Source organism: Ranitomeya variabilis, chromosome 4 (genome assembly GCF_051348905.1).
Source record: "Ranitomeya variabilis isolate aRanVar5 chromosome 4, aRanVar5.hap1, whole genome shotgun sequence".
NCBI lineage: Eukaryota > Metazoa > Chordata > Amphibia > Anura > Dendrobatidae > Ranitomeya > Ranitomeya variabilis.
In genome coordinates this window covers 578,325,045-578,613,402 of record NC_135235.1, presented here as the reverse complement: position 1 = coordinate 578,613,402, position 288,358 = coordinate 578,325,045, and the positions used below count along the sequence as shown (strand labels likewise).

At 44.5% G+C, this 288,358-nt stretch overlaps 4 protein-coding genes and 1 non-coding gene across 7 annotated transcripts; all 5 read left to right on the top strand.

Annotated features, from left to right (window-relative positions):
* Positions 1-29,761: 29,761 nt before the first annotated feature.
* On the top strand, positions 29,762-49,691 carry PCMTD2 (protein-L-isoaspartate (D-aspartate) O-methyltransferase domain containing 2). 2 transcript variants are annotated; one of them, XM_077252951.1, is made up of 6 exons: positions 29,762-29,879; positions 41,086-41,422; positions 43,687-43,789; positions 44,426-44,597; positions 45,906-46,029; positions 46,905-49,691. In XM_077252951.1, the coding sequence occupies exons 2-6, from the start codon at positions 41,116-41,118 to the stop codon at positions 47,270-47,272; spliced, it is 1,074 nt and encodes a 357-aa protein (XP_077109066.1). In that variant the 5' UTR covers positions 29,762-29,879; positions 41,086-41,115; the 3' UTR covers positions 47,273-49,691. The 2 variants fall into 2 exon arrangements, with proteins under 2 accessions (XP_077109066.1, XP_077109067.1); XM_077252952.1 differs by having other exon boundaries at positions 29,791-29,953.
* On the top strand, positions 31,264-31,403 carry LOC143770866 (small Cajal body-specific RNA 16). Its single transcript, XR_013214774.1, has one exon.
* A 28,728-nt stretch (positions 49,692-78,419) lies between the features above and the next one.
* On the top strand, positions 78,420-169,614 carry LOC143765847 (peroxidasin homolog). Of its 2 annotated transcripts, none has more exons than XM_077252949.1 (20): positions 78,420-78,683; positions 83,730-83,801; positions 83,880-83,951; positions 87,391-87,462; positions 87,920-87,991; positions 89,150-89,221; positions 89,470-89,639; positions 92,216-92,333; positions 93,690-93,859; positions 94,524-94,796; positions 99,036-99,152; positions 144,060-144,218; positions 144,310-144,412; positions 144,584-144,653; positions 147,221-148,611; positions 150,245-150,379; positions 159,936-160,144; positions 160,276-160,390; positions 161,345-161,426; positions 167,484-169,614. In XM_077252949.1, exons 1-20 carry the CDS (start codon positions 78,523-78,525, stop codon positions 167,562-167,564), a joined length of 3,714 nt encoding a protein of 1,237 aa, XP_077109064.1. In that variant the 5' UTR covers positions 78,420-78,522; the 3' UTR covers positions 167,565-169,614. The 2 variants fall into 2 exon arrangements, with proteins under 2 accessions (XP_077109064.1, XP_077109063.1); XM_077252948.1 differs by having other exon boundaries at positions 78,421-78,683; positions 144,584-144,741; positions 147,108-148,611; positions 167,484-169,613.
* A 7,564-nt stretch (positions 169,615-177,178) lies between these two features.
* SRMS (src-related kinase lacking C-terminal regulatory tyrosine and N-terminal myristylation sites) lies at positions 177,179-202,325 on the top strand. Its single transcript, XM_077252947.1, has 8 exons — positions 177,179-177,676; positions 188,703-188,824; positions 191,863-192,029; positions 195,198-195,336; positions 195,423-195,581; positions 197,185-197,366; positions 198,287-198,443; positions 201,725-202,325. The coding sequence occupies exons 1-8, from the start codon at positions 177,270-177,272 to the stop codon at positions 201,904-201,906; spliced, it is 1,515 nt and encodes a 504-aa protein (XP_077109062.1). The 5' UTR covers positions 177,179-177,269; the 3' UTR covers positions 201,907-202,325.
* Positions 202,326-238,967: 36,642 nt separating this feature from the next.
* On the top strand, positions 238,968-270,310 carry PTK6 (protein tyrosine kinase 6). Its single transcript, XM_077252946.1, has 8 exons — positions 238,968-239,364; positions 250,212-250,333; positions 254,216-254,379; positions 259,415-259,586; positions 262,870-263,028; positions 263,697-263,878; positions 264,144-264,297; positions 269,127-270,310. Exons 1-8 carry the CDS (start codon positions 239,138-239,140, stop codon positions 269,375-269,377), a joined length of 1,431 nt encoding a protein of 476 aa, XP_077109061.1. The 5' UTR covers positions 238,968-239,137; the 3' UTR covers positions 269,378-270,310.
* The last annotated feature ends 18,048 nt before the right edge of the window (positions 270,311-288,358 follow it).

The following is a 288,358-nucleotide window of genomic DNA, read 5'->3' as shown; positions in this document are numbered from 1 at the left end:
TTGTAGGGGAGCTCCAATGTTTAGGCACACAGGGGCTCTCCAAACGCAACATGGTGTCCACTAACGATTGGAGCTAATTTTCCATTGAAAAAGTCAAATGGCGCGCCTTCCCTTCCAAGCCTTGCCGTGCACCCAAACAGTGGTTTACCCCCACATATGAGGTATCGGCGTACTCAGGAGAAATTGCCCAACAAATTTTAGGATCCATTTTATCCTGTTGCCCATGTGAAAATGAAAAAAATGAGGCTAAAAAAAATTTTGTGTGAAAAAAAAGTACTTTTTCATTTTTACGGATCAATTTGTGAAGCACCTGAGGGTTTAAAGTGCTCACTATGCATCTAGATAAGTTCCTTGGGGGGTCTAGTTTCCAAAATGGGGTCACTTGTGGGGGAGCTCCAATGTTTAGGCACACAGGGGCTCTCCAAACCTGACATGGTGTCCGCTAACGATGGAGATAATTTTTCATTCAAAAAGTCAAATGGCGCTCCTTCCCTTCCGAGCCTTACCATGTGCCCAAACAGTAGTTTACCCCTACATATGAGGTATTGGCGTACTCAGGAGAAATTGCCCAACAAATTTTAGGATCCATTTTATTCTGTTGCCCATGTGAAAATGAAAAAATTGAGGCTAAAAGAAAATTTGTGTGAAAAAAAAAGTACTTTTTCATTTTTACGGATTAATTTGTGAAGCACCTGGGGGTTTAAAGTGCTCACTATGCTTCTAGATACGTTCCTTGGGGGGTCTAGTTTCCAAAATGGGGTCACTTGTGGGGGAGCTCCAATGTTTAGGCACACGGGGGCTCTCCAAACGCGACATGGTGTCCGCTAAAGATTGGAGCCAATTTTTAATTCAAAAAGTCAAATGGCGCTCCTTCCCTTCCGAGCCCTGCCGTGCGCCCAAACAGTGGTTTACCCCCACATATGAGGCATCAGCGTACTCAGGACAAATTGGACAACAACATCCGTGGTCCAGTTTCTCCTTTTACCCTTGGGAAAATAAAAAAATTGTTGCGAAAAGATCATTTTTGTGACTAAAAAGTTAAATGTTAATTTTTCCCCTATTTGTTGCTTCTGCTGCTCTGAAACACCTGAAGGGTTAATAAACTTCTTGAATGTGGTTTTGAGCACCTTGAGGGGTGCAGTTTTTAGAATGGTGTCACTTTTGGGTATTTTCAGCCATATAGACCCCTCAAACTGACTTCAAATGTGAGGTGGTCCCTAAAAAAAATGGTTTTGTAAATTTTGTTGTAAAAATGAGAAATCACTGGTCAAATTTTAACCCTTATAACTTCCTAGCAAAAAAAAAATTTGTTTCCAAAATTGTGCTGATGTAAAGTAGACATGTGGGAAATGTTATTTATTAACTATTTTGTGTCACATAACTCTCTGGTTTAACAGAATAAAAATTCAAAATGTGAAAATTGCAAAATTTTCAAAATTTTCACCAAATTTCCGTTTTTTTCACAAATAAACTCAGAAATTATCGACCTAAATTTACCACTAACATGAAGCCCAATATGTCACGAAAAAACAATCTCAGAACCGCAAGGATCCGTTGAAGCGTTCCTGAGTTATTACCTCATAAAGGGACACTGGTCAGAATTGCAAAAAATGGCAAGGTCATTAAGGCCAAAATAGGCTGGGTCATGAAGGGGTTAAAAAACCACTAAAATTTGTGTGAAAATTCAGTGTATTAAGCTAAGCACGTGTGTAATCATGTTTCTATTGCAAATAGGAGTCTTCGGAGCCCGAGGCTGCTAGACCCCCCCCCAAAAAAACAGGCAAAACCAACAAAGGTACATGGCAGACATTTTTAAGTTTTGCAAACATAAATTTATTGATCAAAGAAATGTAATTTTTTTTTCCATTTACATACACAATAGGTTGTGGCACACGGAGGACACAAGAGGAAGAAGGTTCCTCGCCATCTGTCGTCTCCACAACTGCCAGTGGTAAATATAAAACTAGAAATTTTCTATCCAATATTTATCTACAATCTATCTATTCACTTTCTATCTGCTATATCTATAAACTATCTATCCACTATCTATCTCTCTCTCTCTCTCTATCTTTCGCTGTATCTATCTATGTATCTATCTATCTATGTATCTATCTATCTATGTATCTATCTATCTCTGTATCTATCTATCTATGTATCTATCTATTAGTCTACCAATAAACTGAAATTGAACCTTTCAACATAACGTTTTGTGTTTACATAGTCCAAGTCAGCGAGCCAAAAAAGGAAAAGGATTGTGGTTGACGAAGAGCCGTTGACCATTCACAACGAGACACTGATCAACCTTGTGGAAGCCAACCCCTCAATATGGGACCAAAGCGACAGCTCCCACCATGACATAGTGAAGAACCGCAAGTTGTGGGATCAAATTATCTCTCACTTCGATCCCCAATACATGGAGAAGTCGTCAACCTCAAAGAAAAAAATTGGTAAATATTGGTGATGTTAAATTGTCTACTATCTATCTCTGAACTATCAACTACCTATACACTAAACTATTTCTCTATCATCTATAATTACTATCTATCAACTATCTATCTACTAGCTATATATCAACTATCTTAACTAACTATACACAATTTTTAAACTATCAATATAAGAACTGTCTACTAATATATATATATATATATTTTTTTAACCTTTTTTTAAAACTTACAGCGGATGCGGTCCATACCCGCTGGAAATCAATAAGGGACCGCTTTGTCCGTGACTACCGGAATAGTCAAAATGTACCAAGCGGAGCAGGTGCAAAACGGGTGACCCCGTATGTGCATTACGAGCAATTGCTCTTTCTTCAAAAAACATTGTCTCAGCGCTCGTAAGTACAAATTGGTCTGTGTGCGAGACAAAATTGTTTAAAAATTAAAGCAAAATATATATATATTTTTTTGGTAACAGCACGATATGCAGTACCGCCGCGCCTAGACAGGCAGAAGAACTGGAGCCATCTCCACTGGAACCAAGCCAGCAGACGGGCGCTGAAGACGTGTCTGTCATCAGTGAGCCACGATCTGGGGAGAGAAGCACTGTGGCTTCAGGTGTGAGTGCCCGGTTGCAATCACTGCATGGACGCAAGCGAGCTTCACAAATAGATGAAGCTGATGCCATTATTGTCGATGGACTTCAGCGGGTTGAGGACATGTGTCGGAGTGAACTGAAAGACCTGAGGCAGGAAATTACCGACTTGCAATCTCGCGAGTCTGTATATTCTGCAAATGAGTGGAAGCTACTTTTTTTGTCCTATGTTCCTGTAGCACAAAATATCCCGGCACACAGAAACCTTTTGTTTCGGCAAAGACTGAATGACCTTCTTGAGGAATTTGTGGGACCCCAGGAACCAGCTCCATCGAGAACCAGAAGCATAGACATGCCGGCCTACAACCCTCAATATAGAGCCCGGTGTGAACCGAGCATTGAACATCAGAGACAAAGTAGCAGTCCATCATACACCTGGGCAGACAATACGCCCGCGCAATACCAGAGTCTATAGTACAGCTCAGTGTCCCCAGCCAGGTGCAAACTGTGTTTCACGTTTTTTGGTTTATTGTTTTTTTTCCCACCCAATTTCGTGTGTGTTTTTTTACATCCCTATGGGATATCATATGTAACAAGTTCACAACTGTTCTTTCATAAAAATTTGGAAACTTAAGTAAACTGTTTAAAATCTGATTCTTGTATGACTGTGAACACAACATAACAGTAATGTAACATTTTACAAGACATATTTTACAAGACATATGGGAAATAAAAAAAACCAAAAAAACAAAAACACATCAGGACACAGCTTCAGACTTGAAATAAATTTTACACGTGTCTGTCTTGCCATGGAACATGCCCCTCATGTATGAAGTACTGTGCAAATTGGTCACGAATCCTCATTATTTGTGCTGTAGACCGAACAGCAGTAGATTCAATGCTCATGAGGTTCGACTCACATTCATCGGGGTCAACCACCTGGGGTTCATGTCTGGCCACAAAATTATGCAGACAGATGCATGCCTTCACAACACGGTCCACATTTTCTGGTTGCAGTTGCATGCACGTTAGTAGAATTCGCCATTTTAATGTCAAAATACCAAAGGCGCACTCCACATAACATCTTGCCCGGCTCAAGCGATAATTAAAAATGCGCTTGGTGGAGTTCAGACTGCGGCTTGAGTACGGTTTGAGGAGATTTTGCCCAAGTTGGAACGCCACATCACCAACTAAAACAAAGGGCAAAGTTGGGTCTTCGGTCCCCGGTAGAGGTCGTGATGAGGGTAAGTTAAAATTGTTGCTGTACAAACATCTCCCCATGTTGGAGTCTCTGAAGACTCTTGAATCGTTAGTACGGCCATACGCACCAATATCCACAGCTACAAACCGGTATCTTGCATCCGCAATAGCCATCAAGATTATCGAGAAGTATTTTTTATAATTATAGTACAGGGACCCACTATGCGCTGGTTTCTGAATCCGTATGTGCTTGCCGTCCACGGCACCAATACAATTGGGGAAATTAGCCACATCCTCGAACTGTTGGGAAATCGCTAGCCACATTTCTTATGTTGGTGTTGGTAGCACAAGTGGTTGCAAGTTGTTCCAAATGGTATCACAAGTTTCCCGAACCAGTTGGCAAATTGTTGACTTCCCCAGTCTAAATTGGTAATGCAGTGACGCAAAAGATTCTCCAGTAGCCAGATATCTGTTGGCATTCAAAAAGAAAAAAAAAAGGAAATTGTTTAGGATTTTAAAGGACAACTAAAAGGCTACATACAATAGAATATACAATTGCTAAATGAACATTATGCCCCACGATGCCTAGATCTAGTCTTTGTCAATAGAATGAGAAACATTTTTATAATTACCTCACAGTCACTACTAATCGTTCCTCCGCACAGATGCTTTCACGGAAAGTGCTGCGATGATGATGTATCTCATCCTTCACATGTGAAAGCAGAACATCAAAGGTCTCAATGGACATCCGTAGATAGCGTTGGAATTTTGAAGGGTGATCCCGAAGCTGAAGATACAGGGTGTGAAAGGCACCATATGTACTCCGCAAGAAATTAACTTCGTGGATCCAATATCTCCTTTGCGAACTACGCTTTCTCTGCCGAAGTCGCAACCGCATCAAGCGAAATCGAACCAGCTCAGACACAAACATCTTGCTAGCAGAAGTTCACTCAATGCTTTCAAAATGGAGAATGAGTCTGCACCCACACCCCGACGAGGACAAAAGGAGAAAAAAAAACAAAAAACTTTATTGACAGTGACAAACGCAGACAAACGGATACATCGCGAACGGACATCAAAATGAGAAAAACGCTGTCAAAAGCGTTAACGCAAGCGTTAACGTGAAGCCGATTTTTCGACAAATTTGATCCTTTTCTGTATATGCGTTTAATGGATCCGTTTAACGCCATGTACTTGACGCAATGTGAACCTAGCCTTACACTCGCCCATACAGTATATATAACTCCATCTCAGTGAAAAAATACAGTATACACATATACAATATTTTTCGGATTATAGGGTGCACTTTTTTCCCAAACGCTCTGCGGGGGCTCTGCTGACATTTTCTGAAAGCCCAGAGCCCTCGCAGTTACATGGTTTCCTATGCGGTGTACTCTGGAATAATGGCTGTCGGGAGCATGCATAGATGGAGATCTCGGCACCAAGATCTAGGGAGATGAGATCTCAGCGCTTGGTTGTTGTGTAATCTTTATTTTCAGTTTTCAGTTAATGAGATTCTCATGCTACAGGTCGGCCTGTGGGGTCTTCATGTGGTGCTTTGCTTAGCTACTCATACTGATGGCTTATGACAGGTCACTGATCCCTCAGTGACCTGTCCCTTATTTTACATACTGAATATTATATGTATTGGAAAAAAATCATCTTCAGCAGGCAGGTGCTGGCGGTAGCATCTGCGCTGCTGCATGATCGCATGTATAATGTGCATTTAATTATTTTATTTGCTGGCATCAATAAATTCTGTCTCAAAATGGTGCCGGCAGCACCTACGCAGTAGCACCTATCAGCGATCTGATATATGCTACTGTGCAGGCTCCGGCGGCGTGATCTTGCTAGAGAAAAAAAATAAAATTGTCTCCACCAAGATGGCGCCACCGGTGCATGCACAGTAGCATCAATGGGCGACCTGTCATAAGCCATCAGTATGAATACCTAAGCAGAGCACCACATGAAGACCCCCTTCCCCCGAAGCACAAGAGTCTCATTAACTCAAAAGATTAAACAACCACAAGACGGATTTCATCAACCCAGGTATCATTTTAATCAGTATAACGACGCCAACCTGACAGTGTCTGTAGGCTACTGAGCACTATTCTGCTGACGGGTTCCCTTTAAGACGAGGTGGGTGAAGGACCGTGCTTTGCTGGGGGTCCTGATACTTCATGCAACAGCTCAACTGGATTTTTATTAGGATGCTGCAGATAGGTTATTTCTGTTGGCTCCATATTTATGTGATATTCTCCCATAAATTACACGGACTCTCATCACTATAGAAATGCCAAACATGTGGACACTAGATATGGTGTGGGCACACTGAGGCTCAGAAGGGACATTTGGATTTGAGAGTGCAGAATTTGCTGAATGTCTTTTGGGGGGCAAGGAGCCATTTCACTTTTCCAGAGTCTTTGTACTACCAGTAACGTGAAAGCCCCCTATATTTCCGTTAACAGATGATGGACCTGAGTGGGGAACTTGCTTTTTTTTGTGGATTGATTTGAAGCTTTTGTTGGGAAGATTTTATATAACATTTTAGATCACATTTATCCAGCGTCTTACACTGAGCATTTACAGTACATCGGGGTTTTCCATCTGTTCTGTCCAATTCTAAAGAAAGACAGTATGGTTCATATTTTCCATTAAAGGGTTAACTACTATTAGTGTTTTGGTTTTTGCTGTGTTATAGCACCACCCAGTGGTGGATAAATTTATTACCTGGGTTTTTCAGTAATAATTAGAGTGTTGCATTCTGGGATTGCACCAAGGTATCATGGGATAGGGAAATTCCCCATTTTCTCTCTGTATTTCCCTGGACACACGTGTTAATCTGTTGTGTTGGAACTACCTCACTTACTTGCCATCTGGTTAAGTTTATCCGGTAAGATCATTATCCCTGTTCTTGCAATGTAGTGTTGTACAGAGTGTGATTACTGTATAGCAACTGGTAGCTTGGAAATCTATTATCTGTGAGTTACTGTATGTAGTTACATGTAGAAGTTGCATCATCCTGTATGCTTTCCCTGCTAGTTATAAGTATCAGTTGTGCTGTTATTTGCCCAATACTTACCCAAATCATTTGTATTCTTATAGTTTTACCGCGCTCATGTTTACCAATAAACAAGTTAGACTACAGAGAACAGTTTGCTTATTTGGGAGACAGAAGTGGTTTATGCCGTATGTCGGATCACACACCGTATCAACGTGTATGAAGACAGAACAGTAAAACGGAAGCTAGACGCCGGCGATGATAGTAAAGGAGGCTAGACGCCAGCGATAGCAAATACCACTTACGCAGCCACTTGTACCACACCGCACTGCCTGCAGATACCGCAGCGGCCGCCATACAGTCACAAGTACCGAGAGTGCAGCCCACCAAGCACGACACGTCTCAGTCCACGCTGAAGTCATTCCTACCCGCTCTGAGACGTCCTACAGCCTGCAAACGGACACAAAATGTCTGCAAGTCGAGCATCTTCACTCAGGATGAGGTCCCAAACAAGCCGCTCTAGCAAGTCTTCCTCGAAAAGGTCCATCACCCTCGCCCGAGCAGAAGCTGAGGCGGCGAAAGTAAGATCCTCCTTCGCTGCACAAGACATGCAGTTAAAGTTAAGACAAGCAGAGCAAGAAGCAGAAAGAGCCCACCTGCAAGCCGATAGAGACGCAGATACAGCACGCCTGGAAGCAACCTTAGAAAGGCTTTCCACTGAAAAAGAAGCAGCAGCCGCAATAGCCAAAGCTGAGTTCTTAGAAGCCGTGGAGTTTCCTGAATCTGAGCGTGACAGCGACGTACGTGGACCAGACCTTGATCGCCAGGACCCTGCTCAACGCGTCTCAGAATACGTCCACCGACATCCCAGAATAGAAGACAACTCTGATCCGTTACACCAACCAGCCTATACAGATTACCAGAGATCTTTCCTCCAAACACCGTACTGGAAGCAGGAAGGTATACTGCGAAACGACGTCGACCACCAATACCGTCCTACAGAACAGAAGGTACGGCCTCCTCCCAGACTGACAGGGACACCCTTCGCTTCGAAACGGTTTTATACTGACTTTCCTAAGCCAGAAGCTCCTACCAGGTATGAGGATGCACCACACACACCGCATGACAACAGCACACCAGCTCATGTTCACACTGACTCAGCCACTATGAACTTTGCAAGGTTCTTTACCCGCCGGGAGCTGGTGACCAAGGGACTTGTAAAGTTCACTGATAGAGCTGAAAGCTACAGAGCATGGTGAGCCTCTTTCCAGAATGCCATCAGAGACTTGCATCTTTCCAGTAGTGAAGAGTTAGATCTACTGGTTAAGTGGCTTGGGAGCGAGTCAACTGAACACGCCAAAAGAATCAGGAACATTAACATAAAGTACCCACACACAGGACTTCGCATGGTGTGGGAGAGACTCGAAGAATGTTATGGGTCAATAGAAGCTATAGAAAATGCTTTGTATAAAAGAATTGATGATTTCCCCAAGATAGCAAATAGGGGTTATCAAAAGCTCAGGGAACTGAGCGACTTGTTAATGGAGGTACATGCTGCTCAGGCAGAAGGTGACCTACCAGGGTTGGCATTCCTGGACACTGCCAGAGGTGTCAACCCGATTGTCCAAAAGCTCCCTTACAACTTACAAGAAAAGTGGGTCAGTCACGGGTCCCGTTACAAACAGGCTCATAAGGTACCATTTCCTCCTTTCAGGGTGTTTGTAGACTTTGTTGCTCAGCAAGCTAAAGTTAGAAATGACCCCAGTTTCGATTTCACTATGTCATGTACCACTGCCTTTGGTGTAAAACCCAGTAAAACACCAGTGACAGTACACAAAACTAATGTTACCTCCACAGCTTTTCCTTACAGGGCAAGTAAGTCCTCTCCAGAAGAGGACAAACCGCAGGATCTCAGCAAACACTGCCCCCTACACAAAAAACCTCATCCTCTACTAAAATGTAGAGCCTTCAGGGAGAAGTCTCTAGAAGACCGTAAGAGTTTCCTAAAGGAAAACAAGATATGCTTCAGATGCTGCGTGTCGACCTCACACTTCGCCAAGAACTGTGAAACCAGTGTGAAATGCACAGAATGTAGTAGTATGGAGCACAACACGGCCTTACATCCTGGACCACCCTCAGGGGTATCGTCGCGAGTAGAAGAGTCTGCCGAAAAACAGATGGACACTGACATGGACACCCCAGTGGTCACTTCTCAGTGTACAGAGATATGCAAGGAACTCTTGGCAGGAAGATCCTGCTCAAAGATCTGTCTTGTCAGAGTATTCCCAGCGAGCCAACGGGATAAGGCAATCAAGGTATATGCAATCTTGGACGATCAGAGCAACAGGTCTCTAGCTAAGTCCTTTCTCTTCGACACCTTCAACATTGCTGGTCCCGGCTCTCTGTACTCCTTGAAGACATGTGCAGGTACTGTCGAGACGGCGGGGAGAAAAGCAACCGGATTCAAAGTAGAGTCTATATAAGGTCAATACTGCTTATCCTTGCCATCAATACTGGAGTGCAACCAGATTCCCGACAACAGGTCTGAGATACCTACACCAGAGGTAGCAGCTCATCACACCCACTTGAGATGTATAGCTCACCTGATACCAGAGCTTGACCAAGGAGCTCCTATCGTCTTACTCCTCGGAAGAGACATACTACGGGTCCACAAGGCTAGAGGACAGATTAACGGCCCACAAAACGCCCCATATGCTCAGAGACTTGACCTAGGATGGGTCATTGTGGGAGACGTCTGTTTGGGTGGAGCACACAGGCCGACATCAGTCAACAGCATGCTCACCAATACCCTCGAGAATGGACGTCCGTCTCTCTTCCAGCCATGTGAGAGCAGTTTCCTGATTAAAGAATTGCCACACCACACCCCTCCACCTTGTCCGTTAGCTGATCCTTCCTGTGAAGACCATGCATGCGATGGTGAGCAAGATCATATAGGGTGCACAGTTTTCCACAGGACAAGAGTAGACAACCAGGTAGCAACGTTCATAGAGGACAGACTGTTCTTGGACATCATGGAGCGAGAGATAGTAAGAGATGAATCAAAGAGTTGGGTCGCACCTTTACCATTCAAACCACAGAGGCAACGCATACCCAACAACAGAGAACTTGTCTACAGTCGATTTGTCTCCCTTACACGCAAACTGCAGAAGGCACCAGAAACAGGAGAACACTTCTTTACCTTCATGGAGAGAATATTCCGAGGTGGCCAAGCGGAAATTGCACCTGTACTCCAAGATTCCGAGGAATGTTGGTACTTACCTATTTTCGGCGTGTATCATCCGAAGAAACCAGGTCAGATAAGAGTGGTATTTGACTCAAGTGCCAGATACGAAGGTGTTTCTCTAAATGACGTCTTTCTGTCTTGTCCAGACCTCAACAACAGACTTCTGGGAGTACTTCTTCGTTTCCGCAAAGATGCAGTAGCATTTATGGCCGACATACAACAGATGTTTCACTGCTTCCTTGTTAAAGAAGAACAGAAACTACTTGAGGTTCTTCTGGTACCGCGATAATGACCCCTACAAGGACATCGTGGAATATCGTATGAAGGTACACATCTTCGGGAACAGCCCTTCCCCTGCTGTCGCTATCTATGGCCTTTGACATTCAGCCAGAGAGGGTGAAGCAAAGTATGGATTGGATGTAAGATCGTTTGTGGAAAGGGATTTCTACGTAGATGACTGCCTGAAATCCACACCCACAGATGAGTCGGCAGTCAGACTCCTGAAAAGGGCACAAGAAATGCTCGCTTCATCCAATTTGAGGTTGCACAAAATTGCTTCCAACAGCCAAAAACTAATGGCAGCCTTTCCCTCTCAAGATTACTCAATCGATTTAAAAGACTTGGATTAAAGCACGGACTCCCTTCCCATGCAGCGGAGCCTGGGTTTACTCTGGGATTTGAAAAAGGATGCATTCACCTTCCAGATCAGCGAAGAAGAGAAACCCTTCACGCGTAGAGGCGTCCTGTCCGTTGTAAACAGCTTGTACGATCCTTTGGGATTTGTAACCCCTGTAACTATCCAAGGTAAAATGATGTTGAGAGACTTCACCCAAGAGATGTCCGATTGGGATGATCCGCTTCCCCGCGAGAAAAGAGACTTGTGGGTGAGATGGAAGAACTCTTTAGGAGCCCTGTCAAGTCTCTACGTGGCACGACCATATGCTTCTGTACCATCAACAAAAATCAAGATGCAAAGGCTTTGTATCTTCTGCGATGCCTCAACCAAAGCAATTACAGCAGTGGCGTATTTGAAAACTACTGACATCAACGAACAATGCCACGTAAGGCTTGTTATGAGCCGGACAAAACTGGCCCCACTCCGTGAACACACAGTACCCAGACTGGAACTCTGTGCAGCTGTGCTAGCAGTAGAGTTAGCTGAGCTTATCTCGACAGAGATGGACCTGGAGGTCAAGGAAGTCGAGTTCTACACAGACAGCAAGGTAGTGTTGGGGTACATTGGCAATGAAACTCGTCGCTTCTATGTCTATTTCAGCAATCGGGTGCTAAGGATCAGGAGATCCACCGAACCTAAACAGTGGCACTATGTGTCCACAAACCACAATCCTGCGGACCACGCAACCCGATCCGTGGAAGCAAGACACCTTAAGGACACTACCTGGTTTACTGGCCCTACATTCTTATACCGTTCGACGCCATACGTGGACGAGTCAAACATCTTTGAACTGGTAGATCCAGAGGCAGATGAGGAAATCCGCCCTCAGGTATCCGTTCTACGTACGGTGACTAAAGACAATCACCTCAAATCCCACCATTTCAACAAGTTCTCAACTTGGAACTCGCTTCTTCGTGCCCTCATTTGTTTGATTCACGTGGCCCCGTCCTATAAGTCAACATCACCCGCCATTCAGAAACCTTGCAAGGGTTGGCATCACTGCAAGCTTGCCTTTACCGTTCCATACATGGAAAATGCCAAGAACGCTATAATTCGCACCATACAACGTGAATGTTATGCCAAAGAATTAGATAACCTCAATAAAGGCCAACCTGTTTCTAGAGATAGTGTCTTGAAGAAGTTTGATCCAATCATTGACCAGGATGGGCTGTTAAGAATTGGAGGTCGTCTTCAAGAAGCTGAAGTGGAATTTGGGGAAAAACACCCTATAATAATTCCTGGACATCATCATGTCACGACCCTGCTTGTGCAACACCACCACGTCTTGGTGAAACATCAGAACCGACTGTTTACCGAAGGAAATCTATGAACTGCTGGACTATGGATAGTCGGAGCAAAGCGATGCGTGAGTAAACTCATTTACAATTGCGTGATTTGTCGCAAACTCCGTGGCGGGACTCAAAAGCCGAAGATGGCCAATCTCCCATCGGACAGACTTAGTACAGAACCTCCTTTTACCAACGTCGGACTGGACGTATTCGGGCCATGGTCTATAGTTGCACGGCACACTAGAAGAGTCCAAGCCAACGCCAAACGCTGGGCGGTTATGTTCACCTGTATGTCCATCAGAGCAGTCCACATCGAAGTAATTGAGTCCATGGACACTTCAGGGTTTATAAATGCACTCCGACGTTTCATCACCATCAGAGGCCCCGTGAAGCACATACGCTCCGATAGAGGTACCAACTTTGTAGGAGCAGTGAAAGAACTTCAAATTCCTTCCAACCTAGACACCACCAGTGTGGAAAGATACTTGAGTGAGCAGGGATGTACCTGGACTTTCAATCTACCACACTCTTCTCACATGGGAGGTGCTTGGGAGAGGATGATAGGAATAGCACGCAGAATCCTTGACTCCATTTTCTTGCAAGCAGGTAGTGCAAGATTCACACATGAAAGTTTGACCACATTCTTGGCAGAAGTTTCGGCCATCATTAATGCTAGACCATTGACTTCACTTTCTAGTGACTCTGGAGATCCGACCATTCTCCCTCCTGCCATGTTGCTTACTCAGAAAGCCAGCATCCTCAGCGCTCCACCTGGAGATTTCAGCAACAAGGACCTTTACAGATGGCAATGGAGACAAGTCCAAAGTCTCTCCAATACCTTTTGGGACAGATGGAGGAAGCAGTACCTCTCCACCTTAGGAAGAAGTGGCAGACCGACAGACCAAACATCAAAAAGCGCCTGTAGGTGGCATCGGTTAATGCCAAGCGGGGAGTGTTGTGTCCAATTCTAAAGAAGGACAGTATGGTTCATATTTTCCATTAAAAGGTTAACTACTATTAGTGTTTTGGTATTTGCTGTGTTATAGCACCACCCAGTGGTGGTTAAATTTATTACCTGGGTTTTTCAGTAATAATTAGAGTGTTGCATTCTGGGATTGCACCAAGGTATCATGGGATAGGGAAATTCCCCATTTTCTCTCTGTATTTCCCTGGACACACGTGTTAATCTGTTGTGTTGGAACTACCTCACTAAGGCTACGTTCACATTTGCGGTATGCGCCGCAGCGTCATCGCCGCAAGAAAACGCATGCGTCGTGCGGCCCTATCTTTAACATTGGCGCCGCATGGGGCCGCATGTACATGCGTTGTCATGCATTGTGTTGCGTTGTACACCGCATGCGGCGTTAGGGCGCACCTGTCAGGGCGCGGCAAACGCAACATGTTGCATTTTTCGGGCGGCGCTGACCTTTTCAAAAACGCATGCGTCGTGTTTGCGTCGTGTTTGCGTCGTCGATGCTCCTTTTCCCCCATTGACTTGTATTGACAACGCAAACGACGCAAGTACTTGCGTCGTGGTGCGTTGTACGACGCATGCGTTGTCAAATAAAAAATGCAAAACATTGTCTAGACTTTGTCTAGACACTAAAAAACACTATATATATAAAAAAAAAGGGGGGTTGCCATTGTCTTTCACAAGGCTATCCAGACAAGACACAGAGAGGAGAATCTGCTTGCCAAACCTGTAAGTATATATTTCTCTTTGCATATTTTTTATTCTGTGTTTCTTGATTTTGATTTAATTTGTGCAATGTTTGGTCTGTGCTATTGTACGGTTATGGCACTGTGGGTTGTATTGAAATTTTTTTTTTTTTAAATCTGGTTATGATGTACTTCTGGCGTTATGCTGGCGTTTATTGTCTTCGGCCTTGCTTGGTTTTGGGTTGTTCTGGTGTCATGCGGTTGTTCAATGTCTTTTTTTTGGCTGATTTTTTCTTGTTAAATTTCTGGTGCATGTTTTTCTGGTTTCTATTGTTGGGAGTAACCGTATGGCGTTTTCTTGGCTCATGTCTTGCTGTGTTTTATTATGCTGTTGGCATTTTTTTTTCTTTCCTTGATTGTCTTTTCTTGCTGGTGGGGGGGCTACATTTATGATGTTTCATTTGTATTGTACTGTTCCGTGCTGCTATATTATTTTCAATTGTATTTTCCCTTTTTTTTTTTTTTTTTTTAATCTCTGATGGTTTTACGTCGTTTTCCGTATGGCATATATCTCCTTCCTTGACTGTTTGCATTGCCAAGTGTGTAGTATAATGTTTTTTTTTTTTGTTTTTTTTTATGGTGGGGCCCTTTTTTTTTAATTTCATGTGTTTTCTTTTCTATTTGACTATGGTTTTTCTTTTGGTTGCTGTATATTGTAACAGCGGTTGTCCCGTAATGTTTATTGCTTATTATCTAGAATGGTATTTTTCGCCTTTTTCTGATGTATTTCTGTGGTTAGATGTCACCAGATGGTGTTGTTTTGGATCATGTCTTGTTGTAATTGTAAAGTATGGCGTTCATTAGTTTGCTATTTCATTGTGCCTTTTTTTTTCCTCTAAGGTTTTTTTTGGAAGTTTTTATATTTAAAAATTTGGACATAGGTGTCTATTTTTGCTTAATTTTGTTTGGGTCTACTCTTGTATTGTTTCTTCTATTGTATTCTCTTGCAATGTATGGCGTTGTGGTGTCGCTTTTTGAGTTTGCATTGTCCTATCAGTCAACAGTCAATTGTGGTTGTTTTAATGTTTTGGGCCTATTTTATTGTATGTGGCATTGTTAGCGTTGGATGTGATTTTTTGCTCATTTTTTCTTTGCAGAACAATTTTTCAAGAATGCCAAGTTCTTCTGAGCATAGCCAATCGGCGCGGGGGAGTGCGGTGAGTAATTATGTCCAGTTGCTTACTATTCGCTGCCATTTGTAGCATTGACAATAATTTTTGTATACAATTTTTACAGGCTTCTTCAAGTGAGGGGGAAGGCAGTCAGCGGGAGCAGAGAGCTCGGGGCCAAGGTGTGGCGTCAGGCCGGCGAGTGAGTATATATTTTTTTTTTTTGAGTAGCATCCTGCTGTGAGGAACATTACATTTGAGTAGCATCCTGCTTTCACTAGGGATGTTTACTAAGCTTAATTACATATAGCTTTTCAGGGCAGCAAGTATTGGGGGAAGGTAACATAAAGTTGAACTCCCTGCACAAAAAAAGTCCAAAATACAGGTGTAGAAACCATCAATATACATACATCAAATGGCAAAGGATAGGGCAAAGGTACATATCATGACAGGTGCTGGTGGTTGTTAATATTTTCATATTTGTAACCTTAATGTTTTCTAATTTTTCTAGGTTTCACAACGGGACCAAGGAGATTCTGAAATCGATGTGGACCTCCTGATCTCCAGCATCCAGGAGCGTGGCCCGTTGTGGGACAGCCGTGACACCCGGCACATGGACCAGGTGGTGTTGAGGCGTTTGTGGGTAGAGGTGGCAAAATCGCTGTGGGATGGCTTTGACAGTGCCTCAGCGAAGGACAAAGGCAACTTTCGTGAGTATTGCTGATACGCTGCTATGACCCATCTTGCCAGGATAAACACAACCGTGTGTGATGCGATCAACGCCTAAACTTTGCATCGCACATGGTTGTTTTATCCTTTTAAAATGCTAAATATGTAACCTTTTTTTTTTTTTCTTTGCATTCACAGTTAAAAAGTTGAGGACCAGATGGCGATCCATGAAGGACCGTTTCAATAAGGGGCTCCGTACTGAGGAGGAGCAATCTCGTAGCGGTGCTGCTGCGGCCAAGTCGGTGCCCTATAAGTACAGCAGGGCACTACAGTTCCTAAGACCGATCCTTGGCCACCGACAGTAAGGATTTTGTCCACATACCATATTGCACAGCCACATTGTACATTGCCCAGACACATAGCATATTGCACAGCCACATAGTACATTGCCCAGCCACGTACATTGTGCATCCACATAGTATATTGCCAGGCCACTATATCGCAGCCACATAGTACACGTTCTAGCCACTTATCCACATAGTATATTTCCCAGGCACATAGTGTATTGGCCATCCATGTAGTCAGCGTAGCATATTGGCCATCCACGTAACTTTTTCCCTAGTGGAATGGTATAGCCCATTAGTAATTTTTTTGGTTAAGCATGAGTCCTTGTAGTCCATGACAGGTTACGTTCTGAGTCAGGGTAGTTCTGATCGCAGGAATAATGATGACGTCTCGATCACATGATCCTAACGTCATGGCCGTTCCTGCGATCAGATCAGCAAAGTCACTGTGTTTTGTTTTTTTTTATTTTTTTTATTTTTACATTTTTATCTTGACTTTAAATGTTATACTATTTTTGCAGCATAGACAGCGTCAAGAAAGATTGTTTGACAAAAATTTGTTTGTAACGATGACAGAGGTATGCGGTAAAAATGTTTTGGCAGCGGGAATGAACAGTCATTTTCTGCCGTAGGTATGTCCATGATTGTTATCGTCAGCCATAACGGTCAGCTGGCGATAACAATCAGCAATTTATTATAGGCCACACAGACTGAGAGACAGGGGATTGTAATGTATTGTTGTGTCATGTAATGTTAATTTTGTTACAGAAGTTGGCGTATGTGATAGGTTATTAATTGAAGACTAATTTTTTCCTAATCTTTTCACAGGACACACAGCAGCACCCTCGAGAGAGCTCGCCCCGCAGGAGCGGATCTTCATGAATCGCCATCTGACCCGTCACAGCCCTCCCACAGCGACAGCAGGCTTGCACCACCATCTGGAGAACTGGCAGCCGGTCCATCAGGTGTTCCCCTGCCCGAGGCCTCTGGTGCACCTTCGTTCGGGAATTCCTGACAGCGCCAGCGGGCCTCGGACAGGCCAGCCATGCCCGAATTTTTGCATTTGAGCACGGTTTTCCAGAACTGTTTCAAGGCGTTGAGCGATAAAATGGACACTTGTCTGTCCAATATCGACCGGCGCCTTGAAACTATGGAATCCGAGCTCTCGAGTCCGGCCAAACATTTTTTTAGTACCATTGCTAAGGGCATGGTGGAACACCTTACGCCGGAACTCCAGATTTCGGTGATGCAGGCCTGCAACACTGCCTACGTGAGGGCTCTGCAGCAGGCTCGGGTCATGCAGTCAGCGACAATGCCCGTAGTGCCGTCGCTGGCTAGCATGACTCCGACTCCTGCTGCAGAGCCACTCCAGCCACCCCACCGAGGTCCACGTGCCAAGCGACGCCACCACAGGCACCATAGGATTGTGCCGCCGACTCCTGCTCCTGCCAGGCCCTCATCCTCCCGTAGCCGTCATTCTGGGGGAGCTGCTGCGGGAGAGAGGAAAAGAAGGAAGAGGACACACACGGAGGCTCTGGCTGCTCCAATACCGACACCGAGGACGCGTCGGGGCTCTAGTCGCAGCAGGAGCAGCCAGGGCCAACCAAGAAGCTGGCAAAGGCTTGTGTTGCCTCCTCCCTCCCCTACAGATGTGCCAGTTTCCCCAGTATACCCTGCGGAGGGTTTGGACCTTCCTTCTAGTCTCCTGGACTCTGACTCCGCATCCTCTTCCTCTCCCCGTTCCCAACCACCAGAGACTTACCATTCACCGCTGGTAGCGGAGGTTGATACCCCCTAAGTTTCTTTCCCCTTTTTTTTTCTGTTTCCCCCCAATAAAAATTGTTTGTTTTAAAACTTTGTTCTTATTTTCCAGTATACTTCTCGGCAAGTCACGCCGTGCGCTGTCTACACATATTTTGTGCTTCAAACACGTCATATATGCAATGTCAGACACAATTTTTACAATTTTTAATTTGCCTTTTTTTGGGTGTCTCTCATTGCTGTATGAGGTGTTTACAAACACTAAGGGTATGTGTCCACGCTCAGGAGTGCATCAGGATTTGGTCATGATTTTACATCAGTATTTGTAAGCCAAAACCAGGAGTGGGTGATAAATACAGAAGTGGAGCATATGTTTCTATTCTACTTTTCCTCTAATTGTTCCACTCCTGGTTTTGGCTTACAAATACTGATGAAAAATCCTGACAAAATCCGGATGCAATCCTGAACGTGGACACATACCGTAAAGGTACCTTCACACTTAACAATGCTGCAGCGAAACAGACAATGATGCAGATCACTGCAGCATGGCTATTTGGTCGCTGGAGAGCTGTCTGTGTGACAGCTCTCCAGCGAACAACGATGCTGAGGTCCCTGGGTAACCAGGGTAAACATCGGGTTGCTAAGCGCAGGGCCGCGCTTCCGTTGTTTACCCTGGTTACCAGTGTTAAATGTAAAAAAAAAAACAGTACATATACTCACAATCGCGTCCCCCGGCATCAGCTTCCCTGCACTGACTGAGTGACGGCCCTAACAGCAGAGTGGTCACATCACCGCTGTGCTGTGCATTCACTTTACGGCCGGCGCTCAGTCAGTGCAGGAAGCGGACGCCGGGGGACGTGAAGATGAGTATATGTACTGTTTTTTTTTTTTAACTTTCACACTGGTAAACAGGGTAAATATCAGGTTACTAAGCGCCGCCCTACGCTTAGTAACCCGATATTTACCATGATTACCATTGTAAAACATCGCTGGTATCGTTGTTTTTGCTGTCAAACACAACGATACACGGCGATCTGACAAACAAATAAATATGTTATATGGTATGGTATAAATTTGTTCTTTGAAGCAGGGTAGAAAACTGAAGAAAATTTTTTTATTAAACAACAACATTTTAAAAACAAAGGGTTCCAAGTTTTTTAGATAAGGCACATTACATTGGTGAACTATAGGTAGATGCCAAATTTCACATAACCAAACCAACCTATACGGATTACATTTATTGCACATTTACTGGAGAATTAGTTTATTATTATATTACATTTTTAGCATAGTCACAGTAGAGGTATTTATTGGTGTAGTTAAAACCAGAATACAGTCCAACAGTAACTTACTACACCATTTGATCTTGCCATGACACACGGCCAACATCTGACACAAAATAGGCCGCAAAACGATCCCTCATCTGCGCAATTTCCACACTTGTCCTCAGAGGATGATCATGGTAACCGGGCAATGTGTTGGCTATGGGTTCATCGAGTTCCACATTCAGTCTCTCTTTGGCCATAATGTAATTGTGGAGAACCACACAAGCCTTCACCACCTCATCCACTGTTTCAATTTTAAGATTAATGGCGGATCCTAATATACGCCATTTGGAGACAAGGATGCCAAAGGCGCACTCCACAGTCCTTCTGGCCCTGGACAGTCTGTAATTGAAAACCCTTTTTGTATGGTCCAAGCCCCGACTGGAGTAGGGTTTCAATAGGTTGGCAGACATTTGGAATGCCTCATCCCCAACCACAACAAATGGCATCGCAGGGCCTTCAGTGTGGGGAAGAGGTCGTGGCTGTGGGAAATTAAAATTGTTGCCATATAATTTTTGGCCCATATCCGACTCTTTAAATGTGCGTGAGTCATTTGCACGGCCAAACGCACCAATGTCCACTGCGAGAAAACTGCAGTCCGCACCGGCAATTGCCATGAGCACAGTTGAAAAGTATTTTTTGTAATTGTAGAAAAGGGATCCACTTTTCGCAGGCTTGGTAATCCGAATGTGCTTTCCGTCCACTGCGCCAATACAGTTTGGAAAACACACTTGCTCAAATTTCTGTGCGTTGGCCTCCCAGATTTCACTTGTGGGGACAGGTAAAAATTCCTCCCGGAGATTATCCCACAAAGCGCGGCATGTCTCAGCAATAATTCCGGAAAGAGTGGAGACTCCAATCCGGAACTGAAAATGAAGTGATCTCAAGGTCTCTCCGGTAGCCAGGAAACTGCCAAGATAAATAAAGAAATTACATTAAAGTACATTGCAATTTATAAAAGTACATTGACCATACCAAACCCAAAATAAATTATAAAAAAGATAAACAAAGGGAAGAACATATCACAGTCATTCAAACAGCTACGTACCGTAGAGTCACCAGCAGCCGTTCCTCTGCGGAAATAGCTCTCCGGAGCTGCGTGTCCTGCCTGCTAATGGATCCTTCCACCCGACGCAGAAGATAGCGGAAGCTGTCCTGAGACATCCTGGTATATTCGAAATATTTCTCCAGGTTGTCATTCAGTTCGCCAAACAAGCAATGGTATGCTCCACGGCTCTCCCGGACTTCCACGATAGGGTGTATCCAAAAGCGGCGACGACTCCATCTCCGTTTTTCCCTTTCCCTTTGATGAAAACAGGCGACAGCATAGGCATTAGCCAAGGCAAATTCCATCTCCATATCCATGTAGATACTGTCCATGGGACGCTCCATCATGAATACCAGCAAAATGGGAGGAATTCATCTCTGCCAGGGTATATATACACAATTACATAACACCAACCCTCTTCTAGCCATTGGTGGTCCTTATCTAGTGTGTAGACCCTTTTTTTTTTTTTTTTTGGTGATGAAGAATGACTCACTGTAGGAAAACGCATGCGTCGAAAAACGCAGCGTTTTTTGGTCAAAACGCAACTGCGTTACCAAAAAATGCGTTGCTACTGCGTTTTTGATGCGTTGTGCGTTGCAGCGACGACGCTGCGGCGCACACCACAAATGTGAACGTAGACTTACTTGCCATCTGGTTAAGTTTATCCGGTAAGATCATTATCCCTGTTCTTGCAATGTAGTGTTGTACAGAGTGTGATTACTGTATAGCAACTGGTACCTGGGAAATCTATTATCTGTGAGTTACTGTATGTAGTTACATGTAGAAGTTGCATCATCCTGTATGCTTTCCCTGCTAGTTATAAGTATCAGTTGTGCTGTTATTTGCCCAATACTTACCCAAATCATTTGTATTCTTATAGTTTTACCGCGCTCATGTTTACTAATAAACAAGTTAGACTACAGAGAACAGTCTGCTTATTTGGGAGACAGAAGTGGTTTATGCCATATGTCGGATCACACACCGTATCAACGTGTATGAAGACAGAACACCATCTAAATCTCCACGTGACATGATTCAGATGAAACCCCCTTGGAATCCATTCACTATAATGAGGCAGCAGAGTTACTCTGGACTCCACCTGTCCACCTGGCCTCTGTTCAGCGTTGTCCTTTTCAGAAGTGCACAAAACTGTGGAAGACCACGCTTTTATGCATGCTTAAAAAGACAGACACGGCCGGATCATAGTGTCATGTCGGACGCTGTTCACACTAGGGCGTCCGACAGACAGCAGTAATTCCACTTACGTCCACTACACGCTCAGTGGCGTCGGCTAGATCTTATCCAGCTTGCTCGGGGTTAATCTAGCTGGTAATCGGGTTGGAGGCTGGGTCACGCCCACGGCCTTTAAATAGTCGTGCTGGACTTTGGGTGTCGCCGATTATAGCTTGTGCTTTGTGCCTAGTGATTCCGGTCTGGAATGGAGGACTTGTTGTAGGAATATCGTATCTGGTGGTGTATAATCCTTTGTCATATTCCTCCTTCCTATTTGTATTTGTTTTGCCCTGTGCACATTATAGTGTATTCCTGTGTGTCTGCGGCGTGGTGCATTTTTCAGTTTTCCCTGTCTGTGCTTTCTGTGGGGATTGGTGTGTGGTCTCTTCACTGGGTGGCGGGTGGAGGTTTCAGCTTAGGGCTGAAACAGGAGTCAGGGTCAGGCCTGGCGGCCCAGACATGCACACCTTTAGTGTAACTTCTGGGAAAGGGACAGACAGGGTTTCCCTAGCCTAAGGGATATCGCAGAGGCCCGGGTAATCAACCTTAGTCTACCCAGTTCCCCCGTGACACATAGGCCAGAGGGCATCCACAGTGTACCATCTGCCTCATTAAAGGAAATCTTCCTCTAGGGGTTCTGTCTGAATCAAGTATTTCAGAGATTCACATGGAAACCCCAGTGTAAGAGCTCAGTGTAGTGCGAAAGATAAATGGGCACCGAGCCTTAAGGCAATTTTTGGGAGGCAGAATGAAAAAAATCAACAGCATGTGAATAATTGGTTTTAATTTATTTTTTACACAGTTCCTCAAGCAATATAAGTGATTAAACAACTTTATTTTTGTGTGGCTTCCACCTGCCACTTGACACCTGCGGATTCCTATTGTGGAGCGGGTGTAAACCTCTGCGGAATCCGCACAAAAAATTGACATGCTGCAGAAAATACAATGCAGCGTTTCCACGTGGTATTTTCCACAGCATAGGCACAGCGGATTTGGTTTTCCATAGGTTTACATGGTATTGTAAACCGCATGGAAAACAGCTGCAAATCCGCAGCGGATCCGCAGCCAAATCCGCAACATGTGCACATAACCTAAAGAAGCTTTATATCTACATATTTTAAAGGAGATGGAATTTTCCTATATTTCTGTCAACAGATTCATGTGAGGATTTGTTTTCTGCGGGATGAGGTGACGTTTTTACTGGTACCATTTTTTTTTGGCCACAATGTTTTTTGATCGCCTTCTATTCCAATTTTTCGGATGCAGAATGAACAAAAAAAAAGTTCAGGAACCGTTTTTCGGGTTTTCTTTTTATGCCATTCCATGTGTGGTAAAATTGATGAGGCAACTTTATTCTTCGGGTCAGTTCGATTACAGCTATACCACATTTATATCATCGCCGACTCCTGTGTATGAAAAATCGCCAGGACGTATCCCATACGTCCAAGGTTGAGAAGTCATTCCCTTCCATGACATTTGGGATATGCCCAAGGTCAGGGAGCGGATAAAGAGTTGCTAAAATTTTATTTAGATTTTTTGACTAATTTTGTCCAGAATGGAAAGTTATGAAATTTAGCAAATGCCTTTATTTGGGCATTTGTTTTCACTCCTGTAAAAGATAATATTTAAGTGGCTTCCAAAGCCCTGCTTTTCCCCCAGTCTATTTGCCTGCCTTCAGCAGGATTGATATTGGAAGGACAGATTGGAGGACAGATGATGGCAGTGAAAAAGTCAGCTCAGCACCTTTTGAACCTTTGTCTTACTAAGGCCTGTCCCACACGTCCAGATAATTCCGGTACCGGAAAAAATCGGTACCGGAGTTATCCGTGTCCGTGTGTCCGTGAGCTCACGTAGGCCATCCGTGTGGCACACGTGCGGCACACGCACAGCGCTTTAAAAAACCGGACATTTCTGCCAGAAAACCGCATGCGTTTTTTACGTGTTTTTGTGCGTTTTTTGTACGTTTTTTTCCAAATGCATAGAATTGCGGGAAAAACACAGAAAATCCGCAAAATTAATGAACATGCTGCTTTTTTTACCGCGATGCGTTTTTTTCACGGAAAAAATCACACCATGTGCACAAAACATGCAGAATGCATTCTAAATGATAGGATGCATAATGTATACGTTTTTAATGAGTTTTTATAGCGTTTTTATCGCGAAAAAACGCGAACGTGTGCACATAGCCTAAATGAGCAGCTGTCATTAAGGCTGTAAGTTATCTCTCTTAGGCTACGTTCACATTTGCGGTCAGCGCCGCAGCGTCGGGAGCCGCAGCGGCGCCGCATGCGTCATGCGCCCCTATATTTAACATGGGGGCGCATGGACATGCGTTGTGCTGCGTTTTGCGCCGCATGGCCGCAAGCGTTGGACGCAAGAAACGCTTCAAGTTGCATTTTTTTTGCGTCCAACTTTCGGCCAAAAAGGACGCATGCGGCGCAAAACGCAGCGTTTTAGCGTGCGTTTTGCCGCGTTTTTGTTTGCGTTGTGCGCTGCGGCGCCGACGCTGCGGCGCACAACGCAAATGTGAACGTAGCCTTAACTTCTCCATACACAAGAACACTCAGCTTAGCCATGTGCTCCTCTGTTCTTTATGAGAGAGCTGCTGCCAGACTCATGTGGCAATGGCTTATGTCAGGAAAGGGGAGAACAAAAGAATTGGCTATTGGAATCTAACAGGACGGATTCTTCTCTCCTTCAACATCATTTATCAGGGGAAGGGTTCAGCTGATATTTGTCTAATGTGAATGGGGACCTTTAGGCTATGTGCACACGTTCAGGTGTACGCTATAAAAACTCATTAAAAACGGATACATTATGCATCCTATCATTTAGAATGCATTCTGCATGTTTTGTGCACATGGTGCGTTTTTTTCCGAAAAAAAAACGCATCGCGGTAAAAAAAGCAGCATGTTCATTAATTTTGCGGATTTTCCGCGTTTTTCCCGCAATTCTATGCATTTGGAAAAAACTCACAAAAAACGCGTCAAAAACGCATGAAAAACTGCAAAAAAAACGCATGCGGATTTCTGGCAGAAATGTCCGGTTTTTGTCAGGAAAATTTCTGCAAGAAATCCTGACGTGTGCACATACCCTCAAGGCATGTTTACAAGTTCAGGGATTGCCAAAAATGTACAGTGTTGATTCCGCACCACAAATCGTAACTACAGTTAGGCTGTGTGCACACGTTGCGTTTTTTCGTGTTTTTTTTTACGTTTTTCGCTATAAAAACACGATAAAAACGCATAAAAAATGCATACATATGCATCCCATCAATTAGGGTATGTGCACACGTTGCGGATTCTCTGTGGTTTCGCAGCGTTTTTTGCAGTGCAGAAACGCTGCAGATCCGCAATTGATTTACAGTGCAGAAAATCCGCTGCGGAAACGCTGCGGTTTAAAAGAAGTAGCATGTCACTTCTTTTTTGTGAATCTGCAGTGTTTTTGTACCCATTTTTAACCGCAGGGGTAAAAAACGCAGCAAATCCGCAAGAAAACCGCAGCAAAAAAGCATAAAAACGCTGCGGAACCGCACAAAAAAACGCAGGTGCTGTAAAATGATTTAACCCCTTCAGATGGATTTACATTGTGGGACTGACTGAACGATGGAAGGTATTGGATCTTGTTGATTTTTTATTTTACCTTTTTTACAGGACGAGGGTCTTCAGGTGGATTACCAGTATAATAAAATATTAAAACACCCTGTGTCTTTATTTCATTAAAATACTTTTAAATAATGTGTGTGTTTTATTAACCATTTCGTACTATTGGATTAATAATGGATAGGTGTCATAATTGACGCCTCTCCATTATTAATCTGGCTTAGGGCTGTCCCACACGTCCAGATAATTCCGGTACCGGAATAAATCGGTACCGGAGTTATCCGTGTCCGTGTGCCTGGGAACTCACGGAGGCCATACCTGCGGCACACGTGTGCCGCCCGTATGGCGAGTGGGTACCACACGGAGCGTGTGGTACCCACTCTGCATGGTGCTGAAGCTGCGATTCATATCATCCCTGCAGCAACGTTTGCTGCAGGGAAAATATGAAGAATAGTGTTTAAAATAAAGATCCATGTGTCCGCCGCCCCCCCACCCCCTGTGCGCCCCCCCCCGCTGGTCAGAAAATACTCACCCGGATCCCCCGTCGGCAGTCGCTCCTTCCTGGTCTGGCCGCGGCTTACTGTATGCGGTCACGTGGGGCCGCTCATTTACACTCATGAATAGGCGGCTCCGCCCCTATTGGAGGTGGAGCCACATATTCATGAGTGTAATCGGCCGCATACAGTAGAGAAGCCGCGGCCAGACCAGGAAGGAGCGACTGCCGACGGGGGATCCGGGTGAGTATTTTCCGACCAGCGGGGGGGCGCACAGGGGGTGGGGGGGCGGCGGACACATGGATCTTTATTTTAAACACTATCATTCATATTTTCTCTGTAGCAAACGCTGCTACAGGGAACATATGAATGGCGGCTTCAGCACCATGTGGGGGGGACAGCGCTTACTGTAGCGCTGTCTCCGGCACGCCACACGGACCCCAGACGGAGAATGTCCGTGTGAGGTCCGTGTTTTACACGGACCCATTGACTCTATTGGGTCCGTGTAATCCGTGCGCTCCCACGAACACTGACATGTCTCCGTGTTTGGCACACGGAGACACGGTCCGCACACGGTCCGCACAAAATCAATGACATCTGAACAGATGCATTGATTTTTATGGGTCTACGTGTGTCAGTGTCTCCGGTACGGGAGGAAACTGTCACCTCACGTACCGGAGCCACTGACGTGTGAAACCGGCCTGGTCTGGCCGCGGCTTCTCTACTGTATGCGGCCGATTACACTCATGAATATGTGGCTCCACCTCCAATAGGGGCGGAGCCGCCTATTCATGAGTGTAAATGAGCGGCCCCACGTGACCGCATACAGTAGGAGGCGCGGCCAGACCAGGAAGGAGCGACAGCCGACGGGGGACCCGGATAAGTATTTTCTGACCAGCGGGGGGGCGCACAGGGGGTGGGGGGGCGGCGGACACATGGATCTTTATTTTAAACACTATTCTTCATATTTTCCCTGCAGCAAACGTTGCTGCAGGGATGATATGAATCGCAGCTTCAGCACCATGCAGAGTGGGTACCACACGCTCCGTGTGGTACCCACTCGCCATACGGGCGGCACACGTGTGCCGCAGGTATGGCCTCCGTGAGTTCCCAGGCACACGGACACGGATAACTCCGGTACCGATTTATTCCGGTACCGGAATTATCTGGACGTGTGGGACAGCCCTTAATGTCACCTTACAATAGCACGGTGACATTAACCCTTCATTACCCCATATCCCACCGCTACACGGGAGTGGGAAGAGAGTGGCCAAGTGCCAGAATAGGCGCATCTTCCAGATGTGCCTTTTCTGGGGTGGCTGGGGGCAGATGTTTTTAGCCAGGGGGGCCAATAACCATGGACCCTCTCTAGGCTATTAATATCTGCCCTCAGTCACTGGCTTTACCACTCTGGCGGAGAAAATTGCGCGGGAGCCCACGCCAATTTTTTCCGAGATTTAACCCTTTATTTTACAAGCTACAGCGCCCAAATTTTGCACATACACACTACTAACATTAGTAGTGTGGAATATGCCAAAAAAAAGGGATATGAGATGGTTTACTGTATGTAAACCATGTCTCATATCATGTCGGGTTTGTGAAGGAGAAAGAAAAAGCCAGCAATTCAATTACCAGCTTTTCTATAGAACACCGCTGCGTATTTCTCGCAAGTCACACTGCTGGTCCATGTGTAATCCGTATTTTTCCGCCCCCATAGACTTTCATTGGCGATGTTTTTGCGCAATACGGTGACAAACGCAGCATGCTGCGATTTTCTAGGGCCGTACAAGACCGTATAATACGGATCAGTAAAATACGGCAGATAGGAGCTGGGCCATAGAGAATCATTGCACCGTATGCAATCCGTATTTTCTGCACCTCTCATACGTCCGTAAAACTCGCTAGTGTGACGCCGGCCTTAGTGTTCCTGAGTTGTTTGTTTTTTTTACAAAGCAATGAACCATGCAGCATGGGATTAGACAAGCCAAGTTAGGGGCTCAGACACAAAGGGGAAATTTAACCTTTGTAACAACAGTTGGTAGTAAGTTGGTGCTAATGTATTCGCCAGGCAGGAAAGGGCAGGAGAGGTGACATATGGGAAATGAGAGGGATTTTCATGGGAAACTGAGATCCCCTGTAGCAGAAAAACTTTTTGCAGCATGTTCATGGATTTGATGTACAGGACAAATGGCAGAGACCCAGCCTTTGCCCTTTGCATTGGAGTAGTGAAATCCCTGGGGTGTAAGGCCAACTCTCACACCAATTGAAGCTTTACAAGGAACAGAAAAGGGATGGCTGGACAATTGAGATCAGAAGTGACACAATTTTTTTCTCTTTGTGTTTTTAAGAAAATTATAACTTTATAAATGCTGTAGGCAGATTTTTATACAGTATTTTAGCTGCAGGGAAATACAATAATATCTCCAAATAAGTCACAATCATATTTTTATATACATATTGAGAAATAAATGAAAAATATATAGCATATTTCAAGACCGTGCTGCAAGGGAAGCTTTTAAAAATTACCTACTGTTTAAGGCCAGTCTCACACGTCCAGATAATTCCGGTACCGGAAAAAAACAGTACCGGAATTATCCGTGTCCGTGTGCCCCTGCGTTTCTGTGGCACATCAGTGTGGCACACGTGTACCTACCGTGTGCCCACTGGGTACCACACGCACCGTGCAGGAGACAGCGCTAATACATACACGCATACAGTAGAAGGTGCGGCCAGGACAGGAAGCAGCGACAGCCAACGAAGGAGCCGGGTAAGTATTTTCAGAACAGCGGGGGGGGGGGGGGGGGGTGCACAGGGGGTGGGGACATGGAGCTTTATTTTAAACATGAAATACCACTAAAAAAATGGATTATTCATATCTTGTCTACAGCAAACGCTGCTGCAGAGAAGATATGAATGGCGGCTTCAGCACCATGTGGGGGGGACAGCGCTTACTGGAGCGCTGTCTCCTGCACGGCACACGGAGAACGTCCGTGTGCGGTACGTGTTTTACACGGACCCATTGACTTTAATGGGTCCGTGTAATACGTGCGCTCCCACGAACACTGACATGTCTCCGTGTTTGGCACACGGAGACACGGTCCGCAAAAAATCAATGACATCTGCACAGATGCATTGATTTTAATGTGTCTACGTGTGTCAGTGGCTCCGGTATGTGAGGAAACTGTCACCTCACGTACCGGAGCCACTGACGTGTGAAACCGGCCTAAATCAGGGTTTTGAGTTACATGAATTTTTTTTCGCAAAGTTTTTTTTTTATGTCACAATTTTAAAAAAATAAAATAAATAAATTAGTAATCTTGCAATTTTCACTGGGACGTTTTCAACAGGGCTGCTTATCACTAGAGGCAGGAGTTACAATGACAGGTAACACACTTATACACAGCTGCTAACACAGGATCCACCAGTCACAAAAGGAGATGTCACTGCTGACATTTCTCCCCTCCCTTGCACACCCTCAGTTGATGCTTCAAAGCAGGGTCAGAGTCTGCTTGTTGTAGCAGATTGTTGCATGCACGCCACTCAGTAGATGAAGGTGCTACAAAGAATATGAGTGCTTTTTGGAATCCTGGGGAAATCTTACTTTGGGTGACCATTAATTATAATTCTTCACAGTAGAGGGGAGGTAATGGCTTACAGACACCCAACTAGGACACAGTTCTAAGCAGGAGTTGATCACAGGGGTTTTATTCAAGCTTCTTTTCATCACACAAATTACTGTTTGTGAAACAATTCCCAGCATACTCTTAATATTGCTAAAGGTACTGTCCCCTTTAAGCAACGTTTTCCTAAGCTCCAAAACTAGCAAAAAAGTAACTTGGAGGTCTCCTGTGCGTTCTCAGAGGGGCTCCTTGTCTCTCCTCAGCGTCGTCTTCAAATCCTCTTCATGACTTGGAAGCACGCTATGACCGAGAAAATAATTTCCCGCCTTCAATCTGCCGGCCTGCACCACGTGACTGGCACAGGACTCAGGCGGCGCATGAGCAGTAAAAAGAAAAAAAAAGACGCGAGCCCGTGCTTTTGTTGGGCGGGGTTACGGACGAATGACGCCCACCTTATTACCTTGTCTGGTGACGTCACGGGTGGTCAGCTGCTTGTGTGTTTACAGCAGGAGGTGAGCGAGTGTGGGGGGACGCGCCGCTACGGAGCACCGACGGCAAACGCGGCCTCTCACCGAGCTCCACCGGGGTAAGACGCCGAGCCGTCCGGGGACGGTATAGTGCTAAACTCTGAAAGACGCATGCCATATGTATTGTGCTGCAGGCAGTCAGGACTTGTGTCCTGCAGGGGGCGCAGTGCAGTACTTCGTATTTGTAGCTACTGTCCCTAGCAAACGTATTCCTACTTGTGTCTCGGGGGGAGAGGCGGGCTTTTGTTTTTGGTGTGCTACGTATTTCCTGTCAGTGGTGGGGGTCGGTTCTCTTGTTTCCTGCAGGCCCCCTCCCCCGATGAGACATTGCACGGGGTCAGCATTTACTGCTCTAAATGACTTGTTATTCCCATTGTGTCCTGCAGGGGGAGCTCTATTTTATTGTTATTAGGTGGGGGGGGGGTGCAAGTCACTTGTTTGCCTTATTCCTCCCAGGGGGCACTGTACAGTTGTTTTCTACAGGGTGTTCCCCCATGCTCCCTGGGGGCGCTGTACAGTTGTTTTCTGCAGCCTGTCCCCTCTTCCCAGTGGACACTGTACAGTTGTTTTCTGCAGCCTGTCCCCTCTTCCCAGGGGACACTGTACAGTTTTTTTTTCTCTAGCGAGTCCCCCCTCCTCCCAGTGGACACTGTACAGTTGTTCTCTGCGGGGTTGTCCCCTCTCCTCCCAGGGGGCACTGTACAATTGTTTTCTGCAGTGTGTCCCCTCCCTCCTCCCAGGGGACACTGTACAGTTGTTTTCGAGTCCCCCCTTCTCCCAGGGGACACTGTACAGTTGTTTTCGAGTCCCCCCTCCTCCCAGGGGACACTGTACAGTTGTTTTCTGCAGTGTATGTCCCCCCCCCCCTCCCAGGGAGCACTGCACAGCTCCATCAACGGAAATGGTGCGAAGAATAAAGCAATGCACTTTTTTTTTTTTTTTACCATAAAAGTTTTCCTTGTGTAAAATAAGCAAAATATGAAAGAAAAAAATAATGTTCTATCACTGTAATCGACCTGGGCTGAAGAATAAAGCTGCCTTATGACCACACGGTGAACAGCGTAATAAAAAAAAAAAACTTCACGAATTGCTGTTTTTGTTCATTCTGCCTCCTAAAAATCGAAATAGAAAGCGATCAAAAAATGTTATGTGCCCAAAAATGATACCAAAAGAAACGTCAACTCTTCCCATGACTGCAGAAATGGAAATTACAGCTCTCAAAATATTTTTAGTGTGTAACAGCAGCCAAACCTAAAAAAAAAATATCTATCATCGCTGTAATCACACCGACCCGAAGAGTAAAGTCATTTAATTGCTTATACCGCACAAAGAATGGTGTCAGCAAAAAAAAAAAAAAGACAATTCTTGAGTGGTCTGGGCTTCAGCTTCTGGTTGATGTACCTGACAGCCTCGCTCTGACCTAGAGAAATCCCCCAGGGGAGTCCTGGGCAGTAACAGGTGTGGGCATCTCCTAGTGTCTCGTGCCCATGTATGATACTGCAGACAGTTGTGGGTGGCGCCGCGGGCCTTGCTTAATACGTTCTGCCCAGCTTAGCTTCTGGCTAGTTTTCAGAAGTCCTTGAAATCTTCTCTAGTCTATGATTATCTATTCACTGCTTTTATACTGTATATGGGACACAAAATGGGGAAAGCTCTAATCATCTTTATGGTCACTGGCATGTACTGGTGGTTCTACTCCTAAAACTGGTAAATATGTAGAATGCCAAATCCTGGCCTTTAAAGGTGTGCTCCAGCCTGGCAGTCTCACTCCTGTGATTGGGTGACATTTGGGACACTGATTCGGCTGTAGGTCCTGTTTCCTTTAGTGTTATAGACTTTGCCGTAGCTTGAGTGAGAGAGTATTTACCATCCATGCTTTTCCTAATCTGGCTTGTTGAAGGATTTGAGGTACAGTGGTGATTACCATAGCTAGAAAAATGGGGACTCTTCCATACAACGTTATGGGATCAGTTTTTCACTTGTCTTTATAGCATGTTTTGGCAAAATAAAATCCCCTCAGTGACTAGAAATAAGGCCTTCCAAAGTTTGTAGGCCCTGATTGTTTTGTTTCCCTCCTTAGGACTTAGAGGGAGGCCGCTGTGATAATAAAATGTACAGTAGGATTTAAGGTGTTAATCTATATCTCTCCTATAGTCCAGAAAAAAAAATTCGTGACCTGCTGTTGATTTGTTGAAACTGCCTCCCAAAGATCACTGTTATACTCGGTTCATATTTATTTTGGGCTCTACACCTGGGTTTCCTTGTTTAATCTCTGAGATGTGATTGAGATGGAACCCCATGCAGAAGATCCCCTATAATTGCGCAGTTTTATGGACCTCTGAAAAGGACACCACTGAACAGAGTCCAGAGTAACTCTGCTGCCCTATTATAGTGAATGGTTCCCTTAGGCTTTTCATCTCAATCGCGTCATTCAGAGATTTAGAAGAAAAATCCCTATGTAAGTGTTCAGAGTAGAGAGCAAGATAAATGTGATCCCAAATGTTATGTAAAATGTACCCAATAAAAGCTTCAGCTCAATACACAAAAAAGCAAGGAGGGGCCATGCATACCGGGATGGGGATGAGGAGGGCCATGCATACCGGGATGGGGATGAGGAGGGCCATGCATACCGGGATGGGGATGAGGAGGGCCATGCATACCGGGATGGGGATGAGGAGGGCCATGCATACCGGGATGGGGATGAGGAGGGCCATGCATACCGGGATGGGGATGAGGAGGGCCATGCATACCGGGATGGGGATGAGGAGGGCCATGCATACCGGGATGGGGATGAGGAGGGCCATGCATACCGGGATGGGGATGAGGAGGGCCATGCATACCGGGGAAGGGGATGAGGGGGGCCGTGCAGACCGGGATAAAGGGACAATTCATACCTGGCTTATACTTGAGTCAACAAGTTTTCCCATTTTTTTTTTTTTTTTTTTTTGTGGTAAAACTAGGTGTCTCAGCTTATACTCGAGTATATACTGTATTCCTTCGAGAAAACGATTGCAATTACATATGCTTTATTATACACCTGTTTATTTTCTTTGTGTGTATTAGAACAACACAATAAAAACTGGAAAAAAAAGGCAAATTGGACATACTTTCACACAAAAACCCCAAAATGGGCCACACAATATTGTCAAGCATGTGACGTTACGTACCTGTAGTAAGTAACCGGTGTGGGCAATATGAAAATCACACATTACGCCAGAGAAAAAGAGTGTATAAGTTGACTCAATCTTTGCATTGTGTGTCTGCCACACTAAGCATGGAGGACAGGAAGAGGAGTAGCAAAAACATGTACCGTATTTTTCCGACTATAAGACTCACTTTTTTTCCTCCAAATTTGGGAGGAAAGTGTGGGTGCGTCTTATAGTACGGATATAGCATGTGGGGAGGGGGGCAGCAGCCAGTGGGATCGCACTGTTACCCACTTCAGGATGTCCCGGCTGCCGGAATCAGCTTCTGGGGAAAGCACATGGCCCCGCTGATTAAGTGCAGTGAATATTTATTAGCTGCTCCCCGCCCACCGATCAGCTGAGCGGTGAGCCGGGAGCAGCAAATGAATGCTGCACTTAAGCAGCGACACACAGTTTCCCCAGCACTGATTCCAGGGAGAATCTGTGTGTCCGGGGGAGGAGGAGGCAGCAGCAGCAGGGGCCAGGAGATCGCTGCATACCTTCCTGTGCTGGACGCTGAGCTGTCTGGTGCACAGGGAGGACCTGTGATGATGTCAGGAGTGGGCGGGCTGGAGCATCTCATGGCAGCTCGGAGCCCTCCCTCTTCTGACATCATCACAGGTCCTTCAGGCTCCCCACTAGAATCTGCAGCTTCCTCTTATGTCCTGCGCTGTGGAAAGGCAACAACAACAGGGAGGGCTCTGTGTGTGTGCAGCCATGGGAGGCTCCAGCTTTTACCTCACCACAGGCTGGCTCCCACAATTAAGAGGTCAGTCTTTACAAAACACAATAAAGCACTCTGCCACTCCTTTGGTGAACTATAACTCCCAGCATGTCATAGGATCTGCAGGACATGCTGGGAGTTATAGTTCTCCCATGGGATTTTAAAGCAGCACTCCAGTGTTATTTTGCAGTGCTGGAGTGGTGCTTTCACTATAAGCCCTGTGCACCCATTCTTAGGGCTCATTTCCACATGCGAGGCACACGTCCGTATCTCGCATGTGGAAACCAAGCTGTGGAGCCGGCACTCCAGAGCGGAGCGTGCGACCGCATAGGAACACATGGAGCTGCACAGCTCCGCTCCAAAGTGCCGGCGCCAGAGCTTGGTTTCCACATGCGAGATACGGACGTGTGCCTCGCACGTGGAAATGAGCCCTTATACTCACCCTCCAGCGTCTTCATATCGTACTTCACAGACACCACACTGGTCCCGCAGCTTCCAACATAATAACATACTATTATATGTGGTGTTATTATATATAATAGTATGTTATTTATGTTATTAAATATTTTACCACATTTTTTTTGCTTCAAATATTTTTTTCCCTATTTTCCACCTCTAAAACCTGGGTGCGCCTTATAGTCCGGTGCGTCCTATAGTCCGAAAAATACGGTATATCAACAATCTCAAGGTTTCAGTGACCTTGATGTTCCTTTGTACACTGTGCGCATTATAATCTCAAGAAGTTTGCAACCCATGGCAATGTATCTAATCTCTCTGGACGTGGACGGCGGAGATAAATTGATGAAATGTTGCAATGCCAGATTGTCGCTGCCCCAACCAAGTTCCAAAGAAATTCAAGTTATCTTACAGGCTCAGGATGCATCCGTGTCAGCGTAAGCTATCCGCTGACATTTGAATGAAATGCTATGGTAAGGGACCCAGGAAGACCCCACTGCTGACATAAAGACATAAAAAAGCTAGACTACATTTTGCCAAAATCCTTCCGGGAAAGCATCTTGTGGACAGATAAGTCCAAGCTCTTTGCTAAAGCACATCTTTCCACTGCTTTATGAAAACAGAATGAGGCCTACAAAGAAAAGAACACAGAGCCTACAGTCAAATATGGTGGAGATTCAAAGATGTTTTGAGGTGGATTTGCTGCATCTGGCACTGGGTGCCTTGACTATGTGCAACGCATCATGAAATCTGAAGATTGCCGCCGACTTTTGGGTCGCAATATATTGCACAGTGGCAAAAGCTGGGTTTGTGTCCTGGGTCATTGGTCTTTCAGCAGGAAAATTACCCCAAACATACTTCAAGAAGCACCCAGAAATGGATTGAAACAAAGTGAAGTGACCAGCAATGAGTCCGGATCTAAATCCCATTGAACACCTATGGAGAGATTTTTAAAATTGCTCTTGGTAGAGGGCACCTTTCAGATATGAGAGACCTAGAACAGTTTGCAAAAGAAGTGGTCCAAAATTCCAGTTGAGAGGTGTAAGAAGCTTGTTGATGGTTATACGAAGCAATTGATTGCAGTTATTTATTCCAAAGGGTGTGCAACCAAATATTAAATTTAGGATGCCAACATTTTTGTCTGGCCCTTCTTTGTGTTTTGTGTGAAACGACGTGCAATTTGCCTTTTTTTCTCTTTTTTTTTGTGTTCCAATACACACAAAGGAAATAACCTTGTATAACAAAATGTGTTGTTGCAATAATTTTTGGATAGAAATAATTCAATTTCAAGAACAATTTCAAGGGTGGCAATGCTTTGGCCATGACTATATTTTGTGTGATATAAATATCTAGTTTAAGTTCATAAGAATTTTAAGTTTTAACCCCTTTACCCCCAAGGGTGGTTTGCACGTTAATGACCGGGCCAAGTTTTACAATTCTGACCACTGTCCCTTTATGAGGTTATAACTCTGGAACGCTTCAACGGATCCCAGTGATTCTGACACTGTTTTCTCGTGACATATTGTACTTCATGATAGTGGTAAAATTTCCTTGACATTACTTGAGTTTATTTGTGAAAAAAACAGATATTTGGCGAAAATTTTGAAAATTTTCCAACTTTGAATTTTCATGCCCTTAAATCACAGAGATATGTCACACAAAATACTTAATAAGTAACATTTCCCACATGTCTACCTTACATCAGCAGAATTTTGGAACAACATTTTTTTTTTGTTAGGGAGTTATAAGGGTTAAAAGTTGACCAGCAATTTCTCATTTTTACAACACTTTTTTTTTTTTTTTTTTTTTTAGGGACCACATCACATTTGAAGTCACTTTGAGGGGCCTATATGATAGAAAATACCCAAGTTTTACACCATTCTAAAAACTGCACCCCCTCAAGGTGCTCAAAACCACATTCAAAAGTTTATTAACCCTTCAGGTGTTTCACAGGAATTTTTGGAATGTTTAAAAAAAAAATGAACATTTAACTTTTTTTTCACATAAAATTTACTTCTGATCCAATTTGTTTTATTTTGCCAAGAGTAACAGGAGAAATTGGACCCCAAAAGTTGTGCAATTTGTCCTGAGTACGCTGATACCCCATATGTGGGGGGTAAACCACTGTGTGGGTGCATGGCAGAGCTCAGAAGGGAAGGAGCGCCATTTGACTTTTCAATGCAAAATTAGCTGGAATTGAGATGGGATGCCATGTCGCGTTTGCAGAGCCCCTGATGTGCCTAAACATTGAAATCCCCCACAAGTGACACCATTTTGGAAAGTTGACCCCCTAAGGAACTTATCTAGATGTGTGGTGAGCACTTTGAACCCCAAAGTGTTTCACTAAAGTTTATAACGCAGAGCCGTGAAAATAAAAAATCCTTTTTTTTCCACAAATTATTTTTTTAGCCCCCAGTTTTGTATTTTTCCAAGGTAACGGGAGAAATTGGACCCCAAAAGTTGTTGTCCAATTTGTCCTGAGTACGCTGATACCCCATATATGGGGGTAAACCACTGATTGGGCGCACGGCAGAGCTCGGAAGGGAAGGATCACCGTTTTACTGTATCAACGCAGAATTGTATGGATTGAGATCGGACATCATGTTGCTTATGCAGAGCCCCTGGTGTGCCTAAACAGTGGAAACCTCCCAATTCTAACTCCAACCCTAACCCCAACACACCCCTAAGCCTAATCCCATCCCTAATCATACCCCTAACCCCGACACACCCCTAACCCAACCGTAAACGTAATCCAAATTCTAGCCCCAACCCTAACTTTAGCCCCAACCCTAACCCTAATGGGAAAATTGAAATAAATACATTTTTTTTATTTTATTATTTTTCCCTAACTAAGGCGGTGATAATGGGGGGTTTGATTTACTATTCATAGCGGGGGTTTTTGTTTGGCAACTGTCACACACTAAAAGACGCTTTTTATTGCAAAAAAATATTTTTTGCGTTACCACATTCTGAGAGTTATAATTTTTCCATATTTTGGTCCACAGAGTCATGTGAGGTCTTGTTTTTTGCGGGACGAGTTGACGTTTTTATTGGTATCATTTTCGGGCACATGACATTTTTTGATTGCTTTTTATTCCAATTTTTGTTAGGCACAATGAACAAAAACCAGCAATTTGTGAATTTCTTTTGGGGTGGGGGGGCGCTTATACCGTTACTGCGTTTGGTAAAATTGATAAAGCAGTTTTATTCTTCGGGTGAGTACGAGTATTTTTTTTACAGTGTTCACTGAAGGTGTTAACTAGTGAGACAGTTTTACAGGTTGAGTCGTTACGGACACGGCGATACTAAATATGTGTACTTTTATTGTATTGGTTTTTTTATTTACATAAAGAAATATATTTATTGGAACAATAAATATATATATATATATATATATATATATATATATATATATATATATATATATATATATATATATATATATACCGTATTTTCCGGCGTATAAGACGACTGGGCGTATAAGACGACCCCCCAACTTTACCAGTTAAAATATAAAATCTTCTTAAAAGTCGGGGGTCTTCTTATACACCCTATGTCGTCTTATAGGGCCGGTGAATATGTGCCTTTTGGGGGGGGGGGGGGGGGAGTGATCCTGATGCCGAGGGGGCGTCTCACAGGAAAGCGAGTATCCCCCATTACCTTATCGTAGCGGTGCAGCGTGGGGGTCTCAGTGCTGGGAGTGGCGGCGGCGGCTGCTGTGCTCTGGTGCGGCGGCTGCTGTGCTCTGGTGCGGCGGCTGCTGTGCTCTGGTGCGGCGGCTCCTCTTCTGTGTGGGGCCTCTGTGCTGTGAGGTGGCGGTGGCGGCGGCATATCTTTATCCAGTTGGGGCTCCTCCGGCATCTCCTTAGCCCTGGAGGCCCCGCCGCAACTCCATCGGTGCAATGCAGCGGCCATTTTCCCGGAGGCAGCTCAATAGGTGCGATGCGGTGGCCTCCGGGAAAATGGCCGCTGCTCAGATTCAGATCTCGTCCCGAAATCTCGGGACACGAGATCTGAATCTGAGCAGCGGCCATTTTCCCGGAGGCCACCACATTGCACCGATGGAGTTGCGGCGGGGCCTCCAGGGCTAAGGAGATGCCGGAGGAGCCCCAACTGGATAAAGATACGCCGCTGCCGCCGCCACCTCACAGCACAGAGGCCCCACACAGAAGAGGAGCCGCCGCACCAGAACACAGCAGCCGCCGCCGCTCCCAGCACTGACACCCCCACGCTGCACCGCTAGGATAAGGTAATGGGGATTACTCACTTTCCTGTGAGACGCCCCCTCGTCATCAGGATCACTCCCCCTCCCCACCCACCATATACACCGGCGTACACGACGATTCCCGGCGTATAAGACGACCCCCGACTTTTAAGAAGATTTTCGGGGGTTAAAAAGTCGTCTTATACGCCGGAAAATACGGTGTATATATATATATATATATATATATATATATATATATATATATATATATATATATATATATATATATATATATATATATATATATATATATATATATATATATATATATATATATATATATATATATATATTAGGATTTTTTTTTTTTTTTACACATGTAAATATTTTTCTGTATACATTGTCCCAGTGTGGGACATAATAGTAAAGTGTCAGATCGCTGACCTGACACTTTGCAATGCACTGTGACAGATCTGCGATCTGACAGGCACAGCAGGAGGCTTGCCTATGCCGCCGGAACGCATGTTTGATCGCAGTGTTCCGGATATTAATGTGCCAGGAGCGGTCCGTGACAGCTGTGATAGTTCGCTGACACTCGGCTGCGCTCCCCTCGTGAGCGTGGCTGATCGCGTTAGACGTACTATCCCGTCGGTGGTCATACGGGCGCATACCTCCTCAACTTGATAGTACGTCTAATGTCAGAAAGGGGTTAAAATTGCTAATTTTTCAAATTTTTGTGTAAAGTTTTTTATATTTTTAGAAATAAGTTCAAATCCACAAAAATGAAGTACAATGTGTCCCGTAAAAACAATCTCCGAATCACTAGAATCCGTTGAAGCGTTTTTGAGTTATTACCACATAAAGCGACACTGGTCAGAATTGTAAAAAAATTGGCCCGGTCATGAGGGTGAAAACAGGCTGGGGGGGAAGGGGTTAAGGTGGGACACTTGGGCGTCTTTCTTTTTCCATCATAATCCATCGTTTTGTTAAAAAAAAAAAAAAAAAAACGGATCCAGCAAATGGTGTTTTTTTTTCTCATAGACTTGTATTAGCGACGGGTTGTGACGGATGGCCACACGTTTCATCCGACGTGCACTGGATCCGTCGTAAAATCTCTGTCCATCGGGCGGAGACAATGCACAGCGGAACTTTTTTTCTGTGCGTCGGAAAATTGCTCGGCGACGGATCCTGCACCGCCTGTCGTTGGCTATAATGGAAGCCTATGGACGCAGGATCGATGACTGTGAAAAGCAGGAATCCAGCAACGGATGCCGTCTTTTCAAACTGAGCATGTGTGGAAGAATTTCCCGTCAGGGAAATTCTCTTTCGCTCTCTTTTTTTTTTATTATTGATGCTGCCTATGCAGCATCAATAGTAAAAAGATATAATGTTAAAAATAATTAAAAGAGAATAAAAAATCGTGATATTCTTACCTTCCGGCGTCTCCCTCAGCCTTCCCGATGCTGCTGGCAGCTCCCGTTCCCAGTGATGCATAGCGAAATGACCCGATGACGTAGCGGTCTAGCGAGCATCGGCAAGGCTGCGGGTGCTGCGCGGGACGCCGGAAGGTAAGAATATCCCGATTTTTATTTTTTATTATTTTTATCATGGGTTGTGTTGTGTATTCGTTTTCGCAGCGAAAAACCTCAGCGAAGACGCATACACAACGTGTGCACATAGCCTTCTAGGATGCACTGGAACCGTCAAAAAAACGGCTCCAGTGCATACGTTTTTTACAATCGGCACAGCATCCGTCTTTTCAACATTTTGGCGGGTTGTGACTGATTGTAAAAAATGGAAGTGTGAAAGGGGTCTTAGAGATAGAGAATAGTGGATGTGGGGATCGCCTCTACTGGAGGTAACTGGAGATTTGCAAAGAATAATCTGAGAATCTTTAGAAGTCTTTATTTATAAATATTTATTTATTTTTGTATTTGACCAACCTTTTTAAAATTTTACATGGGATTTTAAAATTAGAAACACAATGGACAAAAAAGACAACATGGCAGAGTTGATAAATACAGGCAGCAGAGTCCAATACGTAATGTATAGTGCTGATGTTTTACAGGAATGGCACATAAACGCACAGTGATATAATTGCAAGATTTGATACATGTATAAGTACAGGTATATTCTTAATACACCAGGTGGTGTGGTAGGTGAGCAAGTGTCAGTGTCTTGCAAATACCTAAATTCTCAATGATGTTATTGCAAGACACGGACACTGCACATCACCCCCATCGTTTGCTGAAACAGGAGCACAAGCTTGCAGCTGTCAAAAATCAAGAAGCAAAGGCTCAGCGCTCCCACTCCGTAGTTTCAGTGATTTGATGGCTTTGAATGCACTTGTTCCTCTATCGATCAAACTTATCGTCACCATGGCATGTCAGTACCTAGCTGGAACGTTTTATTGGGGTTCAGGTTTGAAAGATTTCCAAACTAAGCGCCAAAATACTGCAGCAATAAGTCTCAATGTTTCCAAATGCTAGAATTCTGTTGATCCAGGACTGTAGTGTGATACTTTTGATTGCAATGTTTGCAGATAACACTGGAAATACAAGGATGACTATGAGATCTTTCACTCATTTATTATGTGAATGCTTTTTTTTTCCCTCTCAAAAGCTGTATAAGATCTATAGTAAAAGAAAAAAAATGGGAGGAGCGGTGAGTGCAGGCGAGGATAACGATGACCTGATTGACAACCTATTGGATTCTCATTACATCCGTTCCGAATGGGTGGAGAATGCCTTTCGTGCCGTTGACCGGGCAAATTACTACCTGGATGAATATAAGGAAATCGCATATAAAGACTTGGCCTGGAAGCACGGCAATATCCATCTGTCTGCCCCCTGCATTTATTCCGAGGTCATGGAGTCGCTGGAGTTACAGGCAGGACAGTCCTTCCTGAATTTGGGCAGTGGTACTGGATACCTGAGTACTATGGTGGGACTTATCTTAGGTGAGTAACTCCAGCATTTCTTTGTTGTTTTAGTTTACCGGGTTTTTCTTTTATAGTACGTTGCCTTTGCTGTATGTGAACATAAACCTTTTCATTAAGGCTACGTTCCCACTATGTGCTTTTGGTGAGGTTTTTGAGGTTACACATTTTCTGCACCCATTAAGTAAAATGGACTACTTGCGTTTTTTCGAAAATACACCGTGTAAAAACTCATTGTGGGAACGTAGCCTTACACCTAAAGGCTAAAACCTTTAGTTGTTCAAGCAGGCCTAGAGCCCTGAGGGTTTAGTCACAAGGTAATTGCGTAGGCTAGACATAGGCAAATTTATTTGAGTGGAATTGAATTCTTCTAAAATTTTAGATCCTGGAGAATACAGATTGTTTTGTAATTTGCTTCCTTTCAATTCATAAAGCGGTGACATGCGGCTGTCATCTTGCTGAACAGTAGAAGGCTGGCAACGGGTTAAAAAAAAACAAAAAAAAAAAACTCGCCTCTCGGGCTGCCCACTGTCCAATCCTCTGCTCTTCCATTACGTTGCATCATTTATTTATTCATTTATTTCAGGTCCAGTATTCACTCTAAGGCCGAGGTCACACTTGCGAGTGTGATGCGAGAAACTCGCGGATCAATACCTGGCACTGCCGCCAGCACTCGGAACCGGAGTGTACGGCTGCATGTATTTCTATGCAGCCGCACACTCTAGTGCCGGGTATTGATGCGAGAGACTCGCATCACACTCGCTAGTGTGACCTCGGCCTAAGGCTATGTTCACACGGTGCGGTTTTTGCTGCGGATCCGCAGCGGATTTGGCGCTGCGGATCCGCATCAGTTTTCCATGCAGGGTACAGTACAATGTTACCCTATGGAAAACAAAAACCGCTGTGCCCACTTTCCTTTTTTCGACTGGAAAATCCGTGCGGATTTTCTGCGGAAAAAAAGAAGTACCATGTCAATTCTTTCTGCGGATTCCGCAGCAGTTTACCACCTGCACCAATAGGAAAGTGCAGTTGGAAAACCGCAGTGGAATCCGCAGTAGAAACCGCACAAAAAACCGCAGTGAAAATCACCGCGGTTTTGCTCTGCGGGTTTTGCAAATCCGCTGCGGAAAAATCCGCAGTGGAATCTGCAACGTGTGAACAAGCCCTAAGCCAGAGTTTCCGATTGTGAGCAGGCCACGGAGTTAACTGCAAATAACTCTGGGACTTAGGCTACTTTCACACTAGCGTCGGGAAAGACCTGTCGCTGTGCGTCGGGCTGACGTTCCCGACGCTAGCGTGGTCTCCGCCGCACAACGGGGGCAGCGGATGTATTTTTCCAACGCATCCGCTACCCCATTGTGAGTTGCGGGGAGGTGGGGGCGGAGTTCCGGCCGCGCATGCGCGGTCGGAAAAAGCGGACCGTCGGGAGCAAAAAACGTTACATGTAAGGTTTTTCTCTCCCGACGCTCCGCTAACACACGCCCAAGCGTCGCAAAACGGACGCGACGTTTGTCAATGCGTCGCAAATGCGTCGCTAATGTTAGTCTATGACGAAAAAACGTATCCAGCAAGAACTTTTGCTGGATGCGTATTTTCGGCAAAACGACGCATTTGCGACGTATTGCAGTTAACGCTAGTGTGAAAGTAGCCTTAGAGTGAAAAGAGTCGTGGAGGACCAGCTAGGGAGCCGCCGGAGAGAAGAGCAACCACTGTATTCTTATTTTTACATCTCACGTTCATCATGACCCCAGGGCTTATTAAGGGATATTAAATTTGTTGAGAATGTCTTCTTTATAAATCGAATTTCCCGATAAAATCCAAACAAATGGGCCAATTTGACTTTTGTCTGATTTGCTCATCTCTAGCGTAGGTAGAAGCCACAATTCTCAAGTCCAGGACAGCACAGACTGACTATATAGATTACATGCATTGGGATCATTGTATGGTACATATGTAACAATCACTAAGGGCAAGCAGCGATATTGGAAAGTGTCGGTCCTTATTTTCCATTGATTAGATATTCTTTTCAGACAGTACGTTGGATGAATTAGTACTGGATAGCACTGACTGTAACAAAATATAGAATATTATTTGAGCAAATTGATCCAAACTAGAAGGGTAGACAGACAATCGGTCTAATTGGAGCTGCTGTCCCTCTCGATTTCCCACAGCAGCTCTTTTATTGTATTGCATATAGAATCTGTTTTTAGATTTATTTATTTATATTTTTTTTTGAGAAGTTAAATCCCAATGCTGACCGAAACATGCTTTTTCTCTAACTTCAGGACCTTTTGGAATGAACCACGGAGTAGAGATTCATCCAGACGTCATTGAATTTGCAAAAGAAAAGCTGGATCAATTCATCCGCACAAGCGACAGCTTTGACAAGTAAGACTACTGTCTATGGCCTATAGGGTTCCAGATTTATAGGAGCATTGGCTGTAAACCACATTGGTAGTGCTCTGTTCACATTCCCATTTAGAACATTCCAAATGTCTGTTACGTTTTAGGATCAGTAAAAAACTGAATTTAATGTCCCAAATGGATGAGTTCCATAACCAATGTAAACGGAAGCAGAGTGTCCCTATTGATTATTATGGGGTCTGTTTGGGGTCTATTTCTCTGTTTTTAGATCGAAGGGGCTTGATGCCCTTTTTTTTTTTTTTTTTTTCTTCTGTTTTAAAAACATTAACGCAACCGACCTCATAATCAATGGGGCCGCTCCGCTGTTGCTTGCATCAGTTACACAATGCATCTGTAATGGACATTTAATTCTATTTGTCTGTTTTATAAAGCAGGACAGACAAATGACATGTCCATATGTAAACGTGAAGGCGATACGGATACGTGTATGTCCTGTGCCATCTATAAAACTATTTACTATACAGTACCTAATAACAGTGGTTGGAGGTCGTCCTCTCTGGCACCATCACTGGTTCTTACTACTCGATCGAAAACTGACTGCTGAATAAAAACATTTTTTTTTTCTTTTTAACGGTTTTCATGTATGTCTTCCTCCACAAGGTTTGACTTTTGTGAGCCGTCCTTTGTGGCTGGGAACTGTCTGGAAATCGCACTCGAATCCTTGGCTTACGATCGCGTGTACTGTGGAGCCGGAGTACAGAAAGAACATGAAGAATATATGAAAAACCTGCTGAAAGTAGGCGGCATCCTCGTCATGCCACTTGAAGAAAAGGTAGTCGTTTCGGAATTCTGCCCTGATTGACTTCTGTAACAAAATATCAAGACGTTAAAGATCCATGTTTTTCCTGATACAGAGCTTCCAACGTAATTTATTTTTTCTTAGGAAATATGGGTGTTTTTGCAGTTAACCCTTATTATAAATACTGTTCATTATCAAGAACGGTGGGATTTTTAATTTGTATTGTGTGCTGCAGATTTTTCCATTGAATTGAGAATTTAGAAAATGAATGATCAGTGCTGTGAGAGAAGGAAGCTGATTTCTCTGATAAGATATATTGCAAAGTATCTTATTTTATATGGTCTTTTGATTTATGAAATTAAATATAAAATGACGGTTATTCTTTAAGTTCAGGACAGCGATGAGAGCATACATACTGGTGGTCTGAAGAGTCAATCAGTAGCAGACCATTTTCTCTAGGAGGCAGGAAAGTGGCACGCTCCCGAAGACTATACGAGGACGTCTTTTTGGAATTAGATCTCAAGACTTTTGATATTTGTCTGATTTAAAAAAAATAAATAAAATATGGAACTGCAAGCACTGATGTACAAGGTTTGGGACAGCTTTTGTTTCCTCCCCTATGTATTAGTGCTTGCAGCTCTACTTCCACCTTGTGCTCATCAGAATAAGGCTGGAGTCACACACAATGTATGAAAAATCTGTCCGATTTTGTCTGCTGAGAATCGCACAAATGTTCTCCGTATGGTGATCCGTATGTCATCCATGTGCAATGCCAGGATGCTTTTTTTCTCATCCGTATGGTGAGATTTTCTCACACTCCTGCAAAATGAGCAAATAATGGCTGAGCCATTCCTGTCACCTGCCCAATGCCTGAGAATTTCTCGCAAGTCACACTGATGATCCGTGTGCTGTGCGATTTTTTTTTTTTTTTTTTTTTTTTTTTTTTATTATTATTTTTTTTTTTTCCCCTCGCCACCATAGACTTGCATTGGCGTTTCTCAGTTGAGATACGCAGACAAGCGCAGCATGCTGAGATTTCACTCGCAAGTATAATACGGACGAGAAAAAAACGGATGATGGGAGCTGCCCCACAAATTAACATTGGTCCGAGTTCTATGCGAATTTTTATCGCATAGCACTCGTCCATATTACAGACAAGTGTGACCCCGGCCTTACTGTCTTGAAGGAGGCTGGCCTATGCATCAGCCATGCTAGAGAGGGAGGTGGCTTAGCTGTTGAAAAGACACAACCGTGTATATTAATTGATTGCGTTGTGGCTGTTTGTTGTAAGGGCTTTTATTTGATCTTTTTTTTTTTTTCTTCGATTCCCCTTTTATGCAGCTTACAAAGATAACTCGCACAGGTCTAACAAGCTGGGAGACCAAGAAGATCCTGGCTGTGTCATTCGCTCCTCTAGTGCAACCAAGTAAAATGATAACTGGAAGGAGACACCCGCTCCATCTGCGTAAGTGCGGTTACAGATGTGTGAGGGTTTTTGTTTGTTTTTTTCCCTTCTTCCCCTGTCTTCGTTAAAGGGCATTTATAGTTAAAAGGTGGGAAAACAAAAAACGAAATGACTACTTGGTAAACTATAGATATAGTGCAGATATTATCCACCCTGTATCTGTGGTTTATTCACAGAAATTGCTCTTCTGTCACTTCACAGCCACAAGTGACACCTGATAGACTGAACCTTTGACTGAAAAGCCTCCAGTGCAGATGTGAACACAGCCCAAGTTGTCTTAAAGGAGTATTCCCATCTCCAATATACTATCCCAATATGCAATAGGTGTGATTAATAATATTAGCGAATACCTCCAATTAGAATTGTAGTATAGTTGTTCTATGTTGCTTACCCCGTGTGCAGGCATTGCAGTAGCTTAAGTATCCATGGTTATGACCACTCATATAGTGACAGTTGCTAGTGGTTGTAATCATGGATACCTAAGCTACTGCAATACCTGCACAATTTGTTAAGCGACATAGTTAATCAGAAGGACTATATTATATTTTTAAATGGATGTTTGCTATTATTATTACTACTACCACACCTACTACATTTTGAGATATGATTTTGTAGATGGGAATACTCCTTTACATTCTTTGCCTCCTTTTTAGCTGTTGCATATCCCCTCCCTTCCTATTATACACCCCATTATATTTTATGTAGAGCCTTTGGGCTACTGGATGAGGAGGAAAATGACCCTTTCACATTTCTATTCATAAAATGAACAACATGGTTGAATCTATTTGCATCCAATATTGAGTTATGTAACAAATTCTATGAGCTGCACTGAACCTTCTAGTCATAAATTGAATCCAGCTTCTTTCTTTCCTTAGCTCCTCCAAACGTGCGCTCACTTCAAGAGTTGGCTCGGTTTGCCATCAGGAAGCATATTAGGAATATCCTGAAACGGCCGTCAAACCACAGAAGCGCTACTCCACACGACCTGCACAAACCTCGCTTGAGACGGAGTCGGCGGCACCAAAAGGAGACCATAGACTTTCTGGACCAAGACGTGTTTGACAGCCGCACTCCAAACCCCTTTGACGACAACAACAATTACGACGACGTGGAGGAGGCGGCACAGCGAGTCGTCAATGGTACAAAGTCAGACCCTCCTGTTAATTTTCTCCGAAAGAAGATCCTGAGCCTGCCTCTTCCAGATCCTCTGAAATGCTATCTACTCTACTACCGTGAGAAATAAACTCCAGGACAATATGGCTGCTGGCTGTCGTGACTCATTTTTGATTTTTTAACCCTGAAACTGACTCATCTGGTCTTATGGGGAAGATGGCCAGACCTGCTGCCCGTTTTGACCATCATTTCTCTTTATTTTCAGTTGTCAGAGCAACCAGGGAATACTTTTCCTAGAATCCAAAATGTTCGGTGTCTTTGGCAAATCTTTCCATTGTTGGCGTAAGTAAGGAACTGAGTACTCTTCTCTTGAAGACCCGAGCAGTCCTTGATAAGCACAACTTTTTATTTTTTCCCCATGTTCCGCACTTAGTATAGCATTAGGTCATAGACACAGAGTATCTAAAGTGTTTTATCCGAAGCACCATGTGATATTTAGGTACTACTGCGTCCTATGCTTGGACATCCACCAGAACTTAATTTTGCATTCTGCCTAGATGTTGCCCTAGACTTCCATTCGGAGGCCTCAGTGATGGAGCAATCCTTTATTACAGATAATGGATAAAACATTTAATAGAAATAATAAGCTGTTTATTTCGGGTAAGCATGATGGAGCTTCATATGCCTTGGTTGTAGCATTACATGGCTGACGTCACGCAAACTATGCACTATTTTTCAAGTGAGATTTTTTTTTCTATACTGGATCATTCTGCAAGTACCGGTATCCGTCATTGAATACATAATCTACAATGTCAGTGTGAATACTTCTGCCTTGTACCTTCTGAGAATGCCGGGCAGAGCAGCCTATCATTCAGAAGGCGCACATGTCCTATATGATGCCATTCCGAATCTAGAGGACTGAAAAGGGTTGTAAACAGCTGTTGTCTCCCCCTGGTGGCTCAAGCTTAGAATGACAGCATGACTTCTATGTATATATTTGTATTTTTATTTGTTGTTTGTTGTTTTTTTTAATGAAAAGTGCTGAATAGCTTATTGGACTTCACAGATCCCAATAAGACACAATGTACACTTGATGAGGTAATCATTGCTTATGTACTTTACCCAAGAAGTGAATTGGAGATTAAACTGCTTTTCCATTTACAGTAAAGTTGTCTTAAGATACTATGTTGTATAAAAAAAAAGATATAAATAAAATTGTCCCTTACTCACCCTTTCCGGGTCCAGTGCTGAGTTTAGTTAGCAGGTGTCTGTTGTTATCTGCAATGATGACATCACATAGAAAGTGCTGCAGCCAAGCAGCTGTATCCATGAATACGACACAAGCCGCTAAGCTTGCCGATTACCTGAAGCGCTGTTGACGGGACGTCCACACTGCAGACAATAGACAGCTGGAGCAGCAACGGACTCTGCATGGATTTGGAAAGAGGGAGGAAAAAAAATGCTGTTCTTGAATGACAGACTCCCTGGCAGAGAGGATTTTTCTGAAAACAGCCCTTTGACCTGAATTGTGTATAATCAACAAATCAATGCAGCCTGCTGTACTTGGTTGTGACCACAAGGGGGCCCTAGATTACATGGCTATATACTGTGGACAGTAGGTCAGCACAGCCTGCCATACTCCAGTACAGCTGCCTTACATTCTTGGGGGTATTAGGCAATTCAGTAGTGTGTTGTGCTGAAGTTCAGCCACAAGGGGGAGCTTTAAAACTAACTATTGTGTGACCTTATGTTTAGCATATCATTATGCTACATCCAGCCTCTGTAGGGGTTCATCTATGAGTGAGGGTGTGCTTTGTCAGTAGAAGTGCTTTGTCAATTGTGTTAAAAGCCGTTTTGTGTGAGTCACCGGTATGGTTTAAGGTATCTAGAAATAAAGCAACAAAAAAAGTCTGCTCTGGGCAGTATTTAATGTGGTTGAAAGGGACCTAACATGTTATGTTATCAACCTTTAAGTTCTTTCATACTTAAAGGGGTTGAACAAATTTGGGAGCAATTTTTTTTTGTTCAATCTGACATTTTTAAGCTCCTCTCAGCTCCTATGATATGGCCACATACTAAATTAAAATTGCATTAGCCGGAACCAAAAAAGCCTCTAAAAGCCAAACGCTGCAAAATTTGTAATTAAACCTAATAGCATAAGTTATTTTGTTTGTTCAAAATACATGCATTAAGTTACACACAAAACAATTGACCCCCAAAGCAAGCCAACCCTTTTTAGGTTAAGCCTTTAATATGTGAGTACTTAAGGGGCAATGGCGGTAATTGTCCACATCCCTTGATGCCATGGAGAACAGCACGGTGTTGTGGTGAAGTGGTTTAGGTAAACTTCTCCTTTTGCCGTTTGGGTTCGACTCATTATAAGGCTTCAGTGCCAAATGGCAGTTTTGTTTTTTTTAAATTTCTTCTATTTGTGCTGTTTGGTTAATATTGACTTTACAACTTGTGTGCTGTATTACTTGTGCTAATATTTTTTTGTTTGTATATTTTATGTAGCCTTTAAATATAAATGTGGTTTTTTTTCTACCCTTTTCTTTTGTATCAGTGTCTTTTTTTTAATAGATTTCTGAGAATGAGATACAGGCTGCTCCTTAGGCTAGGTTCAGATTGCGTTAGTGCAATCCGTTTAGCGCGAGCGCTAGCGGATTGCGCTAACGCAATGTCTTTTTCGGGGCCGCGTTCAGGGGTCGCGTTAACGTCCCCGCTCTCGCAGATCCCCGATCTGCGAGAGCGGGGAACGGACCTCTGGCGCGCCGCGGACGCTGCAAGCAGCGTCCGAGGCGCGCTACAAAAGACCGGCACATCGCTAGCGCGTGCCGAAAATGACACGCGCTAGCAATGCGCTCTAACATTGCCGGCAATGGGAGCGCTAACGGACGCAGTGCACGGCATTAATTTCGCCGTGCAACGCTGTCCGTTAGCGCTATCCCATTAACGCAATGGGAACCTAGCCTTACTGACATGGCTGCAATGGTGGCAGCCCATCTGCAACATGTAGCTATTGCATCAACTCGCTACCGTCTGCGCTCGGGCTGAATCACATGGGGCCGAGGTCATTTTTTTTTTTGCCACAGTAGTCAACTGTTTGGAGCACGGCTCAATGTGGACGGGTTCCCGAATCTTCATGTATGAGACTTTGTCCTCACTAAAAAAAGTACAACTAAGCATTATTAAAGGGAACCTGTCACCCCGTTTTTTCGGTATGAGATAAAAATACTGTTAAATAGGGCCTGAGCTGAGCATTACAATAGTGTAGTTTGTGGACCCCGATTCCCCACCTATGCTGCCGAAATACGTTACCAAAGTAGTCGTTTTCGCCTGTCAATCAGGCTGGTCTGGTCAAAAGGGCGTGTTGTCTTCCCCCAGATTTTGCGTAGTTTTCCGTTGGTGGCGTAGTGGTGTGCGCATGCCCAAGGTCCAGAATCCTCTGCCAGGGGATTTAAAAGAGCGCGCTGTTCGTTATTTCATTGGTGATCGGTGGGCGCGGCCATCTTCCTTTGGCCGCGCGTGCGCAGAAGCGGCGCTCTGCTGGCCGCGGCTTCAGGAAAATGGCCGCCGCGATATCCATCTGCGCACGCGCGGCATCCCGCGGCCATTTTCCTGAAGCCGCGGCCAGCAGAGCGCCGCGGCCAGCAGAGCGCCGCTTCTGCGCACGCGCGGCCAAAGGAAGATGGCCGCGCCCACCGATCACCAATGAAATAACGAACAGCGCGCTCTTTTAAATCCCCTGGCAGAGGATTCTGAACCTTGGGCATGCGCACACCACTACGCCACCAACGGAAAACTACGCAAAATCTGGGGGAAGACAACACGCCCTTTTGACCAGACCAGCCTGATTGACAGGCGAAAACGACTACTTTGGTAACGTATTTCGGCAGCATAGGTGGGGAATCGGGGTCCACAAACTACACTATTGTAATGCTCAGCTCAGGCCCTATTTAACAGTATTTTTATCTCATACCGAAAAAACGGGGTGACAGGTTCCCTTTAAAGCTTTGCTTCTTGCACAACGTCTTGTCCCGGCAGCACAGTAATGGAGGGAAGAAGATGGCAGGGCAGATGTTAAAGTATATTCTGTCTACTTGGCAATAAAGCAATAAAACTCACCAGGTAAGTACTGGAGTAGGTGGACAGACCTGAGAACACCTGTGCAACCTGAAGCCTCATTCTGTCATTCACCTGCAATGTACAAAACGGACATTTTCTCCTTCGGCAGCAGACTCCACCTTTTTGGCATTCATCTTTGGGTTGTGGAGTGTACAAAGTGGGGACATCAAAATATATGAAGAGATGTACTTAAAATATATTGTTTAGTACATATACAGTCGTGAGAAAAAGGTAAATGTACCTTAATTTAAATTCTATTCTAAACATTGATCGGACAGTAGGATCAACCCTCTAAAGCAGTCTATATGGGCATGTCGCACTCAAGAACAAGGGAGTATTACTGGCACGTTATAAATGTACTCTTTTCTCTTCGCCACGACAGCACCCACTTGAGAGAGGGGATCTGCCCCTAGGAACAGGAAACCCTATGGAGAGATAAAAGGGGCGGTCCCCCTCGCTCCCACAGTTGGTTTCCCGTTCCTACGGGAGACGCTTGGAGAGAAGAGGATACCCAGCCTGGATGCTGCTTGCGCAGTTTACCTTTATGGGACGGCAAGGGCTCCAGAAGCTGGAAGCAGCGTCGGGGGTCCTATGGCAGTTTCCCCCCTCTGCTGGCAGGTACCGTGAGGCCGGGTCCGGGGAGTCGCCTGGCTCACGAAGATCCACCCAGCGGACCTGCAGGGACCGACTCGCTGGGGTAAGGGATCCTGTGGCGCCATCTCGTATGGTGCGCAGGCAGCGTGGGTCCGGTGTATTGTCCCCCGGAAGCAGTATTGTGAACTTCCGGGGTGAGTCAGGAGGGACGGCGCCTGCGCTGAAGCTGGTGGAGGCGCAGGCGCATACAGCAGAGCCGCGACCCGGATGTAGCGGTCACTTCCGGGTGCGGCAGGAAGCAAGATGGCGGCCCCCATTAGAATAGGACGCCGGCACTGATCCTCCGGCGTCCATCATGGCATCTCCGCAGGACCCGGCGATGGCTTCATCTGAAGTCACCGCTATTACACCTGGCAGCCACACAAGCAGCAGCCGCAGATCTTCTTCTAAGAACGCCAGAGACAAAAAAATCAGGCCGGTCGGTTCCATCTGTGCCTCCGTCTCCTCCTCATCAGCCGGTATTGTAACAACAACCTCACTGGGTGAGTGTGTCTGTACCCTTTTTAGGCTGATTATACTCCCCCTCTTTGTCTATATTCCTTAGGCAAAAAGAACGGGGAAAACCAAACACATACAATGTGCTTTATGCTCTCAGCCGCTCCCCGATAATTATTTAAAGAAGCTTTGCCAGCCTTGCATCGAATCCACCTTACGTGAGGAATCTTCAGTAAGGTCGGAAGATATAAGGAGTATGATCAGAGAAGAATTGCGGGCCTTCCGAAGCTCAGAAAAAATTCCCGAGAGTAGGAAAAAATATAACTCCCCTAGGCCTGAGCAGTCCTCTGACATTGAGGATAAAGATTCGGATGGGTCCCAAAATATCATCTCCTCAGATGATGAGCGAGATACATGCTTTCCCACAGACAGTATCGATAATTTAGTAAGATCAGTTTGTAACACCATGGGTATTGAGGACACTAAAACTCCACAGGACGTGATGTTTGCAGGCCTGTCAGAGAAGAAAAAAAACTTCCTTTCCTGTAATTCCAGCAATAAAAAATGTAGTAAAAAAGGAGTGGGAAAGCCAGGGACAAAGAGGATTACCGTCTTCGTCAAAAAGACGCTATCCCTTTAATGACGAAGATTTCTCCATATGGTTAAAAGCCCCGAAGGTGGATGCAGCAGTGGCCTCCACTTCTAGGAAATCTTTACTACCCGTGGAAGATTCCGGCTCCTTGCAAGACCCGCTGGACCGGAAGGCGGATACCCTCCTAAAAAGAGCATGGGAATCCTGTACGGGAGCCTTCAGGCCGGCTATATCAGCCACATGCACTGCCAGGTCCATGTTGGTCTGGTTGAACGATTTAGAAGAAGGATTAAAAAGCGGCCTTTCCCGAGATAGGTTAATCTCTTCCATGCCGTTAATTAGGGGAGATACAGCCTTTTTAGCGGATTCCTCAGCTGATTCCATACGACTAGCGGCCAAATCGGCAGGTCTGACTAACGCGGCTCGCCGAGCCTTATGGCTAAAGGGGTGGAAAGGAGATCCCCAAACAAAATCTAAATTATGTGGTCTTCCATGCCAGAGTGAGTACCTATTTGGTACTAAGTTAGACGAAATACTAACTAAAGCGGGTGAGAGGAAGAAGGGGTTCCCCAATAACTCTTATCTTCCATCCTACAGGAGAGCGTTCCGAAAGCCCTTCTTTAATAGGAGAAAGGACTATAAAAACCAAGACCGCTGGGCTAATAAAGATTTTAAACAAAAAGGAGCGTTTTTTGGGAAACGTCCATTCAAACCTGAGGATAAACCCCGTTAGGACAGATCTAGCCGTTGGTGGTAGGTTGTCTTTCTTCTCATCACAATGGCTGACAATAACTTCCAATCCGTGGGCAACTAGCCTTATATCTACGGGTCTAAAATTAAAGTTTGCCCGAGTCCCTCCGGACTCATTCTTATTGACTTCCTTAAGGTCTCAATCACAACAAGAGGCCTTGGAACAAGAAATAACAAATCTCCTGTCCAAAGGGGTACTAGTGGAAGTACCTTTTCATCAAAAAGGAAGGGGTTTTTATTCCCCTTTATTTTTTATTCCGAAACCAGACGGATCGTTTAGAACAATAATTAACCTGAAGAGACTAAACGTCTTCTTAGAAAACCAAACTTTTAACCCCTTCCTGACATCCGACGTACTATCCCGTCGAGGTGGGGTGGGCCCGTATGACCGCCGACGGGATAGTACGTCATAGCCGATCGGCCGCGCTCACGGGGGGAGCGCGGCCGATCGCGGCCGGGTGTCGGCTGCATATCGCAGCTGACATCCGGCACTATGTGCCAGGAGCGGTCACGGACCGCTCCCGGCACATTAACCCCCGGCACACCGCGATCAAACATGATCGCGATGTGCCGGCGGTGCAGGGAAGCATCGCGCAGGGAGGGGGCTCCCTGCGGGCTTCCCTGAGCCCCCCGCAGCAACGCGATGTGATCGCGTTGCTGCGAGGGTCTTACCTCCCTCCCTGCCTGCTCCAGACCCGGATCCAAGATGGCCGCGGATCCGGGTCCTGCAGGGAGGGAGGTGGCTTCACAGACGCCTGCTCAGAGCAGGCACTGTGAAGCAGCCTGCACTTCTCCCAGATCGGTGATCTGTCAGAGTGCTATGCAAACTGGCAGATCACCGATCTGTATTGTCCCCCCCTGGGGCAAAGTAAAAAAGTAAAAAAAAAAATTTCCAAATGTGTAAAAAAAAAAAAAAAAAAAAAAAAAAAAAAAAAATATTCCAAAATAATGAAAAAAAAAAAAAAATATTCCCATAAATACATTTCTTTATCTAAATAAAAAAAAAAACAATAAAAGTACACATATTTAGTATCGCCGCGTCCGTAACGACCCCACCTATAAAACTGCCCCACTAGTTAACCCCTTCAGTAAACACCGTAAGAAAAAAAAAAAAAAACGAGGCAAAAAACAACGCTTTATTACCATACCGCCGAACAAAAAGTGGAATAACACGCGATCAAAAAGACTGATATAAATATCCATGGTACCGCTGAAAACGTCATCTTGTCCTGCAAAAAACAAGCCGCCATACAGCATCATCAGCAAAAAAATAAAAAAGTTATAGTCCTGAGAAAAAAGCGATACCAAAATAATTATTTTTTCTATAAAATAGTTTTTATCGTATAAAAGCGCCAAAACATAAAAAAATGATATAAATGAGATATCGCTGTAATCGTACTGACCCGACGAATAAAACTGCTTTATCAATTTTACCAAACGCGGAACGGTATAAACGCCTCTCCCAAAAGAAATTCAGGAATGGCTGGTTTTTGGTCATTCTGCCTCACAAAAATCGGAATAAAAAGCGATCAAAAATGGTCACGTGTCCGAAAATGTTACCAATAAAAACGTCAACTCGTCCCGCAAAAAACAAGACCTCACATGACTCTGTGGAGCAAAATGTGGAAAAATTATAGCTCTCAAAATGTGGAGACGCAAAAACTTTTTTGCTATAAAAAGCGTCGCTGGTTTCACACTTGCGTTTTTGTCTGCAGCGTTTTTTGCACAAAAAAACGCATGCGTTTTTTCCCTATATTTAACATTGAAAACGCATGCGTTTTTTTTGTACACGTTTGGTCGCGTTTTCAAACGCATGCGGTTTTTTTCTGCATGCGTTAATTTTCAGAAATACAACCTGCAGTATTTTCTTGGTGTTTTTAAGCACATGCGTTTGTTTGCGTTAAAAACGCATGCATTTTTATCGAAAAAAAACAGAAAACACACTGAAAAGCCACCCACCACCATCAAGGTGATAAAGGGATCCAAACCCTAACCCTAACTCTACCCCTAACCTCACCCCTAACCGTTTAATGAACATTTTCTGACAGTCATAGTGCCACGTATTTCAGTGCCACGTATTTCAGTGCCACGTATTTCAGTGCCACGTATTTCAGTGCCATGTATTTCAGGGCAACGTATCACGTATTTCAGTGCCACGTGTTTCAGTGCCACGTATTTCAGTGCCACGTATCACGTATTTCAGTGCCACATATTTTAGTACCACGTATTTCAGTTGCACGTGTTTCAGTGCCACGTATTTCAGTGCCACGTATTTCAGTGCCACGTATTTCAGTGCCACGTATCACGTATTTCAGTGCCACGTATTTCAGTGCCACGTATCACATATTTAAGTGCCACGTATTTAAGTGCCACGTATTTCAGTGCCACGTATTTCAGTGCCATGTATTTCAGTGCCACGTATCACATATTTCAGTGCCACGTATTTAAGTGCCACGTATTTCAGTGCCACGTATTTAAGTGCCACGTATCACATATTTCAGTGCCACGTATTTCAGTGCCACGTATTTCAGTGCCACGTATTTCAGTGCCACGTATTTCAGTGCCACGTATTTCAGTGCCACGTATTTCAGTCACGTTTAGGGGTAGGGTTAGGGTTAGGGCTAGGGTTGGAGGTAAAGTTAGGGTTGGGGCTAAAGTTAGGGTTGGGGCTAAAGTTAGGGTTTGGATTACATTTACGTTTGGATTAGGGTTGGGATTAGAATTATGGGTGTGTCAGGGCTAGGGGTGTGGTTAGGGTTACCGTTGGGATTAGGGTTAGGGGTGTGTTTGGGTTAGGGTTTCAGGTAGAATTGGGGAGTTTCCACTGTCCAGGCACATCAGGGGCTCTCCAAGCGCGACATGGCGTCCAATCTCAATTCCAGCCAATTCTGCGTTGAAAAAGTAAAACAGTGCTCCTTCCCTTCCGAGCTCTCCCGTGCGCCCAAAAAGGGGTTTACCCCAACATATGTGTTATCAGCGTACTCGGGACAAATTGAACAACAACTTCTGGGGTCCAAGCTCTCTTGTTATCCTTAGGAAAATAAAAATTTGGGGGGCTAAAAATAATTTTTGTGGGAAAAAAAAGATGTTTTATTTTCACGGCTCTGCGTTATAAACTGTAGTGAAACACTTGGGGGTTCAAAGTTCTCACAACACATCTAGATAAGTTCCTTGGGAGGTCTAGTTTCCAATATGGGGTCACTTGTGGGGGGTTTGTACTGTTTGGGTACATCAGGGGCTCTGCAAATGCAACGTGACGCCTGCAGACCAATCCATTTAAGGCTGCATTCCAAATGGCGCTCCTTCCCTTCCGAGCTCTGTCATGCACCCAAACAGTGGTTCCCCCCCACATATGGGGTATCAGCGTACTCAGGACAAATTGGACAACAACTTTTGGGGTCCAATTTATCCTGTTACCCTTGTGAAAATACAAAACTGGGGGCTAAAAAATCATTTTTGTGAAAAAAAAAAAGAATTTTTATTTTCACGGATTTGCGCTATAAACTTTAGTGAAACACTTGGGGGTTCAAAGTTCTCAAAACACATCTAGATAAGTTCCTTGGGAGGTCTAGTTTCCAATATGGGGTCACTTGTGGGGGGTTTGTACTGTTTGGGTACATCAGGGGCTCTGCAAATGCAACGTGACGGCTGCTGACCAATCCATTTAAGTCTGCATTCCAAATGGCGCTCCTTCCCTTCCGAGCTCTGTCATGCGCCCAAACAGTGGTTCCCCCCCACATATGGGGTATCAGCGTACTCAGGACAAATTGGAAAACAAATTTTGGGGTCCAATTTATTCTGTTACCCTTGTAAAAATACAAAGCTGGGGGCTAAAAAATCATTTTTGAGAAAAAAAAAAAAATTATTTTCACGGCTCTGCGTTATAATCTGTAGTGAAACACTTGGGGGTTCAAAGCTCTCAAAACACATCTAGATAAGTTCCTTAGGGGGTCTACTTTCCAAAATGGTGTCACTTGTAGGGAGTTTCAATGTTTAGGCACATCAGGGGCTCTCCAAACGCAACATGGCGTCCCATCTCAATTCCAGTCAATTTTGCATTGAAAAGTCAAATGGCGCTCCTTCCCTTCCAAGCTCTGCCATGCGCCCAAACAATGGTTTACACCCACATATGGGGTATCATCGTACTCAGGACAAATTGCACAACATTTTTTGGGGTCCAATTTCTTCTCTTACCCTTGGGAAAATAAAAAATTGGGGGCGAAAAGATCATTTTTGTGAAAAAATATGATTTTTTATTTTTACGGCTCTGCATTATAAACTTCTGTGAAGCACTTGGTGGGTCAAAGTGCTCACCACACATCTAGATAAGTTCCTTAGGGGGTCTACTTTCCAAAATGGTGTCACTTGTAGGGAGTTTCAATGTTTAGGCACATCAGGGGCTCTCCAAACGCAACATGGCGTCCCATCTCAATTCCAGTCAATTTTGCATTGAAAAGTCAAATGGCGCTCCTTCCCTTCCAAGCTCTGCCATGCGCCCAAACAATGGTTTACACCCACATATGGGGTATCAGCGTACTCGGGACAAATTGCACAACATTTTTTGGGGTCCAATTTCTTCTCTTACCCTTGGGAAAATAAAAAATTGGGGGCGAAAAGATCATTTTTGTGAAAAAATATGATTTTTTATTTTTACGGCTCTGCATTATAAACTTCTGTGAAGCACTTGGTGGGTCAAAGTGCTCACCACACATCTAGATAAGTTCCTTAGGGGGGTCTACTTTCCAAAATGGTGTCACTTGTAGGGAGTTTCAATGTTTAGGCACATCAGGGGCTCTCCAAACGCAACATGGCGTCCCATCTCAATTCCAGTCAATTTTGCATTGAAAAGTCAAATGGCGCTCCTTCCCTTCCAAGCTCTGCCATGCGCCCAAACAATGGTTTACACCCACATATGGGGTATCAGCGTACTCAGGACAAATTGCACAACATTTTTTGGGGTCCAATTTCTTCTCTTACCCTTGGGAAAATAAAAAATTGGGGGCGAAAAGATCATTTTTGTGAAAAAATATGATTTTTTATTTTTACGGCTCTGCATTATAAACTTCTGTGAAGCACTTGGTGGGTCAAAGTGCTCACCACACATCAAGATAAGTTCCTTAGGGGGTCTACTTTCCAAAATGGTGTCACTTGTAGGGGGTTTCAGTGTTTAGGCACATCAGGGGCTCTCCAAACGCAACATGGCGTCCCATCTCAATTCCAGTCAATTTTGCATTGAAAAGTCAAATGGCGCTCCTTTCCTTCAGAGCTCTGCCATACGCCCAAACAGTGGTTTACCCCCACATATGGGGTATCAGCGTACTCAGGACAAATTGTACAACAACTTTGGGGGTCCATTTTCTCCTGTTACCCTTGGTAAAATAAAACAAATTGGAGCTGAAATAAATTTTGTGTGAAAAAAAGTTAAATGTTCATTTTTATTTAAACATTCCAAAAATTCCTGTGAAACACCTGAAGGGTTAATAAACTTCTTGAATGTGGTTTTGAGCACCTTGAGGGGTGCAGTTTTTAGAATGGTGTCACACTTGAGTATTTTCTATCATATAGACCCCTCAAAATGACTTCAAATGAGATGTGGTCCCTAAAAAAAAATGGTGTTGTAAAAATGAGAAATTGCTGGTCAACTTTTAACCCTTATAACTCCGTCACAAAAAAAAATTTTGGTTCCAAAATTGTACTGATGTAAAGTAGACATGTGGGAAATGTTACTTATTAAGTATTTTGCGTGACATATGTCTGTGATATAAGGGCATAAAAATTCAAAGTTGGAAAATTGCAAAATTTTCAAAATTTTCGCCAAATTTCCATTTTTTTCACAAATAAACGCAAGTTATATCGAATAAATTTTACCACTAACATGAAGTACAATATGTCACGAGAAAACAATGTCAGAATCGCCAAGATCCGTCAAAGCGTTCCAGAGTTATAGCCTCATAAAGGGACAGTGGTCAGAATTGTAAAAATTGGCCCGGTCATTAACGTGCAAACCACCCTTGGGGGTGAAGGGGTTAAAATGGAATCTATACGATCAACCATTAAGCTTCTTTTTCCCCATTGCTTTATGGCAGTGCTTGACCTTAAAGATGCGTATTATCATCTACCAATCTTCATCGAACATCAGCAATATCTTCGGGTGGCAGTTATGATGGGGGGTCAAGTAAGGCATTATCAGTATACAGCAATGCCCTTTGGACTGTCGATAGCCCCGAGAGTCTTCACAAAATTAATGTTGGAAGTAATGTCTTATTTGAGATTAAAAGACACACTTGTAATACCATATTTAGATGACCTTTTGATAGTGGGTAACTCCTTTTTCCAATGCCATCAGCGAGTACTTCATACAATTTCGTCCCTGCAGGAATTAGGATGGTTAGTAAACTGGGAAAAATCCAGATTATCCCCTACAACTCGTCAAACATTCCTGGGACTTATTCTAGATTCTACAAGTCAGAGGTGCTTTCTTCCCGACTCTAAACAAATAACAATTATAAACAAAGTACATTCGGTGATTAATAACCCCCTAATCTCCCTAAGAGAAGGGATGTCTCTTCTTGGTTCTTTCACATCGTGTATCCCGGCTGTCCCATGGGCTCAATACCATAGTAGAAAATTACAGTATAAAATTCTACAAGAAGAAGAGAGGTTACAGGGCCAATTAGATAGTCGGTTATCTTTACCAACAGACGTGTTAAATTCTCTTACCTGGTGGTTAGATCAGAGTCATTTCACCAGTGGGGTTCCCTGGGTGGTTAAACCTTCAAGAACAATCTTTACCGATGCCAGTCCTAGTGGTTGGGGAGCACACTTAGGAAATCAAATAGTTCAAGGTCTGTGGTCTCTTGAAGAATCGAACGATTCTTCTAATAAAAAAGAACTAAAGGCTATCTATCATGCAGCTTCACGGAAAGCATACAAGAATCCTTTCAGACAACATGACAGCAGTGGCATACTTAAATCACCAAGGGGGAACAAGATCAGAAGCTCTCATGTCTATAGCCGCCGACATTCTATCCATAGCAGAGGAGCACCTCCTATCCTTGTCTGCACTACACGTGAGAGGAGTCGACAATCCAAAAGCGGATTTCCTCAGCCGCCACACTCTCCGCCAAGGAGAGTGGGTTCTCAGCCGACGTATCTTTTTAATGATAGTCAAAAAATGGGGCACTCCCGAGATAGACCTCTTTGCGACGAGACGAAACAGACAAGTCAAAAGGTTCGCTTCATTGTTCCGATCCGACAATCCAGATATCTTCGATGCTCTGCAAGTCCCATGGACATTCCAGAAAGCATATGCCTTTCCCCCACTAAGGCCATGCGCACACGTTCAGGATTTTTAGCGTTTTTTTCGCGTTTTTTCGCTATAAAAACGTGATAAAAACGCGAAAAAAACGCTAACATATGCCTCCTATTATTTACAAGGTATTCCGCATTTTTTGTGCAAATGTTGCGATTTTTTCCGCGAAAAAATCGCATAGCGGAAAAAAAAGCAACATGTTCATTAAAAATGCGGAATTGCAGGGATTCCGCACACCTAGGAGTCCATTGATCTGCTTACTTCCCGCACGGGGCTGTGCACACCATGCGGGAAGTAAGCAGATTATGTGCGGTTGGTACCCAGGGTGGAGGAGAGGAGACTCTCCTCCACAGACTGGGCACCATATAACTGGTCAAAAAATAAGAAATAAAATAAAAAATAGTCCTATACTCACCCTCGATGTCCCGCGCAGTGTTCCCGCCTCACCGCTGCACGCTGCCGTTCGGTTCCTGTAGCTGGTGTGCGGCGAAGGACCTTGCCGATGACGTCACTGTCCTGTGATTGGTCGTGAGCGGTCATGTGACCGCTCACGTGACCGTGACGTCACGGAAGGCCCTGTGCGCACAGACCAGCTATAGGAAGACGAACGGACGCCGCTTATGAGATGTCTGGGTGAGTATAAGCATTTTTTTACTTTTTTTTATTATTTTTAAACATTCTCTCTTTTACTATAGATGCTGCATAAGCTGCATCTATAGTAAAAAGTTGGTCACACTTGTCAAACAGTATGTTTGACAAGTGTGACCAACTTGTCAGTCAGTTTTCCAAGCGATGCTACAGATCGCTTGGAAAACTTTAGCATTCTGCAAGCTAATTACGCTTGCAGAATGCTAAAAAAACGCGAAAAAAACGGAAAAAAAACGCAAAAAAAAAAATGCGGATTTCTTGCAGAAAATTTCCGGTTTTCTTCAGGAAATTTCTGCAAGAAATCCGCAACGTGTGCACATGGCCTTATACTTCTTCCAACAGTGATCAGGAAGATAAGGGAAGACAGAGCTCATGTGATCTTAATAGCTCCATTTTGGCCCAAGAGGCCATGGTTTTCCTGGCTGAGAGCCATGTCAATCTCAGACCCATGGATCCTTCCGGAGGATCAGGATCTTCTCTATCAAGGCCCCTTCAACCACCCTCAGGTGAAGGGACTGCGGTTGACAGCCTGGCATTTGAGAGGCAGCTGCTAAAAATGAGAGGATTTTCTAACAAAGTAATTGACACTCTGCTACTAAGTAGAAAAAAATCCACCACATCCATTTATGTGAGAGTGTGGAAAAAAATTTTAAACCTCTACCCAACAGCACTATCAAACAAAATTCATATCCCTATGGTCCTAGAATTTCTTCAAAAAGGACGCGATTTAGGTCTGGCAGTCAGTACCTTAAAAGTACATATTTCTGCGCTTGGTGCCTTATATGGTCACGATATTGCAGGTGACAGGTGGGTAGCTAGGTTTATCGCAGCTTGCCAAAGGTCAGAGACAGTCCAAATTCCCCATGTACCACCTTGGGATGTTAATTTGGTCCTCGAAGCTCTAACAGACCACCCCTTTGAGCCACTACATTCAGCTCACATAAAACATGTCTCTATCAAGACAGCTCTTCTTGTTGCTTTGGTATCAGCTAGAAGAGTGAGTGACATACAGGCATTATCGATAGATCCACCGTTTATGTCTATATTTCCAGATAGAATTGTCCTAAAAACAGACCCTTCCTACTTGCCCAAAGTATGTACTAAATTCCATAGGTCACAAGAAATTTTTCTTCCCTCCTATGATAACCCTACGAATCAGGAAGAACAAAAATACCACACATTAGATGTGAGGAGAGCCATATTAGCCTATTTAGACAGAACTAGCGCCTGGAGGAAGAGCAGGGCTCTCTTTATTTCCTTCCAGGGCCATAGGAAAGGAGATGGAATCACGAAGGGTACCTTATCTCGGTGGATTCGGGATGCAATATGTCTGGCCTATTCATCCAAAGGGGAGAACCCGCCTGAGACTGTAAAAGCACATTCCACTCGGGCGATAGCATCATCCTGGGCCGAGCGAGCGGAAGTTCCAATAGAACTGATATGTAAGGCCGCAACCTGGGCTTCTCCTACTACATTCTATAATCACTATAGATTGGATTTGTCTTCTTCATCTGACCTGTCCTTTGGTAGATCAGTTCTTAACACTGTGATCCCTCCCAAATGACTATCTCTGAAAGTCTCTCAAGTGGGTGCTGTCGTGGCGAAGAGAAAACACCGGATTACGTACCGGTAATGCTCTTTTATAGAGCCACGACAGCACCCCTTTACTTCCCACCCTATTAAGTTATTTTTATAAGAGCACGATTAAGGGTGTTTTTGGTTCTTGTAGTTAGCCATACTAAGTTAACTAATGATAAATGATGAAATCAAATTGCCTACTAAATCTGGTGGGCGGTTCCTCGCAATCTCTGTAACCCAACTGTGGGAGCGAGGGGGACCGCCCCTTTTATCTCTCCATAGGGTTTCCTGTTCCTAGGGGCGGATCCCCTCTCTCAAGTGGGTGCTGTCGTGGCTCTATAAAAGAGCATTACCGGTACGTAATCCGGTGTTTTTATATGTAATTTTATAGCTTGAATGACCAAGAACCCCCAAAAAATACCCAGTAGCATGTAATAGTATCCAACAGTGTGTCCTACTATAGAAAAGCAGGAATACCAAATCTATCAAGGGTAAAACACAGGTCACATGGAGTGTGATATATAAAGATAATTGCCACAATGGACACAAAATCATCTGGCCCAGACGTCACCTCCCTGTTGTCCAGAATCCCGGAGTGTCTATCAGCCATATCCTCCTTCTTCTTCTCTCGCTTCCTCAAACTCAATGTGGACAAATCTGAACTCATCATCTTTCCTCCATCTCATAGATCTTCCTTCCCTGACCTATCTATTACAATTCACGACATCACACTTTCCCCCATACCAGAAGTCCGTTGCCTCGGAGTAACCCTTGACTCTGCCCTGTCCTTCAAACCGCACATCCAAGCTCTGTCCACCTCCTGTCGCCTCCAGCTCAAAAATATCTGCAGAATCCGTCCTTTCCTCAACCGTCAATCTACTAAAATGCTTGTGCATGCCCTCATCATCTCCCGCCTTGACTACTGCAACATCCTTTTCTGTGGCCTCCCTGCTAACACCCTTGCACCTCTCCAGTCCATCCTCAACTCCGCTGCCCGACTAATTCACCTCTCTCCTCGCTACTCCTCCGCTTCCCCCCTCAGCAAATCTCTCCACTGGCTCCCATTCCCTCAGCGTATCCAGTTCAAATTACTAATACTAACCTACAAAGCCATATATAACCTGTCTGCTCCATATATCTCTGAACTAATCTTCCGCTATCGTCCTTCACGTAATCTCCGGTCCTCCCAAGACCTCCTTCTCTCCTCCACACTTACCCGCTCCTCACCCAACCACCTCCAAGACTTCTCCCGAATATCCCCCATCCTCTGGAATTCTTTGCTCCAAGTCCAATTATCAACTACATTCGGATCCTTCAGACGGAACCTGAAAACCCATCTCTTCAGGAAAGCCTACAGCCTGCACTGACCCCGCTGCCTCCTCACCACTACCGGAGCTCCCCCTCACCAACACCGGAGCTCCTACAACCCTCAAGCTACTGTCTCCATCCCCACCATCCTGTAGAATGTAAGCCCGCAAGGGCAGGGTCCTCGCCCCTCTGTATCAGTCTGTCATTGTTAGTTTGCTTACTGTAAGTGATATCTGTAATTTGTATGTAACCCCTTCTAATGTACAGCACCATGGAATCAATGGTGCTATATAAATAAGTAATAATAATTACCCACAACCTACAGCGACCACAGGGGAATATGACAGACCTCTTGGGGCCGCTACCTGATCCATCATGGGTAAGGGTGCAATAACTTTTTCAGCTACTTAAGTACTGCACAGATTCTTTGGGTAATGATGACTTTGTGTCCATTGTGGCAATTATTTTGTGACCTGTGTTTTACCCTTGATAGATTTCGTTTTCCTGCTATTCTATGGTGTTTGTCTTTTATATGTAATTTTATGGTTTATATTTAATAAAGCGTAATTTATAACTTGCCAGTAATACTCTCTTATTCTTGAGTGCGTCATGTTATTCTTTGGAGTGGCAATTTACATCCACAACCATATATAGGATATGACTATAAATGTGTTGATGTTTGTAACTATGTCCCTAATTGAATATATTGCTATTTACCTATATGGGCATGTAGGTTATAAAATTTAATAGTGATTCCTTGATATCTCTAATCCAATGGCTTATTCCTGAGAAATACATAACTTTTGCCAGAGCTGTATATAAAAGAAAAATAAGAGACCACTGCAAAATGTTCAGTTTGTTTGATTTTCCTCTTTATAGGTATATTTTTGAGTAAAATGTAAATTGTTCTTTTATTCTGTAAACTTCTGACAACGTGTCTCCGAATTTCCAAGCAATAAATTTTGTATTTTTTTTTTCTGAAAAGGAGAAATGGTCAAAATTAAAAAAAAAAAAAAACAGACCTCAAATAATGCAAAGAAAACAAGTTCATCATCCTTTGGAAACAACACTACTAATGTTTTAACTCGGGAAGAGTTCAGAAATCAATATTTTGTGGAATAACCATGATTTCTCTAGTCACCTTCCACGACAGCCACTTCGGAGGTTGTCTTCCCCGCCCTAATAGGGAACAGGAGCACAAAGAGGTTAAATACCCCTCCCCTTCCTGCAACCACCAGTGTTTTCCTGTCCCCTGTGGGGCATGAAGAGAATCCGAAGGGGCTGCCGTGGCCGGCGACTGGAGCTCCTCAAATTACCTTTTCTAGCTGGGTAGCTGAGGTCGGGGGTCCTGCCTCTCCTCCTCTTGTGCTGCTCCTGGCTTGAGGACTCGGGACCTTCCCGCCTCTCCTGGGCCTCCTTTGGGGGTAAAGCGGGGCGGTGATGTGCATGCCGGGGGCCTCCTGTAGCCCCCCGGCTTCCTCCTCCTGCTGCATCCCGGGCGGTCCGCGCTGGGACTCTCTGGGTAGAGCGTGCGACTCAGCGTGGCGCGTCGCTCCTCACGCGCGTCACTTCTGGTTGTTCCCTGTGCGTTCCACGGTGGAGCGCGCACCTGGCATGTTCTTTGACCTAATTGCCTGGGGCAGCATTTCGGGGCGTTTTCGGCAGACCTCCCCTCAATTGGGCCACAAGGAGGAGGAGCACAGAACACGCTGACCCACGATCCTCTTTAAAAGATCTGGGCGGGGGACCACCAGGTAAGGCCTGTCTGTGACAGACGGACATGGACGGTGACAAACCCCCTTGCTCTGCATCTGCAGAACCCAGCGTCCCCCTCCTACTGTAAGTAGCATGGTAGCCCTAGCTATCCATGATACATATATTTCCAGGACGTCATCCTGACAGCACCCTGGAGGACGTCCTCCTCCCCTTGCTGGGACAGGAAACACACGAGTTTAAAAGGTCATGTCCCACCCCTAATCCTCAGTGTTTTTCCTGTCCCTGCAAGGAAAGGACGCACGAGTGAAAAGCTGCAAGCTTACCAGAGCTCAGGGGGATCGTGCGGCTTGCCAATATCCTTCCCCCTGTCAAGAGGCTCAGGGCAGACACCCTCCGGTGGGGGGTCCCTCTGCTCCAAAAACCAGGAGTGGACGAGACTCCTGGTGGCAGCCGCTCCTCCCGGTGGGAGGCTCTCGGCTGCGGACGCCATCCACGCTGTGTGCGGAGCAGCATGGTATCCAGAACGGCGTCTCTAGGCGGAAGTGACCAGGACGGCGTCACTTCCGGTTTTCGGCATCCGTTACCGTCACTTCCGGTAACGCTGCAGTGAAGGGGGAAAGCGTGCGTTCCACTGTGGAACGCATATCGACTGAAGCGCTCCTGTTCCGACGCTACAAGCTGCAGGGACCTGCTTCTCTCAGCGCTTTTGTTCCGACGCTACAAGCTGCGGGGACCTGCTTCTCAGCGCTTTTGTTTAGACGCTACAAGCTGCGGGGACCTGCTTCACTCATCATGGATGCAAGCATGCCGGTTGAGGAGGTGGTAAGTGCGCATAGCGCAGACCCCTATCCGCAAGTAGAAGCAGGCTTACCCCAGCGCTTATCCCTATCTTATGTCATTTAAGGATAAGGGAACCCCTGCTGGCCCCTCTGGTTCCTCTGGTCAGGCTAGGAGATCCGGCAAGGCCTCGGGAAAATCTGCTAGATGCCCTATCTGTAATGCGAAGCTCCCGGATTCCCACGGAAAGACTTTGTGTGCAGATTGTACGTCTAAAGTCGTGAGGGACGAACAGCCGGCATTACTGTCCGAAATGAGATCCCTTATACGTGAGGAGGTGCAGGCTTCTTTATCCAATATGGTGCAGAAGCCCATTCCTATTCCCAGCCGCAAGAGGGCCAGACAGGAACCAGAACCAGAGTTTACTTCTGAGGACAAGTCTAATTCAGAGGACTTCGTCTCAGAGGAAGAGGGCGAGCTTCCGTCAGGAAGCCAGGACCACCAAAGAAAATATCTCTTCCAGGCGGAAGAAACAAATGATCTGGTGCAGGCGGTACGGTGCACCATGCAAATAGAGGAGACACCTAAACCACAGTCCAGGCAGGACCTGATGTTCGAGGGTCTTATGTCACGTCAGCAGACTGTATTCCCCATTAGCGAGCACATTAAAGCCATGATAATGGAGGAGTGGAAGGAAGCGGAACGCCGGCTCGTGTTATCCAAGGAATTTAAAGCTCGTCTAGCATTTGAGCCGGAGGACATAAAACTGTGGGAAGAAATCCCTAAGGTCGATGTTCCGGTGGCGAAGGTGGCTAAAAAAACTGCCATACCCTTTGAGGACTCCTCAAGCCTGCGCGATCCCATGGATAGAAAGACTGACATCCTTCTGAAAAGAGCCTGGGAATCTTCCGCGGCTCTGATTAAAACCAACATAGCGGCTACCTCGGTAGCTCGCTCTATGTATCTTTGGATGGGTCAATTGGAAGAACACCTGTCCAATAAGACCCCGAGATCTGAAATCTTAAACTCCATCCCTATTATGAGGTCCGCCACGGCCTTTCTGTCCGATATGACTGCTGAATCAGTCAGATTCTCGGCTAGGAGTGGTTCTCTATCGAACGCGGCTAGGAGGGCGGTCTGGTTAAGATCCTGGTCTGGGGATAGTGCTTCCAAATCTAAGCTATGCTCAATCCCCTTCTCCGGCGCACAAGTATTCGGGCCCCCTCTTGATACTATCCTAGAGTCAGCTTCGGATAAAAAGAAGGGGTTTCCGGAGGACAAAACTAAGAAACCTCAGTCCTTTCGGAGGGGATTCCCCTTCCGAAGACAGACTGACTCTAGAGGAGGTAGATCCCATAGAGGATCTTATAGAGGCTCCCGTAACCAGGGCAATAGAAACAGAAGTTTCTTTTTCAGTCCCTCCTCAAAATCTAAACCGCAATGACGCCACACTTATAGGGGGGAGGCTCCGTCACTTCGCGCACAAATGGGCCCGAATCACTCAAAACAATTGGGTTCTTCGGACTGTGTCAGAGGGCTACCGTATCGAATTTTACTCTCCTCCGCCAGACAGATTTATCGCACCTACGGTTATAACGCGAGACTCCCCAATGATGATAGACCTAAAGGACATGCTGTCCTCAGAGGTCATAGTGCCAGTACCACCTCGGGAAGTAAGCCAAGGTCATTATTCCTCCCTTTTCTCCATCGCAAAACCATCCGGGGAATCTCGCACTATAATAAATCTGAAGCCTCTGAATGCCTGGGTAAAGTACAAGAGGTTCCGTATGGAGTCTATCCGTTCGGCGATCCTTCTCATAGACCAGAATGCCGTGATGTGCACTCTCGACCTGAAAAGTGCCTACTATCAGGTCCCTGTCCACCCCTCGTCTCAGAAGCTTCTGAGGTTTGCGGTAGTTCTGCCATCCGGGACCTGTCACTACCAGTTCCAGTGCCTTCCGTTCGGGCTTGCTTCAGCACCCCGTATCTTTACAAAGCTGGTGTCCGAGATCGTCGCTTTCATACGAAGTCAGGGGATCATAATAGTCCCTTATCTCGACGACTTCCTCCTGGTAGCAAGAACGCCAGAGATTCTATCAGATCACAGGAACCGAACCATTTCGGTGATGGAAGAATTAGGATGGGTCATAAATTGGAGGAAATCCGACCTAACCCCAGAACACAGAAAAACCTTTCTGGGAGTATATCTGGACTCGACAAACAGAATATCTCTCCTCCCCGAGCCCAAGCTGGATGCAATACAGTCCCAGATCCGGATCCTTTCAAGGCAAGGAGGGTCAATAAGAGTGGCCATGAGAGTCCTCGGCCTAATGACGGCCTGTATCCCGTGTGTAAGATGGGCTCAGTTCCATTCCAGGCCACTGCAGAAACTAATCCTGTCCAAATGGGACAGACGACTAGCTTCTCTGGACAGTACTTTGAGGCTAACTCCTCTGGTAAGAGAGTCTCTCCTTTGGTGGACAGAACCAGAAAACCTAAGGAAAGGGGTATTATGGTCTGCCGAGCCCCACGTAGTAGTCACTACAGATGCCAGCGCCTGGGGCTGGGGAGCTCACTTAGAAAACAGGTTCCTTCAAGGAAGATGGCCGGAGGAAGTCACCCAGAGCTCCTCCAACTTCAAAGAACTGTACGCTGTTTGGGAAGCTTTGAAGAGGAACCGACACATCCTGGAAAATCGCCATGTCAGGATAATGTCCGACAATGTGACAACAGTCTCTTTCCTGAAGCATCAGGGAGGCGCAAGACACCATCTGCTTCAGAAACTGGCGGATCGGATTTTTCGGTGGGCAGAAAGATCGGTTCTTTCCATCTCATAGATTCACCTGGAAGGGTCCCAAAACATCATAGCAGATTACCTCAGCAGGAGAAGGGTGTTCCCAACAGAATGGGAACTCAACCAGGACATCTTCCAGGAGTTGTGTCTTCGCTGGGGGACTCCTTGCATAGACCTATTTGCAAGCAGGAAAAATTCGAAGGTCTCAAGATTCTTCTCACTGAACCCTCGAGATCTTCCGGAGGGCATAGACGCTCTGAGCCAAGTCTGGACGGAACCTCTCTCTTATGCTTTCCCTCCTCTGGCGTTAATCCCGGCTGTTCTCAGGAAGATCAAACAGGATCAAGCCCGGGTCATATTGGTCGTCCCATACTGGCCAAGAAGGAGCTGGTTCTCCCTTCTACTACAGCTGGCAATTGCAGATCCACTAGAGCTTCCTCTCAGACCGGATGTCATCCACCAAGGCCCGGTTCTTCACCCAAACCCAGAGAAACTCCGTCTCTCAGCATGGATCCTGAGCGGCTCATCCTGAAAGCAAAGGGCCTATCGAGTCGAGTGATAACAACTATCAAGTCCAGTAGAAAGCCTGTTACTTCAGCAATCTACCTAAAAATCTGGAGGTGATTCTGTCTGGAAGGTGGCAGGTCTGAGGTTACGGCAGGCACTCCTGACTTACCCAGAATCCTAGATTTCCTTCAGGCTGGGTTTGACAAAGGTCTCAAACCTAGCACCTTGAAGGTGCAGATCTCGGCACTTAGCTCCTTCCTAGACTGTCCCCTAGCCTCTCACCCATGGATAGTTAAATTCATCAGAGCCACACAGAGGTTGCGCCCTACTATTAGGCATTTATCGCCTTCTTGGGACCTTAATCTGGTCCTTAGGTTCCTCTGTAAGGACCTTTACGCTTCTTCCATCGATATGCCCATTTCGGTCCTCACTCGCAAAACGGCATTTCTAGTGGCAATCACCACGGCTAAAAGGGTGGGGGAAATTCAGGCCCTGTGTACTAGGGACCCGTACCTCCAGGTTAGAGATGATTGCCTAATTCTTAAACTGGACCCCTGCTTTATCCCAAAAGTAGGAACAATTAAAAATAGAAACCAAGAAGTCGTGTTGCCATCATTCTGCGATAACCCCACTAATGCTAAAGAAAGGGAATTACATTCTCTGGATGTCAGGCAGGCGGTCCTAGACTACCTGGCAGCTACCAGCTCTTGGCGTATTGATCCAAATTTATTTATTCTGTATGGGGGAAAAAATAAGGGTAAGAAGGCCTCTAAGGCCTCTATCTCGCGGTGGATCACGTCCATGATCTCGGAGGCCTACCAGTCTCAAGGGGTCCCTCCTCCAGAGGGTCTCCACGTACATTCTACCCGGGGGATAGCTACTTCTTGGGCAGAGAGGGCAGGGGCCTCTTTAGAACAAATTTGTAAGGCCGCGACTTGGGCAAGTGCCAACACTTTTTGTAAACATTACAAACTTGATGTTTTGTCTGGTCAACATACTGCGTTTGGGAGAAAGGTTCTCCAAGCGGTAATCCCACCCTGAGGAGGTGCTTTGGTACTCTCCAGGGTGCTGTCAGGATGACGTCCTGGAAAATAGGTATTAAGCTTACCGTTAATGATGTTTCCAGGAGTCCATCCTGACAGCACTAGTAGTTCCCTCCCTTGAATACTTATATCATGTTTGTTCAGAACTGGCATGCGTGTAACATGTTTCTTACATATGATGTAATATGTTTGGATTCAATGTATTATGTTTGAAGTCTTCATTAAACTTCTTTTCTGCATATCCTTGTAGCGGTTCTTGTTACAACACTGAGGATTAGGGGTGGGACATGACCTTTTAAACTCGTGTGTTTCCTGTCCCAGCAAGGGGAGGAGGACGTCCTCCAGGGTGCTGTCAGGATGGACTCCTGGAAACATCATTAACGGTAAGCTTAATACCTATTATTTTCTAGCGGCTTAAAGACCTTTTTCTCTCTTTTAGGGAGAAAAGGTCTCTGATCCTAGAAAGGCCAGCCACAAATGCAAAGTTTGTGCAACCAGACTCCCATCTACGTATGGGAAGAAGCTCTGCCAGTCCTGTACAGATGAGGTTCTAAGCGCTGAGCAGCCCTCTCTCCTGGATAGCATTAAAACCCTCATCAAGCAGGAGGTCCAGTCTTCCATGGCCAGCCTCTCCCAGACTCCGGTTCCTCTTCCACCTCCTCCCAAAAAGAGGAAAAAGGCCCCAGTAGAGTCTGACTCTAAGGTCGGGATCACACACAGCGAGATACGGCCGAGTCTGGCAGGTTAAAACCAAGCTCTGGCACCGTCACTCCAGAGCAGAGCGTGCGACCGCATAGCAATACATGGAGCTGCACGCTCCGCTCCGGAGTGCTGGTGCCAGAGCTTGGTTTTAACCTGCGAGACTCGGCCGTATCTCGCTGTAGTGGACTCTGGCCTAACTCAGGAGATTCAATCCTCGGGTTCGGAGGACATTTGGGAGAATGAGGGTTCCACTTCCACCCCCACCCCTAAATCAGAGAACAAAAAGTATTACTTCAATTCTGAGGATATGGGTGATCTGATTAGTATAGTAAGCCATGGGGGTGGAGGACGAAGAAATTTAAGCTTACTGTAGAGGACGAAATGTTTGAAGGGTTAAAGCCCAAGGATCAAAAGGGGTTCCCTGTACATAAGAACATTCAGGATTTAATCCTTCATGAATGGGGTCTCCCTGAAAAAGGTCTTAACATCCCCTCAGAGCTAAAAAACCGTTTCCCTTTGAACGGTGATACTCCTTATGGGAAACCCCAAAAGTTGATGTGCAGGTGTCCAGAGTGACTACGAAAACGGCCCTTCCATTTGAAGACTCTTCGCAGCTCAAAGATCCAATGGATCGAAAGATAGAGAGCCTGCTAAGAAACTACTGGGACACCTCCACAAATCTGTTAAAAACCAACATAGCCTCCACGTGCATAGCCAGATCTTTGTTTGTTTGGTTACGCAAGCTCGAGGATCATTTGGTACAGGGCACCCCAAGAGAGGAGATCCTAGACTCCCTCCCCTTGCTGCAAAAAGCAACAGGATTCCTAGCTGATGCTTCAGCTGAGTCCGTCCGTGTGGCCGCAAAAATACATAGACAGCAGGTGCTGACTCCAACTCTGCAACGTAGCCTGGCCGCGCTGATGGCAGGGAGACCAGGCAACGATGAGAGCTGGATTCAGCACCCGGCTCCTGGGAACAGGGCTAACTGTACTGCTTTTTCCAAGACGCCTGTACGTGTCACACTCATGGTGCATATGGATATTGCATAGGGACACAGCACCGGTACTGTTTTTTCCAGTACTGGTAATATCTGGACATTTGAAAGAGACCTTAGTTGTAATCATACACAGCTCTGTATTGAGATCAGGAGAACAGACTGTCAATCACTACATGTCTCAGATGAGTATCCGCCCCATAGTTCTGAACAGCTCATTTACATATTAAGAAAAACATGGATTTATGGATTTCTCAGGAATCACAAATTCAAGGTATTATGTTTATTCTGCTTTCTATGATCTACATGCCCATACAGACGTCTTAGGGTATGTTTCCACGTTCAGGAAACGCTGCATGTTTGACAAACACGCAGCGTCCAGATGTTACAGCATAGTGGAGGGGATTTCATGAAATCCCATCTCCACTATGTGGTAAAACACGCAGCCGGCAGACCCGCGTAAACGGACACGCGGCGCATCTTTTCAGAACCCAGCATGCCTGTTTACAAAGCGGCGATGTTCCGTCGCTGCCCCGTAAATTTACCATAGACTATAAAATCGCATCTAATGATTAGTCATATGCGTAGAAACTGCGTAAACGCAGCTTACTACGCATGTCTGCCGGCTCACCTATCCCGCCGCCGGAAGTCCCTCGTCCACTGCAGTTCTCGCAATAACTTATGTTATCACGAGAACTGCCGTGCACGTGACCGGGAGTCATCTCCGGTCACTAGTCTGGTTCTCGCAAACAGCTGATCAGCTGATTGTGAGAACGCTGTAGTGTAGGTGATCGCTGGAGAGTTATCTCCGGCGATCATTACAGGCTCTGCTACATCTAGATGTCAGGCATCCAGATGTAGCAGAGCTGGACTCGTCTAGACTGTGTGCACACAACATGCAACATACACCATGCGACATGCAACATACTGTACATACATACAGAACATGCAACATTCATAACATACATACAATACATACATATAGACATACAGTACATTAAACATAGAGTACATACTCACCATCACCTTGATCCCCGAAGCCATTGTCACCTGTAACAAATTATAAAATAATAAACAAACAATATACACCCTAATCCACAGATATCCAATTAAAACGAGTGTCCCACGATGATCTCCCATGGAGAGCAGCAGCATCAGCTGATGCGTCCGCTCTCCAGGGGCTCCAGGAATACAATGATAGAAGGTATCCTTCCGCACTGTATTCGTCTGCCACTGTAAAAAATAGTCCCTAGTCTCACTTGTGGCTCTGCTGTGTGAGAAAGTTCCCACGCAGCAATGCCATAAAGTGAGACTCTGAACTAAGGTAACTATATTATATTATATCTCTATAATCCATTTGAATATAAGGCAGATAACTCTCTCTACAAACTCCCCTTTACAAATTAAATACAAAGCAGTGATGCCAAGAGGAACAAATGGCTCTTGCTGCCAAGTGTCTAAAGCAGAACAATCCTATTTGAATAACCAAGCATTGCCCGATTAGCCCTAAAGTAAGCTATAATGAGCTCAAAACTCTTAATCCTATGTGATTACAATAAGTGTCTTTATAGTATGCAGCCCTTATATTGCTGTCCATACAGGCCATTATTTATATACCATAATATCATCATATATTTCTATTTTTGTCTTATTGTTAGTCATGAGTCTGTGTTAATATATGTTTTTAAATGTTTGCACGTATGTTGTTGAATAAAGCTGTTTCTTACACTTTATTTTGTGGTGTGCACCATTATCTGCGTCCTCTTCTTTCTGGTTTCATAAATGTAGAACGCCCAGCACATACACGTTCACAGTATTCGGCCGGGGTCACACTTGCGAGTGTGATGCGAGAAACTTGCATCAAATCCCAGCACTGCCGCCAGCACTTGGGACCGGCGCGTGCGGCTGCAGAGTAATACATGCAGCCGCATACTCCGGTCCCGAGTGCCGGCGGCAGTGCTGGGTATTGATGCGAGAGACTCGCTTGAGTTTCTCGCATCACACTCGCAAGTGTGACCCCAGCCTTACATACAGGAATTGTTGCATCAGGTCCTGATGCTAAAAGGTAAAGCTGCAAGGTTCCAATAGGTCAGTGTGAATAGCTTTGTGTGTCTATATTTGTTTAAGGGGTCTGGTCTGAGCTCTAGATCTATTTTTGGATTTTTTTTAATGTCTTTGGGGATCTGTACTTGTTTAGGGTGTTAGGGCAGGGTTCTAAATGAAAGGGTTTTCCTCATAAAATGTATTACCTAATTTTCGCATGGGCGGTAAGTGTCTAATCGCTAAGATTCCCCTTCTAGCATCTCCAGCGAATAAGGTCCCTGATTTTTCTGTGTGAAAGGAGAAGCAGTCCATGTATAAAATAGTGGTGATGTATGCGCCCTAGTGCTCCATTTACCCAAATCATATACATACATGCAACTCATGGAATCCGGTTCTTGTTGGGGCTTCAAGATCACCCGAACCCCCACTGATACAACTTATCAAGTGCACTGGTTAACACCGAATGTCGTAAATTTGCGGCGCTTTAAAATGTTCTTAAATCCCGCACCATTGACAACTAACAAAACAGGGTGACAGCAACTACAGCAAGACCGCCGTCAATCGTTTTCCTGAAGAAACGGTTAAGCTGGTGGTTTTGCTGTCGTTCTTGCAACTGTTCTGTCCCAGCATCTTTTACTTGAAATTGTGAAGTATACAGAGCTCAGGAGATGCCCGATAAATGAGCAGGTCACCCTAGAAGCGGTTAAAATAAGTAACATGAGATAGACCATGTGCACAGCAATGTCACTTAGAAGGTGCTGTGCACTAAGTTCATTTTATGGGAAGCTTTACAATCCGATTCTGAGCAGAATCCACTTGAAAAAGATGTCATGTGCATTTACGCTGAGGCCGGGGTCACACGTGCGAGTGTGATGCGAGAAACTCTTGCGAATCTCTCATCAATACCCAGCACTGCTGCCGGCACTTGGACAGGAGCGTTCAGCTGCCTTATTTCTATGCAGTTGCACACTCCGGTCCCGAGTGCCGGGTATTGATGTGAGGGACTTGCGCGAGTTTCTCGCATCACACTCACAAGTGTGACCCCGGCCTAACGGGCAGAATACCCCCTTCTTTTACAGACATGTAAACATAAACCATAACGCCGATGTGCACAGATGCCTATACACACATAACAGAAATACTATGAACAGTCATGACTCACAGTACAGTGGTTTGGACGGGGACATCTGGGATGAAATCCAGCATCAGATGCATGCACCTGACAGTGGTCCGAAAGCACAAACACCGGCTGGGACATGCTGCCCCCTGCTGGGGTGGTAAAAGCAGGAGAAGCAATCCATATAATCCCCACTGCATGCTCATAACTGTATGCTGTCCCAACGTCTGATGAGCAAATGTAAAGTCCAAAACCTCTTAGCTGCAGTAGGAGGGAACAAAGAACATGTGTTTTTTGTTAATATCACTCACACCCCTCTGCCCTCTGCCCAAACACATGTTCCCTCCTTCTGTGTTCTATTGAGCTCTTCATATTTTAATTTGCTCTTGGACTGATTTCAAATAATTTACTAAGATTGTCAAGCAGACATCCCAAATATACACACATGGTCAAAATTGTTGGTACCCCTCGTTTAATGACAGAAAAACCCACAATGGTTACAGAAGTAAGTTGAATCTGACAAAAGTAATAATAAATTTAAAAAAATCTATGAAAATCAACAAATAAAAGTCAGACATTGCTTTTCAAACATGCTTCCACAGAATAAAAAAAATAAATAAAACTCATGAAATAGGCCTGGGCAGAAATGATGGTACCCCTGAAAATAATGTGACAAAAGGGACATGTTAAATCAAGGTGTGTCCACTAACTAGCATCACAGGTGTCTACAACTTGGAATCAGTGAGTGGGCCTGTATATAGGGCTACAGATACTCACTGTGATGTTTGGTGACATGGTGTGTATCACACTCAACATGGACCAGAGGAAGCGAAGGAAAGAGTTGTCTCAGGAGATTAGAAAGAAAATTATATACAAACATGTTAAAGGAAAAAGTTATAAGACCATCTCCAAGCAGCTTGATGTTCCTGTGACTATAGGTGCACATATTTTTCAGAAATTTAGGATCCATGGGACTGTTGCCAACCTCCCTGAACGTGGCCGCAGGATTAAGATTGATGACAAATCAAAGATACGGATAATACAAATGGTAAAAAGAGCCCAGAAAAACTTCTAAACATATTAAAAGTGAACTTCAAGCTCAAGGAACATCAGTGTCAGATCACACCATCCATCGTTGTATGAGCCAAAGTGGACTTCATGGGAGACAACCAAGGAGGACACCATTGTTGATAAAAAATCATAACAAAGCCAGACTGGAATTTGCCAAACTACATGTTGACAAGCCACAAAGCTTCTGGGAGAATGTCCTATGGACCAATGAGACAAAATGGAACTTTTTGGCAAGGCACATGAGCTCTATGTTCACAGATGGAAAAATGAAGCATATCAAGAAAAGAACACTGTCCCTACTGTGAAACATGGAGGAGGCTCTGTTATGTTCTGGGGCTGCTTTGCTGCATCTGGCACAGGGTGTCTAAAATCTGTGCATGGTACAATGAAATCTCAAGACTATGAAGGGATTCTAGAGAGATATGTGCTGCCCTGTGTCAGAAAGCTTGGTCTCAGTTGCAGGTCATGGGTCTTGCAACAGGATAATGACCCAAAACACAGAGCTAAAACACCCAAGAATGGCTAAAAGGAAAACATTGGACTATTCTGAAGTGGCCTTCTATGAGCCCTGACCTAAATCCTATGAGCATCTTTGGAAAGAGCTGAAACATGCCGTCTGGAAAAGGCAACCTTCAAACACGAGACAACTGGAGCAGTTTGCTCTTGAGGAGTGGGCCAAAATACCTGTCGAGAGGAGCAGAAGTCTCATTGACAGTTACAGGAATCGTTTGATTGCAGTGATTGCCTCAAAAGGTTGTGCAACAAAATATTAAGTTAAGGGTACCATCATTTCTGTCCCGGCCTATTTCATGAGTTTTATTTTTTTTAAATTCTGTGGAAGCATGGTTGAAAAGCAATGTCTGACTTTCCTTTGTTCATTTTCATAGATTTTTTATTAATACTTTTGTCAGATTCAAGTTATTTCTGTGACCATTGTGGGTTTTTCTGTCATAAAACGAGGGGTACCAACAATTTTGACCATGTGTGTATATTTGGGATGTCTGCTTGACAATCTTAGTAAATTATTTGACATCAGTCCAACGGCAAATTAAAATATGAAGAGCTCAATAGAACACAGAAGGAGGGAACATGTGTTTGGGCAGAGGGGTGTGAGTGATATTAACAAGAAACACATGTTCTTTGCTCCCTCCTACTGCAGCTAAGAGGTTTTGGACTTTACATTTGCTCATCAGACGTTGGGACAGCATACAGTTATGAGCATGCAGTGGGGATTATATGGATTGCTTCTCCTGCTTTTACCACCCCAGCAGGGGGCAGCATGTCCCAGCCGGTGTTTGTGCTTTCGGACCACTGTCAGGTGCATGCATCTGATGCTGGATTTCATCCCAGATGTCCCCGTCCAAACCACTGTACTGTGAGTCATGACTGTTCATAGTATTTCTGTTATGTGTGTATAGGCATCTGTGCACATCGGCGTTATGGTTTATGTTTACAACATCCCACGACGGACACGAAAAGTACCCAATAGACCTCATCAACTTATAAAGCTGTCTGTCATGTAGCCAGAAAAAATCATGAAAGGTGATGAAGTCTGACCCAGATCTCCCATCACAGATGTGAACATAGCCTGTATATACAGGAGATATGTATAATGTCGTGTAGTAGGTTATATGTGCCATATATATATATATATATATGCGTGTGTATTATTACAATTATACTCTTGTACATAGGGGGCAGTATTATAGTAGTTATATTCTTGTACATAGGAGGCAGTATTATAGTAGTTATATTCTTGTACATAGGGGCAGTATTATAGTAGTTATATTCTTGTACATAGGGGGCAGTATTATAGTACTTATATTCTTGTACATAGGGGCAGTATTATAGTAGTTATATTCTTGTACATAGGGGGCAGTATTATAGTAGTTATATTCTTGTACATAGGGGGCAGTATTATAGTAGTTAAACCCTAGTACATAGGGGCAGTAATATCTACTATATAATTGTCTAAGGGGTACTTTCTGTAGGTCCTTTTGTCTGTCTGTCTGCAACTTCTGTCACGGAAATCCCGCGTCACTGATTGGTCTCGCCAGCTGCCTGTCCTGGCTGCCGCGACCAATCAGCGACGGGCACACGAGAATTAGTCCCACCCTACTTCCGTCCAGTCAGTGCCCGGCACCCGCTCCATACTCCCCCCCCCCCAGTCAGCGCTGACAAAGGGTTAATGACAGCGTTAACGGACCGCGTTATGCCGCGGGTAACGCACTCCGTTAACGCTGCTATTAACCCTGTGTGACCAACTTTTCACTATTGATGCTGCCTATGCAGCATCAATAGTAAAAAGATCTAATGTTAAAAATAATAAAAAAACAAAAAACCTGCTATACTCACCTTCCGTCGAGGCGCGCGTGGCTGCCGCCATCTTCTGTTCCCAGAGATGCATTGCTAAATTACCCAGAAAACGTCATCTGGGTAATTTCGCAATGCATCCTGGGAATGGAAGATGGCGGCAGCCGTGCGCGCATCGACAGAGCTTCGGTGGACGACGGAGGGTGAGTATAGAACTATTTTTTATTTTATTTTTTTAAACAGATGTGGTGCCCACACTGCTAAATACTACGTGGGCTGTGTTATATACTGCGTGGGCTGCGTTATATACTACATGGCTGCTTTATACTATGTGGGCTGTGTTATATACTGCGTTGTCTGCATTATATACTACATGGCTGCTATATACTGCGTGGGCAGTGTTATATACTATGTGGGCTGCGCTATATACTACATGGGCAGAGTTATATACTATGTGGGCTGTGCTATATACTGCGTGGGCTGTGTTATATACTGTTTGGGCTGTGTAATATACTACGTGGGCTGTGTTATATACTACATGGCTGCTATATACTACATGGGCAATGTTATATACTACGTGGCCACTGTTATATACTGTGTGGCCTGTATTAACGCATTGGGTATTCTACAATGTGTCGTGGCCTGTGCTATATACTAGGTGGCTGCTATGTACATACATACATACATATTCTAGAATACCCGATGTGTTAGAATTGGGCCACCATCTAGTAGTAGTTATATTCTTGTACAGAGGGGCAGTATTATAGTAGTTATATTCTTGTACATGGGAGGCAGTATTAGAATAGTATTATAGTATTTATATTCTTGTACATAGCAGTATTATAGTAGTTATATTCTTGTACATAGGGGCAGTATTATAGTAGTTATATTCTTGTACATAGGGAGCAGTATTATAGTAGTTATATTCTTGTACATAGGAGGCAGTATTATAGCAGTTATATTCTTGTACATAGGAGCAGTATTGTAGTAGTTATATTCTTGTACATAGGGGCAGTATTATAGTAGTTATATTCTTGTACATATGGGCAGTATTATAGCATTTATATTCTTATACATAGGGGGTAGTATTATAGTAGTTATATTTATGTACAAAGGGGCAGTATTATAGTAGTTATATGCTCATACATAGGGGGCGTTATTATTGTAGTTATATTCTTGTACATAAAGGACAGTATTCTCTTATTTATTTATTTTTTGTACAAAAGTTAACCTTAGTTGTGATTAATGATCATATCTCTAATAGTTAAGGACCATTAAAGGGAATCTGTCAGTAGGAACAACTCTCTTAAGTAGTCATGAGCGAATATACTCGATACTCGAGATTTCCCGAGCACGCTCGTGGGTCCTCCGAGTATTTTTTAGTGCTCGGAAATTTAGTTTTTATTGCCGCAGCTGAATGATTTACATCTGATATCCAGCATAAGTACATGTGGGGGGTTGCCTGGTTGCTAGGGAATCCCCACATGTACTTAGCCTGGCTAAGAGATGTAAATCATTCAGCTGCGGTGATGAAAACTAAATCTCCGAGCACTAAAAAATACTCGGAGGACACCTGAGCATGCTCGGGAAATCTCGAGTAACGAGTATATTCGCTCATCACTACTCTTATGCAGTCTATATGGGCCCATAGGACATAGGAAGCTGAATATAATAATACCTTGATATTTGTAATCTGATGTCTTTTTCTAGAGAAATCTATGCTTTTCTTAATATGTAAATTAGCTGTTAAGATCTCTGTGGGCCGGACATAGATCTCCCCAAGAATCCACCGCCTGAGAATATTTAAAATGAAAGGCTGTGTTACCAGTGTGAGACATGTAATGACTGACAGTCTGCTCTCCTGATCTACATGTCTCACACTGGTAACACCCCCTTTCGTTTAAAATAATCTCTGGAGGCAGATTTTCAGGAAGATCTATGTCCGGCCCATAGATCTTAACAGCTCATTTACATATTAAGAAGAATGTGGATTTGTCTGGAATATGACATCTGATTGTAAATATCAAGATATCATTTTACTCAGCTTCCTATGACCTACATGCCCATATAGATGGCTTAGGAGGGTTGATCCTATTGACAGATTCCCTTTAACCAGTACCGATTGACTATATACACGTTGATTATCGCTCGTTTATTGACCTGTTTACAGGATCGTTCTGTCTCCATACTATTTACAGCACATACGCCATTTTTATGGGATGATGTGCTGTCGATGACAAGTGATGTTTTTCGGCATGAACAAACCGATCACCCGAAAAACAAGTGTTGGATGAGCGCTGGTATGTTTACACGGACCAAAAATCCTAAAAATGCATTCTTATGGAGGATTATTCGTCCGATATTGGCTCACCTAAATGGGCCTATAGTTCTTGACACCAGTTTACATGTCTTGTATCCAGATTCCCAGTGCTGCTCTCAGACACCTGCATCCTGACTGCTCGCTCCAGATCTGCGCTACAGACTCTGAATTCCCAGGTTGTCTTTTCTCTATCCTATCCAGCGATCCTGATTGCATACAGACACCCACTAGGTTATTTTGTGTCCTGAGGCCAAGTATGTAAAAGAATGCATGATGTAAGCCGGCTGGAAATGTGCGTTTCGTCACTTGAAATTTTTGTTGTGAGCGAGCCAGCGTGATTTACGTATGTTCTCCAACAGTTTGACATATGTAACTAGCTCTGCAATAACAGCTGTACAACTGGAGACTCTTTAAGTGCTGCAGCACTAAAAGCCCCAGCATGCACTTTCAGTGGAATTGTTGTAAACTGCTCAGTTGTAGTCAAAATTGGGCAACGCAGACCACATGTGACAAAATTTGATCTGCTACATCTGGTCTTCACCTTGACTGATGTACTTGTGTCTTATCTACACTACCATGACCTAGAGCAGAGGTGTCAAACTGCATTCCTCGAGGGCCGCCAACAGGTCATGTTTTCAGGATTTCCTTAGCATTCCACAAGGTGCTGGAATCATTCTGTGCAGGTGATTAAATTATCACCTGTGCAATACAAGGAAATCCTGAAAACATGACCTGTTGGCGGCCCTCGAGGAATGCAGTTTGACACCTCTGACCTAGAGGATTGAGGTCATTCTTGAATATAATGGAGGTAGTTTGGTCCTGGTGTTCTCCTGGGCTATACTTATGCTCGGTGTCCTACTGCGCAATGTCGCCTTGTGGCCATACGTGGTACTGCACTTGTTCCACTGGGAGCCTGGATATGTTTATTTTGGCAGAGACTGTCCCCCACCAGCCATTATTCTGTCCTAAATCATTTCTTAGCTTATGTTCTGAGCAATGTGTTACTGTCCACCCCTTAGGATTGGTTGGCCAGAGCTGACAAATGTCTATATTAAACAGCGTCCATGTTTCTGTGTGGACCCCCCTTGGTCCCTCTCTCTGGAATACAGGGCATGGAATGCCGTTCTTTACGAGTGATGTCATGACTGGTTCCTAATTATGTCTGTACACAATAAGGCGCCCCTTGATGATTACAAATTACTTCTCTTGGACCTGGTCCAGGATTAGCTGAATCATTTGACAGATCATGCAGAAACCTTGTTCTGATGCTGAAGTTCCATGCAAAAGTCTCTAGATGTTCTTATTTTAAGGTTCAGTCTTGTGATCACAACGGGTAATTTTGCAGAGTGCCTCGACACGCCCCAGTGCACTTTCAGGCTAATTTGCATATGTCTTCAGTGGTGACACATCAGACTTCAACAGGACAGGTCTCATATTTGTTGTTGTTTTATGACCTATACAGAAAGTAAAATAGCCCTGACAGGTTCTCTTTCTTCTGAGTCATTTTATGTCTACAGCACATTAAGAAATCAACAGTGGCATTAAGGAGCTCCATCTTCCTGAAGTGTCTGCTCAGGGCTTGTTCTGCTGGGGGGCTTCATGGGTGATGGAATATGTCCACCACATACTGTAATGTAGAACACTACCTCTCATTATTGGTATGTCCAACAGCTCAGTGATGACAGATTTCAGGTGGCATCCAGCAGAATTCGGAATGCAGCTCTGAAAGTTATTAGAGAAGCGGCCATTGCTTATCTCTGTTACATGCTGTGCTTTCTGTCTCTACAGTGATCTGCGGTTCAACCGTATTAGAGAAATTAATTCTGACGTTCTCCAGAAGTTGACAAACCTCCAAACATTGTAAGACCCTCCTCTGATCGCTGACTGACAGTCATCCACATGGCGACCATCATAAGAACTGATCTTCTGTCTTTGCAGATTACTGAACAACAACGAAATCAGGCGGATTTCACAGAGATCATTTAAAGCGCTGGGAGAACTCAAACATCTGTGAGTTTTACCTCCTGTATATATTGCACCCTGACGGCACTGGTCTGTATACTATATACTGCACCCTGACGGCACTGGTCTGTATACTATATACTGCACCCTGACGGCACTGGTCTGTATACTCTATACTGCACCCTGACGGCACTGGTCTGTATACTATATACTGCACCCTAACGGCATTGGTCTGTATACTATATACTGCACCCTGACGGCACTGGTCTGTATACTATATACTGCACCGGGACGGCACGGGTCTGTATACTATATACTGCACCCTGATGGCATTGGTCTGTATACTGCACCCTGACTGTAATGCTCTGTATACTATATACTGCACCCTGACTGTACTGCTCTGTATACTGTATACTGCACCCTGACAGCACTGGTCTGTATACTATATACTGCACCCTGACAGCACTGGTCTGTACACTATATACTGCACCCTGACTGTCCTGCTCTGTATACTATGTAAGGGGGTTGCGGGAGTTGTTCTGAACCTCTATGCCCTTCCAGTGTACAAAACGTGTAAATGTATATATTGTTTCCCCATACTGTTACAGAAATGTATATTTATATTTATGTGTATTTATATTTTTTTATAATGTATTTGTGTTGATGTACTGCATTTGATAGGGAAAGTGCAGTGATTGAAATAGGCTAATAGTTGGGGCGCTACAATGTAGATAGTTGACTGTAGGCGGGGTCACTGTGTTAGGGATAAAAAGGGCCTGGGTGCCCGTAGAGCTTGGGTGGGCTGTTAGCCCGAGCAACAGTAAGACCCCGCAATGTTCTAAGTGCTGTGCTCAACTATCCAGGGAAGAAAGTAGAGCTAGTTTCAGCTGCAGAAGTGTTGAAAGTGCGAGCTACCAAATTGGGAGCTGCAGGAGAAGACACGGCAGGAAAGACGGGCAGGTCGCTCACCATGTGGCAGATTATAGCTTGGGCTGACACCTTCAGACTCGGGGCGAAACAACTGATGGAACCCCAAAGGTAGAGAATCTGGACAGGGAGGACGCTGATATACTGTATGTCGCAGTAGGAGTCGGGCTTGAGCCGTGTGAGAAAGACAGGAACAAAGGGAAGGCTGAAGTAACGTGTACTGTGAGACCTCATGTAGCTAATGTAACATGCCTGGATGTGTTGAGAAGAAATGGAAGTAAAGTTCTGTGTTTGAAGTTGCACTTGGACTCTGTTTCCCTTATTCCACAAGTTGCTGAAACAGCCCAACAGGAGCTGCAGAGAAGTCCTGCCAATGCAGAGAGAGGCAGGTGAGCTGACAAGGGAACATGATTTTAATGTGGAGGAAGGCCAGGTCATGCAAAGCCTGAGTAGCTCAGCCACGACTACGGCCCTGGCCCACTTCTACAACTATATACTGCACCCTGACAGCACTGGTCTGTATACTATATACTGCACCCTGATGGCACTGGTCTGTATACTATATACTGCACACTGACGGTACTGGTCAGTATACTATATGCTGCACCCTGACTGTTCTGCTCTGTATACTATATACTGCACAATGACGTCACTGGTCTTTATACTATATACTTGTTCCTGTTCCTAACTGTACTGGAGTGTATACTTTATACTGGTTCCTGACTGCACTGGTGTCTATTCTATATACTGGTTCCTGACTGCACTGGTGTCTAAACTATATACTTGTTCCTGACTGCTCTATTCTGTATGCTACAGTTAGGTCCAGAAATATTTGGACAATATACAACTAACATGGACAGTATACACCTAATTTGAGGGCATTCACATCTTAATTGGAATAATGGTTTAGGAATTACAGCTGCTTCTTTTTAAAGGGACCAAAGGTAATTGGACAATTATCTCAAAAGCACTTTAATGGGCTGCATGGGCTTTTTCCACAATTAATCCATCGTCAACTAAGCAGGTAAAAGGTCTCGAGCTGATTCGAGGTGTGGCATTTGCATTTGGAAGCTGTTGCTGTGAACCCACAACATGTGGCCAACGGAGATTTCAATGGAAGTGAAGTTCATCAGACAGATAGCATAAACATTACGAGTGGTGATATTAATAGTTTGGAACATTCTGCAAATAAAAAAGCGCACTGGTGAGATTGGAAACTGAAGTAGGATTGGACGGCCACAGAAGACAACAGTGGTGGATGATTGCAGAATCCTTTCCATGGCAAAGAAAAACCCCTTCACAACATCCACCCAAGTGAAGAACACTCTCCAGAAAGTACAGTATTTTTTGAACTGTAAGACGCACTTTTTTCCACCAAATTTTGGGAGGGAAAATGGGGGTGCGTCTTATAAGAGTCGGACGATTCTGCGGTGGTCTGACGCTGCAGGGCGATGATCTCATAACCATCCCTGGCTGGTGCGGCAGTATTCAGCGGTGCACGGCGGTGCAGGGGCTCCGCCGACATTTTGTGAAAGCCTGAAGCCTCACACTTTCATTGCTGCAATGCTGTTTACTCTGGGGAAATGGCCGCCAGAGGTGGCGCTTGCTCAGATTGAGATCTCAGGAGACCAGATTTCGGTACCGAGATCTCAATCCGTGCATGCACCGCCTCTGGCGGCCATTTTCCTGGAGGCCACCACATCACAGCAAAGGATGTGCAGGGGCTCCAGGCTTTCACAAAATATCAGCGAAGCCCCCGCACCACTGAGCACCGCCGAATCTGCCGATCCCAACCGGTAAGCTGAATTTGGACTATAAGACTGACCCCCATTTGACGCATTAATTTTTTTCCCCTATTTTCCTTCTGAAAATTTGGGGTGAAAAATACGATGGGTGTTTCAGTATCTAAGTCTACCATAAAGAGAAGATTTCATGAGAACAAATACATAGGGTTCACCACAAGGTGCAAACCATTAATCAGCCTTAAAAATAGAAAGGCCAGATTAGACTTTGCCAAAAAATATCCTAAGAAGTCAGCCCAGTTCTGGAAAAGCATTTTTTGGACAGATGAAACTAAGATTAACCTGTACCAGAATGATGGGAAGAAGAAAGCAGACCATATCCTCTGTAAAACATGGTGGAGGCAGTGTAATGGCATGGACATGTATGGCTTCCAATGGCGCTGGGTCACTAGTGTTTATTGATGATGTGATTGACAGAAGCAGTTGGATGAATTGTGAAGGGTACAGGGAAATACTTTCTACAGAGATTCAACCAAGTGCAGCAAGATTGATTGGATGACGCTTCACAGCATAAATGGACAATGGCCTAAAACATAAGTGGAATATTCTGCAATGGCCGAGTCAAGCAACAACTGAAGTCCACAGCAGTAAAAGCCGGCAAAGCATCACAAAGGAGGGAACCCAGCGTTTGGTGATGTTCATGGCTTCCAGACATCAGGCGGTTATTGCCCGCAAAAGATTTTATACAAAGTGTTACAAAAGAACATTTTATTTATGGTAAAATACCATCATATGTTCTGCCCTTTCTCTCCTTACAGATATCTGTATAAGAATGAGATCCGCAGTATTCCGAGGAACGCTTTTGACGGACTTGGATCGTTGGAGCAGCTGTGAGTTAACCTGTCCAAGCCAGTCCAAAATCCACCTCCATTGAGTTTAGGCCGATCACGAGAACAATGGGGGTTATTTATTAAGAACAGAATGGCTTATGCCGCTCTTCCAGCTGAAGCAAGATGTGTGCCCTCCTAATTAATTAGGCTCACCCCTTGCTCTGTGTGTGCCAGATAATAAATCTGCCAAAGTGGATTTGCACAATGATTTACACCCGTTTCTGGCATACGGTTTTGTAAGTTTATTGGGCTATTTGTGTTACTGCCTACTTTTGATACATGTGCCATGAGCACAGTAAAAAGTAAAAAAAAGGGTGCAAACATGGCTTTCCCCATAATTTATGACTTAGAAATGTGGCATAAGGGGAATTATAGATTTCCGCCATTGAGTCACTCTCGCCTTTACTGTTCTGAATGCACGTTATACATTTCCTGTGTATTTTTTTCCCCACATCAGGTATCTTCACTTCAATAATTTGGAAACGCTTGATGCTGAGACTTTTGGAGATCTTCCCAAACTGGAGAGACTGTAAGTGAGATGGATGCTGGGCAATAACAACCCATCATTGGGTCCCCAGGTTCTGGCTAAGTGATGTCCGGCAGAAGACAACCCTGTTTTTGCAGGATGTCCCTTGTGGATAGGAGTTTTCCTTTTTCTGACCTGTGTCTGCAATCATAGAACTAGATAGGACTGCAAAACCAAAGAAATGAGCCGGAGCATAAGTTGGCATACATGCAGTGAGTAAGAGCATATTCACACTGTGACCATTTCACAGACAAAATCCAAGAAAAAAAACAAACAAAATGGGCCTATACCCCATAGTAGGTACATAAGTAAATAGTAATAGTACATGTAAATGACACAGGGTATTTAGTTACCACTTTTTTGAGCAAAAACGTGTAAAAGTCATCCCACCGCGACAAGGTGTACCCAATCGGGATGGTCCTATCCTCTAATATTAAATCCCAGCTTGTGTCAGCCAACCTTAATGTACATATGGCCAGAGCAGGACACCGGGCTGACTTTTCAGACACCTGCCCAGGTGAAGCTATATAGATGAAACCCCTAACTCAGAAAGAGGGGCCGCACCTGTGTGTACAAAGTACAAGAAACTACAGCAAAACCAAAGAAGTGAGCCGGAGCATATGTTGGCATAACTGCAATGTGTAAGAACACGTTCATACCGTAGTAATTTTACTGACAAAACCCAAGAAGAAAAACTAAATGAACATATACCGTATAGTAGGTAAATAATAATAGTACATGTAAATAACACTGGGTACTTAGTTAACACTATTTTGATCAAAAAGCAGTAAAGGCCATCACACCACAACAAGGTGTACCCCAGCCGGCATGGTCCTATCCTGTCTCTAGTATTGAAACCTCACCCTGAGTCAGCAGTCTTTATACTATATACTGTTTCCTGACTGGTCCCTATACTAAATACATGGTGAACCCTCAAGATGATTTCCTGACACTGGTAAGACCATCACAAAGTAAAGGGACAGTCCGAATCCTCTACATTTGCTCTTCTTTAGTTAAATACAATTTTTTTTTACTATCCACAATTTCAGGCCGACTTTAGTTTAGCGTGTAATTAAAAATTCTAATGTGTTTCTATTTCTCACCATTTTCAAGATCTCTGATTGCTGACAGCGGACTGCTTTAATGTCTAACTGCTTCCAGGTTTTTGCACAATAATCGGATCGCCAGGATTCAGCCAGGAACCTTCTCTAAGCTTCTGTCTCTCACCCGGTTGTAAGTGGTAGTTTTATACCATCGTATTAATGGTGTTACCCAGCGCCTGTCACTTGCCCGCTGCGGCTTGGTAGCTGTTGTTCACGTCCTAGTCTAATCAGTAGAACAGGTGCACAATATTTGCCAACCCCTGGCAGCTGCCACATCAGTAGCACCTCTACCCTCCCGATGCGGATGTGAGGGGCTGGGTGACCCCTTTAATTATGCGGTCAGCAGCTTATTAGATCTTGACTCTTATGTACGGACAGACGCCTCGATTCCAATCCCCTGTTCTGTGACTGTGAACTCATGTGGCTGGTGGATCTTCTCCGAACGTTCACAGAGAGGAGCAGCACGCACACGGCCGCTACGTGCGAGCACCCCCTACACCTGCGAGGGACGTCGGTGAGCTCACTGTCTGAAGATCAATTCAACTGCGGTTAGCCATCAGATTTTGTTATATTGCATAACATATACTTATCTTACTCATCATCCAGAGCCCGTGGGCTGCACTTTTCCCAGCTCTGGTCTACATTATAGGGCAAAATTTACTGATCGCTGGGGATCCTAGCGCTTGGCTATCTTGCCGATATAGATGCTGGGTTATACTGGTATGGATGCTGGGTTATACTGGTATGGATGCTGGGTTATACTGGTATGGATGCAGAGGTATACTGGTATGGATGCTGGGTTATACTGGTATAGATGCCGGGTTATACTGGTATGGATGCCGGGTTATACTGGTATGGATGCCGGGTTATACTGGTACGGATGCCGGGTTATACTGGTATGGATGCCGGGTTATACTGGTATGGATGCCGGGTTATACTGGTATGGATGCCGAGTTATACTGGTATGGATGCCGGGTTATACTGGTATGGATGCTGGATTATACTGGTATGGATGCTGGGTTATACTGGTATGCATGCAGGGGTATACTGGTATGAATGTCGGGTTATACTGGTATGGATGCAGGGGTATACTGGTATGGATGCAGGGGTATACTGGTATGGACGCAGGGTTATACTGGTATGGACGCAGGGTTATACTGGTATGGACGCAGGGTGATACTGGTATGGATGCTGGGTTATGCTGGTATGGATGCTGGGTTATACTGGTATGGATGCTGGGTTATATTGGTATGGATGCTGGGTTATACTGGTATGGATGCTGGGTTATACTGGTATGGATGCCGGGTTATACTGGTATGGATGCCAGGTTATACTGGTATGGATGTCGTGTTATACTGGTGTAGATGCTGGTTTATACTGGTAAGGATAGTAGGTTATACTGGTATGGATGCTGGGTTATACTGGTATGGATGCCGGGTTATACTGGTATGGATGCAGGGGTATACTGGTATGGATGCTGGGTTATACTGGTATGGATGCTGGGTTATACTGGTACGGATGCCGGGTTATACTGGTATAGATGCTGGTTTATACTGGTATGGATAGTGGGTTATACTGGTATGGATGCCGGGTTATACTGGTATGGATGCCGGGTTATACTAGTATGGATGCAGGGGTATACTGGTATGGATGCTGGATTATCCTGGTATGGATGCCGGGTTATACTGGTATGGATGCCGGGTTATCCTGGTATGGATGCCGGGTTATCCTGGTATGGATGCCGGGTTATACTGGTATGGATGCCGGGTTATACTGGTATGGATGCCGGGTTATACTGGTATGGATGCCGGGTTATACTGGTATGGATGCCGGGTTATACTGGTATGGATGCCGGGTTATACTGGTATGGATGCCAGGTTATACTGGTATGGATGTCGGGTTATACTGGTGTAGATGCTGGTTTATACTGGTAAGGATAGTAGGTTATACTGGTATGGATGCTGGGTTATACTGGTATGGATGCCGGGTTATACTGGTATGGATGCAGGGGTATACTGGTATGGATGCTGGGTTATACTTGTATGGATGCTGGGTTATACTGGTACGGATGCCGGGTTATACTGGTATAGATGCTGGTTTATACTGGTATGGATAGTGGGTTATACTGGTATGGATGCCGGGTTATACTGGTATGGATGCCGGGTTATACTAGTATGGATGCAGGGGTATACTGGTATGGATGCTGGATTATCCTGGTATGGATGCCGGGTTATACTGGTATGGATGCTGGGTTATCCTGGTATGGATGCCGGGTTATACTGGTATGGATGCAGGGGTATACTGGTATGGATGCTGGATTATACTGGTATGGATGCCGGGTTATACTGGTATGGATGCCGGGTTATACTGGTATGGATGCCGGGTTATCCTGGTATGGATGCTGGGTTATCCTGGTATGGATGCCGGGTTATACTGGTATGGATGCCGGGTTATACTGGTATGGATGCCGGGTTATACTGGCATGGATGCCGGGTTATACTGGTATGGATGCCGGGTTATACTGGTATGGATGCCGGGTTATACTGGTATGGATGCCGGGTTATACTGGTATGGATGCCAGGTTATACTGGTATGGATGTCGGGTTATACTGGTGTAGATGCTGGTTTATACTGGTAAGGATAGTAGGTTATACTGGTATGGATGCTGGGTTATACTGGTATGGATGCCGGGTTATACTGGTATGGATGCAGGGGTATACTGGTATGGATGCTGGGTTATACTTGTATGGATGCTGGGTTATACTGGTACGGATGCCGGGTTATACTGGTATAGATGCTGGTTTATACTGGTATGGATAGTGGGTTATACTGGTATGGATGCCGGGTTATACTGGTATGGATGCCGGGTTATACTAGTATGGATGCAGGGGTATACTGGTATGGATGCTGGATTATCCTGGTATGGATGCCGGGTTATACTGGTATGGATGCAGGGTTATACTGGTATGGATGCTGGGTTATACTGGTATCGATGCTGGATTATACTGGTATGGCTGATGGGTTACAATGGTATGGATGCTGGGTTATACTGGTATCGATGCTGGGTTATACTGGTATGGTTGATGGGTTTTACTGGTGATAATGGGGATAATTGTCTTTTCAGTGGTGCCTCGTATTATATCAGAACCCAAAGATGCAGACATCATTCTTGGGAACACCGTTTATTTCATCTGTCGGGCAGAAGGGAACCCCAAGCCTGATATTGTATGGCTGCACAACAAGTGAGTCCGTCCTGGGATCAGTACACAAAGAACCCAATGTTATTGGGACCTAGTGGTAGTTACACAGTATACCACTCGTAGGCACTGTATGGCAGTGTTTGCTTACTGTGGCGCTATTAGGCACAACAAAGTGACATCATTTCTACTGCACTGTATAGTATAATATTCAATCCCTGATCATGGCTATATTATTTGTCCACTGTATGGTGGTACTATTGGGCCTACAGCATATTGCATCAGTGGGTCACTTATTTATGCACTGTATCATGGCATTATTGTGCCTGCAGCATATTGTATCAGTGGTCACTTATGTATGCACTGTATGGTGGTATTATTGGGCCTGCAGCATAATGTATCAGTGGGTCACTTATTTATGCACTGTATGGTGGTATTATTGGGCCTGCAGCATATTGTGTCAGTGGTCACTTATTTATGCACTGTATGGTGGTATTATTGGGCCTGCAGCATATTGTATTAGTGGTCACTTATTTATGCATTGTATGGTGGTATTATTGGGCCTGCAGCATATTGTATCAGTGGTCACTTATTTATGCACTGTATGGTGGCATTATTGGGCCTGCAGCATATTGTATCAGTGGTTCACTTATTTATGCAATCTATGGTGGTATTAATGGGCCTGCAGCATATTGTATCAGTGGTCACTTATTTATGCACTGTACAGTGGCATTATTGGGCCTGAAGCATATTGTTTCAGTGGTCACTTATTTATGCACTGTATGGTGGTATTATTGGGCCTGCAGCATATTGTATCAGTGGATCACTTATTTATGCACTGTATGGTGGTATTATTGGGCCTGCAGCATATTGCATCAGTGGTCACTTATTTATGCACTGTATGGTGGTATTATTGGGCCTACAGCATACTGTATCAGTGGTTTACTTATTTATGCACTGTATGGTGGTATTATTGGGCCTGCAGCATACTGTATCAGTGGGTCACTTATTTATGCACTGTATGGGGGTATCCTTTCAATATCATGTGGTGTTATCACTCAGGCACTATGTGATACTTTTTTATGCTCTCAGTGTTTGCATTATTGGTTCGGGGTTATGCGTGCTCTGTATGGTGCTATTACTTAGACACTGATGATGATGATGGTGATGAGTCCTGTATGGCACTCTCATTAGGTACTGTTATGTAATATTATTTTTATCCCTGGGGGGACACTTTGTACTCTGGCGGTATTATTTGGGCGCTGTAATGGAGAAAATGCCGGGTCACTGAGTAGCTGCACTATGTGGACACTGTTTGGTAGTGTGGTCAGGGCGCTTTGCCGTGGTCAGTGGTATGACTATAGGTCACTATATATTCTTTACTTTATGATTTCGGCACAGGAATGAGCTTGATACAAGCTATGATGGGCGGCTGAGTCTTCTACACGACGGGACCCTGATGATCCAGAATACACAGGAATCTGATAAAGGCATTTACCAATGTGCGGCCAAAAACATTGCCGGGGAGGTGCGCACACAGGAAGCCATTCTGCGCTACTCTGGCAGCCAATGTGAGTTGTCAACCAGTTTTTCCACTGCCCTTAACATGATATAGACATATTTGTCCTTCTAAAAACCATAGACGCTGTAATAATCCCACTGGGAAGTGTTTTGGTTTGGTTTTGAAGTTTTTATCCAACTTTTCGCCAAAATTGTAACTTTTTCAATGAACTGAATATAACATAAATCTGTCAACAAGTTATTGCTATGGAATCTGAGAGCAGCATAATGTAAGGGCAGAAAGCCTGATTCAAATGATATGTCACTTGCTGGGCTGCTTAGTGCAGGTTGGATAGAATTCCTGTTTTCTACAGATCTAGCAGTTCTCAGAATTGTCAGCTGTGTATAACCCCGCCCACACCACTGATTGGCAGTTTTCTGTATACACTGTAGATTGCCAACAAGCTGCCAATCAGTGGTGGGGGTGTGGATATGCAGATTAGCTGGACTGTCATGCACGTGACACCTAGTCCTGCAGTGATAATCTCGTGCGGCTAAAACACTTGTTGTATTGAAGCTACAGCACCGAAAGTAATAAGTGAGACATCGGTGGAATCAGGGTCTCTTGCTTTATATTATGCTGCTCTCAGATTAAATAGCAAGAACCTGCTGACAGACTCCTTTTAAGTGCCTGTGTCTTAAAAATTTTATTTAAGATCTGCCTGTTTCCAACAGCAAAGCCGGTCTTTATAATACAGCCCCAGAACACCGAGGTCCTAGTAGGCAGCAGTGTTACGTTGGAATGTGGCGTCTCCGGAGATCCGCAGCCAAGTATTACATGGAGCACAGACACAGGAGATCCTGTTTCCACTACTGATCGATTCACCATCACCAGCTCCGGAGACCTGTACATCCAAAACGTCACCTTCTCCGAGCAGGGGCTGTATTGGTGTCACGCCAGCAACAGCGAAGGCTCCATACAGGCCCCCGCTTCTATTATTGTGCAAGGTAAATCTCAGCATACAGTTATTATTAGCAATCACTGCTGCTGATACAGGGGAAGTTGCTGGATGATGGAGGTTGCAAACAAATTTAGTGATCTGGAGAAGTATAGAGAGGTGGATGACATCCATTTTTTTTGGCAGACAGCACACAAACCCTTAGAGTTTAATTGATCCATACACCCATCCTATTAAACACTGATCCGTGTCTCAGGTCCGTGAGACTCAGAGCTCGTCCTATTCACATCCATAGACTCGGCCATTAAAGTCTTTGGACATCCATATAAAACAGATGGAACTCGGCAGACAGACTGTGTACTTTAGAGTTCTATCCAAATTTCATCCATGTCGGAGATAGCAGCCGAGGGGGTCACACAAATCACACCGCTGGCGCCAATATGTCACAGATAGCACCGATGGGGTCACACAGAACCCACCACTGTCACCAAACTGTCAGGGGACACAACTCTGCTGCCTCCAATTGTCAGGGCAATTAAGCAATTGACTGACGATTGATCGACAAGACCGCGGCTGCTTCCATTACTAGGCCAGTTATTGGGGAACTCACAGTGAGCATATGCTATATACGCCTCCAATTTCAGCTCATGGAATATATATATCAATATATATCCCAGTACAATTGCTGCCAACTCCACAATAACAAAAAAGGAACAACTACTAGCTGCTACCACCAATCAGTTGTACGGACTGATTGGACACCCGTTACAAATCGTGTATGGATTCAGGGGTGCGGTTTAAAGAGCAAGAGCAACAAATCTAATAAGTTTTATATATTTAATTCAGAAAGGTAGGCTGTGTTTATAAAAAATCTACAAAGATGATACAAAATGGGAACAAAACAATACAGTATATAGTTACATAAGTTAAAAAGGAATAACAAAAGAAAATTACTAAATCTGATGTTGCAGGAATGGCTCTTATGTTTATGGTGGGAAGCACTACGATTAGGAAAGTGGAACACTCCCACAGTGGACAAAGATAGATACCCAAATTCTGCTTTTTAGTAGATCAAGGTAATGCCCACATACCTCCCCTTGGTGAGCTCATATGGGGGCTGGTTGTGGGATGTGCGAGGTCTGTCAAAAAGTTATGAGATCCCTAGCTATCAGGATATCTTCGTCCCTGGAGGTTGCAGGTGGTATGCATTGTTGTCATGTTTTTTATCACGATTTTATCTGTCTATAGAGATGAAACATGGACTGGATAGTTCGATATTACGTTGGAGAAGTTAAAATGGTCTTACGGTGATGTGAGTGAAGGCGTTATGTTCACCCCTTCGCTATGACGCGGAAAATATACAGTTCAGACCAAAAGTTTGGACACACCTTCTCATATAAAGATTTTTCTGTATTTTCATGACTATGAAAATTGTAAATTCACACTGAAGGCATCAAAACTATGAATTAACACATGTGGAATTATATACTTAACAAAAAAGTGTGAAACAACTGAAAATATGTCTTATATTCTAGGTTTCTCAAAGTAGCCACCTTTTGCTTTGATGACTGCTTTGCACACTCTTGGCATTCTCTTGATGAGCTTCAAGAGGTAGTCACCGGGAATGGTTTTCACTTCACAGGTGTGCCCTGTCAGGTTTAATAAGTGGGATTTCTTGCCTTATAAATGGGGTTGGGACCATCAGTTGTGTTGTGCAGAAGTCTGGTGGATACACAGCTGATAGTCCTACTGAATAGACTGTTAGCTGCTTTTTTCTTGCCATAATACAAATTCTAAGTAAAGAAAAACGAGTGGCCATCATTACTTTAAGAAATGAAGGTCAGTCAGTCCGAAAAATTGGACATGAGGATCGCCCCAGGAAAGGAAGACCAAGAGTCACCTCTGCTTCTGAGGATAAGTTTATCCGAGTCACCAGCCTCAGAAATCGCAGGTTAACAGCAGCTCAGATTAGAGACCAGGTCAATGCCACACAGAGTTCTAACAGCAGACACATCTCTACAACAACTGTTAAGATACTCATTAATATAATCATAAAGCACCACCATATATTGAGGCCAAGAGCGAACTCTATCAGCTCTCCCAGAATACCTGAAAAATATATTTTCGGATCGACCGCTCCAACCAGATACCAACCAGAAAAAATAGTGCAGAAATGTCCAAAACATCATAAATATATATAAAAAATTCATTTATTGAGGAATTACATACAAAAATATTTCAAATATAAATATTCCATACAAAAAAGGAAAGGAAATTTCAACCGGAGATCTACAGGTATGTAGGACTGAGGGAGAACAGTACAGTACATCCCAATGGGAGCAGGTCAGTAGGATGTAGTATAAAGCAGTATAAGGCCGATCCACTGGCTTTTTGAAAAAGCTAAAACGCGAAATGCGCGTCAGGGGCCGTGGGGTGAGGTGAGGCACAGTCCCTTGACTTATAATGGGTAAGCATGTCTTTAAATTTTCGGTCTGAGTTGGCTTGTTACTTGCTGTGGCATTATGTGATTACGTGAGTGATTAAAAGCCAGTGGATCGGCCTTATACTGATTTATACTATATCCTACTGACCTGCTCCCATTGGGATGTACTGTATTATTTTTTTGTTAAGTATATAATTCCCCACATGTTAATTCATAGTTTTGATGCCTTCAGTGTGAATTTACAATTTTCATAGTCATGAAAATACAGAAAAATCTTTAAATGAGAAGGTGTGTCCAAACTTTTGGTCTGTACTGTATCTCCTATAAATATCGGATCAGTGCAAACCCCAATGTTCATCACTGACCAGTGGCTCCAGCTGGTCTGCGATCAGTGCTTTGATCAGCGGAAGCCTTTTGGTTTGGAAGCATACTTTTCACTTCTGCGTAAATGAATCCCAGCCTTGGTGTCTTCTTCCCAGTAAATCTCCATGTACTAATTCCCAGTCCACTGCAGGAGCCCCCTGATTTAGTGGAGATGGAAGTGTCAGCTCTCTCACTCACTTACACTTTTTTAAATAGTTTTTCTCTACCTCGGTTATAATTAGCTTCCTTCTTTCCCAACCACAATTAATCCCATATGTTCAATATGAGGGTGAGATGACTCCTCTCCGGAGATGTCTTATAGATTTTAATTTTCTCTATGACAAATCCCTTTTATCTAACCCATTGCTTAGAGTAAATTGTAGTGCAGCGGTATCCACACTGTGCAGTGATGAGGCAGTGACCCAGCAAAGTTCAAAGCAAAATGTGTTTTAATGTCCAACTCACAGAAAATACACAGCACATGCTATCCTCCGGATCGCAGCCGGGAAACAAGACAGTCTACATCAGAGACCTTGTTATCATGGACGACTGAACTGCTGTGTACACTGTGGGTGCCAGGCCTTTTGGCCTCGCTTGGCCTTTTGGCTCCACTTGTCTGAGTTACCTCACACAGGTGGAGCTCTGCAGAGTCTTCTGCTCTGCACACTTGCAAAACCAAACTGACACACCCAACCCTGTGCTTCAGGGTTTTTTTCAAGGAACCTGTGGCCGTAGGCCACATGGAAAACCTGGCCAGGAAGGAAACGGACAGGCCCACTACCATACTGTAGTCTGTTTCAAAAATAAAAGCCCAGAGCAGGTTTACTTAAATCTAGTAACGAAAGAGAAAGTCCAGCTCACCATAGTCGATATCCCTGGAGACTCGGAGCACGGAAACGCTGTGTCAAGGCGTGAAGAAAGCAAAATAGAAAAAAGGATCCAGCTCAACGAGGTAGTGAAAAATAATATCTTGGTACTTTATTCACTTCATATCAAAAATAGAGGATAAAAACATCAGCACAATGTGATTTAAAAGCAGTATCTACGCGTTTCTGGTGACTTAAATCTGCCTTGGACAAATAGCTTGCCCAAAACCAACACTTACCTTTATTTTGCATTGCAATCACAGCTATGCCTGTGACTGCAATGCACTCCCATGGCCTAAATACACCTCTGTGCCCATCCTGGAGGGGGACACATAGCGACATAGCGACCCTCGCATGTGAACCGGTCACTGTCTCACACAATGCATACAAAAGGTTCTAACAGTCTACCTGCTTCAGTGGAAAAAATAGATGCAACTAGGATGAGACCTGAGAAACGAAAATCTGTTTCTTTCTCTTGGTTGTGTGAATACAGCCTTATTTTGACTCTTTATGTTCACTTCCAACATATTGTGCAGTAGTCTGGGTATAATAGACAATATTTTGCTTTAATCTAGGAACAAAATTGCTAAATTTGTGAATTCATCCCCTTTTTTAGAAGGGCAAAAGTTTACTGTGGTTCCCAATGACCAGGCCTTGAGCGAGGGGCAAGATGCCCAATTTCCATGTATTGCAAGTGGACAACCAGCTCCAGTCATAACGTGGACCAAGCAAGGTAAGGCCCTAAACCGTTATCCATCATGATGGGGTAAATCTCCCATATATTGAACCATTAGGCTAAGTTCACACTAGGTGTTATTTTCTGCATTTTTTTCTGCTCATTTTCAGCTGCATTTCACAGTACCAGCAAAGCTTATGAGATTTTTCGAAATCTCATGCACACATATTGTTGTTTTTGTCATTAGTAAGTTGTGGTTTGCGTGTTTTTTTGGATATAGAGCATGTCACTTCTCTCAGCGTTTTTTCAGCATTTTTCATCGACCTGTATGGGTGGTGACAAAATGCTGAAAAAAACGCACCAAAAATGCAGATATCTTGTTTTGCAGCATTTTTTGTGCCAAAATCTGATTCTATGGAATAGGATTATTTTCCACACTAAACTCTATCAACATGCACAAGAGACAAATCTAGCATGCCAAAACCGCTGCAAAAAAAAGCAGCAAAAAACGCAAGAAAAACCAAGGAAACATGCTTTTTTTCTGTAGCTTCTTTCCTGCCAAGAGATCATGTTTTGCTGCAGAAAAAAAATGGTAAAAAAAAGCCTTGTGTGAACTTACCCTTAGTGTATTGTTTCCTTACTTCAGCATCAATCTATACAAGTGTCATTTCCAGAATCTCTAAGAAACTGGCATGTATCATAATTTATCATTCAATATATTTGTATTAAACAATTTGAGTCTTTTTGGTAACATCTGAAACACTGCATATTAAACAAATGAAATGGACAAATACAGAGTCAATCAAACCTCTTCCCCTTTCAAATGCTATTTCATTACTAGTATGGTGAACCAACTGTGTTCATGTTATAGTTTGGAGCGCCCCCAGATGCAGGGCCACGGGGCACTCTGTACCGGGCCTCTCTGTCTCGGTCTTGGGGTTGTCACGGTGGCCTGACCCGGTCCGTGACCCTGCTAAGGGGCATCCAATTAAAGGTGGTGGTGCGATGAAATAATGAGGACACAGGGTTGCAGTCTCTTTACCTCTTTACTGTAGGCTTCAGGATCCGCAATCCGGAGCACTGCTAACAGGGCTGGCTGAGACCGGCCGGTCCGAAGGCACATCCAGAGTTCCCTTCACAGGTGGAAATCAGTGTCTACCTTCTAGCGCCTGTGTGTTGTAGTACTTCCCTGCTGAGCACCACAGGATAGTCCTTACAACTGTTGTGTCTGTTTCTGATGTTCTCTCTCCGTCCCCCAGATGATATGGCTAGGATGCACCCGTATGACGGGGTAGGCCTGGAGTTCTTCCGGGACCCTAGAGTCGCCCCTCTCCCACAATTGCCTCTGTTGTCTGCTTAGGTGATTTAGGTGAGACAGCCAACCTATAATTGACTGTCCGGCCGTGGTTTGAAGTAATGCTTAAAGTCTCTTACTTTCTCGGCGTTCCGGCCACCGGCTACGCGCCTCAGAAGGATGTTGCTGATCTGGAGACACGACTCCTTCTGATTCTATCGCCTCTTTGCTGTATTCCCGTTTCTCACTCCTCCTCAACAACCCTCGCTTCTTGTCCTTTCTTAGGAGTCTGCCGCTGTAAAGCACAGGCACGGCCCCATAACAATCTGTCCTTTTTCTAGGGCTCTGCCAGGATCCCACCCCTGACAGGTCCTCTCTCGAGCTCTTCCCAGCTACTTTCTCCCCAACTTTCTGTCCAACCCCCAGTTTTACCCAAGCGTGAGGAGTGGCCTAGTAGATAGGGCCCTTTTGCTCCCTCTGGCGGCCGGAGTGTGAGGTTGTGATACCTGGTCAGGTGAACTCCTTTAGTGCAATCGGACGTACCATCACCCCCCTTAGTGGCAGAGCGATGTTACTGCAACGACCAGGTCTCTGGGGCGCTGCACTCCCCCCGGTTAAATCCAGTACTCCTGGACTGGGAAGAAAATAACATTACATGTTAGCAAAAGAGATACAGAGTTTTGAAATACAATAACAAGTAAATGCTATGAACAAGTAAAGATAACGGTGCTTCCCTTTATGGGAGGTGAGGACACTTGAACGTTGCAAAAGTTTTGGGTCATGCACAGTCTATGACTCCCAGTTCAATGGTTGTGACTTTAAAACAGTAGGGACCCCGGGTAAACAAAGGGGTCCCTTTTGAAAGTTTTGGAGCAATTCACTGTCCATTGCTCCGTTGTCCATTTTTAAACTTGTAACAAAGATATTTACACAAACACAAATAGCAACTTTCGTTAATACCTCCAAGTTTTGTAGCGAAGGGGAGTTTGATTCTTGGTGCTACATGTAGACCTCCGTAGTGCAGGGGTTGCTATTGGCCTAGCAGGGCCAGCTATGCTTGCTACCACTGGTGTAGTGCACTGCCTTCTAGCTACGCTTCTAGTGAGCCTGGGTAGCACTGGCATACTTGAGCTCCCAGGGCTGCTGCTACTTACAGTGGGTACGGCAGATTCACCGATAGCAGAGGGAGGCTCCGCTGGTCCGACGGTGGGCATGGCATCGTCCGGCGGGGTCTGTGGTGATTGCGGGTCCGGAGGATCTGGCACCACGTTTAGTTCAGGCGGGTTCGGTTGACGAAACGTTAAGACAGGTACCACAATGGCCTGATTTATCTGAGTCCAAGACTGGGGAAAATCGCCAAGAACAGTGTGTATCATCTTCTCCTCTTCTACAGGTGGAGAGGCTCTTGGACCTGTTTCCTTTTCCCTCAACTTATCAGGGCATACCTTAAGGTGGTCTCTAGATATTGCCGCTGAGGTTTCCCCTCCATCCTTGCTGATGAGGCAGACCTTGGTGTTGTCGAAATCGGACGGCAGGATGGTATACGGTTCCGCTTCCCATTGGTCGTCAAGCTTGAGTAGCCTCCTCTTCCGTTTGAGTACTTGCTCACCAGGTGACAAGGGAATCGCAGGAGCATGCTGGTTGTAGTCCCTTTGTTGTTTTTGTCTGGCCTGAGTGAGGCTTCTTTCCACGCATTCCTGTACTTTGCGGTACCTTTGCTGCCTTTCTGTATCCCAATCCGCATCCGGCGAGGTATCTTCGGGCGTTAAGACCCCCATGTCTAGGTCAACGGGTAACTTGCTAGACCTTCCTCGCATCAGGTACGCCGGAGTGCAATTGGTGGATTTTACTGGAATGTGGTTGTACATGTCTACCAGGTCAGGCAGTTTTGTTGGCCACAAGTTCCGCTCCTCCACAGGCAAGGTCTTCAGTAAGTCGATCACCACTTGGTTCATCTTCTCACACATCCCGTTGGTTTGTGGATGGTACGGCGTGGTTCTGATCTTCTTACACCCGTACAGGTTGCAGAACTCCTGAAACACCTCCGCCTCAAACGCTGGTCCCTGATCGGTCAGTACCTTCTCCGGATACCGATGGGGCCTACAGAAGTACTGCTGAAAGGTTTTGGCGGCCGTCCTGGCCATTAGATCCTTGACAGGTACAACCACCAGGAATCTGGAGTAGTGATCCACGATGGTAAGAGCATAAATATAGCCTGACCGGCTAGGTGTCAGTTTCACATGGTCCAGCGCGACCAGTTCGAGAGGCCGTTTGGTGATGATGGGTTGCAAAGGAGCCCGTTGGCTGTCACGGTCCTTCCTGCGTAGGCTGCATGAGCCACACTCCCGACACCACTGCTCGATGGCTCTCTTCATGCCAATCCAGTAGAATCTCTCTCGGAGTAGCCTCTCCAATTTCCTCCACCCGAAGTGTCCTGTCCCATCGTGGTACGCCCCCAGAACCATTGGCGCATCTTGCCTTGGAACCACTATCTGCCATACCAATTCATGAGTGCGGAGGTCGACACTTCTTCGGCACAGCTTGCCATCGTGAATGAACAGTTTGCTTCTCCCCTTCCACAGCTGTTGCGTCTCTTGTGGGTCATCTGGGCCAGGATGCGAACCTGCCTGCGTCAGGAGCTCTTTCGCCCGACGGACCGCAAGGTCGCCATCTTGGGTCTCTGCTAGTGTTGAGCGATACCGTCCGATACTTGAAAGTATCGGTATCGGATAGTATCGGCCGATACCCGAAAAGTATCGGATATCGCCGATACCGATACCCGATACCAATACAAGTCAATGGGACACCAAGTATCGGAAGGTATCCTGATGGTTCCCAGGGTCTGAAGGAGAGGAAACTCCCCTTCAGGCCCTGGGATCCATATTAATGTGTAAAATAAAGAATAAAAATAAAAAATATTGATATACTCACCCTCTGACGTGCCCTGGTTGTAACCGCCAGCCTCCGTTCATAAGAATGAGTGCTTGAAAGTCCTTAGATGACGTCGCGGCCTGTGATTGGTCGCGGAGCGGTCACGTGACCGCAACGCGACCAACCACAGGCCGCGACGTCATCTAAGGACTTTCAAGCGCTCATTCTTATGAACGGAGGCTGGCGGTTACATCGGTAAGGTCCAGGCTGCGTCGGAGAGGTGAGTATATCAATATTTTTTATTTTTATTCTTTATTTTACACATTAATATCGATCCCGATACCGATTCCCGATATCACAAAAGTATCGGATCTCGGTATCGGAATTCCGATACAGCAAATATCGGCCGATACCCGATACTTGCGGTATCGGAATGCTCAACACTAGTCTCTGCCCATCCGTGGTGGGGCAGGGGATTCAGTGTGATATCTGGTTTAGTGTTGTGCCGGTTCTTCACACGATGGGAGCACTGAGTGGCTTTGGGGCGATGGAAAGCGGACAGCTCTACCTCTTCCAGTGCCTCTGGATCCTCCTCCGTTTCCAGCAAATTAGGCATCCGGGACAAGGCATCGGCATTCGCATTCTTGTGTCCTGCCCGGTACTTGATGGTGAAGTCGTAATTAGACAGTCGGGCCATCCACCGCTGTTCCAAAACCCCGAGCTTGGCGGTGTCCAAGTGCGTTAGCGGATTGTTATCCGTGAAGACGGTGAATTTCGCCGAGGCCAGGTAGTGTTTAAACCTCTCTGTCACTGCCCAGACGATGGCAAGGAATTCCAGCTTAAAGGAGCTGTAGTTGTTAGGGTTCCTTTCCGTGGGACGAAGCTTCCTGCTGGCATAAGCGATTACCCTCTCCTTGCCTTTCTGGACCTGGGACAACACGGCTCCCAGTCCTACGTTGCTGACGTCCGTATACAGTACAAACGGTTGATCATACTCAGGGTAGGCCAGTACCTCTTCTCCCATCAGCGCCATCTTCAAACCAGTGAAGGATCCTTCCAGTCCCTCGTTCCAATCGAATGGGGTACTCTTTCCCCTGGCCTTCTTGGATTGGCCCACCAACAGGTCTTGCAATGGCACGGCCTTCTTGGTGAAGTCCTTGATGAACCTCCGGTAATAGCCTACCAACCCGAGGAACTGCCGGACTTCATGGAGGTTGCTGGGTTTCGGCCAGTCCTGAATCACCGTAACCTTTTCGGGGTCTGGGGCCACTCCTTCAGCGCTCATCACATGGCCTAGGTACTGCACTTTGGGTTGCAGGAGATGGCATTTAGAAGGATTCACCTTTAAGCCAAAGTTGGACAGGGCTTCAAACACTTCGGCCAGGTGCTTCAGATGATCTTCATAGGTCTTAGAGAAGACAATGACATCATCCAGATACAGCAGTACGGTTTCAAAGTTCTTGTGTCCCAAACAGCACTCCAGCATCCTCTGGAACGTCCCCAGGGCATTGCACAATCCGAAGGGCATGTAGTTGAATTCGCATAGACCCATCGGCGTCGTAAAGGCCGTCTTCTCCTTGTCCGCCTCCGCCATGGGAACCTGCCAGTACCCACTGGTGAGATCTAAGGTAGAGAAGTAGTTAGCAGATTTTAAGGCAGCCAGGGACTCCTCTATCCTGGGCAGTGGGTATGCATCCTTATGTGTAATGTGATTTAACTGCCTATAATCAACACACATCCTCATTGTGCCATCTTTCTTCTTAACGAGGACTAATGGAGCTGCCCAGGGGCTACAACTGTCTCTCACTACCCCAGCCTCCTTCATTTCTCGCAACGTGTCTTTGGCACACTGGTAATGAGCTGGGGGTACCGGACGGTATCTCTCTTTTATGGGTCGATGGTCTCCTGTGGGGATGTGATGTTGGATCCCTTTTACCTGCCCAAAATCTAATGGGTGTTTGCTAAATACCCGCTCATACTCATGAACCACCCTGTAGGCCCCTTGTTTCTGGTGAGATGGGGTAGAGTCAGTGCAATTCCTGACACCAATCTTTCGGGTGCCCTGCAGAACCTGAACCGTTGTCCTCCGCCGGGTTGGACGGGACCAAGGGTCCAGGTGTTTGTATCACACTATTATTGACAGTAAACAGTTTGGCGAGCGTGACATATTTGGTGAGATGGACCTCCTCCTCCCCACAATTAAGGACACGTACTGGCACCCTCCCCTTGCGGACGTCAACCACCCCCCTAGCTGTTAGGAGAGTAGGCCTATAGTCTGAGTATACGGGTTCTACCAGGGCCTGATAGTCTTTACCCCTGAGGCCTATGGCTGCCCGACACCATATTAACATCTCGCTCCTGGGGGGTATCGCAATGGGGTTGGAATCACTCACTGTGACATGACCAATTTCACCACCAGTCAGCTCCACCTGTTGTCTCTGCATCAGAGCCCTGATTTTTTTTTGCAGGGCACGCTGCTCACTGTAGCCAGCCGTTTCTGCTACCTGTTGTAACAAGACAATAACTTCTGCAAGACAATTTTCTATAACATTGGTACCGATGGTCATCATGGGATTACATTCACGGCGGTCAATATCAACAATTACAATCCCTTGGGCCTTCAATTCCACCCGCCCCACTTTGATGGTGACCTCTTTATACCCCACTTGTGGCAATGGCTGACCATTACTGGCTATTATGGTGAAATCTTCATCGGGGCCACGAGTAATATCGGTGTCCTCCCAATAACGTTTATAAAGCACGTAAGGCATAGTCGTCACCTCAGAACCGGTGTCCAGCAAAGCGTTCATGGGTATACCGTCGATCACAATTGGAAGAACTGGTCGCCCTCCAATGTATTTGGCTCTCCAATGCTGTGGGCCAGATCGTCCTACTCCTGGGGGTTGGCCCTCTGCCCCAGGGGTTGCTCGTTTAAATGACAGTACCTTGCAAGGTGGCCCACCTGGTGACAGCGGCGGCAGATAGGTCGTCCGTCCCGATGAAAACGATCATCGTCCCTGCCTCTGGTCGGCGGAGTCCTCCTCTGTCGCATCCAGGGGACATCCTCCGGTCTGGAGGCCAACTGGATCTTCTCCTTGGGGGCCTCCTGCAGGGACTGCACGGTCCGGGCTAGGGCAGCAACGCTCTTGGTCAAATCCTGCATCTGGAGGTGTAGTCCCGCAGGGGAGTTGTCCTCCAGGATCTGGGCATCGGCCTCAACTGGGGTATCTGGCGCCACCTCCTGGTCGTACGTGAGAGCTTGATGCCTAGGAGGTACTGCACGGCTGGGCTGTTGCTCTTGCAGCGCCTGGATGGCTTTATCCTTGAATTGCGCAAAAGTCAGGTCTGGATTCTGCATGGCCAGGAAGTGCAGTTGGCCCCTTTGGTGACTGCACAGGAGCCCCTCAATGAACCGCTCTTTCAGGAGTTTATCTTCATCTTGCATGCTGCCGGGGTCACTCTGCTTGATGGCCCGCAGTGCCTCCTGGAGATTAGGGGCATAGTCCCGTAAGCTATCCTGCGGCCTCTGTTTACACCCATAGAAAGTCAACTTAATTTCTGTAGCGGTGCGGGTGTCAAAGTTGGCTTTAAGCTTTGCAAAAATCTGCTGTGCAGTTCCCTTATCCGCGGCAGGCCAGGACTTCACTTCTCTCAGAGCCGCCCCAAAGAGTTGGTTTGTTATCATGTGAACTTTCTGAGGCTCTGTCAAGGGATAGTACTCGAGCAGGCTGCAGATCCCTTCTTTGAAGTCAGTTAACGTATGTGACTCTCCAGAGTATCGCGGGAGCCAGGCTGCCCCAGGCAAGTACGGCATGGAGAAGGGCCGTTGTAGTCGCGGCAGTCTCCGGCTGGCTGATGGGGGCGGCGGGCTCTGCGGCAACCGGTGGTGGTATAGGGCCCGTGGCTACATCTACTGCAGGGACCGGAGCTGCCTCCGGGTCCACGGCTGCGACCGCCGCCTCCGCTCCTCCCGCCTCAGACATGGCCGTTCCCCTCTCTTGCTAACCTGCTGGAGGTCGGGGTTCCTCTTCCGGGATCGGCACTTTACCGCGGTTTCTTGTTTCGCGCTTCTTTTGGCCGGCTCCGCCCACGAAGCTATGGCTCCTCCCTCCGTATGCGGCAATGGCGGATTGTGGCGGGAACTTTTGGCGATAATAGCAGTACACAGTCTTTGCAATAAATCACGGTTTAGGCACAAGTCAATCATAGTTCCAAGGCACACATGACCTGTTTCTTCAGGCTTAAGTAGATCCTGTTCGTGACGCCAAGTTTGGAGCGCCCCCAGACGCAGGGCCGTGGGGAACTCGGTACCGGGCCTCTCTGTCTCGGTCTTGGGGTTGTCACGGTGGCCTGACCCGGTCCGTGACCCTGCTAAGGGGTGTCTAATTAAAGGTGGTGGTGCGTGGTGCGATGAAATAACGAGAACACAGGGTTGCAGTCTCTTTACCTCTTTACTGTAGGCTTCAGGATCCGAATCCGGAGCACTGCTAACAGGGCTGGCTGAGACCGGCCGGTCCGAAGGCACATCCAGAGTTCCCTTCACCAGGGGCGGATTATCAGAGGGTCAATATGGGCGGTAGCCCAGGGCCCAGTGGCTTGGGGGGGCCCTGGGCCACCGCAGATTGACCCTCTGATAATCTCGCCGGAGTGTGCCCGGCCCGCCGGCATTTATGTGCCCCGCCCCCCGGACCCGGTGGGCAGAGAGAGGGGGTCCGCATCGGGCCCCTTCTCATCTGCTCACCGGGCCCCTTCCGGGGCTGCGGCGCTTTCCTATTGAGGTGCGGGCGCTCGCCCGCACCTCAATAGTTAACAACAGCCGCCAGCCAGCCAATTGGAGGCTGGCAGCTGAAGTCGTCCGCAGCTCACACGTCGCCGGCGTCTGACGTCATTGTCAGTCGCCGGCGAGTGTGCGCGGCTGGAGGGAGCTCGCCGCATGGAGCGCTGGTAAGGTGAGGAGACTGTTTTTTTGTTTTTGTTTTTTTTTTTATAAGCTAACGGTGGACTGTGGACACATTGGGGGCAATGCTGGAGACACTGGGGCAGACTGCTGGAGACACTGGGGCAGATTGCTGGAGACACTGGGGCAATGCTGGAGACACTGGGGCAGATTGCTGTAGACACTGGGGCAGATTGCTGTAGACACTGGGGCAGATTTCTGGAGACACTGGGGCAGATTGCTGGACACACTGGGGGCAATGCTGGAGACATGGGCAGATTGCTGGAGACACTGGGGCAGATTGCTGGAGACACTGGGGCAGATTGCTGGACACACTGGGGGCAATGCTGGAGACACGGGCAGATTGCTGGAGACACTGGGGCAGATTGCTGGACACACTGGGGGCAATGCTGGAGACACGGGCAGATTGCTGGAGACACTGGGGCAGATTGCTGGACTGTTATGACCCCAGTGGACAGGGTCTCCGAGGAACGTGTAAGTCTGCAAGATACAAAAATCCAGCTCATAGGGCTGTGGTAACTGGGTTGACCAAATAGCTACTCCTAACGCCAACACTAGAAGTAGCCAGGGATCATGCCTACGGTGATCGCTAGATGACTCGCGCCAGCCGGAGAATCTAACTACCCCTAGGAGAAGAAAACAAAGACCTCTCTTGCCTCCAGAGAAAGGGACCCCAAAGCAAGATACAAGCCCCCCACAAATAATAACGGTGAGGTAAGAGGAAATGACAAACACAGAAATGAACCAGGTTCAGCAAAGAGAGGCCAGCTTACTAATAGCAGAATATAGCAAGATAACTTATCTGGTCAACAAAAACCCTATAAAAATCCACGCTGGAGATTCAAGAACCCCCGAACCGTCTAACGGTCCGGGGGGAGAACACCAGCCCCCTAGAGCTTCCAGCAAAGGTCAGGATACAGATAGGAACAAGCTGGACAAAAATACCAAACAAAACAAAAGCAAAAAGCAAAGAAGCAGACTTAGCTTGAAAAACAGGAACCAGGATCAGAGGACAAGAGCACAACAGATTAGCTCTGATTTCAACGATGCCAGGCATTGAACTGAAGGTCCAGGGAGCTTATATAGCAACGCCCCTGAACTAACGGCCCAGGTGAGGATATAGGAAAAGACAGACGCTCCAGAGTCAAATCACTAATGACCACTAGAGGGAGCAAAAAGCAAAATCACAACAGTACCCCCCCCCTTAGTGAGGGGTCACCGAACCCTCACCACGACCACCAGGGCGATCAGGATGAGCGGCGTGAAAGGCACGAACTAAATCGGCCGCATGAACATCAGAGGCGACCACCCAGGAATTATCTTCCTGACCATAGCCCTTCCACTTGACCAGGTACTGAAGCCTCCGCCTGGAGAGACGAGAATCCAAGATCTTCTCCACCACGTACTCCAACTCGCCCTCAACCAACACCGGAGCAGGAGGCTCAGCAGAAGGAACCACAGGCACAACGTACCGCCGCAACAAGGACCTATAAAACACGTTGTGGATAGCAAACGACACAGGTAGATCCAGGCGAAAGGATACAGGATTAAGAATTTCCAATATCTTGTAAGGACCAATAAAACGAGGTTTAAATTTGGGAGAGGAAACCTTCATAGGAACAAAGCGGGAAGAAAGCCACACCAAATCCCCAACACGTAGTCGGGGACCCACACCGCGGTGGCGGTTGGCAAAGCGCTGAGCCCTCTCCTGTGACAACTTCAAGTTGTCCACCACAAGATTCCAGATCCGCTGCAACCTATCCACCACAGAATCCACCCCAGGGCAGTCAGAAGGTTCCACATGACCCGAAGAAAAACGAGGGTGGAAACCAGAGTTGCAGAAAAACGGCGAAACCAAGGTGGCGGAACTAGCCCGATTATTAAGGGCAAACTCCGCTAACGGCAAGAAGGTCACCCAATCGTCTTGATCAGCAGAGACAAAACACCTCAAATAAGCCTCCAAAGTCTGATTAGTTCGCTCCGTCTGTCCATTAGTCTGAGGATGGAAAGCAGACGAAAACGACAAGTCAATGCCCATCCTACTACAAAAGGATCGCCAGAATCTGGAAACGAACTGGGATCCTCTGTCTGACACAATATTCTCAGGGATGCCGTGCAAACGAACCACGTTCTGGAAAAACACAGGAACCAGATCGGAAGAGGAAGGCAGTTTAGGCAAAGGAACCAAATGGACCATCTTGGAGAAGCGATCACATATCACCCAGATAACAGACATGCCCTGAGACACCGGAAGATCAGAAATGAAATCCAAGGAGATATGTGTCCAAGGTCTCTTAGGGACAGGCAAGGGCAAGAGCAACCCGCTGGCACGAGAACAGCAAGGCTTAGCTCGAGCACAAGTCCCACAGGACTGTACAAATGACCGCACATCCCTAGACAAGGAAGGCCACCAAAAGGATCTGGCCACCAGATCTCTGGTGCCAAAAATTCCTGGGTGACCTGCCAACACCGAGGAAAACCTCGGAAATGACTCTGCTGGTCCACTTATCAGGCACAAACAGTCTGTCAGGTGGACAAGAATCAGGCCTATCAGCCTGAAATCTCTGCAACACACGTCGCAGATCAGGAGAAATAGCTGACAAGATAATACCATCCTTAAGAATACCAACAGGTTCAGCGACTCCAGGAGCATCAGGCACAAAGCTCCTGGAAAGAGCATCGGCCTTCACATTCTTTGAACCTGGTAAATACGAGACAACAAAGTCAAATCGGGAGAAAAACAATGACCAGCGGGCCTGTCTAGGATTCAGGCGTTTAGCAGACTCGAGATACATCAGATTTTTGTGATCAGTCAAGACCACCACACGATGCTTAGCACCCTCGAGCCAATGACGCCACTCCTCAAATGCCCATTTCATGGCCAACAACTCCCGATTGCCCACATCATAATTTCGCTCCGCAGGCGAAAACTTCCTAGAGAAAAAGGCGCAAGGTCTCATAACAGAGCAACCAGGGCCTCTCTGCGACAAAACGGCCCCTGCTCCAATCTCTGAAGCATCCACCTCAACTTGAAAGGGAAGCGAGACATCAGGCTGGCACAAAACAGGCGCCGAAGTAAACCGACGTTTCAACTCCTGGAAAGCCTCCACGGCAGCAGGAGCCCAATTAACCACATCGGAGCCCTTCTTGGTCATATCCGTCAAAGGTTTCACAATGCTAGAAAAGTTAGCGATAAAACGACGGTAGAAGTTAGCGAAACCCAAGAACTTCTGAAGACTCTTAACTGACGAGGGCTGAGTCCAATCAAGAATAGCTCGGACCTTGACTGGGTCCATCTCCACAGCAGAAGGGGAAAAAATGAACCCCAAAAAGGGAACCTTCTGTACACCAAAAAGACACTTTGAGCCCTTGACAAACAAAGAATTTTCACGCAAAATTTTAAAGACCATCCTGACCTGCTCCACATGCGAGTCCCAATTATCAGAAAAAAACAGAATATCATCCAGATAAACGATCAGAAATTTATCCAGATAGTTCCGGAAAATGTCATGCATAAAGGACTGAAAAACTGAAGGGGCATTAGAGAGCCCAAAAGGCATCACCAAGTACTCAAAATGACCTTCGGGCGTATTGAATGCGGTTTTCCATTCATCCCCTTGCTTAATGCGCACAAGGTTGTACGCACCACGAAGGTCTATCTTGGTAAACCACTTGGCACCTTTAATCCGGGCAAACAAGTCAGACAACAGCGGCAAAGGATACTGAAATTTGACAGTGATCTTATTTAAAAGCCGATAGTCAATACAAGGCCTCAAAGATCCGTCCTTTTTAGCCACAAAAAAGAATCCCGCACCAAGAGGGGAAGAAGACGGACGGATGTGTCCTTTCTCCAGAGACTCCTTGATATATGAACGCATAGCGGTATGTTCAGGTATCGACAGATTAAACAGTCTTCCCTTAGGAAATTTACTGCCTGGAATCAAATCTACTGCACAGTCACATTCCCTATGAGGAGGCAATGCACTGGACCTGGACTTGCTAAAGACATCCTGATAATCAGACAAGTACTCCGGAACTTCCGAAGGCGTAGAAGAAGCAATAGACACAGGCAGGGAATCCTCATGAATACCACGACAGCCCCAACTAGACACTGACATAGCCTTCCAGTCAAGGACTGGATTATGGGTCTGTAACCATGGCAGCCCCAAAACAACCAAATCATGCATTTTATGTAGAACGAGAAAACGTATCACCTCGCGGTGTTCAGGAGTCATGCACATGGTAACCTGTGTCCAATACTGCGGCTTATTTTCTGCCAATGGCGTAGCATCAATACCCCTAAGAGGGATAGGATTTTCTAATGGTTCAAGAATAAAACCACAGCGCTTAGCAAATGAGAGATCCATAAGACTCAGGGCAGCACCTGAATCTACAAACGCCATGACAGGATAAGATGACAGTGAGCAAATCAAAGTTACAGACAGAATAAACTTAGGATGGAAATTACCAACGGTGACAGGACTAACAACCTTAGATATACGTTTAGAGCATGCTGAGATAACATGTGTAGAATCACCACAGTAGTAGCACAAGCCATTCCGGCGTCTATGAATTTTCCTCTCATTTCTAGTCAGGATTCTATCACATTGCATCAAATCAGGTGTCCGTTCAGACAACACCATGAGGGAATTTGCGGTTTTTCTATCACATTGCATCACATCAGGTGTCTGTTCAGACAACAACATGAGGGAATTTGCGGTTTTGCGCTCCCGCAACCGCCGGTCAATTTGAATAGCCAGGGACATGGTATCATTCAGACCTGTGGGAATGGGAAAACCCACCATAACATTCTTAATGGCCTCAGAAAGGCCATTTCTAAAATTTGCGGCCAGTGCACACTCGTTCCAATGTGTCAGCACGGACCATTTCCGAAATTTTTGGCAATACACCTCAGCCTCGTCCTGGCCCTGAGACATAGCCAGCAAGGCTTTCTCTGCCTGAATCTCAAGATTGGGTTCCTCATAAAGTAAACCGAGCGCCAGAAAAAACGCATCAATATCAGCCAATGCCGGATCTCCTGGCGCCAACGAAAAAGCCCAATCCTGAGGGTCACCCCGTAAGAATGAAATAACAATTTTTACTTGTTGAGCAGAGTCTCCAGACGAACAAGGTTTCAGGGACAAAAATAATTTACAATTATTCCTGAAATTCCTAAACTTAAATCGGTCTCCTGAAAACAGTTCAGGAATCGGAATCTTGGGTTCAGACCTAGGATTTCTGGTAACATAATCTTGTATACCCTGCACACGAGCGGCAAGCTGGTCCACACTTGTAATCAAGGTCTGGACATTCATGTCTGCAGCAAGCTTAAGCCACTCTGAGGTAAAGGGGAAAAGAAAAAAAAAAAAATGAGAGAGGGAAAAAAAAAACTCAAAATTTTCTTTCTTATAATCCCACTTCTGCAATGCATTAAACATTTAATACTGGCCTGGCATACTGCTATGACCCCAGTGGACAGGGTCTCAGAGGAACGTGTAAGTCTGCAAGATACAAAAATCCAGCTCATAGGGCTGTGGTAACTGGGTTGACCAAATAGCTACTCCTAACGCCAACACTAGAAGTAGCCGGGGATCATGCCTACGGTGATCGCTAGATGACTCGCGCCAGCCGGAGAATCTAACTACCCCTAGGAGAAGAAAACAAAGACCTCTCTTGCCTCCAGAGAAAGGGACCCCAAAGCAAGATACAAGCCCCCCACAAATAATAACGGTGAGGTAAGAGGAAATGACAAACACAGAAATGAACCAGGTTCAGCAAAGAGAGGCCAGCTTACTAATAGCAGAATATAGCAAGATAACTTATCTGGTCAACAAAAACCCTATAAAAATCCACGCTGGAGATTCAAGAACCCCCGAACCGTCTAACGGTCCGGGGGGAGAACACCAGCCCCCTAGAGCTTCCAGCAAAGGTCAGGATACAGATAGGAACAAGCTGGACAAAAATACCAAACAAAACAAAAGCAAAAAGCAAAGAAGCAGACTTAGCTTGAAAAACAGGAACCAGGATCAGAGGACAAGAGCACAACAGATTAGCTCTGATTTCAACGATGCCAGGCATTGAACTGAAGGTCCAGGGAGCTTATATAGCAACGCCCCTGAACTAACGGCCCAGGTGAGGATATAGGAAAAGACAGACGCTCCAGAGTCAAATCACTAATGACCACTAGAGGGAGCAAAAAGCAAAATCACAACACTGGACACACTGGGGCAGATTGCTGGACACACTGGGGGCAATGCTGGACACACTGGGGCAGATTGCTGGAGACACTGGGTCAGATTGCTGGAGACACTTGGGCAGATTGCTGGAGACACTGGGGGCAATGCTGGAGACACTGGGGCAGATTGCTGGAGACACTGGGGCAGATTGCTGGAGACACTGGGGCAGATTGCTGGAGACACTGGGGTAGATTGCTGGAGACACTGGGGCAGATTGCTGGAGACACTGGGGGCAATGCTGGAGACACTGGGGCAGATTGCTGGAGACACTGGGGCAGATTGCTGGAGACACTGGGGGCAATGCTGGAGACACTGGGGCAGATTGCTGGAGACACTGGGGCAGATTGCTGGAGACACTGGGGCAATGCTGGAGACACTGGGGCAGATTGCTGTAGACACTGGGCAGATTTCTGGAGACACTGGGGCAGATTGCTGGACACACTGGGGGCAATGCTGGAGACACGGGCAGATTGCTGGAGACACTGGGGCAGATTGCTGGAGACACTGGGGCAGATTGCTGGACACACTGGGGGCAATGCTGGAGACACGGGCAGATTGCTGGAGACACTGGGGCAGATTGCTGGACACACTGGGGCAGATTGCTGGACACACTGAGGGCAATGCTGGACACACTGGGGCAGATTGCTGGAGACACTGGGGCAGATTGCTGGAGACACTGGGGCAGATTGCTGGAGACACTGGGGGCAATGCTGGAGACACTGGGGCAGATTGCTGGAGACACTGGGGCAGATTGCTGGAGACACTGGGGCAGATTGCTGGAGACACTGGGGGCAATGCTGGAGACACTGGGGCAGATTGCTGGAGACACTGGGGCAGATTGCTGGAGACATTGGGGCAGATTGCTGGAGACATTGGGGCAGATTGTTGGAGACACTGGGGCAGATTGCTGGAGACACTGGGGCAGATTGCTGGAGACACTGGGGCAATGCTGGAGACACTGGGGCAATGCTGGAGACACTGGGGCAGATTGCTGGACACACTGGGGCAATGCTGGAGACACTGGGGCAGATTGCTGGAGACACTGGTGGCAATGCTGGAGACACTGGGGCAGATTGCTGGAGACACTGGGGCAGATTGCTGGAGACACTGGGGCAGATTGCTGGAGACACTGGGGCAGATTGCTGGAGACACTGGGGCAGATTACTGGAGACACTGGGGCAATGCTCGAGGACACACTGGTGCAGATTGCTGGACACACTGGGGCAATGCTGGAGGACACACTGGGGCAGATTGCTGGAGACACTGGGGCAGATTGCTGGAGACACTGGGGCATATTGCTGGACATACTGGGGCAGATTGCTGGACACACTGGGGGTAATATGCTGGAGACAATGGGGCAGATTGCTGGACACACTGGGGGCAATGCTGGACAATTGGACATACTGGGGCAGATTGCAGGACACACTGGTGGTAATATGCTGGACACACTGGGGCAATATGCTGGACATACTGGGGCAGATTGTTGAACACACTGTCTGGGGGCAATATGCTGGAGTCAGACACTGGGGCAGATTGCTGGAGACACTGTCTGGGGCAGATTGCTGGTTACTGGGGCAATATGCTGGACATACTGGGGCAGATTGCTGGACACACTTGGGGTAATATGCTGGACACACTGGGGCAGATTGCTGGACACACTGGGGGCAGGATTGGAGGCATGGGCAGAATGTAGAGACAGGGCAGAATGAAAGACATGGGGCAGGATTGGATCATGGGGCAGGAGAATACGATGGAGACAGATGGGGCTGGATGGGGAGATCACATGGGGTAGAATGGATACTCATGAGTGCAGGATGGGAGAACATATGGCAGGAGCCAGGAATGAGACACACGGGGCCAGGGTGGGGAATATTATTACCATAGGGGCTAATTAAGGGATATTATTACTGCAGCGATGTATTTATTTTATTTTTTGAGTATACTGTTTTAAATGGGGGGGGCGGTCCTGTTACTGTGCAGAGTGACTCTATATCGCCTTTTTTTCTCCATGTGTAATGTAGAAGTTGTGAAAAATTAAGTAATGTGTTCTGCAAGCAGAGCTCGAGATAACTGTGTCATTTCCTGCAGAAACGAGTCCTGGCTGGAAGAAATGATGGCGGTCTGTGCTGGATGAAAGATGAAGGACTTCACCTAGAGACGTCAGTGTTACCTATACATTGACACTATACACTATACTATATACAGAGGTCCTGTGTACAGTGTCACCAGTGATCTCTGTATTACCTCTACACAGACACTGCATACCAAGTACAGATCTCCTGTGAATACTGGCACTTATGGTGATAGTATTGTGTTTTGTTTTTTTAATTATTACTGATCAGTATCAGTATTGTAGTATTCAGTCACTATGTGGTGGTAATATGTGGTCTGGAAATGGTGTTGTGGTATTTGTCCCTTGAATGTGCTATTTGGTCACCAAGTGGTGGTAATATGTGGTCTTGACCTGGTGCGGTGGTATTTGTTCCTTGTATGTGATATTATTCGATCACTGTGTTTGTAATTTGTGGTCTGGTCATGGCGCGGTGGTATTTGTTCCTTGTATGTGATATTATTGGTCAAAATATACCTAAATTATATTGCAGATTTTAACAAATATTTAATAGGTTACAGTAGAGTAGGGCCCGGCCATTTTTCTGGAATAATCTGGTTCGGGTATAATATGACCCCCCCCGTCACATGACCCCCCCCCCCCCCGTCACATGACCGGGGGGGCCCACAGTGTCTGAACAGCCCGGGGCCCTGGCTACCCTTAATCCACCCCTGCCCTTCACAGGTGGAAATCAGTGTCTACCTTCTAGCGCCTGTGTGTTGTAGTACTTCCCTGCTGAGCACCACAGGATAGTCCTCACAACTGTTGTGTCTGTTTCTGATGGTCTCTCTCCGTCCCCCAGATGATATGGCTAGGACGCACCCGTATGACGGGGTAGGCCTGGAGTTCTTCCGGGACCCTAGAGTCGCCCCTCTCCCACAATTGCCTCTGTTGTCTGCTTAGGTGATTTAGGTGAGACAGCCAACCTATAATTGACTGTCCGGCTGTAGTTTGAAGTAATGCTTAAAGTCTCTTACTTTCTCGGCGTTCCGGCCACCGGCTACGCGCCTCAGAAGGATGTTGCTGATCTGGAGACACGACTCCTTCTGATTCTATCGCCTCTTTGCTGTATTCCCATTTCTCACTCCTCCTCAACAACCCTCGCTTCTTGTCCTTTCTTAGGAGTCTGCCGCTGTAAAGCACAGGCACGGCCCCGTAACAATCTGTCCTTTTTCTAGGGCTCTGCCAGGATCCCACCCCTGACAGGTCCTCTCTCGAGCTCTCCCCAGCTACTTTCTCCCCAACTTTCTGTCCAACCCTCAGTTTTACCCAAGCGTGAGGAGTGGCCTAGTAGATAGGGCCCTTTTGCTCCCCCTGGCGGCCGGAGTGTGAGGTGTAATGTGTGGTTGTGATACCTGGTCAGGTGAACTCCTTTAGTGCAATCGGACGTACCATCACCCCCCTTAGTGGCAGAGCGATGTTACTGCAACGACCAGGTCTCTGGGGCTCTGCACTAGCATGTAACTCGTTTATAATTCTTAAATGCGGCGAGAGAGAGATTAATATTATTAAGAAGTATAATTAAAAGAATGTAAAAGCAAAGTAAGAAAGAAAAGACAGAAGTAAAAGAGAGAAAGAAAGAAGAAAGAAAGAAAGTGGACATCGGAGATGTCATATCCCAACAGCCCCATTTGTCAAGGGATTCAAAAACACACACCTTATGTTAACCACGTCTGAAAATATTGTGATTCTTTAAATTGGATCCATGGGTACCATATCGCAAACCACTTAGTACATGTCTTGTCATCAAATACTCTGATCTTCTCCATGCGCTGTAGAACATTCATTGCCTCCACCCAATCTAGTTTTTTTGGTACAACCGTAGATCTCCAGAGTCTAGGTATTATTTGACGCATAGCTATTACAAAACATGGTAGCAGATCTTTCTTGATTTTCGATATGGTACCTGGAAAAATGGACAACAACGCTATTTCTGGAGATGCTTCCACGTGAGTTTTGGTAATACGGTTATATAGCTGGAATATTTAATTCCACAAGGATCTAACCCCTGGACAGTCCCACCACACATGTAACATTGATCCAATTGTGGCAGTACACCTCCAGGACATATCTGAAACCGCCGGGTACATCTTATGTACTTTAACAGGTATTCTGTACCAGCGCGTCAAGATTTTATAGTTTAGCTCCTGGATCCTGCAAGAGACCGACATCCCATGCGTGAGAGCAATTGATTTAGACCACATCTCATCCGTAATTTCCTTATTTAACTCCTTTTGTCACTGAATCGTACATTTACGTGGCCCATCTCCCCATGTACCATAATATAAAGAGAATAATTCGGTTTCAGCAAATAAATGTTATTTTTTGTATAAAGAAAAACGAAGAGTACCTGATAAAGAAGTCACAAAACTTTGAAACACGTTATACAATATTTCAACATATTTTTTGCATCAATTACTCTTTTTAGGATCTCCTTGCTGCAATTCAATAAAAACCTAATTGCTCACTTCCGCTAGGTTAAGATCTGTCCTGGACACGTGATGAACTCACTCACTAAAAGACACAGCTATGAATATTGTACTGTCATTGTAGTTAGAAAACAAAAATAGAAAATCGGCTAAAAAGCCGTAGCCAGCTCACCAACCAGACCAACAGGCACGGAGCATGGGAGTTCGTCCTGACCCAGACGTCGAGCAGCAGCAAATCCAAAACACTAAGGTACTCCAGCTCCGATAAAACAAGTGAAGACTTTATTAATCCAAAATGGTTAAAACATAATCCTTACATCAGTGGACCAGACAGGTGCTTGTAAAAATCATGGCAACGCGTTTCGACCAATATAGGTCTTACTCATGCCTTTGTCACATCAGAAATGCAAGCTGCACATATAGTACTCGTAACTCTAAGACCCACCCCTTGAAGATCACATGATTTAATGTGAAGGTCCTACGAGCACATATATCCAAATAACTTAAAATGCAATAAAAGTATACACAAAAAAGTGTACTAACACTAAAAAGTCAACAATAATGGTACAATATTTCGTTTCTTTTATTCAAGCCTACAGGAAAACGAGTATTGAGGTTATAAATCCAAAATGCCTCTCTTGTGAGAAGGTGTCTGTCATGTCCCACGACTTGGGAAATCATTCAATGTTTGCATTGTTTGTGTTTTATCCTTCTTTCTAGGCAGAAGTTTGCTTTTCCCTGTATTTTGTCCCAACTCTCTCACTGTAGTCCTGTGATGTATGTTTGTTCACGCCCTTATTCTCCATTTTGTCATCATCACCATATCTGTATGCATCCTACTGCATGTACTCTGTTGAATATTCCTTTTTACCTGCTGCTTTCATCATAATACAAGAATTTCAGTTAAAGCAATCCTCTTTTCCTGGAGTCTTCTTACATGAGAACGTGGCTGAGTTAAGCTATCTGATAAATCGGTATGAACGTGAGTACAGGTCAATACGGAAGCGCCCAAAAGAATTGGCCTATCCAGGCACCACTGCGTTCTACATACCCATGAGTCAGAATAGTAAAAAGGAATAGCCTGCCTTCAGAGACAGTAACTCAAGGTCTGTGCTGAACCTCAGTGGAAAAGGACATTTCCCAGATACACAGTAACCCAGTTCCCAGCCAGACCCCAGTGTGCATAGAAGCACACACTGCAGATAAACAGTGAGAAGTATAACCCTCATCATCCACTCTTCCTGCCTGCAAGCAAATCATGTCTGAAGCAAGGAATACAATGTCCCTACCAGACTTACAAACACAGGACAGAGACCCAGATCCCCATCCACCAGCTAGTGAAAGAGGAAAACGTACAGTTAAACCTACATGGAAAGTCATGGAGAATTTAGAGACTGAAAAATGTGTTGTATATAGTGATGTGTCTTCACTGTGGGAGAAAGTGCTGAGTCACATAGACACTGTATCAAGGCCTGCTTCTCATGAGTTACCACTTGAGGGAGCCCTAGAACAATTATGCACAGCATACCAAAGGTATATGGAGAAGACTGACCAATACATTATTCTCCTGAAGAAACTGAATTTGCCAGAGACTTTAAAAGAATTGCAAAGTTTCCAGCAGCTTAATTCTGAAAGGGACTGCACCGTACGCGACATTAAGACAAAGATAGAGGCTAAAATTGCACGGACACCAGATGCATCATCTCGCTCATCCAAATCGTCTAAGCACTCAAAACGCTCATCTAGGTCAAGTTCATCAAAATATTCCACTCTCAGCCAGCAGCTTATAAGGGCACGTGCTAAGGCAGAAACGTCTAAGATACAAGCAGCCTTTGCGCAAAGGAGAGCAGATATGGACGCAGCCACAGCACAAAAGAGAGCAGAAATGGATGCAGCCACAGCACAAAAGAGAGCAGAAATAGAAGCAGCCAGAGCAGAAATGGATGCAGCCACAGCACAAAAGAGAGCAGAAATGGATGCGGATGCAGCACGCAAGGAAGCTCTGGAGAAGGAATGTGAGCACGCAACAGCCATGGCGGAGTTAAGGATCCTGGAGCGAGCTATCAGTGGGAGTCAAAGAGACAGCATCAGTTTGTGTGAAGTGGAGGCGGAGGACCCTATTGAACGCACAAGAGACTACGTGCTAAGCCAAAATGGCGAACCGCAGATCATCACTAACACTTCTGATGGCGTTCATGCTTCTCCAGGACACCAGGATGCCGATCAACTTACAGAACCCTACACTCAAGGTCAGTACAATGCTCCCAAACTTGAACTTCCTTCGTATTCCAGTATGCGCCAAGACCCTGCATCTCATCAAACTCCACAGGCTATTATCTACACGCAACCCAATATACCGGCAGGTCATTATACTCTCGACAACCGCACAGTGCCAGCTCCGCATGTAGCAGAGACTATACCCACCAAACCGGTTGCTGGACTAAATGCATATGCCACTCCATACTTACCCACGTTTCAAGTCCAAGACGTCTCCACTCCTATGTACAACACCGCTCAGCCCACATTCGTGCATCCTAAGTCAGAAAGAACAGACATGTCCGACTTCGCAAGGTACATGATTCGCCGCGAACTTACTAAAACCGGTCTCACAAGGTTTGACGACCAACCTGAAAATTACAGAGGTTGGAAAAATGCCTTTAGAACCGTAACTAGTGACCTCGGCATCACTGCTGCCGAAGAGCTGGACCTGCTAATCAGATGGCTAGGACCACAATCCACCGAGCGTGTCAAGAGACTCAGGTCTGTACATATCAGTAATCCAACGGCTGGTCTCATGGCTGCATGGGAAAGACTAGAGAAAAACTTTGGCAGTCCAGAAGCCATAGAGGACGCACTGTTCAAGCGATTACAGAGTTTTCCAAAGATATCAAGCAAAGACAGTTCAAAGTTCCTGGAGCTCAGTGACTTGCTGTTAGAGCTCCATCTGGCCAAGGCAGACACCCACCTACCTGGCCTCAGCTATCTGGACACTGCTCGTGGAGTAAATCCCATTATCTCCAAGCTACCGTACAACGTGCAAGAAAAGTGGACTACACTAGGGTCAAAATACAAGAAAGACCATCAAGTGTCATTTCCTCCATTCTCCTACTTCTGTGAGTTTATAAAAGACGTGGCAGAGCGCAAGAACGACCCAAGCTTTTCTTACCAAGAATCCAGTGGCCCAGCTTCACCTCCTTCTAAATACGTCAGCGCACGCTCGAACGACAGAAACCGCAGAGGTCCAGTGTCAGTGAAGAAGACGGATATTCTTCCCTTACCAACACCAGCCCCAGACAAGAGTAACAAAGGTGAAAAGATAGAGAACCCAAATCGTGAATGTCCCATCCACAAGAAGCCACATCCCTTAAAAAAGTGCATCGGCTTCAGGAAGAAACCGCTCCAGGAACGCAAGGAGCTTCTAAAGAGGTTCGGGGTATGCTACAGATGTTGTGCTTCTACTGAACACCTTGCTAAAGACTGTAAAACTACAATTAAGTGCATGGAGTGTGACAGTGAGGACCACGTACAAGCACTCCACCCATTCCGTCCTGACTCTACACTTACTCCTTCCCCCACCACGAGCCATGGCGGGGAGGATGCAGCTCAAACTGCAAGCCATACCACAATATCTTCTTCATGCACAGAAGTCTGCGGAGAAGACCTCTGGGACAAGTCCTGTGCGAAGATTTGCCTGGTGAACGTATATCCCAACGGTCACCCAGAGAAAGCCGTGAAGGTGTACGTCCTTCTGGATGATCAGAGCAACCGATCACTTGCAAGGTCAGAACTCTTTGATATGTTTAACTTAAAGGGAAATGCCTACCCTTACACCTTAGGTACCTGCAGTGGTGTTACAGAGGTTTATGGGAGAAGGGCCAGTGGTCTTACAGCGACATCTCTCGAGAACACCGTCGAGATACCGTTACCTACACTGGTCGAGTGCAACCAGATTCCATCCAATCGAGAAGAGATCCCAACGCCAGAGGCTGCTCTTCATCACCAACATCTCAAGGGGATAGCAAACAAGATACCAGCCCTCAACAACAGTGCAGATATCCTGATTCTGCTAGGCAGAGACATCCTCCGGCTGCACAAGGTGCGTCAGCAAATTAATGGACCACACGATGCACCATTTGCCCAACGCTTAGATCTAGGCTGGGTAATCATAGGCAATGTTTGCATACACAAGATGAAGAGACCTAACAACATCTCCTCTTACAAGACACACATTTTGTCAAATGGTCGCAGCACCCATTTCCAACCATGCCCACATCACTACTGGGTGAAAGAGAAAGTGAGCAACACCAAGTGGCAACAGGAATCCTTCAACAACATGAACACACTCCAGTCCTGGGAAGAAAACCTTGGGTCATCAGTGTTCGATTCCACAAGTAATGACAACAAGTTGGCACCCACAAGGGAAGATAAAGAATTTATAAAGGTTATGGATAAAGAATTTGTTCAAGACGACTCCAACAGTTGGGTAGCTCCTTTACCCTTTCGTTTCCCAAGAGTGAGGTTGCCGAACAACCTGCAGCAAGCAACTGCAAGGTTCTCATCCTTAAAGCGTACCCTAAAGAGGAAACCAGAGATGGAGAAGCATTTCATTGACTTTATGCAGAACATCTTTGACAGAAATCATGCTGAACCTGCGCCACCACTGAGGGAGGGAGAAGAATGTTGGTATCTTCCATCCTTTGGTGTCTATCACCCTCGCAAGCCTAATCAGATCAGAGTGGTGTTTGACTCCAGTGCTCAGTTTGAAGGCCTCTCTCTCAATAACCTGCTCCTAACTGGGCCCAACCTGAACAACAGCCTCCTTGGAGTATTGATCCGCTTCAGACAAGAACCTGTTGCCATAATGGCCGACATTCAGCAGATGTTTCATTGCTTCATTGTGAAAGAAGACAACAGAAACTATCTTAGGTTCCTATGGCACAAGGACAACAACGTCAACAATCAGGTCATAGACTACCGGATGAAGGTCCATGTCTTCGGCAACAGTCCCTCACCTGCTGTGGCGATCTATGGACTGAGACGGACAGCCCAGGAAGGTGAGAGAGAGTACGGTTCCGATGCTCGGCAATTTGTAGAGAAGAACTTCTACGTGGACGATGGGCTCAAGTCCTTGCCCACAAGCGAAGATGCAATTGACCTACTCTCCAGAACACAGGAAATGCTATCCACATCAAACCTCAGACTCCACAAGATTATCTCTAACAGTCAAGAGGTAATGAACGCGTTTCCATCTGAGGACCATGCCACAAACCTAAAGGACCTCAACTTGGGTTCCGATGTTCCTCCAACACAGCGCAGCCTTGGTCTACTGTGGGATATCAAACGGGACACCTTCACTTTCCAAGTGTCACCCTATGACAAACCCTTTACCAAACGAGGAGTCCTATCTGTCATAAATAGCATCTATGATCCTCTCGGGTTTGTAGCACCCATCACTATTCAAGGCAAGATACTGTTAAGACAGCTTACGGCCGAGAACACGGATTGGGACACCCCGCTCCCAACTCAGAAACAGCAAAGGTGGGAGGCGTGGAAGAAGTCTCTGAAGTTCTTAGAGCAACTCCAAGTCCCACGTTGTTATTCTCCAAGATCACCTTCGACTGCAATCAGAAGAGAAGTCCATATTTTCTCTGACGCATCTACAGAAGCCATAGCCGCAGTAGCTTATCTGATGACCTTAGGAGCTAACAAGGTACACTGTGGTTTCATCCTGGGTAAAGCCAAGTTAACTCCAAAGCCTGCACACTCTGTACCCAGACTCGAGCTTTGCGCTGCTTTATTGGCAGTAGAAATTGCTGAAGTTGTACAAGAAGTAATGAACGCGTTTCCATCTGAGGACCACGCCACAAACCTAAAGGACCTCAACTTGGGTTCTGATGTTTCTCCAGCCACACTTCTCACACAGAAGATTGGAGCTGCTACAGTTCCGCCTGGGAATTTCGATAACAAGGACATTTACAAACGTCAGTGGAGACAAGTTCAACACCTGGCTAATGTGTTTTGGCATCGCTGGAAGACCGAATATTTACACTTGCTTCAAAACCGTCACAAATGGCAGACGCCCAGTCCCAATCTCCAAGAAGGAGACCTTGTTCTCTTAAAGGACAAAGAGGCTCATCGTAATGACTGGCCAATGGGACTTATCACCAAAGTCCTACCCGGTGAGGACGGAAAGACTCGTAAGGTAGAAGTTAAGGTGACAAAAGGGGGCTCTACCCGAACCTTCTTCCGCCCGGTCACTGAACTCGTGCTGCTTCTACGAAAGGAGGACATCACATAACTGAACATGCTCCTGGACGTTGTTCACGGCGGGGAGCATTCCTCCTCATCCCCCAGTTTATTGAATGTTGACATTTTCCATTGGATTGAACCTTTAACATTCCCATTGGATTCTGGGTTGGTGGAAGAGTTTGCATGTTTGCGGCTTCCCCAATCTGAAGATGGGTTTTATATACTTGAACTTATCTTTCGGTGTGATCTACGGGTCAACAACAACGAGTTGGACTTAAAAATCTTTTATGTTTTATTATTGCATGCACGTTTTTCTTCCTCTTGTTTTTTTTTCAGGTTCGAACGACTTCGAAGAATTACGGACATCGTGAAATCCAAGGATTTCAGACGGGGAGTGTCATGTCCCACGACTTGGGAAATCATTCAATGTTTGCATTGTTTGTGTTTTATCCTTCTTTCTAGGCAGAAGTTTGCTTTTCCCTGTATTTTGTCCCAACTCTCTCACTGTAGTCCTGTGATGTATGTTTGTTCACGCCCTTATTCTCCATTTTGTCATCATCACCATATCTGTATGCATCCTACTGCATGTACTCTGTTGAATATTCCTTTTTACCTGCTGCTTTCATCATAATACAAGAATTTCAGTTAAAGCAATCCTCTTTTCCTGGAGTCTTCTTACATGAGAACGTGGCTGAGTTAAGCTATCTGATAAATCGGTATGAACGTGAGTACAGGTCAATACGGAAGCGCCCAAAAGAATTGGCCTATCCAGGCACCACTGCGTTCTACATACCCATGAGTCAGAATAGTGTCTTTTCATATCTCCTCCTCGATTGGGAGGATAGATTTTCTCAATGCCGTGCACTTTGAAAGCTGAAGTGTCCCCATTGTGTACTGTATAAAAATGTTTCGCTGCCATTGAAACACTTCTATTAGTTATATTGCAATTACTTACATCCCTAAGATGCTCCGTTATACGTGTTTTTAATTTTCGCGACGTGCATCCTACATAGGATATATGACACAATGCGCAATCTATTTTATAAACCACATTTTTGGTGTGGCAATTAATAAAGCTATTTATGCTATAATTTTTAGTTTTTTCGGAATTCCAAAAAGTGTTTCCCAGCTGCGCATGAGCACAAGTACTACAGGTTGCGGTACCGCATTTATAAAAACCTTTGCAGTCTAACCATGTGTTAGACCTGGATCCAGATTTCAGCCGAGCTGAATTAGGGGCAATTATGTCTCCGATGGTTTGTGCTCTCCTTGCTACTACACTAATTCCATCTTTCAGTATGTGCATTAATGTATTATCCTCATAAAGAACAGGTAATCTCTTATTGATAATCCTTTTTATTTGGTTAAATTGAGGGGAGAATTGTAAACATAGATGTAATTTATTAGCAAGTTTTTTTTATTTACGGGGCTATTTGATGTACTGGATGCCAATAGCTCTTCTCTTTGTTTTTTGTCCACTATATTGGTAGCCCTCTCCAATGTCCAATTTGGATAATTTCGGACTTTTAATTTCTTCTTTAGCTCATGAAATTCTTTAAGCTTATCCTCCTCTTTACTACAATTTCGCTTCAACCTAGTAAACTCCCCCACAGGTATCGATTTAATAGTGTGGGCTGGGTGACTATCCCAAACCAGAATTCTGACTCTGAAATAAATGAGTTTGAAAATTTGGATTTCAGGGAACAAGTTGCATTGAATTGTTTATTGAAGTTATCCAAAGAAAATCAGGAGGGATTAGGAGAAGGGTCTATAAATATATCAAGAACTCTGAAAACAAAAAATCCATATTTCTACCCCCTACAGACTAGAGTGGAATGTATGGACAAGTTCTAAGAACTTGTTGAAAAGGATTTAAAGGAACTGGAATACAATCTAAATAAAAAAAATGCGTAAAAATCTATCACATAAACAATGGAAAGCACTTAATGAACTGAAGTCTATGAAGAACATTGTCTTTAAAAATAGTGATAAGGGTGGTCTAATAACTATTTTGAATGAAACTGATTACAAGGACAAAATGCATGAACTGTTGTCAGATAGGTCCACTTACGAAAAACTTAACATGAATCCAACTAAAGAATACAATGATAAAATTGCAAAATTGGTTGAAGAGGGTGTTTATTTGGCAGTTATAAGTAAAAAAACAAGCTGAATATCTATATGTAGAATCCCCAAAATTGCCCATCATGTACGGTCTCCCAAAAGTACATAAATGTGTAGGCTTACCAGCCATGCGCCCGATTATATCGGGCATTTGGATCCATGTCGGAACACCTATGCGAGTGGGTAGACTCGCTATTACAACCTATAGTCATGAAAATGCCAGGTTATGTAAAGGATTCCAGAGAAATCTTAAAAATATTTAAAAATTGGCAATGGAAACAAAACTATACTTGGCTAAGTTGTATAGTTGACGTTGTATCGCTATATACAAGTATACCCCATGACATAGCAATGAAAGCGTTAGAATTTCATTTAATAGACTATGGCCAATATTCTCAAGATCTCATCAATTTTGCATTAAGAGTAACATATTTTCTTATGAAACCTAATATTTTCTCATTTGATGGTGAAATGTATGTACAGAAGTCAGGAGTCCCTATGGGGGCTAAGTATTCACCGTCTCTGGCTAATTTGACAATGGCATATTGGGAACAGATATTTATATACTCTGCTGAGAATCCTTATGTTGACCACATCTCCTGGTATGGCAGATACATTGACGACACCCTCATTATTTGGGGGGGTGATGTGTCTGCCATACCGGGATTTGTGGAATACATCAACTCCAATAAATTTGGTATACAATTTACATTTGTTTATGACCAAACAAATATTTCTTTTTTAGATTTGGAATTATGTGGTATTGCTGGGGAGTACATCATTAGTCGAACTCACATAAAACCAGTCAGTGGGAATACGATCTTACACGCAGATAGCAGTCACCCAGCCCACACTATTAAATCGATACCTGTGGGGGAGTTTACTAGGTTGAAGCGAAATTGTAGTAAAGAGGAGGATAAGCTTAAAGAATTTCATGAGTTAAAGAAGAAATTAAAAGTCCGAAATTATCCAAATTGGACATTGGAGAGGTCTACCAATATAGTGGACAAAAAACAAGGAGAAAAGCTATTGGTATTCAGTACATCAAATAGCCCCGTAAATAAAAAACTTGCTAATAAATTACATCTATGTTTACAATTCTCCCCTCAATTTAACCAAATAAAAAGGATTATCAATAAGAGATTACCTGTTCTTTATGAGGATAATACATTAATGCACATACTGAAAGATGGAATTAGTGTAGTAGCAAGGAGAGCACAAACCATCGGAGACATAATTGCCCCTAATTCAGCTCGGCTGAAATCTGGATCCAGGTCTAACACATGGTTAGACTGCAAAGGTTTTTATAAATGCGGTACCGCAACCTGTAGTACTTGTGCTCATGCGCAGCTGGGAAACACTTTTTGGAATTCCGAAAAAACTAAAAATTATAGCATAAATAGCTTTATTAATTGCCACACCAAAAATGTGGTTTATAAAATAGATTGCGCATTGTGTCATATATCCTATGTAGGATGCACGTCGCGAAAATTAAAAACACGTATAACGGAGCATCTTAGGGATGTAAGTAATTGCAATATAACTAATAGAAGTGTTTCAATGGCAGCGAAACATTTTTATACAGTACACAATGGGGACACTTCAGCTTTCAAAGTGCACGGCATTGAGAAAATCTATCCTCCCAATCGAGGAGGAGATATGAAAAGACGCCTTCTCACAAGAGAGGCATTTTGGATTTATAACCTGAATACTCGTTTTCCTGTAGGCTTGAATAAAAGAAATGAAATATTGTACCATTATTGTTGACTTTTTAGTGTTAGTACACTTTTTTGTGTATACTTTTATTGCATTTTAAGTTATTTGGATATATGTGCTCGTAGGACCTTCACATTAAATCATGTGATCTTCAAGGGGTGGGTCTTAGAGTTACGAGTACTATATGTGCAGCTTGCATTTCTGATGTGACAAAGGCATGAGTAAGACCTATATTGGTCAAAACGCGTTGCCATGATTTTTACAAGCACCTGTCTGGTCCACTGATGTAAGGATTATGTTTTAACCATTTTGGATTAATAAAGTCTTCACTTGTTTTATCGGAGCTGGAGTACCTTAGTGTTTTGGATTTGCCATTGTAGTTAGCCCTGCAACTGTGTAGATATCACATGACCTGAACCAATTCTTATCAGGTGGGAGGAAACAGTAAAGGTTACTTTAGTTTCACAGCAAGAAGGGATATTGAAATAAGTGAAGAATTAATACAGAAAGTATAAGGCAAAATCATACAACTTTTCAGCATGCCAAAATAACTTATCATGTGAAGCTTAAAATATCCCTTTAATAAAGTCTTCATATTGGACTACTTCTAATTACAATATAACACTGCTGTCCTGGCATGGAGCCCGTCTCAGCTGATCTCGACTTGGGCTTTGTGCCACAAATTTAGGACTGCCAGCCCTCTGCAGGGTGTAAAGCACATGCTTCAGTACCATGTCCTGGAAAGACTGCACTTAAAGTGAACTCGAGCCATGGTAGAGAACTAGTGATTAAACTGAATGTCCAGAGATAAGTAATATTACGCCTGCCATAGAAATCATATCAAAGTAATCAGACCCATCTGCAATTTGATGGGCAACACATCCAAGGACATAATAAACTCATGGGATTCCCAAGGAGCCTTGGAATATGTATGAGTTTTTTAAGAGGTCTTCAGAGGAAAAAGTGGTTATGTGCACAAGGCATCTCTTAAATACTGGCGCAGCCACTAGAGTTTTTATGCACAAAGCCGCTCTAGGAAAGAGCCATCAGATTTTTCCTGAAGCAGCTCCACTAGTGATTTTACTGTCGTTTTCGGGTTGGCATTCACTGCCAGCTTTTTAATATATCTAATATATAAAGCTGAATGTGTGTATGTGTATGTGTGTGTGTATGTATGTATGTATGTATGTATGTATGTATGTATGTATGTATGTATGTCCGGGACTGGCATCTGAACCGTCGCAGCTACAGCCACAAAATTTTGCACAGTCACACGTCTGGACCCCGAGAGCGTCATAGGCTATGTTGTGAGGTGAAATTTTAACCCCGCGCTTTCCAATTCACCAAACAATTTTGCCCCTATCTACATAATGGGGAAAAAGTGAAAGGAAAAGTGTTGGAGGCGTCGCAGCTACAGGCACAAAATTTTGCACAGTCACACGTCTGGACCCCGAGAGCGTCAAAGCTATGTTGTGAGGTGAAATTTTAACCCCGCGCTTTCCAATTCACCAAACAATTTTGCCCCTATCTACATAATGGGGAAAAAATGAAAGGAAAAGTGTTGGAGGCAAATTAACAGCTGCCAGATGTGAACAAGGGGGACTTAAAGAATGAGAGCGATGGCGCCAAAGAGTATATACTGTACAGTTGCTAAGGTGGGGCCCCGACATGGGATAATCACCACACCACCACGGGGATATGAACACACACACAAAATGCGCCACACACTACCACGTGCTCGAACACATATACCACCCTCAGCGCACATTTCACCACACATACACCAACCTCGCCACATAAAAGTAGAAACACAAAAGTCGCCGCTCAAAACTCGCCACGCACAAAACTCTCCACATGCAAAACTCGCCACACGTGCAAAACTCGCCTCATGGAAAACTCGCCACACGCAAAACTTGCACACGCAGAAAAATTGCCACATGCACAAAAGTTGCAACACATGCAAAAGTTGCCTCACACAAAACTTGCACATACTCAAAAGGCACCACACATAAAACTCGCCACGCGCAAAACTCGCCATGCGCAAAACTTGCCGCACACAACTTGCTACACTAACCTGTCACATGCAACTCGACACACAAAAAGTTGCTACACGCATGTCGCCACACAAAACTCATCTCACAAAAGTCCCTACATGCATGTCGCCACATGCAACTCAACACACACAACTTGACACACGAAACTCGCCCTAAAACACACACAAGTCTGGTATTATCCTTCAAAAATAAAAATCTGATTAACCCCTTCCCGACCTTTGATGCCACATAGGCGTCATGAAAACCCGTGCCAATCCGACCCATGACGCCTATGTGGCGTCATGGAAAGATCGCATCCCTGCAGATCGGGTGAAAGGGTTAACTCCATTTTCACCCGATCTGCAGAGACAGGGGGAGTGGTACTTCAGCCCAGGGGGGGTGGCTTCACCCCCCCGTGGCTATGATCGCTTTGATTGGCTGTTGAAAGTGAAACAGCCAATCAGAGTGATTTGTAATATTTCACCTATGAAAATGGTGAAATATTACAATCCAGCCATGGCCGATGCTGCAATAGCATCTGCCATGGCTGGAGACCCCGATCTGCCCCCCCCCCACCCCACCGATTGCCCCCCCAGTCGTCCTTTCTGCCCCGATCTCCTGTCCGCTCCCCTCCTCCCTCCTGTCCGCTCCCCCGGTCCTCTTGTCCGCTCCCCCGGTCCTCCGATCCCCCCCCCCCGTGTCCCGATCCCACCCCCCCATACTTACCTAGCTTCGATGTCCCTACCGGTGTCCGGCCGTCTTCTCCATGGGCGCCGCTATCTTGGAAAATGGCGGGCGCATGCGCAGTGCGCCCGCCGAATCTGCCAGCCGGCAGATTCATTACAAGTACATTTTGATCGCTGTGGTAGGTTCTATCGCAGCGATCAAAATAAAAAAATAATAAATAAACCCCCCCTTTATCACCCCCATAGGTAGGGACAATAATAAAATAAAGAAAATTTTTTTTTTCTTTTTCCACTAGGGTTAGGGTTAGAACTAGGGTTAGAACTAGGGGTAGGGTTAGGGTTAGGGTTAGGGTTACGGGTAGGGTTAGGGTTAGGGGTAGGGTTAGGGGTAGGGTTATGGCATGTGCACACAGTGCGGATTTGGCTGCGGATCCGCAGCGGATCCGCAGCGGATTGGCCGCGGATCCGCAGCGGATTGGCCGCGGATCCGCAGCGGATTGGCAGCGGATCCGCAGCGGATTGACAGCGGATCCGCAGCGGATCGGGCGCGGATCCGCAGCGGATCCGCAGCGGATCGGCAGCGGATCCGCAGCGGATCGGGCGCGGATCCGCAGCGGATCGGCCGCGGATCCGCAGCGGATCGGCCGCGGATCCGCAGCGGATCGGCCGCGGATCCGCAGCGGATCGGTCGCGGATCCGCAGCGGATCGGCCGCGGATCCGCAGCGGATTGGCCGCTGCGAATTCGAAGCAGTTTTCCATCAGGTTTACAGTACCATGTACACCTATGGAAAACCAAATCCGCTGTGCCCATGGTGCGGAAAATTCCGTGCAGAAACGCTGCGTTGTATTTTCCGCAGCATGTCAATTCTTTGTGCGGATTCCGCAGCGTTTTACACCTGTTCCTCAATAGGAATCGGCAGGTGAAATCCGCACAAAAAAACACTGGAAATCTGCTGTAAATCCGCAGGTAAAACGCAGTGCCTTTTACCTGCAGATTTTTCAAAAATCGTGCGGAAAAATCTCACACGAATCCACAACGTGGGCACATAGCCTTAGGGTTAGGGTTGGAATTAGAGTTAGGGTTGGAATTAGGGCTAGGGTTTGAAATAGGGTTAAGATTAGGCTTGTGGTTAGGGTTACGGATAGGGTTAGGGGTGTGTTGGGGTTACAGTTGTGGTTAGGGTTGGGATTAGGGTTATGGTTGGGATTAGGGTTAGGATTAGGGTTAGGGTTGGAATTAGGGTTACGGGTGTGTTGCGGTTAGGGTTGTGGTTAGGGGTGTGTTGGGGTTAGGGTTGTGATTAGGGTTATGGCTACAGTTGGGATTAGGATTAGGGGTGTGTTGGGGTTAGTGTTGAAGTTAGAATTGAGGGGTTTCCACTGTTTAGGCACATCAGGGGTCTCCAAACGCAACATGGCGCCACCATTGATTCCAGCCAATCTTGCGTTCAAAAAGTCAAATGGTGCTCCCGCCCTTCCAAGCCCCGACGTGCGCCCAAACAGTGGTTTACCCCCACATTTGGGGTACCAGCGTACTTAGAACAAACTGGGAAACAACTGTTGGGGTCCAATTTCTCCTGTTACCCTTGCAAAAATAAAAAATTACTTGCTAAAACATAATTTTTGAGGAAAGAACAATTATTTTTTATTTTCACGGCTCTGCGTTATAAACTTCTGTGAAGCACTTGGGGGTTGAAAGTGCTCACCACACATCTAGATAAGTTCCTTCGGGGGTCTAGTTTCCAAAATGGGGTCACTTGTGGGGTGTTTCTACTGTTTAGGCACATCAGGGGCTCTGCAAATGCAATGTGACGCCCGCAGACCATACCATGAAAGTCTGCATTTCAAATGTCACTACTTCCCTTCTGAGCCCTGACGTGTGCCCAAACAGTGGTTTACCCCCACATATGGGGTATCAGCGTACTCAGGAGAAACTGGACAACAACTTTTGGGGTCCAATTTCTCCTGTTACTCTTGCAAAAATAAAACATTCTGGGCTAAAAAAATATTTTTGAGGAAAGGAAACACATTTTTTATTTTCACGGCTCTGCGTTATAAACTTCTGTGAAGCACTTGGGGGTTCAAAGTGCTCACTACACATCTAGATAAGTTCCCTTGGGGGTCTAGTTTTCAAAATGGAGTCACTTGTGGGGAGTTCCTACTGTTTAGGCACATCAGGGGCTCTGCAAACGCAACCTGACGCCCGCAGAGCATTCCTTCAAAGTCTGCATTTCAAAACGTCACTACTTCCCTTCCGAACCCCGACGTGTGCCAAAACAGTGGTTTACCCCCACATATGGGGTATCAGCGTACTCAGGAGAAACTGGACAACAACTTTTGGGGTCCAATTTCTCCTGTTACCAGTGGCGTAACTACAAAGTTATGGGCCCCGGTGCGAACTTCCAAATGGGGCCCCCCCCCTACCCCCCCCTACCCCCCCACCTTCCCCCGCCCCGCTTCCCCTAGATACGCCTCGGACTGTTGCAGGAATCTCCTGCACTGCAACATGGTGTTGGGTGCCAGCACAGCCCGCACAGTGGTATATCCAGCACAGCCCGCACAGTGGTATATCCAGCACAGACCGCACAGTGGTATATCCAGCACAGACCGCACAGTGGTATATCCAGCACAGACCGCACAGTGGTATATCCAGCACAGCCCTCACAGTGGTATATCCAGCACAGCCCTCACAGTGGTATATCCAGCACAGACCGCACAGTGGTATATCCAGCACAGACCGCACAGTGGTATATCCAGCAGAGACCGCACAGTGGTATATACAGCACAGCCCGCACAGTGTTATATACAGCAGAGCCCGCACAGTGGTATATAGAGCACAGCCCGCACAGTGGTATATACAGCAGAGCCCGCACAGTGGTATATACAGCAGAGCCCGCACAGGGATATATACAGCAGAGCCCGCACAGGGATATATACAGCACAGCCCCCACAGGGGTATATACAGCAGAGCCCGCACAGGGATATATACAGCACAGCCCCCACAGGGGTATATACAGCACAGCCCCCACAGAGGTATATACAGCACAGCCCGCACAGGGGTATATACAGCACAGCCCGCACAGGGGTATATAGAGCACAGCCCGCACAGGGGGTATATAGAGCACAGCCCTCACAGTGGTATATCCAGCACAGACCGCACAGTGGTATATCCAGCACAGACCGCACAGTGGTATATCCAGCACAGACCGCACAGTGGTATATCCAGCACAGACCGCACAGTGGTATATCCAGCACAGACCGCACAGTGGTATATCCAGCACAGCCCTCACAGTGGTATATCCAGCACAGCCCTCACAGTGGTATATCCAGCACAGACCGCACAGTGGTATATCCAGCACAGACCGCACAGTGGTATATCCAGCAGAGACCGCACAGTGGTATATACAGCACAGCCCGCACAGTGTTATATACAGCAGAGCCCGCACAGTGGTATATAGAGCACAGCCCGCACAGTGGTATATACAGCAGAGCCCGCACAGTGGTATATACAGCAGAGCCCGCACAGGGATATATACAGCAGAGCCCGCACAGGGATATATACAGCACAGCCCCCACAGGGGTATATACAGCAGAGCCCGCACAGGGATATATACAGCACAGCCCCCACAGGGGTATATACAGCACAGCCCGCACAGGGGTATATAGAGCACAGCCCACATCTCATCTCATCCCCCCCCCCCCCCCCGATAATGGCCCCACAGTCCGGTTAAAAAGAAAAAAAAAAAAAAACTCTCCTCACCTTTCCTTTTGCCCGCGCTGCTCCTGGCGGCTGCAGTCTGCCCAGGACACTGCAGGTGCGCGATGATATGACGTCATCGCGCACCCGCAGTGTACTGTCAGAGGCAGAGCGGGGAATGATGGGAGAGGAAGCGTCAGGTGACGCTCTCTCCTCCCATCATTGCATTGAACTATACCGGTGTCATAGACGCCGGTATAGTTAAATGCGGCGGCGGCGGCGGCACTGGGGGGGTTCCGGGGGAGGAACAGTGCAGCGGCCCACTACTGGCATCGGCTCTTCTGGCATTTGCCAGAAGTGCCCGATGGCCAGCCTGGCCCTGCTCAGACCTGCCGGCCCGGGGCCCCTGACCTGCGGGGCCCGGTCGCAATGGCGACCGCTGCGACCGCGGTAGTTACGCCCCTGCCTGTTACCCTTGGGAAAATAAAAAATTGTGGGCTAAAAAATCATTTTTGAGAAAAGAAAAATTATTTTTTATTTTCATGGCTCTGCGTTATAAACTTCTGTGAAGCACTTGGGGGTTCAAAGTGCTCACCACACATCTAGATTAGTTCCTTGGGAGGTCTAGTTTCCAAAATGGGGTCACTTGTGCGGGAGCTCCAATGTTTAGGCACACAGGGGCTCTCCAAACGCGACATGGTGTCCGCTAATGATTGGAGCTAATTTTCCATTCAAAAAGCCAAATGGCGTGCCTTCCCTTCCGAGCCCTGCCATGCGCCCAAACAGTGGTTTACCCCCACATATGGGGTATCATCGTACTCAGGACAAACTGGACAACAACATTTGGGGTCCAATTTCTCCTATTACCCTTGGGAAAATAAAAAATTCTGGGCTAAAAATCATTTTTGAGGAAAGAAAAATTATTTTTTTATTTTCACGGCTCTGCGTTATAAACTTCTGTGAAGCACCTGGGGGTTATAAGTGCTCACTATGCATCTAGATAAGTTCCTTGGGGGGTCTAGTTTCCAAAATGGGGTCACTTGTAGGGGAGCTCCAATGTTTAGGCACACAGGGGCTCTCCAAACGCGACATGGTGTCTGCTAACGATTGGAGCTAATTTTCCATTCAAAAAGTCAAATGGCACGCCTCCCCTTCCGAGCCTTGCCGTGCACCCAAACAGTGGTTTACCCCCACATATGAGGTATCGGCATACTCAGGAGAAATTGCCCAACAAATTTTAGCATCAATTTTATCCTGTTGCCCATGTGAAAATAAAAGAATTGAGGCTAAAAGAAATTTTGTGTGAAAAAAAAGTACTTTTTCATTTTTGCGGATCAATTTGTGAAGCACCTGGGGGTTTAAAGTGCTCACTATGCCTCTAGATGAGTTCCTTGGGGGGTCTAGTTTCCAAAATAGGGTCACTTGTGGAGGAGCTCCAATGTTTAGGCACACAGGGGCTTTCCAAACGCGACATGGTGTCCGCTAACGATGGAGATAATTTTTCATTCAAAAAGTCAAATGGCGCTCCTTCCCTTCCGAGCCTTACCATGTGCCCAAACAGTGGTTTACCCCCACATGTGAGGTATTGGTGTACTCAGGAGAAATTGCCCAACAAAATTTAGGATCCATTTTATCCTGTTGCCCATGTGAAAATGAAAAAATTGAGGCTAAAATAATTTTTTTGTGAAAAAAAAGTACTTTTTCATTTTTACGGATCAATTTGTGAAGCACCTGGGGGTTTAAAGTGCTCACTATGCTTCTAGATAAGTTCCTTGGGGGTCTAGTTTCCAAAATGGGGTCACTTGTGGAGGAGCTCCAATGTTTAGGCACACGGGGGCTCTCCAAACGCGACATGGTGTCCGCTAAAGATTGGAGCCAATTTTTCATTCAAAAAGTCAAATGGCGCTCCTTCCCTTCCAAGCCCTGCCATGCGCCCAAACAGTGGTTTACCCCCACATATGAGGTATCAGCGTACTCAGGACAAATTGGACAACAACGTCCGTGGTCCAGTTTCTCCTTTTACCCTTGGGAAAATAAAAAAATTGTTGCTAAAAGATCATTTTTGTGACTAAAAAGTTAAATGTTCATTTTTTACTTCCATGTTGCTTCTGCTGCTGTGAAACACCTGAAGGGTTAATAAACTTCTTGAATGTGGTTTTGAGCATTTTGAGGGGTGCAGTTTTTAGAATGGTGTCACTTTTGGGTATTTTTAGCCATATAGAACCCTCAAAATGACTTCAAATGTGAGGTGGTCCCTAAAAAAAATGGTTTTGTAAATTTTGTTGTAAAAATGAGAAATCACTGGTCAAATTTTAACCCTTATAACTTCCTAGCAAAAAAAAAAATTGTTTCCAAAATTGTGCTAATGTAAAGCAGACATGTGGGAAATGTTATTTATTAACTATTTTGTGTCACATAACTCTCTGGTTTAACAGAATAAAAATTAAAAATGTGAAAATTGCGAAATTTTCAAAATTTTCGCCAAATTTCCGTTTTTTTCACAAATAAACTCAGAAATTATCGACCTAAATTTACCACTAACATGAAGCCCAATATGTCACGAAAAAACAATCTCAGAATCGCTAGGATCCGTTGAAGCGTTCCTGAGTTATTACCTCATAAAGGGACACTGGTCAGAATTGCAAAAAACGGCAAGGTCATTAAGGCCAAAATAGGCTGGGTCATGAAGGGGTTAATAAGCAGACAAACTACAAGAGCAACAAATGTACCATATAGGAATCCGGCAGCTGTCAGTCACATGACCAGTCTATTATGTGTATGTGTGAGCTAATATATACTGCCAGGGGGTGGGCTTACTGTTGGCTGGGGATTTATCAGGCTGCCATTTTAGCTTACAAATACTGAGGTAAAAATACTAACCAAATAACATGTGAACGAGGGCTAATACAGGAGGAGATGACATACAGCTATATACTATATACAGGAGGAGATGACACACAGGTATATACTATTTACAGGGGAGATGACACACAGGTATATACTATATACAGGAGGAGATGACACACAGATATATACTATATACAGGAGAGATGACACACAGGTATATACTATATAGAGGAGGAGATGACATACAGGTACATACTACATACAGGAGGAGATGACATACAGGTATATACTATATACAGGAGGAGATGACACACAGGTATATACTATATACAGGAGCAGATTACCTACAGGTATATAGTATATACAGGAGGAGATGACATACAGGTATATGCTATGTATAGGAGGAGATGACATACAGGTATATACTATATACAGGAGGAGATGACACACAGATATATACTATATATAGATGAGATGACACACAGGTATATACTATACACAGGAGATTACATACAGGTATATCTAATATATAAAGCTGAATGTGTGTATGTGTGTATGTATGTGTGTATGTCCGGGATTGGCATCTGCACCGTCGCAGCTACAGCCACAAAATTTTGCACAGTCACACGTCTGGACCCCGAGAGCGTCATAGGCTATGTTGTGAGGTGAAATTTTAACCCCGCGCGTTCCAATTCACCAAACAATTTTGCCCCTATCTACATAATGGGGAAAAAGTGAAGGGAAAAGTGTTGGAGGAAAATTGACAGCTGCCAGATGTGAACAATGAGGACTTAAAGAATGAGAGCGATGGCGACAAAGAGTATATACCGTACAGTTGCTAAGGTGGGGCCCCGACATGGGATACTCACCACACACGGGGATATGAACACAAACACAAAATCGCCACACACTACCACGTGCTTGAACACATATACCACCCTCAGCACACATTTCACCACACACACACCAACCTCGCCACATAAAAGTCGAAACACAAAAGTCACCACTCAAAACTCGCAACGCGCAAAACTCGCTACATGCAAAACTCGCCATATGCAAAACTAGGCTCACGCAAAACTCGCCACACGTGCAAAACTCACCTCATGGAAAACTCACCTCATGCAAAACTTGCACACACATAAAAATTGCCACATGTACAAAAGTTGCACCACATGCAAAAGTTGCCTCACACAAAACTTGCACATACTCAAAACGCACCACACATAAAACTCGCCACGCGCAAAACTCGCCATGCACAAATCTTGCTGCACACAACTTGCTACACTAACCTGTCACATGCAACTCGACACACAAAATGTTGCTACACGCATGTCGCCACACAAAACTCATCTCACAAAAGTCGCTACATGCATGTCGCCACACGCAACTCAACACACACAACTTGACACATGAAACTCGCCCTAAAACACACACAAGTCTGGTATTGTCCTTCAAACTTAAAAATCTGATTAATAAGCAGACAAACTACAAGAGCAACAAATGTACCATATAGGAAATACGGCAGCTGTCAGTCACATGACCTGTCTATTATGTGTATGTGTGAGCTAATATATACTGCCAGGGGGCAGGGCTTCCTGTTGGCTGGGGATTTATCAGGCTGCCAATAGCAACCAATCACAGCTCAGCTTCTATTTTGCTACAGTTAATTAACCTGAGCTCTGATTGGTTAATATAGGCAACAAAGACATTCTCAGTATAACAAAGCTAATATATGTTGTGAAATTCTTCTATTAGCTTAGTTTTTGCCTTTTAATAATTACATTTCTATCTATTTGTTTTGTGGTTTTTGTGTGCAGAATAAATTTTTGTTAACACATTCTATTTTGCTAACAGCAGTCATTAACCCGGGCGAAGCCGGGTAGTACAGCTAGTCTTCTATAAAGAGAGAGAAAAATGATCATGATACTTCTTAATACAGGTAAAATATATCTTTGCAGCACCCCCCACACAAAGAATAATGCAGCTCTCCCACACACAGTAAAATGCAGCTCCCCCTCACACAGTATAATGCAGCTCCCCCCACACACAGTATAATGCAGCCCCCACACTCACAGTATAATGCAGCTCCCTCCCACATAGTATAATGCAGCTCCCCCACACACAGTATAATGCAGTCCCCACATATAGTATAATGCAGCCTCCCACACAGTATAATGCAGCTGCTCCACACACAGTATAATGCAGCCCCCCACACACAGTATAATGCAGCTCCCCCACACAGTATCATGCAGCCCCCACACACAATATAATGCAGCCCCACACACAGTATAATGCAGCCCCCCTACACACACAGTATAATACAGACCCCACACACAGTATAATGCAGACTGTCCCGCACACAGTATAATGCAGACCCCCACACACAGTATAGTGCAGCCCCCTCTCACAGTATTATGCAGACCCCACACACAGTATAATGCAGCTCCCCCACACACAGTATTATGCAGCTCCCTCACACACAGTATAATGCAGCCCCCCCCCACACACAGTTTAATGCAGCTCCCCCACACACAGTATAATGCAGCTCCCACACACAGTATAATGCAGCCCCCACACACAGTATAATACAGCCCCCACACACACAGTATAATGCAGCCCCTCACACACCGTATAGTGCGTACACATACACAATACTTACCTTTACCCATTCCCCCACTGCTCTAGCTTCTGCAGAACTTCTCTTGTGCTCCACTGCTGGCACATGCTGAGGCAGAGGTCAGGGGGAGAGATGGGAGAGGAAGTGTCATCTGACGCTCTCTCCTCCATCACTGATTTCAACTGAATGAGTTGAATGCGTGGAAGGGTGCACAGCGCCAGGTCCCTCTTACTCACTGACCACATAGCGGCCATGTGATGTTCCGCTGTTAGCGGCACACCATTGGCTAGGGGCACCTGGAGGAGTCTGCCTGCCCCTAACGCCGGCCCTGAGTATAACACAAAATCTGAAGAGTCACATATTTATACATAAGTGTCATGATTTCATATCTGACTGTATCCTAGGGACACCTTGAGTGACAGCTCAGCTGCCCTATGAGATCTGAAGTGTACTGGACTGTCTGTGTTTAGTTATCCAATCAGATCCTGGGGCATTATGTGCTATCAACAATTTGATTGACAGTCCTGCTGCTCAATCTGGTCTAGCCTGCAGGCATTTCCACAGATGCCTTCGGTCTTTTATTATTTGCAAACTGTCACGGGTTTACCGCGACAGAGAGGAGACAGAAGACCGCAATGTCTGATTTCTCCTACTACTGTGCTGTTTAGAAGCACTTCACCTTCATATTAAATGGTATAGGTTTCTTTTAGCAGTGCAGGGGTTAATATGTCCTGCATTAAGGCTCTCAGCTGTTCACTGTTGGCTACTCCCCTCTCCTATATATTCTGGGCCCTGGCTAGCACTCATTCCCAGAGGTAGCTTCATGCTGCATGGTTAGGAGATGGTGGTTTGCTGTTGTTTGAGAAGACGTTTTGGTGGATTTACCTGAGACTGCTGCTAGGTTTTGTTTGTGTGCTATTTCCCTACCTTCTCCTACTTTGGTTTTACCCAATCCTCCACTCCCCGGTGTATACCTCTGTTGTTTGTTGTCTGCAGTCCAGTATCAGTTGTAGCTTTGCTTACTTAGGTGTGTGTACTTGCTCTGTGTCTGCTGTTTTATCTTGTTGCTGTTGTTGTGCCTATTCATGTGGATTATCCACCCGAGCCGCTGCCACGTCACCAACCACCCGAGCTGCCGCGTCGCCACCACCAGAGCTGCCGCCTGACCAACCACCCGAGCTGCCGCCTCACCACCACCATAGCTTCCGCCTCACCACCACCAGTGCTGCAGCACACCAACCTCCTGTCTCTTCCCCATTATCCCGAAAAATGTAAGTCCGCAAGGACAGGGTCCTCTCCCCTCTGTACCAGTCTGTCATTGTAAATTTGTTTACTGTTAACGATATCTATAACCCTGTATGCAACCCCTTTTCACAAGTACAGCACCATGGAATTAATGGTGCTATATAAATAAATAATAATGATAATAATAATTATCCCTTCTGCTTATGGCTCTCTTTGACCTCAGGTATCTGACCCCAGACTTAGCCTCTGACTATCCGTTTGTTGTACTCCCTGGCCTTGATATACCCTCCTGAATTTGACCCCGGACTGTTACCTGACAACGCCTTTGTCTTACCCCTTTTTATTACGAGGCTTCCTGGTATCTGACCTCGGACCTCCTGACTACCCTGTCTCATGGCTTGCCTGTGAGTAGTGACTCAGAATGACAAACAGGACAAAGAATAGTTCATTAAATAAGAGAAGTGACGTGAAGCAGAACTATCAGTATGGGAAGGGGAGAAACAGTTGTGGCAGTAAATATTGGTCAGCTCATAGATACGGAGTGTGAAAGTTTTATTGTCCACTGATTAAGGTCTGATCCAGGGTCGTGAGGCTCTCAAATGGTCTAAAGAGCACATACCTTAACTGATGTAGAAAGACATAAATCCATACAACACATTAATTCCTGCTCTAAATGTGTCAAAAGTCATAAGTTTGGATACCCACATTCTGCTGTCTCTCTAGGATATGAAGTTACCTTTCAGTATGAGCAATTTCATGTCCATGATGCATTGATCAGGGTTACAAAAGTGTTTGGTCATAGGTAGATCTAATATTCTTTCTTTTATTATGTGGAGATGAAAATTCATCTTTGTTCTAAGCTTTTGTCCTGTCTCACCCCATAAAACCCCTAGTTGGACATTTGGTACATAGAATTAAGTACACTACATTAGTTGTGTTGCAGCTGAAAGTACCTGGGATCTTGTAGTCCTGATGTGAGCTGTGGATCTTTATCTTGTCCATGTTCATTATAAATGGACAGGTATTACATTTTTTTCTGGCTGAAGGAAAAGGTTTCTGTTGTTGTTGGAGAGGACAAGGAACTTCTGACAATGATGCTTCTTTGGTTTGAGGGCTGCTTGAAAAAAATGGGGGGATCTGAAAATATAGATTTTGATTGGGCATCTATTTGTAATAAAGGTTGTAGTTTCCGTGCAGCTCTCCTTAAAATCTACACATTTTGGTTGTAGGTGACTACTAGAGGTACCGGGTTGCTTACTTCTTGAGTATTGTAATGTAGGAGATGATTCTTTGATATTCTGGTGGCTCTTGCAATCTGGTTTTAAATTTTTCTTCAGCTTTAGCCCTGCTTCCAAAAGGTCTTTCTAATGTCGCTTTTTTTCCGCTACGGAAATGGACTGGAAAAGACGTCATGTGCACATAGCAATTGACCTGAAATTTTACAAATCTTCCTCAAAGACCTGGAGGTTCTACTCAGTTTCTGCTTTAATAATTCTGCAAAAAGACTCCATGTGCAGATAACCCTAAAATAAACATGCATAAAGTTGTGGTTCATCTTCAGGAGGTACAGCAAGAACGTCCATGAATGGTTGAAAAAAAAAATCTAACCAGTTTGTCTGCACATATCAGTCACATATGAGCCACGAGAAAGATAATTCCAATATTCTACTTGCCTATTAACAGGTTAGCCCAATGGTCTGACCATTATCATTTCCTAAAAACTATATCCACTCAAAACATTCTGGAGTGCATGGCCAGGGCTTGACCTACAGATCTCGACCTCTATTGGGGATGACATGATACTTTATAATTATTATAGTTATTGTTTCAAATTCATTTTATTTCTCATCAGGAGGTGAATTACCAAATGATGGAAGGCACATAATTCATGAATCGGGGACTCTCCAGATCCTGAGGGTCAACCATCAGGATAGAGGCCAATATGAGTGTCATGCTACAAGCTCAATGGGGGTGAGCTCAGTGTCAGTACAACTCTACGTACAGTCACAAGGTAAGGTTGGCCTGCACTAATGAGTGTATAATTTTTTGTCTCTTCAATATCAAAGACCTTTCATGTTATGGTCAGATCTTTTTCCTGACAGATATGGTGCGCATTGGAGATGCTTACGTAGAGATGTCCTTGCGGGAGGCTATACATGGTGTTAATGCCAGCTTCAACTCCACCTATAGACATCTGTTCAGCAGGTAGGGGATTCGCTTGGTAGACATTTAAACGGAAGATGAATTAATTTAATTTTGGAATTTTTGTCTTCTCTTTGTGGGATTTTTATCTGGATTAACTACAGAAAATGGTTAAATGACTGTACTGTCCTTTACAGTCTTCATTCAAACTCTGATTTTCATCTCTTTACACAGCCTCCCTAAATCTCCCGGTGACCTCATGGCACTTTCTCGCTATCCCAGAGATCCTGAAGCTATTGAAACGGTAAGGGCAGCGGAAATCTTAGAAATGACTCTGCAGCTCGTAGAGGAACATGTCCAGCAAGGACTCCTTGAAGATCTTAATACCACAAGTAAGTGGTGACTTTGTAAAGTTTTAACCCAATAAATAATTGATTAAATAAAATCCCAGTAACCTAGGATGTTTATAATTTCTACTGGTCTCAAAACAGAAACCATCAGTAGATTTGGAAGCCATCAATAGGAGTTATTTAATAAAAAAGTATTACTGTTATAGTGAGTAATAAGATAAGGTAAGGTAAGATATCTAGCTTTACTCATTACAACTTTAATTTATCACCCCAGCCTATAGTCTGTCCATTTCAATGGAACAACAATGGAGATTGACTTACTAAAATACTTAGTTATTCATTTCTTTAATTTATATCCGGTTAAAGCACTTTTGTGGACCCAACAACTATATCTTAAATATATTTCTGATACAGAGCCTCTAATCCCCTGCGTCAATTTGCACTGCCATAGAGTTACATGATAAAATCTTGCTGCTGGGTGTCCCTTTCTTTTTATTATAATATTGCCCTGAACTAAGCACCAAAAAGGGATGGAGAAGAGCTTCAATAATGTCTCATATTCAATGACCACAGAGAAGAGGAGATCCTGCTCTCTTTTTTCTCACAAACTCAGAATCAGTAGCAGTATGGAGGACATTATGAGGCGGTACTGAGCAGTGTTACTGTGAATCAATGACAAAAGAAAACTTAGTCGGCACCACCATGAAAAACTAAATAAACGCCAGTCAAGCATGTATAATGACTAGCAAAATACACAGACAGAAATAAACATGCATAAAAAAGAAAATATGATTACTACAAGTTTTAACTAAACTATACATAGGAAATACCAATGATTACAAGACAAAAAATGCACACATATTAAAAACCATTAAAAATAGAGATGAGCAAACATCATCGGCTCCCTCCTTATTCGGCAAGCTATATCGCTTACCGAAGAAGCTGCATCGGGAACCTGGACACCTAGAGCGCTCCCGATGATAAGCTGTTCGGTGCCGCAGCTGCATGTGTTGTGGCTGTGTGAAAGTCATAACACATACATGGAGAGCCTGTGTGTTGTGACTGTCACACAGCTGCGACACATGCAGCTGCGGCACCCAACAGCTGATCAACGGGAGCGCTCTAGGTGTCCAGTTTGCCGATGCAGCTTCTTCGGTAAGCGATATAGCTTGCCGAATAAGGAAGGAGCCAATGATGTTTGCTCATCTCTAATTAAAAACTCACACAAAGTTGAGTGCAACCAATACCCTTGTCCAAAATAGTGAAAAGGGAAGACTGTCCACTCCAAACCCCTATATTACTATAATATTATTAGCAATCGGAGAAAATGGCAATCAAAAATTAACACAAAAAAAGTTATGATCTCTGCGGAATATGTAAAGTATAAAAAGACATAATAATGCACTAACCCTTAATACAAAAAAAGATGAATCAAAAGTACAGTAGGCAAAAAATGAATGCAATTGGATCATACTTATCTTAAGAGAGGTGGCGAGAGCATGAGACACAGGGATGTCTCATCCCTTTAGGGTGTCTCATCCTATTATTGGGATGAGACACTTAGGCCCCTTTCACACATCAGTTTTTTGCCGTCAGACACAATCCGTTGGCTTAACTAGCGGATCTGTCTACTTGGATCCTAAAAAAATTGGAGCATGCTCAGTTAAAAAAAACAGAATCCAATCGCCAGATTCCATCATTTGACAGATCCGGCGATCATAGGCTTCCATTCGAGCAAACGACGGACGACGACTTTGTCCGTTGTCTCTGGCCGCCGGACAAACAATTTTCGACGGATCTGGCGAACAACGGATGAAACGTGAGGCCATCCGTCACAATCCGTCGCTAATACAAGTCTATGAGAAAAAAACGGATCCGGCGGCACCAGTCGCTGGATCCGTTTTTTTTCAAAATTCGACGGATTGCGACTGATGGCAAAAAACTGATGTGTGAAAGGGGCCTTACTGAAAGCAGCATTAGCATATGGGTTTCTTTGCCTAAAGGACTTATTCTCCAGTCTGATTTTCTTTTATGAGTGCTATCTGCATTTTTCATACCTGTAAGGGTATGTGCACACGTAGGTGGGATGTCTGTGGATTTTTCTGCACCTGTTTTTGTAAATCTGCAGGTAAAGTTTATCATCCTTTGTGATATTGAGTATATGAGTTGGAGGAAGGGAAATCAGATCTCTGTAGAAACAGAGCTCCAACCCCAAGAAGGATATATTGTACAATTTCTAGCTTGGTCTTCGGGCCCGAGTCTAATTCTAATGTTCAGTCCACACTGGTTGTTTCTTCTTATGTCACAGTCTACCTGTTTTGTGAGAGCTGAATCTAGTCTTGGGTGGACATTCTCCTTTGCAGTAGCTATGGGCTTGTTACTGACTACAGTATAAATTGTTTTCACAGGCTATCACTACAGTGAACTGGTCTCCCCTCACTATATCAGCATGATCGCCAATGTGTCTGGCTGCTCTGCTCACAGACGGACCCCTAATTGCTCTGATATCTGTTTTCACCAGCGTTATCGCATGCACGATGGAACCTGTAACAATCTACAGCATCCAACATGGGGGGCGTCACTCACTGCCTTCCAGCGCCTTCTTAAACCCAGCTACCAAAATGGGTTTAATCTTCCTCGTGGACTTGGAGCCTCGGAAGAATCTGGAGTCTTGCCTTTACCACTTCCTCGTCTGGTGTCCACAACCATGATTGGCTCAGAGACCGTTACTCCAGATTCTCAGTACACACACATGCTCATGCAATGGGGACAATTCTTAGACCATGATATGGACCAGACCATCCCTGCCCTCGGCATGTCCAGGTTTTCAGATTCTGCACCTTGCAGCCAAGTTTGCACCAACGATCCACCTTGCTTTCCTATCAATATACCTGAGAATGACCCACGTGGAAGCAGTGGACGATGTATGTTCTTTGCCCGATCCAGTCCTGTCTGTGGGAGTGGGGTGACTTCCCTTCTTGTGGATTCTGCTTATTATCGAGAGCAGGTTAATTTGCTGACTTCATACTTGGATGCGTCCAATGTTTATGGAAGTACAGAACAAGACTCTCATGAACTGAGGGATCTTAGTAACCAGAAGGGCAAGCTTAAAGTTGGCAGATTGGTATCAACTTTGGGAAAGTACTTGATGCCTTTTGCCAGTGGACCCCCGACAGAATGTATGAGGGATGAAAGAGAAAGTTCTGTTCCATGCTTCCTTGCAGGAGACCATCGCGCTAATGAACAGCTTGCGCTCACCTCCATGCACACACTCTGGTTTCGAGAACATAACCGTATTGCAGAACATCTGCTGAAACTCAACCCTCACTGGAATGGAGATAAAGTTTACCATGAAGCCCGGAAATTAGTAGGTGCTCAAATGCAGCACATCACCTATGAACATTGGCTTCCTAAGATTTTTGGACAAACTGGTCTGAGCATGTTAGGGGAATACAAAGGCTATAACCCTACTGTAAATAGTGGGATCTTTAATGCCTTTGCCACTGCGGCGTTCCGCTTTGGACACACATTGATCAATCCTATTCTTTACCGACTGAACGAAAGCTTTCAACCCATTGAGCAAGGACATCTCCCACTGCATAAGTCATTTTTCAGTCCTTTCAGGTTGATCCAGGAGGGAGGGATTGATCCAATTCTTCGAGGGCTTCTTGGGGTACCCGGAAAGATGAGAGAACCCACAGAACTACTGAACCTGGAACTTACAGAGAAACTGTTCTCCGCTGTACAGGCCGTGTCCTTGGATCTTGCTGCAATTAATATCCAGCGTGGTCGAGATCATGGTATTCCTCCATATAATGACTACAGGGTTTTCTGTAATCTCACATCAGCCCAAGACTTTGAGGACTTTAAAGACGAGATTAAGAATCAAGATATAAGAGAGAAGCTTCGTAGGTGAAAAGATTTTATATAACACTCTTTAGACAATGTCAAAAACTGGAACCTTACCAGGAGATATTTGAGTTTGGTTTCTATATTTTCATTTTATGAAAATAAACCCGGTTAGGTTTTGATAGCCACAGAGTATAAAGACCCACCATGATATATAAAGCATGCAGTAGAGACCACCAGAGGTGTAAAATGAAGAACCCAATGAAAAATCTATGACAAGGCTTTGACCTAACAAGTGCCATTTATATTACTGGTGCCTACTTGTGGTAAAGCAGATTTTAAGCCCCCTCATCATGTGCACTTCCTACCAGAAACATCTGTACACCATTAAATATTTCTTGTTTTCATAATAAGTCTTAATTCCATAATGGTTTAAAAGTCCATATATCCCTAGTAGTTCAATAAGAATAACTTTCACCAATCACGTCCAAGGTGGCACAAGTTAAATATTTTCCTAAAAGATTAAAAAAATTAGAGCTCGGTAATTTCTTGCCAATTCATCAAAGCTTTCAGACCAGAATTCTGGCATAAAAACTTTAAAAAGTCACAAAATTTAGGTGAAACTTTGTGATTTTTCTTGACAGGTTCCGTAAGCTTCAATAAAATGGGTGGAGCTGGGGTGGGTCGGGATGTCACTGGTTGTCTAATACATGATGAACTGTGGTGTATTCTAAGCCAGAAATCTCACTCCAATACCTGACTGGAGTAAGATTTCGGACATGGCGCACAGAGGCGCATGGCACTCATTAAACTCTCCAGATTTATGAAGAGGTGTGCACCCTTCATGAAACAGTAGTGTAGACACTCCAGCATTCCCCCCTCATGAAATGTTACTATAAGCTGCGATAGTTCTAAAGCAAACAATCTGGGTATTACTTACCCTCCCCTGGTCCAGCTCTCTGCCACTGGCCCAGTCTGTCTGTTGTTTGCCTGGGTGCTGATATCATGTAGACAGCGATGCAGATAATCACAAAGCTCAGCGATCTACCTGTGTTGATTGCACGAGCCACCAAACTCGTGACTGGCTGAAGCGTTGACATTTGTGCCATGCCCTAAAGCCGAAAGTCAGTGATCACCACATAGAATTCTGGCATTACTCTGTTTGAAACCTTACAAAATGTTTGCATAAGTTGTAGTTTGTGAGAACATTTTGCAATTTTGCCCTTTTTATGCAATTAGCAAATTTATCATAATTTACACTGCAAAATGGGCTTCAATTATAACAGAAAAATACTTCAGTCCCTGAACAGAGACATTTCATGAGGTAATGGCAGACGTAAGGTGCACCAAATTAATTAAGAATCGTGTGCCTCTTGAATGTGGCACATTGGGGCCGATATGTTTGCCTTATGCTATATAGTGATTTCCAGCCTAATTTTTACATAATTAATATTGCTATTTGTTCCCATCTGACTCTTAAAGCACCACTCCAGCATTTTTTTTTTCAGCACTGCAGTGGCACTTTCAATGTAATCCACCTGCCCCCAGTCATATACTCACTCTTTGGCATCTTCACTGTTTTTCGTCATCGCTCCGGTCAAAAATATTGGTTTTATTTGTGGCATGTTTAGTGTAACCATCGCCATCATTTTAAAGGTGATGAAATTGCCCTCATGGCTGTCTTTTGTAATTATAGTTTGTATGGGACCCCGAAAAATGTGGACCTTTTTCCAGCCTTGATTGTGGAAGATTTGGTGGCAGGGAGTCGACTTGGACCCACGTTAATGTGTCTTCTAGTGACTCAGTTCAGAAGACTCAGAGATGGAGACAGGTACATGAAGCAAAACTTCTACAAATGCCCTCTTTAAAAGGTTTGCAAGCCACCGTGGACCATACCCCCTTGAAGACCACTCTAGAATGCAATTTTATTTGATGATCTTCAAAAAGATTTCACAGTATGATGTTTTGTACTATAAATAACACTTCTGAATGCATGAGAAAATGTTTTTGAGATGCTCTTCACAAACTATTGCAAATTCATGCCAGTAAAACCTCCCCTTAAGTACAAGAATTTAATTACTATAGCATTGCTCCTATGCATAAGAATACAACTGCTATAATACTGATGAGATGTACAAGAATATAACTACCGTACTATAATACTGGAAAGAAAAAGCAACGAAGATCAGCTTACCTCCTCTCAGTCCCAGCACACGGATCATGCAGTGCTGCAAGTAGTATGAAGGAAAAGCAGAAGTCCAGCGTGGGTGATGTCCATAAAAAATACCTTTTATTCCATTTTTGTTAAAAGCACATAAATCCATGGATTTATGTGCTTTTAACAAAAATGGAATAAAAGGTATTTTTTTATGGACATCACCCACGCTGGACTTCTGCTTTTCCTTCATACTATAATACTGCTCCCTATGCAGAAGAATATAACTACTATAATACTGCCCATATGTACAAGAATATAACTACTATCATACTGCCCCTATGTACAAGACTATAACTACTATAATACTGCCCCTATGTACAAGAATATAACTACTGTAATACTGCCCTTATGTACAAGAATATAACTACTATAATACTGCCTCCTATGTACAAGAATATAACTACTATAATACTGCCCTCTATGTACAAGAATATAAATGCTATAATACTGCCTCCTATGTACAAGAATATAACTACTATAATACTGCCCGCTATGTACAAGAATATAACTACTATAATACTGCCCGCTATGTACAAGAATATAGCTACTATAATATTGCCCCTATGTCCAAGAATATAACTACTATAAATACTGCCCCTATGTACAAGAATATAACTACCATAATACTGCTCCTATGTACAAGAATATAAATACTATAATACTGCCCTTATGTACAAGAATATAACTACTATAATACTGCCCTCTATGTACAAGAATTTAACTACTATAATACTGCCCCTATGTACAAGAATATAAGTAGTAGAATATTGCCTCTTATGTACAAGAATAAAACTGCTATAATACTGTTGCTATTGTAAGGAGGCCAATGGCCATGTAGTCAATGGGAGGTATGTGTCGCAGAGATGTCTGCTCCCTGCGATGCAACCTGGAGATGTCGATTAGTGTACCTTGGTCCTGGTTGCGGGTAGCTATGAGAGATGGGCGGGTCTTGTTACCCACATACCTCACCTGTGGGTGTGGTTACAGCCTACATAATGGAGGCTGTTGTTTGGCACATGGTCGGTGTCTTGGGAGGTAGAAGGCCTCCTGTGTGTGTGGCTCCAGACCAAGCCTGCGTGTTGGACATTGCCCAGTCTGTGTGCCCAGAGGCCTGAGGGAGCAGAGAGCCCAGCTAAGGGCAGTTTTGTGTTGTTTTGCCTGCTCAGAAGGCAGTTTACCGTTTGTTGTTACTGCTGGATTTAGGAAGCAAATAAACCCGCATGGACTTTTTTAAAGAAGCATGCCTCCTGTTTTCCGCCTGCCGCACCTAAGTTAGTACGAAATCCTTACACTATGTGCAAGAATATAACTACCATAATGCTACCTCTATGAACAAGAATCTGTCTACTATAATACTGTTCCTGTATACAAGAATATAACTACTATAATACTGCCCTTTATGTGCAAGAATATAGTTACTATAATACTGCTCTATAGGTACAAGAATATAACTACTATCATACTGTCTTCTATGTTCAAGAATATAACTACTATAATACTGCTTCTATGTACAAGAATATAAATACTATAATACTGCCCCCTATGTACAAGAATATAACTACTATAATACTGTCCCTATGTACAAGAATACAACTGCTATATTACTGTTGCTATGTACAAGATTACATCGACTATAAGACTGCCCCTATGTATAAGAATCTGTCTACTATAATACTGTTCCTGTGTACAAGAATATAACTACTACTACTACTCTTTATGTACAAGAATATAACTACTAGAATACTGCCACTTTATACAAAAATATAGCTAATATAATACTGCCTCTATGTATAAGAATATAACTACTGTAGTACTGCCCCTATGTACAAGAATATAACTACTATAATACTGCCTCCTGTCATGATCTCCATGGCCAGAGAACTAGCATAAGCCTCTATAGGAACAAGCTCTTGGAAGATGTAACTGTACTGACCATGAACTAAACCTACCGCATCATCTAGAAGTAGCCAGGTAGCATGTCCTACTTTTTATCCCTATATGCCCAGCGCCGGCCGGAGAACTAAATAATGCTAGCAGAGGGAAATATAAGACCTGACTCACCTCTAGAGAAATGCCCAAAAGGAGACAGAAGCCCCCCACATATATTGGCGGTGATATGAGATGAAACAACAAACGCAGCAGGAAAATAGTTTTAGCAAATTTGAGGTCCGCTTTCTAGATAGCAGAAGACAGAAAGCATACTTTCATGGTCAGTAGAAAACCCTAACAAAACACATCCAGAAATTACTTTAGGACTCTGGCATTAACTCATAATACCAGAGTGGCAATTCCTGATCAACAAGAGCTTTCCAGACACAGTAACGAAACTGCAGCTGTGAACTGGAACCAAAATACAAAAACAAAACATGGACGAATGTCCAACTTATCTAGTAGATGTCTGGGAGCAGGAACAAGCACAGAGAGGCTTCTGATAACATTGTTGACCGGCAAGCATCTAACAGAGAAGCCAGGTTATATAGCGACACCCAGATCTAATCAGAACAGGTGAACAGGGAAGATGATGTCACAAGTTCAATTCCACCAGTAGCCACCGGGGGAGCCCAGAATCCAAATTCACAACAGTACCCCCCCCTCAAGGAGGGGGCACCGAACCCTCACCAGAACCACCAGGGCGATCAGGATGGGCCCTATGAAAGGCACGAACCAGATCAGAGGCATGAACATCAGATGCAGTGACCCAAGAATTATCCTCCTGGCCGTATCCCTTCCACTTGACCAGATACTGGAGTCTCCGTCTGGAAACACGGGAGTCTAGGATTTTTTCCACAACGTACTCCAACTCACCCTCAACCAACACCGGAGCAGGAGGCTCAACGGAAGGCACAACCGGTGCCTCATACCTGCGCAATAACGACCGATGAAAAACGTTATGAATAGAAAAGGATGCAGGGAGGTCCAAACGGAAGGAAACAGGGTTAAGAATCTCCAATATTTTATACGGACCGATGAACCGAGGCTTAAACTTAGGAGATGAGACCCTCATAGGGACAAAACGAGAAGACAACCACACCAAATCTCCAACACAAAGCCGAGGACCAACACGACGGTGACGGTTGGCAAAAAGCTGAGTCTTCTCCTGGGACAACTTTAAATTGTCCATCACCTGCCCCCAGATATGATGCAATCTCTCCACCACCGCATCCACTCCAGGACAATCCGAGGATTCCATCTGACCGGAGGAAAATCGAGGATGGAACCCCGAATTACAGAAAAACGGGGAAACCAAGGTGGCAGAGCTGGCCCGATTATTGAGGGCGAACTCCGCCAATGGCAAAAAAGCAACCCAATCATCCTGGTCAGCAGACACAAAACACCTCAGATATGTCTCCAGGGTCTGATTAGTCCGCTCGGTCTGGCCATTAGTCTGAGGGTGAAAAGCAGACGAAAAAGACAAATCTATGCCCATCCTAGCACAAAATGCCCGCCAAAATCTAGACACAAATTGGGTTCCTCTGTCAGAAACGATATTCTCAGGAATACCATGCAAACGAACAACATTTTGAAAAAACAGGGGCACCAACTCGGAAGAAGAAGGCAATTTGGGCAGGGGAACCAAATGAACCATCTTAGAAAAACGGTCACACACCACCCAGATGACAGACATCTTCTGAGAAACAGGCAGATCTGAAATAAAATCCATCGAGATGTGTGTCCAAGGCCTCTTAGGAATAGGCAAGGGTAACAATAATCCACTAGCCCGAGAACAACAAGGCTTGGCCCGAGCACAAACGTCACAAGACTGCACAAAGCCTCGCACATCTCGTGACAGGGAAGGCCACCAGAAGGATCTTGCCACCAAATCCCTGGTACCAAAAATTCCAGGATGACCTGCCAACGCAGAAGAATGCACCTCAGAGATGACTTTACTGGTCCAATCATCAGGAACAAACAGCCTATCAGGCGGACAACGATCCGGTCTATCCGCCTGAAACTCCTGCAAGGCCCGCCGCAGGTCTGGAGAAACAGCTGACAAGATAACTCCCTCCTTAAGAATACCTGTGGGGTCAGAGTTGCCAGGTGAATCAGGCTCAAAACTCCTAGAAAGGGCATCCGCCTTAACATTCTTAGAACCTGGTAGGTACGATACCACAAAATTAAACCGAGAAAAAAATAATGACCAGCGCGCCTGTCTAGGATTCAGGCGCCTGGCGGTCTCAAGATAAATCAAATTTTTGTGGTCAGTCAATACCACCACCTGATGTCTGGCCCCCTCGAGCCAATGGCGCCACTCCTCAAACGCCCACTTCATGGCCAAAAGCTCCCGATTCCCAACATCATAATTCCGCTCAGCGGGCGAAAATTTACGGGAAAAGAAGGCACAAGGCCTCATCACGGCGCAGTCAGAACTTTTCTGCGACAACACTGCCCCAGCTCCGATCTCAGAAGCGTCGACCTCAACCTGAAAAGGAAGAGTCACATCAGGCTGACGCAACACAGGGGCAGAAGAAAAACGGCGCTTAAGCTCCTGAAAGGCCTCCACAGCATCAGGGGACCAATTAGCAACATCAGCACCCTGTCTAGTCAAATCGGTCAATGGCTTAACGACATCCGAAAAACCAGAAATAAATCGACGATAAAAGTTGGCAAAGCCCAAAAATTTCTGAAGACTTTTAAGAGAAGAGGGCTGCGTCCAATCACAAATAGCTTGAACCTTGACAGGATCCATCTCAATGGAAGAGGGAGAAAAAATATATCCCAAAAAGGAAATTCTCTGAACCCCAAAAACGCACTTAGAACCCTTGACACACAGAGAATTAGACCGCAAAACCTGAAAAACCCTCTTAACTTGCCGGACATGAGAGTCCCAGTCATCCGAAAAAATCAGAATATCATCCAGATACACTATCATAAATTTATCCAAAAAATCGCGGAAAATATCATGCATAAAGGACTGGAAGACTGAAGGGGCATTAGAAAGACCAAAAGGCATCACCAAATACTCAAAGTGGCCCTCGGGCGTATTAAATGCGGTTTTCCACTCATCCCCCTGCCTGATCCGCACCAAATTATACGCCCCACGGAGATCAATCTTAGAGAACCACTTGGCCCCCTTTATGCGAGCAAACAAATCAGTCAGCAACGGCAATGGGTATTGATATTTAACCGTGATTTTATTCAAAAGCCGATAATCAATACATGGTCTCAAAGAGCCGTCTTTTTTTGACACAAAGAAAAAACCGGCTCCTAAGGGAGATGACGATGGACGAATATGTCCCTTTTCCAAGGACTCCTTTATATATTCTCGCATAGCAGTATGTTCAGGCACAGACAGATTAAATAAACGACCCTTTGGGTATTTACTACCCGGAATTAAATCTATAGCACAATCGCACTCACGGTGCGGAGGTAGTGAACCCAGCTTGGGTTCTTCAAAGACGTCACGATAATCAGACAGGAACTCAGGGATTTCAGAGGGAATAGATGATGAAATGGACACCAAAGGTACGTCCCCATGAGTCCCCTTACATCCCCAGCTCAACACAGACATAGCTCTCCAGTCAAGGACTGGGTTGTGAGACTGCAGCCATGGCAATCCCAGCACCAAATCCTCATGTAGATTATACAGCACTAGAAAACGAATAGTCTCCTGGTGATCCGGATTAATACACATAGTCACTTGTGTCCAGTATTGTGGTTTATTATTAGCCAATGGGGTGGAGTCAATCCCCTTCAGAGGAATAAGAGTTTCCAAAGGCTCTAAATCATACCCACAACGATTGGCAAAGGACCAATCCATAAGACTCAAAGCGGCGCCAGAGTCGATATAGGCGTCAGTAGTAATAGATGACAAAGAGCAAATCAGGGTCACAGACAAAATAAATTTAGACTGTAAAGTGCCAATGGAAACGGATTTATCAAGCTTTTTAGTACGCTTAGAGCACGCTGATATAACATGAGTAGAATCCCCACAATAGAAACACAACCCATTTTTCCGTCTAAAATTCTGCCGCTCGCTTCTGGACAGAATTCTATCACACTGCATGCTTTCTGGCGTCTTCTCAGTGGACACCGCCAGATGGTGCACAGGTTTGCGCTCCCGCAGACGCCTATCGATCTGAATGGCCATTGTCATGGACTCATTCAGACTTGCAGGCACAGGGAACCCCACCATAACATCCTTAATGGCATCAGAGAGACCCTCTCTGAAAGTAGCCGCCAAGGCACACTCATTCCACTGAGTAAGCACAGACCATTTACGGAATCTTTGGCAGTAAATTTCAGCTTCATCTTGCCCCTGCGATAGGGACATCAAAGTTTTTTCTGCCTGAAGTTCCAAATGAGGTTCCTCATACAGCAAGCCCAAGGCCAAAAAAAACGCATCCACATTGCGCAACGCAGGATCCCCTGGTGCCAATGCAAAAGCCCAGTCTTGAGGGTCGCCGCGGAGCAAGGAAATCACAATCCCAACCTGCTGTGCAGAGTCTCCAGCAGAACGAGATTTCAGGGACAAAAATAGCTTACAATTATTTCTAAAATTCTGAAAGCTAGATCTATTCCCTGAGAAGAATTCCGGCAAAGGAATTCTCGGCTCAGATACCGGAGCATGAATAATAAAATCTTGCAAATTTTGTACTTTCGTGGTGAGATTATTCAAACCTGCAGTTACACTCTGAAGATCCATTATTAACAGGTGAACACAAAGCCATTCAAAGATTATAAGGAGAGAAAAAAAAAAGAAAGACTGCAGCATAGACAGACTGGCAAGTGATCCAATTAAGAGCACAGAGGGAAAAAAAAAAAAAAAAAACTCTCAGCAGACTTCTTATTTCTCTCCTTTCTCAGCCAAGGATTTTAACCCTTTAGTAGGCCGGTCAAACTGTCATGATCTCCATGGCCAGAGAACTAGCATAAGCCTCTATAGGAACAAGCTCTTGGAAGATGTAACTGTACTGACCATGAACTAAACCTACCGCATCATCTAGAAGTAGCCAGGTAGCATGTCCTACTTTTTATCCCTATATGCCCAGCGCCGGCCGGAGAACTAAATAATGCTAGCAGAGGGAAATATAAGACCTGACTCACCTCTAGAGAAATGCCCAAAAGGAGACAGAAGCCCCCCACATATATTGGCGGTGATATGAGATGAAACAACAAACGCAGCAGGAAAATAGTTTTAGCAAATTTGAGGTCCGCTTTCTAGATAGCAGAAGACAGAAAGCATACTTTCATGGTCAGTAGAAAACCCTAACAAAACACATCCAGAAATTACTTTAGGACTCTGGCATTAACTCATAATACCAGAGTGGCAATTCCTGATCAACAAGAGCTTTCCAGACACAGTAACGAAACTGCAGCTGTGAACTGGAACCAAAATACAAAAACAAAACATGGACGAATGTCCAACTTATCTAGTAGATGTCTGGGAGCAGGAACAAGCACAGAGAGGCTTCTGATAACATTGTTGACCGGCAAGCATCTAACAGAGAAGCCAGGTTATATAGCGACACCTAGATCTAATCAGAACAGGTGAACAGGGAAGATGATGTCACAAGTTCAATTCCACCAGTAGCCACCGGGGGAGCCCAGAATCCAAATTCACAACAGCCTCCTATATACAAGAATATAACTACTATAATGCTGCTCCCTATGTACAAGAATATAACTACTATAATACTGCCTCTATGTACAAGAATATAACTACTATAATACTGCCTCCTATATACAAGAATATAACTACTATAATACTGCCTCCTATGTACAAGAATATAACTACTATAATGCTGCTCCCTATGTACAAGAATATAACTACTATAATACTGCCTCTATGTACAAGAATATAACTACTATAATACTGCCCCTACTATAATATTACTCCTATGTACAAGATTATTACTACTATAATACTGCCCCCTATGTACAAGAATATAACTACTATAATACTGCCTCCTATGTACAAGAATATAACTACTATAATACTGCTCCTATGTGCAAGAATATAACTACTATAATACTGCCTCCTATGTACAAGAATATAACTACTATAATACTGCTCCCTATGTACAAGAATATAACTACTATAATACTGTCCTTATGTACAAGAATATAACTACTATAATACTGCTCCCTATGTACAAGAATATAACTACTATAATACTGCCCCCTATGTACAAGAATATAACTACTATAATACTGCCCCTATGTAGAATATAACTACTATAATACTGCCCCCTATGTACAAGAAAATAACAGCTATAATACTGCCTCATATATACAAGTATATACCTACTATAATACTGCCACTATGTACAAGAATATAACTACTATAATACTGTCCACTATGTACAAGAATATAACTACTATAATACTGCCTCTATGTACAAGAATATAACTACTATAATACTGCCTCCTATATACAAGAATATAACTACTATAATACTGCCTCCTATGTACAAGAATATAACTACTATAATGCTGCTCCCTATGTACAAGAATATAACTACTATAATACTGCCTCTATGTACAAGAATATAACTACTATAATACTGCCCCTACTATAATATTACTCCTATGTACAAGATTATTACTACTATAATACTGCCCCCTATGTACAAGAATATAACTACTATAATACTGCCTCCTATGTACAAGAATATAACTACTATAATACTGCTCCTATGTACAAGAATATAACTACTATAATACTGCCTCCTATGTACAAGAATATAACTACTATAATACTGCCTCTATGTACAAGAATATAACTACTATAATACTGCTCCCTATGTACAAGAATATAACTACTATAATACTGTCCTTATGTACAAGAATATAACTACTATAATACTGCTCCCTATGTACAAGAATATAACTACTATAATACTGCCCCCTATGTACAAGAATATAACTACTATAATACTGCCCCTATGTAGAATATAACTACTATAATACTGCCCCCTATGTACAAGAAAATAACAGCTATAATACTGCCTCATATATACAAGTATATACCTACTATAATACTGCCACTATGTACAAGAATATAACTACTATAATACTGTCCACTATGTATAAGAACATGACTGCAAAAATATGAATGAAAGGACATGCACATCTCAGCAAAGTTTTTATTTTTATTGTATCTGAGCTTGAAGTCTTTTTATTTTCCATAACTTCTTTGCATTTCAACTCCTCAATTTGCTTCTTGCAGATTCTGGTATAGTAACCCCAGCGTCTTCACTCCACCTCAGCTCGCTCAGATAAAGCAGATGTCGCTGGCTCGAATCCTCTGTGATAATGGGGACAATATCCGTCATGTGCAGGAAGATGTTTTTCATGTAGCATCTTTCCCCAATGGCATGAAGAAATGTGAGGATTTACCTGGGATAGATCTACGTTTCTGGCAGGAGTGCTGTGACGGTGAGCAGGATGGGTGAGGCTCAGAGACTGGCACAGAACATTCTCTGCTCCTTTATTGCTGCATATATCACACAATAGATTAATCTGGCATTTTATTAATGGCATGTCTCCTTGTTTTTCCATGGACGCAGGGTGTGGGGGCAGAGGACAGTTTGATGCCCTATCTCTACAATTCCGAAGCCGAAGGGACCAGCACTTCAGTTTCTCTGAAAATACTTCCCACAGACCGGGTGTAGATGACTCCCAGTGAGTTATTGTTATTGAAGTGGGTGTTTAGCCGTTATTTGCCTAACGAAGAGTGGCTGTATATGTTGCTCCAGCAGGGGTTTGGTGCCTGGAGGTTTTTCCCCTGCTGAGGTTTGGTCCGTGAGTGTGGTTCCCCTGTTGGGGTTTGGTGATTGGATGTGGTCCACCTTTAGAGGGGTAATGCCTGGGGGTGGTCGCCCAGTGGAGGAGTGGTGTTCTTGGCTGTGGTCCTACTGTGCGGGTGGGCTACTTGGATGTGGTCCCACTGTAGGGGTAGGGAGCCTAACGGTGGTAATTCTAAAGTGATGAGGTATCTAGATAAGGTTCCTTCTGCAGGAGGTATATAGATGTTGTGTGGTAAGATGGTGCCCAGGTTTTATTCCTCTGTGGTTGGCTTGGGGCACCCAATGGGTAGGTGGTGTAAGTATGCCTGGAAGCAATACCCCTGTAGGGGGAACGGCCAGCCTAAGAGATCCCATATGGAAGAGACGTAGATAGCAACAGAAAAAGAAAAAAAACCAGCTCACCTATACAGCATGTCCACCACAGCTCAGAAAATAGCCACTGCATAAATAGTGATAACATTAGAAAAAATCCTCATTAGTAGATATAACCTAGATGTGGTCCACCTGTAGGGGGAGTTGGGAGGTACTCAAATATGGTGCCACTGTAGGCTGATGGGTGGTTGCCTAGGCTAGATGTGATCCCTGTACAGAAGGGTAAGGGTAGAGGTGAGCCCAATTTTGATTCCCCCATAATGTGGAATGGGAGGCACCATGTACATCTTCAGGGAAGAAGAGGTCTGTACTGAACTAGATCTTGTTTGTTGTCTTAACTAATATATTCCTTCCATTTCTGTGCACTTAAATGTTCAACATGCAGACGTTCTTAGTAGCTGGGCACAGAAGGATTTGCAAGGGCAGCATATCATTATGCCAATTACATTTATTACAGATTGCAGGAGCTTCCTGATGACTATTCTGCAGAAGATCATGTGCCCAGACTGGAGAGCGCCATCTCTACCCTGCAGAACAAGGTGATGACAGACATTGAAAAGATAACCTGACTGTGAATCTACTGATTACATACGAGGTGACATGATAAAATACCGTATGTAAATAATTCAGGATAGGATTGAAAACTGAAGATACTCTAGATAAAGTTTAGGTTGAGCTTATCTACCTATACACAACATTCACCGGATGGAAATGGCTGTGCTGGGGGCCATGATGATTTGTAAGTTACAGGGGTCACATGGCACCGACAAGTGCTGCCTGAGCATGAGCACTATACTACACGTCATAGTGTTCATCCTCTTGCTTTTGACAGTTTCCAGGGGTCCAAAATCTCCACCAGGTGCCACAAACTTTGCTCAACAGTGTTCCCCAACCTTTCTGACCGTGAGAGCCACATTCAGCTCTGAGAGAGAGTTGCAAGTGACATCCAGCTCCCGCCAGCACCCTCACAGTAGTGGCAACCAAAGCCCCCATTACAGGTATAATGAAACCAAAGCTTTTCCATACAAAACACCCCACAGCAGTATACCAAGTTTCCACAATACCCCCATTCAGTATTCTGTAATCCAGCACTCCCACCACACTGTTGTATCCAGCTTCAAGCACCTCCTCTGACAGGTGGTGTCATCTTGTCTCCAGCTTAGGCCGATTTCACATTAGCGTTTTGAGGAGCTGCGGAGGGCTGCGGACTTCCTCCATGAAGCCCCGCCCTCGGCCGCACCTCCGCCGCTAGCTCCGCCTACTTCTGCATGCGGCCTGCGTACCTATCTTTAACATTAGGTACGCAGGTCGTACGGCTGTATGCGGATGCTTCCGCATGCGTTGTTTTGATGCGGCGACCAGCGTAGGACGCAGCTTGTTGCAATTTTTTTTCCTCCACATCGTCAAAACGATGCATGTGGAAGCATCCGCATACAGCCGCACGACCTGCGTACCTAATGTTAAAGATAGGTACGCTGGCCGCATGCAGGCCGCATGCAGAAGTAGGCAGAGCTAGCGGCGGAGGTTCGGCCGAGGGTGGGGCTTCATGGAGGAAGTCCGCAGCCCTCCGCAGCTCCTCAAAACGCTAGTGTGAAACCAGCCTTACCATACTTAAGTTATCTCTAAACCCCTAAGACCAATTTATCTACATCCAGATCTGCTCTTCTGTGCAAGGCTACTGGAGCGGCCCCCAGACGCAGGACAGCGGGGTACTCGGTACCGGGTCTCTCGGTTCTGAGGATGTCACGGTGGCCCGACCCGGTCCGTGGTCCTGCTAACGGGCGCCCAATAAAAGGTGTAGGTGATGGTGTAGGTCGCAGTAAATAACGAGGACACAGGGTTGCAGTCTCTTTACCTCTTTACTGAAGGCTTCAGCATCCGCAATCCAGAGCACTGTTAACAGGGCTGGCTGAGACCGGCCGGTCCGAAGGCACATCCAGAGTTCCCTTTGCAGGTGGAATTCAGTGCCTACCTACTAGCGCCTGGGTGTTGTAGTACTTCCCTGCTGAGCACCACAGGATAGTCCTCACAACTGTCGTGTATGTTTCTGTTCTTTCTCTCCGTCCCCCAGATGATATGGATAGGACGCACCCGTATGACGGGGTAGGCCTGGAGTTATTTTATAGGGACCCTAGAGACGCCCCTCTCCCACAATTGTCCTCCGTTGTCTTCATTAAGTAATTTAGGTGAGGCAGCCAACCTATAATTAACTGCCCTGCCGTTGGTTTGAAGTAATGCGTAGAGCCCAATACTTCCTCGGCGTTCCGGCCACTGGCTACACACCTCAGTAGAATGTTGCCGATCTCGGGGCACGACTCCTACTGGTTCTATCGCCTTTGTGCTGTGATCTTGTTTCTCACTTCTCCACAATATACTTCGCTTCGTGTCCTTTCTTAAGATGCCGCCGCAATGAAGTGCAGGCGCAGCTCCGTAACGATCTGTCCTTTTCGCTAGGCCTCTGCCAGGATCCCACCCCTGACAGGGACCCCCCTGGATCCTCCCAAGCAACGCTCTTCTCTCACTAGATGTTACCTGGGCAAAACCCAGTCAGCTTCTCCCTAACTTCCTATCCAACCCCCAGTTTTACCAGAGTGTGAGGAGTGGCCTAATACATAGAACCCTTTGCTCCCCCTGGTGGCCGGAGTGTGAAGTGTAATGTGTGACTGTGATACCTGGTCAGGTGAACTCCTTTAGTGCCATCATGTTATGGACCTGGTGGTTAGGAGCACCCGGAATGACCTGATGAGTAAACTAGTAATCGGAACAAGCTCTGGGAAAGTGGGAACTCTGCTGACCGCAAACCCTACTCCTATCACACACACTAGAAATAGCCGTGGAGCGTACGTAACTCTCCCTAGACGCCTTTTCACAGCCTAAGAGCTAACTACCCCTAAAGATAGAAATAGAAGCCTACTCTTGCCTCAGAGAAATTCCCCAAAGGTAAAGGCAGCCCCCCACATATATTGACTGTGAGTTAAGAGGAAAGTCACAAACACAGGAATGAAACAGGTTTTAGCAAAGGAGGCCAGACTTCACTAAATAGTCAGAGGATAGAAAAGGAAACTATGCGGTCAGCACAAAAAACTACAAAAACCACACAGAGTATGCAAAAAGACCCCCACACCGACTCACGGTGTGGAGGTGCAACACTGCACCCCCAGAGCTTCCAGCTAGCAAGGAAATATCAAGATAGCAAGCTGGACTAGAAATTAGCAGTACTAAGAAATATATTCAGGCAGCAGTAACAACAAATTAACTAGCAGGGACTTAGCTTCTGCTGGAGTAGACAGGTCCTCAGAGAAGTCCAAGAGAGATCTGAACCAATACTGAAACATTGACAGCTGGCATGAAGTAACGATCTGAGTAGAGTTAAATAGGGAAGCCAGCATAACAATAAATGAGGGCAGCAGAGAAAGCAAACCTCAGAGACCAGCAGTTCCGCTCAAAGCCACCAGAGGGAGTCCAAGAGCAGAACTAACCAAAGTACCATTCATGACCACAGGAGGGAGTCCGAGAAATGGAATTCACAACAGCCATCAGACGTACCATCACTCCCCTTAGTGGCGGAGCGTCAGTACTGCAACGACCAGGACTCTGGGGCGCTGCACTACTGTAGTGCTATGGTCGGTGCCCCTGCATGGTGTCTAATTCTCCCTCCATGCAGGGACGTCGGCTTACTCACCGTCCTGGCCCCACGGTCTGGCCTCTGATGTGATCCCTGCTTCCTGGTCTGTGTGTATGCGCCGCACAGTGCACGCACGCACGCACGCTCCCCTGTTCTTAAAGGGGCAGGGCACATATAGTAAAATGCCCTCAGCCTATTACTGAGAGGCATTTAGCATAATGTGTTCACCTGCTAGATTGCTGTCAGCCAATTGCTGGGAGTCATGCAGTATAAAAGATTCCCTTTCCCTCAGGGGGTCGCAAAGCAATGAGTTAAGTCATTAGATAGGGTGGTGTTCTACTAGTGCAGTTGTGAGGTCCCCTGGTCACAATGCAGCCTGGTACTGAACCAGATTCCCTGGCCCGATGCAGCCAGCGTACTGAACGTTGTCCCCTGGTCCTGGTGAGGCTAGTCCTGTTCCCGAAGTCCCCTGGTCCTGGTGTGGCCAGTTCCTGAATGTCATCCCTTGGTCCTTGTACGGCCAGTACTGAATCTGTAGTCCTCTGGTCCCGGTGTGGCGAGTGACTGAATGTTGTCTGCTGGTCCTGTTCGGCCAGTCTTGAATCCCAAGTCCCCTGGTCCCAGTGCGGCCTGTCCTTTTCCCAAAGTCCCTTAGTCCCAGTGCGGCCAGTGCCTGAACATTGTTCTCCAGTCCATATGCGGCCAATCCATCATCCAGTATCCCAGATCAGTGTGTCTAAACATAGCCTTAGTCCATGTCAGCAGCTGCAGTACCAGGATCTTCCTTGGAGTGGTACCTGGTGGCTGTAACAACTCTGCTGGCATCACAGTATGGCCTCTCATCTCTCACACTATTTTACCCACTGCTCCAGGTCATGATGTGGTTTCTGTTTCTTGCCAGCTCCATATTCTGTGCCTCTGCTCTCTGCATGCTTCCTGGCTGTGTGCATAGGGGGGCGGCGCCTGAACTCTCTGGTTCTTATAGGAATCAGGTGCACCTGTCTAATCTGTTTCTGACCAATTACCAAGAGGCCTCCAGTATTTAGTGAAGCTCCACCCAGTGGACTGGGCCTGTGCAATGTGTTAGCTCAGTTTGTGTTTAGCTTCTAAGTTGCCAGGCGTTGCTCTGTGTTACTCCCTCTCTAGAGGCTCTTCTCCTTGCCTTGCCTTGATCTTGTTTGTCTGCCCTCCAGGAGGCAGAATATTCTGGTCCCTGTGTCTTTGTTCTTGTACCTTGTCTTGTTCCATTACCTTGTCTGAACTTTGTCCTACCTCTGTCTCCTTGTCTGTGGCTTCTCTCCCTGCTGTGTCTTTCCTTGTTTCCTCTCTGTTTGCTTATGCTCCGCACTCTTGCGGCTCTTGTGACTTTACCTGTGCTCCGCTCTCTTGCAGCTTTACCTCTGCTCCGCACTTCTGCGGTTCTACTCCGTTCTACTTTGCTCTGCTCCTGCTACTGCAGATATCTCTTGCTGCAGCTCCTCTCCACATTCCTTGTGGTTCCGCTCTGTTTAGCTTCTGCTGCTGCAGTAATCTCTTGCTGCCGCTCCTCTCCGCATTCCTTGCGGTTCCGGTCTGCTTAGCTTTTGTTGCTGCGCTATCTCTTGCTGCTTTACCGCTCCTATCTGCAGCCTTGCGGTTCTCTTCCTGTGTGAACAGGTCCCAACCTGTTCCTTCATTCTCCTTTCCTTCTGGCTTGTTTCTGTACCTGCATCTCCTGTGTGAACAGGTCCCAACCTGTTCCTTCATACTTCATTCCTTTCTGCTTGTTTCCTTACCTGCATCTCCTGTGTGAACAGGTCCGTACCTGTTCCTTCATACTACATATCCGTACCTGCACCTCCTGTGTGAACAGGTCCCTACCTGTTCCTTCATACACCACACCAACCAGCCCTGTGTCTCTGCTGTGCCTGCCAGCCTTGTGTCTCTGCCGTGCCTGCCAGCCCTGTGTCTCTGCTGTGCCTGCACGCCCTGTGTCTCTGCCGTGCCTGCATGCCATGTGTCTCTGCCGTGTCTGCCAGCCCTGTGTCTCTGCCATGCCTGCCATCCCTGTGTCTCTATGCCGTGTCTGCCAGCCCTGTGTCTCTGTCGTTCCTGCCAGTCCTGTGTCTCTGAAAGCTCTGTGTCCCAGCCGTGCCAGCCTACTCATCTGAGTTTCATCTGTGCTCATCTGCTAGTCCTACCTGATGCCCGCACCAATCCTGGTGTTCCTGTTTCCCAAGTGGGATCAGCAGCCACAGCCAGACACCACCCTGGAGTAGCACCTGGCAGCTGCCTACTGCACAAGCCTGACATCACCATCAGAGGCTCCATTGAAGACCAAGGCAGCTGTCATAGTCACGCCCCTTCCAGGGTAGTCTGGTTTGTGGCACAGTGGGGCCACAAACCCCCCGAGCTCACGCCCACCAGTCAGGGCGTGAGCGTGACAGTGGCTACCTGCAGCCCAGTCTGTCTCCACCATCAGGAGCTCCAGGAAACACCTGATAGCCGCTTATCTATGCCCCTTCCTAGACAGGCCCAGTCCTTTTTGAGATGTGCCCTTCATACCTGTTTGCTAAACCTGGAACTAATACACCAAGCTGATAGACAGCCACGAGCCACAATTCATGGGACCACAAGCCACATGTGACTCCTGGGCTACAGGTTGGGGACCCCTGCTCTGGAATATCATGACCTCTTTAATTTTAGAATTGGTAGTGATCCATGATCAGTTGGCCTTAATAATGTAAATAGGGAAAATATGATGTTTAGGTGGATTAAAAGTATTCAGGATCTCCATTTAGGTCCAGCTGCTTGTGTTTCCCTCCCTGACTAATGCTCGGCTGCTATTGCAAAATATGGGTCACTCCAAGTTGAGACCCTATTTATCAGTCAATTAGTCACTTATAGCATAACCTATGTCAAAGGATCTGTCATTGTAATACCCCTTTAAGTCTATCAGGTTGCGGCATCAATGTTATATTTTCTGTTTTAGGTGAAGGAGCTTGAAGCTCAGGTGAGGCACCTTCAAAAGATGTTACCAGACAGACAACCGGAGCAACCAAACCAGCTTTGATGATACGTCCTCATTACAAGGACACAGAGGACTCCAAAAGCAAAAATGAATAGCAATAAGGATGACTGCGTGGTGGTGGTGCAGACCACCAGAACTTATACTGCTGTACATTCAGGCCTTCCTCTACCTGACTGTTCAAGGACTCAGTACACAGCCGAGATCCACCTGTAATATTAGTCCTCACATAAGATAATGATGTCCCCATTATTCCTCCTTCTCCAGCCCCTTGTGTATCCCGCAGGTTTACCAGTTAGATTAGGATAGGCCATCAGTAGCCGATCTGTGGGGTCAGAATCCCAACTCGCCTGCTGATCAGCTAATTGAAGAGACTGTAGTGCTTCCCTTAATACCCTGTACCCTTCTCAATGGCTGTGCCTGGTGTTGCACCATAGCTCCATTCACATCAATAGGACAGATTTTTGGTAAGATATAATGCCAGGTACAGGTACTATGAAAAACACCGATCTGTGCTTGCTAAAGAATGGAGGGCACACTACTTCAATCTGTACATTAACAAGAATAAGAGCCACTCTGATCTGATGATGATGGTCAATCATAAGGATAGGTCATCAATGTTCCATTCCTGAAAAAAAAAATAATTTTTTTTTATTTACAGTTAGATTTAACACTGATTTAGGTATAAGACACAAGTGGTCTTAGGAAATTACATTTGCTGTACAAGAGCCTGCCTCTGTATTCTGCACAGACTTGTTTTAGTTCCTTCCTGCTCAGGCAGCAGGAAAACAGAGAGGAATATGCCAGAAATTACACCAGGTTGTCATATTTCTTGGACTCCTTGTCTTCTTAGAACCTGTCAGCACCCCCATAGGGAAATTAAAGCATTGCACAGATCTCATCTCAGATCTCATCTCATATGATGAGATTTTGTAGTAGCTCTCTTCAATGGCTAGAGATGAAGGTGCTAAATAACAGACCCTACAAACTCAGGATTCACTAGGTGATTCATATATATATAGGACACAGCGCATCTGTGCACATAACCTAAACTCTGGAGCTTTTGCTGACCTTTGGCATTCCCATAGGCCTCCATTCACCAGAGGCCAAAAGTTTGATCCTTCCACCTCTGTTTGGCCAGTATGCAGCCATCGTTTTATTTTTTTTTCAGAAATCAATAGTATACAAGGAAATAAGAAATTTGGTAATTTCTCTTTTTAGAGAAATGTCTTCATTCTCCTCAAGATCTGACCATCTATTCTGAAAACTATCAATTCACTGGTAAAATCTGTCTTCAGTGAAAACAGACTTTCCTATTCCTGAGATAGGAGATGATAGTTGGTGCTTATAGAGTTCTATGGAGAACTGTCATTTCCAGAGAACTTACAGCAGAATGTTTGTGTCTGCCCCTCGCTCCTCCCTCCTCCTCCCCTATGCATAGAATTTTACGAGCACCAACTCTCATCTCTTATGTCAGTAATGTGGAAATCTGTATTCACTGAATATAGATTTTACCCCTGAACTGAGTCAAAAATCAGTCAGGGAAAGAAAGAAGCAGATTTCTCTGATAAGATATATAACAATGCTGCTTATTTTCATGTATACTATTGATTTGTTAAATAAAAATTAATAAGATGGTTATTCTTTAACTATATAGGAAAGCGTAGCAGATCTTTCTTTCCATTACTGTGGGCCGCTATAAAAAAAAATTATATGATGTTGTATTAATTATTTTTAAATAGGTCCCTATGGTGGACTATGGCTACGGTTGGGCGATTTCCCCTTAGCATATGTGCCCAACAGTGGCCATAAGTGCAGTGTCCCAAACTTTACCTATCACTAGGACACTTGGCCTAAAAGAAGCCTCCTTAATATCTACTATATATCCACACTCTTGATTCATAGATATATACGATACGGTATCATGTTGAATAAGCAGTTGTGTAACGAATCGGCAGATATTAGTATGTAACATTGTCGTATTGGATCTAATTGTATGAAAACGTATTTTCTAATTGATTCCTATAGGAAGGAATAAAACTGTGACTTCTGGTTGTCTTTGTTCTATCAGTTTATTATAGATATTGTTATTTTAGCTGTAACCATAAATATACAAATATAACTACTACAATTCTTCCCATTATTCTGCCCGTAATAGAATACCAATAGTCCGATCATTCTGAGTGCGATAAGATATATGTAGTCATTAAATATATGACTTTTACCTGCATTACTAACATATACTGTAGACCATACTTATGAATTTGAGGTTCTTAGCACACATTTTGATCAAATTGGGTGAGCCCATCTGCCAGCAACAAGGCAATCTCATCTGTTGGAAATCTGCTCTTAAAGTGACTCTATCAGCAGTTTTATGCTATTTAAGGCTTCTTTCACACTTCAGTTGTTTGGCGTCAGTCTGCTCCGACATAGTGATGGATCGACGGATCCGTCACAATTGTTGAGAAAACGGTTGTAACGGATCCGGTTTTTTGACGGATCCGTTACTTGGGAGTTGTCTGGGAAAAGTATCTACTTTTTGGAGCATGCTCAATTGAAAAAGCGGATTGGGACGACGGATCCGCCGAAATGATGGATCGTGATGGATCCGTCGCCCATAGGCGGCCATTCTATGGAATGGCGGACGCGATGGATCCGTCGCGAACCGCCATTTCGGCGCAGACAAAAAACGTTATAATGTCCGTCAATGTCTAGATGACGTCCGCCAAATCTCGACGGATCCGTCACATGGCGGATGGAACGGACGACCATCCGCCACAATCCGTCGCTAATGCAAGTCTATGGGAAAATAGCGGATCCGCCAAAAAAAAAATGGTGGATCCGCTATTTGACGAAAATGGCGGTTTCAGACTGACGCCAAAAGACTGAAGTGTGAAAGAGGCCTAATCTGATGACAGCACGAAGTAGAGGGTAAAACACAGATTTCAGCAATGTGTTACACGTCAGGTTGTGTGCAGTTTACTTAAAGTGAAGGTTTTATCACTTGTTGATTACCCTTACCTGGACTACAGCAGCTTCACAGTAGTTTGCGAAACCAGTATAACTCCACCCCCTCCTCTGATTAGCAGCTCGCTGTCAATAGACAATGCACATAGAGAATGTAGTGTGGGCGAGGTTAGCTTTCTCAGCTCTGCTGCATTCTACATGTAAGAACTCTGATTATGCCAGAACTGCTGCACCCAGTAAACTAAGTGATACATCGTTGAATTCACAGTATCTTTCTGTACATCATGCTGCTCTTAGATGAGAAAAAAAATAATGATGTTTCTCAACAACATAACTATCGCTAACAGATATCACTCACAGATGTTGTTCTAATTGCGGACTTATTGTAACCCAGTCGTTACTACATCATACAATGGGGGGTGTGGAAACCACAAAACGACCAAACAAAATATTATAAAAAAAAAATCTTTATTTTAGTACAAAACACACAATCTAAAAATATCAATACAGGACAATAATGAAACACAGTGAGAAGTTAATGCAGGCCACGAACAAAATACTACCGTGCAAGACATAAAACATGCAGACCAAAAGGATAGTCCCATATAAGTCTCTGTTGTTAGTATGAGGGATCTATACAGAAAGGCAGACTGGACAAATGTATGCATATGGGTATGGCCTATGCTCATAGGTATATTATGTGCCTCTATCCACAAGAGACCAATTCACCATATTATTGCCACACTGGGCTAAATCTATACCCACCCTTGTAGTAGTCCCCGTGTGCACTATCAACTAGGCTAGAAAAAATCTATGCTGGAGGTATCAACCACTCTACATGCCTACCGCAATGCCACCACCCCAAAACATGCCCATATACCGATGTCCTTAGTCCATAGGACCATTCACCTAATGGGATTACAAATACCCATTGTTAGCATCAATTCCGGAGTGGTAACTACCACTCTCCATATTACCTTCTAGGATGGCGCTGAGATGTATATCTATCCACGGTCTGCACGTCTACCCGACGCGCGTTTCGGAGATGAACTCCTTCGTCAGGGGGCGTATCAGATGACCAAAGTGCCGGGTTTAAGTACCGTCCTGCCAGAAGTCGCGGTGACGCGCACCAGAAGTGACGCAAGCGCTGCCACGGCAACCTGCGACTCTCAGCGGCGGTGGCGTCATGCTTGGGCGCCGCCTAACCATGGCAACCGCCTCAGCATAAAGACGCCACACGCCGACCGGAGTGGTTGGGCCATGCGCGCATGCGTACAGGCAGCGTCACCGCCAGTTCCAAATGCAGGAGGGAGACATTATAACCATCTTATAACAGGAAGCCAAACAGCTGCCAAAGAAACGGAAATTCACACACTCAAAACGATACCAAGATGCTTCAAGTCACATCACAATTGTGACAGTAGTGTCTTGCGTATTAAGGGAATAGATATGATTGAGGTAGGCATAAGATTGGTAGATCTGAAGCCTCTGTCACTCCAGCTCTATTCCCCATCCAGCACCACCTGCTTCTTCATGAGTGACAGTCTCTGTGTTGTGTGGCTTCAGGCAAAGGAGCTGTCAGTCAATCAGAAGGAGGCGGCGCTTGGCAGGGAATAGAGCTGGAGTGACAGATAGCTATTCAGCCTCATTTGCATATCAATTCAAGCACTGATTTCTCAGTAATGGAGGAACATATTGGCCATGTAAAGGTATCACTGGACTTGTCTTTGTTGACAGATTCCCTTTAAAATGCCAATCCTACTCTATTTAAAAACAGTCTTGGACAGTTTGGAGATGTGCTCAGCCAAATATGGAGTCAGTCACTTTACCTTCAAATATACACTGCAAAAAACACCTCCTTCCAAAATGAAAGGACAAGTGGGATCCATCTAGAGTCTAGACACTGCTATAAATTAAAACAGCCATGGACAGCTGGAAGACATGCTCCATCAATTACAAACATCTTCTTCAGATGGGAACCCAAGCTGTCAGACTTGCTTCTCCTGGGCCTAGGTCTGCAAACAAATTTAAAGGGAAGGTAGGACCTAGCTCTGCAACTGCCTTGGACAAAAAGGAGGAATGCTCAGATGAATATGGAAGAAGTCACTTGCCCCCCAAATGTACACTACAAAAAATGACTTTCCCATCTAAAGAAGAAAAACTTGCCGATAGTTGGGCTCACACAATTTGTTTAAAATGTGGTTTAAGAATTTAACAAGAATAAATAAAGGCTACATATCAGTTATGCAATTAATTTATTCAATATTTGCATATAGCTTAGAGCATAGTTTAATTTATTGGTATGCTTTAGCAATGTAGCCACAGTGACTTGCACCTGCACATTTATATCATTTTTCTAGGAGGTGATTGTCAACCTCATTTTTTGTTGTTTACGTTTGAGGGGTAAGTGACTGCTTCCAAATTCCACTGAGCCAGGGGTGTACATAGAAATCCTGGGGCCCAGTAGCGTAGCTACGGGGGAAGGGGGGCAGAGGGGGCGGTCGGGGTACGCTATTGTAAGTGTATCGGCACGCCCATACAGTTACACTCCGTGGCTGAGCAGGGAGACATGATCTCCCTGCCCTGCCACCCGGGGTCCTGCCACCAGAGGTCCAGTGCCAGCAGTGGGCCCACCTGCCCATCATTGCAAGCTCAGCTGTATCGGCTGGATGCCAATACAGCTGACCACATTGATAAGAGTGGAAGCATTACGATCCCTCTCCCATCATCCCCCTATCAGCGTCTGATGTCACTGATGCAGACAGTGAAGTGAAGTGGGCGCGTGCAGGCGCTAGGAGCAGCGGAGGAACCAGGAGGAGAGGTATTTATTGTTTTTATGGGGGTGCATTATACTATAGAGTCTCCCTATGGAGGAGTGCATTATACTATAGAGTCTGCTTATGGGGGTGCATTATACTATAGAGACTGCCTATGGGGGGAATTATACTATAGAGTCTGCCTATGGGGGGCAGAATTATAATATAGAAGCTGCCTATGGGGGTGTATTATACTATAGAATCTGCCTATGGGGGTGCATTATACTATAGAGTCTCCTTATGGGGGAGTGCATTATCTATATATATAATTGTCTAAGGGTTTAATTGTCTGTCTGTCCTGGAAATCCCGCGTCTCTGATTGGTCAGCGACGGGCACAGTCTCTGATTGGTCGAGGCCAACCGGCCTCGACCAATCAGCGATGGGCATTGTCCTCCACTGCTGTCAAGTGCCGCCATTGTGTTGTCTAAGGGTCTAATTGCCGGCCTCGACCAATCAGCAATGGGCACAGTCTGCCGCGAATTCTGGAATCATCATTGTCCTCCACTGCTGTCGAGTGCCGCCATTGTGTAGGGTGTGTGCCTGCATCTCCCTGTATGGGCGGCATCTCCCTGTGTTTCTATCTTAGAATGGGTCGTAAACGAAAATACGCCAATCAGGATGACAGAAAAGCAGCAGCAGCAGCAAGAAAACGACAACATCGGGAACAGGAGACACCACAACAAACTGCCGCCAGACAAGCCCAGGATGTGGAATCTCACAGACAACGTCGCCAACAGGAGACACCACAACAAACTGTTGTACGACAGGAACAACATGATCGCCAAATTCATAAAAAACGAATGCTCTACCAACTAAGGCACGACCAGGACAATATTCAACAACTTGCACATTACGTAACAGACAATGAAAGTACAATTCATGAATACTACTGTGGGAATATGAATGCAGTTTGCTCTAAATGCGACTCTCTGAATTTCATTGATGAAAAACCATCTGACAATCAGTTTACTCAATGCTGCCAAAAAGGAAAAGTTATGCTACCGAGACCTCCCTACTCAGATCTGTTTGAGCAGTTAATGAAAGGAATGCGTCATCACAAGTCCTGCGCGCCTGCGCGGAAAGGACCTGCCGTGACGTCACGGTCATGTGACCGCAACACGGTCATGTGACCGCGACGTCATCACAGGTCCTGCGCGACAAGGACCTGCCGTGACGTCACGGTCATGTGACCGCGACGTCGTCACGTGACCGCGACGTCATCACACCCTGGGACTGGAAGCTGCCGCCTGCACCCCACACAGGCAACAGAGCTACAACGCGCCTGCGGAAGGTGAGTATATGTTTATTTTTTATTTTTTAACCTGTCATACATGGCTGGGCAATATACTACGTAGCTGGGCAATATACTATGTGGCTCTGTGCTGTATACTACGTCACTGGGCAATATACTACGTCACTGGGCAATATACTACGTAACTGGCCAATATACTACGTCACTGGGCAATATACTATGTGGCTGGGCAATATACTATGTGGGCTGTGCAATATACTACGTGGCTCTGTGCTGTATACTACGTCACTGGGCAATACACTACGTCACTGGGCAATATACTATGTAACTGGCCAATATTCTACGTAACTGGGCAATATACTATGTGGCTCTGTGCTGTATACTACGTCACTGGGCAATATACTACGTGGCTGGGCAATATACTACGTGGGCTGTGCAATATACTACGTGGACATACATATTCTAGAATACCCGATGCGTTAGAATCGGGCCACCATCTAGTACTATAGAGTCTGCTTATGGGGGTGCATTATACTATAGAGATTGCCTATTGGGGCATTATACTATAGAGTCTGCCTATTGGGGCTGCATTATACTATAGAAGCTGCCTATGGGGGGTGTATTATACTATAGAGTCTGCCTGTGGGTGGTACATTATACCATAGTCTGCCTATGGGGAGTGCAGTATACTATAGAGTCTGCCTATGGAGAGTGCATTATACTAAATAGAGTCTGCCTATGGGGGTGCATTATACTATATAAAGTCTGCCTATGCGGAGTGCATTATTCTAAATAGAGTCTGCCTATGGCGGTGCATTATACAATATAGACTCTGCCTATGGGAGGGTGCATTATACAATATAGAGTCTGCCTATGGGGGGTGCACTATACTATATAGAGTCTGCCTATGAGGGGTGCATTATACTATATAGAGTCTGCCTATGGAGGCTGCATTATACTACATAGAGTCTGCCTATGGGGGTGCATTATACTATATAGAGTCTATATAGAGTCTGCATATAGGGGTGCATTATATCTAGAGCAGTGTTTCCCAAACTCCAGTCCTGACGGACCCCAACAGATCATGTTTTCAGGATTTCCTTAGTATTGCACAGGTGATGGAAGTATCAGGAGTTCTCTCACTTGTGCAGCACTATGGAAATCCTGAAAATATGACCTGTTGGGTTCTTGAGGACTGGAGTTTGGGAAGTACTGATCTACAGTCTGCCTATGGGGGGTGCATTATACTATATAGAGTCTGCCTATGGGGGGTGCAATATACTATATAGAGTGTGCCTATGGGGGCGCATTATACAATATAGAGTATGCCCATGGGGAATGCATTATACTATAGAGGCCTATTAGTAGTTCATTATACTATATAGATAACTATCTGGTGCATTATTATGGAGGCTATCTAGGGGCCCATCATACAGTGTTGGAGCCATTAAACAGTTTGGGGGCTACTAAGCGGTCAGTATACTGCATGGGTGGTACTATACAGTGAAGGGTCATTATACTGAGCTGTACAGGATGGAGACTAGGGACATTATTAAATATAAAGTGGGCACTTATTGTTATAGGGGAACTCAGGTTACTGTGACTGTCAAAGGGGCACACAGGGCATTATTACTTTCTAGGTTTCTAGGGGGGGAAACGTGGGCACTGTTTTCTAGGGCGCTTGCACCCGGTATTACTACATTCTAGAGGGTTGCTTTAGAATTTAGAAGGCACAGAGAACCACACAGCAGGTGCAGTAATAGGGACACATACGGCAGCAGCGGCTCAGTATTGGGATATCAGGGGCAGTAATAGGGACACATACGGCAGCAGCGGCTCAGTATTGGGATATTAGCAGGATGAGGAGTTTGTGCAGATTGGGAATAGATGGTGATGGGGCTGGAATGTGAGAAGTGAAACGTGTCTTTGTTGTATTCTCTGCAGCCGAGTCATGGCTGGAAGAACTTGTCATGTCAGTCTGGGCCAGATGGAAAAGACGAGAAAAATGGACGATTCCATCAGAAAGAACGTTAGTGGTAAGTCATTATCTGTACCTGTGCTGTGAACTCTAGCTACGCCTCTGGTTTATCAGTTTAGTTTTTTTGTAGTATATACCTTGATAAAACCCTCTATCACCACAATGCTGCATAGATCAGACATTGCAGAGAATCAAATGAAAGTCAATGCATTCCTACAGTGCTTGGGTCACTCTGTGACAGCTCCATGACTTCTAAGATAGCGACGTTTTCTGGTTAGAAGAAAAAGCCGTTTTACTGCTTTATCTCTACAGAAAAGTTAACGAGGCGCTATTCCCATATGTATGATCATTATGGATGTGGCAGTGCTGAGTTTCTCATTTAGCACATTTCATGTGTAACATTTTTACTCTTACTAGAACCACAATGGCAAACTCAGCTCTGCTACCTCTGTGTACAATAGGTGACATTTCACCCAAGAAGGAGGAATCACAGACTGTTGGTATTTTTTCCATTACTGTCTTTGCTCTGGCATTAGCCCCTCTTTTGTGCAGAATTACTGGTCAGACCACATTCCTTCAGTTTGATCTTCCTGGTGTTAAATGGGAGTTTTACTTTTGTTTATAAAGGTTCAGGTGATCAGGAAGTGAAGGAGATGAAAAATCCCGCACAGATCAGGAGGGAGCATGCTGGCAGGAGGCTGACCCGCACCTGCACTGGCACACACCTTACCCAAGCATGGAGGGCTTTTGTAGGAACTATATGAAGTGTATGGTGTGTCTATGGGATAAAATCTGGCCTCCTCCAGTGATTGCGGTGGCAGCATCTGTGCCCACCATAGATCGTCCCATCTCCAGCGGGATGCCAAGAGTGGACATTGTCGTTGTGCTCTACGATTTTGTTGCAAGAGACGACCAAGAACTGAGCGTGAAAACTGGTGAGGAACTTTGCATGATCAGAGATGAGGGAGACTATATCTTGGCCAGGAAGCTAAAAGGAACCATGGAGATGGGACTAGTACCAGCAAATTATACATCGGCGCTAAGTTTCACCCCTAGCTCCAACACAAACCAAGTGGAGTTTGACTTTCCTGGTCAACCCAACATCTATGACAAAGACGGATACTCCAGTCTGAGCAATGAGGCGTAAGTATCAAGATGACTACTCAATGTCTGCAAAAAGCTATTCCACAAGCCGCCGTCACTTGGCTGTTCATCCTGGTCTTTCTGGTTCATGAATGTAATGCCAGAGCTGTAGTAAAGACTGACACACAGGGGGAGCAGTAAGGGAGAGTTTGTAGGGGGAGCTGTACAAAGATGGTCACCTCTCTCAGTGTCGTCACACTTCTTATTCTCGTCTCATCGTAAGATCTAATATCTTCTAACTCTGCCCATGGGACTTTACATTAGCTTTGGAAACACCATCGTGTGAAGAAATGACGGCCGCTAAACTCTTCCTTTCACTCTCTATGTTGTGTTACACCGTCAGGCAATGTTCACACAGACAGCTAACGGCAGTGCAATATAACGGAGACGGGGGTTGGGATTCAGTGTTGAATTTGCTGTGAAAAAGGGGAAATCTGCAAAAGTCAGCAGAATTGGTGCAGTAGGTATTACTAAGGCATTAAGGGGTGTGAACTTAAAGGGTTTGCCCAGGTTTATCACAAAAGTCTGCAGACACTCTATGTGACTGCAGATTTGTGAATCCTCACAGCGAGCACTGGGAAGCATTTTCTGGTGCTGGCGGTGAGAATACGCAATCATGTGACTGCAAGTATGCGATATGCATACCCACGGCCACATTCTGACTAGACGTGAGCTGCCTCGCTGAGTGAAACCACTCACATCTAGTCTGAATGTGGCATATATATCGCATATGCACAGTCTCACCACCGGCACCGGTCACATAGAGACTCTGCAGAATTTTGTGAAAAGCCTGGACATCTTCTTTGGGCCACGTTCACACGTTGAGTATTTGCTGAGTTTTTTACCTCAGCATTTGTAAGTCAAAACAGGAGTGGAACAATCAGAGGAAAAGTATAATAGAAACACGTCACCACTACCTAGTCCTGGTTTTGGCTTTCAAATACTGAGGTAAAATAATCACCAAACACGTGGTTTTAAAGGGAGCATGAATCGGAGCCTGCCTGTACAATTATGGCCTTGTAGGTTTTATTATAAAATGCTGCAATTTTTCTGAAAAAAAAACATACTTTAAAAAGCCAGGGATCATGTGTCTCGGCTGACTAGTCCAATGCGGTTACCGGTTACTTCTCCAGCCTCAATTCCCTGTCAGTCGATCTAATCTAGATGGGGTGAATCACTGGGGAACGCATTAGACTAGTCAACAGACCCTGTCAGTCATGGGAATGGAGGTGGGGTGAAGACGCCGGGGACTAGTCAGCCGAGACACATAAGTCGCCGGATCTTATAAGTATGTTTTCTCGGAAACTTTTCCCTGTACCATTTAATAATAAAACCTACATGGCACCAATCACACAGGCAGAGGCAGGCTCTGATTCATGTTGCCCATGGCTCGGGCACCATGTGTTTGATGCCAGGTGGCAGATTATCTCCCCTGGAAACAAAACTATCAGGTGCCAAAATTCTGCATATTTGATTCTTGTTCTTCCTCCGTCATCTGCTGGGGGAATAGTCGGTAACCAATCCTAGTTCAATGGGTTTAGCCAACATATAGTAATATTACTACCGCTACTACTAATAATAATGATATTACCACTAATAGTAATAATATTAGTAATAGTGATACTACCACTACTACTAATAGTAATCATAAGTATGACTACTAGTAATAATAGAAGCAATAGAAATTAGCATTAGTTGCTAATACTAATACTACTAGTAATTTATTAATAATAATAATAATAATAATAATAATATTACTACTAGTGATAGTGATACTGCTAATAACAGTAATAATGATAACTATAGTGATAATCCTACTAATAGTAACAATAATTATAGATATACTACTGCTACTAATATTAATAGTGATGCTACCACTACTACTACTACCTACTACTACTACTGATAATAATAGTGACGCTACTAATATTAATACTACTACTAATATTAATAGTGATGCTACAAGTAGTAATATTAATAATACTACTACTCATATTGGTAATAGTGAAATAACCCATACTACTGGTAGTAGTAATAATAATAACAATAAAAAGTCATACAAATATTAATAAGAATAATAGTAAAACTACTACTTTTAATAGAAATTTGTAATATAATACTACTACGGATATGTTCACATTTTCGTTTGTATTTCTGTTTTTCTGATTTATTTGAAGAGCAGAAAAGCAGAAATAAAACTTTCTGTCACATGACTTATTAATTTGAATTGGTTTTTTGGATCCCAAACATAGATGTGAGCATAACACAAGACTGCCACAATTAGTAATATTAATACCAGTAATAATACTACCATTTAGCCTCTCAACTGCATAAACCATAAAATCATTATAAACCACATATAATAAACCACATGCGTAATGTATGGCTAGGATGAAACCACAGCACCAGGCCCGACTGCGGGTCTCCGGACCTGAATTACCTGAACCTGTGAAGCAGTTAGTTCAGGTCAGGAGTAGCGATGAGCGATTATACTCATTGCTCAGGTTTTCCCGAGCATGCTTAGGTGATCTCCGAGTATTTGCTAGTGCTTGCAGATTTAGTTTTCATCGCCTCAGCTGCATTATTTAAAGCTGCTAGCCAGACTGAATACATGTGGGAATTCCCTAAGGGCTCCTTCTCACTTGCGTGAAATACGGCCGAGTCTCGCAGGCTAAAACCCGGCTCTGCCGCCGGCATTGGGAGCGGAGCATGCAGCTTCATGTATTGCTGTACGGCCGCATGCTCCGCTCTGGAGTGCCAGCGGCAGAGCCCGGTTTTAACCTGCGAGACTCAGCCGTATTTCACGCAAGTGAGAAGGAGCCTTAGGCCATGTTCACACTTTGCGGTTTTTACCGCGGATCCACGGCGATTTTGATGCTGCGGGTCCGCAGCAGTTTCCATTGCGTTTACATTAACATGTAAACCCTATGGAAACCGCAAACCGCAGTGCACATGCTGCGGGAAAAACCGCGCAGAAACGCAGCGGTTTACAACCCGCAGCATGTCACTTCTTTGTGCAGAATCGCAGCGATTGGGCTGTGCCCACGATGCGGGAAGTAAGCGGATAATGTGCGGGTGCTACCCGGGGTGGAGGAGAGGAGACTCTCCTCCAGGCCCTGGGAAGCATAAATAGTGTAAAAAAAAGAATTAAAATAAAAAATGATGCTATACTCACCTCTCAGCGCTGCACGCGGCCGTCCGGTCTCAGTTGCTGTGTGAGCAGGGCCTGAGATGACGTCGCGGTCACATGACCGTGATGTCACGAAGGTCCTTCTCGGCACAGCATCTTTGGAACCGGAGCTCCGCGTGCAGCACCGAGGAGATCGGGACGTCAGAGGGTGAGTATAACCAATTTTTATTATTTTTAACATTACTATTGATGCTGCATATTGCTGCATATGCAGCATCAATAGTATAGGAGTAATCCCGCAGCGGAAATCGCAAAACAAACCGCGATAAATCTGCAGGGATAACCGCAGCGGTTTTGCCCTGCAGATTTATCAATTCCGCTGCGGGAGAACCCGCAGAGCACGCCGCAAAGTGTGCAGCACACAGCCTTAGCAAACAGGCTTTCCTCACATGTATTCAGCCTGGTTAGCAGTCGTAAATCATGCAGCTGAGGCAATGAAAACTAAATCTCCGAACACTAAGGCCGGCGTCACACTGGCGAGTTTTACGGACGTAAGAGCGCAGAAACTACGTCCGTAAAACTCGCATAACATACGGCACAATTATTCTCAATGGGGCTGCTCCTATTAGCCGTATATTACGGTTCAGTATTATACGGCTTTCTACGGCCGTACAAAATCGCAGCATGCTGCGTTTGTCAGCGTACTGCGCAAAAAAATCGCCAATGAAAGTCTATGGGGGCGAGAAAAATACGGATTCCACACGGACCAGCAGTGTGACTTGCGAGAAATACGCAGCGGTGTTAGTGAAAAGTCGGTAATTCAATTGCCGGCTTTTCATTTCTCCTGCACAAACCCGACAGGATATGAGACATGGTTTACATACAGTAAACCATCTCATATCCCCCTTTTTTTTGCATATTCCACACTACTAATGTTAGTAGTGTGTATGTGCAAAATTTCAGCGCTGTAGCTGCTGAAATAAAGGGTTAAATGGCGGAAAAAATTGGCGTGGGCTCCCCCGCAATTTTCTCCGCCAGAGCGGTAAAGCCAGTGACTGAGGGTAGATATTAATAGCCAGGAGAGGGTCCATGGTTATTGGCCCCCCCGTGGCTAAAAACATCTGCCCCCAGCCACCCCAGAAAAGGCACATCTGGAAGATGCGCCTATTCTGGCACTTGGCCACTCTCTTCCCACTCCCTGTAGCGGTGGGATATGGGGTAATGAAGGGTTAATGCCACCTTGCTATTGGAAGGTGACATTAAGCCAGATTAATGATGGAGAGGCGTCAATTATGACACCTATCCATTATTAATCCAATTGTAGGAAAGGGTTAAAAAAAACACACACACATGATTGAAAAGTATTTTAATGAAATAAACACAGCGGTTGTTGTAATAATTTATTGTTCTCTCAAATCCATTTGCAGTCCCTCGCTTGGCAACATAATAAACGCACAAGATACATACCTTCTGATGTACTGTCAGGTCCAACGATGTAATCCATCTGAAGGGGTTAACTAATATTACAAGCAGGAGCCCTGCTATAATGCAGCTGTGCTCCGTGCTTGTAATTCCCCTGCGAATGAATGAAATGTAGGTCATTGACCTACATTTCATTCATTCGCGGTGAGGCGCCCTCTGGTGGATGTTCTCATGAACTGCAGCCTGGGAACTTTTTCCCACGCTCCAGGTCATATGAGGACATCCACCAGGGGGCGCATCACCGCGACTGAAGGAAATGTAGGTCAATGACCTACATTTCATTCATTCGCAGGGGAATTACAAGCACGGAGCACAGCTGCATTATAGCAGGGCTCCTGCTTGTAATATTAGTTAACCCCTTCAGATGGATTACATCGTTGGACCTGACAGTACATCAGAAGGTATGTATCTTGTGCGTTTATTATGTTGCCAAGCGAGGGACTGCAAATGGATTTGAGAGAACAATAAATTATTACAACAACCGCTGTGTTTATTTCATTAAAATACTTTTCAATCATGTGTGTGTGTGTTTTTTAACCCTTTCCTACAATTGGATTAATAATGGATAGGTGTCATAATTGACGCCTCTCCATCATTAATCTGGCTTAATGTCACCTTCCAATAGCAAGGTGGCATTAACCCTTCATTACCCCATATCCCACCGCTACAGGGAGTGGGAAGAGAGTGGCCAAGTGCCAGAATAGGCGCATCTTCCAGATGTGCCTTTTCTGGGGTGGCTGGGGGCAGATGTTTTTAGCCACGGGGGGGCCAATAACCATGGACCCTCTCCTGGCTATTAATATCTGCCCTCAGTCACTGGCTTTACCGCTCTGGCGGAGAAAATTGCGCGGGAGCCCACGCCAATTTTTTCCGCCATTTAACCCTTTATTTTAGCAGCTACAGCGCTGAAATTTTGCACATACACACTACTAACATTAGTAGTGTGGAATATGCAAAAAAAAAGGGGATATGAGATGGTTTACTATATGTAAACCATGTCTCATATCCTGTCGGGTTTGTGCAGGAGAAATGAAAAGCCGGCAATTGAATTAGCGGCTGTTCACAGATATCGCGCTGAATGAAATCTAAATACAGAATATATATATATGTGTCTCAATGACATATATATATATATATATATACTATATATATGTTTTAATGAACATTTGAGCACATAAATCCATTAGATGTCGGTTTTGCAAGCCTGCGAGAAAATATCGCAGTACGGATGCCATACGGATTACATACGGAGGATGCCATGCGCAAAATACGCTGACACACCCTGCCTACGGATCACTATTTTGGGAACATTTCACCGTATTTCGGCCGTATTACGGCCGTAAAATACGGACCGTATTGTCTTACGCCGAGTGTGACGCCGGCCTAACAAACACTCGGAGACCACCCGAGCGTGCTCGGGAAAACCCGAGTAACGAGTATACTCGCTCATCACTAGTCATTAGACTCACAGTCGGTCCGTGCATTGCTGCCCAACAATGGACTGAGAAACAAAGATGTGTGCACTGTGTGTAACAAGGTGGCACGGGGTGGTAGTCGTGGGCGAGTTCTTTAAGCAACAGTCAGTGAGCACCCCGGTACCTTGTACATGAAAAGATGAATAAAGTCCCTTGTACTGCATGTGCAGCATGCACCACAGCACACTCACAGGCAATGTCAGATTCCCCTCAGCTGCTGCTATGTCGGCTCCGCATTCAGGAGCTCCGCACATCACTTCTGAGGTGAGGTCTTTTTCCAACAGCTTAACTTTACTAGACAGCAGCGTATACATCACATAAGCAGCACAAGTCAACACAGAGACATCTTCTTAAATGCATTCTTCACACAGACAACACAAGTTAAAAACAGAGACATCTTATCTTTCCCTGCCATCCGGACAGACTCGGTTCTTCCTGTCAACTCTCTCTATTTCCTTGCAACCTCTGTCTATATCCTTGCAGCCTCTGTCTATATCCTTGCAGCCTCTGTCTCACTCTTGGTCAATCTCTGACCCACTATTGGATAATCCCTGTCCCTCTTCTGGACAATCTCTGTCCCACTCGTGCTCCAGGCCCACCAGCTTCCTACCAGTCCCAGTTCCGGTTCCAATTGGGAAAGATGTCAGGATTGCCGTCTCAGCTTAGACCCCAGATCCTCTTTGGGTTGGCTTCTATTTTTGCTGGTGACTGCCTGCATGACTCCCAGCCTGGGGTCCCTTCCTGCCATAGCAGCTCTATCCCCACGGCTAACCAACTGTTCACTCTCACTGCTGCAACTTGCCCTTGGGCAAGCTGCCCAGGCATCTGACAGAACCAGGAAGTATCTATCCTATATCCCCCTGCTCTGTGCTGCTCTGCTGTGACTCCTCCCATCTGCTTAACCCCTATGCTGCCTGTATGTAACTAACACTTCTATCTATTCTATGCTCTATCTCTACTGTGCCCCCTCTATTCTAATCCTCCTATGGTCCTGCACTACTTACTAATCTATCCCTAAGCTAAAGCACATTACATTACATTACAATATGTGACAAATGACAAATGAATTACAATGCACACAATAGCAAAACATTAGTAAAACATCAGGATGCAGCATGTGACACAGGTGAACAGCATTAAGGGGAGAAAAGGTACATGAGGGTCTCCGCCACCTCCTTACACAGTGCACCCACCCAATCAGTGCAAGTCAATGACTATTGGCCTTTTCAAAGTGCAAACTGCTTAGCAGATCCTTGTATTTGCACCCTCGTCTCGCATTCTGAGGGTGCAGCTTTGACATAAGTGCTGCTATGTCCACCTATTAGTTTTTATGATATAATGTAAGAGTGGAGGATTGTTCTGCTGCGTTCTTACCCCTGAAGACAACAATCACGCCATGTGTGTAGTGTCAAGCGGTTTTACATGTTAGGATGACTGGACGGTGGACTGATGAGGGACTTCCAGAGACTGTGCTCATGGACTGATGAGCCATTGATGTGTGGATGAACAGTAGTTCTGTGGTTCTAACCAAGAGGACCAACTAATTAAAGTATTGTGCAAGAGAAAGACTTGGTAAGTGCCAAAGGACTACTGGGTAGTTGTTATTATATTGGCCTACAGACCCAAGGAACTTGAGCTCTTTTGTTCCTGCGTCAGTGCATCTCTGGCAATGGACACTATATGGCCCTGAATAGATTTGTTTTTTATTTATTTTATGCGAGTTAGGTGCTTGATGTTGTCTTCCAATATCTAGAATGGTCGAGGACGAGGATGATGAAAGAGGGAAGGAATGTAAGAGTGGTAGACTGTTCTGCTGCATTCCTGTCCCTGAAGACAACAATCGAGCCATGTGTGCAGTGTCGTGCGGTTTTACATGTAACGATGTGTGTCTTGTATATTGTGCAAGGCTATGCGCACACGTTGTGGTTTTTACCGCGGAACTGCAGCGTTTCTGCAGCTGCGGGTCCGCAGCAGTTTCCATTGCGTTTACAGTACAATGTAAACCTATGGGAAACCGCAATCCGCTGTGCACATGCTGCGGGAAAAACCGCGCAGAAACGCAGTGGTTTACATTCCGCAGCATGTCACTTCTTTTGTGCAGAATCGCGGCTATTCTGCACACATAGGAATGCATTGATCCGCTTCCCGCATGGGGCTGTGCCCACGATGCGGGAAGTAAGCGGATAATGTGCAGATGGTACCCGGGGTGGAGGAGAGGAGACTCTCCTCCAGGCCCTGGGAACCATATTTGTGTAAAAAAAAAAGAATTAAAATAAAAAATAATGATATACTCACCTCTCAGCGCTGCACGCGGCCGTCCGGTTTGCAGGGTTGCTGTGCGAGCAGGGCCTGCGATGACGTCGCGGTCACATGACCGTGACGTCGCGGTCACATGACCGTGACGTCACGAAGGTCCTTCTCGCACAGCATCTTTGGAACCGGACCGCCGCGTGCAGCGCCGAGGAGATCGGAACGTCAGAGGGTGAGTATAACCATTTTTTTAAATTATTTTTAACATTACTATTGATGCTGCATATTGCTGCATATGCAGCATCAATAGTATAGGAGTAAACCCGCAGCGGAAACCGCAAGACAAACCGCGATAAATCTGCAGGGATAACCGCAGCGGTTTTGCCCTGCAGATTTATCAAATCCGCTGCGGGAGAACCTGCAGAGGACCCAACCTACGTGTGCACATAGCCTTATGGTAATTTACAGCATATAAGTAATGTAAAGTGTTGATGTGCAAAGAGAGTAGTGTATAGTGCAGGGTAAGCACAGGATTAGACATAGCCTAGGACTAGATAATGAGAAGATACAGTTAATGTATACAACTAGCCCACAGTAGGTAGGACTAGTTTTAGTAAAAAGGGGGAATTTCCTGGTACTAGGGCAGATAGGGCAGTACAGTAATAAGGTTAAGTTCAAGTGCAGTGGGCTGCTAGGGTCAACATATACCAATCAATAGAGGCAGTAGGTGACTGTACTGGAATCCCGATCGGATGCTCCTGTCACGTCCAGAGCCCAATGTCCGGCATAGGAGCTGTCAGGCACATTGTGTCCTCTGGCGCACAGGGAAAGATGAACAGGAATTCATGAAGATGGGAGGTTATGGATCCCAGGTGCACTGCTGAAGTGGACAGGCAATTCCTGAGGATGACGGAGTCAGTGGGATTAAGGGTAGTCCAGAACGAATGAGTGGTAGGACTGAAGATGTGTTGTATTAAGGAAGCAAGAACTGAAGTGTTGTGCCCGATTCCACCTGTTACAACCTGATGAACTTGTATGCGGCAGCTCCTGAGGATGGATGTCTGTAGACAGTGGAGGCCTGTAGCCTACAAGTGAATGTGATGCACGCTTCACCTGATAGCACACTGGGACTGGGACACTGTTTTCCTGTAAAGTGGCAGAGCGTAACCGGACAGCAGCTCGGTCACGACTCATGACTACCGCTCTCGGTCACTTTAGAATGGGATAGTTAAAGGATTTGAGCATTAATGCAGATGATGATTTGGATCCTCCATTCAAGATCTGTTTGAATAGGTTTAAATGCTCGTGTGTAGGACAAGAAGTGTCATGGGGATACTGGAGTAAGAGAGACGCAGACCACAGTCAAGTTTGAGCCAAGTGTTTATAATAAAGGCTTGTCCCTTTTATTTAGATTGTTAAGCAGCCCCTCCAATGAGACACTGTATAGTAGAACTTTTGTGTAATTTCTTGCCATTTGCATACTGTGAGGTTTCGGTATAGAGTAAGCCCAGAAACTCCTGGAAAACTCCTTTTAAGGGTTATTCCCTTCTTCATAGATATTGTGGGATAGTGCTCATAAATACAAGGAATTTTGAAATTTACTAATTATTAAACCTTGAATCTATTAACACCTTTCTTATTTTACTCACAGCTCGTTGCCTTGGAGACCGACCACCGCTGCTAGACAGCAGAACCTGGACAGTGCTTACAAGCTCTTTTCTACGGAGATGAGCTTATTAGCACTGTTTTGAAGCTGGCTTGTACCACTGGAGCGCACTAGCATGCTATTATCTTATAATCCTAGCCAGCTTCAGTGCAGTGCTTAGAATCTAAAGAGCAGAGGTGGTCGGTCTCCTAAGCAACAAACTAAAAGTATTAATATCTCAAGAACGGATACAAATTTGACCATGTAGTAAATCACAAATTGCTTGTTTTTACAAGTACTATCCAAAAATATGAATCTATTAAGATAAACTCTTTAAAGTTTCTACGGGCATCCTGATATGGATTTTCAAAGTAAGTATACCAGCCTCCTCAGGTCTAAGAGATTTATTTAGTAATAGGGTGCAGATTGCATTGTGAAATCTTGATGACAGATTCATTTTATTGATAACAGAACATGGTGATACTATCCAACCTGGCATGAGTTGCACCTAATCTGCGACTCAACACTTTTTTATGGGAAGAAGTGTAAAGTGGAGTTGCTGCCCACACCCTCTTGAAGAGATATGTATTGTGAATATAATGGATTGTACTGTTATGAATGTGATTTTATCTGTTTAGTAATTTGCTTGCATTTAGTTGGAGACTAGATAAACTTAATAGTTGGGACTAGCCCAGAATGGGAGGGACTATATGGGAAGACAGAAGTCGACTTCCTGTTAGTGACTTAGAGGGTAAGGGAAGCAGCGAAGACAGACCTAAGGTCTGACAGTTGGCAGACTGACATGTTATAGTGTGTTGTGTGTGACGAGGGAAGACCACAGGACTTTCCTAAGAGCCAAGGAGATGTGAAGAGATATCTGTCATGTGATCAATGCACAGATATTTCATTGTATCTTCTCTAACTAAAAATTACGACCCAGCAGCAAAATGATATTGTGAGAACTTCCTCTTATCGTGCTATAAATCGCACACAGATGAATTATTCCCTAATCCTCATTCTCTCCCAACTTCTCTTTTCTCACAGCTGGTACATAGAAGTTTCCAGTAGACAAGAAGCAGAGAGATTGCTGCTGTGCCCACCTAATGCCCACGGCTCCTACCTGGTCCGACCCAGTGATACTAATCCTGGACTCTTCTCGTTATCAGGTAAATGTATGAAGAAGAGCTGAGAGGAGCAATATCTTCTGAGAGCAGATGGCTTTAGGCCTTGCTTAGATGTCTGATTTTCACGTCTCTGAGGGTCCACAAAAAGAAAAAAATGGAAACGTCACTTTGTGATACATGTCATGGATCAAACGTGCCAATGCAAGCCAATGGATCAATGAAAAAAAATGTGTAGCACATGGATATCATATCATCCGTGCGTCATCCGTGTGCTGTCTGGGAGAGGACAACTACCATTTTAAGATGTAAAGATGTAATTTTACATTAAAAAGGTTTCCACTTCCCCCAGAAATACTGTTATATATGTTCATCATACGATTCCAGAGAACTTTTTAATAGATTCTTATTTCCAAAGGTGCCTAGATCTTCAGCTATTAGCTACATTTTCTGAGAGCTCCACATTTGGCCCTGTGCACATTAGTTTCCTGTTCCAGAAATTTATATGAAGGGGCACGGATGACTTTCTCATTGCAATAGCCAAGCCAGACCCTTTTCTCTGAAAAGGGGGCTGGCTTGGCTTGTAACCAAAACTCTGATGACTGACACAGTTTGGTTTTCCTGTGTCCATCACAAAGCTGGAAGTGGTGGAGCTGCTGAACCCAAGACCGAGGTTGTTTACTGAACATCGGGGCACCTTTAAAAATGAAAGTTTATAAGTTACTGAAAAACATATGATTATGAACATCAAAAAGTACCATAAAACCTCCTATAGCCAAGAAAAACATGTATGCCACTATACTCTTTTCTTCACAAACTAATCTTCTGTCTGTCTACTATCTGATCAGTTTCTTCAGTGTTTTATGGCTTTGTCCTCCTATCTTTATTTCTAATCTGTGATGTCTTCTCCAGATTCACCACAAAATGGCTGCTGCGTTTACTGCCTCAACTTTTATGCAGGCTACCATAGTTCCTCCTGATTGGCTGTGCTATACCATGTGATCTGGTAGCTACCAGACATTATGAGGAAATCCAAACAAAGTTATTTGATCAATTCTCTGGCTGATGTCATCTTCAGCCGTGCACAAAATGGCAACGACCAATCAACGTGATTCAACAAATTCCTTAAAAAATTGATATGAATTCGATTCACTCATCAATAGTATTATCCCGAGAGGTTTAGGATGATGACGGGATTCCCATGTAAAATTCTTACTGGTATAAGGGGATGATAGACAGCTCCATTTCTCTAATACAGTGCAGGAAGTTGTATAAAATTGCCTTTGCCTGCACTGCCACTAGGGGGAGATCACTGCATTGAACTCAATGGGACCTGCATAGTGAATTTCCTCTAGAGGCAGCTGCAAGCAAAAAGAATATTTCAATATTAAAGGTGTTGTTAAGCCTGCAGTCACTCTATGTCACTGCAGACTTGTGAATCCTCAGATTGTGCACACTGTGAGGATTCTGCGATCGCGGCACTGGGAGTGGTGGGCGTGTCACTGAAAGTATATGATTTGCATACATTTGGTCATGTACCGACTAGATGTGTACCGACTAGACGTGTACGGTCTCACTCATTGCAAATGCACCTCAATTCAAGGGCATTCAGCTAGGCCAGACATATCTACTCAGAACGCGGAGGGAAGTATGGAAATTGCATACTTGCAGTCACATGACCCCCGGCTCCCTGCACCGGCCCCGGAGACCCCTTACAGGGCTCAGTGCACGCGATGAAGCGACTTGCCTCTTTTGGCTCACATAGGATTGCCTACAATGTCACCAACCAGGTTTTCAACCTTTGCAACAAGAGCTTAAGAAAAGAGCCTGAAGGGGTTATTTATCAACTGTCGCTTCCGCATTGGAAGGCAAACGGCGCTGCCGGGGATGTGCGTTGGCCACTTGCCAGGTATTGTGCCCTGTCACGTGCACGAAAAACCTGACAAATCATCCGGTACATGCCACCTCCTAATGCAGAAATGAGAGGCGCAGGGTAACCCACTTAAACGGGTATTCTCACCTCCAATATCCTATCACAATACGTAGTAGGTGTAATAATAATGTTAGCAAATACCTCCAATTAAAAAAGTAGTATAGTTTTTTGGATTCGCTATGTCTCTTTCCTCATGTGCAGGCATTGCAGGACCTTAGGTATCCATGGTTACGACCATTAGCAACTAGCTGTCACTATATCAGTGGATGTAAACATGGATACCTAAGGTCCCGCAATGCCTGCACATGAGGAAAAGGGCATAGCGAATAAAAAAATATATACTAGATTTCTAATTGGAGGTATTTGCTGCTATTATTATTATTATTAATAATAATAATAATCTATATATACAATTGTCTAAGGGGTACTTCTGTCTGTTTGTCTGTAACTAATTTCGGTAACAGAAATCCCGCGTCGCTGATTGGTCACGGCCGGCCGGGCGCGACCAATCAGCGACAGGCTTAAGGACGGGTGAAATATGCTAATTTATTGAGACAGGTTTTTTGGGTTTTCAGGAGTTGTATGCCAAAATCATCAGTATTAAAACAATAAAAGACCTGACAAATTTCAGTTGGTGGATAATGAATCTATAATATATGAAAGTTTAATTGTAATCATTACATTATGGTAAATAATGAAATTTAACACTATATGCTAATTTTTTGAGAAGGACCTGTATATACTACGTGGCTGTGCTATATAATACGTATCTGTACTATATACTACATGGCTGTCTGTGTTATATACTACGTGGCAGTGTTATATACTACGTGGCTGTCTGTTATATACTACGTGGCTGTGCTATATACTACGTGGCTGTCTCTGTTATATGAATACCCGATGCGTTAGAATCGGGCCACCATCTAGTAATAATAATAAACCTATTACATATTACATAGGATCTTGGAGAAGGGAATACCCCTTTAAGTTTGGGAAAAGATCACAATGCCGGCTTATCTTACACTAAAATATTTTTTATTCTAAGAAAAACACAACACGAATGCCCTCAAGTTAAAATTTTTGGAGTGTTATTTTTGGAGTGTTTTAGATGGAGCCGGTTCCTAACGACATTCTTCTTGTTTGTTCTCAGTTCGCAATGAGAATAAGGTCACTCATTTCCGCATCAACATGGACTCCAATGGAGAATTTTACCTGCAGAACGGCAGGAGCTTCAAGACCATCCAGGAACTTATCGTCTTCCATAAAACAAACTGGAAGCTTCTGAAAAGTCCCTTGCTGCAGCCCTGTGTGGCGGAGGTAACACATATAATGCTCTGTATATATATTGTGTATATATATATATATATATATATATATAAATATATATATATATATATTTTTTTTTAAGGTGTATACACGGGAGAAAATAGCGAGCACAATGCACAGCACTATAGCATACTGACCATCAGCACGGGGTGTGCCGCATATATCAGTGTAGCTGTGTTTGTCTAAGGTGCAAACAACTAATGTTCTACACATGGAAAGTCTAATATTCAGATAAGGAGGATAAGACCAGATCCAGCCTGGTAGGACAATTCAGCCACGTAAATATTCTGGGGGGGCAGTACTATGGTAGTTATATTCTTGTACATAGGGGCAGTATTATAGTAGTTATATTCTTGTGCATAAGGGCAGTATTGTAGTAGTTATATTCTTGTACATAGGGCAGTATTATAGTAGTTATAGTCTTGTACATAGATGCAGTATTATAGTAGTTATATTCTTGTGCATAAGGGCAAGTATTATAGTAGCTATATTCTTGTGCATAAGGGCAGTATTATAGTAGTTATATTCTTGTACGTAGGGGGCAGTATTATAGTAGTTATATTCTTGTACATAGGGGCAGTATTATAGTAGTTATATTCTTGTACATAGGGGGCAGTATTATAGTAGTTATAGTCTTGTACATATGGGCAGTATTATAGTAGTTATATTCTTATGCATAAGGGCAGTATTATAGTAGTTATATTCTTTTGCATAAGGGTAGCATTATAATAGTTATATTCTTGTACATAGGGGCAGTATTATCGTAGTTATATTCTTGTACATAGGGGCAGTATTATAGTAGTTATATTCTTGTACATAGGGGCAGTATTATAGTAGTTATATTCTTGTACATAGGGGCAGTATTATCTACTATATAATTGTCTAAGGGGTACTTCCGTCTTTCTGTCTGTCTGTCCTTCTGTCTGTCTGTCACGGATATTCATTGGTTGTGGCCTCTGTCTGTCATGGAATCCAAGTCGCTGATTGGTCGTGGCAAAACAGCCACAACCAATCAGCGACGGGCACAGTCCGGCGGAAAAATGGCCGCTTCTTCCTCCCCGCAGTCAGTGCCCGCTCCGTACTCCCCTCCACTCTGCCCTCACACAGGGTTAATGGCAGCGGTAACGGATCTAGTTATGACGCGGTGTAATGCACTCCGTTACCGCTGCTATTAACCCTGTGTGACCTACTTTTTACTATTCATGCTGCCTATGCAGCATGAATAGTAAAACGATCTAATGTTAGAAATAATTAAAAAAATAAAAAATCATTATATACTCACTGTCCGTCGGCCCCTGGATCGACAACAGGTCTTTCCCGCTCGCGACGCACCGGTAACCAGTCCATGCTGCGATCTCGCGAGATGATGACATAGCGGTCTCGCGAGACCGCTACGTCATCATCTCGCGACACCGCAATGCACTCTTGAGACCGGAGCGCACGAGCAGCGTCGGTAACCGCTTCGCTTGGATCCGGGGGCTCCGGAAGGTGAGTATATAACGATTTTTTATTTTATTTCTTTTTTTTAACAGGGATATGATGCCCACATTGCTATATACTACGTGGGCTGGGCAATATACTACATGGGCTGGGCAATATACTATGTGGCTGGGCAATATACTACATGGGCTGGGCAATATACTACGTGACTGGGCAATATACTACATGGGCTGGGCAATATACAACGTGGCTGGGCAATATACTACATGGGCTGCGCAATATACTACGTGGGCTGCGCAATGTACTGCTTGGGCTGCGCAATGTACTGCGTGGGTGCGCAATGTACTGCGTTGGCTGTGCAATGTACTGCGTGGGATGCGCAATGTACTGCGTGGGATGCGCAATGTACTGCGTGGGATGCGCAATGTACTGCGTGGGCTGCGCAATGTACTGCGTGGCTGTACTATACACTACGCATAGATATTCTAGAATACCCGATGCGTTAGAATCGGGCCACCATCTAGTAGTAGTTATAGTCTTGTACATAGGGGCAGTATTATAGTATTTATATTCTTGTACATAGGAGCAGTATTATAGTAGTTATATTCTTGTACATAGGGGCAGTATATAGTAGTTATATTCTTGTACATAGGGGGCAGTATTATAGTAGTTATATTCTTGTACATAGGAGCAGTATTATAGTAGTTATATTCTTGTACATAGGAGCAGTATTATAGTAGTTATATTCTTGTACATAGGGGGCAGTATTATAGTAGTTATATTCTTGTATATAGGAGGCAGTATTATAGTAGTTATATTCTTGTACATAGGAGCAGTATTATAGTAGTTATATTCTTGTACATAGGGGCAGTATTATAGTAGTTATATTCTTGTATAAAGGAGGCAGTATTATAGTAGTTATATTCTTGTGCATAATGGCAGTATTATAGTAGTTATATTCTGGTACAGAGGAGCAGTATTACAGTAGTTATATTCTTGTACATAGAAGCAGTATTATAGAAGTTATTTTGTTGGCCATGTAGTAAGTAGTATAATAGTTCTATTTGTGGTCAGAGATCGTTATTACAGTAGTTATAGAATTTAATGCAAAATTATTACCAGCTGGGATATAAATTATATTAATTCTTTTTTTTTTTTAAAGCATAGAAGATAATATGTGGCTAATTTCTGTTCTTTCTACATCAATATGCTTTTAACAAATACTGTGATTGCTGCAGTTAATAAACTTGCACACAATGTTATCTGATTAGCTATAGAGAACACCTGCTGTCTTTACTGGATTGCAGCACCACCTAGAGGCTAATTTAAAGTTACATGATTAGAAAGACTGGAAGATACATTAATTAGTAACCAGATCCTGCTGAATCTTCCAGTTTTTTAGTAAATGTGCTCATGTAGGGGGAAGTGACCGTCCTAGCTCAGGACAATGCTGCATGTGATGGGGAAATAATGTTATGTTGTGAAGAGGAGGGAAGTACCTGACAATCTAATTTCATGTGATAATGAGCAGGGTCAACAGCAGCACAGAGTATTTCAGTAGATGTATGAGTTAGCTTTTGTGAGGGACAGAGTTATTATTGCACAAAGTATTATATATCCTAAGGGATATAGGCAATGTAGGGATATATTGACTGCTGGGCTTAGCTTCTCTCAGTCTTGGATCTTGCCTTGTAATTTTGCATTCACTTTATCCTCTAGATTGACCTCAGTGAAACCTGGGAGAGGTCACATTCCGAGTTCCAGCTGGTCCGGAAGTTGGGGCAAGGATTTTTTGGAGAAGTTTATGAAGGTATCTGGAACGACACGGTGAAAGTAGCCATAAAGACTTTCAAGCAAGGTTAGTCTTTTGGAAAAATATGGAATTCCAACAATAAGGTGAAAGTCTGGAGGTATTCTCCTTATAGGATGGTCTTCCTCTTGCAGATGACCTCAACAGAAGTGACTTCGAGAAGGAGATAAATGCTCTGAAGAATCTGTGCCACAGGAACCTCATCCAGTTGATGGCTGTGTGCTCGATAGGAGAACCTGTCTACATTGTCACTGAGCTTATGGTCAAAGGAAACCTAAATGACTACTTGAAAGGTAAGTCTACAGAATTAGGTCTTCAAGACTAACGGAGGATTATAAAACACAAATAGGATCCGGTATAATCAGGAATGGACTATCCAAACTTCATTTACTGCTCAATGGCCCTGTGGCAGGTCAGCGCACTTAGCTGTTCTTCAAGGTAGACACAGGCACACATGGGTTAAAGTCTCTGGGTGGTATATTGTATCAGAAACCCCAAAATGGTAACAGAAAAACAGCCTTTCTGGTTCAAAAGGAAATAAAAAGTTCATAAGCAGTCCTGCCCAGCACTTCTGGGCCCACACATATGGCAGCTCCCACAGGCTTCAGCCTAGGGCTTGCTTGCCTCTACACAACACAGACCACAGAAAAAAAAATGGCTGGACATTTATTTCCCCAGCCACACTCTTGAGGTGGAGATATGGTGAGTATGCTTCCTGCCCATCTCTTACCTACTCACCTAAAAACCCGAACATAACAGGGCCGCTTAACTGCTTCCGCACCTAGCATGCTGAAAAGATACTTATGGGTTTCTAGATCACGTAGGAAAGCAGTCTCCGTAACACATATCTCCCCTCACATATCGTGCCAGTGACCCTGTCACAGGTCCATACTGACATGGTAGTCCTCTATGTGCCACCAAAGTTCTTATTCTACCTTAGGGTCCTACCATTAAAAAAAAACTGATGGAAGAATAAAGCTCTCTATTACATTTGTGGAGTGAAAACAGTCAGAAGATGCTGTTGACAGATCTAGTATTTATTCTCTTAGAATCTGAATTTCTTAGTGACACTTTATTGTCGGCCAGGACGTTAACTAATGGCAGTTTTAGCTATTCCTAGATATTGCTTTTTAGAGTATTTCTATCATCAGGTGCTAGTGACAACTGGCTATTTATGCAGTCAGGACTAGAAGAGGACTGAAATTCAGATGGACCATCACGCTATGATATACAGGACAGATACCTTGTCCTGATGGTTCCTCTTTGGAACCATACAGACAGTCAACAAGCTGCTGTTGACAGATCTGTGCGGTCTTTTCACTGCCCAACAAGTATTATTTGAATTTTAGGTATGACCACCCCTATTTAATTTCTCATAATAAGTACATTTGTTGTCACACAGAATTATTAGAAGTAAATATAGCAAAATGGCTGAACAAAATTTTAAAGGGGTATTCCATTTTCCAAAAAGTGGTCCACAAACGTTCGGATACTTGTAGGAAGCCAAACATTGAAAGCACTAACTGTCCTTAAGCATCAGCTTTCTGCCTTTGCTCTGGTAGGTATAAGCTTTCTGACAGCATTGTTGTTGTCACTACTACTACTCACATCACCGCTGCAGCCAATCACTGAGCTCAGCTGCTATGCTAATGTAGAAGGCACAAACTGCCAAGCTCATTGATTGGCTGCAGTGGTGATGTGTGCTGTAGTTGTGCCAAACACTGGTACTGTAGCAAGAGTAGGGAGATTTTTTTTTACAAGTATCCAATAATTTGGGGACTACCGTTTTGAAAGTTGGAAACGATTTTAATAACTTGATAGAAGAGGGCGGCTCACGGACATTGTAGATTTGATTCTGAGACTATAATAGAGATGAGCCACATTCTGTCTCAACAGGAACTGAAGGTTATCGGCTTAAAAATGCCAACTTGACTCATATGATATGTCAGGTGGCGGATGGTATGGAGTATCTGGAGAAGAAACATGTTGTCCACAGGGATCTGGCCACAAGAAATGTTCTCGTTGGAGAAAACCTGGTCTGCAAGATTGCTGATTTTGGATTGGCTCGGCTTCTTAAGGTTATTCATAGTCCGTTTTACTACCATTGTGTTCTGTTGACGGGCTGTTTGGACTGTTTGGCATAGAAAATTAGCGGTCCTACAAAAAAAGGCAGAGCTTAATTGTTTAGTACATGTCAGTCAGAATCCCATCCTGTCATATCATTGAATGCCATAATTCTGTCTGTCTACAGCCACCACTAGGGGGAGTACACTGCAGACAGATTAGCACAGCTTCCTTTTTTTTCTTCATTGAGGCAATGAGCTCCCCCAGACACAGCGTAATCATTTAACTTTATGAATTGGTGAAGGGAAGAAAATGATTTTCAGCTCTATACCTGAAAAATGGAACTCTACCTATCAAAGTCCAACAGGGCAGAAAAAAATGAAAAAATAAAGTACTTACTGTGAAAATCAATCATCAACAAAATCCCTTCATTTTCTATCACTAGGTGGAGCTATAGGGCCTTTACCTGCATATACAAATATGAAGGGATATCTGTTAGGCCGGGGTCACACTTGCAAGTGCAATGTGAGAAACTCACGCGAGTCTCTCGCATCAATACCCGGCACTGCCACTGGCGGTTCGGACCGGAACGTTCAGCTGCATAGAAATACATGCAGCGACACACTCTGGTCCCGAGTGCCTTAGGCCACGTTCACACCTTCAGTATTTGGTCAGTATTTTACCTCAGTATCTGTAAGCCAAAACCAGGAGTGGGTGATAAATACAGAAGTGGTGCACGTTTCTATTATACTTTTCCTCTGATTGTTCCACTCCAGGTTTTGGCTTACAAATACTGAGGTAAAATACTGACCAAATACTGAATGTGTGAACGTGGCCTAAGAACAACAGTGCGGCTTAAACTGTACAAGTAAATGAATTCTTTAAGAAAATCTTAAAAATGTGTAAAAAAATGTTGGTCTTCAATTTATTCTAGGATGATTGTTACTCTCCAGAAAACAATCGCACCATCCCAATAAGGTGGACAGCGCCCGAAGCTTTAACGTACTGCAAATATTCCACCAAGTCAGACGTATGGTCATTTGGGATTGTGATGTATGAAATATACACATTGGGAGATATGCCCTATAAAGGTAATATACAGTAATGAGCAAAGGTTTTAGGGGGGTGTAGAGAAATGCTGCAAAGAAAAATGCTTCCAAAATAGAACTAATAATAGATTATTTTTATTAATTAACAAAATGCAAAGTGAATGAATGAAAGAGAAATCTAACATCACATCAATTTTTGGTGTGACCGCTTTTTGCCTTCAAACAGCATCTATTCTTCTAGATACACATCATGGTTGCCAATGTGACCTTTTATTTTTTTTCCGGACGACTTATCAAAACATCACAGTCAAACCATACTTTTTTCGGACACATTGGAAAGCTATTACACAAAATCAATAAAATTGTAAGTGATACATGTCTACAGTCCATAATTCTCATATGAAGACATCAGCTGCATTCACTCTAAAACTATGATAATTAAAGTCAAAATTATCTGTATGAATTTCTTCAGCTTCAAATAGTGCATTTTTTTATAAATGGGGCAAAAAGTACCCTATTTTTACAGACTGTCCTAGAATTTCTGGACGGTTGGCAACCCTGGTACACATACTTTCAGTTTTTGAAGGAGCTCAGCGGGGAGGTTGTTCTAAACATCTTGGGTACTAACCACAGATATGTGGATCTCGCTTGTGCAAATCCTTCGGTCTCCTCATGTAATCCCAGACAGACTGGATGATGTGAGATCAGGGCTCTGTGGGGCCTTGTCATCATTTTCAGGACTCATTGTTCTTCTTTATGCTAAAGATTGTTCTTAATCACATTGGTTGTATGTTTGGGGACGTTGTCCTGCTGCAGAATAAATTGCATAGTTGTACATGATCGATAAGTATCTCCCTGTATTTCTCAGCACTGAGGACACTTAGCAATATAGTCAGCTAAAAGAACTTAGTGTAGCAGGTAAAAGATTCTTCCCTTCAAAATCGAAACATGTCCAGCAACGCCATTAGCTCAGATATGGTATCAATCAGTTCCTGTAAACAGCTACACCCAGCTACTGTGCGAGCAGGTTGCGGAATGCAGTAACGGACCGGAGGCAGAGCAAGGGTTAACAATAGTTTACTTGTAAAGGGGTTTACTCCACACAGGGAGAGGAAGGGGTAAACAGGAATATAGCGGGTGTTATGAACACAGGGTGAGTTAAACAACAACACAAAGCAATGTAGCAGTTCTTTAAGGGTTAACTTATCAGTCCAGTGGCTTCCTGACTGTAGAGTCCTTGGTTCAAATGGTGGCGCCAATGCAGTTAGCGTGAGGTGAGTTCGGTGTTCTCCTGAAGGCGTTGATGATCCGGATTCCGGCGGTGACGGTGGGTCCTTGTCGTCTTGGACGGGGTCTTGAACAGGGTCTTGAATCCAGGGTTCGTGGTGCAATATGAAGTGCAATCTCCAACTCCGTCTGAGCTTAATGAGGTTTGACAGATCTAAAAGGGTGAGATGGGGCACAGTTCCCGGTGAGTCACCCGGTCCTTCCTAAGCGGCACGCGCGCATCACTTACTGGCCCAGAGAGTTTGGCATCGTCAGCTGGGGCAGCCAATGGGCACACGTCACGTCTCTTGTCATATTCTCTATATCTGGTTGAAGGGAATCTATCTGCGCTGTCACGATGCTCAGAGGACAGAGCTCCATCTGTTCCCTGCTGCGCGCTACTTGTTCCTGCCAGGAGTGACTGCTTCCGCCGGTGCTCTGTCCTTTTTAGCTTAGCCACGCCCCCTGCTCTCAAGTGCAAAGGTAGGTCTGAGTTTCTAAACTGTCCCCCGGACAACAGAGGAGACAGCCTTGCCAGTTCCTGACCCGGTGCAAGAGAGAGGTACCCCCGCTCCGGTCCTTCTTCTTAGAACTGTTTGGAGATGTCTGACCAGATGGAAACAAGTCCAAGGGACTCAATTAAGCATAAAAATATAGGAATTGGGGTGCAAAAAATTGTCAGAAGGTGTTCTAGAATGATGAGTCAAAATGTGAAATATTTGGCTGTAACAGATGGCAGATTGTTCACTGATGGGCTGGAAAGTGGTATAATAATGAACAGTGAAGCATAGTGGAGGGTCCTTGCAAGTTTGGGGCTGTATGTGAGCAGATGGAGTTGGGAATTTGGTCAAAATTATTGGTGTCCTCAATGCTGTGAAATTCTCCATCTTTGAACCAAAAAAGTATGCTGTGCTACTTATACACAAGATATAATTAGACATACTTTCCAAACAGTTCAACCTTTGCCTTGTGAGTCCACAGAGTATTCTCCCAAAAGTCTTGAAGATCATCAAAATGTTTTCTGGCAAAACTGAGACTAGCCTTTATATCCTTATTGCTGGGCAGTGGTTTTTGTCTTGTAACTTTGCCTTGCAGGCCACTTTTGCTAAGTCTGTTACTTATGATGGAGTCATGAGCACTGACCTCAACTGAAGCAAGGGAGGCCTGCAGTTCTTTGTATGTTGTTGTGTGGTCTTTTATGACCTCTTGGATGAGTCGTCACTGCACTCTTGGGGTAATTTTGGTCAGTTGGCCACTCCTGGGAAGGTTCACTACTGTTCCTTGTTTTTGCCATGTGTGGATAATGGCTTTCACTGTGGTTCGCTGGAGTCCCAACGCTTTAGAAATGGCTTTATAACCTTTTCCAGACTGATAGAGCTCAATTACTTTGCTTCTCATTTGTTCAAATTTGTTCAAAGAATTTCTTTGGATTGCGGCGTGATGTATAGCTTTTAAGGATCCTTTGGTCTACTTCACATTGTCAGGCAGGTCCTATTTAAGTGATTTCTTGATTAAGAACAGGCTTGGTAGTAATCAGGCCTGTGTGCAGCTAGGGAATTTGAACTCAGCTTTCCAAAGATGTGATAAACCACAGTTAATTTATGTTTAAGGAGGGGGGCAATCACTTTTTCACACAGGGTCCTGTAGGATTGGATTTCCCTTTCCCTTAATAATAAAGACCTACATTTAAAAACTGTATTTTGTGTTTACTTGTGTTGTCTTTGTCTAATATTTAAATTTGTTTGGTGATCTGAAACATTTTAGCGTGACAAATGTACAAAAGAATAGGAAATCAGGAAGGGGCAAACACTTTTTCACACAACTGTATTTCTTATGTTTTATTTCAAGCACATATGATGCATCTTATAAAAACCTTACTTTACTATTATGTGCTCTTGTGAGGGATTCCATTTGAGACTGCAAATTTTGTAAATAAACCTAATTTTGAATGTGGATTGAATAAATTTGACTACAACTGTCCATCTTCTCAATGTGGATCTAAGGAACAATCCAATGGCTTCTTCCTCCCCTGATCAATGTATGTTTCTCTTTGATAGGAATGAACAACCGAGAGGTAATCTCACAAGTCACTCATGGCTACAGGCTACGACAGCCTCGACTTTGCACTATGGAGATGTACAACCTAATGCTGCTTTGCTGGATGGACAAACCGCAGGATCGGCCAAGTTTCCAGGAGGTGGTAGAGAAATTAACTGACATTGAGAGATCAGTCCGATAAAGAACAACTCCCAAATAATGGGTAATCTGGAGAAAGTCAATATTAGTGAAGAACTATGAAAACTATGAATAATTGGAGTCATAACCTCTGTGCCACATTACATCAGACTCTGCCAGGACTTTACACTATATTATGAAAGATATTAGAGAAAACTTTCTAATAAGTTCTAATTCTAATAATGTGACCACAGAATAAAGACTGCGGAGGAAATGGTTACATGTGTGGCCGCTAGTCCCCTCCGCTATATATCTGAGGAAACAAAACAATCTCTGAAGACAATGAGAAACTTTTCTATTATTTTATAAAAAATCAACAACATTCTGGAAATGTGATAATAATTAAGAATAAGAAACATCTCAAAAATACTTTACACTTTCTTTATGTATCACTGCTGTCGTATAAACAGGTTTATTTATTGACAGGCACTTTGTATGAGTTTCTAAACTGAGAGGGAAAGAGAACTGACAATAGATAGAAAACAGTTGATGCTGTTCGAAATACAGTAATACAACTTTACTGTAAAACATAATACTATAATAGTGCCCTCCAGGTACAAGCATATTTCTATTATAATACTGCCCCTTAGGTACAAGAATGTAACTACTATAATACTGCCCACTATGTACAATAATTTAGCTACTACAATACTGCTCCTGTGTAAAAGAATCTAACTACCATAATACTGCCCCTATGCACAAGAGTATAACTGCTGTAATACTGCCCCTATATACAAAAATATAACTACTATAATACTGCCGCTATGTACAAGAATATAACTACTATAATGCGGCCCATACAGTATGTACAAGAATATAACTACTATAATATTGCCCCTATGTACAAGAATATAACTGCTATAATACTGCCCCTATGTACAAGAATATATCTACTATTATACTGCCCATATGTACAAGAATATAACTACTATAATACTGCTCCCTATATACAAAGAATATAAATACTATAATATTGCCATCTATGTACAAGAATATAACTACTATAATACTGCCACCTATGTACAATAATATAACTTCTATAATACTGCCCCCATGTATAAGAATATAACTACTATAATCCTCCCCCATGTATAATAATATAACTAATATAACACTGCTCCTATATACCAGAATATAACTACTATAATACTGACCCCTATGTACAAGAATATAACTGCTATAGTACTGCTCCCTATGTACAAGAATATAACTGCTATAATACTGAATAAAAGGGGAGAAGCCAGCGCTGCTTATGGTCAGAACGCAATACAAAAAGTGCACATGCACATATTAATTTATAGCTGTATATCAAAATGAGACATTTAGCAAACAATTGATCAATTCTTTGAGCCACCCCGCCATGCCAAGGCATTCTCAAATGGGGCAGTCCTACTCTATGATTTTTATATTCGCAGTGCCATTACGGCCTCCTAAATGTATTAAAAGCGGGACCCTATTGGATGCAAACTGTACCTGTAGCGTTTCAGAATCACTCCCATGGCGCCAGAAAGAGTACGCGCAAATAAAAGTCGACCAGGTCCAAACATAGACATTTCAGATCTGACCTCCACACTGCCTGACCAGCACCACAGATAAAGAGTGAGACAGGCCCAGACACAGGAGCATAAATCAAACAGAGCCTGGAGCTCTGTCTCACCCTTCATCTGTGGTGCTGGGTTGGCAGTGTCCGGTCTTGGACCTGGTCAGCCTTTATCTGCACTCACCCTTCCTAGCGCCATGGGAGTGATTCAGAAACGCTTCAGGTACAGTTTGCATTTAATGTGGTCTTTTTTGTAATACATTTAGGAGGCACAGTGAATATAAAAATCGTAGAGTAGGACTGCCCCATTATGAGAATGCCTTGACGTGGCGGGGTAGCTCAAAGAATTGATCAATTATTTGCTAAATGTCTCATTTTTGAAATACAGTTAGAAATCAATATGTGCATGGGCACTTTATGTATTGTGTTCTGACCATAAGCAGCGCTGGCTTCTCCCCCCATTTCTCCTACTATAATACTCACCCTAAGTACAAGAATATAACTACTATAATACTGCCTCCATGAATAGGAATGTCACAACTATAATACTGCCCCTGTGTGTAAGAATATAACTACTATAATGCTGTCCTTTCTGTACAAAATATACTTGCCTTATAACCGCACCTTAAAAGCAAAAATGATGTTAAGAACAGGTTGAAGGTTGAGGAATTTTTATTTCTGACTTGAATAACTGAAATTCCAATAATTGGGTTCACTTATTTTCAGCATCTTATATAGATTAGTGTTTAGAGACTGATAAATCTTGTAAGAAACTGACTGAAGATCACTTTTGTCTATACTACACAGGAGACTTTCCGATCACTAGTAATACATGCAGGAAAAGGTGCCAGCAAATATGAAGTAAATTATATGCATGAAATATTGCAACCGTATTGTAACTTGAAGCTTGTGGGTCACACTGAAATATCTCCAGCAGAGATCCGAAATATCACAGATGTTTAATAGTATCAGTTGTGTAGTGTATGTCAAAGTGACCTTTTGGGCCCACCACCACCTGATGTCATCGCTATTCGCATCCCGGTGAACACATTGGTGGAGGTGGAGCCACCAGCCCCTTCTTCCACCAAACAGCATTTGAGACAGCAGACGCGATGACGTCATTTCATCGTGTCACCTGTGCATTGTAGAGAGTCATTGCACTGGAGACAGGAGCAGAGTGCCAATGGAACGGGAGCAAGGTAAGTATGTGGTGTTTTTTTCATGTGTATGGGATATTTGTATGTACATAGGAGGCTATGTGGGGCTCATACTTTATATATGGAGGCTATGTAGGGCTCATACTATATATATGGAGGCTATATGGGCTGATGCTGTATATTGGAGGCTATGTGGGGCTCACACTGTATATAAGGAGGCTATGTGAGGCTCATACTGTATATATGGAGGAAATGTGGGGCTGATGTTGTATATTGGAAGCAATATGGTTCTCACGCTATATATAGGGAGGCTATGTGGGGCCCATACTGTATATATGGAGGCTATGTGGGGTTCATACTGTGTATATGGAGGCTATGTGGGGCCCATACTGTATATATGGAGGCTATGTGGGGACTTATGCTGTATATTGGAGGCTATGTGGGGTTCACGCTGTATATTGGAGGCTATGTGGGGCTCACGCTGCATATTGGAGGCCATGTGGGACTCACGCTGTATATAGGGAGGCCATGTGGGGCTCACGCTGTGCTGTATATAGGAGGCCATGTGGGGCTCATGCTGTATATAGGAGGCCATGTGTGGGCTCATGCTGTATTTGTGAGGCCATATGGGGGCTCACACTGTTTACAGGAGGCCATGTGGGGGCTCATGATGTATATGGAAGGCTATGTGGGTGCTCGCGCTGTATATAGGGAGGCAATGTTGGGCTCACATTGCATATAGGAGGCTATGTGAGGGCTCACGTTGCATATGAGAGGCTATCTGGGGCTTACGCTACATATATGAAGCTATGTGGTAGCTCACACTGTATATAAGTAGGTTATGTTGGGCTCATGCTGCATATAGGAGGCTAAATGAGGGCTAACTCTGTATATAGGATGCTATGTGAGGGTGCATAATGTATATAGAGGCTATGTGGGGGCTCATACTGTACATCACAGGCTATATGGGGGCTCATACTGCATATAGTGGGCTGTCTGGTGGCTCATACGACATATAGAGGGCTGTGTAGGGGCTCATACGGCATATACGTAGATGGCTGTGTAGGGGCTTTTATGGAATTTAGGAGGATGTCAACATATATAATATAATTCTGCTCAATATTAAATTATACAATTAATTTGAATATAAATAATTATTTTTAATGTTAATATTAATATTGTGCAGAATTAGATTTTGCCTATTGGTTCGGCCTCCACAACAGTCACGGTCTCTCATGAGGCCCCTCAGGAAAATTAATTGCAATTTCTTCTAGCAAATTCTTATATTTATTTTAAATTCTTGCTCTTTAACTTCTATCTAATGCAACTGTGCATTATGATGAGCTATTGCTCAGCAAAGAGCCCATAAATGTCTCTCACACAGGGTTCCGTTCTGTTTGGGTCCACTAATTGCTCCTATTTCTTTAAACTCTTCACGACCTTGGACACATCATACATCCAGGACGTCATCCAGGACGGTAGGTACTTACCGACCTTGGAGGTATGGATACATTCAAGCAATTTTGCGTGCACAGTAGCTGTATGTGCACGATCGCCACCGGGTGTCCAGCTGATATGACATCTGACACCCGGCACTCACTGCCAGGAGTGGTGCCCGCACCGCTTCTGGCAGTTTAACCCGCTAAATTCTGCGATGGATATGGATTGCAATGTTTAAAAGGCAGGTAGAGAGAGGGGACCATATTTGCCCTCTGATCGGCACCCCCGCAACGTCATTTCAATGGTAACCCTATGTCGTCATGATGACATCCGGGTCACCAGAGCTAGCAAACTTACTTGTTACACAGTGCTCAGAGCATGGTGTATCAAGCTTGTATGTTAGTGCAGCACTGACATTTTATAAATCATAGCAATGCTCATGCAGTCTTGCGGAATAAACCCTACAGCTACAGAAAAAGCCAATTTTAACAGATTTTTCATTAATATGTAAAGGAAACTGCATGAGAGCATGCTCTTAGAGAATGCGCACACCATGTCTTTTTTAAGTGGATTCCACTCTGAAAACCTCCCGGGGTGCTTGGGAGCGCTCCTGTGTGTGGGAGAGCCAGCAAAGATTGAGAAGCATTGTTCGGTCAATAGCCATCTAATGTTTATGGCCGGCTTTGTAGAGTGTTTCCCCTTTTAGCATAAAAACATGTTGAGAAAATCTTCCTAATATATCAGATAATAGCACTCCTTAAAAAGCGCTAAACCTTCACTGAGAATGAAGTTTAGTCTTTTGAGTGTCTTTTAGCCTCTTCAGGTTTCCAAAGATGCAAAGCTGATAAAAGAAGCAACCTGACCATTCCTTAGGTTGCTTCCACATTGAAGATGCTTTAGGCATTTTGTCAGCATCTTTGTCTGAAAAACTGGTAGTGGCTTCTTCATTGTTGAATGGGGTTTAAAAAAAATGACACAGAAAATTGGTAGAAAAACACAAAAAAAAACCAGTCGAGAGTCAAGAATGGTGAAAATCACTCAGGGAATATCTAAAAAAAAGACTCTTCAAGAAAAAAACTGCCGGCGACCCTATTCAAAAAGTTGGTTCACGTGCCTGAAAAAGATGTTGAGTGCACAAACTCTTAAGGCCTCTATACACACTATTTTAATGTCAGCCGAACCCGCCAATATCATCAGGTTCATCCGACAGTCCAGTGTGCTGGCAAATTGATCAACAGGAAAGATCGTTCATCGGACTGCCGATCACATTGTTCTCCTGGAGATAAGACGCCAACCGATGTGTCAGTCGGTGGCTTTCTCATAGAGAAAATAGGAGCGCTCAGCCAAACAAGTGCTTCTATGTTTGGGAAATTGCAAAAATAGGGCGAGGAGCAAAAATAGCTCAAGGATATGGTCTTCTGTGGTTGATAAATATCAGAAATCGTATCAAAGTGTGCTGACCTGATCCAGGGTTGAAAGGCTGCTGCAGATCCACGGGTGATTTCACCAGAGCAAATAAAACATGGAACGTTTGTGGCCCATATCACGCTGCCAGCTTGTGAAGAAACGTTGGACGCCAGAAGTATGATCAAATAACGATTTCTTCTATTTTTTTACACGTTTCAAAGTGTAATCCACTTCTTCTTGAGGAAATAAAAAAGAAAACATATACGTATACAGGGTATTCCAGGGTTTATATAGAGGTGAGGGTGCCAAAAAAGGTCACATGACTGTGTGATGAGTCAGAGTTCATAGCGTAGGCACATGATGTGGTTCAAGTAAAGAAAATATATATAGATTTTGTATATAATCAAAAAGCAAATAATTGAAAAACTGCACACACATATGATTAAAAACAATAAACAGAAAATGTCCAAAGATATACACATAAGGCCTCTTTCACACTTCCGTCTTTTAGCTCCCGTCGAAATCCGTCGATTTTTGAAAAAACAGGATCCATCAAATTTTTCTTCTGGATCCTGTTTTTTCCCATAGACTTGTATTAGCGATGGATTGTGATGGATGGCCGTCCGTTTCATCCGTAGTGCACTGGATCCGTTGGAAAATTGCTGTCCGTCCTCCTCGGGTGGAGACAACGCACAGAGGAACGTTTTTTTCTGCACGTCGGAAAATCGCTCAGCGACGGGTCCTGCGCTGCCCGTCGTCGGCTATAATGGAAGCCTATGGACGCAGGATCCGTCGCTGACCGTCAAAAGCAGGAATCCAGCGACGTATCCCATTTCTGTATTCTGAGCATGCCTGGAAGGATTTTCTAGTCAGGGGAATCTCTCTCTCTCTCTCTCTCTCTCTCTCTCTCTCTCTCTCTCTCTCTCTCTCAGAAGCCTAATATACTGTTGATAACAATGGGAAAAAAGGAGAAAGAATAGAAAGAAAATATATATGTGTGTGTAATGTGGACAAGAGATGGCCACAGGACGAGGGGCACAGCAACAATCAGCAGACACACACAAAGACTAGATAATCTTAATATATACTTACCTTGTAATGTCTTCACATCCTGTTCCGTCCAGATGTGTACGGATCCCAGAATTCCAAACGGCAGAAGTTCACCGACCGCCATATTGGGACACCCAAGTGATGGGTGTCTAAATATGGAAACTGCTGGTGGTACCAGCCTCTTGCGTGCTACCACCAGCGGAACACCGTCACACCACACACACACTGTACGCACCACACACACACTGTATATGCCGTACGCACCACACACACACACTGCATATACTGTACGCACCACACACACACACACACTGTATACGCGGTACGCAGCCTCTTGCGGGGTACCACCAGCGGAACACCGTCGCGAACATGCCGGGATCAGCCGAATGGTTCACTGACCGTCTGATTTACTGCGCCTGCGTGAATTCCGTGCAGGCGCAGTGAATCATTCGGCTGATCCCGGCAGCAGATGCACGACGTGTCTACAGACAGAGGAAGCCGGTCACATTAACCCCTTAACAACCTTTGACGCATACGCTGCGTCATGAAAGTCGGTGCCAAAACGACCTATGACGCAGCGTATGCGTCATGGAATGATCGCGTCCCTGCAGATCGGGTGAAGGGGTTAACTCCGATTTTACCCGATCTGCAGAGACAGGGGGAGTGGTGCTTCAGCCCAGGGGGGGTGGCTTCACCCCCCCGTGGCTACGATCGCTCTGATTGGCTGTTGAAAGTGAAACTGCCAATCAGAGCGATTTGTAATATTTCACCTAAAAAACTGGTGAAATATTACAATCCAGCCATGGCCGATGCTGCAATATCATCGGCCATGGCTGGAAATACTCAGGTGCCCCCCCCCCACACCCACCGATCGCCCCCCCAGTCCTCCGTTATGGGGTCCGGTCCCCTCCGTCCGCCTGCCGGCTCCCCCGTCCTCCTGTCCGCTCCCTCCTTGCTCAGATCCCCCCCCCCTGTGCTCCGATCACCCCCCCTGTGCTCCGATCCACCCCCCCACCACCCCTTCATACTTACCGATCCTCCCGGTGTCCGGCCGTCTCCTCGCTTGGCGCCGCCATCTTGGAAAATGGCGGGCGCATGCTCAGTGCGCCCGCCGAATCTGCCAGTCGGCAGATTCCTTACAAGTACATTTTGATCGCTGTGGTAGGTTCTATCACAGCGATCAAAATAAAAAAAATAATAAATAACCCCCCCCCCCTTTATCACCCCCATAGGGACAATAATAAAATAAAGAAATTTTTTTTTTCTTTTTCCACTAGGGTTAGGGTTAGAACTAGGGTTAGAACTAGGGGTAGGGTTAGGGGTAGGGTTAGGGTTACGGGTAGGGTTAGGGGTAGGGTTATGGCATGTGCACACAGAGCGGATCGGCCGCGGATCCGCAGCGGATACGCAGCGGATCGGCCGCGGATCCACAGCGGATCGGCCGCGGATCCGCAGCGGATCGGCGGCGGATCCGCAGCGGATCGGCCGCGGATGCGCAGCGGATCGGCCGCGGATCCGCAGCGGATTGGCCGCGGATCCGCAGCGGATTGGCCGCTGCGAATTCGAAGCAGTTTTCCATCAGGTTTACAGTACCATGTACACCTAAGGAAAACCAAATCCGCTGTGCCCATGGTGCGGAAAATTCAGTGCAGAAACGCTGCGTTGTATTTTCCGCAGAATGTCAATTCTTTGTGCGGATTCCGCAGCGTTTTACACCTGTTCCTCAATAGGAATCCGCAGGTGAAATCCGCACAAAAAAACACTGGAAATCTGCTGTAAATCCGCAGGTAAAACGCAGTGCCTTTTACCTGCAGATTTTTCAAAAATCGTGCGGAAAAATCTCACACGAATCCGCAACGTGGGCACATAGCCTTAGGGTTAGGGTTGGAATTAGAGTTAGGGTTGGAATTAGGGCTAGGGTTTGAAATAGGTTTAAGATTAGGCTTGTGGTTAGGGTTACGGATAGGGTTAGGGGTGTGTTGGGGTTACAGTTGTGGTTAGGGTTAGGATTAGGGTTACGGTTGGGATTAGGGTTAGGATTAGGGTTGGAATTAGGGTTACGGGTGTGTTGCGGTTAGGGTTGTGGTTAGGGGTGTGTTGGGGTTAGGGTTGTGATTAGGGTTATGGCTAGAGTTGGGATTAGGATTAGGGGTGTGTTGGGGTTAGTGTTGAAGTTAGAATTGAGGGGTTTCCACTGTTTAGGCACATCAGGGGTCTCCAAACGCAACATGGCGCCACCATTGATTCCAGCCAATCTTGCGTTCAAAAAGTCAAATGGTGCTCCCGCCCTTCCAAGCCCCGACGTGCGCCCAAACAGTGGTTTACCCCCACATTTGGGGTACCAGCGTACTCAGGACAAACTGGGCAACAACTGTTGGGGTCCAATTTCTCCTGTTACCCTTGCAAAAATAAAAAATTACTTGCTAAAACATAATTTTTGAGGAAAGAACAATTATTTTTTATTTTCACGGCTCTGCGTTATAAACTTCTGTGAAGCACTTGGGGGTTGAAAGTGCTCACCACACATCTAGATTAGTTCCTTGGGGGTCTAGTTTCCAAAATGGGGTCACTTGTGGGGTGTTTCTACTGTTTAGGCACATCAGGGGCTCTGCAAATGCAATGTGACGCCCGCAGACCATTCCATCAAAGTCTGCATTTCAAATGTCACTACTTCCCTTCCGAGCCCTGACGTGTGCCCAAACAGTGGTTTACCCCCACATATGGGGTATCAGCGTACTCACAACAAACTGGGCAACAAATATTGGGGTCCAAATTCTCCTGCTACCCTTGTGAAAATAAAAAATTGCTTGCTAAAACATCTTTTTTGAGGAAAGAAAAATTATTTTTTATTTTCACGGCTCTGCGTTGTAAACTTCTGTGAAGCACTTGGGGATTGAAAGTGCTCACCACACATCTAGATTAGTTCCTTGGGGGGTCTAGTTTCCAAAATGGGGTCACTTGTGGGGGGTTTCTATCAGCGTACTCAGGAGAAACTGGACAACAACTTTTGGGGTCCAATTTCTCCTGTTACTCTTGCAAAAATAAAAAATTCTGGGCTAAAAAAATATTTTTGAGGAAAGGAAACACATTTATTATTTTCACGGCTCTGCGTTATAAACTTCTGTGAAGCACTTGGGGGTTCAAAGTGCTCACCACACATCTAGATAAGTTCCCTTGGGGGTCTAGTTTCCAAAATGGAGTCACTTGTGGGGAGTTCCTACTGTTTAGGCACATCAGGGGCTCTGCAAACGCAACCTGACGCCCGCAGAGCATTCCATCAAAGTCTGCATTTCAAAACGTCACTACTTCCCTTCCGAACCCCGACGTGTGCCAAAACAATGGTTTACCCCCACATATGGGGTATCAGCGTACTCAGGAGAAACTGGACAACAACTTTTGGGGTCCAATTTCTCCTGTTACCCTTGGGAAAATAAAAAATTGTGGGTTAAAAAATCATTTTTGAGAAAAGAAAAATTATTTTTTATTTTCATGGCTCTGCGTTATAAACTTCTGTGAAGCACTTGGGGGTTCAAAGTGCTCACCACACATCTAGATTAGTTCCTTTGGAGGTCTAGTTTCCAAAATGGGGTTACTTGTGCTGGAGCTCCAATGTTTAGGCACACAGGGGCTCTCCAAACGCGACATGGTGTCCGCTAATGATTGGAGCTAATTTTCCATTCAAAAAGCCAAATGGCGTGCCTTCCCTTCCGAGCCCTGCCGTGCGCCCAAACAGTGGTTTACCCCCACATATGGGGTATCATCGTACTCAGGACAAACTGGACAACAACATTTGGGGTCCAATTTCTCCTATTATCCTTGGGAAAATAAAAAATTCTGGGCTAAAAATAATTTTTGAGGAAAGAAAAATTATTTTTTTATTTTCACGGCTCTGCGTTATAAACTTCTGTGAAGCACCTGGGGGTTGTAAGTGCTCACTATGCATCTAGATAAGTTCCTTGGGGGGTCTAGTTTCCAAAATGGGGTCACTTGTAGGGGAGCTCCAATGTTTAGGCACACGGGCTCTCCAAACGCGACATGGTGTCCGCTAACGATTTGAGCTAATTTTCCATTCAAAAAGTCAAATGGCACGCCTCCCCTTCCGAGCCTTGCCGTGCACCCAAACAGTGGTTTACCCCCACATATGAGGTATCGGCATACTCAGGAGAAATTGCCCAACAAATTTTAGGATCCATTTTATCCTGTTGCCCATGTGAAAATGAAAGAATTGAGGCTAAAAGAAATTTTGTGTGAAAAAAAAGTACTTTTTCATTTTTGCGGATCAATTTGTGAAGCACCTGGGGGTTTAAAGTGCTCACTATGCCTCTAGATGAGTTCCTTGGGGGGTCTAGTTTCCAAAATGGGGTCACTTGTGGAGGAGCTCCAATGTTTAGGCACACAGGGGCTTTCCAAACGCGACATGGTGTCCGCTAACGATGGAGATAATTTTTCATTCAAAAAGTCAAATGGCGCTCCTTCCCTTCCGAGCCTTACCATGTGCCCAAACAGTGGTTTACCCCCACATGTGAGGTATTGGTGTACTCAGGAGAAATTGCCCAACAAAATTTAGGATCCATTTTATCCTGTTGCCCATGTGAAAATGAAAAAATTGAGGCTAAAATAATTTTTTGTGAAAAAAAAGTACTTTTTCATTTTTACGGATCAATTTGTGAAGCACCTGGGGGTTTAAAGTGCTCACTATGCTTCTAGATAAGTTCCTTGGGGGGTCTAGTTTCCAAAATGGGGTCACTTGTGGGGGAGCTCCAATGTTTAGGCACACGGAGGCTCTCCAAACGTGACATGGTGTCCGCTAAAGATTGGAGCCAATTTTTCATTCAAAAAGTCAAATGGCGCTCCTTCCCTTCCGAGCCCTGCCGTGCGCCCAAACAGTGGTTTACCCCCACATATGAGGTATCAGCGTACTCAGGACAAATTGGACAACAACGTCCGTGGTCCAGTTTCTCCTTTTACCGCTGGGAAAATAAAAAAATTGTTGCTAAAAGATCATTTTTGTGACTAAAAAGTTAAATGTTCATTTTTTACTTCCATGTTGCTTCTGCTGCTGTGAAACACCTGAAGGGTTAATAAACTTCTTGAATGTGGTTTTGAGCACCTTGAGGGGTGCAGTTTTTAGAATGGTGTCACTTTTGGGTATTTTCAGCCATATAGAACCCTCAAAATGACTTCAAATGTGAGGTGGTCCCTAAAAAAAATGGTTTTGTAAATTTTGTTGTAAAAATGAGAAATCACTGGTCAAATTTTAACCCTTATAACTTCCTAGCAAAAAAAAAAATTGTTTCCAAAATTGTGCTGATGTAAAGTAGACATGTGGGAAACGTTATTTATTAACTATTTTGTGTCACATAACTCTCTGGTTTAACAGAATAAAAATTCAAAATGTGAAAATTGCGAAATTTTCAAATTTTTTGCCAAATTTCCATTTTTTTCACAAATAAACTCAGAAATTATCGACCTAAATTTACCACTAACATGAAGCCCAATATGTCACGAAAAAACAATCTCAGAATCGCTAGGATCCGTTGAAGCGTTCCGGAGTTATTACCTCATAAAGGGACACTGGTCAGAATTGCAAAAAACGGCAAGGTCATTAAGGCCAAAATAGGCTGGGTCATGAAGGGGTTAAAAGGGTTTTCCCACAAACGAAAGTTCATTTTAAAAAATTGTCTGTGTCTGACCGTGTACGGAGCACATGGGGTACGCAGGTCAAAGAAGAGATGACATGAGAGGGGAAGGCAGGAGATGGGGGAGAGAGAAAGCGCACAGGGGTGAGAGACAGGGCACAGGGGGAAACAGCTCAACCGGGACAGCACATGAGGGAAGAATACAGCACAGGAAGGAGAGAGACAGCAGACAAGGGGGATAGCACATGGGGTAGACAGGTCAAAGAAGAGAGCCCAGACGGGAGAAGTCAGCACATGGGGAAAGAGAGAGTGGATAGGTGGGTGAGCACAAGGGGGGGAGATTCTCAACGCTGCAAAGCCTGCCCCCATCGTGACATTACTGTCCTCCCGATGCGATAGCATTGGGCCTCCATTTAGTATAGCATAAATATCTACTAACCAGTTTATAAAAACAAAGGAAATGAAGGTAGGTAAAGAGTGTATACGTAACAAACACGATGACAGCAGTTACTCTAAATAACTCTGACTAAGAGTATACTAGGTGCAGTTAACAGAATTAACAGTTATGTGTGAGCAAAATACAACGTGATTAACCCTTTCCATGCATAAATCCATAAAATTACCATGAGCCAGTACTTTAGTAATCACCTCTTACAGACACTTTTCTCCTAACTAGACCTCTAGAAAGTTATTAATATATGCACACTTATATTCAGATGTAAGTTGGCACGGGTACGTCCTGAGAGGAAAGTAGAAGCATCCTTGCTGGGATGAGTTAGTCTACGTTCACATTAGCGTTCGGCGCCGCAGCAGCGCCGCATGCGTCATGCGCCCCTATATTTAACATGGGGGCGCATGGACATGCGTTGTGCTGCGTTTTGCGACGCATGCGGTTTTTTTGGCCGCAAGCGTTGGGCGCAGAGAACGCAGCAAGTTGCATTTTTTTTGCGTCCAACTTTCGGCAAAAAAGGACGCATGCGTCGCAAAACGCAGCGTTTTAGTGTGCGTTTTGTTGCGTTTTTGTTTGCGTTGTGCGTTGCGTCGCCGACGCTGCGGCGCACAACGCAAGTGTGAACGTAGCCTAAATAATCCGAAACACTGACTTGAAGCTTTTAGAGCATGCCGATCTCTCCAATGCAAGGCTTCTCTAAATCCTTAGAAATAAGGCCTCACGTGGCCTAGCCCAAGATGCTGTGTCCTTGGTTGTCCTCACAGAGTAGGCTCATGTCAAGCTGACCCAGAGTCACCAAACACAGATCCAGAGTCACACAGATCCAGAGTCACCAAACACAGATCCAGAGTCACACAGATCCAGAGTCGCACCGCTCTATCCAAACCTTTTTGCAACAATGCACAGCTTCAATCTCTCCTTGAACTCCTCTAGAAACTCTGCCAAACTCCAGTGATGCAACTCTGGCCTCTCTGCTGCCCTTTACTGGCCAGATATTAAATTACATCACAAGTCTATAGAGTAAACTGTGATTAACCCTTACATGTGCATATACTGTATATGCACTTTATTAAGGGTATGAATTTAGGTATATATGCCTGGATCTTTTTTCCATAGCCTTATATTGTATGCCCCCCATTGCTTACATGCTTAAATTGCTGCCCGCCTGTTCTTCTCCATATGACTTTGTTATTCAGTATGGACTTAATTGTTATATGTATTGGTCGTAATTTAGTATTTTGTTTCAATAAAGACTTTTTTCTATATTTTCTGGCTTTGTTGGATCTGTAATTGAATGTGCTTTGGCAGTACATCCATGCTATTATTAGGATATTTAAAACTCTCTGTGGTTCTTATGAGTTTTCTATGAGATTAGAGAGGATCCTTGATGTATACTATGTATTTTGCTATGTCATATTGGTTCCGGTATGTTTTCAATCTTTATACTCTATCTGGCTGCTTGTACCCTACAGGGAGTGATCATTATTTGGTTCTCCCCTTGTCTATATTTAATCCCGCTGGTTCAGCTTTTTGCTTGAAGTTTTTTGGTGTTGTGCCTGTGGGCTCTGGTCTACTCATGATCTCCCAGGCGGTATATCAGACATCAACCTATACAATTGACTTTTCATATCATCAATTGTCTTGATTTTGTGGGCTCAATGCCCTTCTCCTTTTCTTTATTTCATTACACCAAACACTATTAACTGAACTTTTTATGTGGTGACTTGGGTGCACATTGAACTAGGGAAAGGAGGAGTTTGGAAGGGCTTGCAGCCTCATTATGGGCATATATGTGTTTTTTTTTGGTTTTAATGATTTTAGCATCATATTGTTGTGTATGTCAATAAAGATTTATTATTTTATGCATTTTTCTGAGTGATCTTTGTGGCATTCTATGCCTCTCTCTTTGTTGGTCTTTTAACAGATGTGGGCTCAGCGACGAAGCCCACAGCAAAAGTAGCTACATGTCTAAGGTGGTAAAGGGGTTAATGCATACAAAAAAAGTAAATGATTCTACTAACCTTTCCTCCACTTCCCTGCCACGCGGCATCTTCTGAGCCCGGTAACTAATTTCAGGGTGCAATTGACGGGAGCGCATGACATCACTGCTATGCGCCCCCAGTCACAGGCAAACCAACGTCAGCTGCTGGCCTCTGATAGGCCAGCAGCGTGTATTGCAGCGCACGGACCCAACGGGACTGGGTGCCACAATACACTTCAGCTGAATGGGCATCTGAGGACACACATCCAGGTGAAGTTTGTGCTGGCCCCTAACCTGCACGGGCCTGGTAGCGGTTGCGACCTCTCCAAATGAGATCTTTATGCCCCTGTGTATATGACTGACTTTAGAGAGTTTTAGCGCAAACACATGTTAAGAAAATCTTTTTAATATAACAGAAAATAGCACTTGTCTGATAGGAGCCAGGACCTTTTCTGATACTTAGAGAAGGGATTGTGATGCTCGGTCTTCTGGCTGTTCTTATTAAAGACTACCATTGTCTAGAATCTCCTCCACAATGCTGTATTTTCCTGCCACTTGTCTGACTGGTTAGGCCGCCCTGGGATTTCTATTCTACTAGCATTACACTTCCTGCTACTAAAGTATGTGTGCTGGTTTACCTGATTACTCTCTTCCCGTAAAAGCACAAAACATCATGAGACTCGAGGAATTCAAAATGTCTGAAAAATAAGGGAACAATAACCGGTAAAACATGTATGAACTTTAACAGGTAGGTCAACTTTTAAACTATTTTATAACTTTTACATATACTGTAGGATTAATCTACATAAAAAGTTGATTCACTGTGTACAAAATAATTACTAATCCTGTACTGATCCAGAGTTACCGACTGTATATCTTTTATTATAAAAATGAAAAACATAACAATAAAAATAACAGAAACATAACAAAAATATCAACCAGAAAATACTCAATATTATGAACATTGGTCCAGCCACTCATTCTGAGAGAGGCCTGTAATTGGCATCATAGAAGTACCAACCACCAGAGTTTGAGACCAAATACCAAGGAATTGATGGCACAGGTTATATGTTTTAAAATTACTTTATTTAAGCTGGTAATAGCATTTTTCATGTGCACATGTTGGACAATATATAAAAAAGTTGATAAAAACAATATAATAGGTGAAATAAAAATAGATTATTCACCAGTATATACAAACAATAGGCATAGGGTGTACCACATAAGGAAGGGTTAAACTCAGGACTCTCATTCAGGACTATCAACTATTGTGTGTCACAAGTGATAGAAAAAGTAATAAAATAAATAATATTTTAGAAATAATTAAAATATTGAGCTTTAAGATATATTACCCACAGTACAAAACACGGGTCATAAACCTGTGCAACAGTGCTATGTGCAATGTGCAAAAACCTTGAACAAAATAAAGTGCTGAGTGCAAAAATCCGATAGTCCAAAGATATATGGGAGTACCTGTACCTTTAATGGCGTCACCAGGATCCAAACAATGCGCACCCCAACGCACGTTTCGGATTTAGAATCCTTCGTCAGGGGGTAGACCACATAGGTAGACCACAACTATGAGAGTCAAAATGAGAAAACAAATACTATTTGTATTAATAATGGATAGGTGTCATGATTGACGCCTCTCCATTATTAACCTGGCTTAATGTCACCTTACAACAGCAAGGTGACATTAACCCTTCATTACCCCATATCCCACCGCTACAGGGGAGTGGGAAGAGAGAGGCTAAGTGCCAGAATAGGCGCATCTTACAGATGTGCCTTTTCTGGGGTGGCTGGGGGCAGGTGTTTTTAGCCGGGGGGGGGCCAATAACCATGGTCCCTCTCTAGGCTATTAATATCTGCCCTCAGTCACTGGCTTTCCCACTCTGGCGGAGAAAATTGCGCGGGAGCCCACGCCAATTTTTTCCGGGATTTAACCCTTTAATTTAATAGCTAGAGCCCCCAAATTTTACACAAAGACACTTCTTACATTAGTAAAGAGGAATATGTAATACAAGAAAGGATATGAGATGGTTTACTGTGTGTAAACCATGTCTCATATCCTGTCGGGTTTGTGAAGGAGATAGGAAAAGCCGGCAATTGAATTACCGGCTTTTCTGATATATAGCGCTGAATTAAATATAAATATATATATATGTATATATATGTGTCTCACTGACATATATATATATATATATATATATATATATATATATATAGACTGTATATATGTTTTTAAGAATATTTGAGCCAATGGATCCATGATATGTCCATTTTGCAAGCCTGCAAGAAAAAACTTGCCGTACGGAAGCCATACGGATGCAATACGGATGACACACTGATAAATTTGTGCGTAAAAATCGCATCCTCGCATTGAATACGGAACAGTGTTTTGGGACAATTACTGCGTATTACGGCTGTAAAAAAAGGACCGTATTTACTTACGTCTAGTGTGACGCCGGCCTAAAAGACACCTGTCCACAACCTCAAACAATCACACTCCAAACTTCACTATGGTGAAGACCAAAGAGCTGTTGAAGGACACCAGAAACAAAATTGCAGCCCTGCAACAGACTGGGAAGACTGAATCTGCAATAGGCAAGCAGCTTGGTGTGATGAAATCAACTATGGGAGCAATAACAAGAAAATGGAAGACATACAAGACCACTGATAATCATCCTCGATCTGGGCTATGGCTCCACGCAAGATCTCACCCCTTGGGGTCAAAATGATCACAAGAATGGTGATCAAAAATTCCAGAACCAAACAGGGGGACCTAGTGAATGACTTGCATAGAGCTGGTACCACCGTAACAAAGGCTACCATCAGTAACACACTACACCGCTAGGGACTCAGATCCTGCAGTGTCAGATGTGTTCCCTGCTTAAGCCAGTACATGTCTGGGCCCGTCTGAAGTTTGCTAGAGAGCATTTGGATTACCCAGATGAGTATTGGGAGAAATTCATATGGTCTGATGAAACAAAGTAGAACTGTTTGGTAGAAACAAAACTTGTCGTGTTTGGAGGAGACAGAATGCTGAGTTGCATCCAAAGAACACCATACCTACTGTGAAGCATGGGGTTGGCAACATCATGCTTTGGGGCTGTTTCTCTGCAATGGGACAGGACAACTGATCCGTGTACATGAAAGAATGAATGGGGCCATGTATCGTCATCAATAGTAAAAGATCTAATGTTAAAAATAAAAAAAATAAAAAAATTGTGATATTCTCACCTTCTGGAGGCCCCTGCAGTCTTCCCGCTCCTTGCGATGCTCCCGTTCCCAGTAATGCCTTGCGGCAATGACCCCAGATGATGTAGCATCATGCGAGGCCGCTACGTCATCACAGGTTATTGCCGCAAGGCATTACTGGGAACAAAAGCATCGCGAGGAGCGGGAAGGCTGCGGGGGCCTCCGGAAGGTGAGAATATCACGATTTTTTATTTTAATTCTTTTTTTTTACAGGTATATAGTTCCCAGGGCCTGGAGGAGAGTCTCCTCTCCTCCACCCCGGGTACCAACCGCACATGATCCGCTTATTTTCCGCATTGTGGGCATAGCACCATGCGGGAAGTAAGCCGATCAATGCATTCCTATGTGTGCAGAATCACCGCGATTCCGCACAAAGAATGAACATGCTGCGTTTTTTCCGGAATGCGATTCTGCCGAGGAAAAAAACACAGCATGTGCACAAAAAATGCGGAATGCATTAAAAATGATGGGATGCTTATGTAAGCTTTTTTTAGCATTTTTTCGGTGGAAAAAACGCTAAAAAAACGCTAAAAATCCTGAACGTGTGCACATAGCCTAACAGCAGTGATAATTGTGAGCCGAGCATGACTGCTGAGGCTGTCACGTATGGTGAGGGGACAAGGCGCAATTGAGCAGAGGAGAACTGTACAGGTGCAGGATGCTGAGTGTGGTAGCGTCGGGAGAAGAGAAGGGGCAGAGGCAGGACAGAGGGCTGACAGAGGCTGCTTTATAGAGTAGAGAGACTAGCAGCAGCAAAGGGACCAGGGAGACAGAGCAGTGTGAGAGGGGAGCAGGAGACACATAGGCCTGTGAGGAGCTGGTGACTGTGGCAGATGGGGCAGACGGGCTATGACGTGACGGCTGTGGTGAGATGAGAGGGCAGAGCAGAAAGAAGAAGAGCAGTGAGAAGAGTGGAATATGAGGGAATGTGCTGGCATATATTTATGTGTGGGGGGAACATATGAACACCAGAAGTATATTCCTATAAATGTATTCAAATACACACATTATGAGACATATACCAGGTGAAAGGCATTATATACAGCTCTGGCAAAAATTAAGAGACCGCCACAACAAAACCCTGTCATGGGCAGCCCAATCTCCAGACCTGAACTCCATCAAACAAATAACCGCTTAAATTTTTGTACCTAGAGTGACATAAGGTCACCCAAAAGCAGTGTGAAAGCAGTGTGAAAGACTGGTGAAAAGCATGTGGAGCGCCCCCACACCGCCGCAGGGCCGAGGGGTACCCGGTACCGGGCCTCTGAGTCTCAGTTCAGGAGTGGTCACGGTGGCTAGACCCGGTCCGTGGCCCTGTCTGTCAGTGGGGGACGTCCGGTGCAATAAGTGGTGGTGTAGCGGTGCAGTTGTGGGGTGCAGGTCGCGGTAAATAACGAGGACACCAGGTTGCAGTCTCTTTACCTCTTTACTGAAGATCTCTGAGTCCTCAGTCCAGAATACGGCTCACCAGGCTGCGCAAGTCCGGCCGGTCCAATGACACTTCCAGAGTTCTCTTCACAGGAGGAAATCTGTGCCTTCCCCCTAGCGCTATGTGTTGTAGTCCTTCCCTGCTGCGCTTACGGAAAGTACCCCACAACTGTTGTGTCTGTTTCTTAAGTTCCCTCACAACTCGACTAGATGATGTTCTGCTAATCCTCCGTCCCTCCCTGAGGTTCGGGTAGGAACGGCACCCGTTTGACGGGTAGGCCTGGAGTTCTTCCGGGACCCTAGAGACGCCCCTCTCCCACAATTGCCTCCCAAGACTTCATAGGTGATTTGAGTTAGACAGCCCGCCTGAGACTGACTGTCCTGCCGCTGTTTGGAGTATTGCTTGAAGCTGAATGTTATTCTACTCCCTCGGCGTTCCGGCCACCGGTAGTGCGCCTCAGTAGGATGTTGCTTCGGTCTTACAGCACGACTCCTACTGGTATTTCTCCTTTGCGTGATCCCGTTTCTCACTCAGCACAATCTATCTCTCTTCTAATCCTTTCTTGGGCACCGCCGCTACTCGGAGCAGGCACGGTCCCGTTACGTTCGTTCTCGTTGCCAAGCCTCTGTCAGGATCCCACCCCTGACAGAGACCCTACTGTATCTTCCCCTGCAACACCCTCTGCCACCAGGTGTTGCCTGGTTCCAACCCAGTCAGCTTTCTCTTCTAACTTCCTGCCTGACCCCCAGTTTACCCACTATGGTGGGGAGTGGCCTAATGAATAGCACCCTTAGCTCCCCCCGGAGGCCCGGCTGTGAAATGTATTGGTGTCTGTGATACCTGATCAGATGAACTCCTTCAGTGCCATCGGACGCACCATAGCTCCCCATAGTGGCGGAGCCACAGTACTGCAACGACCAGGACTCTGGGGCGCTGCACTCCCCCCTGGTTAAACACAGTACTCCGGGACTGGGAAGAAAACAACAATACAAGTTTAGCAAAAAGACATACAATTTTGTTGAGTGCAATAACAATAAGTATACTTGAACAGGCTTCCCTTTATGGGAGGTAAGGACACTTGAACGTTACAAACATGGTTAAATAACATAGCAACATGCTATAAATAACTCTTCTTACCCAACCGGGTATTCTACTAAGTGCAAAAATTGCTGAACAATACTTTAACGTTGCCTTTAAGGACATACACTCCGTATCCACTAAAGACCTTCCTATAATCACATTATAAGGTAATTTAACTTTTTCATTCTCCTTCTTTAAATCTGCAGGACCGCCTGTCCTATCGGCACCAGACCTACTGCCTCTCCTTTCTGTTACAGGACCGCCCCGTTCAGCCAGGGCCTACCGCCTTTTCAACTTCTATACACAGTATAGATCATAACATTACTTTCAGTTTTAGAAGCACTGAGCCATCTACGTATGGCTCCTAGGAGGACTCACTACCTAACCCCTACGGGTTCACTTTCTGTCCTCTGTAACACATTATTAACTCTTTCTTTACAATAAACTAACTTTCTATGGAGGACTCAGGGTTTACCTTCTATCCCCACTTTCTATCAACTTTATCAATCATCCCTTTTCTTCCGAGAAACATCATTATCATTTCTTCACAATTAACTGGTTGGATACATATAACTTTCTCATGTTCACATTATCATCACTTTCTTTCATCGAACATTATTGCTACCTGTCTTAAAGCAATATCACCGTTTAAGTGCAACAATTGAACATCCCCTTTAAGAAGGGACCAAGTCTCTATGAGGTAGCATTTCTTCTCAAGCTACCAGTCCTTACTCAGCAAAGGTTCCAGTGTGGTATCTTCACAAAGAGTCCTTCTTTAAGTAAAACCAGTAGGGAGCACCTTTAATAAGGTGCTAACTATATACAATAAGTTTGTATCATGCACTGTTCATGATTGCGGCAGTTCTTGCTAACAGGAAACAAAAAGTGGAAAAACAAACCAAACAATTGGGATCCCGGGTCAACAAAGGGATCCCTTCAAAAGTTAACCCTAGACGGGTTCAGCAGCAAAACAGGAACAAACAGTTAAAAGGAAGAACTATTTACATTGTCATGGTTTCGAGGTTTATTCTTGTTCTGGCGGTCTTGGTTCCGGGCCCCCGACTACTGTGGCATGGATACCAGCGGCAGGCCCCGCAGGGACCACCAGGTCACCCGGTGTCTGAATTTGAAGACTGACCCTGCTGGCGAGTTCGGGAGCTACTACAAAGCGCACAGTGGAGACAGTAACGAGATCTGGCAAATCTGGATCAACCATAATTGGGGCCACAGGTGACACTCTCTCAGGCTCACATCGCTGAACATTCCGGGCACGCCATCCTTGTGCGTTCTGGTGACGGGTGTACGTCACCTGATCCCCTTCCCGTAATGGTTCGCCATCCCGATCACAGCAGGGAGTTTCCACGTCGTAACTAGCAACAAAAACGCCAGTCGATAGACCCGGTTCCTGTATAGAGCCCCATCCTTTCCTGGGGTGGAAGGCCGACACAGTTCCCCGCCTTATCACGTCCTTCCCGCCATGTACAACCTTCTTGCGTTGCGTCTCCCGTTGTTCAACTTCACCTCGCTGTTTCCAGTGTTGGAGCACGCATTGATTGTACTGGTCCCAGGTAAGTATTGCGATGGTGAGACCATCCACCGGAACCCCATCCTGCTCAACCCAGGGGGTGTCCCACCGGAACATCACTCCGTCCGGGCCCACATCTATGGGCTCCCCCCACTTGGTTGGTAGTGGCGGTAATAACTTCCCCATTGCACTGGGGCCGAGGACCACTCGCTCGATTGTGAACGAAGGATTACTGTTGCGGGGAGGATCGGTCACGGGAGCAGTATCGAACGGGGAGGCAGGAGTGTCTTCCGTACCTGCACCTGATGTGATTCCACCGATGTCGATCCGGTCCGCTGACAAGAACGCTGGAGTCAGCTGCTGCTCGGACCGCGGCTCTTCCAATACGGTCCCCGAACGCGGCTCCGCTCGCTGTGGTTCCTCCTCCGCTGACTCCGAGGTCGGGATTGGTGGACAGCTCCGCTATCTGTTCCAGGGGCTTCGGATCCTCCGGCTGCAGGGGACACGGGTCTGCCCCTGATAAACGAGGGCAAACCGGGACTGTTCCTTCCCCGTTCCGGCACTCGCTGTTCTTCATCATGATCTGCTGATCGGTGGCAATGCATGCATCGGACTCCGCCATTTCTCCGGGGCCGAGCTTCTCCATCTCCTGCTTCCCGCCGTTGCAAATCAGGGGGTCGTCCTCTGCTTGAAGGCAGGTCCTCACTTTGCAGCCAGAAGCGCAGGGGGTGGTAGCCATTTCTCGTGCCACTCTGGTAGTCTCCTCCCATGGCACGCCCTCCTTCTTCTCTGGCGTAGCAATGGCGGCGGCTTTTGGCGGGAACTTCGCTGGGTCAATGGCAATACACAGTCTCTCAATAAAGTACAGTCCAAGCACAACAAATCACAGTTCCAAGGCACACATGACCTGATTCTTCAGGCTTAAGTAAATCCTGTTCGTGACGCCAAGTTGGAGCGCCCCCACACCGCCGCAGGGCCGAGGGGTACCCGGTACCGGGCCTCTGAGTCTCAGTTCAGGAGTGGTCACGGTGGCTAGACCCGGTCCGTGGCCCTGTCTGTCAGTGGGGGACGTCCGGTGCAATAAGTGGTGGTGTAGCGGTGCAGTTGTGGGGTGCAGGTCGCGGTAAATAACGAGGACACCAGGTTGCAGTCTCTTTACCTCTTTACTGAAGATCTCTGAGTCCTCAGTCCAGAATACGGCTCACCAGGCTGCGCAAGTCCGGCCGGTCCAATGACACTTCCAGAGTTCTCTTCACAGGAGGAAATCTGTGCCTTCCCCCTAGCGCTATGTGTTGTAGTCCTTCCCTGCTGCGCTTACGGAAAGTACCCCACAACTGTTGTGTCTGTTTCTTAAGTTCCCTCACAACTCGACTAGATGATGTTCTGCTAATCCTCCGTCCCTCCCTGAGGTTCGGGTAGGAACGGCACCCGTTTGACGGGTAGGCCTGGAGTTCTTCCGGGACCCTAGAGACGCCCCTCTCCCACAATTGCCTCCCAAGACTTCATAGGTGATTTGAGTTAGACAGCCCGCCTGAGACTGACTGTCCTGCCGCTGTTTGGAGTATTGCTTGAAGCTGAATGTTATTCTACTCCCTCGGCGTTCCGGCCACCGGTAGTGCGCCTCAGTAGGATGTTGCTTCGGTCTTACAGCACGACTCCTACTGGTATTTCTCCTTTGCGTGATCCCGTTTCTCACTCAGCACAATCTATCTCTCTTCTAATCCTTTCTTGGGCACCGCCGCTACCCGGAGCAGGCACGGTCCCGTTACGTTCGTTCTCGTTGCCAAGCCTCTGTCAGGATCCCACCCCTGACAGAGACCCTACTGTATCTTCCCCTGCAACACCCTCTGCCACCAGGTGTTGCCTGGTTCCAACCCAGTCAGCTTTCTCTTCTAACTTCCTGCCTGACCCCCAGTTTACCCACTATGGTGGGGAGTGGCCTAATGAATAGCACCCTTAGCTCCCCCCGGAGGCCCGGCTGTGAAATGTATTGGTGTCTGTGATACCTGATCAGATGAACTCCTTCAGTGCCATCGGACGCACCATAGCTCCCCATAGTGGCGGAGCCACAGTACTGCAACGACCAGGACTCTGGGGCGCTGCACATGCCAAGACACATGAAAGCTGTGAATAAAAATCATGGTTATTCCACAAAATATTGATTTCTGAACTCTTCCTGAGTTAAAACATTAGTATTGTTGTTTCTAAATGATTATGAACTTGTTTTCTTTGCATTATTTGTGGTCTGAAAGCACTGGGGTTTTTTTATGTTGACCATTTCTCCTTTTCCCAAAAAAATACAAAATGTATTGCTTGGAAATTCAGAGACATGTTGTCAGAAGTTTATAGAATTTTCACATGTACAGCACCATGGAATTAATGGTGCTATATAAATAAATAATAATAATAATAATAGAATAAAAGAACAATTTACATTTTACTCAAAAATACACCTATAAAGAGAAAGATCAGACAAACTGAAAATTTTACAATGGTCCCTTAATCTTTGCCAGAGCTGTATATATATATATATATATATATATATATATATATATATATATATATATATATATATATATATATACACACAGTACAGACCAAAAGTTTGGACACACCTTCTCATTTAAATATTTTTCTGTATTGGCTATGAAAATTGTACATTCACACTGAAAGCATCAAAACTATGAATTAACACATGTGGAATTATATACTTAACAAAAAAGTGTGAAACAACTGAAATTATGTCTTATATTCTAGGTTCTTCAAAGTAGGCACCTTTTGCTTTGATGACTGCTTTGCACACTCTTGGCATTCTCTTGATAAGCTTCAAGAGGTAGTCACCGGGAATGGTCTTCCAACAATCTTGAAGAGTTCCCAGAGATGCTTAGCACTTGTTGGCCCTTTTGCCTTCACTCTGCGGTCCAGCCCACCCCAAACCATCTCGATTGGGTTCAGGTCTGGTGACTGTGGAGGCCAGGTCATCTGGCGTAGCACCCCATCACTCCCCTTCTTGGTCAAATAGCCCTTACACAGCCTGGAGGTGTGTTTGGGGTCAATGTCCTGTTGAAAAATAAGTGATGGTCCAACTATACGCAAACCGGATGGAATAGCATGCCGCTGCAAGATGCTGTGGTAGCCATGCTGGTTCATTATGCCTTCAATTTTGAATAAATCCCCAACAGTGTCACCAGCAAAGCACCCCCACACCATCACACCTCCTCCTCCATGCTTCACGGTGGGAACCAGGCATGTAGAGTCCATCCGTTCACCTTTTCTGCATCGCACAAAGACATGGTGGTTGGAATCAAAAATCTCAAATTTGGACTCATCAGACCAAAGCACAGATTTCCACTGGTCTAATGTCCATTCCTTGTGTTCTTTAGCCCAAACAAGTCTATTCTGCTTGTTGCCTGTCCTTAACAGTGGTTTCCTAGCAGCTATTTTACCATGAAGGCCTGCTGCACAAAGTCTCCTCTTAACAGTTGTTGTAGTTATGTGTCTGCTGCTAGAACTCTGTGTGGCATTGACCTGGTCTCTAATCTGTTAACCTGCGATTTCTGAGGCTGGTGACTCGGATAAACTTATCCTCAGAAGCAGAGGTGACTCTTGGTCTTCCTTTCCTGGGGCGGTCCTCATGTGAGCAAGTTTCTTTGTAGCGCTTGATGGTTTTTGCCACTGCACTTGGAGACACTTTCAAAGTTTTCCCAATTTTTCTGACTAACTGACCTTCATTCCTTAACCCGTTCAAGACATGCCCAGTACTAGTACGGTGCATGTCATGTCTCCCCCTTTGATGTGGGCTCCGGCGCTGAGCCCACATCAAAGTCGCGATATGTCAGCTGTTATGTACAGCTGACATGTGCGTGCAATAGCGGCAGGTAGAATCGCGATCCACCTGCCGCTATTAACCTGTTAAATGCCACTGTCAAACGCTGACAGCGGCAATTAACTACGATGAGCGCATCGCTGACCCCCGTCACATGATCGGGGGTCAGCGATATGTCAGGATGGTAACCATAGAGGTCCTTGAGACCTCTACGGTTACTGATGTCGGCCTGCTGTGAGCGCCACCCTGTGGTCGGCGCTCATAGCAAGCCTGCAATTCAGCTACCTAGCAGCGATCTGATGATCGCTGCTATGTAGCTGAGCCGATCGAGTTGTGCCAGCTTCTAGCCTCCCATGGAGGCTATTGAAGCATGGCAAAAGTTAAAAAAAGTTTTTAAAAATATGAAAAAAATAAAAAAATATAAAAGTTTAAATCACCCCCCTTTTGCCCCATCCAAAATAAAACAATTAAAAAAAATCAAACCTACACATTTTGGTATCTCCGCGTTCAGAATAGCCCAATCTATCAATAAAAAAAGCATTAACCTGATCGCTAAACAGCATAGCGAGAAAAAAATTTGAAACGCCAGAGTTACGTTTTTTTGGTCGCCGCATCATTGCATTAAAATGCAATAATGGGCGATCAAAAGAATGTATCTGTACAAAAGTGGTATCATTAAAAACGTCAGCTCGGCACGCAAAAAAAAAGCCCTCACCCGACCCAAGATCACGACAAATGGAGACGCTATGGGTATCGGAAAATAGCGTTGTCTTTTTTTTTTTTTTTTTTTTTTTTTGAATATTTGTCTGTGTCTTCACATGGCCTAGATTCATGTACATGTGCTGCTGTGTTTTTTTGTCTATATATATATATATATATATATATATATATATATATATATATATATAATATTCTGGGGCACTTCACCTCACAAGATCATTGGTTGATCTGTTATCAGCTATCTTTTATCTAATACCTGTGTGTAAGAGGGTGTCCCGTGGAATATTCCCCAGGGCTGTTTGACATTTGTGGCCTGAGACTGGCACATACTGCCCAAATGGAACCCATCGGAACCAATAAGAGAAGTGTTTCGAGAAGGGCGAGTCTACATAAGTAGCAGCGCTTTGTCCGTCTCCATGGGTGATCCGTGGGCGTTTGTGGATGCATAATGGTCATAGAATTTCTTGAAATCCCATCCATTATGCTGTAACAGCTGGCCATACACAGCGTCAAACCTGCAGCGATCACTGATTGTGTGCACATACCCTTATAGTGCATTGATAACAACTTTTGTACAATTGTATGTTGTGAATACCCTCATCCCATACAATTTACTTTCTGTTTAATCTCTCCCCTTACTATATCCGTGTTCGAAAAATAAATAGTTAAGTTGGTTACTTCCGCCTTGTCCTTGTCTGCATCCAGTGACCTGCTTTCATATGGTCAGCTTAAAGACGGCCATACACAGTAGATATCTGTCGATGCATCAGCTGATCATTCGGCTGACAGTCATCTTGGCAGTGTCTCTACTATACAGTAGGGCTTGATCGGCCAAGCTCTCCTGCGTTCTCTATGAGAAAGTTGGCAACTGGCACATTGGCAGGCAGCTTATCTCCAGGAGAACGATGAGTTTGGCAGTCTGAATTCGGACATGCATGATTGACATCTTCCCGACCATCAATCGGCCAACGTCTCCATACACGTTAGACTGTTGGCCGAACACATCAATATTGGCAGGTTTGGCCGACATTAGTCTAATGTGCATGGGGGCCTATGATCTGTGATATCTCTGCAATAACTACCAGAATCTGCCAAATACTTTCTTTCACTCCTAATAATGGACATCACACAAACTATTTCAGTACACAGCGTTTATTATAATTTAAGGTATAAAATATTCAGAATTATTCACAAAGTTGGAATATGGATATCGACTGCCCATGCCGCCCCTTTGCAGCTCTGATGTCTATAGCTTAATGTTCAAATGCTGGAACATGAAACCTAAGAAGAGACCGTGGAAAGGAGAATATTCCAGCAATTAGAACAGGAATAAGGCAAACATTTGCCAAACGTTATGCACATACTGAATGACTTTGATCCATTATGTTCTCCTGGTTTGAAAAAATAATCTTATAATTACAGTCACTAAAAAGACCAGAAAAGAGTTATAGGTGTTGCAATAACAGACACAGTCTGTTGGCAAAAGTGGCGCTGTTTCTGTAAAAACAACCATTTTTCTCATTGTGGATAACTGTTGTGGCATGTCAAGGTAACAGAGGGAGATCCTGTGATAGTGAACCCTCCCTATTGGAAACCACCATGATATGAAGATACATTATGACCCTGATTCATCATTGCCTTAGTGCCTGTTTTATGCCAAGTTATGTGTGCCTTGCACCTTTTTTTTTGTTTTCACTCAATTTATTATTTTAGTTGCACCTTTTTTGAATTCTATTTACTTTTGGGCTTGCCTGTTTAGTTTTCCCGCTTAATGTGCAGAGTCTATCAATTCAGATGTTTTCGCCTGATTCATCATTGCTGACTTTTTAAAAAATTGTGTATGTCAGTATTTTAGAGCAATTTTTGTGACTTTTCTGCACAAAAAGTTGCAAGAATAGTTCAAAATGTGAAATATGGGCATTTTTTTAAATTTTCGCAACTAATATCACAAGACAAAAAAGGAACATGATTTAAAAAACCCACAAATGATGAATAAGAATAGAATATGATAACTATAATGATGACTAGATTACCAAAGTATAATTGGATTTTTTGTAAACCTTTAATCTCATGTACAGCACTATGGAATTAATGGTGCTATATAAATAAATAAATAATAATAATAATAATAATGGAATAGAACATACGGTAAATACAAAGTTGTGGGAACTTATTGCCATCCACAAAGGGAAGTTGCCAACCGCCTCTAAATTCCTGGACATTCATTATGAACAGGGGATGTGTAAAAAAAAAAAATAGATGCATCCTCAATCTTTTTGGTATTTTGATTGTAATTAGCACCATTTTACATTGAAGTGAAACTGACAGGAGATTCATGCCTGAACCTCAGGAGGCAAGAATCAGACAGTGGTTGCTTTATTGCAGTTGTGCATGTTTTATTTTGCAGCGATTCAGCAAAAGCATACAGTACATTGAAAAGTAGGACTAGTCCAAGACCGGTCCCTGATGGCTTCTCCCCTTCCTGCTCCCTATGATTGACAGGTTTCTTTCTCCGTGTGTTTTGTAAGAAAGCAGGAGGTAAGGTTATTGAGATGGATTTATTTTGATCAGATTTTGGGTCCGGGATTTAGGAGAGACCAAAAGAGCCTGGGCGGGAGAGGTTGCTCCCATACTCCTGTCCAGGTCTTCCAAGTCTAATATCAGGTAGCTGGGTTAGCTCAACACAGTGAGTTGAGCTGGAGCTGAAACAAGGTGTGCTTGTTGGTGAAAGATTTTAAAACTACTTGAGTAATTGATGAATCGAGCCCATAGTCTCCAGTAAGACCTTTCAAAGTTTGCTTTCTTTGAAAGTGAAAGGCCATAGAATCCCAGAGTAAAACACACATGACTGCAATAACATAACCGGTGTCTGATTCATGCTGCCCGTGGTCATGCATGAATCTTCTGTCAGGTTCTCTTTATATGGTGGAAATAAGTTGACATCACTATGTTAAGATTTACAGTATGTATTATTTGTATTTATCTTTTTCATTCCTTATAGTGTATTGTTCCTATTTGTGGAGGGTAACATAAGAAAATTGCCAAAATACAAAATCTTCCATAAATGTAAGACTTAATGTCTGCATCATTTTCATGGGAAGACAATGAATACCTATGAAGGGTCCCGATAGTAAGCCCTCCAGTAAGAACTACCAACATATCACCTAAAAAGTAACTAATTATGGGATACTTTAAAAAAAATGCAATCTTTATTGAAAAAATACACTAAAATACACTAAAATTGCAAAGGGTTAAATTTAGTAACTAGCTATAAGACAAGAATCTGCACATAAAAAAAGGACGGCCCCAAAGAAAAATACTTTATATGTGCAAAAATGCAGTAACAAATGCCAAGAAAAAAAACACCACGGTATTGATAAGAATAAATCATTAATGGAGAAAAGGCCAACGAGTGGCATAGAGATTGCATAATAAGAATACTTCATAGGAAAGGAGCAGGGGTGAAAAGTAGAAGAAATCTGATACAGCTAGCAATAAAAGGTATGTATAAGTGACTGGTCACATCTTTGACTGGCTATGGCACTAGTTTTTTTGCATGAATCTAGTATGTTTATAAATTCAGCACAACAAATTCACTAGTCCAGAATGGGAAATATGTCTACATATACAGTGGGGAAAAATTATTTAGTCAGTCACCAATTGTGCAAGTTCTCCCACTTAAAAAGATGAGAGAGGCCTGTAATTGACATCATAGGTAGACCACAACTATCAGAGTCAAAATGAGAAAACAAATCCAGAAAATCACGTTGTCTGATTTGTCAAGATTTATATTGCAAATTATGGTGGAAAATAAGTATTTGGTCACCTAAAAATATGCAAAATTTCTGGCTCTCACAGACCTGTAATTTCTTCTTTAAGAGGCTCCCGTATGAAGTTTGCTAGAGACCATTTGTGTCAGGACTCTGAACATTTTTATTACCTTTTTGCATTACTGCCCTTTTCCAAGATGGCGTCTTTGGTCTCATGTGCACTGTGTCTTCCTGCTATAAAACTCCACCCCAGCCTTCATTCTGTGCTAGAGTATTCTGCCTTGCATCCAGCTCCTGACCCTGGTGACTCCCTGGCTATATACCTGTGTGGTTATCCTGCTACTCTGCTCTGAGTTCCTGCTGCATACACCAGTTTCCAGTAATCCTCCTTCATCTGCTGCTCGTGTTTACTTCCATCTGCATTTGCTGGACACGTAAGCTGTTGCTGCTCTGCAAAAACTTGAGACTATTACCCAGGCCTCCCTGGTTGTGCTAAGATATTATTTGAACTGCCTTATAAGCATAGCTATCTGTGTTTGGACTAAAACAAGGACTTATTTGTGTCAAGTATCCTCAAGAATAATTGTGCTTCATAGACTTTCTGCGTGATTGCATTTTCCTCTGAAGTTCCCTATAGACTGCTAAGCTGCGTTTAATATTTACACCAAGTGTTGTGGACTTGAGTTTCTCTCTGCACCTGTTTGAATCACCGTGTGATAATATAGACTTTACCACTTATAAAACTGTGTCCTGTAGTTGTCTTGTTCCATGCAAAGAGTCTCCTTAGTTATCCCCTATAATTATTACAATTTGGATTATCCAGAAGAGTATTGGGATAATGTCATATGGTCTGATGATACCAAGGTAGAACTGTTTGGTGGAAACAAAACTCATCGTGTTTGGAGGAGACAGACTGTTGAGTTGCATCCAAAGAACACCATACCTACTGTGAATCATAGGGGTGGCAACATCATGCTTTGGGGCTGTTTCTCTGCAAAGAGACCAGGATGACTGATCCGTGTAAATGAAAGAATGAATAAGGTCAAGTATCGTGAGAATTTGAGTGCAAACTGCCTTCCATCAGCAAGGGCATTGAAGATTAAACGTGGATGGGTCTTTCAGCATGATAATGATCTCAAGCACACCACCAGGGCAACGAAGGAGTGGCTTCATAAGAAGCATATGAAGGTCCTGGAGTGGCCTAGCCAGTCCTCCAGTCTGCATGGAGGAATGGGCCAACATACCACCAACAGTGTATGCTGTTGTGAACTCTGTTTCCGGGCTCCCTCCTGTGGTCATGAGTGGTACTGTGTGAGTTCTCTCTTTGGGCTCCTCCTGGTGGCTCTTTTTGTTATTTTGCAGGTTTCTGGCAGGATCAGCTGTCTCGTCATCTGCTAGTTAGGTTTCCTATTTAATCCACCTGGTCCTTCATTCCTTGCCTGTTGCCGTTGTATTCAGTGCTATTCTGATTGCTCCTGTCTACATCCGTTATCAGTCTCTCCAAGAGAAGCTAAGTTCTGTTTGCTTATTTTTGCTCATCTGTGTTCAAGATGTTTCCTAGTATATGATGAGTTTTTGTCCAGCTTGCTAATATGTGATTTCCCTGCTTGCTGGTGCTCTGGGGTGCTGAGTTGCTCCCCCCACATCGTTAGTTGGTGTGGGGGTTCTCGCATTCTCTGCGTGGATATTTTTGCATAGGGTTTTTTACTGACCGCACAGATCCCTTGCTATTTTCTGCTATCTAGCGTTAGCGGGCCTCATTTGCTTAACCTGTTTCATCTCTGCGTTTGTCTTTTCCTCTTAACTCACCGTTATTATTTGTGGGGGGCATCTATATCTCTGGGGGATTTCTCTGAGGCAAGTGAGGTCTTTACTTTCTCTTTAGGGGTAGTCAGTTTCTCAGGCCGTGAAGAGACGTCTAGGATTTCAGGAAACGTTCCACGGCTGCCTATAGTGTGTGCGGTTAGGATCAGGTTTGCGGTTAGTCCAGTTACCACATCCCCAGAGCTCGTCCTATTATTTTCTACTTAGCTGGTTAGATTTGTGATCCTAAGCCACTAGGATCATAACAGTATGCCAACCTTGTGAAGACTTGCAGAAAACATTTGACCTCTGTTATTGCCAAAAAGGATATATAGCAAAATATTGAGATGAACTTTTGTTAATGACCAAATACTTATTTTCCACCATAATTTGCAAAATAAATCTTGCCAAATCAGACAAGGTGATTTTCTGGATTTGTTTTCTCATTTTGACTCTCATAGTTGATGATGATGTCAATTACTGGCCTCTCTCATCTTTTTAAGTGGGAGAACTTGCACAATTGGTGGCTGACTAAATACTTTTTTCCCCACTGTATATTGGATTACTTATCCTGTACTTAAATTGAATGACATCCTGTTTTATACTCCAGAGCTGCACTCACTATTCTGCTGGTGGAGTCACTCTGTACATGTAAGGCGGTGGCAGGTCCCCTCAGTTGCGCCCTCCTCTCCTTCCATGTCACCCCCCTGTGCACTGTATATAATATGCTATGTATTCTTAATGTATTGTGCTGTTTGCCTGGTCCTAATGTTTACTATGTTAATGTATGTAACTGTGTGTTAGAAGTAGGGAAAAAGTTAAGCAACTTAAGGGGCTGGGTCAGCAGCCTCCAGAGCAGACATGAAGTCTTGGCCTGCAAGCAGTAAAGTAGGCCCAGGTACGTCGTTCAGGGCAGATGTGTGCTACAGAAGGGGCATTGCCAGATTCCCGGATGGGAGAGATCTGCTGTCCTGGACCAAGGAGTTATACAGACTGAAGGCTTACAACACAGGCCCCCTGGACTTGGGAAGGGCCTTCGCTGAAGGGGTCTCAGGCACCCAGATGCCAGCAATTGGATGACTGCGAATCTCGGCCACTGTGGACGTTGTGGGTATGTCGGTGAAAGAATAGGAAGCCAGTGTTGAAATTTTCTTTTTGTCCATCCTTCATCGTTTGTTCAATAAAAGTTCCTTTTTCCCTGTTGGAGTACAGCTTCCTTTCGGACCCTTATTTGCCTGGACTGCTGTGACCAGAGGAAGAGAAGGTAACCTGTGGGGAAAAGCTGTGTTGGTCCCGTCTATCTATGTGTAGGGGCCTGGGGGTGCTCCCTGACCATTTGCTCAGTGGACTCTGTCCATGTACTATACCTGTAAACAACTCGCCAACAACTATCCCCCTGGTTGCCCTTGTTACATACATACATTACATTACTTATCCTGTACTGATCCTGAGTTACATTCTGTATTATACTCCAGAGCTGCACTCACTATTCTGCTGGTGGAGTCACTGTATACATACATTACATTACTTATCCTACACTGATCCTGAGTTACATCCTGTATTATACCCCAGAGCTGCACTCACTATACTGCTGGTGCTGTCACTGGGTACATACATTACTAATCCTGTACTGATCCTGAGTTACATCCTGTATTATACTCCAGAGCTGCACTCACTATTCTGCTGGTGGAGTCACGGTGTACTTACATTACTTATCCTGTACTGATCCTGAGTTACATCCTGTATTATACCCCAGAGCTGCACTCACTATTCTGCTGGTGCAGTCACTGTGTACATACATTACATTGCTTATCCTGTACTGATCCTGAGTTACATCCTGTATTATACTCCAGAGCTGCACTCACTATTCTACTGATGCAGTCACTGTGTACATACATTACATTACTTATCCTGTACTGATACTGAGTTACTGTCATGGTTTCATAACTGTCTGTGGCCTAGGAAAACTGAGTGACAGCTCAGCCGTCCTATGGAATCTGGAGTGTGATGGACTGCTGGCTGTGTGAGTGACAGTCCCGTCATCCAATCTAAACCTGTGGCGTGCTGGGCTGTCAGCAGTTTCATTGACAGTCCTGCTGATCTATCTGGTTTAGTCTGCTGGCGTTTCCTGAGGTGCCTCCCATCTTTAATGATTTGCAAGGTATTTAACTGGCTAGCTATTAGTAGTCATTGTCAGTTATACCTTTGCCTAAAGGTACCTTCACACTAAACAACTTTCCAACAAGAACGACAACGATCCGTGACGTTGCAGCATCCTGGATAGCGATCTCGTTGAGTTTGACACACAGCAGCAATCTGGATCCCGCTGTTATATCGCTGGTCGGAGCTAGAAGTCTGGAACTTTATTTGGTCGCTAGATCGGCGTGTATTGTCATGTTTGACAGCAAAAGCAACAATGTCAGCAATGTTTTTACATGGAGCGTGAACGATAAGTAAGTCGCCATTACGTCACTGGATCGCTCCTGCATCGTTCTGGAGTTGCTGTGTTTGACGTCTCTACAGTGACCTAACAGCGACGCTCCAGCGATCTAGTTTAGGTCGGATCGTTGTCTATATCGCTGGAGCGTCGCTTAGTGTAACGGTACCTTTAGTTGGATGTCTTTGCATAGCTCTGTGTCTCAGTTAGTTCCTCTGTCTTCACCACAACCTAGCACAGTGCTGTCGGAGCTTCCCTCATCCCCAAAAATAGCACTACAGTCCAGTAAGTGAAAATCCTGTACATCAACCCAATGCATCCTACTTATGCCACCATGGCTGTCACTTAGCTTCTCTGCTTGCCGGTGCCTCAGCACTCATTTTGTCTCATAATTCCCTATTCTGATCTGTTCCATTACCTCTTTGACGTCCAAACTCAGAACCGTCACTCTAGGCTTCCTGCCCCAGATCCAGTCTCTGGAAGATCACACACTCCTTCTATCACTTTTCCTTGCCTCTATTCTGGATTACGCTATCCATAGTCTCAGGGTACTGTCACACAGTACCATTTTGATCGCTACGACGGTACGATTCGTGACGTTCTAGCGATATCGTTACGATATCGCAGTGTCTGACACGCAGCAGCGATCAGGGATCCTGCTGAGAATCGTACGTCGTAGCAGATCGTGTGGAACTTTCTTTCGTCGCTTGATCACCCGCTGACATCGCTGGATCGTTGTGTGTGACAGCGATCCAGCGATGTGTTCGCTTGTAACCAGGGTAAACATCGGGTAACTAAGCGCAGGGCCGCGCTTAGTAACCCGATGTTTACCGTGGTTACCAGCGTAAACGTAAAAAAACAAACAGTACATACTTACATTCCGGTGTCTGTCCTCCAGCGTCTCAGCTTCTCTCCACTGTGTGAGCGTCTGCCAGCCGGAAAGCGAGCACAGCGGTGACGTCTGACGTCACCGCTGTGCTTGCCGGCTATGGCGCTTACACAGTGGAGAGAAGCAGAACGCCGGGGACAGACACCGGAATGTAAGTATGTACTGTTTGTTTTTTTTACGTTTACGCTGGTAACCACGGTAAACATCGGGTTACTAAGCGCGGCCCTGCGCTTAGCTACCCGATGTTTACCCTGGTTACCGGGGACTTCGGCATCGCTCCAGCGCCGTGATTGCAACGTGTGACCGCAGTCTACGACGCTGGAGCGATAATCATACGATCGCTGCGACGTCACGGATCGTGCCGTCGTAGCGATCAAAATGGTACTGTGTGACAGTACCCTCAGTCTCCTCTCACTTCAGAAACACCCACTTCACATGACTCTGCTGATTAGTCAGACCATAGGTCCGCTTCATTGCAGGCTAAACCCTATCTGACCTACCGACAGTTAAGGCCTGCGTCACACTGGCATATTGCATCCGATGCGAGACACTCAGACACTAATGACACTCGGCTCCTGCTCACAGCAGAGCAGGAGCCGAGTGTCTTGTGTCTGTGCTCCGAGTCTCTCGCACAGGGAGGATCGGAGCACAGCTGCGGAGGAGGCGGAGAAATGAATCTCTCCATCTCCTCCATTGCTGGGGTCTGCTTATAACGCACATCACTTGGATGATATCCAAGTGATGTGCGTTGCCTCACTCGCACCCATAGGCTTATATGGGTGCGAGTGAGCCGAGAGTTTTCCTCGGTCCGAGACAATCGCAGCATGCTGTGATTGTCTTGGACTGAGGAAAACGGCCGACAAAAAGTCGGCTGGTGGGAGCTGCCCCATAGCTTAACATTGGTCCGAGTGCAATGCGATTTTTTTATCGCATTGCACTCGGCCGATAAAACGCCAGTGTGACGCCGGCCTAACGCTCTTTGTTCCTTCACCTTAGCCCCTCCCACTCTGGGCTAGTCCCAACCATTAACATTAATTGTCTCTAATAACTAACTGTGGCTGTCAAAACACAACTCCATTACTATTGAGGTATATCACTAAATTCTTTGCACATCAAAATACATTGAAACAATACACGTGTCTTCAAGGGGGGATGTGGGTAGCACCTCCACCTCCTTACACATGGACCCAAGGATTTGCATTGGCGGGTTTGAACTGAGACTCATGATTTTGTCACTCAGTCTGCAAAAACACATAGACATGTGAACGGCCATATAGATTATAATAGGTACAAGTTCTATCTGTGAAAAACTGACATCTGAATGAGCCCTTGGCAGGCAGAACCTGCTGGCATAGCTCCACTGCACAAAGTGGGTACAGAAGTTGTCACTTAAGCATTTCCCAGACACAGAAGTGCCTGAATTCTACTTCTTGGAGCTTGATATAAGAAGACGACTCGTAGATTTATATTACTAAATGCTAATCTGGTGATGTGAAAGTCTCATGATTAAGTGCTGATTCTTGGGTTTTCCCTCCTCTTACATAAAAACAGGTGAACTTGCCTCACTTGTCTCCTCCCATGTGACAGAGGTGCTACTGCTAATAGTAAAAAGCAATGAGGAAGTAAAAGGTAATAATTCCAATGCCCGGACGCAGCAATCACTGCATTGTGACCTGTGATATTTACATATTTCATCCGACCTTCTTTCTTATGTGGTTCTTAAGCCTCCACACCCATCTTATAAGAATTCCCGGACCGGAAAGTCTTAGCCAGTAAACAGTCTCTTCTGACTTAGGTTGAGTGCATGTGAGGTAGTTGAATCCCCCGTACAACATGGGCGACCTCAACCAACCGACCAATAGGTATGTAAGTCAATGGGACTTTAAAGGTGCTGGCCGTCAGGAGCTGAGCTTCAAAGCTGGAGATCGTTTCCAAGCTCTGGACAGAAGTGGGGACTGGTGGATGGTGGAGAAGCTGAGAGCAGATGGCACCAAGACTGGCGAGAAGGGGTTCGTGCCATATAATTATATGGCAGAAGAAGGAACGGTGGAAGAACAGCCGTAAGTAGTTCAATATTACTTATACATGTAGCATCTTAGAGCAATTACGCTCGCACTTAGCTTGATACAACGGGGGAAATTATGAAGATTTGGGGGGGTTTTGTTACACACTGTGAGCCAAAATCTGCAACTTTTTGCTATGCCCACTGCTCTTGCCATGTCAGCATGATCTATGCCAAAAAAAAGATCTAATACAGACTTATTGTTTGCAAATTTTTAAAACTATGTAAAAAATGTGCAATTCTCACTTTAGCAGGGGGTAGAGTAAAAAGTGGAAAAACAGCTCTGGGCGGAGGTGACGCATCTGTAGATGTGCCAAATGGATCAACCATTGTGCAACACTTTGATAAGTTTGGCATAAATAATAGCAACGTAACCACCAACAAAACCCATAGTACATTGTAGGAGAGAGTAAATAACCAGACCGCTTCCATTAGATGGAACTGAACTGTGAACCTAAGGCCTCATTCAGATGTCAGTTTTCATGTATGAGTGTTATCAATTTTTTTTGCAACCGTACCCTTAACAGTCTATGGGGCTGCCCTCATTTCAGATTTTTTCTTCGAACCCAGTGGTCCATGCCAAAATTGCAGAAACATGTCTGATATTGATCTGAGTGTCAGCAATGCAGGTCTATGGGTCTGGGAAAAAATTTGATGCCATCCATGTGCTGTCCACTGATGGATAGGAGAAGGTGGAGAAACTTTGTTTTTTGCTTGTTTCCACATATGAGAAAAACTGACAACACTCGGACCTTACTCTGATCAATAATACTGATCCATTTTTCTTGGAAAATACTGACATCTGAATAAGCCCTAAGTGATTGGAGCCCACAGAGGTTTGTTAAACAAATGGAGATAATTTTTGCTTGGGTAAATAAATGGTCATCTTGTGAACTTTGGACCACAATCGTTCAGCTGTTCTAACCAATGAACAACCCAAACTCCTAATCTACGTTTGTCTATATCCAAGAGGTTTTTTTTAGCCTTGAGTTTGAGGCCATGTGCACACGTTCAGTATTTTTCGCGTTTTTTTTCGCGTTTTTTCGCTATAAAAATGTGATAAAAACGCGAAAAAAACTCTAAGGCCATGTGCACACGTTCAGGATTTCTTGCAGAAATTTCCTGAAGAAAACCGGAAATTTTCTGCAAGAAATCCGCATTTTTTTTTGCGTTTTTTTTCCGTTTTTTTTGCGTTTTTTTTAGCATTCTGCAAGCGTAATTAGCTTGTAGAATGCTAAAGTTTTCCAAGCGATCTGTAGCATCGCTTGGAAAACTGACTGAGAGGTTGGTCACACTTGTCAAACATAGCGTTTGACAAGTGTGACCAACTTTTTACTATAGATGCTGCTTATGCAGCATCTATAGTAAAAGAGAGAATGTTTAAAAATAATAAAAAAAATAAAAAAAATGGTTATACTCACCCAGACATCTCCTCAGCGGCGTCCGTTCCTCTTCCTATAGCTGCTGTGCGCGCAGGACCTTCCATGACGTCGCGGTCATGTGAGCGATCACGTGAGCGGTCACATGACCGCTCACGACCAATCACAAAACAGTGACGTCATCGGCAGGTCCTTCACCGCACACCAGCTACAGAAACCGAAGCGGCAGCATGCAGCTGAGAGGCGGGAAGACATCGAGGGTGAGTATAGGACTATTTTTTATTTTAATTATTTTTTTTTTGACCAATTATATGGTGCCCAGTGCGTGGAGGAGAGTCTCCTCTCCTCCACCCTGGGTACCAACCGCACATAATCTGCTTACTTCCCGCATGGTGTGCACAGCCCCGTGCGGGAAGTAAGCAGATCAATGGACTCCTAGGTGTGCGGAATCCCCGCAATTCCGCATCTTTAATGAACATGTTGCTTTTTTTTCCGCGATGCGATTTTTTCGCGGAAAAAAAGGCTACATTTGCACAAAAAATGCGGAATACACTGAAAATAATGGGAGGCATATGTGAGGCCATGTGCACACGTTCAGTATTTTTCGCGTTTTTTCGCTATAAAAACGTGATAAAAACGCGAAAAAAACTCTAACATATGCCTCCCACTATTTTCAGTGTATTCCGCATTTTTTGTGCAAATGTAGCCTTTTTTTCCGCAAAAAAATCGCATCGCGGAAAAAAAAGCAACATGTTCATTAAAGATGCGGAATTGCGGGGATTACGCACACCTAGGAGTCCATTGATCTGCTTACTTCCCGCACGGGGCTGTGCACACCATGCGGGAAGTAAGCAGATTATATGCGGTTGGTACCCAGGGTGGAGGAGAGGAGACTCTCCTCCACGCACTGGGCACCATATAATTGGTCAAAAAAAAAAAGAATTAAAATAAAAAATAGTCCTATACTCACCCTCGATGTCTTCCCGCCTCTCAGCTGCATGCTGCCGCTTCGGTTTCTGTAGCTGGTGTGCGGTGAAGGACCTGCCGATGACGTCACTGTCTTGTGATTGGTCGTGAGCGGTCATGTGACCGCTCACGTGACCGCTCACATGACCGCGACATCATGGAAGGTCCTGCGCGCACAGCAGCTATAGGAAGAGGAACGGACGCCGCTGAGGAGATGTCTGGGTGAGTATAACCATTTTTTTTATTTTTTTTATTATTTTTAAACATTCTATCTTTTACTATAGATGCTGCATAAGCTGCATCTATAGTAAAAAGTTGGTCACACTTGTCAAACGCTATGTTTGACAAGTGTGACCAACCTGTCAGTCAGTTTTCCAAGCGATGCTACAGATCGCTTGGAAAACTTTAGCATTCTACAAGCTAATTACGCTTGCAGAATGCTAAAAAAAACGCAAAAAAAACGGAAAAAAAACGCAAAAAAAAATGCGGATTTCTTGCAGAAAATTTCCGGTTTTCTTCAGGAAATTTCTGCAAGAAATCCTGAACGTGTGCACATGGCCTGAGGGTCAAAATGAGACTATTAGGATGTGTGCACACAGATTTATTTTTATTTGAGGTACTCAGAAACTATGAGTTTTTTTAGTGGAAACCTCTTCAGAAAATGCTACTCTGGGGTATATGCACACAGTGTTTTTAAGGTGAGTTTCCCAAGGAAAAAAACAATGCAAGAAAACACCGGTGGTCATTTTGATGAAGTTTCTTTGCTCTATACTTTCAAATACAGTGCCTTGCGAAAGTATTCAGCTCCCTGGAACTTTTCAACCTTTTCCCACATATCATGCTTCAAACATAAAAGATACCAAATGTAAATTTTTGGTGAAGAATCAACAATAAGTGGAACACAATTGGGAAGTTGAACAAAATTTATTGGTTGTTTTAAATTTTTGTGGAAATTCAAAAACTGAAAAGTGGGGCGTGCAATATTATTCGGCCCTTTTACTTTCAGTGCAGCAAACTCACTCCAGAAGTTCATTGTGGATCTCTGAATGATCCAATGTTATCCTAAATGCCTAATGATGATAAATATAATCCACCTGTGTGTGATCAAGTCTCCGTATAAATGCACCTGCTCTGTGATAGTCTCAGGATTCTGTTGGAAGCACAGAGAGCATCATGAAGACCAAGGAGCACAACAGGCAGGTCCGTGATACTGTTGTGGAGAAGTTTAAAGCTGGATTAGGATACAAAATGATTTCCAAAATTTTAAACATCCCAAGGAGCACTGTGCAAGCGATCATATTGAAATGGAAGGAGTATCACTGCAAATCTACCAAGACCCGGCCGTCCCTCTAAACTTTCATCTCAAACAAGGAGAAGACTGACCAGAGATGCAGCCAAGACGCCCATGATCACTCTGGATGAACTGCAAAGATCTAGAGCTGAGGTGGGACAGTCTGTCCATAGGACAACAATCAGTCGTAAACTGCACAAATCTGGCCTTTATGGAAGAGTGGCAAGAAGAAAGCCATTTCTCAAAGATATCCATAAAAAGTGTTGTTTAAAGTTTGCAAAAAGCCACCTGGGAGATACACCAAACATGTGGAAGAAGGTGCTCTGGTCAGATAAAACCAAAATCAAACTTTTTGGCAACAATGCCAAACGATATGTTTGGCATAAAGGCAACACAGCTCATCACCCTGTACACACCATCCCCACTATCAAACATGGTGGTGGCAGCATCATGGTTTGGGCCTGTTTTTCTTCAGCAGGGACAGAGAAGAAGGTTAAAATTGATGGCACAATGGATGGAGCCAAATACAGGACCATTCTTGAAGAAAACCTACTGGAGTCTGCAAAAGACCTGAGATTGGGACGGAGATTTGTCTTCCAACAAGACAATGATCCCAAACATAAAGCAAAATCTACAATGGAATGGTTCACAAATAAACATATCCAGGTGTTAGAATGGCCAAGTCAAAGTCCAGACCTCAATCCAATCGAGAATCTGTGGAAAGAGCTGAAAACTGCTGTTCACAAGCGATCTCCATCAAACCTCACTGAGCTCGAGCTGTTTCCAAGGAAGAATGGGAAAGAATTTCAGTCTCTCGATATACAAAACTGATAGAGACATACCCCAAGCGACTTGCAGCTGTAATTGCAGCAAAAGGTGGCACAACAAAGTATTAAGTTAAAGGGCCCGAATAATATTGCACGCCCCACTTTTCAGTTCTTGAATTTCCACAAAAATTTAAAATAGCCAATAAATTTTGTTCAACTTCACAATTGTGTTCCACTTGTTATTGATTCTTCACCAAAAATTTATATTTGGTATCTTTATGTTTGAAGCATGATATGCGGAAAAAAGGTTGAAAAGTTCCAGGGAGCCAAATACTTTCTTAAGACACTGTATATAGGCCCCGATTCATCAAGACCAGCGTCGACCAGAAGGTTGGAGTTAATGATTCAGGCGCATCTTAAAAATGGCATAAGATTTATAGTGGAGGAGTTTTTCGTTTCTTGGAGTGTTTTTTCTTTTTTGTAGCCTTTTGATTGGACAATGCCTACTTGGGAGCAGAGTCCATCAGGACCCAATTCAAAGGAATGACATGCACTTTTTTTCACCAGTTTTTCAAAATAGAAAAAAAATAGGCTCAAGACATTGAATATATGAAAAACAACAATGTCTCACAAAGTAAATGAACAGGGAGAGTGTTTTAAGTGTTTTTTAAGCTTTTTTTTTTGCTTAAACTCCTCAATAAACTGTGGGCACATATGTTAAGAAGCTCCATACACAACATCTAATTAGACATACCAGGGTGAAGGTCTTCCTAGTTGTCCTGCAATGTTCTAAATGTAAGGAAAAAAACTTCCAGTAATGATTGAAAATCGGCTCCATCATTGGGAGAGGTCACCATTTAGGGCTATAGGTTTCATGACTTCTTTGGTGAACACATGAGCAATTAATCCCAAACAGGGAGTATAGAAATAATAAAGGAGGGTACTCCAAATGTGACAACTCTCTCGGAGCCGGAGTGGAGAGCAGGTTGTGTGAGGGACATGCTGGAAGACAATATCGTGCTACGGCTAGACTCCTCTGGTGACAAAAGGGTTGGGGAGTTTAAATCCATCTGCTCCGTCCTGATCTTCCCTAACTTCTGCCATCGGGAGAAAAGAGGCCACCATATACATTAGATGAATGTCAGCATCTGCCCAAATCGGTGGGTTCAGGACAGTTGACATACAAATAACGTGTACGATCATTCATGCATGTGGAATGTTTTAGAGACCTTACGGCACCACTATTGGTGCAAAGACTGAGGAGTAGTGGGTCAAACAATGGAAAACCCCATTATCCACCAATTTCTAGAGGATCCACTGCCTTCTTCCACTTTACTCTTCATCCCATCCAATTGTCTTTCCCTGGATTTCTCCAGAATCAGTCTGGTCACACTTTTCTGATATGATTAAAATCTTTCTACCTTAAACGCGTAAGCATTATGGGTTTTTTTTTTTTAATATGTGCACATTCTGCCATTTTTTTATCCTATATGATTAAAGACTAAGTGTTACCTACTTTCTGGAGAACATCCCTTATTGGACCATTGAAAATAATTTTCTGAAGACCATCAATAGGAGCATGATCACTATAGATAGAAAGTCCACAATGTTGGAGATGGAATAAAAAGTTGTCTCCTTGTGACCTTATAACTTCCAGGGGATTTTTGAGGATTGTAGAAGACATAATGGATGGGGCGAGGGGGGATGAAATATTCAAATTATGCCCAAACCTTAATAGATTGAGAAGTTGCCTTCAGAGAATATTTTCCCCATCGACAAGGATGTAGCATGAAATTAAACCCAAGTCGGCCTTATGGGTCTTTCCCTGCAACCTGAAACCTTTGTTGATGAAGCTATGAGGAAACTCCAGCACCAGACAAAGCTCTGGTCAAATGAATCGCTTACTGATCCCGTCCTGCTGCGATTGTGATTGCAAATCAGAGAAGATGCTTTCAGGTTGCATTATATATTCTTTATCGACCTGATTTAATACTAATTAGTAAATGGGTTGTCCACCCCGGGAACATTTTTTTTAACTTTAAATCATGCATTTGTGGCAAAAAAATATATATTTTTTTCAATTTACTTTCATTAAAAGATTTTCACCATATGGCTTTGCTTTGATGTCATCTGTGGTCGTAAATCAGCTGAGAGGTACTCAGACAGGGCATAAACGAGTTAGGCTACTTTCACACTAGCGTTTTTTTGCATACGTCGCAATGCGTCGTTTTGGCGAAAAACCGCATCCTGCAAAGTCATCTGCAGGATGCGTTTTTTCCCCATAGACTAACATCAGCGACGCATTGCGACGTATTGACACACGTCGCAACCGTCATGCGACGATTGCGCCGTGTTGTGGCGGACCGCCGGCAGTAAAAAACGTTACATGTAACGTTTTTTGGTGCCGACGGACCGCCATTTCCGACCGCGCATGCACGGCCGGAACTCTGCCCCTCCTCCCCACACCTCACAATGGGGCAGCGGATGCGTGGTAAAACAGCATCCGCTGCCCCCGTTGTGCTGCGCTTGCACAGTATGCGTCGGTACGACGGGCCGACGCAGCGCGATGGCCCCGTACCGACGCTAGTGTGAAAGTAGCCTTAGAAACTTTAGCACTGGATCCTCAGAATGAGCTCACTGATGGATTCTCAGTTAACTCATTCTACAGCCAGCAAAAAAAAAAATACACGCATCTAAGTTTAAAAACAAAAAATGATGCCCAAAGGTGGGCAACTACTTTAACTACTTTCAACAATTCATTTTTTTTTTTTTTTTTTTAGAAAAGTCCCTTGAAAATAAGTCCCTAGTAATCAGTAAGAAGCTTTTCAGGAAGCTGACAGCATGTGTGTAAATCTCCTACAGCGCCACCGCAGGAGAAATTGAGCATTACGTGACATCATTAAATGCATTGACAGACTGGTTCCTGCTTAGACACAGAGAAGCTCTTTGTGGGTGTTCTCTGCTCTTTCCTCCACCCAATTGTCAAAGGTTATGAATGACGAATCAGCCTCTATTAATCCAGAATTCCCTAACCAGGTATTAGAAAATGTCTTTTGTAAACCAGACAAGCCCTTTTAATTATCACCAACCTTGAGAAACTTCATGTCTTTTACTAAAATTCTGCTACAAGGATTTATAATAGATAATAAAAATGGCACAGCTGGGCAAAAGGGCATCATGGATCCCAAAGTTACCCAAAAGTTCTATAGGTTTCGTGACTATTCAAAATATTGGTCCTGCCCTTATGATTAGGATAAAACTCAGAAGTGTAACTTGAAGCTACTGAGCCCTAACCTACAATCTGTTATGTGGCTCCCAAATACCGCGTACCATTTCTAATACTGGTGTCGTCTTATAAGACCGAGGGGCCTTCTGACCCCATCACATGCCACAGCCCAGGGGGTAGCTACGCCCTTGGGTCTCATACAATTGAACTGATGAATTTTGCAGCTTCTGTTATAGACACTATTCTGTTATGGACACCATGGTTATAGGGGTATTCCCATCACCAAGATCCTCTCACAATATTAAGTAGGTGTAATCATAATAATATTAGCAAATACTTCCAATTAGAAATGTAGTATAGTTCTTCTGATTCACTATGTCTCTTACCTTATGTGTAGGGCATTGCAGTAGCTTAGATATCCATCGTTATCCACTCATATAGTGACACTTAGTTGTTAGTGGTCGTAAACATGGATATCTAAGCTACTGTAATGCCCTTCACATAGGGTAAGCAACATGGCTTATCAGAAGAACTATACTACATTTCTAATTGGAAGTATTTGCTAATATTATTATTGCTACACCCATTACATATTGGGATAGGATCTTGGATATGAAAATACCCCTGTAAGCTTTCCTTATAATGGGACAGCTCAGGAGATCTGCTTTTAGGACATTTTGTAACCTAAAACGGAGTCTCTCATCCGCAAAACTCCAATTAAACTGCTAGTACAGTCACACAAGGGACTTAGATCTCTATAAAAAAAAATCTTGCCTGTGCGACAGATTTTACTACTTTTGCTGTCCAGAAAAACTGGTTTATTTAATATGTAAATCAGGGCTCCTTGGCACTACCTTGTCGGAGGCAAGTGCTCAGTTCACCATTTTGCCCCCTCATTTAGCATGGAGGGTGTCTCCTCTGAGTTTGATGGACAGGCTGGCTTGTCCAGAGTGCTCCTCGGCCTAGAGCTCAGCGGCGCTCATGTAGTGTGAGGGCATGCTCCTCCGTGTTCTTCTTCCTCACCCCAGACTGTTCACTACACTGATACACCCGTGAGCTGAGCGGCCTCTACAGAAGAATTTCTGGGGAATTTCTGGCTGACTAAGCATATGCATTTTTCTCTTTTATCTCAGTTTACAGGTCACATTGCAGCTCGAGGTTCAGTGCCGGCACTTTTATAGCTCTGTTATTAATATTGGTCAAAGTCACTTCTTCCTCCAGTGACCACAACGACATGGTTCCTCCATAACGACCAATCTCTTTCAGGTTCCTGGCTTGTCACAGTCCATCTTGTTGCCATTCTTTCTCTTTTGTTGGCCCAATTGCTCTTCCTCGTCCTTTGTTGTCTTCCCTGATGAGTGGAGTCTTCTCATAACGCATCCAACCTACTATAAAATCTCATTTCGGTCATGTCTGAAGGTAACACCAGTGGTGGAAGGAGTGTTCTTCAATGCAGTTTGGTAACAAAGACCCTGTCTAGGATCTAGTTATTTGGATTTCCAACCAGGACCAGAATCGAAATCTACATCTGGGGGATCCTTGGGTAACTTCTCACCATATGGGATTGTAGAGAGTATTAGCACCATCACAACAGTGTACTCCATGGTCTTGGTGGAGATGGTTGGTGAGGTCTCCAGACGGAGGAGGCAATTTTCTCTTTTGTCCCCAATACGTTCATGTGCCTCCCACAGGCAGGGCTTAGACACACTAGCCTCGTCTACATTTCCCCATAGGATAGAGTCCATACGATGATTTTCAGATCTGGTTTCCTTCTTTTCAGCCCTTGATTGCAGTTGAGTCGCCCGTCAGGGCAGTGGGGTACTCGGTACCGGGTCCGGTCACAAAGGGGTGGTCACGGTGGCAGCGACCCGGTCCATGGCCCTGGGCGCCCAAGTAAAAGGGACAGTCTATAAAGGGGCTGTGGTAATAAGGAAAGTTCATTACGCCACCTGTGGTTCCAGGTCAGAGGTGACTGACGCTGCTTAAAGGGGTCCCCTGGGGGGGCGATGGTGCTGCAGCAAAGATGGTGTCGCTTCCCACAGGTAAAGCGGTGTCCCCAGGGCTCCTGGTGTATTTGGCAGGGATGGTGAATGCCGCAAATAATTGGAGGACACAGGGTTGCAGTCTTTACCTGGTTTACTGGTGTTAAGCAGCCTCAGTCCAGGGTACAAGCAACAGGTAAAGATGGAGTCCAGGCAGCCTGAAGACAAGTGGAAATCCCCTTGATGGTCAGTTTGGGAGCCTTCCACTATGCGCTGGTCTGTGGTCCCTTGCTTCCTGTAGCGCTCTAACAAGGCCCTCTTTCTTCCTCTGTCCAGGGACAGTATCTGCACGGTAGGCAACTTGAGCCGTCTCTTTGGGGTCTCTGTCTACGGTGACTCTGGACTCTGGTTGCTGCTGTACCTCAGGTGTTATGTGGGCAAGTCCCTTTTAGTTTCCTGCCCTCCGGATCTGCCATGGGACCTGTAGTTCCTCACGACCTCGGGCTCCCGGTGCCCTGTTTTTGCGCTCAGCTTAGAGAGGCCCAGTAGTTGTCCTCCTCTTGCTCCTATGTCCTTCTGTCTGCTACCAACTGTCAACTGTAACTGCTTAGCAACTGACTCCTCCTCCCAACCAGAGGGAGCAGCTCCCCTTAAGTCGGGTGTAGAGCTCCCCCTTCTGGCATGGAGTCAGAATGTGTTGCATGTAAAGTTACCTGCCAAAGGGATTCCTCCTGTCTCCAGGCATGGCATTACCCTCCCCGAGAGGAAGGCAATACCACTGTGGTACCTGAACTCCTGGGGTGGCACACTATCATGTGATGGGGCTGATTACTTCACTGTAATGGGAGACTATTGTGACAAAACTAAGCATTATTCGGATGGTGTGTATATATTGGATAAAGCAGGAATATACAGCTGGGTTTCAGGATGTGAGATGTAACTTAAAAAACAAGAAAGAAACCAGGTGTGAACGAATAATAAGAATTCTTTCTGCTCTTAGAAACTTCTGAAGAAACATTTGTCAGATGCACTCCAGACCAGTTTTTGCATTGGCGCCCAGGAGCTGCAAGTTTGACCTCTCTCTAATTATGCATTTATGTTTGTACAATGATAAACTGACCCTAGATGGCGCTCTTGCACAGTGTAAGGATCCTACTTGCTGTGATGTCATCATATATTGTAACATGACATCACCAGGTCCCAGAATCAACTTCTAACTCTACTGTTCCCACAGATGGTTCTTTGGAGACCTGTCGAGGACTGAGGCTGTTTCTCTCCTTAAGAAAGAAGGAAATACAATTGGATCCTTCCTGGTTCGTGTTAGTGACAAGCAAGGCTTCTCATACGCTCTATCAGGTAAATCAACCTTTGAAATGTTGGATGTTTCTAGCATTATAGCGTTGAAAGTGGCTGTCAATCATCTTTACTAGAATCTTTAATGGCAAATATATTTAGATATATTGTACGTTACTCACCCTGTACTGATCCTGAGTTACTGCCTGTATTATACTCCAGAGCTGCACTCACTATTCTGCTGGTGCAGTCACTGTGTACATACATTACATTACTTATCCTGTACTGATCTTGATGTTACATCCTGTATTATACTCCAGAGCTGCACTCACTATTCTGCTGGTGCAGTCACTGTGTACATACATTACATTACTTATCCTGTACTGATCTTGATGTTACATCCTGTATTATACTCCAGAGCTGCACTCACTATTCTGCTGGTGGAGTCACTGTGTACATACATTACATTACTTATCCTGTACTGATCCTGAGTTACATCCTGTATTATACTCCAGGGCTGCACTCACTATTCTGCTGGTGCAGTCACTGTGTACATACATTACATTACTTATCCTGTACTGATCCTGAGTTACTTCCTGTATTATACTCCAGAGCTGCACTCACTATTCTGCTGGTGCAGTCACTGTGTACATACATTACATTACTTATCCTGTTCTGATCCTGAGTTACATCCTGTCTTAGGCTACGTTCACATTTGCGTTGTTTGGCGCAGCGTCGTCGACGCAACGCACAACGCATGGCAAGCGTTTTTTGACGCATGCGTTGTCCTATACAATTGATGATCCAAAACGCCCCCAAAAAATACATTAAGTCAAAAAACGCAGCTCAACGCAGGGACCTGCGCCCTATGCGTTTTTCATAGACACTAATGTGTTTTTTTGGCGCATTTACGACGCAGGTGCGTTGCATGTGTTTTTCTTCGGAAATGTGACGCATCAAAAATGCAACCTGTAGCGTCCTCCGCGTCCTGTATGGTGCGCCAAAAAAACGCATGTGTCGCAAAACGCACGAAAACGCATAAGAACGCACGTCCATGCGCCCCTAATGTTAAAGATAGGGGCGCATGACGCATGCGTCGCTATGCGTCGACGACGCTGCGCCCAAAGGCGCAAATGTGAACGTAGCCTTATACTCCAGAGCTGCACTCACTATTCTGCTGGTAGAGTCACTGTGTACATACAATACATTACTTATCCTGTACTGATCCTGAGTTACATCCTGTCTTATACTTCAGAGCTGCACTCACTATTCTGCTGGTGCAGTCACTGTGTACATACATTACATTGCTTATCCTGTACTGATCGTGAGTTACATCCTGTATTATCCTCGAGAGCTGCACTCACTATTCTGCTGTTGGTCACTGTGTACGTACATTACATTACTTATCCTGTACTGATCCTGAGTTACTTCCTGTATTATACCCCAGAGCTGCACTCACTATTCTGCTGTTGGTCACTGTGTACGTACATTACATTACTTATCCTGTACTGATCCTGAGTTACTTCCTGTATTATACCCCAGAGCTGCACTCACTATTCTGCTGGTGCAGTCACTGTGTACATACATTACATTACTTATCCTGTTCTGATCCTGAGTTACACCCTGTCTTATACTCCAGAGCTGCACTCACTATTTTGCTGGTGCAGTCACTGTGTACATACATTACATTGCTTATCCTGTACTGATCGTGAGTTACATCCTGTATTAACCTCGAGAGCTGCACTCACTATTCTGCTGTTGGTCACTGTGTACGTACATTACATTACTTATCCTGTACTGATCCTGAGTTACTTCCTGTATTATACCCCAGAGCTGCACTCACTATTCTGCTGGTGCAGTCACTGTGTACATACATTACATTACTTATCCTGTACTGATCCTGAGTTACATCCTCTATTATGTTCCAGAGCTGCACTCACTATTCTGCTGGTGGAGTCACTGTGTACATACATTACATTACTTACCCTGTACTGGTCCTGAGTTACATCCTGTATTATACTCCAGAGCTGCACTCACTATTCTGCTGGTGCAGTCACTGTGTACATACATTACATTACTTATCCTGTACTGATCCTGAGTTACATCCTCTATTATGTTCCAGAGCTGCACTCACTATTCTGCTGGTGGAGTCACTGTGTACATACATTACATTACTTATCCTGTACTGGTCCTGAGTTACATCCTGTATTATACTCCAGAGCTGCACTCACTATTCTGCTGGTGCAGTCACTGTGTACATACATTACATTGCTTATCCTGTACTGATCCTGAGTTACATCCTGTATTATACTCCAGAGCTGCACTCACTATTCTGCTGGTGGAGTCACTGTGCACATACATTACATTACGTATCCTGTACTGATCCTGAGTTACATCCTGTATTATACTCCAGAGCTGCACTCACTATTCTGCTGGTGGAGTCACTGTGTACATACATTACTTATCCTGTACTGATCCTGAGTTGCATCCTGTATTATACTCCAGAGCTGCACTCACTATTTTGCTGGTGCAGTCACTGTGTACATACATTACATTACTTATCCTGTTCTGATCCTGAGTTACACCCTGTCTTATACTCCAGAGCTGCACTTACTATTCTGCTGGTGCAGTCACTGTGTACATACATTACATTGCTTATCCTGTACTGATCGTGAGTTACATCCTGTATTATCCTCGAGAGCTGCACTCACTATTCTGCTGTTGGTCACTGTGTACGTACATTACATTACTTATCCTGTACTGATCCTGAGTTACTTCCTGTATTATACCCCAGAGCTGCACTCACTATTCTGCTGGTGCAGTCACTGTGTACATACATTACATTACTTATCCTGTACTGATCCTGAGTTACATCCTCTATTATGTTCCAGAGCTGCACTCACTATTCTGCTGGTGGAGTCACTGTGTACATACATTACATTACTTATCCTGTACTGGTCCTGAGTTACATCCTGTATTATACTCCAGAGCTGCACTCACTATTCTGCTGGTGCAGTCACTGTGTACATACATTACATTGCTTATCCTGTACTGATCGTGAGTTACATCCTGTATTATCCTCGAGAGCTGCACTCACTATTCTGCTGTTGGTCACTGTGTACGTACATTACATTACTTATCCTGTACTGATCCTGAGTTACTTCCTGTATTATACCCCAGAGCTGCACTCACTATTCTGCTGGTGCAGCCACTGTGTACATACATTACATTACTTATCCTGTACTGATCCTGAGTTACATCCTCTATTATGTTCCAGAGCTGCACTCACTATTCTGCTGGTGGAGTCACTGTGTACATACATTACATTACTTATCCTGTACTGATCCTGAGTTACATCCTGTATTATACTCCAGAGCTGCACTCACTATTCTGCTGGTGGAGTCACTGTGTACATACATTACATTACTTATCCTGTACTAATCCTGAGTTACATCCTGTATTATACTCCAGAGCTGCACTCACTATTCTGCTGGTGGAGTCACTGTGTACATACATTACTTATCCTGTACTGATCCTGAGTTGCATCCTGTATTATACTCCAGAGCTGCACTCACTATTTTGCTGGTGTTAGAGCTGAAATCTTCCAGCATTTTCTACTTATTGCACTTATGGCTTACATTTTGGGAAGTGTTACCTTTACACCAGATACTGTGCACTCATCTGATACAGGAAGACATAATTACCCTCTGCATTATAGGAACCAGAATAGAACTGTTAGGAGCTTATATAGTAACAGTATTGCTGATTTTATTGAAACTCATCAGAATTGTGAATGCAGCTCTGGAGTAACATAGAAGCTATAATGTAGGATCCATACAAATGATGTATTGTATGCTCACACTGAGTCAGTTTTTTGCACAAAAATCTTTCAGCATCCCCCACAATGTAATGTACATAAAGTAACTGGGAATCTTTGCGTTCCAGCGCGGGATCAGAACTCTGTAAGACACTTCAAGATCCTCCAGGACGAGCAGGGGGAATATCACGTGAACTCTTCCAGCTTCTTTCCAGATTTGAATAAACTAGTAGAATACTACAAAGAAAAGTCAATAGCGAAGGGTCTGCTGCTGACATCCCCCTGTCTGAAGGTGAGTGGCCAGGAGGTGGCGCAATATTTTGTATGATCTTTAATATGGGTATTTACTACATGTCAGCAATTGGGGCCGGCTATGTGCTGCTGCGAGGGTCCTACGCCGGGGCGCTGTATCCTCAATAATGAAACAGGTCAACCCCAGAAAAATGAGAACATGACCTGTAACCCAAGAGAGCGGGCTAACTGGCCCCTTATTAGAGACGCCGCTCCTGCCACCATTCGCTAAAAAGGAATTTAGACAACAAGAGACTTCACCATTTACCCCTTCATTATTCTGGACCACCAGGGACTTCACCATTTAGGGTATGTGTCCACGTGCAGGAAACGCTGCGTGTTTGACGCTGCGCAGAGCCGCAGCATCAAACACGCAGCGTCCAGATGTTACAGCATAGTGGAGGGGATTTTATCAAATCCCGTCTTCACTATGCGTGGTAACACGCACCCGGCGGCCCTGCGATTCCGGACATGCTGCACGTCTTTTTAGATCGCAGCATGTCCGTGTACCTTGCGGCGACACTACGCCGCCGCAAGGTATATCACAGGGCCCTATGTGTGGGGTGCGATGATGCCGGATGTGTGCAATGAACACATCCGGCATCATCGCGTCACAGAAGGGGGCGTGGCTTAGCGCCGAGCGGGTTTGCCGCTCCGTCCAAACCGCCGGCCATCCTGAAAGTGGACACATACCCTTACCCCTTCATTGCTCTAGACCACCATGGTCTTCACCACTTACTCTTTCATTGCTATAAACCATCAGAGACTTTAACATTTACCCTTTCATTGCTCTGGACCACCAGGGATTTTTACACTTAGGCCGGCATCACACTCAGCGTATGAAAATACGGTCCGTTTTTTACAGAACAGAAATGTTCCCAAAATAGTGATCCGTATGTCATCCGTAGGCAGGGTGTGTCAGCGTATTTTGCGCATGGCATCCTCCGTATGTAATCCGTATGGCATCCGTACTGCGAGATTTTCTCGCAGGCTTGCAAAACCGACATCTAATAGATTTATGTGCTCAAATGTTCGTTAAAACATATATACAGTATCTATATATATATATATATATATATATATATATATATATATATATATGTCATTGAGACACATATATATATATATATATATATTTCATACAGCGCTAGATATCATAAAAGCCGGTAATTCAATTGCCGGCTTTTGCTCTCTCCTTCCCAAACCCGACATGATATGAGACATGGTTTACATACAGTAAATCATCTCATATCCCTTTTTTTTTGCATATTGCACACTACTAATGTTAGTAGTGTGTATGTGCAAAATTTGGGCCCTCTAGCTATTAAATTAAAGGGTTAAATCGCGGAAAAAATTGGTGTGGGCTCCCGCGCAATTTTCTCCGCCGGAGTGGTAAAGCCAGTGACTGAGGGCAGATATTAATAGCCTGGGGAGGTACCATGGTTATTGCCCCCCCCCGGCTAAAAACATCTGCCCCCAGCCACCCCAGAAAAGGCACATCTGGAAGATGCACCTATGCTGGCAATTATCCTCTCTCTTCCCACTCCCCTGTAGTGGTGGGATATGGGGTAATGAAGGGTTAATGTCACCTTGCTATTGTAAGGTGACATTAAGCCAGATTAATAATGGAGAGGCGTCAATTATGACACCTATCAATTATTAATCCAATAGTACGAAATGGTTAAAAAAACACACACACACACACACATTATTACAGAGTACTTTAACCCCTAAATGACCGTGGGATTTTTCGTTTTTCCGTGTTCGTTTTTCACTCCCCTCCTTCCCAGAGCCATAACTTTTTTATTTTTCCGTCAATTTGGCCATGTTAGGGCTTATTTTTTGTGGGACGAGTTGTACTTTTGAACGACATCATTGGTTTTACCATGTCGTGTACTAGAAAACGGGAAAAAAATAATTCCAAGTGCGGTGAAATTGCAAAAAAAGAGCAATCTCACACTTGTTTTTTGCTTGGCTTTTTTGCTAGGTTCACTAAATGCTAAAACTGACCATTTATGATTCTCCAGGTCATTACGAGTTCATAGACACCTAATATGACTAGGTTATTATTTACCTAAGTGGTGAAAAAAAATTCCAAACTTTGCTAAAAAAAAAAAAAAAAAAAATTGTGCCATTTTGCAATACTCGTAGCGTCCCCATTTTTCATGATCTGGGGTCGGTTGAGGGCTTACTTTTTGCGTGCCGAGCTGTCGTTTTAAATGATTCCAATTCGGTGCAGATACGTTCTTTTGATTGCCCGTTATTGCATTTTAATGCAATGTCGCGGCGACCAAAAAAACGTAATTCTGGCGTTTCGATTTTTTTTCTCATTACGCCGTTTAGCAATCAGGTTAATGCTTTTTTTTTATTGATAGATCGGGCGATTCTGAACGTGGCGATACCAAATATGTGTAGATTTGATTTTTTTTTAATTGATTTATTTTGATTGGGGCGAAAGGGGGATGATTTAAACTTTTATATATATATATTTTTTTTCACTTTTTTTAAAACTTTTGCCATGCTTCAATAGCCTCCATGGGAGGTTAGAAGCAGGCACAGCACGATCGCCTCTGCTACATAGCAGCGATCTGCTGTTCGCTGCTATGTAGTAGAAAATCAGGTGTGCTGTGAGCGCCGACCACATGGTGGCGCTCACAGCTACCGGCGATCAGTAACCATAGAGGTCTCAAGGACCTCTATGGTCACAATGGAGAAGCATCGCCGACCTCCGATCATGTGATGGGGGTCGGCGATGCCGTCATTTCCGGCCGCCCGGCCGGATGCGGTAGTTAAATGCCGCTGTCTGCGTTTGACAGCGGCATTTAACTAATTAATAGCGGTGGGTGAATCGCGATTTCACCCGCCGCTATTGCGGGCACATGTCAGCTGTTCAAAACAGCTGACATGTCCTGGCTTTGATGCGGACTCACCGCGGAGGAAAAATAAAAAAACAACAATATCCCATACCTTCCGTCGTTCTGGTCACGTCCCACGATGTAAATCCATCTGAAGGGGTTAAAGCATTTTACACCCAGGAGCTGTGCTAAAGCAGCTGTGCTCGTGGTTGTAAAAAGACGGGGAATGAATGGAGTGCAGGGGAATGTCCTGTAGTTACCTTGAGTCGCGGTGATGCGCACTCTGCTGGATGTCCTCATATGAACTCTAGCGTGGGAACTTTTCCCAGGCTAGAGTTCATATGAGGACATCCAGCAGAGGGCGCATCACCGCGACTCAAGGTAACTACAGGACATTCCCCTGCTTTCCATTCATTCCCCGGGGTTTTACAGCCATGAGCACTGCATTAGCAGAGCTCCTGGGTGTAAAATGCTTTAACCCCTTCAGATGGATTTACATCGTGGGACGTGACCAGAACGACGGAAGGTATGGGATATTGTTGTTTTTTTATTTTTCCTTTTTTACAGAACGAGGGTCTTCAGGTGGATTAAGAGTCTAATAAAATATTAAAACACCCTATGTCTTTATTTCATTAAAGTACTTTGTAATAATGTGTGTGTGTTTTATTAACCATTTCGTACTATTGGATTAATAATGGATAGGTGTCATAATTGACGCCTCTCCATTATTAATCTGGCTTAATGTCACCTTACAATAGCAAGGTGACATTAACCCTTCATTACCCCATATCCCACAGCTACACGGGAGTGGGAAGAGAGTGGCCAAGTGCCAGAATAGGCGCATTTTCCAGATGTGCTTTTCTGGGGTGGCTGGGGGCAGATGTTTGTAGCCAGGGGGGCCAATAACCATGGACCCTCTCTAGGCTATTAATATCTGCCCTCAGTCACTGGCTTTACCACTCTGGCGGAGAAAATTGCGCGGGAGCCCACGCCAATTTTTTCCGCGATTTAACCCTTTAATTTAATAGAGGGCCCAAATTTTGCACATACACACTACTAACATTAGTAGTGTGGAATATGCAAAAAAAAAAAGGGATATGAGATGGTTTACTGTATGTAAACCATGTCTCATATCATGTCGGGTTTGGGAAGGAGAGAGTAAAAGCCGGCAATTGAATTACCGGCTTTTATAATATCTAGCGCTGTATGAAATATAAATATATATATATGTGTCTCACTGACATATATATATATTCTATGTGTAGACATTTATTCTACCTATTCTATTCTGTCAGTGTGATTTTACTGTACACCGCACTGAATTACCGGCTTTTCTCTATAACACCGGTGCGTATTTCTCACAAGGCAAACACACGGTCCGTGTGTAATCCGTATTTTTCTCGCCCCCATAGACTTTCATTGGCGATTTTTTTGCGCAATACGGTGACAAACGCAGCATGCTGCGATTTTCTACGGCCGTACAAGACTGTATAATACGGATCAGTAAAATACGGCAGATAGGAGCTGGGCCATAGAGAATCATTGTACCATATGCAATCCGTATTTTCTGCACCTCTCATACGTCCGTAAAACTCGCTAGTGTGACGCCGGCCATACTCCTTCATTGTTCTACACCCCAAGGGACTTTACCATTTAACCCTGCATTGCTCTACACCACAAGTCTTTACTATTTACCTCTTCATTGCTCTGGATCAGCAATGTCATCACCAATTACCCCGTCATTGCTCTAGACCACCAGAGACTTTATTATTTACCCTTTCATTGCTCTGGACCACCAGGAACTTCACCATTTACCTCTTCCAGGAACACCAGTGATTTTAGCACTACCTCTTTCATTGCTCTAGACCACCACAGACTTTGCCATGTACCCCCTCACTCTAGGCCAGCGAAGTCTTTACTATTTACCCCTTCATTGCTGTAGATCACAAGAGACTTTATATTTTACACTTGATTGCTTTCCAGCATTAAGCACTTTATCATTTATGCCTTCATTGCTCTCTATTCTTTTTTTATTGCTCCAGACCACCAGGGACTATACCTATTACCCCATTGCTATTTAAGAATTACTTGAACACACTTTTTGGGCCTTTTATGGCAGCAGAAAACAAGAGGCAGCCAACTACAACTAATTTGGCCCTTTTTTTTACCCCTTCTGTGCAGGATAAACCCACAAATACTGAGCTGACCCTACTTCCAGCTGACGAGTGGGAGAGACCCCGGGAGGAATTCCAACTGGCACGGAAGCTGGGATCGGGGAACTTTTCTCAGGTCTTTGAGGGATGCTGGCTTGGAACATTGAAAATTAAAGTGGCAATTAAGACAATTAATCAAGGTGAGTGACAGTTATGGATGATTTAAGGGGGATATTTACTTTCAGGTGATTACGTGCTGAAACATTGTTTCTACATATAACTCAAGCTATAGTTTTTTTTGGAGTCCGTGTTTGGTCTAGTTGCCTCCTCCAGGCGGCTCTAAAAGCAGGCAATTATTATTCAGCTGCACTCTGCTGATCTAGTTAATGCTATTTCAACAACTGACCACTAGGTGGCAGCAGAATACACACAAATATAGCTTGGCGCCTTGTCATGACCCCAGTATGTGAAGCACTGAGTGAATATTCAGGTTAAAACTTGTCAACTGGCCAGACAATAAACCAAACATGGTGTGAGCTGAATATATAAATGATGCATTGAATCGCTTAAAGGGCAAGTGTTACTCTTGTTTCTGCATTATTTATATAATGTTACGTGTGCAAAAATAATTGCACCCTCTGATGTCAAAAGCAATTTCAGAAAATCATACTGTAATATTAGGGATCATTCAGATGTCCTTGCAAATCGGACCACCAGTGCAAAGACTGGCCACGGGTCTCCTGACCCGAGCGTGACAGCTTCATGTATTTCTAGGAGGCTGTGACGCTCGGGTCGGGAGAGCCGTCGGTCAGTCCGTGCATTGCAGTCCAAAATCGGATCGAGATCCACGACGTGTGTGCAGAACGTAAAAGGGTTGTCCAGTGATAACTCATTGTGGGGGTCCAAGTGCTTGGATCGACAGACCTGGAAATTTTCATCCTCAACAGGGCACTTTTATCCCCGCTACAAAAATGGTGCGGTAGGACGATGCCCGACCACAGCTCAAAGAGTCTTATGAAGTCCATTGGGAAAAGGGGGGAATAAATACTGAGCCCGTCTGTACTTGAGGACTAAGCCATGCACCATGATGGGCCTCCTTTATTTCATACCTCCCAACTTTAGGGCAAATTTTAGGCCACACCCATTTCACAACTAGCCACGCCCCAACCACACCCATTTAGCACTTCTGATCACAATGTTTCGTTAACAATAATTATGAACAAAAAAATATGGCCACACACGACGCTCCATACTGTACAATGGCCATTGGCCACATTATGCTCCATACAGTATAATGGCGCCACATGATGCTGCGTACAGTATACTTGCCCCACGTGATGGTCCATACAGTATAATGGCGCCACATGATGCTTTGTACAGTATAATGGCCCCACACGATGCTGGGTATAGTATAATGGCCACACAATGCTGGGTACAGTATAATGGCCCCACACAATGCTGGGTGCAGTATAATGGCCACACATGGTTACCCCACCCCCATCATTGCCTTCTCCATCAGTACACACAAACACCTTTCACCGCGCTCCCTCGCAGCAGCCGGCAGCTTCCACTCCCACGGCGCTGAATGGTGTCATCCAGCTGCGCCACTGACTGCTGTATCCAGCATTACAGCTCAGTCCCCATAGAATGTAATACAGCACAGCCCCATAGAATATAATGCTGCACAGCCCCCATAGAATGTAACGCAGGCAGGTGGCAGCCCCCATAGAATGTAACGCAGGCAGGTGGCAGCCCCCATAGAATGTAACGCAGGCAGGTGGCAGCCCCCATAGAATGTAACGCAGGCAGGTGGCAGCCCCCATAGAATGTAACGCAGGCAGGTGGCAGCCCCCATAGAATGTAAGGGGTGCTGCACCAGGTTGGTGGAGAATCCGATGGATGGGTACCAGGGGGAGAGTGGGAGCGGGGTGCGCGCACCATGGGGAGACAAAGTTTAGTTTGTCAGTCCTCCTATGCTGTCAGAGTCTCTGCTGTAACCGCAGCAGGGCAGCGCTGCATGGAGAGGGGGAGAGACACATACATTCACTTACAGTCTGGAGATCCGCTCGCTGCTCCCGCGGTCACACAGACACGGAGTGTCTCACAACTCTGCCCCCGTGCCAGAAACCAGTCCGGGTGCTGCCGCTCTGTCCTCAGAGTCCGCCCACGTCTATAGTTGAGGAGGAAGCCGGAGGCGGGCGGTGAGGCAACTCAAGGGGGCGTGGCTACAACGCAGTCCCAGGGAACGGAACGAACAGCGGGTACTAATCGGGCTCTCTCTACGTCCCGGAAGTGGGCGGGGCTTCACCGGCGGCCGCAAATTCGGGATTTTAAATGCCCGAAGCGGGACAGCGGGACCCCGGTGCCAAAGCGGGACTGTCACGCTGAAATCGGGACGGTTGGGAGGTATGTTTATTTCACCATGCACCATGATAGGCCCTCTTTATTCCACCATGTACCATGATGGGCCCTCATTATTCCACCATGCACCATGATGGGCCCCTTTATTCTACCATGCACCATAATAGGTCCCCTTTATTCCACCATGCACCATAATGGGCCCCCTTTATTCCACCATGCACCATGATGGGCCCCCTTTATTCCATCATGCACCATGATGGGCCCCTTTATTCCACCATGTATCATGATAGGCCCTCTTTATTCCACCATGCACCATGATGGACCCTCTTTATTCCACCATGCACCATGATGGGCCCCCTTTATTCCATCATGCACCATGATGGGCCCCTTTATTCCACATTCCACCATGCATCATGATGGACCCTCTTTATTCCACCATGCACCATGATGGGCCCATTTATTCCACCATGCACCATGATGGGCCCCTTTATTCCATTATGCACCATGATGGGCCCCCTTTATTCCACCATGCACCATGATAGGTCCCCTTTATTCCATCATGCACCATGATGGGCCCCCTTTATTCCATCATGCACCATGATGGGCCCCCTTTATTCCATCATGCACCATGATGGGCCCCCTTTATTCCACCATGCACCATGATAGGCCCCCTTTATTCCATCATGCACCATGATGGGCCCCCTTTATTCCACCATGCACCATGATAGGGCCCCTTTATTCCATCATGCACCATGATGGGCCCCCTTTATTCCACCATGCACCATGATGGGTCCCCTGTATTCCACCATGTACCATGCTGGGCCCCCTTTATTCCACCATGCACCATGCTAGGTCCCCTTTATTCCACCATGCACCATGCTAGGTCGCCTTTATTCCACCATGAACGATGATGGGCCCCCTTTATTCCACCATGTATTATGATGGGCCCCCTCTATTCCACCATGGACCATGCTGGGCCCCCTTTATTCCACCGTGCACCATGATGGGCCCCCTTTAATCCATGTGCGCCTCTCCCCTTTTCACCACTGTGATCACTATCAATGCAACAGCGCAAGTTGTTATTATTTTTGTAATACTTTTCCTTCTCATTCATATCTTCAGATGTGACCACTCAAGAAACCTTTATAAGAGAAACGTCGTTTCTGAAGACCCTCCGGCATCGTAATCTGTTATCCCTGTATGCCGTATGTTCAGTGGGAGACCCCTTTTATATAATCACTGAGCTTCTGACCAAGGGGGACCTGCTTAACTTTCTGAGAGGTGAGTGTTGCCGATTATGGATATTATTATGTGTCCTTGTTTACCAGGAGGCAGAATAGCCGAAATAAAGAAATGTAGAAATTAGCTATTCAAGCTCCTTGGGTGTCTGTGGATTGCCATACTCCTAGCTACACCCCTGCTATCTATTGTCCAATTTTTCAGTTTTTACAATACTGCTCTGAAGTACACATTGCAGCTCTATCACTAAGATGCATGAAACACTGACTGACATATTGCTATGAGGTGGAAATTCCTTTTAAGGAAAATCTGTCACTAGCCCTAAATGTCATTTTTTAAAACTGGTGTAAATGTCACTGTTCTCCTGAATCCGGCATTGTTTTTCTTTTGTCCCTGGGCCTCTCCATTCCTGAGATATGGCCCCTTCTTCTCAGTATGTAAATGTAGTCTTTTTGGCGAACTGGGTATGATCACACATAGGGCCACACCCACTTGGCTTAAAAGGTTTAGATTCACCAATAGGGAAGAAGGGAGCATATCTCAGCAAAGGAGAGGCCTAGGAACAAAAGAAAAACAACGCCGAATTCAGGAGAACAGCAGCAATTGCGCCAAGTAGGAAAAAAAATTCCATATTTATGACATCTAACAGGAACTCTTTAGGAGGATCCCTTTTCTTGCATCTTACCATTATTTATTGAATGGTTCCACAGGTAATGAAGGGAACCAGCTAAATATTGACGGGCTCCTGGATATAGCGGGGCAGATAGTAGACGGAATGCATTACCTGGAGACCAAAAATTGTGTCCATCGTGATTTGGCCGCCAGAAATATCCTCATTGGACAACATAACATTTGCAAGATCGCAGACTTTGGCTTGGCAAGATTTATTAAGGTGAGAAAAGATGAATACTGCAAGTGGGCCTCATTTTTCAGTGGACAATAAGGGAATAACAAAAAAATGTTTACCTGTCTCTACCACAAGGGGGAGCTCACTACACCACAGTTCGCTACATGCAGATTTATATAGTTACCAAAGAGTTAAATGGAAGGCGTATAAACCTAAATGAAGTGAGTGCCACCTAGTGGTGGATTATTTAACTATCATGATATGAAAGAAAGTGGAGATTTGGAGTGACATGTTTGTTGTTTCTTCTTAGGATGAAATGTATGTATCACACTCCAAGGAGGTACCTTATAAATGGACAGCACCAGAGGCATTGGCTTACGGCCGCTACACCCTCAAGTCAGATGTCTGGTCCTATGGAGTTTTATTATATGAGATCATGTCTAGGGGAATAATACCATATATAGGTAATTGGGGTATTAATATGTTTCTGATATCTTGTCGTCATGTATGCTGAAATAATGAACATGCCGGTATAACCTGGAAATCTCCTGTATATAACTATATATGTACAGCTGGTATAAGTTATACATCTTCTGTATATAGTAATATGGAGCATGCCGGTATAACCTGGGTATATTCTGTATATAATTATATATGTACAGCTGGTATAAGTTATACATCTTCTGTATATAGTAATATGGAGCATGCCGGTATAACCTGGGCATCTCCTGTATATAATTATATATGTACAGCTGGTATAAGTTATTCATCTTCTGTATATAGTGATATGGAGCATGCTGGTATATCCTGGGTATCTCCTGTATATAATTATACATGTACAGCTGGTATAAGTTATACATCTTCTGTATATAGTAATATGGAGCATGCTGGTATAACCTGGGCATCTCCTGTATATAATTATATATGTACAGCTGGTATAAGTTATACATCTTCTGTATATAGTGATATGGAGCATGCTGGTATGACCTGGGTATATTCTGTATATAATTATATATGTACAGCTGGTATAAGTTATACATCTTCTGTATATAGTAATATGGAGCATGCTGGTATAACCTGGGTATATTCTGTATATAATTATATTTGTACAGCTGGTATAAGTTATACATCTTCTGTATATAGTAATATGGAGCATGCTGGTATAACCTGGGTATCTTCTGTATATAATTATATATGTACAGCTGGTATAAGTTATACATCTTCTGTATATAGTGATATGGAGCATGCTGGTATAACCTGGGTATTTCCCTCCTATGTACAGCTGGTATAAGTTATACATCTTCGGTATATAGTGATATGGAGCATGCTGGTATAACCTGGGTATATTCTGTGTATAATTACATATGTACAGCTGGTATAAGTTATACATCTTCTGTATATAGTGATATGGAGCATGCTGGTATAACCTGGGCATCTCCTGTATATAATTATACATGTACAGCTGGTATAAGTTATACATCTTCTGTATATAGTAATATGGAGCATGCTGGTATAACCTGGGCATCTCCTGTATATAATTATATATGTACAGCTGGTATAAGTTATACATCTTCTGTATATAGTGATATGGAGCATGCTGGTATGACCTGGGTATATTCTGTATATAATTATATATGTACAGCTGGTATAAGTTATACATCTTCTGTATATAGTAATATGGAGCATGCTGGTATAACCTGGGTATATTCTGTATATAATTATATTTGTACAGCTGGTATAAGTTATACATCTTCTGTATATAGTAATATGGAGCATGCTGGTATAACCTGGGCATCTCCTGTATATAATTATATATGTACAGCTGGTATAAGTTATACATCTTCTGTATATAGTAATATGGAGCATGCTGGTATAACCTGGGCATCTCCTGTATATAATTATATTTGTACAGCTGGTATAAGTTATACATCTTCTGTATATAGTAATATGGAGCATGCTGGTATAACCTGGGCATCTCCTGTATATAATTATATATGTACAGCTGGTATAAGTTATACATCTTCTGTATATAGTGATATGGAGCATGCTGGTGTAACCTGGGTATATTCTGTATATAATTATATATGTACAGCTGGTATAGGTTATACATCTTCTGTATATAGTGATATGGAGCATGCTGGTATAACATGGGTATATTCTGTATATAATTATATATGTACAGCTGGTATAAGTTATACATCTTCTGTATATAGTGATATGGAGCATGCTGGTGTAACCTGGGTATATTCTGTATATAATTATATATGTACAGCTGGTATAGGTTATACATCTTCTGTATATAGTGATATGGAGCATGCTGGTATAACCTGGGTATATTCTGTATATAATTATATATGTACGGCTGGTATAAGTTATACATCTTCTGTATATAGTGATATGGAGCATGCTGGTATAACCTGGGTATATTCTGTATATAGTTATATATGTACAGCTGGTATAAGTTATACATCTTCTGTATATAGTAATATGGAGCATGCTGGTATAACCTGGGCATCTCCTGTATATAATTATATATGTACAGCTGGTATAAGTTATACATCTTCTGTATATAGTGATATGGAGCATGCTGGTATAACCTGGGTATATTCTGTATATAATTATATATGTACAGCTGGTATAAGTTATACATCTTCTGTATATAGTAATATGGAGCATGCTGGTATAACCTGGGCATCTCCTGTATATAATTATATATGTACAGCTGGTATAAGTTATACATCTTCTGTATATAGTGATATGGAGCATGCTGGTGTAACCTGGGTATATTCTGTATATAATTATATATGTACAGCTGGTATAGGTTATACATCTTCTGTATATAGTGATATGGAGCATGCTGGTATAACATGGGTATATTCTGTATATAATTATATTTGTACAGCTGGTATAAGTTATACATCTTCTGTATATAGTAATATGGAGCATGCTGGTATAACCTGGGCATCTCCTGTATATAATTATATATGTACAGCTGGTATAAGTTATACATCTTCTGTATATAGTGATATGGAGCATGCTGGTATGACCTGGGTATATTCTGTATATAATTATATATGTACAGCTGGTATAAGTTATACATCTTCTGTATATAGTAATATGGAGCATGCTGGTATAACCTGGGTATATTCTGTATATAATTATATTTGTACAGCTGGTATAAGTTATACATCTTCTGTATATAGTAATATGGAGCATGCTGGTATAACCTGGGCATCTCCTGTATATAATTATATATGTACAGCTGGTATAAGTTATACATCTTCTGTATATAGTAATATGGAGCATGCTGGTATAACCTGGGCATCTCCTGTATATAATTATATTTGTACAGCTGGTATAAGTTATACATCTTCTGTATATAGTAATATGGAGCATGCTGGTATAACCTGGGCATCTCCTGTATATAATTATATATGTACAGCTGGTATAAGTTATACATCTTCTGTATATAGTGATATGGAGCATGCTGGTGTAACCTGGGTATATTCTGTATATAATTATATATGTACAGCTGGTATAGGTTATACATCTTCTGTATATAGTGATATGGAGCATGCTGGTATAACATGGGTATATTCTGTATATAATTATATATGTACAGCTGGTATAAGTTATACATCTTCTGTATATAGTGATATGGAGCATGCTGGTGTAACCTGGGTATATTCTGTATATAATTATATATGTACAGCTGGTATAGGTTATACATCTTCTGTATATAGTGATATGGAGCATGCTGGTATAACCTGGGTATATTCTGTATATAATTATATATGTACGGCTGGTATAAGTTATACATCTTCTGTATATAGTGATATGGAGCATGCTGGTATAACCTGGGTATATTCTGTATATAGTTATATATGTACAGCTGGTATAAGTTATACATCTTCTGTATATAGTAATATGGAGCATGCTGGTATAACCTGGGCATCTCCTGTATATAATTATATATGTACAGCTGGTATAAGTTATACATCTTCTGTGTATAGTGATATGGAGCATGCTGGTATAACCTGGGTATATTCTGTATATAATTATATATGTACAGCTGGTATAAGTTATACATCTTCTGTATATAGTAATATGAAGCATGCTGGTATAACCTGGGTATATTCTGTGTATAATTATATATGTACACCTGGTATAAGTTATACATCTTCTGTATATAGTGATATGAAGCATGCTGGTATAACCTGGGTATATTCTGTATATAATTATATATGTATACCTGGTATAAGTTATACATCTTCTGTGTATAGTGATATGGAGCATGCTGCTATAACCTGGGCATCTCCTGTATATAATTATATATGTACAGCTGGTATAAGTTATACATCTTCTGTGTATAATGATATGGAGCATGCTGGTATAACCTGGGCATCTCCTGTATATAATTATATATGTACAGCTGGTATAAGTTATACATCTTCTGTATATAGTGATAAGGAGCATGCTGGTATAACCTGGGTATATTCTGTATATAATTATATATGTACAGCTGGTATAAGTTATACATCTTCTGTATATAGTGATATGGAGCATGCTGGTATAACCTGGGTATCTCCTGTATATAATTATATATGTACACCTGGTATAAGTTATACATCTTCTGTATATAGTGATATGAAGCATGCTGGTATAACCTGGGTATCTCCTGTATATAATTATATATGTACGGCTGGTATGTTATACATCTTCTGTATATAGTGATATGGAGCATGCTGGTATAACCTGGGTATACATTCTGTATATAATTATATATGTATACCTGGTATAAGTTATACATCTTCTGTGTATAGTGATATGGAGCATGCTGGTATAACCTGGGTATATTCTGTATATAATTATATATGTACAGCTGGTATAAGTTATACATCTTCTGTATATAGTAATATGAAGCATGCTGGTATAACCTGGGTATATTCTGTGTATAATTATATATGTACACCTGGTATAAGTTATACATCTTCTGTATATAGTGATATGAAGCATGCTGGTATAACCTGGGTATATTCTGTATATAATTATATATGTATACCTGGTATAAGTTATACATCTTCTATATATAGTGATATGGAGCATGCTGCTATAACCTGGGCATCTCCTGTATATAATTATATATGTACAGCTGGTATAAGTTATACATCTTCTGTGTATAGTGATATGGAGCATGCTGCTATAACCTGGGTATCTCCTGTATATAATTGTACATGTACAGCTGAGTCCTCATTAGTACCAATGCTAATTGCTTTGCTATTTTTTTCTACAGGTATCACAAACTCAGATTTGCTTAGATACCTCAAACAAGGGAACCGCTTGGCAGCGCCACAAAACTGCTCAGATAAAATCTACAAAGTGATGTTGGATTGTTGGCATGAAAATCCACATAAGAGGCCGATGTTTAGTGACCTGAAGACCTCTATAGACAACCTGGCACGCTATGAGCCCTCCGAGGATTCAGTCAAGCCTCCTTCTAAAGCAAAGGGCTGGATCTCCAAGCTGAAAATGCCGGTGAAGTAATGAGCCTTGTGCCAACAACAATACAGCGATAGGAGACATCAGGCCTTGTACGATGCAGACTGTGACTTATAACCAACGTGCAGCAAACTTTTACATTCCTGATGTCAGCAGTCACACTAATGTATCTCATAGCACGAGGCCATGGTGGGAGGAAAGTCTATTGACATGTTCTTGAGGAGATCGACATTGACAATGGACTTCCTCAGTTCTGTTCCAGCCTGTGGAGTAAAGCAAACTCCTAGAAGAAGTGTGCAGTGAATCCAGTCATTCTCTGGACTGGATCTTCTATTGTTCATCTCAGTTTTCGCTTGTCCTACCTTACAAGGAGCCACTTGGTTCCATCTTTTGTCACCAAGTTTGTGGCCGGAAGTTGGGTATTAGCAATGCAGAATGAATGGAATTCATCCAAAACTATCAAAGATGGATATACACATTAGATTGTGGGTTCAACGGGTCTTGGCAGCACTTAGTACATCATTTCCACAAATATTTGACTCCATTAGTGAATCCTGACTGAAAGATGGGCATCTTAATTTCAGGATCCAGTGTGGCAATGGTTACTTTCCTCTGTGATGACCCCGTCACACCACGTACAGTGCCCTGGAATCTATTCTAGAAAAGCAGTGGGTGGGTGGAGGAGAGGGGAGTGGACATGATAAGACCCTTCCCCTGAGGTGCCATATTTATATTGATACAGGGCCTACATATAAGCCCCTTGTTCATACAAAGCTGTAATACATATAATTAGTGCTAAGTATAGGGTATGAAAGAACTTCTTCCCCCTCCCAATATTTCTGCTATTTAGCATAACCTTGTCCGCGTTTGATACTTCTGTTTGTGCTCAGTATTTACGGCTGTAAAGCTAAATCTGTTTAAATACATTTTTTGTGTCGTTTGTCATTTGTCAATAAAGCTCCTGTGTTAAAAAAATAATTGTACTTGAGATGCTTTGGTTTTATTGCAAAAATCTTCATTATGTATGGATGACTTGTTATGTGTTCACTGTATTGGCACTTATATATTTTCATTGTATCGTTACATTATTTGTTTTTTGTATGACCATAGTATGTGTCCACGTATGTCACTATTGTCTGTGCACTGTATGACCATAGTATATATCTGCTGTATGTCACTATCATCTGTGCACTGTATGACCTTAGTATATATCCACTGTATGTCACTATTATCTGTGCACTGTATGACCATAGTATGTGTCTGCTGTATGTCACTATTGTCTGTGCACTGTATGACCATAGTATATATCCACTGTATGTCACCATTATCTGTGCACTGTATGACCATATTATGTGCCCACTGTATGTCACAATTGTCTGTGCACAGTATGACCATAGTATGTGTCCACTGTATGTCACTGTTGTTTGTGCACTGCATGACCATAGTATGTGTCTAGTGTATGTCACTATTATCTGTGCACTGTATGACCATAGTATGTGTCCACTGTATGTCACTATTATCTGTGCACTGCATGGCCATAGTATGTGTCCACTGTATGTCACTATTATCTGTGCACTGTATGACCATAGTATGTGTCCACTGAGTGTCACTATTATCTGTGTCCTGTATGGCCATAGTATGTGTCCACTGTATGTCACTATTATCTGTGCACTGTATGGCCATAGTATGTGTCCACTGTATGTCACTATTATCTGTTCACTGTATGACCATAGTATATATCCACTGTATGCCACTATTATCTGTGCACTCTATGACCATAATATGTGTCTACTGTATGTCACTATTATCTGTGCACTGTATGGCCATAGTATGTGTCCACTGTTTGTCACTTATCTGTGGAGTGTATGGCCATGACACGTATCCACTGTATGTGACTATTATCTATGGAGTGTATGGCACTGTTCTGTTCTTTGTATTGTCATGTTATAAGTTTTTTGCATGACCATAGTATGTGCTAGTTGTATGTCACTATTATCTATGCACTTTATGGCCATGGTTATATTGTGAGTCCACTGTATCTCACTATTATTCACGTACTGTTTGGTACTACTTTATAGGCACACTATGGTAGAATTATGTGGATATCATTTGACAATATTATGTTGGATTTTCATGGTACTATTATTTCACTCTATGGGGGGCTTCTTAGTCACAATAGGGCACTACTATTTTAAAATTATTAAGGCAGTAATACTATATTTGCCTATATCTTTAATAATAATTTTTTCTGGAGTCTTTTATAGATCTTGATCCATCCCAAATTATCTACTATATAATTGTCTAAGGGTCACTTCCGTCTGTCCTTCTGTCTGTCTGTCTGTCGTGGATATTCATTGGTCACGGCCTCTGTCTGTCATGGAAATCCAAGTCGCTGATTGGTCGCGGCAAAACGGCGACGACCAATCAGCGACCGGCACAGTCCGGCGGCAAAATGGCCGCTCCTTACTCCCCGCAGTCAGTGCCCACTCCATACTCCCCCCAGTCAGCGCTCACACAGGGTTAATGGCAGCGTTAACGGACCACGTTATGCCGTGGTGTAAAGCAGTCCATTACCGCTGCTATTAACCCTGTGTGAACAACTTTTTTACTATTGATGCTGCCTATGCGGCATCAATAGTAAAAAGATCTAATGTTAAAAATAATTAAAAAAATAAAAAATAGTTATATACTCACCGTCCGTCGGCCCCTCGCATCCAGAACCGGCCTTTCCCGCTCCTCGCGACGCTCCGGTGACCGCTCCATGCATTGCGGTCTCGCGAGATGATGACGTAGTGGTCTCGCGAGACCGCTACGTCATCATCTCGCGAGACCGCAATGCACTCTTGGGATCGGAGCGAGCGAGGAGCATTGGTAAACGGTTCGCCTGGATCCGGGGCCAACGGAAGGTGAGTATATAACTATTTTTTATTTTAATTCTTTTTTTTAACAGGGATATGATGCCCACATTGCTATATACTACGTGGGCTGTGCAATATACTACGTGGGCTGTGCAATATACTGCTTGGGCTGTGCAATATACTGCGTGGGCTGTGCTATATACTGCGTGGGCTGTGCTATATACTACATGGGCTGTGCAATATACTACGTGGGCTGTGCAATGTACTACGTGGGCTGTGCAATATACTACGTGGGCCGTGCAATTTAGTGCGTGGGCTGTTATATACAACGTGAGCTGTGTTATATGCTACATGGGCTGTTATAAACTACGTGGCTGTGTTATATGCTATGTAGACTGTTATACACTCTGTAGGCTGTGCTATATACTATGCGGCTGTGCAATATACTCCGTGGGCTGTGTTATATACTAAGTGGCTGTGCTATATACTCCGTGGGCTGTGCTATATACTCCGTGGGCTGTGCTATATACTACGTGGCTGTGCAATATACTACGTGGCTGTGCAATATACTACATGGCTGTGCTATTTACTACGTGGCCGGCCGCGAACAATCAGCGACAGGCGCAGTCCGGCCGCGAATTGGCGTGGGATTTGAACCACACTTCGCTAATTGGTCGCGGCCAGCCGAATCCTGTGTATTCAATGTATTATTCTAAAATCTTCATAAATAAACTACATACATATTCTAGAATAACCGATGCGTTAGAATCGGGCTACCACCTAGTTTTTATGATAACAACATGTGAACGGTCCATTGACCATAGATTTGAGTCACTTGCTAGGAATACAGTCACTTTCATGCACCATGATTTCTTCTGTAGGACTCACTGGTATAACTTTTTTTAATTGTTTTTTGCAAAGATGTGTAGAATGATGGAACTGAAATATTGTGGGGATTTTAACTATTGGACCTTTCAAAGAAAAGAGAATATAGAACAATGAGTTACTTTCTTAGGTCATGGATGGGCAAATACTTGAAGATGGAGCACAACTATAATCTCATAAACCTATTCAATAGGCACCGTCATGCAGAGCTGCCACTAGGAATATCGGGGCCCCATACTGGCAAAATTTTCAGGGCCCCTTGAGACTCTGCCCAAGCTCCACCCCAGCCCTGCCTCCACCCCTCATGCTGTCCACAGTCCCACCGCTCTCTCTTGGAAAAACTCCACTTCTCACCAATCACACATTAACAGTTCCCATCACCAGATCACACATATAGCCAGCAGCTTTTGTTTTGGCCAAAAGAATTTTCTAATCTGCCACCACAACAAGGTAGACTCTTTTGGCCCGGGCTCTACTTTACTCTAACCTATTAAACAGTTGTTAAAATATCCAATACAATTTAGGTAGATTTTTATTTATTTTTCAATTTTTAAAATGACCAATAACATCACATACAGATGACAAATACCACCGACCACGACCGAATCACATATTACCACCACATAGTGACCTATAATACCACATACAAGGAAAAATACTGCCACACCATGTCCAGACCACATATTACCACTACAGTGACCGAATAATATCACATACAAGGGACAAATACCATTGCACCATGTTCAGACCACATATTACCACCACATGGTGACCAATAATACCACATACAAGGAACAAATACCACACCACACCATGACTAGACCACATATTACCACCACATAGAGACCAAATAATAGCACATACAAGGAACAAATACCGCCACACCATGGTTGGACAACATATTACCACCACATAGTGACTGAATACTACAATACTGATCAGCAAAAAAACATAATACTAATATCACCATAAGTGCCATTATACATAGGAGATCTGTACTTAGTATGACGTGTCTGTGTACAGGTAATACAGTGATGACTGGTGACATTGTACACAGGACCGCTGTAAATAGTATACAGTATTTAGTATCAGTGTACAGTTAACACACTGACTCACAAGTGACATCACTAGGTGAAGTCCTTCATCTTCACTTTTCATCTTCATCCAGCACAAACTGCCGTTACTACTTCCAGCCAGGGCTCGTCTCTGCAAGAAATAACACAGTTATCTAGAGCAGTGATTTTCAACCAGTGTTCCGCGGCACACTAGTGTGCCGCGACACATGGTCGGGTGTGCCGCGGGGAAAGTTCCCAAAACTATGGTGCCCCCTCCTTTCTGCCCTACATAGGAGATCTGTACTTAGTATGACGTGTCTGTGTACAGGTAATACAGTGATGACTGGTGACATTGTACACAGGACCGCTGTAAATAGTATACAGTATTTAGTATCAGTGTACAGTTAACACACTGACTCACAAGTGACATCACTAGGTGAAGTCCTTCATCTTCACTTTTCATCTTCATCCAGCACAAACTGCCGTTACTACTTCCAGCCAGGGCTCGTCTCTGCAAGAAATAACACAGTTATCTAGAGCAGTGATTTTCAACCAGTGTTCCGCGGCACACTAGTGTGCCGCGACACATGGTCGGGTGTGCCGCGGGGAAAGTTCCCAAAACTATGGTGCCCCCTCCTTTCTGCCCCGATCTCCTGTCCGCTCCCCTCCTCCCTCCTGTCCGCTCCCCCGGTCCTCCGATCCCACCCCCGTATTCCGATCCCACCCCCCCATACTTACCTAGCTCCGATGTCCCTCCCGGTGTCCGGCCGTCTTCTCCATGGGCGCCGCCATCTTGGAAAATGGCGGGCGCATGCGCAGTGCGCCCGCCGAATCTGCCGGGCGGCAGATTCGTTCCTATACATTTTGGTCGCTGTGATAAGTTCTATCACAGCGATCAAAATAAAAAAAATAGTAAATAACCCCCCCCCTTTATCACCCCCATAGGTAGGGACAATAATAAAATACAGAAAATATAATTATTTTTGTTTTTCCATTAGGGTTAGGGGTAGGGTTAGGGGTAGGGTTAGGGTTGCACTTAGGGTTGCACTTAGGGTTGCACTTAGGGTTAGGGTTGCACTTAGGGCTAGGGTTGCACTTAGGGTTGCACTTAGGGCTAGGGTTGCACTTAGGGCTAGGGTTGCACTTAGGGCTAGGGTTGCACTTAGGGTTGCACTTAGGGTTGCACTTAGGGCTAGGGTTGCACTTAGGGCTAGGGTTAGAATTAGGGTTAGGGTTAGAATTAGGGTTAGAATTAGGGTTAGGGTTGGAATTATGGTTAGAATTAGGCTATGTGCACACGGTGCAGATTTGGCTGCGGATCCGCAGCGGATTGGTCGCTGCGGATTCGTATCAGTTTTCCATCACGTTTACAGTACCACGTAAATCTATGGAAAACCAAATCCGCTGTGAACATGGTGCGGAAAATACAGCGCGGAAACGCTGTATATTCACACTGAGTGAGTATAAATACATTTAGAATCTATATTATTAACTATATGTCAACCAATAATGATAAACAATACACAGTGTGTCACAAATAACACCTGTGCCCGTTGAGGGATTACTAACAAGAAATCCCATGCAACCACAGCATATAGACCCTACAAAGAAACCTTGCACAAAACGGGATAATGTCAAACAGTAAACTTTATTAAAGACTACAATATTAAAAATGACAAATATTAAAAAAGAGAAGGAAATGCTATTTGAAGGTGACAACTACACCATAGCCGCAGGTGAGAGGATAATGATAAGCTATACTCAAAGATAAGATACGGTCATAGCAAAGAGAGCAAGTGTGCTAGTGATATATAAAATAAATAACAATCAGCTGGTGAAAAACATCCAGCAAGCACATTCAAGCTAAATGCAAGACACTAAGTAACATTATTGAAGCATGATTACCTCTGACCTGCGGCGCCACCCCTACGCGCGTTTCGGCTTGTGTGCCTTCTTCCGGGGAGACTCCCCCGGAAGAAGGCACATGGTGTAGTTGTCACCTTCAAATAGCATTTCCTTCTCTTTTTTAATATTTGTCATTTTTAATATTGTAGTCTTTAATAAAGTTTACTGTTTGACATTATCCCGTTTTGTGCAAGGTTTCTTTGTAGGGTCTATATTATTAACTATATGTAGAATATGTACTGTTTTAGTGTCATTTTGTGCCATTTTGGTTGGTGGTGTGCCCCGGGATTTTTTAAGTATAAAAAGTGTGCCGCGGCTCAAAAAAGGTTGAAAATCACTGATCTAGAGCACCACTTGCAGAACACATTACTTATTTTTTTCCAAAATTCTAAACTACACAAGATGAAGAAAAAAAGGCGACAGTGTCGCTCTGCACAGTAACAGGACTGCCTCCCCCTCTTAAAACAGTATCCTCAAAAAATGAAATACATCACTGCAGTAATAATATCCCTTAATTAGCCCCTATGGTAATAATATCCGCCAGCCTGGCCCTAGTGTGCCTCATTCCTGGCTCCAGCCATGTGTTCTCCCATCCTGGCCCCATTTGTTCTCCCATCCTGCCCTCATGAGTATCCATTTTGCCCCATGTGATGTCCCATCCTGCCCCATATGATCTCCCCATCCTGCCCCATCTGTCCCATGATCCTGCCCCATCTGTCCCATGATCCTGCCCCATCTGTCCCATGATCCTGCCCCATCTGCCCCATGATCCTGCCCCATCTGTCTCCATCCTGCCCCATCTGTCTCCATCCTGCCCCATCTGTCTCCATCCTGCCCCATGATCCTGCACCATCTGTCTCCACCCTGCCCCATCTGTCTTCATCCTACCCCATTTCTCCATCCTGACCTCGTTTCTCCATCCTGCCCCGTGTCTCCAATCCTGCCCCCTGTCTCCATTCTGCCCCTTCTGTCCCATGATCCTGCCCCATCTGTCCCATGATCCTGCCCCATCTGCCCCATGATCCTGCCCCATCTGTCTCCATCCTGCCCCATCTGTCTTCATCCTGCCCCATGATCCTGCACCATCTGTCTCCACCCTGCCCCATATTCCTGCCCCATCTGTCTCCATCCTACCCCATTTCTCAATCATGCCATTGTGTCTCCATCTTGTCCCCTGTGTCTCCCATCCTGCCCTCGTTTCTCCATCCTGCCCTGTGTCTCCAATCCTGCCCCCTGTGTTATGATCCTTAGTGGTTGAGGATCACAAATTACTCCAGCAAGGTGACTAAACATAGGACAAGCTCTAGGGAGGTGGAAAACTGGACTGACCGCAAAACTGAACCTATCCAACCACACTAGAGGCAGCCGGTGAACGTGTCTAAAATCCTAGACGTCTCGAGCCAGCCTGAGGAACTAACTACCCCTAGAGAGAAAGAAAGACCTCTCTTGCCTCCAGAGAAATAATCCCCAAAAGATATCGAAGCTCCCAACAGATAATAACGGTGAGGTAAGAGGAAGGCACATACACAGGGGTGAAAGCAGATTCAGCAAAAGAGGCCCACTAATTCTAGATAGCAGAAAATAGAAAAGGGGTCTATGCGGTCAGTAAAAAACCCTTACAAAATATCCACACTGAGATTTCAAGAACCCCCACACCAACTAACGGTGTGAGGGGAGAAACTCAGTCCCCTAGAGCAACCAGCAAGTAAGAAATCACATTTTAACAAGCTGGACAAAAAACATGATGAACGCTGATAATCAGAAACTGAACAAACAAAAACTTAGCTTGTCTTGGAGAGACTGGGAGCAAGGTAGTAACCAGGAATCTGAAGAGCACTGAATACATTGATAGCAGGCAAGGAACTGAGTATCCAGGTGAGCTAAATAGGAAACCAACCAAGGATAACGAACCAGGTGATGAAGCCAACCTGCAGAAAGACAACACTACACAGTACCGCTTGTGACCACCAGAGGGACCCCAAAAACAGAGTTCACAACAGTACCCCCCCCTTGAGGAGGGGTCACCGAACCCTCATCAAGACCCCCAGGGCGATCAGGACGAGCTGCGTGGAAGGCACGAACCAAATCGGCCGCATGAACATCAGAGACGACAACCCAGGAATTATCCTCCTGACCATAGCCCTTCCACTTAACCAGATACTGAAGTCTCCGTCTAGAGATACGAGAATCCAAAGTCTTCTCCACCACGTACTCCAATTCGCCCTCGACCAGCACCGGAGCAGGAGGCTCAACAGAAGGAACCATAGGTACCACATACCTCCGCAACAAAGACCTATGGAACACATTATGGATGGCAAACGATGCCGGGAGATCCAAACGAAAAGACACCGGGTTAAGGATTTCCAAGATCTTATAAGGACCGATGAAGCGAGGCTTAAACTTAGGAGATGAAACCTTCATAGGAACATACCGAGAAGACAGCCACACCAAATCCCCAACACGAAGTCGGGGACCCACACCGTGGCGGCGGTTGGCAACGCGCTGAGCCCTCTCCTGTGACAAATTCAGATTGTCCACCACATGGCTCCAAATCTGCTGCAACCTATCCACCACAGAATCCACCCCAGGACAGTCAGAAGACTCAACCTGGCCCGAGGAAAAACGAGGATGGAAACCAGAATTGCAGAAAAAAGGCGAAACCAAGGTAGCAGAACTAGCCCGATTATTAAGGGCAAACTCGGCCAATGGCAAAAAAGTCACCCAATCATCCTGATCAGCAGAAACAAAACATCTCAAATAAGTCTCCAACGTCTGATTTGTTCGCTCGGTTTGGCCATTAGTCTGAGGATGGAAGGCCGACGAAAAAGACAAATCAATGCCCATCTAAGCACAAAAAGTTCGCCAAAACCTGGACACAAACTGGGATCCTCTATCAGACACAATATTTTCAGGAATGCCGTGCAAGCGAACCACATTCTGAAAAAATAGAGGAACCAAATCGGAGGAGGAAGGCAGCTTAGGCAAGGGCACCAAATGGACCATCTTGGAAAAACGATCACACACCACCCAGATGACAGACATTTTCTGAGATACTGGCAGATCCGAAATAAAATCCATGGAAATGTGCGTCCAAGGCCTTTTCGGGACAGGCAAAGGCAAAAGCAAACCGCTGGCACGAGAACAGCAAGGCTTAGCCCGAGCACAAATCCCACAAGACTGCACAAAGGAACGCACATCCCGCGACAAGGAAGGCCACCAGAAGGACCTAGCCACCAAATCTCTGGTACCAAAAATCCCAGGATGACCCGCCAACACCGAAGAATGAACCTCGGAAATAACTCTGCTGGTCCATCTATCCGGGACAAACAGTCTCTCTGGTGGACAATGGTCAGGTCTATCCGCCTGAAATTTCTGCAGCACTCGTCGCAAATCTGGAGAAATGGCAGACAAAATCACTCCCTCTCTGAGAATACCAGCCGGCTCAGAAACTCCCGGAGAGTCAGGCACAAAACTCCTAGAAAGTGCATCAGCTTTCACGTTCTTCGAACCAGGCAGGTACGAGACCACGAAGTTGAAACGGGAGAAAAACAACGACCAACGAGCCTGTCTAGGATTCAGGCGCTTGGCAGACTCGAGGTAAATCAGATTTTTGTGATCAGTCAGGACCACCACACGATGTTTAGCTCCTTCGAGCCAATGTCGCCACTCCTCAAATGCCCACTTCATAGCCAACAACTCCCGATTACCAACATCATAATTTCGCTCGGCAGGCAAAAACTTTCTTGAAAAGAAAGCACACGGCTTCATCACAGAGCCCTCAGAGCTTCTCTGCGACAAAACAGCCCCTGCTCCAATCTCGGAAGCATCAACCTCGACCTGGAAGGGGAGAGAGACATCTGGCTGACATAAGACTGGAGCTGAAGAAAACCGGTGCTTAAGCTCCCGAAAGGCCTCCACGGCCGCAGGAGACCAATTAGTCACATCAGAGCCCTTCTTGGTCAAATCCGTCAAAGGTTTAACCACACTAGAAAAATTAGCGATGAAACGACGGTAAAAATTAGCAAAACCCAAGAACTTCTGAAGACTTAACAGACGTGGGCTGAGTCCAGTCATGAATAGCCTGGACCTTGACTGGGTCCATCTCCACAGTAGAAGGAGAAAAAATAAAACCCAAAAAGGAGACCTTCTGTACTCCGAAGAGGCATTTTGAGCCCTTCACAAATAAAGCATTAGCACGCAGGACCTGAAACACCATCCTGACCTGCTTCACATGGGACTCCCAATCATCAGAAAAAAACAAAATGTCATCCAGTCATCCAGATAAACAATCATAAATTTATCCAGATATTCTCGGAAAATGTCATGCATGAAGGACTGAAACACAGAAGGAGCATTAGAGAGTCCAAAAGGCATCACCAAGTACTCAAAATGGCCTTCGGGCGTATTAAATGCTGTTTTCCATTCATCTCCCTGCTTAATGCGCACAAGATTATACGCACCACGGAGATCTATCTTGGTGAACCAACTGGCACCCTTAATCCGAGCAAACAAATCAGACAATAGTGGCAAAGGATACTGAAATTTGACTGTGATTTTATTCAGAAGGCGATAATCTATACACGGTCTCAAAGAACCGTCCTTCTTGGCCACAAAAAAGAATCCTGCACCAAGAGGGGAAGAGGATGGGCGAATATGTCCCTTCTCCAAAGACTCCTTTATATAACTCTGCATCGCGGCATGCTCTGGTATAGACAAATTAAAAAGTCGTCCCTTAGGGAATTTACTACCAGGAATTAAATTTATAGCACAGTCACAATCCCTATGAGGGGGCAGGACACTGGACCTGGGCTCATCAAATACATCCTGGTAGTCAGACAAAAACTCAGGGACCACAGAAGGAGTGGAAGAAGCAATAGACACCAATGGAATATCTCCATGAATTCCCTGACAACCCCAACTAGACACAGACATAGCTTTCCAATCTAAAACTGGATTATGAGCCTGCAGCCATGGCAGACCCAAAACGACAACATCATGTAAATTATGCAGAACAAGAAAGCGAATCACCTCCTGATGAACGGGAGTCATGCACATGGTCATTTGCGTCCAATACTGAGGTTTATTCTCAGCCAATGGCGTAGCATCAATTCCCCTCAGAGGAATAGGAAATTCCAAAGGCTCCAGGACAAAACCACAGCGCCTGGCAAATGACAAATCCATCAGATTCAGGGCAGCACCCGAATCCACAAAGGCCATAACCGAGTAGGACGACAAAGAACAAATCAAAGTAACAGACAAAATAAATTTAGGCTGTATAGTACCAATGGTGACAGGTTTAGCAACCTTTTTTAAGCGTTTAGAGCATGCTGAGATAACATGAGCAGAATCCCCACAGTAAAAGCACAACCCATTTTGACGTCTATGACTTTGTCGCTCAATTCTGGTCAGAGTTCGATCACATTGCATAGACTCAGGTCCCTGTTCAGAAAATACCGCCAAAGGATGAGCAGATTTGCGCTCCCGCAAACGCCGATCAACCTGAATGGCTAAAGCCATAGAATCACTCAGACTTGTAGGGGTGGGGAACCCCACCATAACATCCTTAATGGCTTCAGAAAGACCTTCTCTGAAATTTGCAGCCAGGGCACACTCATTCCATTGAGTAAGCACTGACCATTTCCGAAATTTTTGACAATACACCTCTGCTTCATCCTGCCCTTGAGAGAGGGCCAGCAACGCTTTTTCTGCCTGATTCTCAAGATTAGGCTCCTCATAAAGCAATCCAAGAGCCAGAAAAAACGCATCCACAGTAAGCAATGCAGGATCTCCTGGCGCCAGAGAGAAAGCCCAATCCTGCGGGTCGCCACGCAACAAGGAGATAACAATTTTTACTTGCTGAGCGGAATCACCAGAGGAACGAGGTCTCAGAGATAGAAATAACTTACAATTATTCTTAAAATTCTGAAACCTAGATCTATCTCCAGAAAACAACTCAGGAATGGGTATCTTTGGTTCTGACATAGGGCTATGAATAACAAAATCCTGAATACTTTGCACCCGTGCAGCAAGATGATCCACACTAGAAGTCAGAGTCTGAACATCCATGTCTGCAGCTGAGCTCAAAACCACTCAGAGTTCAAGGGGATGAAAGAAGCTAGACAGACTGCAGCACAAAAAAAAAAAAAATGTACTCAGGTCTTCTTTTAATCCCACTTCTGCGATGCATAAAACACTTTTTGGCCTGCTATACTGTTATGATCCTTAGTGGTTGAGGATCACAAATTACTCCAGCAAGGTGACTAAACATAGGACAAGCTCTAGGGAGGTGATAAACTGGACTGACCGCAAAACTGAACCTATCCAACCAAACTAGAGGCAGCCGGTGAACGTGTCTAAAATCCTAGACGTCTCGACCCAGCCTGAGGAACTAACTACCCCTAGAGAGAAAGAAAGACCTCTCTTGCCTCCAGAGAAATAATCCCCAAAAGATATAGAAGCCCCCAACAGATAATAACGGTGAGGTAAGAGGAAGGCACATACACAGGGGTGAAAGCAGATTCAGCAAAAGAGGCCCACTAATTCTAGATAGCAGAAAATAGAAAAGGGGTCTATGCGGTCAGTAAAAAACCCTTACAAAATATCCACACTGAGATTTCAAGAACCCCCACACCAACTAACGGTGTGAGGGGAGAAACTCAGTCCCCTAGAGCAACCAGCAAGTAAGAAATCACATTTTAACAAGCTGGACAAAAAACATGATGAACGCTGATAATCAGAAACTGAACAAACAAAAACTTAGCTTGTCTTGGAGAGACTGGGAGCAAGGTAGTAACCAGGAATCTGAAGAGCACTGAATACATTGATAGCAGGCAAGGAACTGAGTATCCAGGTGAGCTAAATAGGAAACCAACCAAGGATAACGAACCAGGTGATGAAGCAAACCTGCAGAAAGACAACACTACACAGTACCGCTTGTGACCACCAGAGGGAGCCCAAAAACAGAGTTCACAACACCCCTGTCTCCATTCTGCCCCTTGCCCCCATTCTGCCCCTTGTCTCCATTCTGCCCCATGTCTCCATTCTGCCCCGTATCTCCATCCTGCCGCCTGTCTCCATTCTGTCCCCGTGTCTCCATTCTTCCCCGTGTCTCCATTGTGCCCCTTGTCTCCAATCCTGCCCCGTCTCCATTCTGCCCCGTGTCTCCAATCCTGCCCCCATCTCCATTCTGCCCCTTGTCTCCATTCTGCCCCTGTGTCTCCAATCCTGTCCCGTGTCTCCATTCTGCCCCGTGTCTCCATTCTGCCCCGTGTCAGCAATCCTGAACCTGTCTCCATTCTGCCCCATGTCTCCAATCTCCATTCTGCCCTGGGTCTACAATCCTGCCTCTTGTCTCCATTCTTCCCCTTGTCTCCATTCTGCCCCTTGTCTCCATTCTGCCCCATGTCTCCAATCCTGCCCCCTGTCTCCATTCTGCCCCTTGTTTCCATTCTGCCCTTGTGTCTCCAATCCTGCCCCATGTCGCCAGTCTGCCCCGGGCAGGATAGAGACACATGGTCCATGTGTCTCCATCCTGCCGGTGAAACATATTGCGGCTTCCCGCTTTCAATAAAAATGGGAAAAAAAAACTTTCTCCTTTCCTGGCAGCGCTGATGTCAGCTGCCAGCCTCCGATTGGCTGTTGGCTTTAACTATTGCTTAACTATTGCGGCTTTAACTATTGCCATGTGGGCCCGGGCCCGCACGGCAATAGAGTAACTGAACCTGCATCTCAGACGCAAGTTCAGTTACTGCCCCGGCAGAATCCTGCTGCTGGGGCCAGGAGCAGAAGATATGGGGCCCGATGCGGGCCCCCTCTACTGATCGGGCCCCATATGCCAGTCAGGGCAGTAATGCCCTGATGGCGACCCTGCTGTCATAGCCGTATAACATGTTTTATGCACAATCATTGGACCTAAAAGTCTACAGAACCCATAATAGGAGAAAACTCCAACACCTCTATGGGGCGTAGAGTGTAGACCCAGATGTCTATAGAACCCTCCATAGCAGCAGATTATATTACTTCTATAGACCCAGAATTCAAATATTGGACCTGAAGGTCTATTGAACTTGTTAAAGAAGTTCACCACTGCTATGGGGCCTAGCCTGTAGATCTAAGATTTATAGATTGCACCTGAAGGTCCAAAGACATATTGAGACCCCCCTTGAGACAGTGATTGTCTGTAATCTTTGGCACCTTGCCATTGAAGAAGCCACCAGAGATGGTCAATGTCAATTATTGGAGTGGGTTAAAAGGGTTTTCAAAAGTTATAGTACACAGGCTCAGGGTTAGATAATAAAAAACAATCCTATACTCACCTTTTGGTATGGTGTCACTCTTCTGCAACTGGTACCACTTTGGTTTTGGCACAACAACATCTAGAGGGGAAGTAACATCACAAACAGGGACAGATGCTTGGCTGCAGTCTTCACATTCCTTTTGAATGAAAAAAGAATTGTCAGGTTTAAAGGTTGTCAGAACAGAAAACCAAATGGATGGGTTATGGTGAGGAGAGACGCAATGGAAAAGTTCTGGATACTATGAAGGTGTGATTGATGGAGAAGAGAATAGAAGGTCTTGGAGGTCACACTGGGGGTGGTATTTTCAGAGGGTGAACATATGTAAAGAAGTTCTACGAAACTATTGAGATTATTACGATATTGTAGTCTAATTGTGACCAAAGGAGGCACTGATACAGAGCATGGCCTAGAGAAGTGGATCAGATGAGCATGGGTTGGAGTTGTCCGAAAAGTAAAAAAGCCAAATTCGTGAATGGCACAGCTTTTTTTCTTTTTGGTGAGTTGATTACCGTAAGTTACGCACCACCATTAATAACTCCTGGAGGTCTGTACACACGTGGCTCTTTTATACTCCTAATTAATGCCAGTCATATACTCTCTATCATATGGCTTGGAGTTGTGCCATTCACTTTGGTGGGAGACCCCAGAGGAGAGAGTGGCAGAAGCAAATGGGAACTGATAAAGTAAGGACAATCTTTGTAGCAGTGTCCAGGTGCGGACATATCATTGGTGTAACCTGTGCAGGGGCCGAAAAGGTAAGGGGGCCACTACCACCTCCAAAGCAGGTGGAATTGTGCATTATGATGAACTATTGGACTGAAAAGGGCCCATATATTGTTCTTGCACAGGGGCCCTCTTCTGCCTGTGTCAGCCAGTGGCAGTGTGCCAGGAAAGTAGGAAAAAGTTTGTAGGTTGAAGTCAAATCTAAAATAAAAGATGAAACATTTCCAAAGAATGCAAGTAAGTGGAACTTCAGTTTGATTTAATTTAGAAACAGCCATGCAAAAATCCCAGTGATATCTCAGGATGGAAAATCTGTAATTAGATCGCTAAGGTTAAACTGGGAAAGGACTCTGGCCGGTGTCCCAGGCTGTGCAAAACTTATATTCTAGATTTTCTTTCACCCGGGGCTCTGTGTTACAGTCACCCTCCGTCAGCCAGAAATATCAGCCAGCCCCTGCCTGCCATGAGTTCCCAGCCTCTCCCAGTTCTAACCTGCATACGGGACTCAGAATAGGAACTAGGACAAAGTTCATCTGTTCTCAGTGCCAGCCAGGGACAGGCTACACCCAGGGCCTCTGTCATCTAAGCAGTGCTGCTGCCATTATGTATCCAGGCCTAGTTACTTATTAACATCGGCCAGGAGGATTGGGAGGAAATTGTACATTTTGTTTTCAAACATTTCCAAGAAGTGCAAAACATCAGTGCAGACAGTGTGTGCCAGGTTGGTGAATGCAGACGTATTACTGAGGATATCAGCCCAGTACAAGTGACTTTTTATAATATACTGGCACTTAATATTGGGCCCTGTGCTTGGGGCCCTAGTAGTGACAAATCGGGGGCAGAGAATGCCTGCACGGTTTCTACACAGAGGCATAACCAGAGGCGTAACTACAACAGGTGCAGGGGTTGCATCGCAGCCTAGGGGGCCCTAAAAGTTCCTTTCACGTATAGAAAAAGACTATTGCTATTAAAGATTTAAAATATTTGGGAGCCCCGTTGGAGCTTTCGCATCGGGGCCCATGAGTTTCAAGTTAGGCCACTGGGCATAACTATAGGTGGAGAGGTTGCAATCGCACTCGAGCCCTGGAACCTAAGAGGCCCAAAAGGTTTAAATTCACATTATTTTTGCTGTTGTGCTTAAACAGTAACTACACTAATTTTGTATGAATCCTTAGTACAAATGAAAATAAGAAAGTTTGCAATTCATCTTCTTAGCGAAATATTCTTCTTTCTCCACCAATTTCTTTCCTTCACTGATCATTCACTCTCAAAAGCTGCTCAAATCCGTCTACAGTTCTGCTGCCTCTGGAATTCTATGGAGGGGAGGAGAAGCTGTAAGAAGACAGAAGTAGTGTTCACAGAGAGAACAGCTGAGGCTACTAGTGACTGGAGCCTGCAGAGAGGAAAACTGATAGTTACAGCAGGATTCAAATCATATAATATACCCAAACATGACAGGTAATAAAACGTTACCTTAAAGGGAACGTCTCAGAAGGATTTCACACCCCAAACTATTTATATGCCCATGTAGCTCTTTCAAAGGCAAGTCCAGCAATGCCTTTACATGGCCAGACCGTTGGTCCGTTACTGAGATTGAATTGATATGCAAATGAGAGAAGAACTATGTAAGATCTGAAGCCTCGGTCACTCCAGCTCTATTCCCTACTTAGCGACACCTTCTACTTCTTCTTGACTGACAGCTCCTTTACCTGAAGTCACACAGCATAGAGGTTGCCAGTCAAGCAGAAGGAGGCGGCCCTGGGCGAGGAATAGAGCTTGAGTGACAGAGGTTTCAGATCTACAAATAGCACTTTGACCTCATTTTCATATCATTTCAATTGATATGGTATTGCTGGACATGTCTTTGAAAAGGCTACTTGTAGGGTGAGGTATCCTACTGACAGATTCCCTTTAAAGTGCAGTTACAGAACGTGGCATTACACGATCCGTGGCACTTAGCAACCACTGATCAGTGAACTGAGGCAGAACTGACTTCAGATGCATATTGAAAGATCTGTAATATATCGTTCTGTGAGCATATCCTGCCAATGCTCTCGGCAGAACTATGTGCTGCTGAGAATGAAAAAGATCATTTCACCTTACGAACAAATGTTGCACTCACTGGCTGGTAGGATGATCACCAGCCTGCTTGCAATGCATAGTAATCAGGAAATAATCATTAGCAGGAATGCTTGTTTCCATTAATCATGCAGTATAAATGCACTTTAAAGCGTAAAGCTTATAAATAGCTATCTCTTGCACATGGCATATCAGAAGTGTTAGATATCTGTCAGCCGAAGATCCTGTGTTCTCTATGAGAATACAGCTGACTCTTCAGTGTTGAAACTCCAATGGCCAGGTCCTTCTCTCCTCCGTCATTATCTGTCAGGAGAGAGTGGAGATGCCCCCATATATATATTAGACTGTTTGCAGATCCTGTTGATATCATGGACCTGCATCTGAGTATGCACCACAGGTCTCCTGACCCAAACTCAACAGCCTCAAAAGCATAGGAGATCTGAGGCCAGTCCGTACCAAGAACAAGTGATTACATGCTCCAATGTCAGGTTGTTCCTTGGGTCAATTCCTTGAAAGATTATTGAAAATGGATATACTAGCCAACCAGATCTCTACCTCCTTGTTCTAGCCTCTTTTAATGACCCATACAGGTAGTCATGTGAGGATACCTACATAGGGATTCCTATTCAAAGCTAGGGAGATGTGGTTTTGAAGCACTAGGAAAGCCACAAGTTGGACACTGGTGGATTTCATAACTCAGGCTGGAGGCAGCATGTGAAGGTGCGTGTACAACGCATGGACCTTTTATATACAGAGAGACAAGCAAGTCATAGCTGGAAGGGAAGAACACATTTGGGGATCTGCCAGGGAACAGTGCCAGCTGCAGGATTGGCTCCACAGAGGTCAGTGAGTTTAACATTATGACATTGGGGTCTTCACTATTATATTAATATTGGATTTAGGCTGAATGGAAATTGATTAAAGATGAAATCTTGGGTGAGAAGAAAACCCAAAAGGAGATGATCTCCAACACATTGGCTGTCACTCACCTTTTCCCATATACAGAATAGAAAAGCTCGAGAATATATACGAGAGCTATGTGATGATAAATTCTACCATATTGCTAGGCAGATAACACAGAGAAAGCTTGATGTGGACACTTTGGAAGTATGGTGAGGGAACATGCAAGAACAGCCACAAACCGTGCCCACCTGCGATGGCGGATAGAAATACGAGTGTGCGACTAAAACCGACATGTTCCCTACAAAATCATGTGGCCCTTAG

Excerpts from the sequence above, each read along its gene's own strand:
- PCMTD2 (XM_077252951.1), top strand. The coding sequence starts at position 41,116 with ATGGGAGGAGCGGTGAGTGCAGGCGAGGATAACGATGACCTGATTGAC. Across the intron at positions 43,790-44,425 it reads ACAAGCGACAGCTTTGACAA|GTTTGACTTTTGTGAGCCGT; the intron begins GTAAGACTACTG and ends TTCCTCCACAAG. Across the intron at positions 44,598-45,905 it reads TCATGCCACTTGAAGAAAAG|CTTACAAAGATAACTCGCAC; the intron begins GTAGTCGTTTCG and ends CCTTTTATGCAG.
- LOC143765847 (XM_077252948.1), top strand. The coding sequence starts at position 78,523 with ATGAGCATGCAGTGGGGATTATATGGATTGCTTCTCCTGCTTTTACCA. Across the intron at positions 148,612-150,244 it reads ATAAGAGAGAAGCTTCGTAG|TTTGTATGGGACCCCGAAAA; the intron begins GTGAAAAGATTT and ends TTGTAATTATAG. Across the intron at positions 150,380-159,935 it reads AGACTCAGAGATGGAGACAG|ATTCTGGTATAGTAACCCCA; the intron begins GTACATGAAGCA and ends TGCTTCTTGCAG.
- SRMS (XM_077252947.1), top strand. The coding sequence starts at position 177,270 with ATGGAGGGCTTTTGTAGGAACTATATGAAGTGTATGGTGTGTCTATGG. Across the intron at positions 192,030-195,197 it reads TGCAGCCCTGTGTGGCGGAG|ATTGACCTCAGTGAAACCTG; the intron begins GTAACACATATA and ends TTTATCCTCTAG. Across the intron at positions 195,582-197,184 it reads CCTAAATGACTACTTGAAAG|GAACTGAAGGTTATCGGCTT; the intron begins GTAAGTCTACAG and ends CTGTCTCAACAG.
- PTK6 (XM_077252946.1), top strand. The coding sequence starts at position 239,138 with ATGGGCGACCTCAACCAACCGACCAATAGGTATGTAAGTCAATGGGAC. Across the intron at positions 250,334-254,215 it reads CTTCTCATACGCTCTATCAG|CGCGGGATCAGAACTCTGTA; the intron begins GTAAATCAACCT and ends TTTGCGTTCCAG. Across the intron at positions 263,879-264,143 it reads GCTTGGCAAGATTTATTAAG|GATGAAATGTATGTATCACA; the intron begins GTGAGAAAAGAT and ends GTTTCTTCTTAG.